We start from the raw sequence: 236,832 nt of genomic DNA, 5'->3' as shown, positions 1-236,832 counted from the left end.
CCTCGCTTGCGGCCATCTTGGAGTGATGGATCGGCTACAAAGAAACAACACTTGGTCAGCACCTCATCAGGAACATTCATGCCATGTTTGGTTCTATTCCATTCCGAGGTTCTCCAGAAGAAGTACAAATGTAAAACGTTAACGACGAACGACAGACGACGGACGCCTTGAGTGATGATCGAGAAAAGCTAACTTGGCCCTTCTCGCCAGGTGAGCTAAAAATTAAAAAAGGGCGGTTATCTGACTGACAGCCGTGTAACAATATCCGATTGTAATGTTTAACTGAGGTATGGTTGATAGATATAGTAAAAAAATTAACGGTACCAATTTTTTTGCACCAGATGCGCATTTCGACAATACATGTCTCTTCAGTGATGCTCGTGGCCAAAATATTTGAAATCCAAAGCTTATATATATAAAAGACGAAGAGCTATAATCCAAAAGGTCCAAAAAGTATAGCCAAATCCGTGAAAGGAATCAGAGCTTTGCATGAGGGAGATACATTCCTAAATTTATAATAATTTCTAATATTTTGTAACAGCAAATTTAATAACACAAAAAAAATCCGTATTTTCATGCCAGTACCGAAGTACTGGCTACTGGGCTGGTGATACCCTCGGGGACTAATAGTCCACCAGCAGAGGCATCGACCCAGTGGTAGTAATAAAATTAACGGTACCAATTTTCTTGCACCAGATGCGCATTTCGACAATACATGTCTCTTCAGTGATGCTCGTGGCCAAAATATTTGAAATCCAAAGCTTATATAAAAGATGAAGAGCTATAATCCAAAAGGTCCAAAAAGTATAGCCAAATCCGTGAAAGGAATCAGAGCTTTGCATGAGGGAGATACATTAGTAAGATATGTCATGTTTTCACCATCTGCAGCAAAAAAACTTCACTTGTAGAGACTTATGTAAGTATACGTCAAACTAACATAGTTTATGTTAAACCCTAATGTTAGATACAGACATCAGAAGATGCAAAAAGACCAAGTAAAGTATCTGAAAAACCTGACTTATAAACAAAATTTATTCAAGACGAAGCGTAAAGACAGGTTGACAAATTTAAATTTAGCTGGCCTTTTTTAAATTAACATAATCAGTCCATGTAAGTAACGTTGAATTAAATTAAACGTTGCTTTAAACACGTTACAGTAGCTTTTAACACGTTAAAGTTGCATTAAACGCTGTAAAGTTGCATTAAACGCGTTAAAGTTTCATTTAACGCGTTAAAGTTTCATTTAACGCGTTAAAGTTTCATTTAACGCGTTAAAGTTGCTTTTAACGCGTTAAAGTTGCTTTTAACGCGTTAAAGTTGCTTTTAACGCGTTAAAGTTGCTTTTAACACGTGAAAGTTGCATTTAACGCGTGAAAGTTGCATTTAACGCGTGAAAGTATCGTGAAAGTTGCATTTAACGCGTGAAAGTTGCATTTAACGCGTGAAAGTTGCATTTAACGCATGAAAGTTGCATTTAACGCGTTAAAGTTGCATTTAACGCGTTAAAGTTTCATTTAACGCGTTAAAGTTGCTTTTAAGGTGGTATGGGTGTCTTTCGCCATCTTGGATTGTAAAAAACAGAGAACCTAAGGTCCAGATTTTCTATTAAGTTAGCACAACTTGATGCAGGAATGCAGATATTTAATGTGAATTTTCATTAAAAAGAACAAATTTATAAGAATATAACTGATACATATTAATATTTTTACAAGTGTACATTATTTTTGGTTGTTTTTAAATGTTTTTAAATTGGCATTTTAAGGGGAGGTAACTCTAAAACAGTGCATTTTCTGAAGGAATCTACATGGAATTTTCCTATTTTGTGTTGTAGCCGGGAAAAACCCACGGTGACCCTATCTTTTCTTTTGATATCCTCAAAGCATTGTCTGAAAGCTATATTTTTGTAATTTATTTTACAATTCTATCATTTAGTTTAGCTTCTAACCACAAAATGGTGTTTTTTCCTGTATAATCCATACAAAATGTGTCATTTTGTCACAACCTGTAGCTTGAGAAAATGCCCGGTGACCTATCATTTTTATTATATTTTTGAGCATGTATCAATAGATACTACGTTTTGGCAAAGTATGAACAAATTCTATCATTTTTATTTTAGACTCCCATACCACCTTAACGCGTTAAAGTTGCTTTTAACGCGTTAAAGTTGCTTTTAACGCGTTAAAGTTGCTTTTAACGCGTGAAAGTTGCATTTAACGCGTGAAAGTTGCATTTAACGCGTGAAAGTTGCATTTAACGCATGAAAGTTGCATTTAACGCGTTAAAGTTGCATTTAACGCTGTAAAGTGGTGGTATGGGAGTCTAAAATAAAATTTGTTCATACTTTGCCAAAACGTTGTATCTATTGATACATGTTGAAAAATATAATAAAAATGATAGGTCACCGCGCATTTTCTCAAGCTACAGGACGGGACAAAATGACAGATTTTGTATGGATTATACAGAAAAAACACCATTTTGTGATTAGAAACTAAACAAAATGAAAGAATTGTTAGATACTTCAGGAAAAGATAGCTTTCTGACACTGCTTTGAGAATATTAAAAGAAAAGATAGGATCACCGTACGTTTTTTCCGGCTAAAATACAAAATAGGAAAATTCCATACAGAATCCTTCAGAAAATGCACTTTTTTAGAGTTACCTCCCCTTAAAATGCCAATTTAAAAAAAAATAATTAACATTTGCAAAAATATCAATATTTAGAAGTTATATTCTTATAAATTGTTACTTTTAAATGAAAATGTACATTAAACATCTGCATTCCTGCATCAAATTTTGCGAACTTGATGGAAAATCTGGACCTTTGATTCTCTGTTTTTTACAATCCAAGATGTAGGAAGACACCCATACCACCTTAACGCTTTATAGTTGCATTTAACGCGTTCAAGTTGTTTTGAACGCGTTAAATTTGCATTTAACGAATTTTACGCGTTAAAGTTGCATTTAACGCGTTAAAATTGCATTTAATTTTAACGCGTTAAAGTTGCATTTAATGCGTAAAAGTTGCATTTAACGCGTTAAAAATGCTTGTCACGCGTGAAAGTTGCATTTTTCTTAACTTTTTACGCGGTAACCTTCTTTAAACGCGTTAAACCCTCTTTTAACACGTTAAACCTTCATTTAACGCTATAATTTTTATTTTAACGCGATAAGTAATTAATGACGATGATATCAAAAATGTGCTGAAAATCAATAAACTTTATCGCGTTAATTGATAAAGTTATGACACATGTGGCCATTTCATTTAGTAAGTTTCGAGTAAAATCTGCACCTTAAATTGTAGTTATGGCGAAAGAAGAAAGTATTTTCGGTATTTTTTTGTAGTTTTGTGCTTAACGCGTTTAATAATAAAAAAATTTAAATAACGCGTTAATAATAAAATAACGTGTTAAAAATTATTTAAACGCGTTAAAACTGTATTTATCATTGTGATTTTATCGCGTTAAATGTTAACGCGTTATTTTATCGGGTTTTTGGGGTTGCACTAATGACAGGATGATTGCCCGGATAGTGACAGGACGGTTGACCGGACAAATAGTCATAACTTTTTTGTTATCCGATAGATTTGTTTAATATTTGTAAACCTGAAAGATATTAAACTATATTTTATGAATATAAAAAAAAAAGAGGAAAAATAATTATTTTTGAGCAAAAAAGGTTGACCGGACGGTATTCACACTCGCCAATATACGCTAAATATATATTCAACTGGTTGACGACAAGTGTTAATATCTCTTTTGTTTTACAATATTTGTCCATGAAACTCAGGAACCTGTGAGATTGAATAATATATTACACGAAAATATAAACTTTAAAGTAAAAAAGAAAACAAATCTGCAAAAAAAGTTGACCGGACGGTATTCACCCTCGCCGATATACGCTATATATATATTCAACTGGGCGACGACAAGTGTTGATATCTCTTTTGTTTTACAATATTTTATCATGAAATTCAGGAATCTGTGAGAATAATAAATATTGGATACGACAATATAAACTTTATAGTGAAAAAAAAGTTTGTCTCCAAAAAAAGTTGACCGGACGGTGTTCACATTCGCCGATGTACGCGTTAATTATATTGAACTGATACAAATAAGTGTCAATATCTTATTTGTTTTACAATATTTTTACACGAAACAAGTGTGGACACAGATGAGTGTGGATAGTATGTATGGATGTTTGACAGTGTCTTATGACAAAATGAGTTCTATGTTTTTTCTATATGGTGTTATTAACTATGTTGCACGATGACAACCAATCTGAGCATTATGAGTGTTATTTATTAAATTTTTTATGCCCCCACCTACAATAGTAGATAGGCATTATGTTTTCTGGTCTGTGGGTCCGTTCGTTCGTTTGTCCCGCTTTAGGTTAAAGTTTTTGGTCAAGGTAGTTTTTGATGAAGCTGAAGTCCAATCAACTCGAAACTTAGTACACATGTTCATTATGATATGATCTTTCTAATTTTAAAGCCAAATTAGACTTTTGACCCCAATTTCACGGTCCATTGAACATAGAAAATGGAAGTGGGAGTTTCAGGTTAAAGTTTTAGGTCAAAGTAGTTTTTGATGAAGCTGAATTCCAATCAACTTGAAACTTACTACACTTGTTGCATATGATATGATCTTTCTAATTTCAAAACTCATAACTGCTCCAAAAGTAATCTGATAGAATTTCAAGCATTTTAAGCCAATATTATCAACATCTACTAATGAGTCTTAATATGTCTACATATCTAAAAAGTCATAGTATTCAAAAGGTAATGCAAAATTATTCCTTTTCATTTTTTTTTGTTATATGGATACACATTTGAGTGATACATGTACCAATACAATATATGTTGTGGTATGAAAGTGCAGTAATTAGCATTTACTGTAACTATGTTAATTCACACAAATTGAAAAATAAACAAATGAATGGACCAGATGCTCCGCAGAGCCCAGCTTTATACGACTGCAGAGGTCGAAGCCTGAACAGTTGGGGCTAGTATTGACACAACATTCAAGCTGGAAACAGCTCTGAGTTTGAATTGTGATTAAATAGATGACACAGCTTAGGTTTCTGACACAGAATGAATGTGGTCTAATGAACTTAAATATTTGTTTTGCTTTTGTGTTAGGAGCAATTCACTATGCTGCTGAATATTAATCCTTTCAAACAAAAATATCTAAAGAAATTTTCTTTTTAATTTCTGAAATGAGAAACATTTAGAGGAGACAAACTTCAGTTAAGAGATCAGAAATTAAAAAAATGTATAATTTTTCCATTTGTAAAAGGGCATACCCTAGAAAGTGCTTGCAATCACTGAATGGTTATTAATGACTGCTTTAATTTATCAGTTGGTAATAAAGTGAATATTGCATTGTATATTGTATAATTGATTTAAGTTGACTGAACAAAGAAAGATAACTCCAATTTTCAAAGAAGATTTCATAAAGCATTGGTATTAGGTAATTCAAGAACCATTCTGGACAAACTCCAATTAAGGGTCTTGAATTTACAAAAATGTTTGTTTTTGGTCCGTAATTATTAGACTGTTTGTCCCATAACCCACACAATATATCCGAACCTTCTACTTATGGTATTAAACATTGTGGTACAATTTCAGAACAATTGAAATACTTATACACAACTTTTTAAACCGACACTAGATTAAAGCTTGTTTTGGGCACCTTTGTACCCCTTATTCCTAAACCTTAGGGACCATAACCCCCAAAATCAATCCCAAGCTTCCTTTTGTGGTTATAAACGTTGTGTTATAATTTTGTTGATTTCTGTTGACTTATAATAAAGTTATTATCCAGAAACCATCTTTCGGACAGGATACCAATTTACGACCCCAAATTTTTTGTGGTTGTATAAAAATGTTGAACATGTGCAATGAAGTATAGTTTTAGAAATCGATTAGGGAGCTACCATTTGATTTTTATGGGGGGGGGGGGCTAAGATGAAAAATTTTGTCCTGCCTTTTTTTTTAGTTGTAATCTCTGTCCTGCCTTTTTATTTTTCAGTCTATTCGGTCCTGCCTCTTTTTTTCTTAGCTTATCCTGACTTTTTTACAACAATTGTCATCCTGCCTTTTTTTTTTTGCCAAGTTACTCATCCTGCCTTTTTTTTTTACTCAAAATCCTGTCCTGCCTTTTTTTTCAAATTTCATCCTAGCTCCCCCCATAAAAATCAAATGGTAGCTCCCTTAGACTGGATAGGCCTTATAATTTTTTTCCCTCCTAATTGAAGGACCGTTTACACTCAGGGCCGAGTCATCAGCAGGCAATACAGATGTATTAAAACAACCTAGCATCATATTGCTAGTAGTGGGAGTAGCATTGTCCGGTAAATTTGTTCCCACTTTTTTTTATAAAATGTATGGTTCAAATCAAAATAGAATGCTTTTATCTCCTGAATACTTACATTGTACATAGAGATGATACTACTTTGACAAATCCTTGTCCATTAGAGTTGTCTGTCAAATCTTAATTTCACAAAGAATGAATTGCATAACAATGAACTGAGCTCAAAGCAAAGTACTTTAATAATACACTTAGACAAAGAGCTAAATCCAGTGATATACTTTGTACTACAGGTCCTTCATGACCATCCATCCACCCAAACCATATCTCAATAACATTCCATACTACATGATTGGATTCAGAAGTCCTGAAAAAGACATGACTTTTTTTATCTTGTTTTAAGTATATATGCACAGGTTAAACCTTTATTGTGGATATAATCATTCAGTATCTAGCAACTATCAATTTGCTTCATGCACATATTGATATAGGTTGATTGCTCCTCTGTTGGAAATTAGAACACACCTCCATCTAATTTTAGTCAACTGACGAAGAAAAATTCAAAACTATATAAAATGTTATCTAAGACTTGTCAGTGTCTATTTCCTTTGCCACTGAATAAGATTCCATATTTACAACCAATGAAAATCAAATATCCCTCTAATAGACTTAGCATTGAAATCGTTTTCTAAAATGGTAGTTATGTGGAACCTAGAACTAAAAAAATTGAAACAATATATCTTAAATATTTCAAATGCATGTACATTTAATAATTCTCCAAAATTCACTTTATTTTTCCTTTTTTGGTTTTCTGTTGGAGACTGTATATTGACCTCTATGTAGCCTTTTCAACTTATAAAAGGGGGGATACATTTCCATAGAATTAAACTTTTCTGAAAGAATTGATTCCATTTATTTTCAATAAACAATAAATATTGAAGTCTATAACAGGCATCTAGGAACAGGCTCAACATTATTTCTAAACATGTATTAATATATACCAAAATGTGGACAAACCTACATTAAATATTCTACTTCAACGACTTTAATTAGTGGAGTAGATCAAATTAAAAAGTCACAATGGTTAAAAACTCCAATGGCAGTCTTTCCTGCTAAAATCTTGATGTGTAGAATGTGATATACCATTTTTGGGTCTATATACTGTCCTTTAAATTTAGGTCATTTTGACACGGCAAAATATGAAAAAAAATGTAAACTATGGTCTGGAAAGCACACAGTTTGTGATATTTTAAGGTATCTTTACTAAGAAAACCTGCAAATCTCAGTGGCAGATCCAGAACTTTTCAAAAAGGTGTGGGGGCTCTGATGGACCAGAGGGTTGCCCACTCCCATCAAGCTTCAATGATTTCTTACATATATGTCATAAGCTAAATTTCCCCCACCCCCTTGGTCTGTCTATGCATCTGTTTATTGTTCTGCGAAATAGTACTAATACTAATTTTTCCCCTCCCTTACCTGGCCCTAGACAGTTGCTTACCTTTGTAAACATTTTATAATTATAGTCAGGTATATATTGATTGAGAGTAACTTACATAGTAGTTAATGGGACTCTTTTTCACACGGTTCTGTGAAATATAATACGGCAAATATATACCGTACATACTATCCGCATAACACAGAAATCTGATAGATTTTCACTCCTCTGGGAAAAATCAACCTGTGAAATGAAATACCATGCCTGGAAAAAAATTACCGGGACAAATTATCCTCAGGATAAAATATCACAGAAGACGAAATAAACCGTTACATTACATGAGAAGCCGGTTTGGTTACAAATAATTATGTCACGTGAAGGCGCACTGACGTCACAATTTGCATTAATTTTGCAATACACTACAGTTCACTCATACAGAACCCATTATCATGCAAACATGCAACGTGAATGTGATTGGTTATCAAATAATACAGAATTTATGCACGTACAGTTAATATAGAAGAAATTAGTTCATCAAATGTGAGTTCGTGATCTTGTGGTTAAGACCGATGGCTACAGTGCTGAAAGTCCTGAGTTAGATTCTCACTTGGGGTGCTAAAAATATCAGTACATCAGAAGGGTAATTTTCACCCTCTCACACACATCTTTGTTAATGTTCCGGGATTGTTGAAAACTTGCATATTCATCAATATTTGATTTTGTGGTTTTAACAATCCAGACAGACAAATAGCAATAAGGTGTTAGGAAAACATGACCTAAAACCTCCTTCATATATGACAAAAATACATGGGAACTCATATTGAATGGTCAAATGTGTTCAATATGAAAATTGAAATTAAGATGGTAAAATCAAATATTAGCCGTTACTGTAAATGGACTTAAAGTATGACTTTTCAGCAAATTTAAAGGGAAATGACACGGAAGGGGCAAATGCTATTTAAATTAGTATGCAGGTTTTAAATATAGAGGGAAGTTGAGTCATCTTTTTGGGTGAAGTTAAATACTGACTAGTGTGTGGTTCTCATTGGGTCTAAGCGTGACCAATATTGACAATTTTTCGCAAGCGTGAAACGTGAAAGTCAAATTATTGTGTCATGAAAACGGGAAATGAGGTCTGTCGTGAAAACGGGAAATGGGGTTCTGCAGGACCCCGGAAATGACAAAAAAATGAAAATTGCTCATGTACATAGTGTAAGCGGGATATGGGAATCTGACAAAACAGTAAGTGGGATCTGGGATCAGAACACCCCCCCCCCCCCCCCCCCCCAATGAGACCCCCTTATGTAGATTTACCTTCTAATTCTATATAAAAAAAACACAACTAAGAACTACGTTTAATTCACTTTGACTACTGATATGCAAACCTAGAAATATTTCATAAAATAGTGATTGAAAGATTCATAACACTTTGAAAGGATAATTCAGACACGTGTTACGCGGGGAGCATGTTTTAAATTTGTTTACAAATAATAATGTCACGTGATCGCGCACTGACCTCAAGTTGCATCGCCCTTACAATTCACTAATACATGACCATTTTCATGCAAACATGCAACGTGAATGTGATTGGTTATCATATAATACAGAAATAATGCATGCACAGTTTCAGAAGAAATTAGTTCAATAAATCGATGCGATTTTCACTTTTGACACGAATAGGTCGGGTTGACATTACTGTCATCGGAGATAATATTGAGATAAATGGGATAAAACGGACCGTCAAAAAGGTCTAGAGGAGCACATCAGTAGAACCTTAACATTAATAAGTAATACTTACCAAAATTTCTCTAATTAAAGAACTATATAACTGAAATTTCACAAAGATAACGGTAAACATTTTGTTGATGGTGATGATGCTATTATCGATCCGTTGAAATCAGGGTCAACGGAATTTTTTGCGTTGCGTTTAAATCATTGAGGCCATCTATTTTTATTGCGGGTTCCACATATATAAATCGGAATTAAAGAAAAAATGGAATGTTGTTAGCAGAATCAAAACAGAAATGATGAACATTGCAACATTTTCAGCAAAATATAAATAGGATGGAGGATCTGTGTATTCACATTATTTGTAAAACTCTCCTTATTCTTGTGAAGCGTGTGCTTTACATCGAGGCTTGCTATGCTTATCATTGACGCCACAGTACTTCAACCAATCAGACAATGTTTATTTTGGGCATTTGACTTTTTTTAACTCAGATTTTGGAATATTTTAATCGAAATTATAGAAAAATGGAATGTTGTTAGTACATGTAAAATAGAAAATGATGAATACTTTTAGCTAAAGATAATTTGGATGGGGGTTCTGTGTATTCACATTATTTGCACAACTCTCCTTACTGATGCCATATTTTGGAATTTCCGTGACCTAAATGGTTCGCGAAAATTAATATTTTTATTTATCATATACTTAGCATTAATATGATAGCTTTTGCATATGTGTAATGGGCGGAAGTGCACAAGCCATATCTTCACACCCGGGCTGATAACCCATATCAAGTGCCTCTCGTGCAAAAAACCCATATCAGTGCCTCTCGTGCAAGTTACTTCCGGTGTTTCCGGTATCGGTTGTTTACTTTTCCGTTGTGACGTCAGATGTTTTTTATGACGACGTCAAAATTTACGGGAACTTTTGTGGGGATAGTTTATTACTTGCTAACAAATGCCATTGACAATTATGAATCATTTTATAGTACAACAAACATGGAGTAGTAATGATCGTAAAACTCTTCCAAATTTTCAATGTTTCAAAATGCATCTATAGGAAACATATTAAAGGAGTTAATGATGCTGTTGGACAACTATAGTATATTTGATTCATAATTTTAATTTTCTTTATAAAGTGTTTGACTGTTTTAGTTATTGCATTAGTTTATTTGCCTTACATAAAACTATTGTCGGAAGTATATGATAAAGCGATTAATACATGGCCTTTTCCATATCAGCCTGGGTATCATCCCTCGACCCATATCAGCACCTCGACTCCGTCTCGGGCTGATATGGGGGTCTCGGGATGATACCCAGGCTGATATGGAAAAGGCCATGTATTAATCTCTATATATAGTATAGTAACTAAGAAATCTACGAGATCAATAAATACTTGATATGAAAATATAAACTTTATAGTAAATAAAAATGTTTTTCTTCAAAAAAAGATGACCGGACGGAACAAACATTCGCCGTTATATGCCTTAATATAAGTTGGTAGACCCAAGTGTTTATATCTCTTTTATTTTATCAAATTTATAATATCTGAGAGATCAATAAGTACTTGATATGAAAATATAAACTTTATATCAAATATGTTAAATGTTGTTCTTAAAAAAAAAAGTTGATCTGAGGGAATTAACATTCGCCGATATTATTATTTAAATATATTGAACTGATCAACACAAGTTTTAATATCTCTTCATTTTTATAATATATCTGTCCATGAAATGAAATAATTTGTGAGATTAAATAAATATTTTACAAGAAAAATAAACTTTAAAGTAAAAACAATGAGCCCAAAATGTTTATGTGAGCGAGTTCACCAATGCATATTAGAAGTAATGATATTTAATCAAATTAATCTAATTTTGACACTTGTTGTAATCACCAATCAAGCCAAATAACATGTCAATAAAGTTTTCACACCTGAGACATCAAATACATTTAATTGAATTACCTTATAATCAGTTGGTAATTAGTATCCAATTAAAGAAGAAATTTTATGAAGTTCAGGATTTCAGATTAACATTTAACTCAATTGTTCAGTCATTTATGCTCTGACTTTCAACCAGTTCAGATCACACAAATTATATTTCTACTATATTTTGCTTTAAGCATGTCTTTTTAAAGACAATTTTCAATATATATTCATTATTGAACTATTGATATAGATAGATTGATAATTGTGTTACTATATATATTGCTTTATTCAAAAGCATGTCTTTTTAAAGACAGTTGTCAAACATATATTTATAAATACAAAAGTAAACAGATTGATATTAGTGCTACTATATATTGCTTTATTTAAAGGCATGTCTTTTTAAAGACAGTTGTATAGCCATCATATTAGTACAACTTACCAGTAGACAAAATATCAAAATGGACAGTGGGTCTATTGTCTATATGCATACAGATGTATTACATCAAACAGAAATAGTAGATATTTTAACTAAACCTGAAACATCTTGTACATCGAATGTTCCCCCTTATAAGCCAAAGGCAAACGAAGTTTACTTGTTTCAAACTGGTGCAGATGATTTGAAATGTGACCAATATCTGTGGATAAATAATGGTACAAAATCAGTCACCATTGGTAATGATGTTCTTAAAAAACATTTTTACAAAATCCGATTACCAGGAACAACAGACAAAACAAACGGTAGAAAAAGACCAGTTGGTTCTTTACAGTTTAAGAAAACTGCATATAGTTTGAAAAGTAACAAAAGCTTAATACTTGTGCATTATGACGGAGATGAGACGGTATATGTACCCGTTGGCCATGGGAACAGCAAAAAGTCAGATCCCCCTGAGTATACACGCACTGCTCCTTCTGTATTAAGAAAAATAGAGCAAGAGATAAGGTCAGGTGAAAAAACTGCCATGGATGTTTACAGAGAAAGTATATCAAATGGTTCAGTTTCTGGTGAACACCAAGGGGTGCTAAATGCTAGAAATGTGAAACAAGTTGAGAACCTAGTAAGGAAAGTCAATGAGGAAGAAAGACTGAGCAAAGCTGATATATATAACCTTTTGCTATTGGCATATCATATGGATTGATTCACCCATGAGGTGACAGTTTTCCCTGATTTGAGTTCAATAATTGCTTTGCCAGAAATGATTTCTATCGTTAACCAGTTACTTGATGTAAAAAAAAATATTTACATTTTTTGTCGCTCAGTTCAATATAATCAACGCGTACATCGGCGAGGGTGAATACCGTCCGGTCAACTTTTTTTGCAGATTTGTTTTCTTTTTTACTTTAAAGTTTATATTTTCGTGTAATATATTATTCAATCTCACAGGTTCCTGAGTTTCATGGACAAATATTGTAAAACAAAAGAGATATTAACACTTGTCGTCGACCATTTCAATATATATATAGCGTATATCGGCGAGGGTGAATACCGTCCGGTCAACTTTTTTTGAGAAAAACACGTTTTTTTGCAATCAAGTTTATATTTTCGTATAATATATTTATAAATCTCACAGATTCCTGAGTTTCATGGACAAATATTGTAAAACAAAAGAGATATTAACACTTGTCGTCAACCAGTTGAATATATATTTAGCGTATATTGGCGAGTGTGAATACCGTCCGGTCAACTTTTTTTGCTCAAAAATAATTATTTTTCCTCTTTTTTTTTATATTCATAAAATATAGTTTAATATCTTTCAGGTTTACAAATATTAAACAAATCTATCGGATAACAAAAAAGTTATGACTATTTGTCCGGTCAACCGTCCTGTCACTATCCGGGCAATCGTCCTGTCATTAGTGGTTCCCGGGTTTTTGACATGAACGGCCTTTCATAGACATGCATATAATCAAATTATAAAAATACAAATTGTTCAGTCTCTAGGAGATCTTGTAAGATTTCCGCTGCTATTTTTGCTAAATAGGTGCAATTTGGGTACCGTTACGTTAAATTAAATAAAGCTTTGAATTTAATATTGAAAACATTTCGATTAGCGGCATGCCCATTTACAAAATAAAGAGTTACGGTTCTTGATTTCATTCTTCTGTATTCGTTTTCCCGTCTTTTTTCAATCACTATGATTATCATAAAAAATAGTCATCATTCTCTTTTACTACAACTTATAGAACATGTCAGAATGGTTTGGATCGTTTGTTTGACTTTTGAGAGGTGAATATTTTGTTATTTTGATGTGTGAGTAACCGCTATATTTTTTTGAACCGATTGGATCCAGAATCTACTGGTCTCGGACCAGTTCTATTTAGTAATTCTCAGTTTTTTGTGCATAAAACTTCTGAATGAACTAGACCTGATACATCGATTTTGTAGCTTGCATGTGAATAGGGATACATATAAGAGTCAAATTTATTCTACTCTATATATTAAAGTAAGTACATTTCATTTGTATTCTAAATAATTTGTCGGACAAATTATCTCAATTATCTGTTGCTGTTAGCTGGTTTAGCCAACTTGATATTAAAAAAAAAACGAATAAGTTTTAACAATCTTATGTTCATTCTCAACTCAAGCACATTATAGACTAGAATATTGCACATAATTAGACAAAACACAGAATATAGTAGACAGGGGCGTAGCTAGGTATTCTGTCAACTGTAGGCACCAATCGGCAGGGGGTCTGTGGGCCGCTCAAGGCAGCCAGTAGGGGTTCAGGGGGGCGAAGTACTCAAAATTACTGGAAGCTAGTTGATTGATTGATTTTTAAACATCCAGTGTCAAATATTTATGCAAGTTCAAGACCAAAAAAAATTATTACCGTAAATACAACAGGGAGCTAGGTCCTGTAATAGGTGTCGTCCAGGAGGAAGGTCTGGAAATTTGAAAATGCCATGCATTGGAAAATTATGGATTATTGGATAGGAGCAGACATTTCGCCTTTCAGTAGCCAACTACGAACTCCTCAAAGAGTGGCATTCTCTCTACAACTAGGCATCAGATTTAATGTCCCCACTCTGACCAGACCTGACTGCGTATTTATGACATTTATACATCCTGCACAGCCAAACGGACGACCAACATTGGCAAGTCCGGTGAAGACAAAGCAGAAAACTAGTTGAACACTAACAACAACTTATTTAAAAACTCATGTTTATAAGTTGAGGTTCATTCAAGTTTTTGTTGATAGAAGTGAAATGATCTGTTTATATATGGTTAAGGTAAAATCATAAAAAAACATTCAATTCTATCCAATATTTCATTCACTAAGAACGAGAGACTAGTGTACACATGACATTCAATGATCAAAGAGTTTTGACAACTTGACTGGCGTTCATCTACAGATAACGTTGTTTATTATCTTTTTTAATAAAAAAAAAATATTTGTGAAAAAATTATGTGTAGGCACATGCCTAAAGTGCCTAACGGCAGCTACGCCCCTGGTAGATAAGCAACCATCATAAATGAAAGCAAGCAAACCAAAATCACATTATAGACTAGAATATTGCACAAAATTAGACAAAACACAGAATATAGTGGATAACATGGATAATCAACCATCATAAATGAAAGCAATTAAGCAAACCAAAATCACATTTTACAAATTAGCTGAAAAAGAGACAAGAGCAGTGACTAAAAAGGAGCAAATAATAGACAAAATACATTTGTATTGAAGGTTAAAGAAGGAGAACACCCCAATCATCCACAATTAAACCAATGCAACCTGTCCTTGAACACAACTCACATAGGATAATGTAGGAGGATCAAGGAGGGGGGCCCAGACTCCCCCCTTTTTGTGGGAAAAATTGGTTGATTATATAGGGAATCACTGAAGTGTGGCTGAAGCAGGCCCCCCTTACAAAAAGTTCTGGATCCGCCTTTGACTCTGACTGTCAATTGGTCAACTTGGTACGTAGATAAAGCCATTGTGTAGTGTCTATAATACTTGAAGACAAAGTATTAAAGTAGAGTTTTGACTATATAATGATGAAATGAGATTAAGAGGGGAGGTTGGAGGGGTTGTCATCATGGTCAACCTAAATACCAGAAAAAAATTAAAAATGCCATTTTTTTCCTGATCCCAAAAAATTATTCATTGATTCCAGTCCCAATCTAACTTCCTACAAGATTAAAGTCCCAATCCCTTATTCCAACTAAATTAAGTCCCAATCCCTTATTCCCACTTAATAAAGTCCCAATCCCTTATTCCCACTAAAAGTCTCAATCCCTTATTCCAGCAGAAATAAAAACCTGTTCTAAAATGAAGGCATAATATGATCCCCCTCCCCTTTTGTTGGAAAAATTTGGTTGATTATATAGGGAATCACTGAATCCCCCCCCCTCCTTCATTTGTCCTTAGGTCAGTCAGTGGGACCCCCTTGCCTGCCACTGGAAGGTTCCAAACGCTTTAGAGTACACACCTGTGGTAAAATATGGATGCCTTTGTTTTAGGTGAATATTGATTTAAGTTAACTTTTAAATGTTTTTCAAAATCAACATACATGACATACATGTATTATTCTTCATAATTTAGTATTAAATTCATCAAAAATGTGATTTGATATGGTGTACCAAGCATATACTCCAGCTTCAGATATAGATTTGTTTGCTTTGAAAGCTTCTTTTTAACAAGAGGGTGTATTTCATGGCAGTTAATTTTACAAAAATATTTAAAAATTGAGTTTTTATAATGGAGTAGCAAGTTAGAAATTCTGTCTTAATTACCAACATTTTTAACAAACTGGTTTAGATTTTATCTTATTAGGGCCCCGCCAAAGGCGGGTCTCCCTATAGTGATCAGTCTGTCTGTCCGTCCGTCCGTAACACTTTGTGTCCGCTCCATATCTAGAGAACCATTATGATTTCATACTTTATACTTTACATGTTTATTAACCACCACCAGAGGGCGTGTCATGATGTATGTACAACTTCCTAGGTCAAAGGTCAAGGTAAAAAAAACTTTGGTTTCAGTTGACAACCCTGTGTCCTGTGGTGAAGATCGTGTCCGCTCTATATCTTGAGAACCGTTATCATTTTAAAGTTTATACCTGAAATGTATATAAACCAATATCAGAGGGTATGTCATAATTTATGTACAACTTCCTAGGTCAAAGGTTAAGGTCAAAAACTTTGGTTTCAGTTGACAACCCCATGTCCTATGGTAAAGATCGTGTCCGCTCTATATCTTGAGAACCGTTATCATTTCAAAGTTTATACTTGACATGTTTATAAACCAACACCAAAGGGTGTGTCATAATTTATGTGCAACTTCCTAGGTCAAAGGTCAAGCTCAAAAACTTTGGTTTCAGTTGACAACCCCATGTCCTATGGTAAAGATCGTGTCCGCTCTATATCTTGAGAACCGTTATCATTTCAAAGTTTATACTTGACATGTTCATAAACCAACACCAAAGGGTGTGACATAATTTATTTACAACTTCCTAGGTCAAAGGCCAAGGTCAAAAACTTTGATTTCAGTTGACAAACCCATGTCCTATGGTAAAGATACAATTTTTTAATGCACATTATTCACAGCGGGGCCCACAGAGATGGCTCCCATCTCAATGATATCTAGTTATTATAAGAAATGTCTTGAAATTAGAAGGGGAAATTAAGATATTAATACTAAAAGAAGTGATGTTTTGGAAGTAGTTGTCGTTTATTTCTTGTTTCTCGTTTTTTATATAGATCAGACCGTTGGTTTCCCGTTTGAATGGTTTTACACTAGTAATTTTGGGGCCCTTTATAGCTTTTTGTCCGGTGTGAGCCAGACTCCGTGTTGAAGGCCGTACATTGACCTATAATGGTTTACTTTTATAAATTGTTATTTGGATTGAGAGTTGTCTCATTTGCACTCACACCACATCTTCCTATATCTATTTTCATTTCATTGACCCAGATTCAGTACAAGGTCATGATCATCACCTAACATGACCGGTCAATGGCTCATCCTATAAACATAATAAACACAGATGTTGGTTCTGATAATTTTAGCAACAGAATAAAGCAGTAAATCCCTTTATAGTCTGGTAATTTATTTGTTCTACATAAACAGGTGATTATTAAAGAAAGACACCTTTTACTTACAACATTTCTCGACAAAATGTTACTTGAATTAGTGTTTAGAAAGCACTCATTTAAGTAATTCCTCTGACTGTCTTTGTGTATACTTTGTTAGCATTAGCATTCTAGATGGTTGAGTTTCTTTAAATCATATGAAAGAAATGTCAGAGTTGACTTATCATTCATGTCATTTATAGACTATGTATAAAAAAAAAAAAAAGAAAGAAAGAATTCTTCAAATATGAAATGAAACAAATTCTACCTAGACTTGTTTATTTGTTTAAACATGTTGAATTTAGTTTTACAAGTAGAAAATTGATTATTTTTTTACAAAAATCAGCAACATGTAAATGAGACTGTCATGTCAAATATAACATTTATTAGTTATAAATTTATAATCATTTAAAAAGTTCGGATCCTCTTTTATTTTAATACCTTGTCTGAGTTGTCATTACAACAGATCCAAGTTGACTTTGTGTTTATAGATGGGACTGATTTAATTTTATGTACAGTCCGAAGTTTGACTTATTGGTCAGTCTTAGTCATGTTAGTTGTCTCAATGCCTAGTTGACCCACATTCAAGTAGAATACAATAGATGTGGGACAGCAAAGTAGTTATCTAGAACTCCATGTTGAAAAAAATTGTTTAACTGTCCAAATGATTGAGAGCTAGACTCTTCCGACTCACCCTTTGCATGGTTAGGCAGAGAGTTTAACAACTTTTGCTTCCTCAAAGCTAAAGATCTTTTTGCTTAACTGTGTAGATCTTGGTTATGCATATACATGTCAATATCACTTCAACTACCCTAAAAAATTCTTTCTTTGATGTTGCAGACCCATGCCTTGTATGGTTTGGTAGGTAGGGATTAAATTATTTAGACAAAAACAAGGTTAGAAAATCTATATAATTAGAGCATGAAAAAACAATTTGCATTTTGCACCATTTCCAACTTAGTCATGTTAGTAATAGTCCAAAGACCAAAAAGTTTTGCAAAAATTTACTATTCAGAATAAAGTTTTTCTAGTCTGAAGCATAAGACTGGTGGCTAACGGTGCAGGCTGGATTTGTGTCATAATTTTTTCCCTGGTACAAATGTAGGTTGATATTTTGCATGAGCAGGCAACAATAAACTGTTTAAATTATGTTTTTGTTCTCATCAACAGGTAAATTAATTAAAGACTGAAAGTTCCCTCATCATGCCGTCTTACACTATATCTGTTAAAACTGGAGACCAAAAGGGAGCTGGAATCGATGCCAATGTATATATAATACTGCATGGAAAGGGTCTACAGACAACCAAGGTTAACCTTGATACTTTCTTCAAAAGCAATTTTGACAGAGGCAGCATTGATAACTATACAGTAGATTTTGACGTTGACATACCTGAAGTTAAAAGAATCGAGCTATGGCATGACACTGAAGGTGTGTTCTGCAACTGGTATTTAGATTGGATTGAGGTAACCAATGTAGAATCGGACATCACCTCTTTATTTACGGTAATGAAGTGGATCAAAGCAGATATTCATTACTTTTTCAACAATATAGACACATGCCTGCCACAAGACGATCCTTTCCAAAAAATGAGATTGGCTGAATTAGAGAATATGAAGGAAGAATATGAGTTACAAGTGAAAGTGCCTGGACTACCTGCTCAGGTACTTTCATAAATTTTTAAATTGTCAATGATGATCAATGCAATTCAAAACGTTAACTCATTACAAGGTTCTCACTAAGAATTTTTGTGACTACAGGACAGGGACTTGCTTGTTTTCGCCATAACAGTAGGAAGAATAAATTGTATTGCAATTTAATTTAGTTAAGCTCTACATGTGTTAAGACCCAGAAAGTAAAAGAAGGCCTAATTAAGTAAATTATTATATATTGAACAGATATATCATGTTAAGGAGGGGTATTTGCGAAAAATACCAGTCGAGAGAATGTTAAATTTCACGAGCCGCAAGGCGAGGGAAATTCATTCTTAAGACTGGTATTTTTCACAAATACCCCTCAATAACATGATATATCTGTTTAATTACACCGAATGTTAATGTACTAAAACGCATTGACGATCGTGACGTTACAAGCGTCCTGTCGGATAGAGTATTTTTTGGCAAATACCACGGCAGAGAGGGTAAAAAAGGCATATCCTTTTAGCAAATACCCCGGCAGCGTTAAAAATGAACGATATTCATTTGATAACAGTAAATTGGTGAAAAATACACTGACTATTAACCAATCAAAACCCCCGGATTCTTACATAAGGTGTAATTAACATGTATATCTCGCTTAGAAAAAGAGCACGGAAGTGACAGCAAATTTTGATCAATTTTTGATTTGTGATTTCCAAAATGATGAGATTTGGGCTGAGTTGATACAGCATGCATCTTTGGATTCATCTGTTTTAAAAATGATGAGTCCAGAACTCTGCAGTTTTATTTTTGTTGAAATATTAAAAAAACAATTACTAAAATAAAATGGGTTGGTGTACATTAGTTTATAAAAAACAAACTCTTGCAACGTTCTAAGACCAAATGAAAATTTTATGTTGCCCTTCAGGGATGTTTTGAAACTGTTATAGTGTAAAAGGATTCAGTAGAAATTGGCCCTACTCTTTTGAAAGATCTTAATAAATTTCCATTCTGTTTCATAACTGAACACCATGACGATTTAATAGTGTCATAATATTTAAACTTGAACTTGAAGATGTTCTTTCCGGTAAGTTCTGTTGAACTCAATATATGTGTATATGAATGATACAACCTTTTTCATTTTTTCATGTCATAAAAACCTCATCTCATTTTCATGATCAGTATCACATATATATACTGTACCACTACCACAAGTTAACACAAGAATGATTTATTATTGAATGTGAAGATTTGATGTATTTTGCAGGTTAAAGAACTACCAGAAAATGAGACTTTTTCATTTGATTATCAAGTGAGTCTATGTTTATATAAATAAATGTAATTTAAAAAAAAACTAAGATACATGTACTAAGAGTATTATTCAGTTTTAACAAATTTCTTTCCCTGACCGAAAATATTTCAACAAGTTGTTTATATTAGACAGTTTAAAGTAACATTTTGTCAGTCTGCACGGTTAGCCACTAGTCTGATGCCCATGACTAGTTAAATTTCATTCGGACTAGTAAGTTTTTGCAAAACTTTGTTTGGTCCAGTAAGAAAAATGTCAGAATATTGGTCTTCTGACTGGTAGTTGAAAAGTTTTTAGTGCAGACTGTTTTGTACCAATATTATATTTTGTATTTTCTTAAATATCAGCTTGAGACATGCGAGAATTGACAATTATCTTCTTTCTTTTTTTTATCATTTTAAGATTAAAGTAACTGTATGAAGAACGTTAACTCTATCAAGTTATATTAAAAAGACCACTATAAATTGAGTTTCTTGTGGTGCATTCAATTATCCTATTGGTCAGTAACTCCAAATCTTATATGGGTTAAATTGAGTTTCAAAATTAACTAAATGGATTTTTAAAAATTTTAATAAAATTGTTAAAACAAGAACATAAGTAACTGTGTTTAAAATTTATAAAAATATATTTGATTGGCTTGTATGGTTAACTTATAATATTATGAATACTTCAACAGTTCAACATAGGACATAAGACCACTATATATTCAGAAGAGACTAAGAGGTTAGTGATAGCCAATGGCTTCCACTGGAAGGATGAAGATGACATCAAGGATATGTATACAGAAGTCTTTGGTGTTCCAGAGGTAACCGCTTATTTGACTTTGATAACTATCAAAAATTTTATTCTTATACATTCTGTATTTATGCTTAAGGCCATCAAAATATAACAAAAAATGTACATTTGAAAAACTGTGAAAAACTTTTTAATCTGTTTACTTATTTATCAATATATTTTAAAAATAGTATTTTGTTATGTTATCACTACTGCAAATGATCCCCATCAGAATATGAATACTGCTATTGCATAATTATTACACAGTGAATAGTAACAAAAACATACAAGAGTATTAAATATGCCTGACAAATGGTCAATGCCATTTATTTGAAACACCTAAATCATTTGTAAATAAAAATAGCACTTTCTAAATGGACTGTTTCCAAATACAGGGATGTATAGATAAGTAGAAACATGGACCTTTAGGTGGATTTTATATGCAACATTGCATGCACAAAAAAGACTTAAGGTAAATGCAGTTAAGTAAACCATTCAATATTTATTGTCAGAATTTTATGATTGTGAATAATGTGACTGGATGAGTATCACAATAATAAAAATGGAATTTTGATATATGAAACATAAATCTGTGTGGACTGCATAATTTTTTATAAAAGTATATCTTCTGTTAACAGGGTTCAAAATACTTTAATGATGATGCAGAGTTTGGAAGACAGAGAATTGCCAGTTTAAATTCTTTACTCATCAGCCTGTGTACTGCAATCCCAGACAAGTATATAACTTTTAATTATTTTAAGATTATTAATATTGAGAAAGTCAAAATGAATTCAGGTTAATTTATAACAGAACAATTTACAAAATAAAATATGATAGAGTGAGACATGATCCAACATTCACTTAACTACAGGTTCTTGATTTGGGACAGACACATATAGAATGTGGCCAGATTTGTAACATGTTTGAAAGCCAAACCCTCCCCCTTATATAATCTGAGAAATTGGTTCAACAGAAGAACAAACTATATAAATCACCTGGAAAGGGCCTTACTTATCAGATCGATACAAAGCAGAATGACGTCTAACAAAAATACAAACTTTTGTGGCAGTGGTAGTTAAACATCTGTAAAAACAAGACAAAAAAACTTCTGAGAGTACTCAAATTTACTGGCTATGCTCTCGAGTGTTCATATTGAAGGGTTTTCTAGAAAAATCGGTATAATATGTGTTTGTTTATATTATTAAAACAGGAATAGGACAAATCATCACTTAGTATTAAGTGTAACAATGTGTAATGGTACTTTGGAGTTTCAACACATAATAATAACATGCATATAAACAACTCCATTTTCTTGAAGGTAGCAATTATGGTAATTTTATCTTTTAACATCTTGATAGATTTGGAGTGACTGAAGAAATGGTTCAACCATTTTTGGAAGGCAAAACTATAGAACAAGCCATGGCTGCTAAAAGGCTATTCATTATTGACTTGGCCATCTTAGAAGGATGCCCTGCAAAGTCAGATGAAGTTGTTGTAAGTTACATAAATATTATTATCTAATACCTTTGTCAAGAGACAAAAATTACAAAATCTATAACCTCTATCAATCTTCGTTCCACTGATGTAACTTCTAAACTTCTTAGTTGCTTATAAAATGGGTTATTGTTGAAGGCGGTACAGTGACCTATAGTTGTTAATTTCTGTGTCATTTGGTCTCTCGTGGAGAGTTGTTTCATAGGCAATCATACTACATCTTCTTTTTTATATAGACTTTATAGGAGTTTAAATTAGAACTGTTATTTGAATTTTTTCATTTGTAAAAATGAATGGTGGAAATAAGAGGATAGTTTCTTTTTCGAATAGGGAATTATATTCAACTGCATGTAGTAGTTGGTTGTTATTTACCTTGTTAGTCTATTAACAAAATGACTGATATAACTGAAGATTAGATTTAAGGACTCTTAAATGTTTTTAACCAAACTTTTCTTTCCTATGCGCCTCCTCTAATTTCTCATGGGATATGTTTAAGAACATTAATGAGACAGCATTCTGTAGGCGTAGAAATAGAGACACATTTGTATAATAGAGAATGGAAATAGGAATGTGTTGACAACAACTTGTAATGTATTTTATGATATATGCAGAAAGAAACAGTATCCTAAAACATCTATCGACCCATGCACAGTACAATTATTATACAATATTGTCATTAAGAGAAACCTCTGAAATCTTTTACATTATATTCCTTTTAGTTGATATATATATGTTTTAAGAGATGCTGACATAAAGCAATAAAAATTCTACTATTCAATATTATTGTAAGGCCAAATAAAATAGTATGTGTGGTTCCAGGTATGTGTGGTTCCAGTTACATCTGAAAAAAAGTAAGGGTAGGTAGGTAGGGATTTTTTGTTTATTTTATGTTTTTTTTTTACATTGAGTCTATGGGAGCAACATTCTGACTTTAACAGTGCTTCATGAAAAATGACTATAAAATCTATAGGGTAGGCTAATTTCAAGACGAAAAAGTAGGAAAGGTAGGGTCACTGGAACCACACATATTTTTATTTGGCCTAAGGGACCAAATCATAGTAATAAAATTTTTACTGCATAATTAGCATTATTCACACATTAAATGACAAGAAACAGTTTGATTTAAAAAGAAAAAACAAAACAAATTTAAACGAATGAAATATATATCAATGCTAATTTTATAAAGGTTTGTTAACACATGTATTAAACTAAATTTACGCACCATTTCCTTGATATTGATGGTAACAGCATCCCTGGCAAGATACAATGTTATAATAATTGTTTGTGTTGTACATGATTCTTTGTTAACGTTTATTCTCAATATAATTTTTGAAGGTGTTTAAAAAACATATTTTTTAAAAGATGATGTTAGATTAACAACACATGTTAAAGAAAAACAATCCACTTTTTTAGGGTGATATATTTTGTTAATTATTGATTGTGTATTTGACTTTTTTACTTTTGTAGATAACTTGTCCCTTTGCCTTGTTTTATTTCAACAATGCCAACCATCTTATGCCGATAGCTATACAGTTATTTCAGCAAAAAGGACCAGATAATCCAGTAAGAAAACCATTATTATTCATGGGGTACTCATTTTCATTGATTCAGATGGTATAAGCCAAGGAAAACATTGAATTTTTAAAAATATTCAACAAAGTATCAATTTTCCACAAAAACAATGAATCCACAGTACATTCTTTATCGTTTACATCCATTGTTTTATCAAGAAGCCAAGTAGTGGCTGTACACTTGAAAAGTCTACTTTTTGCAAGTAAGCAAAATTAGCATGACAAAATAATGTAAAATCCTCTCACTTGGTAGCTTTATATTTCAACACGTTTCTGAAGTAAGAATTGTTTATGCTTTAAATGAATTTTTAATATATAGCTTATCTGAAGGACTATGTTCTAGTGGCCAGCTACATTATTGCAATAGATATAAGAAAAGGCGGTAGGACAACTCTCTATCTAAGTCACAATTTGTAACAGTAAACCATTTTAGGTTAAAATAAGGCCTTCAACTCAGAGTATCTTCTCACACCAAACAGCAACCTATTAAGGGCCTCAAAAATTACCAGTGTAAAACAATTCAAACAAGAAAACCAACTGTCTGAACTACTGGTATATCAAAAGGAGAAACAACAAACACTTATGAACCACATCAACAATGACAACCACTGAACATCAGGTTCCTCACTCAGGACAGGTGCAAACAAATGCAGCGAGTTTAAACGTTTTAATAGGTGCCAACCTTCACCCTTACATGAAACAATAGTGTAACATCACAACATTAAGACACACTATAAAATATCAATTGAAATGGTTTAACTCTATCAAAAGTCATGATTTTTTAAAATTTTTGGATTTAAAATTTTTATAACAGGTGTTTTTACCCTCTGATCCAGTATATGTGTGGATGTTGGCAAAGATGTGGTACAATCTAGCTGATTCTACATACCATCAAGCTCTCACTCATTTAAGTATGTAGTCAAATATTTTCCAATAGACATGCTTTAATATATATTGTAAATTCTGAAATTGTTGAGGGAATTAATTGTGTCTAAAATGCTATTTTAATTATTGCGGTATTGAGAAAAATTCTGTTTAGTTCACATAAAAAAAATGCGAGTTTAAATTATTGCAATTTTTCGCATTTTGCGCAATAATAAAAGCATCGCAATAATTTCTGAATTTACAGTATTCAATACCACCTTTATTCACTTATTCATTTAAGATACTATAAAAAAAAATGTACAAATGCAAACATTTTAGAGCTTCCTTTTTGTGCTACACAATACGTCATTAAAACTTGTGATACATAATAGGTATTAGTTGCTTATGTAAAAGAATAGATGATAACTTCCAATTGTTTTCTCTTGCCTGTCCACCTTCCTTCAAACTCTCCTTACTGAGACAATATAAATAGCAATTGCTTTTACCTCTGATCTTTAATTAAATAAAAGAAGATGTGGTATGAGTGCAGTGCCAATGAGACAACTCTCCATCCAAGTCATAATTTGTAAAAGTTAACAATTATAGCTCAAAGTACAGCCTTCAACACTGAGCCTTGGCTCACTTCAAACAGCAAGCTATAAAAGGGCCCCAAAAATGACTAGTGTAAACCATTCAAACAAGAAACCAATGGTTTAATCTATATAAAAAGGAGAAACACTTATGAAAAACATGCATTAAGCATGCTTTTAGTTATCTTGCAAGTTCATCTCCTCTGAAAAAATATTTTTCCTTAACTGATTTAAGATTGCTTGTATTTTATTATTAAAAACTTTTATTATTATTATACCCCACCTACGATTATGCCCACCTACGATAGTAGAGGGGCATTATGTCTGTCCGTCTGTACATTCGTTCGTCCGTTCGTTTGTCCATTTGTTCGTTCATCCGTTCGTCTGTCTGTCCCATTTCAGGTTAAAGTTTTTGGTCAAGGTAGTTTTTGATGAAGTAGAAGTCCAATCAACTTGATACTTAGTATACATGTTCCCTATGATATGATCTTTCTAATTTTAAAGCCAAATTAGAGTTTTTACCCTATTTTCACAGTTCATTGAACCCAGAAAATGATAGTGCGAGTGGGGCATCCGTGTACTATGGACACATTGTTGTTTCAACTTAACTTTTAGTTTTTGTTCACTAAATTTGGTGATTCATTCTTACTTACTTTATAGCAATGGACATCGTTGACAATGAAAATTGCTCATTTATGTCTATCAATGTGATAGCATAAGAATTGAATGAAACATACTTGCATTACATAATGAAAATCACCAAATTTATAAAAAAAAAATGTATAAAATAATAACTGTTGTTTTACTTTTCAGATTTCACCCATTTCATGATGGAAGGAATATGTGTTGCAACAATGAGAAACCTTTCACAATCCCATCCTGTACATAGATTACTTAGTCCACATTTTATCTACCTCATTTCTATAAACTTGTATGTATTATATTATTTAATTAGAAAAAATAAGAATGTATGGTAGCTCACATTTCCCCCATACAAAAGTACAAATGTAGTTTGAATTAAAATAAAAACAGGTTACCGGGTACGTGATTCTGTATTTTGAATAGGTTTTTTTTTTTCTTCTTGTAATTGTAGTTAACATAATAGTTAAGATAAAAAAGATTACCTGGATTCTGTATTTTGAATGTTTTTTTTGGTTTTTTTTTTCTTGTAATTTTAATTAACATATAGGTTGCACAAAAATGACTAAGATGTTTTTTATAAGAGAAGACTATTTTGTGGTGAAAATTTATAAAAGAGTGGAATAGACCTGATAATGTGAATAGTCAAATAACTGTAGTTCTAACATATAACTTTATAAAGCGACAACAAATTGTATTATTCAGCCTTGGTCTTGGTGTACTGGTAAATGAAGGAGGTTTCCTTGACAAAACATCAAATGGTGGTATTGAAGGTGCCTTCCACTTAATGAGAAAGAGGTGAGAATATTCAACATTTGCTATGATTGGTGGATATTGACAAAAATTTTGAAAAAACGAAAAGTCGATTGGAAAGTAAGAAATATTTTAAGCCATTTTTTTGTTCGAATAATCATAATACATTTATACAATCTTTAATGGTTAACTGCATTTCGTTAATATATGCTATTTAAGGAATGACTGTAATATTTTGTCTGTCTATGAAGAAAAAACATAAAAAATTTGGTGCACACTGAATAACGCACATATGGGCTCATAACAAAATAACGTCAGCCAATCAGAAGACGCGTTACATCCAAAATTAAATTATCGTTATATGTTATTTCACTTTCTCTGTTATTTGTATACATTTTACCGAAAGAGTTGGCATGCATTGCTTTTCCAATTTCAGCATGGACTTCTGGAGATTGGATGTAGATGGAACTTTACCAGAAAATTTAAAGAGCAGAGGGGTAAGTTCAAACTATTGACTTTTTATTGCCTACAATATTGCATGAGTTTATTGACAGTTTCATAAATAATGGAATTGAAGAAATAAAAGTAGGATGGGAAATTATCAAAAAGAAAAAGAAATATCTGCTGCATGATAAATAGAATATAAAATGCAATGGAGACATTTTGTAAAAATTACAAATTTATTAATTATACCCCTGCTTTGAAAAAACGGGGTATACTGTTTTACCTCTGTCTGTCTGTCCGTCCCATGAATATTTTTCGTCGCATTTTTCTCAGGAACTACAATACAAGGATTTCTGATATTTGGTTTTCAGGGTTTATATAAGTCTGCTATACCGTTTGATGCGTTTTTCAGATCCATCACTCGACAACTTCCTGTTTACCAAACATTTGTATTATTTTACACATGATACCAAGTTGAACATTTTCGTCACATTTTTCTCAGGAACTACAGTACAAGGATTTCTAAAATTTGGTTTCAAGGTTTATATAAGTCTGCTATACCGTGATGTGATGCGTTTTCAGATTCATCACGCAACAACTTCCTGTTTACCGAACACTTGTATTATTTAACACATGATAACCAAGTTGAAAATTTTCTTCACATTTTTCTCAGGAACTACAATACAAGTATTTCTGAAATTTGGTTTCAGGGTTTATATAAGTCTGCAATACTGTGTGATGCGTTTTCAGATTCATCACTCAACAGCTTCCTGTTTACCAAACACTTGTATGATTTTACACATGATAGCCAAGTTGAAAATTTTCGTCACATTTTTCTCAGGAATTACAATACAAGGATTTCTGAAATTTGGTTTCAGAATTTATACAAGTCAGCTATACTGTGTGATGCGTTTTTAAATTCATCACTCAGCAACTTCCCTTTACCGAACACTTGCATATTTTTACACTATTAAAATTATCCACTTGCGGCAGGGGTATCATCCGTGAGCAGTAGCTTGCAGTTTCACTTGTTTTTATAGATTTTTAAATTCAGTGCATCATGATTCTTTTTCTTTTTTATCATAAAATCTGAATGTTTTCCAAACTGACAGTTACCGTTTCTACAACATAATCATGATAATGAATTAACTCTGACATTGAGACCTGTAGTAAATTTGACATGTTTTTAGTTTTTACATTCATTTTGAGTCCCCTACCAACAAAGTTTTCGACACTTTTTGTCTTCATGCTTGAAGATATTAATTTGATATTTGATGTATTGTTTTGTCATTACAAGTTACAGATCAAGTTTAGATTTTGTTCTTGTCTGATGATGATTTTGTGGAGAGTTATAGTCCTTTGACTTAAAAAAAGCACAAAAGTAATCAAGTTTTCCATATTTTTCTGGGCTAGGATGAAATTTGAAAAAAATAGGCAGGACAGGAGTTTTGAGTAAAAAAAAAAGGCAGGATGAGACACTTGCAAAAAAAAAAAGTCAGGACGACAATTTAGGTAAAAAAAAGGCAGGACCGAACAGAGTGAAAAATAAAAAGGCAGGACAGAGATTACAGCTAAAAAAAAATGCAGGACAAAATTTTTCATCCTAGCCCCCCCATAAAAATCAAATGGTAGCTCCCTATTGAAGATGAAATATACAGACAATATTATTTACAGATATATAACCTGCAGGCTTCCTCGATATGTGTTATATATATGTGAATATGACATCATTATGAAATTATAGGAATGTTGGACTAATGTGGACATGTTCTACTTACAGGTTCTTGACCAGTCTATTTTAAAAGATACCTATCATATGAGAGATGATGCTCTTCTCCTTTATGATACAATCAAAACTTACGTTCAGAAATATGTGACCATATACTATTGTAAGTCTATTTAAATTAATTTGGATTAGATCCACTGTTTATAAATATATACATGCACTCAGGTTTAATAATAAATATTTACTTCTTTTTTTAGAAATTTGTGAACAACTTTTACAGCTGGGTCTTTTAATCTAACTCAAATGTGACAATAGTTTGTGTTTAACATGATAGGTTTTTCCTGGTTTGTCTTTTAAAAATACTTGAAGGTCATCAGAGTGTCCATCACACTTCTGGCAGTGTCTTTTGTCAGTATATATGATGACTGATTCAAATTCCAAGCATTCAAAATTTTTCTGAATTATTTTTTAGCAACAACAAATTCCAGCAATGTGTCTTTCCTAAATGATTATTCTAATTTGATTACCAGAGATCTCAACAGTTGCAATGTAAATTTTTCAAAAGTCGTTATAAGTGAATAATCATACATTTTCAAAAGGCAACAGTCATAAATCTGCAACTATGTGTTGTTACTTGTACTTTTGTATATTTTCACCATTGCTAGTCCTCAAGTAGAAATTGATTTAGCATAAATTAGAATCAATAGTTATTAAAGATAATTTTGTATTGTGTGTTTTAGCAGAAGAAGGTTCAATGAAGGGTGACTGTGAAATCCAGAACTGGGGTGCAGAAATTGTGAAGTCAAGGGATGATGGTGGTTGTGGAATGCTGGTGCGTAATTCCTATTGTAGTACATGTATATATATATTACATTGTTCTTACTATGCTTGAAATATTTGCCACTGATCGTTCAGCTAATTACAATTAATTAATGAAGCATAGAATTATTTCCATATTGTTGCATATCATTATTCTATGCAAGCAGATTGTGGTCAACTTACAAGAAACTAAAATCATTGACACTTTTCCAGACTAAGAATTGAAATCAAAGTTTATGAAATATATCAATGTCAATGTAAAAAAAAAATACATGGTGGATGTATCTTTGTAGACTAACATGCAGTAGTAGAAAATGTTAGTCTGAAGATACCAAATTACTGCATTCTATATGTATATAATAAACATCTGTATGCTGTTACCTCGAATGATGGTATCCAAAGTCTTTTTCGTTGGGTTTAGATTCCAGTCATTCAGAGAAGCAGATTGTAAAAAATATTTGAATGTTTTTTTCTACTCAAAAATTATACTAACCAGTATATTACAATTTTGCAGGGAGTTCCAAATAATGGCCAATTTGAAACAATTGACCAACTAGTGGTGACATTGACAGCCATTATTTATACATGTAGTGTTGGTCATGCAGCAGCCAGCTTTCAACAATATGATGAATATGGAGCTCCATTTTCTTACCCATTTATTATGCATGGAGCTCCTCCGAAGGATAAGGTAAGTTGTGACCAGCTTTGTTGTATTAACAAATAATAATGAAACAAATATGATAATCCATTGAGAAGGAGTGAAATGAGCATGCTGGGAGGAGAAGAGCAATTCTTAACCTTTTTGATCTGTAGAAAAATACATAAAAAAAAGAAGAAAATCAAGAATTGCCACACATATTGAACAGTTCAACAGATCATATCAATTATGTAAATCTGACTTAATCACCCCTATGAAAGTTCATGTTAGTGCTGAAAGAGGCGTTAAACATCAATCAATCAATTAATACTCCTGACTATTTCAATAAAAAAACAGATGTACAAACAATGGAAAACCTATGGTCAATAAAGACGAGAAATTTTTTAGCATAGCATTGTACAGAACTTTGAGCGCACCAAAAACAGTATCTAGAATTTAATTTTTAAACAGTGTAAAAATAAGATATTAAAGGTAGATAATGCAGACCATTTACTTGAAAACAACCAATAGAAAAACTTAAATTTATCAAATTGGCATCATATTACAATAGATATACATGGAATAAGCAACAATACTAATATTTTTAGCTTCAAAAAGACTAATTTGTGTTCATATCTTATATTATAGGAACCAGTAGATTTTGAAACTGTTTTGAAGATTATTCCTAACAGAGCTGAGCTTCTAACATTAATGTCAATCACAAAAGTACTTAGTGAGAAGAGAACAAAAGACCTTGGTAATTTTGAGAAGCAGTTGATTGTAGATCCACCGGCAATTCAAGTTGTAGAGGAGTAAGTCTTGATTTTAGGCAGTGTTAATATTTCTGATGGTTTTTTTTACAATTTCAAACTCATTATGGGTAACAGTCAGAGTATAAATATTGTTACCTTAATAGTTGCATGATATAAAATTCATGGAATTTCACAGTGGTGTGTATATTTTGTTAGATTTGAAAATTGTAAGGACGATTTGTTGCTAATTTTCTTTTGTTTGTGTCTATTATCTTAAACTATATGAGATTTATAGCAACTATTACAGTTCAAATTATCACCATACAGGATCTACAAAAATGCCAAAATGCCAAAAACAATATATGACTTTTACAGGAATTGAATCCTTTAAGTCTATTTTTTACTAATTTTTGTGTCAGTCATATACTTTTTCCAAGATCTTCTTCTCTGTAACTACTTACCCGAAGAACATCAAAACTTTAGGTGAATAATTATGTAGTATAAATTTTGTGTTTTTTTTCTCCCAATATAGTTAGAAAACATGGCCACCATGACTAAAATTAAAATGTATGAATTGTCTTATATATATTGATTAACTATAATCGAAAATCTGACAGTGGTAAAGATGAATGCAGTGTCAAGTACTACCTACTTCCTATCCTTTATTATTATTTGAAAATTCTTTCTGTTTTCTTTTGTTGTATTCCAGTATTCAATCATCTTGTTTCCATTGTAGATTTCGAGAAGATTTGGAGAACGTTGGTAAAACAATTGACGAGCGCAACCAAAAGAGGGAACATCCATATGAATGGCTACATCCATCAGAAATACCAAATGCCATTAGTATATGAAATTATTTCAGCATTATGTTTAGATTAGATAATTGGACACAATATTTTCTATACCAACATCAGAGGATAAATTTATAAACATGACATACTTGCAGCATCCTGTTATTTTTGATGTTCGATGTAGCTGTAATTTTTTTTAAAACTGTCTGGCAACAGTGTTATAATGTATTTAAAAAAAAGCAGCTTATTTGTCAAAGTAAAAAGCATAGCTTTTGAACAATTAAAACTGTTTTGTGTTAAAAGTAGCTATCACTTATTTCTAAATATGGTAGGGGAACAATATCGGAAAACTAGTTGATGTTTTGTTTTTGTTTCTAGATAGGGTGGAAAGGAATTAGTTAACATTCACCTTATTGTCAAAATATTTGTTAGCTGTTGTGATGAGAAATGAATCTCAAACCAAGTTTGACTTTGAATCAAATATATGCACTTGCACACAAATAAACCAGTATCAATCCTGAATTATTATCTACAGGCCATAATTCTGTTTTGTCATTTTTTTTTACCAAAAATGATACATGTAGTATTGTTATATTTAGTGCTAAATCTTGATAAAAAAATGTATATCATGACTTGGAAGACTTGTTTTTTGTTTTGTTTATGACAGTTGTCGAGTTATTTAAAACAACTATGTGTGGGAATTTTGTGTTTGTTTTGGCCTCCAATAAACCATAATGTAGTGTAATTGTGGATAGTTCCTGAAATTCCGATGTCTTTCATCTTTTTTCTGTTGTGCTCATGTCATTATTGAAGTAGAAGTGACAGATTGAGACTGTTCTATTAGTTCATTTGTCTACACTACATATCCATTACTTCATATATGAAACTTGCCTGAAATCTGATATACACAATGCATGTACCTTTTATTTTATGTCAAGATTTAATCAATTTTGGTGTTTTCTTTTACAAACATTGGTTTGCTTTCAACTCCTCCTAAATCATGCACACAGAATTTTTTTGCATTACTTTCCATCTTATATTAATTCCTTTCTAATGTAAAGGATTTCACAAGGTTTCCTACATCAAAAATTATACTTTACATAAAGTACCAATACGGGTACATATCTTGTACCTGCAACTCCTCTCAAACCACTAAATAGATAATTGTAAATTTGAAGTTCTAAATGATTTGCTCACTCTTCATTTTCTATTTGCTCTAATGAACTTTGGTTTATTTTTCATTTTTAAAAGTAAGATAAGATCCCAATAGGACAAATATGATTCACAAGTTCAATTAAAGCAGACAGCACCATGAACACATAGAAAAACAACAAAAAGACCAACAACAAAACATCAAACAACTAAAGATTTAGCAGCATAGGCTCCATTAAAAACTTGATAAAAAAATCTATAACTTATGTGCTACAGAAAGATAAGCAGTATCTCAGCTCCACAAGTAGCATTTATTGTGTTACTCATTCAAAGTCGCAAAACAGTTATGTCACAATTGAGAAAAAGAGGAAGAGATTGTGATTACAACAAATGGATCATATCTATGCTCATCTGTCGGACAGATAATCCATAACACATGAAATCATGCTGGCATCTGAAAATTTTTTCACAAGGATGACTTTAACTGAACCATTTGGAACTTGGTGCAATATATTTCTGGTAAGTTGTAAGAAATAAACCTTGTAAAAGTAAATTGTTAAAGAAAACTAAAAATCTTCAAATATTCTATCAACTAGAAGTTGTATTACTACATGTACAGATCGTCTTGAAAAGTTGCTATAAAGAAATTGGTAGTTTAATGAAAATTTTAAAATCATTATCTTTTCTTTTAATTTAACAGAACATCATTGTCAATTTCTAATTGTAAATCAAGACGTGAAGCAAACTTGACTGTCAGTTTGTATCCATTATTAAAAATCATTGGGACAGATGCAGTCCATATATGCACCAAAATTAAAATTATCTAGAGAAAAGACATCATCTATATATTGGAAATTGAAATTAAAGGTTAATGCCAGCTTCTTTTATTTTACTTTAGAAGCTCAGACGTTCTTATTACACTCTAATATTATACGAATTATTTTGGGTTTTCAGACCTAAAGTGAAGGGACGTGTGCAGACATTTTCTGCAGCAACATAACCCAAGTATGACCTCTAGGTCACATCTGATGATAAAAAATTGAAATGGAAACAGTATCTCAAATTACTAAATAGATAAATGTTCATATTCTTGACCTGTCCAGTGTATAAATGGTGTCTGACTTGTAAATTTTGTTAGTGATAATTAGGTTTTTGAGGGAAGGATTTTTTGTTTCCATAACTGCTGTTTTGAGTGAATACCATTTTTATTAAAAATTTGCCATTGAAATCATGTCTTCACATTTAATACATGTATTCATGATAAATAAAGTACAAATTTGTCTGTTTGCAATTTTAAATCATAACTTACTATGCATCAGGAATAATCATACAGAAAAATGTTATTAAAGCTGCTTATAACAATGATATGATGACAATATACATTATATGGTCTGTGCTATCATTGCTATAACGATAATTGCTTTTATTTCGGTTTAGCCTACAGATATCATGAAAGATCTTTTCTACCATTGTATCTATACCATTTTCGGTGGGTATTTCGTTTCCAAGGCTATCTATCACCTGTTTTAAAAGAAGTCGTGTCGTTTTTTTACGACCGCAAAAAAAGTTTGAGGTCGTATATTGGTATGACGTTTGCGTCGTCATCGTCGTTGTCTGAAGACACATTGGTTTTCGCACTATAACTTTAGTTCAAGTTAATAGAAATCTAGGAAATTTAAACACAAGGTTTATGACCACAAAAGGAAGGTTGGGATTGATTTTTCGGGGTTTTGGTCCCAACAGTTTAAGAATTAGGGGCCAAAAAAGAGCCCAAATAAGCATTTTGTTTGGTTTTCGCACAATAACTTTAGTATAAGTAAATAGAAATCTATGAAATTTAAACACAAGGTTTATGACAATAAAAGGAAGGTAAGGATTGATTTTGGGAGTTTTGGTTCCAACAGTTTTAGGAATTAGGGGCCCAAAAAATTGAATCCTTTGGGTTCTTTGATATGATGAATCTAAACATGTATTTAGATTTTTGATTATAGGCCCAGTTTTCAAGTTGGTCTAAATCGGGGTCCAAAATTAAACTTTGTTTGATTTCAACAAAAATTGAATATATGGGGTTCGTTGATATATGCTGAATCTAACCATGTATTTAGATTTCTGATATTTGGGCCCGGTTATCAAATTGGTCCACATTGAGGTCTAAAGGGTCCAAATTTGAACCTTATTTGTTTTCATCAAAAATTGAATTCTTGGGGTTCTTTGATATGCTGAATCTAACCATGTATTTAGATTTTGAATATTGGATAATAGGTAAATGTCCAATTTGAAATTTTAAGTTTAAGTTCTTAGATCTCATTCATTCTGTGTCAGAAACCTATGTTGTGTCAACTATTTAATCACAATCCTAATTCAGAGCTGTATCAAGCTTGAATGTTGTGTCCATACTTGTCCTAACTGTTCAGGGTTCGAACTCTGTGGTCGTATAAAGCTGTGCCCTGCGGAGCATCTGGTTATGAAGTTGAAAGTTTCTATAAATTTACTGGTTAAGATTTATTCCTACCCCAAAGTTTTCTATCCCATGTATGAGTGGCCAATTTTTTTTTATGTTTTGGTTATCAAAACTACTCAATTATTTCATATTTGTGAAAGGCATCGAACTGTTTTGATTCGATCATGTTAAATCATTAGCCTGGTGTGACTTTAATGATTGACAGGCATGATATAATGATTACTAGGGTTTTAATATATATATTAATTTGACATCCTTTTATGTATTTCTTTCTTTTTCTGTTCAGTTGTTGAAATGTCATCACATTTTTGTTAGTGGAATAAGCTAAATGTTACTAAGTTTTCCGCTTCACATCCAATATCAGTGCTATGAGAAACAAGTGCATTTCTCATGACGCCCCCGTTGGTGGTGTACTAATGGACATGTCTTGAAAAAATGTTTATCTATTAGTTGAAATTAAACTAGTTTTCAGTAAAGGCGATTATCTTTAGATCGGAACTTTGTGTCGTGTTTCTTTTGATTATTTGTTTGGTTTTTTGTACATGCGGCCAGAGACATACAATACAATGATGCGGCGTACCGGTCTGATCGGTCCCTACAAGGATTTGTATAGTAACTATACAAATCCTTGGTCCCTACTATTACTAGTTTTGACAGAGTTCTTATTTTACACCACTGTCCCAGGTAATGAGAATAGTTCTCCGTTTCTGTCTTCCATATTTGTTTGTGGTTCTGACAATGTTGTTGCAGAAATTGGACCATCGGTTTTCTCTTTTACATGGTTTGCATTTTTATACTCGGCCTTTAACGTCTATAGCTTACTAGAGAATTCTTCATGTCTTCTAATTAACGAATGTTTACCCAATTCTCTGTAGGAAAAGAAACGACTCTTCCTTTATGTTAATACTAACAGTATATTTTAATTAACTGATGACAACAGTTAGTTTTAATTATTACAAATATTCACTAATTAAGTAAAGGTCAGTCATGTCTTCCATTAACAGTTAACTTATCTATAAATTCTATTCTGGGAACAACCACTCTTTCCATCCTCTTTCTCTCTCTCTCTCTCTAAATAGTTTCATTAGCTATGTATACTTTTCATCCTTCCGCTGATATGCCTTTCCACAGCTCCCTTCCCAAGGAACGTTTAATTCTAAGTAACTACTATCTTCTTCGAATTCTGTGACCAAATTGTAGTGTCTTGGCGTAGGGTTGTCTGTACACATTCAGGAATTCAAGCTTTCTGCCAATATCAGCCCTCATCATGGTTCCATTCACTGCCCTAATCCAAGATGAAGTGCTGTAGTGACCTTGTTGCATGACCAGTATCTCCCTCTCGAACGAATCTGATCTGCTTTACCTCTGTTGTTGTTGATCTCTTCTTCCTTTCTCCTGAACATAAAGGATCTTTGCCAGATGTTTTATGACATTTTCGTGCAGCCATTGATATCGTCCCCGAGTCAGCGAAACCTTACAGCCTGATAGCATTGTGCAATTGTGTCTCTTTATTTACATAACTCTTAGTCTGGTTCGTCTTTCAGTCCCCACTGATGTAATTTGAATGGGAAAGAAGAGTTTCGTAGATAGAACTAAACATGAATGATATTCTGAATGGTTCCATCCTCCATAACTCTGTCCAAGTTATCTTTTTTAACTACATTCACGCTCTTTGACGGCTTAGCTCTACTGCTTTTACCCTTCTTTGTTCTTCTTCTGGTTGGTCTGTTGGTCTTTTTCATTTTTAGCCATGGCGTTGTCAGTTTATTTTCAATCTATGAGTTTGACTGTTCCTCTGGTATCTTTCGTACCTCTTTTCTGCTTGATGGACTGGCCATTTTCGCCCAGAGTCATGACAATTCTGCTCTTTCCTACTTTGTATTCCCCTTGATGTTAAAGGTAGCTGATTTGTAATGGTCAACTGTAAATACCTATGCTGTAGCTGTAAAACTCAAAAATGCCTAAAAAATTTGCAAAATACGGCTACGGTAATTAATATCTGGGAAAAGAAAATCCTTAGTATTTCGAAAAATGCATACTTTTGTAAACAGGAAATTTAATTAAAAAAATTACCATATAATTGATATTCATATCAACACCGAAGTGCTGACTACTGGGCTGGTGATAACCTCGTGGACGAAACGTCCACCAGGAGTGGCATCGATCCAGTGGTGTTAACAGTTATCACTGGTACCAGGTTTACAATTTAATACGCAAGACACGCGTTTCGTATACATAGAGGTTTCGTGGTGCACTTGGAGGTCCCAGCCATATATCGTTGATTGTAGGGACACTTAGCTGTATTTGGCAAAACTTTTATGAATTTTTGGTCCTCAATGTACTTAAGCTTCGTACTTTATTTGACTTTTTTTTTTTTTTTTTTTTTTTTTTTTTTTAACTTTTTTGATTCGAGCTTCACTGCATGGTGAGTCTTTTGTAGACGAAACGTTGGTCTGGCGTAAATATAAAATTTCGTTCCTGGTATCTACAACCCACTGGGTCGATGCCGATGGTATCACCAGCCCATTAGTCAGCACTTCTGTGTTAACTTGAGTTTTCATTGATATGTTCATACCTCAGGAATAGATAACCTTATCTGTATTTGGGAAAACGTTTAGGATTTTTGGTCCTCAAAACTCTTCAATTTCATACTTTATTTGGCCTTTTGAACATTTTTTTTATGCGAGCGTCACTGATGAGTCTTTTGTAGTCAAAACGCGTGTCTGGCGTTAATATAAGATTTTAATTATGGTATTTATGATGAGTTTTTTATGTAGTTAATTAGGTGTCCAATACCGTGATGAAAGATCCCGTTTATCTCTTTGGTTAGAATTACAAAGGAACATAGAACAAACCTATGATTATACTAGTACTCTTCTGAGGTGACTGTTTATCTTTCTTTCTATGGCTTCGACTATTGCTGACGATTCATAGAGCATTAGAAGCGCAGTCAGTCGTGGTAGCGACCATATTGGTATACCCAATTCTCAAACTTCCCAGGCAATCCACTCTTGTTTCCTCCTTCAACCATTCTGCAACCTGTGTCTGTACTGTCTTTACATTGGTATAGTATTTTATTGTGGCATCAAACCATTTACCAAGGCATTAACTAGATTTATCTAAAAGGGGGGTATTTCGTCTCCTTGGATTTTGAGATAGAACTTTGTTGTAATCTGATTCATTCTCAGTATTATTGATATTAACTTCCTTGGCTTGAATTTCATCCTGGCCCACGTGACTACCTCTTCCAGTGCTAACAGTATCTATGGGATTATATGTTACTGTAAGGTCATCATGAAAAAAGTAAAATCACAAAAATACTGAACTTAGAGGAAGATCAATTGGGAAAGTCCATAATCACATGGCAAAATCAAATAACAAAACGCATCAAAAACGAATGGACAAAAACTGTCATATTCCTGACTTGGTACAGGCATTTTCAAATGTAGAAAATGGTGGATTAAACCTGAATGAACCCTCCTGTTGCTGGTAGAAAAATTCCTGAATCTGTCTTTGGACGCCTTGTTTCTCTTTCTGCTAAATTTATGATGATATTCATATCATAATAAACAGTATCGGTGAGATGGTACAACCCGTTTCTATACCTTTCTCTAACTTCTATCATACTGTTTTCTTATTATCTACAGTAAATCGCCCTGCTGTATTCAACCAACATAATTTTGGACTATCTTCCTGTTGTGACTGTATGTTACACCACTAAACTCATGTTCTGTCAATCTGATCCTGTTCTTGTCTTTTATAACACCTCCCTAACTTTTTTTCATGATGGTTCCTTTGTTTAAAAGTTTGTTGGTTGTTGTTCTTATTCAATTTTTGTGTAATATCCCAAAGGTGCTTCTCTGTCTTTGTCCGACTGTGTTTCACGCAGATACTTTTCTATGTCTTCTTTACTACAATAAAGATGGCCTGTTCTTTCTCCACACAACAGTGTTCTTGTGTAGTTATATGGATTCTTGGTGAAATTCGCACATTTTTGGGTTATTTCTTATTACTATTCTTAAGTTGTTCTGTCCGTCAAGTTCTTCTTAACTCATCTCTAATACTCTTAACTCATCTCTAATACTTCTATAAGGCAGGTTATTTCAACTTCTCCAACTAATCTATTGCTTCTCTTGCGCCGACTGTTTAGATCTTTGTTCTCCTATACCTTAGCTGTTTAATTTTCTATTCGTCTGCTTGATAAAACCTCTCCTCAACACCAAAATCTCCCAATCACGATGTTATATACTAGCGTAGTCAGTGCTTCTGTCAGCCCCTAAACACATCCCCGAAGGCATTGAGTGGTTAATCTTTCAGCCTCTTTGCTTCTTTCCACAATTGCTTTTAACTTCTGCTTTTTCTCCTGTCAAATGTGTTTGAACCATCTGTATCATTGTCTGTTTTCGTTTAACAAATTGTTGCTTTTTTGTCTGTTTGGTTGAATCTCTCATCCTCCCCCTCTCGGGCGACTCTGGATGTATACTTCTTCATTCTGTGTAGTAGCTGTTGTTAGTGATATCTCACTGAAACCACACTCAGGGTAGCTCACTCCAAGTGCCACTGAATACCCGTCTGTTCCCGGCTGACATTTGTTTCCAGCATCACTGGTCTTTTCCAGTCTCAAATTAGGTCACTGGTTTCCCAGAAGAATTGATTGTTACTTATAGACGGTGGCCAAACCTCTACTCATCAGCACTGGGCTTCCAGCTCAGATCATCTCGGCAATGCCATAATTGCTATAACCAGTAAGATTAACGTTCTGCTATCTTACTGCTATCTTCCTTGCCTTTCAAACTGTTCCAACTACCTGTACCAATTATTTTCTACAAATTAATGCAGTCAAATGCTCTGAATTATTTTAGCTCTTTGTCTTTGAAAGCTTGTGTGTTCGGGGGTAATTGGTTCAGATATGTCTCTTGTACACAGAAGTCGTTATAATTACTTTACACTACTGTAATTGGGTCAGTATTGGTGGACTGTTTGTCTCAATCGCTCAGTAGAAATTACTTTATTTTTTTTTTATTTTAACTGAAACGAAATTGCAACGTTCTCTAAAATTGATTCATTGTTTCACTCTTTTTTTCTGTCAAATAGCTTTCAATTCATTTGAAGATATTTATGTTTCCAAGCTTTTGTGTCCGTTTGTTCCTGGTTTCGGCAGTCTGTATATGCATCGAACGCACGTGATATAGAACACAGAGAACTTCTGCGTTTCACTTTGATTTAAAAAATATATATACTTACAATGGATAACTGGAATTGTTAAAAAAAAATAGTGTGAACAGTACTACTGAACAGACCAATCCAAGTGACAACTACCAGCAAATGACTTATTGCTAAATGTGTAAATTGGTCATCGGAATACGCAGTGAACTATTTACGCTAATAATCAAATAAGATTCTAAAACGATTTTAGTTTAGATTTGTCGACCATTTAGAATCTCATTGAATGCATGATGTTATAAACATTTAAATAGTTAAGCAAGGAATACGGAGGTAAGATATGGAACATAAGATCATATAAGTATACATTGATAAATTATTGGAAAAGCTGTTGACTGAAAAAGTAAAGGTGCATACGGTAAGGTCAGCTGATTACATCCGAGATAAGAAACGCAACTATCGCCAAAGGTTGTGACATTTCTTCAAAGGTAACAGATAATCTTTCAATAAGTACCATCATTATCAATCATGATACTGTATTTGTATCTAAAATATAGAGTATTCATTCTCTTCTGAGGTGTGTATGTCAGAAAATGTATACTATTTAGACGGGGTTTTATTTCATTATTTCATTGTTATTTATTTATTTAAACTTATACTTGTATATGAATTTATAATTTATAAAACATTTTTGGTTTAAGTTACTTGTAATCCGTTATGATTAATTGTTGTTGTTCGACCCATGTACAGGATCTCCGTTTTAAAATTCCCTAATCCAAGATCAATTTCTACGTCATAATGACAATTACAACGCCATCTGCTGGACAGGTGAATGAATCACAGGTAGGTAAAGTGTTATCAGATCTTGTAACTTCTCTTTATTTACCTATAATATTTAACTATCAATTATTTACAAACTTCACTCTTTCCGCAATGTCATTTCGTTAAGTTGTAATTTCCCACAAATACTTCCTATAAAGTTATAAGAACATTATTTAAACTTTTTCTACGTGTGCTTATTGTTGTTTTTTCCTGTAGTATATACTGGTCACATCTGAGTGAACAGTTGTTATTTTATTTATGGTTTAACAGTTTAATTCTATAAAAGAACATTAAGACCGTGATAACTTGAAGTCTTTTTGTAGATTTCTTTTCAAACTAAATGGAAATACTGTGAAAAATATATCATAAAGTAAGTGTTGACTATATTTGCTTACTTTCATGAAACTATCCTATAAGTTAATCTATATCAATTACATCGACATATGTTCAAAAATCAATAACCTTTCACGGTTTTCTAAAAAGTCATAATTTTTAGCTAGAAATTTTTTTTTTAGGTGGGTCATCTCTTAGGGGGTGCTACGCTTTGTGGATGCGTGATATCGGTGATAAAAACAAAAAGTTGGGATGTGTGATTTAGGGGATAAACAGGTGGGATCTGGGGGAAAAGTTGGATGTTGGGACAAATTACCAAGGAAATTGTGCCCCCCCCCTCCTCTTCTCTTTTTGTAAATCTATTTCTAAATGATTATATGACTTATTATAGTAACTAACTATACCTTACGAAATGCGATTTAAGTGGATTTCCCTGTCTTTTCATTACTTTTTACTTGTATATAAATTAGTTTATAATTGAGAAATTTTACATCTCGGGTGAAACGGGTGAAAACACACTTACAAAAACTAGAAGATGATTGCCAATATGACAGCTCTCCACAATAGACCAAATGACATAGAAATTAACAACTATTTATATGACCATGGAAGTAATATTGAAATATTTAAATAATACTTCCATGATATGACTGACCATACGACCCTCAACAATGAGCAAAAACAATGAAACCCCATAGTTAGCTATAAAATGCCCCGAAAACAATTCAAATAAAAAAATAACAGTCTGATTTATGTACGTAATAATGAACGAAAAACAATTATGATTTACAGTAACAACAAAGGATAAACCCTGAATTATAAGCTCCCATAAGTTGGGACAGCCATATACAGAATGAGTTCTCCTCATTTATTCCGAAGACTTATAATACTGCCTACCCTTTGTAGGGTTTAATGTATAGGATAAACAGACAGTCAAGCAATTACAATAAATAAAGTGATATTAATGTCATGAATTCGGTTGCACGTATTCATTATTTTTCATAAGTCTGTACAGAGAAGGTTAAAATCCGAAGAATGAAAGAAAATAATGGAGCAACATCAATGAGACAGCAACCCAACGACACATATAACAAAAGGACATATTCGTCTAAATGTAACAATGATACCGAGTCCTATCAGGTTTTCAATACCCTTTATGTTTCAGCGATCAAATTATGGAGCATTGGTTCTCTCGATCGATTATATGATTAGCTTCATATCAATATCTTTTCAAATTTGACAGTACGGATTGTAATTGTCCGTTGACTTTGGTCTTCTTCAGCGATATTCTTTTTAGATGTTGTTGAACACTGACAAAAACAGTCTTTAATATTTCAAGTTTATTTTTTGTTGACATACACTTCATTGCCGATTTGTTATGTAGTGTACATAACGGCTGTGGTGCAAACTCAGGCTTAGAATGTTTAGTAAAATTGAGTTATGAAAAGTGGTATTTTAAAATGCGATTTATTAGTGTATGATTATGAAAATAGTGTTAATTGTATCTTACAGCATGGCAACAAACTTTAACCATGACGACAAGAACGGAGGAGAAAATATTCAGCCTCATTTGGGATCATCTCACTTTAAAGAACCATCCTCACTTGAACAAATTAACCCTGGTTTTGTAGGCGACGACCATGACAACAAAGAATATAACAATCAAACTTCTTCAACATTAAACAACCCAGGACAACTTTCCACAACACGGTCTGGTGATGATTCACGGGTAAATTCAACAGAAAATGGCGATGTTTCAGACACTGCGTCATATCCGGTTATGTACAGTACTGGTGGTCACAGCAGTGTAGTACAAGAACAAGTTGTTATAAAGAAACTAGACGGGTCAAAAGTCATACAAACAGAACAATGTTGTGATTACACTCAGGGTTACAAAAAGAAACAGAAACCGCTGCGTAAAGAACGGATACTACGATTGAAAATATTAAGTATTATTGCTATAATTATATACTTTCCTCTAGGAATTCCAGCTGCTTACTTTGCTTTTAATATAAAGAAAGAATTTGATGCGGGTATAGTGCGTGGCAATATAGACAAGGCGCAGAAGTACGCTGGCCGTGCAGAAAAGCTTGTTATTTTTGCCATTATTTTTGCAATTTTGACAGCTGTGTTGGTGTTTGCTCTAGTTGATAGATTGAGCGGCAATAACGATAGTTATGTACCCACACATCGCATTTTACCGGGTCGGTGATACAGGTTTTCTGTTTAGTATTTTATCAAAGTTCAACACCAATACTCTATATTTGATATGCTATAGTTCAGTCGGGTATTTACTCATAAGATGAGGGGATGGTTTTTCAAAAACTATAATAATTTGCTGGTTTTTTTTTATCAGATATTGTTGACGATTTACAAACCTGGAGTCGATTTCACAAAGAAACTTAAGACCAAGATTTGTCGTAAGTCATGAACAATTCAGTATACTTAAGATAAATCTTAGTCGTAAGGTTTTTTTTTTTTGTGAAATCGACTCCTGATCTCTATATTTCCCACAATCAAATTCGAGTGTACCAAGGTCAAATTATGTCTTAATGTTAATAAATCTATGCAATGCCACTTATTCACAGGATTGATATTTTTTTTACAAATTTGATCAAGGAAAACGTATATTTTATTTCCAAGCTCAGTTTCAATCTCAACCAAATAATAGTTTTTCAACGTTAGATAGTTATCCTAAAAGTGTTATCAAATATTTGAACCAAAATGCATTTTAACATTTTTATAAATGTCTGAAAAATTTAAAGCAAAAATCAAATAAACTTTACTTGTTGTTATTTCAGAAATATCTATAATGCATTACCGCTATTATATTATTGTTTCATCAAATTTTTATCCATATATTTTCTTGACAATCATTGTTTGTAATAGGTTCTGATTCATATTATTACTTCATATATTTGTATATATCAAATGATATTTATCACAAAGTGCCAATTTATAAAAGAATAAAACTAATTTATTATACATGTATTTTGTGGTGTGTATTTTTTATATTTTTTCCAAACCACGTATAGTTTATGGGCTGATTCATATTGCGTTATATATCTAAAAAAAAAAACTAAAGACAAAACAAAACGAGGACAAAACAAATTTCGGACTAATAAAAAACAGTTCCAAGGCAAAAAAAAATAAACTAAATTACACACATGGCAAAGAAAAAACAAAATATCGACAATATGTTATTGTCAATGTTTAACTTTGATACTCATGAAGGCTTTGTAGCTCAGACCTCCGGGCGCTGATCAAGAAATTAATGAAACTGGAAGTGTTCTCAACACAAAAACAAGGAGATTTGGTACTCACCAGACACCAGAAATGACGTAGATGTAAGCAAGTATGCCATCGTGTGGTTTTCGACAATGAGCAAACCCCATACTGCATAATAATCTATAATATACCTCTACATGACAAAATCATGTAATACAATTCAAACGAATAACAAGTATTTCAGGATGTGGCAGAGTTCAATGTATTTGTGAGCACTTAATCCTCCCCTAACCTGAGACAGTGGTACAACACAACATTAGAAAAAAAATATAAAGATAAGTTGGGAAGGGTTCGACTTATCATCGACACGATGTAAACACATGAATCAATGAATATTCGAAAGGCAATATTGATTCAGAAGTGTAATTCAAACAGATACAGACGATCAGTAAAGGATAAAAACTAGCAATACATGAGCAGTACCAAAAACATGACACGCAAGTAAAAAATGTAGTCAACGATGATGCCCTTACGTAAGAATTTAATGTAGTGCAGCAACATAAGTAATGAGTTATTTTAAAATATGATATTTGAAATGGTTGTGTCTGATAACAATTAGACTTAGTATGGATTATTGCATTAGGTTAGGCAGGACAATTTATTGATGCTAAAATAGGGAATGTGTCAATTATAATTGAAAAGAGACAACAACCCGACCAAAGAGTTGAAAAAAACCAGCAGTAGGCCACCAATTGTTCTTCAGCACAGCGAGAAATTCCCGCACTGCAGAGGTGGACTTCAGCTGGCCCCTAAACAAACATGTGAACTAGTTCAGTGACAATTGATGCTGTTTTTAACTTCAAACTTCTCTCGAACCGAAGCACTGACTATTGGGTGGATGGTACTATAAGAAGGGGTAATCAGTTTACCAGCGGCTGATTAGTAGTATGAAAAACGCTAACTGTCGTATACGCAAGTTCAAACGTGTTTTAGTCGCGCGATCTGTGTAACAAGGATTTCCGCAACCAGATTTAAAAGATGTACTTTAAGCCGTATTAACTCACATTTGTATTTATAAAAGGTTAAGATAAGTTCAATTAATATAACGATCTATAAATGGAAAGATGAAAATACATATGGGTAAAATTACACTAGTTGCGCAAGTCAGCATTCAGAGAGGGAGACTGCGCTAATTTTCCGATATTTGTTTGGCACTAAAATCTTCTTTCATTCACTACTAAAATTGACAGTATCACAGCTGCATGGTTGTACTTTGAGTTAGTTTTTTTGACTTTTAGAATATCTTAACAGTATTCTATGAAGATACTATATTTGGTGCCTAAACACGACAGTTAACTGCAATATTTAAAAAACCAACCAAAAATGTTGAGGTAAGTGATTTTTTTTTCTAGAATAAGTTTAATTTATTTAGGTTTGTTTTTGTCTTTAGTTGCAAAACTTTACAGCAAATACAATTTGTAGCAGTGAATCAAACCTATCTTCAACAGCAATGTAACAGTGTTAAGCTATATCTCGATTTCATAAAGATATTTGTTAATTTGCTGTCATATCTTTAAAGTTTATTTTTAGGTTCTTAGACTTTATCAATTAAAGAAAATGCTCCGATTTGATCAAAACTGATGTTGCAGGCATGAAGTATGTTTTGGTATTTTGATATTATGCTAAGATTGAAGTGGCAAAAATGGGCTATATTAGGTAGACATCATTTAAGGTTACAGTGTAGACATCATTTAAGGTTACAGTGTTGACATCATTTGAGGTTACAAGGTAGACATCATTTAAGGTTACAGTGTAGACATCATTTAAGGTTACAAGGTAGTCTACATTTTAGCAATACATATTAAAACCCGTAGAGTATCATACAGCAGGTTTTCTTTGTGTTCAATTTAAGCATATTTTAAATACATGAATCGATCTTAAAAATGGCTATCTTTTGAAATTTCATCCAATACAAGGTTTCTTGTTTTTAACATGTTTAATAAAAAATGAAATAAAGAAATGGTACTGGTATCAATTACATATCATTTTCTGATTATTTTAAACTATTTTAGAATGGAGGATGGTGTCAGTGGAATTCATGATAAACCCTTACAATTCAAAGACAATCAAAACGATCGGTTTACCCATGATATATATACAGTCGAAATTTATCAGGGCAAAGGCTTGTATGAAAATAGACCCGCCAATAGTCGCACGGATAAAACTTGCTTCAGGGCCGAAATATCATGGCAATCCTGTCATGCTGCATGCAAAGATGTAAGAGAGAAGAAAGACAATATTCAACCTGAGGAAGGGTCTCAAGAGATAGTGTCCGTAAATTCGTCGTTTGATCAAAGTCAAGATGAGAGGTTAAAATCTCAGAAGAAAGGCTTGTATGACAATCAGTCCCGTAAAGATTCAGGCCAGTGCGAAAATCCGTCCGCAAGTGAATATATAAAAATGCAGGATAGTGACAATAATGATGTTTGCGGTAATGAACGTTATTCGGATAAAAGGGACAGCCAGGAATCTAATATATGTACAAGTGTTCCATCTTCGAAGACACTAAAATACCCTGTTGTTTATATCAAGGGACAAGGGTGGTTTGGCATGAATGATGTAGTCCAAGAAAAGGTTCTAATAAAGTTTCCAGATGATACTACGACTATCAACACAGCCAAATACAGTTCTTCAATGATAGACACATCCAGAAAGCAACCATCTACATCAGGGAATTGTTTACCTATTTTATTCCGATGCGCATGCCTTTACTTCTGGCAGATATTATAATTGCGTTTAGCAAAATATATGAGAATATTTATTGCTTTCTAAGTGGTTAGAAGTAATAAATTTGTTTACATTGATTCATAATGTTTAAGATATGCATAACTGCCGTATGGTGTTATGAGATAATAAACAATACTGGCTCTATTATAAACGAGAAATAACTTGATGAAGAGAATAAAATAAAATATTTTCTATCCATGCATCTGCAGTGCAGATGTAAAATGTCTGTAACACAAAGGAGTTAGAGAGAACGAGACTATATGAGATAAACTCGGACATTGCCATTGTTATAGACACAAGGATTTTGTTTGCTGTTTGCTGTTTCTTTTCCTGAATCTTATATGCAGACCTTTAATGATAAGCAAACAAATTATCGCGCGAAACGATACATACGGCATCTACTATCGATTTGAAATACCATTATTCATTCATATATCACTGATAACAGCTGTAATTATTCTTTTTAAAAGATACATGTATAATTGTTCAGTTAATTACATAACACATTAATCCTTCCTACAGGTATTTCATTCGTTTAACAACACAACAATATCAAATTACACATGCTAAGTTAAACCTGAAGAAGCATTTCTTTGAAGTTTACCTTTTACCCTATACATGCTATAGTCTAATATTGCTCTGCCGTCAAACGACTGTTTTGTCAGATAAGCTGGTGCCGTGTTGCTTGTCTGACAACACATCCGTTGAACGTTAGAGTAATCTCGGACTACTTAAAATTACCTCAACATTTTCACTTTTTCAACTAAAAACGAAAAATAAAAATTACCAGTCAGTTAACAATTTCAAACAATAGACAATATTCAAAACCGTACAATACGATGTGTTCTTGGTATTCACCGTTTTGCGCCTACTCTCGCCCTACATGGAGATGTTGGATGGATCCAAAGCCAGTTTCGAAGATGGATAATCATGGTCAGGTATTTGAACAGACTCCTCAACTTTGAAGATGATCGCATAACGAAGGTCGCCTTTAATGCAGACTATAGTCGTTGTACCGACAATTGGTGTAGCGAATTGAAAGACATTCTCTGTAAACTTAATTTAGAACATTATTTTGATTCAAAAACTGCTCTTCATTTAAAAACTGTAGAAATGAACATTCAGCGCCTTTATTCAAACATGTGGAATGATGATATACAACAAGTGTCAAAACTTCGAACTTATATAACTTTCAAATCTACATTTAATCAAGAACAGTATGTAAAACTCAATGTAACCAAAGTCGAACGCTCCCATTTAGCACAATTCAGATGCGGAATATTACCTCTGAGGATAGAAACAGGACGATACATAGGTGAAAGACCAGAAGAAAGACTTTGCAAATTTTGCACTGCAGACGTCACCGAAACTGAAAATCATTTTTTATTAGACTGTACATTCTATTCTGATATACGAGAACACGTGTTTGGTAAACTTTTATTAACTACTTCCTTTATATCTATGGACAATAAAGAATAAGTCATACTCGAAAACTAGGTAAATACATTGTACAGGCATATACCAAAAGACGCAATTCTGTTTACTAATAGCTCATATTTTTATTTATTTTTCTTTTAAATTAACATTCGTCAACTAAAAGATAATTTCATGAATAATTTGTTATATTCAAGAACGTGACATAATTGTTTTATAATTATTTAATTTCATTTGAGGTGACTTATAGGTCCATTAGGCCGGGTGTATAAATATTTTTCATATATTGTATGTTTATAATTTGTACATATTTACACATGTCACTATAATACTTACTGTATTCATATCACATAGATATGATATCGTCATGATATATTTGCCGCGGGACTTTTAACACCAATGCGTTCATCCATCTATGATTAAACGATAATTTGCGAGTACTTTAATTTGCAGTGTTCCAAATTAATATAGAAAGAGACTTTTTATGCATATAATAATTTTGGAGGCTAAAATCACGACTGATCATAATGATCTTTTACATCTTGAAAGGATTATTGCCATATAAACGGGAGGTTTGAATAGCCATAAAAACAGGTTCAATTAACATTTTTTTCTATATAAAATGTCCCGTACGGAATTTGAAATATGGCAGTTGGTATCAAATAGTCTGTTTCCATGTAAGTTGGCATTTGCTTTTGTTGTACATTGTAGTTCAGAGTTTCTGTTGTTCCGATGTTTCACTCTGTTTTAGTTTGCAACCCGGATTTGTTTTCGCTTAATCGATTTATGACTAATGAAAAGCGGTATACTCTACTGTTGCCTTATTTTGATTGCAATTCATGCTCGGCATCGCATTATCGACGGGTATGACTTAATGAAAAAGTTCATCAACAGTTTAATCATTCATTTTTTTCACTGACTTGGGGATCCAAACAATGGAAGAGAGAACACTTCAACGTCTTGCGGTCAACATTTAATTTAACCCAAATAATATGTCGTTTGAAGACTTGGTGATGAGTTGAATTACTTAACTAAAGATTTTATTTGTTCAATTATGAGTCAGTTAAAATTTGCAATCACAGCTTGTTTGAGAATACGTGACACAGAGATAGATAAATGGAAACTATATATTTTCTTTCTTGCCAAGTATTTCAGCAATATTTCATTTTTTTAACAGCCAACGAGCAACTGCAAGTATTTGACAAAGTAAAAACCATTTGTGAGCATGTGTCTTACTGCTTTTAAATCGTATGCAACTGCAAAAGCACTATTGTGCAGAAACTGTACATGTGTCATGTTATATTGAAACAAAATATTTCAAAAGCCATGTACCAACCACCAGGTTTCCGATCTACTTGTTTCAAGTCAGGAGTCTGTCGTCAAGTGATCTCAAGTCCTTGTCGTCGTTTACGATTTTGCCAAAATTGTATTTCGTTTCAATGAATATTATTTTTTCATACATACTCTAATGGAACCGTTAGTTTTAAAAAAACACAGTTCATTCCGAATTGTGTGCTAGCTTTTAAGGTATCGACGTACAATGCACACAGTTTATTAAAGCCTTGGTTTTTTTTTTATTTAGATTGTTATATTTGAAAATTTACATGCTTTTATCCATCAGAATGATACGCCCTGCTACGGTGACATCTTTTAATTCTGCAATGTTGTTGTTTCTTCAATTTCACTATTCTAAAACTATTCTTGGTTTGATTGGTTGTGCGTGTTAATTTCTCAAAATGTTCTGTGTCTGTTTTACAGTATATGTATATATTTAAAATATATTATTTTGTATGTCAATGTTATTGATTGCGTGCATTGAATTTTTATTGGTCGTTTACTTTTAGATGATCAACTACTAACTACTTTAGATGACAAAACCCAATTTTGTAGTTGGCGTATTCCCGCGTTAACATGCACTTCAAAATCCATTGTAGTCTAGATACATAGGAGGGAGTGATATGCCGTTTAACGTCCGAGGGCTGTGACGTCATGCACAAAGCTCAAGTCCACAAACGTAATGTCTTCAAATTTTCCCCCAGAAAACAAGCGCGTCACAAAAACACTGGACATCTAGTTTATCACATAACTTTAAATATTTACGTTCAACATATTTCTTTTTTCTTTCGCACAAAAAAGTGCAGCAAATGCACATTCTGGAAATATAAATAAATATATGCTATATATAAGAGCGGTGAAATGGAAATTATTAGCGACTATGTCGTGGACCGTTTTCAGAAAATAGCGTTAAAACGTCATTTCTTTAGATTGTAACATAATAGCTGGACATTAAGAATATTCTGGTGTTCAGTCTGGACTATCAAATCTTTCATATTTTGCAGATTATTTTAAACCTCTTGTTATGCACATTTGGAAAACCAAGTTATTTTGAAAATAGAAAGATTGCAATTACATATTTTTCTTGCCGATTCTTCCACTTCGATTATTAGTCCTTCCAAATTACTACTTCTTACACATAACGAAGATCATTCCAAACTGATCTACCATGATCGTTTTTGATTTTTTTGCGATGAATTTCGTGATATGTCCGAGTCCGAATCCTAACAATTCTATTATACGAAAATGCAGGAAAATATGTTGAATTTGTAAAAGTTTTAGGTCAAAAACTCTAATTTATGCTTTTTTAATGTTACAAGTTACAACGTATTTTTGCCGTTTTCTATATGTCCGTTTCATGCTTTATAGATTAAATTTTAAGTTACCTTACTAGTAATGTGGATTTGGCATGCATTTATCATTTTATCATAAAAAAATTCTTATTCTTATTCTTCTCCAAAAATATTTTAAACACGGTTGTATAAAACTATTTAAAAAGCGCATTTTACAGTTGCCGTCAACTTTGTGCACGCCGTCTGTATCCTAGGTGTTAGATGATTGACCTTCATTTATCTGCCTTACGGCTTTGGTCCTGATAATGCTTCCTGTCATCTTTAGCACTACGTCCAAGACTATCTACCAGTACTCCATCATCGAGGTAAGCGGGATGCCAAGCTGACCAAACTGGCCCTGAAAGCAGCAGTTGTGAAGAAATAACAACAAAATAGTCCACAAACCAAAAAGAACTCACCAAAACCAAGATTGCGACCTCCAAAATAGCGTCGACAACTTGTTCCTGACCGATGGCACAAAATTACTTAAAAGCTCACCAAACGCCTTCGAACACCGAGCCGACCGTGCGAGGGCTGTATAGCCAGTCAAGGTCGTTAATAACTTCCATTTGTATAAAACTTATCATTCATGATAACACGAGGTCCCACAATAAAGTGCACAGCTGAATTAAAAATAAAACGAGGCTCTCAAGAGCCTGTATCGCTCACCTGACACTGCTTGGTTTTTGAAATCATATAAAAACAGATAAAATTTGGCTACAAAGTAACAACACTTGGCTAGCACCTCATAAAGAAAGGACTAATCATGCTATGTTTGATTTCATTCAATTCCGTGATTCTCTAGAAGAAGACTTTTGTATGCATTTCCCATAGGGTCCTATGTTAAACTAAGCCCCCCGATGGCAGCCATCTTGTATGATGGATCGGAGACAAAGTAACAACACTTGGTCAGCATCTCATAAGGAACATTCATGCTATTTTTTGTTTCATTCCATTCAGTGGTTCTCTAAAAGATGTCATTTGAATGCATTTCCCATAGGGTATTATGTTAAACTAAGTCCCCCGCTGGCGGCCATCTTGGATGATGGATCGGCTACAAAGTAACAACACTTGGTCAGCACCTCATAAGAAACATTTATGCCATGTTTGGTTTTATTCCATTCAGTGGTTCTCTAGAAGAAGTCATTTGTATGCATTTCCCATAGGGTCCTATATTAAACTAAGTCCCCCGCTGGCGGCCATCTTGGATGATGGGTCAGCTACAAAGTAGCAACACTTTGTCAGCACCTCATAAGGAACATTCATGCCATGTTTGGTTTCATTCCATTCAGTGGTTCTCTAGAAGAAGTTCAAAATGTAAAAAGTTAACGACGACGACGGACGACAGACGACGGACGCCAAGTGATGAGAAAAGCTCACTTGGCCCTTCGGGCAAGGTGAGCGAAAAATGATAAAATTTGTGTTTTCATAATCCTAGCTAAAAAAATGTAATTATAAGTATTAAATGCTTCTTTTTGTAACTTCATAGGGTGTGAAAGCGTTGAACGTGCGCACATTTTTAGAAAATGTACTTCGGTCAAGGCTTTTACACTCCAATGAAGTTACAAAAAGAAGCATTCAATTCTTAATATGTTTTTTTTGTTTTTTTTAAGTTTTCTTCAATATGAACACCAATTTTTGTTGTAATTTCAATCATTTTTTATCAGACCTGTTACGTTATTCTTTATTCAAGCACCACAAAACATCGTGCTTTATCAAGAACTTTCATAATTTGTTAACATCAAATCAGTGCTGTTTTTAATCAAATTGATGTCATTGCGCATAACGTTATTCAGAAAGTGTTTGCATGTGTGCAGGTTTTTTTTTTTTTATTTCTTTGTGTCTTTTTTTATTCATTATTTACAGTACCAATCTGAGTTTATTTGAATTTTAAAAGTTGATCGTCCCTGTTTCTTTCACTGTTATACTGGCCTATGTATTTAAAAGGGGGAGATTATGCAGTCACTAAGTCTCCATTGTACATCCGATAATGTGAATTTTCAGAATCCCTAGTATCATTGATAGTGGTTGTCCTTCTTTTTGTTTTTGTTACAGGTTATGATTCGGTTGTTTTCACTGGCGTAGATGTCGTATCATAATTAACACAGAATCGTCAAAAAAAAATTCGCATATTGATTTTCATTTTTTCGGCAAAAACGCTTCCCTTTTTTTGTTTGGGAAAATCCTGGATCCGTCCATGGTTTTGTCTTTTTCAAATTGTTTCATATTGGTTTTTTTTACAGTAGCATCCATTGTATTTTGGTTTATTCCTTGAATGCCAACATCCTTTGATCTACTGACAATTTACCTGTAAAATAATGTTGGCGTTCGAGGAATAGGTGCAAAAAGTTATAACAACAAAAGTGCATGCTTATCAAAACAATAGTACTAATTAAACAGAATGGTAAAATCTACTTTATGTTGGTCACGTTGTTGAAATTTTTTTTGCGGATACTGTGCTTGAACGAATAAGGATTATCATAAAATGAAACTTTGAAAAGTGTTGCATCAATAAGTCAAAATGTGCATTTTCATTATTGTCAGGAATTTCAGTTAACACAAATTATACAGCAGCCTCTTTGGACTTTGAAGGTATTTTTTCAATATTTCTATATTTGTGTGAGCTGTAATATCCTACCATATTACTAGACGTAATTTCTTGAAACTTTGTATCACGTGTTAGATTACTATGTTTTATTATGTTCAGTTTGCATTTTGTTCAGGATATTTTTCTTAGTAATAATACTACATCCTTTATTGCAAGTGTTCATGAAATGATATTGGTAACGCATCGGTGTTCTTGTAAATAAGAAGATGTGGTATGATTGACATTGCGACACAAGAGACCAAAAAACACAGAAATTAACAACTATAGTTCACCGTACAGTCTTTAACATTGAACAAAGCTTTTACCAAATAGTCGAACTAACTATAAAAATTAGTTGAAAACGTCTTATCTCATCAGATGGATGCAAAAAGAAATACTACACAGAATGGACGTGGTCAGGTACTTGTATATCCCAACAACAAAAAGACACTTAAGAACAGCCTCTGAGAAAACTTGCAGTTACTGATAGCTAGTTCAAAGACACTTAGAACTAATAAAAATAATGCCTCTTTAGACTAAATTCTTGTTTACCTTATTTTATGGATTTTCTCCAAACTTTGTAAACTTTGTAGAGTGCCAGCTTGGAAGTTATCAAATTTTCTTAAATTACTCAATTATTTTTGATGATTTTTTAAGTTTGTTCAATTAAAATATTTATATAATTCATCTTAATATGTCTTATGTTAATAAACATTTTCATTATCTTTCTTTCTTTAAATTCATAATAATTTAAACCCTTAAAATTGCTATTTTTTCTTAAAATGTAGCAATTTCATCAAGTTCACTAATTATTTTTACAGTTAAGTACTTATAAAAACACCTATTGTTATTATATTAACATCCATTGAAATATTTTTGTTGGCATTCAAGGAATTATAGGTAACATATAAAATGTTGGCATTCGAGGAAGACACCTGTATTTTGTCATACATAATCTGGTTATGAGAGTTGTCTCATTGGCACTCACACCACATCTTCCTATATCTATGTAATAAAAGTTTGAACTGGGAATTGACGTGTAGTTTTTTTTTTACCTTTCCGTCCCATTGATATTTTGAATTTGGTTTTACATATATATATAAATATAGAGTAATTCAAAAAGTGAGCGAAAGCTGCTTCATCTGCAAATAATGTATCACCAATCTCCTTAATTTTCACAATATACCAAGTACATCGCAAATAAAATTCCACAGAGTACAAAAAAATCACGTAGAAGTAATTATGTACCTTTAGTAGGGGATGATATAAGATATTATTACAGTTATATCATTTATAAAGTAAACAAACACGCAAAAATGATGTTTACCTCATACAAGTACAAAACGTTTATTCGTTAGAGCTGATATTTACAATGTTTGTAGAAAAATAAACAAGGTTCATGCATATGCTTCGCAGTACTAAACAAGTTACTCCCATGTGTTTTGCGGTACTGCATATTAAATCACGTTTAATGTTTTAAAGCCTATCGATAAACGCCATCTTTTTTATCTAAAGATTCTCTTTTTTTCCTTTCGTACAACTAATTTGATAATTGTTTATAAATACGTTTGTACTTTTAGGAGAATTTCTGAAGGCCAACGGCGTATGAAACATCTACAAAATATAAAAAAAAACTTAAAAGCAATGAATTTTACTGGTGCAGATGTGCGAGCATTTAACTTCAAATAGATAGCAATAAAATATCTGAATTTTTGCACGACTTTCTTTAAACGTTCATACATTACAGTATATTTTCGACCAGACAGACCCGGCAGTTCTCACATTAACCATTAAATAATCTTAATTGATTGGATTGTTAGACTCAAAAAAGTTGAGACATGGCATAACCATGATAAAATATCTGAACAGAGTGAACATTTATTAACAAAGACGAGTTGAATTTTTCATTTCTCAAAATAAAAAATAAAACCTCACTAAAGTTTTGAAATTTCCACGCTTTTGGGTATTAACAAGTGGTTTTATTTAAATGATGACTTTACTCAAAATAGTATAAAAGTAAACATTCGTTGCATAATTGTATAAACAGACCTTACATCAGTAGCTGATATGCTTTTCCTCACAGTTTTAATATTAATTTGATAACTATCAGTACAGCAGAAAATACATTTACTTTCTAAACTTTTCAAGCTTTTATTAAGAGTGAAACATATATCTTCTTTGTCCAAATTTTAACCAAAAAATATTGTTCATGTTCAGAGGTTAAGGCTACCATTTTCATTGTCAATATTGCATGTCCAATATGTTTTTGGAGCGCGGGAAGTTCCATTGAGACTAATACGACATGACTCCATTCGAACAAATCCACACAAATTCATAACCAAACTGTATCAATTATTTAAGGCTTGCTTTAATATATATGCTATGATTTACAAGTTTATTAATTATACAACAAATTACCCTCCTCATTTGTTTATGAATATGAGTTTATGTACAAATGGTGTGTATTCTTAACCTTTTCCAGACACTAGCACGAGCACTTCAAAGACATATTTTACTAGTATTCAACGCACTGCTTCTCTGTTGACCACTATCAATGCTGATTTGATGAAATCGTGAAACAGAAGCCAACCTATATGACTTCGTTTATGTTAATGTTATGCATTATAAAAAAAGGTTCGTAAATACATGTTTACTTGTAATGAGCTATGCATATTTGAATTATTGATCCACAAGTCATCAGGTATAAATGATAAGCATATGTGTGCCATGGAAGGTCTCATAACTTTTTGAAGAATTCCTGTAGGTTTTTACTTGTTGATTTTGCAGCTTTCTTCAAGCTGCGTTTTTCGGACGATACTGGTCTCACGTCTAACAAATGTTTTTGAGACGAATACATTTCTTTGGGTGTCTGGTGCTTCTCAAAAAAGTTTTCTTTTTTAGGTGGAGTTAGCAGAAACTCATGTTTGGCTGAATGGCGTAGTATTTCTGGTTCAGAACATCGACGACTTGTGCATGATCCTCGTCTACCATGCGGTTCATCATGCTCATGACGATGATGTTTTTCGAGTAATTCTGCTGTCCGTTTTCCAGCTACTATATTAAATAATCCATACGATAAGAAAGCTTCACGGTCCTAAAAAATATAAAAGTGTTTAAAAAAAATGTGACCTTCAATTTAACCCATTGGCTAGAGATGGATTACGCACGAGGTATGGGTGTTCGGTTATCAAAAGGAAAAGAATGTCAATATTGAAAGTAAAACAAATGTAAATCATTTAATTGACTGATTTGATTCACAAAAACTCGTTCTTATACAGTTAAAAAAAGAAGATTAACATATACTGTCAACCTATAATATAAAACTTAACAGACCTAGAAAAATCCAATTGCACTAGTTCGGTATCTATTTCTATGACCGTTGGTAGTCTTCGGAGGTCAATCCAATAGTTAATTAGATGGCTTCTAGACTTAAATACACACGAAACGATGATACATGTTATCGAGCAAATGCCTCGTAAATTGTTTATTTTACACTTTTCATAATTTGGATATAAGTGTTAGTATGTTATAAATCAAATATGAGAATTTAAGTCAAATCAGTAACATGACTTTGCCTACAGCCAATTAATTAATTAAATCATATAATAGAAAACAGAAAACAGAAAACAGTTTTATGTACTAGATAATATCAAGTAATGCTCGTGGTTTCATGTGCAAGTATGCACGAAGAGGATTAAGTAAGTAATACTCGTGGTAGAGGTCTCGACTCAAAGTACTTTAACAGTTGACAACGAAACAATACCTTTTAGGATATAGGTCGTGGATAATGTTTTGAATTGTGTGTTCAGTATAGGAGAGTTAGTAGTAGGTTGATTGAAATTTGTTATAGGGTATTATTACCAATGTCATTTTAACTGATCGGGCGGAGCTTACGTTTTAATTTGCATAAGGACAGTCTATTTAAAGATGTGTGTGATTAGGATGATTGCCGTTATAATTATTACTGATTTCTAATCAACTATCACTGCCATCAAAGGAATTTACAAAAGAATAAATAACACTTCATTGATGAGTTTATCCTAAAACACCTATCTATAGATGGAATGGTTTATTATGAGCGAAACGGTTAAACTCCGCCCAGTCAAGTGAAATAAATTGAGTAATACCATTTATACAAGCTAAATAAATTGCATGCATATTGTAACATGAGACACATATTTTTATTACTGGCATGTCTCAAACATGATAAGAACTTCCGATCGACTCTTACTGGAAATGATATATTGTTGCATATCGGCAGAAATGTAGTCTTTCATGATGTCACTTGTCTTCCAAGAGTTGTTTCAATGATTCTTCAACATGCAGAGAGAGAGAGAGAGAGAGAGAGAGAGAGTAACACTTTTCTTTAACGAGTGATATTAAAGGTATATTGAGTTTATCTTTACTCATTCAGACCGCAAGTGGACTTTTGCATCACGAAAAGCCATGCTGACATACGCTCCTCGATGGGAATCTTTTACCCTCAGATGGATAAATTTAAATTAGACTTCGGGGCCTTTTATAGCTGACTATGCGATATGGGCTTTGCTCATTGTTGAGGGTCACACGATGACCTATAGCTGTTGATTTCTGTTTCATTTGGTTTCATTAGCAATCATACCACATCTTTTTTTTTTAAATAATCCTTTTAAAAGGTTTCAAGATGGAGGTAACAACCCTTTAGTTATGGGTAATATTTGTTAACACTGATACAAGGTATATAATTTCTTTCTTCTTTACTCAGGTAATAACGGGAATCTATTTATTTCATACACTAAAGTTTATGAAAAAATACCTTTTCTGAAATATGTTTTGCTCCATCGATATCAAAACGTTTATCAACTTCAAAACTCTGTTTTCTCTCATCTTCAATACTCTTTTTCCTTTTTACTGAAAAAGAATCATTGAACGTTAGGTGGATACAAGAGGTGATCAAACACCAAAGTTAAACCTATAGCTAAGCAACACAACTGTTCACATTTTTGAAATATCACATAGAAAAATGCACCTCACCCAAAGAGGAAAAAAACACACATTAAAAGTTTATGGATGTAAAAATGTATTCCTTGAATATTAGCTTTAACAATGAATATATTGTCTTCTAATGCCATGACTCTCATTTGTCTTATGCTGGTTGCTCATGAGCTGCAAATGTTGAATGCAACCCCTCTTCAAATAACATGTATATGGAATATGAAAATTGAGAATGGAAATGGAGAATGTGACAAAGAAACGACAACCCGACCAAAGAGCTGAGGTACGCTCTTTGGAAAAAATATAAAACCTGTTGATGATTTTTAATTAAATTTTACAGCCTTAAAAATCTTGCATTTTTACTGAGACAAAAGGTTGACAATACATAACACTGTAAATGTCAAAGAATTCTTGAAACCACATATCAGATATTAGATGCTTTCAACTTGAGTTTAGATATTTTCCCTTTTCGAATGTCGATGCATGCACATTTGTAACCTTCAAAAGGCGGATATAAAGCAGTTTTTTTTTCGTTTGCAATTTCAGTGTTATCATCGGCAACTGCAGATTTTCGTGAATGAAAAATGCCATGGAACTTCCAATGTGGTCTTATCCATTTTCGTCCTGAAAAACTGGACTTAATAGCATACGCCACTTTTACATTTAATTACTGAAGGCAATTGTTTGTTCAACTGCATTACTATGGTATTGAATCCCTGATTCTACTATGATATGAGTGGCTTTTTCAAAAATGTACTCTGGTACGACATCACCATCTAGCTATTAAATTTATTTTTGGAAGATTCAATATATCTGTTTTCCTCTATAAATACACTACGTTTAATCCTTTGCGTGGGAAGATAATAGCTATAGTCATGATAGTAAGTGTAATTAGCGTATACATCTTGTTGATTAATACTTGTGTGTCTGAATCAAATCCAATAAGTATTGTGTTGGAACATACCGGACAAAAGGTTATACGGCATCGACCATTCATTCATTGTGGAGGGATGGGTGTGAACATTTTTCTAAGACAATTGTTCTACTATAAAAACAAAACTATTCTTTTTAAACAAGAAATTTGTTGAAAACATCAATTTTGCGATTTGTTTTCCTAGTTGTCAATGTATAAACAATTTTTTTTTTCAAAAATCCCTTTTAAATACAGTAAAACCTGACTAAACCGAACCCTTTCGGGACTTGAGATTTTGTTTAAGAATTGAATGCTGGTTTTTGTAAATTTATTGGGGTGTAAAAGCGTTAACCGAAGTACATTTTGTATGAAGCGCGGAACATACTAAAAATGTGCACACTGTCAACGCTTTTATAACCCTATAAAGTTACAAAAAGAAGCATTCAATACTTATAATTACATTTTTTAAACTAGAATCATGAAAACACGATTTTTATCAAAGTTTCATTTAATTCACCTATGCATTTTATTGTGCAGTCGGAAACCAGGTTGAAATAGAACAAAAGAATCGAAGCTCTTTGTTAGAGAAGGCGATAAATGTTTACTGTATTGTTTACTATAGTGACAAAATTTTTAAAAGTTAATAGAAACAAACAAAATTGCAATTTTCTTCTAAATTACGAGGTGTTTTATTTTAAAAACACCATTTGCATAAGTTTTCAATTTATCTAGTTCATAGTTAAGCAGAACAATTAGATATCAAGTCGACGACATGGGTATCTTTCAAGTTGGATGACAAAAATGCATAACCTCCGATTTTTTTGAAAAAATTACCACGGACGGAAACCATATCAATCTATTACTTCAGTAATTTTCGTGTCTGCCCTTTCATTATGTGACTGAAGAAAAAATTCCAAAAATGGGTAACAATTGTATCGAAAAGAGAAAATCGAGTGCACCGTTTTATGTTAGGGCGTGTTTGAGTTGAGTATTTTGTCTTGATATCGTACAAAGCAAGAATATTTCATACATCGTCTCGCTTCAAATTCTATCATTTGTATACATTAAAGCTACAGGTTGACGTTATAACACAAAAAAATCACAGTACTAAAAGATGAAATATATAGGTCAAGTGAAATACCTATCTAATGAGTCACAAAAATAGAGAAGGTGTGTTCGAATAGCTATTTTTTTACTGAAAGTACTTGACGACAGTCTTTCAAGTTGGATGATGAAAATGCATATCTTCGAAAAATTCCATTTTTTTTGTGTGTGATAACTAGAGTTTATAGTCTTCATACACTAAAAAAAATCTAGTCTGCCCTTCCACGAAATATTTATTTAGAATTTTTTTAAATGTTTATGAATTTTCGAAAATTCCACCTGACAACCGATCAGACAATAGTTTTAAGTTGAATCAATGCAGACAAGATTATTAACTGATGCTCATTAGCTAGTTGATACATTTGTCTTTAAAAATACAACTGACATATAAGGATCATAATGGTGCAATATGGATAAATTTATCGGTTTCCAAGAGCAAAATTGGTAGCGCGTCATCCCTACAATGGCTTCCGTTTCTACGATTGTGAAAATCAACTGGCGTAATGGGGAGATGATAATTTTGACGAAGTAAGATCTGACTGTGTGGGACCTCGTGTCATCATGAATGATAAATGTTATTGTCTAATGCAATTGTTTCAGGAATAGCACGTGATGTGCAGTTAGCCAATCAGAATAACGTATTATAATGAAACATACATCTAATGTAATTATTCGGTTTTGGCAGGTATTCGGTTTCATTAGATTCACAATGCATAAAATGTGATAGGGTTGGTCATCAGAACAAGTTTGGATTAGACAGGTTTCCGGTTTATTCATGGTTCGGTTTAATCAGATGACACTGTATATTTAAAGCCAAATTATAACCGTTCCCTTTCCCATTATCACATTTAAGAATTGAATGCTTCTTTTTGTAACTTACTTCATTGAAGTGTAAAAGCGTTGACCGATGTACATTTTGCATTCCGCGCATTCTAAAAATGTGCGCACGGTCAACGCTTTTACAACCCTATGAAGTTACAAAAATAAGCATTCAATACTTATAATTACATTATTTAATTATAAGTGAATATAGTCCGTGCATAAAATGGTAAGATTGTGCATTTTTCATATACAATATTTAAGACTATGTCAGATATTGCTACCATTTAGCGTAACAGAAAATGATGTTAATTAGGAAACGCGCACTATCAAATTTTTCCTGCTTTCCTTGTTGGGTAAATACAAAGCATAACACACAAGTAGAAATGACGTGATATTCCAATCCAAGATGATTTTATAACCAATTTTTACTGCTAGTAATTATGTGTTTTTTTGGAAATATTGCTGCATTATGTATTCAACCCGAGTTTGAGTTTATTCAAGCAGTTGTACAGTACAATCGGGCTAATATTTATGATACTGAAGTTTTCTTACTTTTTGATTGTCTAATAAATGTCAAATTTGTAATATGTGCATTATTTCGTTTTGTTGAAAGCAGGACATTTACTTAAAGTGGAGGAAGGAACCCGCAAATGCAGTTCCTGCCGTCCCTAGCATATTACGGCGACGTCAAATACTGTTAACGGACAACCTTGCAAGACATTTTCATAAATCCGTATTTTTTTATAGACAACCCTGTAATCTTAATACAATTTGGTGTACCAACTTCAACTTTTAAAGTACTTTTTATTGGTATATAAATCAAAGCCGAAAAATAATCTTCACAAAATGAAATCTCTGTTTTTTTGGCCGTAAAAGTTTTGTGAAGGTATGAAAGTTTGACTCGGACATTTCCGCAAGACATTGCAAACCTATTGTTTTGAATTGAATATGTAGCTCAATTTATTTATTAATTTGAATTTTTGGAGCTTACACTGAGTACAAAACGATCGTGCTTACAATTAATTAATTAATTACCTGTCAAAAAATGATTTTTTTTACTGAAATGTTTCAAGTTTCCAAACAAATTTCCCATGGGACATTTCCGAACATCATATTCATTTCAAAATATTTATGCATATTTTAAATTAAGACAGCCATGTAACCCAATACTGAAATATTTCACGTCATAGAACATTCTTGCAAAATGTTTTAGAGTTGCGTGAACATTTCGCGATTTTTCGAGTTTTATGATTGGAGTTTGTTACATGGGACCAGGCTAAGTAAACGTTTTTTCTGATAATCTGTGTCTTCCGAAGCATATAAATATTATATTTTTTTATTCTTTCTCTATCTTAATGTGATAATTTAAGAAGCAATCTTTATTTTTATGCCCCATCTACGATAGAAGAGGGGCATTATGTTTTCTGGTCTGTGCGTCCGTCCGTCCGTCTGTCCGTCCGTTCGTTCGTCCGTCTGTCCCGCTTCAGGTTAAAGTTTTTGGTCAAGGTAGTTTTTGATGAGGTTGAAGTTCAATCAACTTGAAACTTAGTACACATGTTCCTTATGATATGATCTTTCTAATTTTAAAGCCAAATTAAACTTTTGACCCCAATTTCACGGTCCACTGAACATAGAAAATGAAAGTGCATGTTTCAGGTTAAAGTTTTTGGTCAAGGTAGTTTTTGATGAAGTTGAAGTCCAATCAACTCGAAACTTTAAGTTAGTACACATGTTCCCTATGATATAATCTTTCTAATTTTAATGCCTAATTATATTATTTATCCAATTTCACGGTCCATTGAACATGGGAAATGATAGTGGGAGTGGGGCATCCGTGTACTTTGGACACATTCTTGTCATATATAATTTGAAATATTTATTTTAGCATTTCTAAGAAAATTTCCCCGTTAAATATTTACTTAGCGCTATTTTTCGTGGTAGTAGCACGTCTTACTTTTTAACGTCGGATCTGTGTTTGTTATTGTTGTCATGCAGATGACCATTGCACGAACTGATTGCTTCTTTTGTAACAGTTTTATTGGGATGTAAAAGCGCTTCATACTAAAAATATACGCACTCAGTCACAATCAAAGCTTTTATATCCCTACTAAATTTCAAAAGAAGCATTCAATTGTTTTATTACAGCTAGTTTATGCTACAACCACGCAATTGCGATCGAATTATATCTTTTTTTCGTTTTATTCCCCCTATACATTATTGTGACAGTGCCATGGAAAGCTCGTGCATTCATTGATGTTTCATTTTATTGAGAAATAAAATATGAATTTGGAATGTCTTGCGATTGTTGTTATCCAATCAAAAATACATATTATTTTGAAGCATATACAATTGTTTGCACCTGCATGTCATAAGTCAAGAATTTGATGTTCAGTAGTTGTCGTTTCATAAGTATTTCTCGTTTCTCGTTTTTTATATAGATTATATCATTCATTGGTTTTCCCGTTTGAATTGTTTTACCCTAGTAATTTTCGGGGCCCTTCATAGCTTGCTGTTCGATGTGAGCCAAAGCTCCGTGTAACTATCGGAGACCGTACTTTGACCTATTTGGTTTACTTTTATAAATTGTGACTTGGATGGAGAGTTGTCTAATTGGCACTCTTACGGTATCTTCTTTGATGCCTGTATTTAGTGAAACTATCTAAACTCTGTGTTTCTTGTAGTTCAGTTACGGATTCAAGGGGGGTCGGGGTTAGAATACCCCTTTTTTATTGATCAATGCATTTTTCCTGGGTTGGGACCATTCCCTTTTTCTTAAAAATATCCGGCCTGATCCGCCCCTGTAGTTCGGCTGTGTTTGAACATCGTGCTAGCTTTGTATGATCCTATATGTATAAGTGTGGTCTGATGCACTTTAAATAATTTAAAATTAATCAACTGCATTGTCCTTTTAATTTTAGTGGAGGCTGAAATTCAAACTGAGCATTACAAATGCTGTTCGCATATCTGTATAATACATATACAGGGGCGGATCTAGCCATTTAAAAAAAAGGGGGGTGGGGGTTCCAGCTATATGCTCCCATTCAAATGCATTGATCGGCCGAAAAAAAGAGGGGGTTCCAACCCCCGGAACCCCCCCCCCTCTGGATCCGCGCCTGATATATTAGGAAACATTAGTGTAGGTATTACAGAATAAAAGTACATATCATTATCATTTTTTATGACTGATTATGTATCTAATAAGTTGGCACGAAAGCATATCTGCTGTATACAACTGTTCGCCTTTATTCCTCAATTCTTAGTGGGAAGAGATATATAAAAGACGGCGATGGCAATCAACTCGTCATCTGTACGTTAATATGAACAACTTTAGATAAAAGTATTAATACACAGCTACCGCAATACCAGGTCACACATTAACCTCCCATGAAGTACAAACACGTAGATATCAATGACAATGTCATGTGTTTTAGTAAACACATTTCTGTAGCCAATCAGATAACAAGAACTCGAGCAAGCAGTAATATAATGTTTAAAAGATACCAGAGGGACTTTTAACTCATCAATCGAAAATAAACTGACAATGTCATGGCTAAAAAAGAAAAAGACAAACATACAAACATTAGTACACAAAACACAACATAGAAAACTAAATACTTAGCAACACGAACCCCGCCAAAAACTGGGGTGATTTCAGATGCTCCTGAACGGTAAGCAGAACCTTCTGCATATGTACCACCTGTCGAGTTGCTCTTGTTAGTACAAACCCAGTAACAAGTCTAATTCGGTAGGTCACATTAGTGAAAAGGGTACGGAATTGTAGTTACGAAATTAGGAACATATCCGCAATCATCTGTGAAACGGATATTCCATAACGGTCAAATAACACGTGAAATCGTCCTTAAAATTTACGAAGGAACGATTTCAACTTCATCATATGAAAAACATGGTTTAGTATCTTCCTTGTGACTAGAAACCCTATCAATATCAAGGAATTTATGGTAGGAAATACAAGCCCGGGAATATTGTATCAATTTGGAGATATATATACTCCGTATGCAGGCGCTGCTCACAGTGAAATGTTGCTACATAAAAATGGAAATTTCGCAATTGGGAAGCTGAAATCATCTCTTTTGTGGTAAAGTTTTGTTCTCAACCGACCCTGATTGTCAATTCATAGTCTAGATGTAAATTAAGATGTGAGGCAGACTTTCTTTAATTTTTAGTTCATTTAAGTTGTGGAGTTTAGTATGACGTCCATTTACACGGAACTAGTACTTATTTTTTTGGTTTATTTTGGGGGAGGACAGCTTAGGCCCACCTCTGGGTGCGGGATTTTCTCGCTGCGTTGAAGACCCATTGGTGGTCTTCAGCTGTTGTCTGCTCTTTGGGCGGGATGTAGTCTCCATTTTATTAACTGTATCTGTTGTACCATTTATCTCAAGTTCGATGGGATAGATGCTTCAAGATAGTCACTAAATTTATTTTTTTTAGTGAGAAAACATTTAAATAATAGAGCAATACAAAAGCGACGAACTTCAGGTGACACTGTTAGACGAACACACAGACATGTTGTAATTATAAGGACCTTGAATACCAAACAGGGCTGACCTATCATAATTATGTGACATTACAAACAACTGAGATAAAATTCATGCAGATGATCAAATTAAACATTCGAGACAGATTGCGTACAAAAAAAAATGCTACCATATATGTCGTGTATATATTTGATAGGAGTTGGACAGGAAAAAAATTAGGACAAGGCCATTTTTCCCTGTTCGATTAGCATATGCATACATGTTATTCATCTACCGATAATTGTTGGCTTAGATTATTATATATAATTAACATTGCAAATCACGATCTATTTCGATTACAGCTGACAACTGTGGCATGCATGCAAATGAGATCAAGGTGAAATTAAAGTACATTAAATAAAATCTTTTCTCCCTCAATACAAAAACATTGTACAGAGAAAGCAATGCATAGTCTTTGGTTCAATATTCCAATATACATATAGTGAAATTATTGCAAAGTTGGCGCAAGTAAAGAAACATAATAAAAAACAGTTGACTGATTGTTGTTTGCTTAACATCCAGTGGCAAGTATTTCATGAATACTCTGGACGGATAACAAAAAGTAACAATCGATACAACAAGTATATATCTGGATATAAAAAAAAATACCATTATGAAAGGCAGAAAAACTGCAACTGGAAACTAGAGGCGGGCATTTTATCTGTATACTATAGTAATATGTCATACACGGAACCTACCAGAGAGTTGTCGAGATGGTTCTAACGTTAATAGAGCGAGGTGCTGAACCTACATGGATTATCGAAGTAAACGTTCCAATTCCGACTAGTCCTTACATTCTGCACAGCCAAATGGACTACCTTGAGTAATTGTTAGGCTAGGGAAGTCGAAATTTCTATGCGACAGTCAAAAACGGAGATACAAACCGTGACTACTTGGTAAGAAACATTGTCATCTTTATCAATCATATTCTAGTATATGATAATACATTCTCAATTTGGTCACACTGCAAATCAATTTCAGCAATATTAAAACGGATACCGAATGTATAATCGAAAGGGAAACTTTTTCTGGCTGGACCATTTATCAATGTTTTACCCTATGTTTTTGTTTAGCTATTTAGGCCATCTTGGTTGGCAAGCGGGGGCCATCGGACACATTTTCCAACTAATCACAATGATGATTGTGATCAAGTGTGGTTAAATTTGACCCAGTAGTTTCAGAAGAATAGTCACTGTAAGGCCTTCAACTATGAGAAAATCCGCCCCCTAATCGGTGGCAGTGGTGTAACAGTACAACATAAGAACAAACTATAAGATTCAGTCCTCATGAAATATTTTAAAAGTATACATAAGAGTTAGTTGTAAGTAATTTTGTGAAATCGACTACTGATCGATACAAAGCAGAAAAAAATTCTTAACAAAAGCACAGGACGTGGCTGGGTATTTATACATTATTACAATAAAAAGCCACTAAGTATACAGATCTGATAATAGGCTACATGTGAAAAAACAATGAGAACAATTTCTATCAAGGTCTATCACTGGGTTGAAGAAACTTTCTAATGATGAACATGTTTACAACTAGACAGGATTACCTCGAACTGTAGGGGGTCAATACTTATCTAAATATATCACGTTTGGTTTTTGTCAGTTTTTTATGGACTTCTCCTTTTTGAATTTATACTAATTACGATGGAGTTCGGTATTTTTGTTATATTTTTACTGAAATTCGTGCGATGATTTCCAATACTAGTACCCTTTAATATTTACTTTATATTTAATTCGATTACAGTGATACCTATAGCTTTCCTGTTGGTTCATAAAAATCTTTTTTTTTAGCATATTACAAAAAGCTAACTTTGCTTCCCTAGCCCCATGGTATCTTCACATCAAATATATGTTTTTATTTGGGACACACTTCACAAGTAAAAATGAATTTACAAATGAAAAAGTTCGCATGTTTAGTAACTCGACTACACATTTTGATGAATTAAAACTTTTATGATCATTTCGTGATCACAACAGCTGAGAAATTATCTAACATACCTTACAACGGTATTTTCTACATACATTAGTAAATGTTTATCTTATCAAACTAAAACTTAATTGGAATATTATCAGATGATAGATATATATATATATATTATAACTTACCTTTGTATGAAGGCGATGCTGACGACGGTTTACACGGTTTACAGGGAGCCGAACATCGACTGGACGATGCAATGGCAGAAATCATCGTCATGTGTATCTCAATGAATGTTTGTTTATGCCTTTTCGTAGCTCCTATATAACGAAATCACCTTTGACAGTTGCTACTTGTACATATTCTCTCTCTACGATTGCACAGATAACTGAATGAAATCTTGCTTTATTGCAGAGGCTAATAAAAATTGACATGTTTGCGTAACGAATGCAAGTGTTTTCAGAAATATTATGAATTATTTTTAGATGTGAATAGATACTGAGAACTGAAAAACCGGTGTTTTGGCAACTTTACTCGTTTATACATAACAAATTCTTACGATGTTTGATGCCATAGTTTCCTGTTTTGAAAACATTCCTGTTAATGAATGCGACTCTGACTGCATATGATTTATAACATTGAGAAACTACTAAATAATAATCATCAGATATACATGTCATAAGATAGGAGAAGTTTGTTTCTAATCAAGGCCCCAGCATGGACATATGATCATTACCAGGATAAAATATTTACAGATATAAAAAATATATATAAGTCAAATATTCATAACAATATATATGAATTAACGTAGTTTCTTGCAGTCTAAAGTACAATATGTCGTTAACCGATCAAGAGAAACAACAGAGACATATATAAGAATGCATGCCATTAGAGAAATATCTTGCATGTAAAGTAAAAATGCAAGCACTGATATTTGATTACCCTTAAGCAACAAAGAAAAAAAATATTGTTTACATACTGAAAGATCTAGCCTAAGATTATAAGTGATCGTATTGTTCAGTCATGAATACTTTTGAAAATAAAATCTGTCTGCGTTTCGTTAATTTTATTCCTATTGGGCTTCTATGCTCTGAGATAAATTAATACCACAGCAACTTCAAATATTCGTGACTGGACAGAAGTTTTCAGTAACTGAGGATGACGATGAGAGATAGATGTTTATTGTCCTGCAGAAAATTGAATGCATACTCAGGATGAGCACATGTTGATATTAACACAGTGACTGCTACTAGCTATAACGACCGACCCTCATCACTAGCAAATCAAAACAAACAAAACTTATAGAACAACAAATAAATTAAAAAGATGCAATCTTGATTATATCATACAAGAATATTTAAAACATTTTTTTGATAGGGGGCGCAATATTTTGTCTCTCCTGTTACCATGTTCAGAAGAAATTTTGGGTTATTTAGAAAAAGTTTCAATAAAATTTGAAGTTTGATATTCGTATGCCTCTAAAAATTGGTTTTCAAAGGTTTTAATAACAACCAGTAATGCAAGTCTACGATAGCAATATATAATGTCTCGCATTTTCTGTTTCTTTCAAATAAACCCAACAGCAGGCATACTATTGCGTTCCATATTATATGACATATCCCTCGCATTTTGGTTTACTTTTGTCTTTATTTTGTTGGTAACAGGAACGTAAATGATATATCACTATATCAAGTTCTTTCCTGTTACCCTTTTTGTCTATCATGTAACCGTTAGCAGTATTCCACCTGTAAATGCTAAATTGTAAAGATTAAGACTTTATAACCTTGAGATGAGTTCAAACAACGAAATATTCCATTATGTGTGCCACTATATGTTATAAACTTTTTAAAGACGTTTCTGTCTAATACTGTCTATCCTCATACTGTAACCATAGCAACCATAGTAACAGGATAGACAAATATATATATACGAACACATTATTTTGACTTCAAAAAAAGTCTTTTGTTCAAAACCAAGTACTCCCGCACTGTCACAAAACCACTGAGTCGGTTAGAAACTAAGAACACATGCACAACCCATGGTCAGGCGCGGATCCAGTGAATCCCTGGAACCCCACCTTTTTTTTTGGACGATCCATGCATTTGAATGGGGACAAATAGTTGGACCCCCTTTTTTAAATGGCTAGATCCGCCCCTGTAACCAAAAATAAGATACCAAGATTTTTTTTTACCAGAATATAGTCCTTCTACACTAATTTCTAAAAATAAATACGTGGGATCCCTACTAAACAACACGCACCATAATAAAAGACTAGTCAAAACACACGCACTTGTCTCGGAATTTCTTTTTCTATTTAAAAAAATTCTGAGAAAGTGCCTGCGAGTCAAAAACTTTTAATTATTATTTTTAATAATTTAACACCTCCGCCTACTGTTTTTCTTTCGTAATCGTTAAATGATCAAACCTCAATATGGCCCATTTGACCAGATGAGCTTAAACAAAGGGCACCTTCCTGAAATCGAGAATATTTATGAGACATCTTCAAGAGTCCGTCTCTTCTGTGAAACAAATACATACGTTTTTGTCGAGCCAGCAACTTTTGTTGCAGAAAGCGGGTTACACTAATGACTGGACCGAATGACAGGACCGAATGACAGGACCAAATGAAAAATGCTAATAACTTTTTCATTTCTCAAAGGATTGATCTCAAATTTGAAATATAATAAGATTTCATCATTTGATAAATAGATTTAAGAAAAAAAAAGAAAAAAAATTGTAAGAAACTTTAGAAAACGTGACATGACCAACTCTGATAATGACAGGACCAACATCGAGAATGACAGGACCAAATAAAAATGCTAATAACTTTTTTATTTTTCAAAGGAATTATCTCAGATTTGAAATATAAAATGATATGTCATATTTTGAAACCAAAATGTTATAAAAAATATAGATTTATTTTCAAAAACTTTCGAAAACGTGACCTGACCATCGCTGACTGACATGACCAACCTCGACAATGACAGGACCAGATGAAATTGCTAATTTCTCTTTTATTTCTCAAAATATTTTTCTGAAATTTGAAATATAATAAGATTTTATCATTTGATAAATAGATTTAAGAAAAAAATTAAAGAAAATATGTAAGAAACTTTAGAAAACGTGACATGACCAACTCTGATAATGACAGGACCAACTTCGACAATGACAGGACCAAATAAAAATGCTAATAACTTTTTTATTTTTCAAAAGAATTATCTCAGATTTGAAACATAAAATTATATGTCACATTTTAAAACATTTATGTTATAAAAAATATAGATTTATTTTCAAAAACTTTCAAAAACGTGACATGACCATCGCTGACTGACATGACCAACCTAGACAATGATAGGACCAGATGAAATTGCTAATTATTCTTTTATTTCTCAGAATATTTCTCTGAAATTTAAAATGTGTGAAGGTTATACCATTTTATATATAAATATAAGAAAAAGGTATAAAAAGCTTGCTGAAATGTGACCTGGTTAACGTTGTCAATGACAGGACAATCCTCGACAATTAATGACAGGACCAAATAAAAATGATATTAAAATTATGCATAACATTTGTTAGAATAATCCTCTCAAATTTGAAATAATGACAATTTAGACCATTTCGCACATCATATAAGAAAAATATAGAAAAAAAAACGTATTGAAAGCTTGCGGTTGTGTGACCTGACTAACATCGACTATGATCTGGCCGATGAAAAATCATAATTTCTTTTTTTTTTTTACTGAAATTGTTCAACTCTGATCCATAATTAGTAAGATATATCTTATAAATTCAGGAAAATATATTTTTTGGTGGTTTAAAATCTTGACCTAGCTACTAAACGTATGTTGGCGGAGAGTCACAGGACATGCAGAATCACAGAACAAAAAGACACGAATGATCACTATATTTAAGAAAGAGATCTTGAAATATCTATATGTTATTACATATAATCATTTTATAGTTTAAGAGATAGTTCATTAAACCAGAGAAATATAATACATGTCTCTGATTAAACTATAGATAAATTAAGATTTATTGAATTATCATCATAATATTTCTTGACATCATGAAGCCCAATTTAAGCCACTTTGGAAAGGTATCAAACCTTTTAAAGTAGTCCGTGAAAATGTTTGCTTCAGTATATTTTATGAAAATATTTAAAACTACCAAGAAATCATGCATGCAAGGGTCGGGCATACTTCAAGAAATGTTTATTTGTTTATTATGAGGGGGAAAAACTATCAAGATATACCGTGCATATACTCAAGCATACATGGAAATAATTATTTACTGTTCTGAAAATATTAATAAAACAACGACATGAACTATTGTGTGATTTTAATTACTGTCATCACAATCTTTATTGGGTTTATCAACTTATTTATGGCTTATGTCACACCTTTTGTTTGTTACTTACCTTATAATTGTTTTCAGACGTGTCAGATTATGACCGGTAATCATGCAATATACAAAATATTCTGAATGAATGAATGAATGAACTTTATTCTCATAAACCAAATACATAGTTGCAGAGAAGATATTACAATAATAGATATAACATATATAAGATATATTTTTTAGAAATAAAAAGTAAATTTTAGCAAATTCATCTGGTCCTGTCATTGTCGAGGTTGGCCATGTCAGACAGCGATGGTCATGTCACGTTTAAACTTTTATGTTTCAAAATATGACATATCATTTTATATTTAAAATCTGAGAGAATTCCTTTGAAATATAAAAAAAAGTTATTAGCATTTTTATTTTGGCCTGTCATTGTCGAAGTTGGTCCTGTCATTATCAGAGTTGGTCATGTCACGTTTTCTTATGTTTCTTACAATTTTTTTCTTTTTATTTCTTAAATCTATTTATCAAATGATAAAATCTTATTATATCTCAAATTTCAGAAAAATATTTGGGAAATAAAAGAGCAATTAGCAATTTCATCTGGTCCTGTCATTGTCTAGGTTGGTCATGACAGTCAGCGATGGTCATGTCACGTTTTTGATAGTTTTTGAAAATAAATCTATATTTTTTATAACATTTATGTTTCAAAATGTGACATATCCTTTTATGTTTCAAATCTGAGATAATTCTTTTAGAAAAATAAAAGTTATTAGCATTTTCATTTGGTCCTGTCATTGTCGAAGTTGGTCCTGTCATTATCAGAGTTGGTCATGTCACGTTTTCTAAAGTTTCTTACATATTTCTTTAATTTTTTTCTTAAATCTATTTATCAAATGATAAAATCTTATTATATTTCAAATATCAGGGAAAAAAATTGAGAAATGAAAGAGAAATTAGCAATTTCATCTGGTCCTGTCATTGTCGAGGTTGGTCATGTCAGTCAGCGATGGTCATGTCACGTTTTCGAAAGTTTTTGAAAATAAATCTATATTTTTTATAACATTAATGTTTCAAAATATGACATATCATTTTATATTTCAAATCTGAGATAATTCCTTTGAAAAATAAAAAAGTTATTAGCATTTTTATTTGGTCCTGTCATTCTCGATGTTGGTCCTGTCATTATCAGAGTTGGTCATGTCACGTTTTCTAAAGTTTCTTACAAATTTTCTTCTTTTTTTTTCTTAAATCTATTTATCAAATGATGAAATCTTATTATATTTCAAATTTGAGATCAATCCATTGAGAAATGAAAAAGTTATTAGCATTTTTCATTTGGTCCTGTCATTCGGTCCTGTCATTCGGTCCAGTCATTAGTGTAACCCGCAGAAAGCTAACTTTTTTAAAGCTTTATATTTTAGAGGGTGGAAGACCTGGATGCTTCATACTTTGTATATAGATGCCTCATTTTACGAAGTTTCCGTCAGTCACATGTCAAATGTCATTGACCTCATTTTCATGGTTCAGTGACCACTTGAAAAAAAAGTTCAGATTTTTTGTAATGTTGAATTCTCTCTTATCATAAGTAATAGGATAATTATATTTGGTATATGCGTACCTTGCAAGGTCCTCATGCCCGTCAGACAGTTTTCACTTGACCTCGACCTCATTTCATGGATCTGTGAACAAGGTTAAGTTTTGGTGGTCAAGTCCATATCTCAGATATTATAAGCAATAGGTCTAGTATATTCGGTGTATGGAAGGACTGTAAGGTGTACATATCCAACTGGCAGGTGTCATCTGACCTTGACCTCATTTTCATGGTTCAGTGGTTATAGTTAAGTTTTTGTGTTTTGGTCTGTTTTTCTCATACTTTATGCAACAGATCTACTATATTTGTTGTATGGAATGATTGTAAGATGTACATGTCTAGCGGGCAGATGTCATCTGACCTTGAGCTCATTTTCATGGTTGAGTGGTCAAAGTTAGGTTTTTGAGTTTTGGTCTTTTTATCTAATACTATATGCCATAGGTCAACTATATTTGGTGTATGGAAATATTTTATGATCTATGTCAGTCCCGCAGGTTTTATTTGACCTCGACCTCATTTTCACGGTTCATTGCTCAGTGTTAAGTTTTTGTGTTTTGGTCTATTTTTCTTAAACTATAAGTAATAGGTCAACTATATTTGTTGTATGGAAGCATTGTTAGCTGTACATGTCTGCCTGGCATGGTTCATCTGACCTTGACCTCATTTTCATGGTTCATTGGTCTTTGCTTAGTTATCTTGGTTAATGCTAAGTTTATGTGACAGTTTTTAATAAAGTTTTATACTTAGGACTATCAACATAATATCAATAATTAGTAAAGAAGGCGAGACATTTCAGCGTGTGCACTCTTGTCTAATTGTTGACTGATTTAAGGTTTTGAATAGGGGAATTAATTGTTGGTTGCATGAGAATAAGAATAAATTAGAAACTTTAATATATATAGTATTAAGATGTGCATTGTATGTTGACTTAGAAGCTTAAGGACGTAAATTATATTGGAACGTATAGGGTCCTATTTAGGCTTATTTACACGACAGAGAATAGCGCTGGTATTATGAGGATGATGACAATTCAGAAAAAATATTTTGAAATGGACTTAAAGGGGTCATCCTTTTATCCTGATAATGTAAATGTATGTCATTTTCTTGTAAATTCTATTAGAAAGGTGAACTATGGTCGATTCATTTTCTTTTCGTAGGTACCAATTTGTTTGCATATTTGCTATGGTGGTTTTGCTAACTAGCACACAAGATTTGTTTGTTTGGACATATGTATTTGTGATTCACCTACATGTATATCCAACAAAAATTTAACTATTTAGTTCTCTGTGTGCTGTGTTCAGACACAAATTTAGATGGCCCTCTTTTATGTCGATTCATATTTAGTTCATGTCGACTGTGTATATGTCCCACATTTAATGTTGCTTAATTTCTAGTAATAGCTTAACCACAAAATCATATGTCTATGAAAATAAAATCCATTGCTTCGCTGAGCACAGCTGGATACGACCCCAGATGTCAAACCCTGAGAAGTTGGGGACAAAATGGACACATGACAATATTCACGGTTGATACACATCTAAAATTTGGACTGTAATTAATTTTTTGACACATAATAGGCTTCGGACACAGAAAAACTGTAGTCAAAGAATTCAAATTGGTTGTTTGATTCGAATTTGTATTCAATTTTTTGCTTTTGTTCAATACACTATACTGTTGAATATATACCCGCCCCTAACCCCCCAAAAAAATTATTAAAAAAAAAAAATTCTTTTAATGTCTGAAATCTGAAATGAGAAAAATTGTCCTCCTTCCAATTTTTCACCTCCTCTCTTTCCCGATTTCAAAAAAAGTTCTCAGAAGATATGGTCAGTATCTCAATTCAAATTTCTAATGGAGTTTGTAACCATAATTAAATACACCATTAAAGTTTATAATAAAAAAAAGACGTACATAGACATGGCTAAAATTAATATTAACTTCTAAAAAAAAAGTTGAAAGCTAATTATTGTTCATCACCTCAATACAATTATCATTTCTTAATACATAATTTACAAGCAGTGTAAGGTAGATAATCAAACATTGGTTTTTTTCAAATTGATTTGGATTACCTCCCTTACACTGCTTTTAAATTGTCTCAATTGTCCTTTAAACAGAAAGGCCCTTGTTCCCCCCCCCCCCCCCCCCCCCATTCCTAAATGGTTTGAGCTATAACACCTCAAAGTCAATCCTAACCATCCCTTTGTTATATGGAAACTTGTGGTATTATTTCAGAAAGATTCCTACACTTTAATACAAGTTATTGTCTGGAAACTACAAAAATGCTTATTTGGGCCCCATTTTCCTGAACAGTTGGGACTATAACCCCCAAAATCAATCCAAACCTTCCTTTAGTATTTATAAACATTTTGTTAAAATCTAATTGATTTCTATTTAATTGTACTAAAGTATTATTAGGAAACCATGTCTTTTCAGACAACGCTGACACCAATATATGAGCCAATTTTTAAAACTTTTGCGGTTGTACATGTATAAAAATTTCTAACTCTGTATGGTTGTCTATATTACATCCACTTCATTTAAGCTTTGGTGAGGTAAAGTTCGAATGGAACTCTACAGGAGATCAGATTGACATGGTCATATATAACACCTGATATGATTGGATATAGGCTACACGCTAGGGAGCCCTGGATTTGGACAGAGCTCAATGAGATCAACTTGATATCCTGGTTGTTACAAGGTCAATCTTATCAAATTTGAATGGCAACATTTAGGGAGTAGCGGCCTGGTACTTCCAGTAATCCAGTAAAAACCATAATCTTCCAAAATTATTTACTTCACATGGAACTTTAGCCAGAACTCTGGTCATTGGCAATTATGATGATGGAAGTTTTTGACGACCTTGACTGGCTATACAGCCTTCGAAAAGTTGGTTTGGCAATTATTCTACAATTCCTTATTTTATAACAGGAGGGTTGTAAGGATAACAGAAATCACCCAAATAGTATTGGATAACACAACAAACCAAAACAACTTGATAGCACAATAGCACAACAAACTAAAACAACTATCAAAACCTGATCGACCAGGCATCAAAAATAAACCAACAACATAAAACACCTGGTGGCTTGCTTAAAATGGGAAAGAATTAATATTTTTCAAAACATCAAAGAACTATAAAAATGTTTATTAACAATATTTTTCCTGACAACTCTGAAACATCATAAAATATTGAAAATATAGACATTTCAGATTAAAATATCATTTTGGCAAAGCACCACTGATATGAACCTTTTTTCAAACGCAATGACAATAAATAGCAATTCAAGTGAATGATACATAATTCTCACAATCATGTAAAAACATCAGGTATAAACATGTTTAATATTTATATGCTTTTAAAATAACATCAGTTATAAATATATCATTTCGAGACGCAAGATTTTTGAACATATTGAAATTAAAAAAAAAAAAAAACAGGTGAAAAGATAGAACCACACTGAAAGTTATGGTAATGATAGTTTTACAACCATAATGTCAATATAATTGCACATAATACAGAAAATAGAAATCATGTAACAATATTCAAATAGTCAGTTAAAATTGGTAGCCATAGCCGTTGTCATTTCTTCCCAGATTTCTTTATTCCACTGCTCCCTGAAAATATATTTCAAACAAATAAATTAATAGATATACAAAATGTAGCAGTCCTTAAGATTCTTTCTGAGAGAAGAAAAAGACTTGTCTTCATAATCTGAATAAACGTTTTAGTTGATGTTGAGTCTGTTGCTGAATTGCAGACAAGAAAGTAAACTTGTCAAATTTAAAAACATAGAATTCAGACGAAAAAAACTCTTTATGCATGTAGTTCATTTTCTCCTGTATGTTTTTTTAAAGACATTTTACACAACCATGGAAATATTAATTTATTTTTTATGAACCTTTGCCATCTAACTTCCTTTCCCAAAAAAGAGAAGAGAGTTCCAATACCCTCATAAAGCATTACTGAGATATAAACTATGATACAAGTTTCATAAAAACAAATCTTACAATATTAGATAACAAGAGCATTAACAAGACTGGATGCACATGGACAGACGCCCAGTATATCTATATCCCCTGTAACATGTCACATGGGGGACAATAAAACTAGCATAAATTTCAATATTTAAACATGTTACAGAATTTTAAAAATTTACAATGATTACAATCATAAATGATAGTTAGCAATAACTATCCATAATCCAGTTCATATTACAAAATTATAAATTAATCGGCAAATCCTGATTCCTGAAATACCCTTATATATGTTCTTAGTTTTCTAGAATCAATGGTTGAATTTTTTCAGCATTATGATTGAGCAAACACATCTTCGCTGCCCAAAACAAAACAGGTAAAAATATAATTTTCCAAATTTCAGTGGTCAGCAGCTGTACAATTCCTTGATTAACACTTAACTTTTGAGAGCTCAGTTGGTCAAGAAATTATACAGGTAGATACATCCCCCTCCTTTATATACATGTAACTTATGATACTTTCACTTACCCATAGGACCTTTCCCTCCTGCTTTGGCTTTTGCTTCAGCTAATTTCTTCTGTTCTTCTCTCTGTTTTTGTTTGAATGCCATGTCATCCTGTGAAGAAAAAAATTCTAGTACACATATACATGTATGTAACTCAGAGGTGTGATGAGGACACTAAAGTATCATAAAACTCAGCTTCAGGGCATTTTTAATCATTTGGTCTCTAGTAGAGAGTGATCTGATTGGCATTCATACAATTACCACATCTTTTTGTTTGTATTTAATTTTGTAAAATTACTATGAAGTCGGCAAGAATGTTTTCCACAGGGTTCTAATACATGTACAATGTAATGGGTGTGGCTCCATAAGCTTATAGTTAAGGCAGATATTTTCATGTACATTGTTATTTTTGTATATATTTCTTTCTTCATATTTCAAAAGTTCAATATACAAATCTAGATCAATGTTTTGATTACTGATCATGTGGTGTTTTTGACCCATTTTATGCAGAAAATAATTTTTTGGGGGCAATTTTCCTGTATGCACTTGTACCTCCCCAGAATTCATCACTTGTATGATTTTTATTACATTTCAATAAATAAGCGCCTGAAATATATTGCATACAGAATCTGTGTTCAGTTTTAGAAAAAATCTTAAGACAAAAAGTTGATCCTAATAGACAACTTTTGAGTTTGATGCATTTCCGTCAAAATCTCTGGTTTAAGTGAACGTCATTTGTGCGTTTAGGGGCGTCGTCACTTTTATTTTAATGTTGAGCAAGTGGTTGGAAAACTATAATTCTATATTGAACGAATTATTTGGCAAATTGAATTCTCAAAATCAGGGTTGGCAAAAACCCGGGTTTTATGAGTATTGCCCAGCCCAGTGGGAAATACTGGGAAAACCCGGGTTTTACTGGGTTTTAGTGGGTAATACTGGGCAATACTGGGTAATAAAAAATATTTGTCTGAATTTTAAAGAGGATTCAGTGATAAACACAAATGCAATACATTTAATAAGATATTTATACCCTATTTTGTTTGTTTAGCATTTGTCTAGATTGGCAAACTGTAAATAGAAAGCAAATAAGTCGTTTTTTTTCAAATGAATATAGCTCCTATTAAGAATTAACAATAACATGTATTAAAGAAACATCACATTTAAATAATGTATGTACTGTCACTAATTAATAAGTGTTTATTCAGATTAGAACACAGATTTGTTTATGTAACAATAATCAGTCCTTTCAATTTTATAAGTGTTAATGGCATGACCCTGTAGGGTGTTTATTTAACAATATGAATGTATAACAATTAAAATTAACAATTCACTTAAACACTGCAATAAAATGCATTTTTCAAAATTTGGATTATTGAAACAATACTTGGTAATTAAAAGGTATGCAAATCTTGTATTCTGCCTACATATAAAATTAATAGAGAAGAGAATGAAATCAAATTTTCTAGAAATGACTGTCAATGGTTATCTGTATAAAAAGTAAATATTTAGCTGTTATACTATGAAACTGTAACAAATCTTTACTATTTTGTGTTAAAATAAGCTTAAAAAATCATATTGCCCAGTAATGCCCACTATGACCCATTTCTGGGAGTATTGCCCAGCCCGGAAAAACCCGGGTTTTCCCGCCCGGGAATTCCCGGGTGGGTAATACTTTGCCAACCCTACTCAAAATTGACAATCAGCACTGCTGTCGTTAGGGAATTGTCATTAAGTACCTACAAAACAACTATTATTTCTAGTTTATCCTGCACAACGATGATCACTAAGACGCTTGATGAACGTTTATAGTGCAAGGATACAGGCGAGCCCCTCTATCTGGTAAATGACGTCATAAAGGCGTGCATAATTGACGAGTTTTTTCCGGTGACAGATGAACTCGAAAGTGGTCAATTATAATGAATTTGAATTGTTCATGACTAATGATCTGTTTTAATTGTAAATTTTTTTGTTAAACTGATAACTATGATGCATACTAATTTTACTACATGTAGTCATAAACAAAATACCTCATCCATATCTCCTTTTTCTTTCTTTGGTGCCTTCAAGGGCTTCTTCTTACCACCTGTAAAAAACAAAATTAGTAAAGAATTTACTTCATATGTGAAGAGCAGGGATGGGGTAATTGAAAATGTAATGATAATTAAGTGTAATGCATTACAATTTTCCATGTAATTGAATGTAATGTGTAATTATATAACTTTTTAATTGTGTGAAATATTGCACCAAATCATGCAGGATTGATGATTGTATCAGTTTTGAAAGTGTACCAAAATATGGTGGGCTAAAAAGGATAGGATCCTTCCATATGCATGATATGAGCCCCACAACGATCTTACAGGTATCTTACAGGTAATTGAGCATTTTTTTTTTAATAACATGTAATGGTAATTTAATTAATTACATTGAAAAAAAGCATGTAATGCTCAATTACTTTTGAATAACATTTTAATTACATGTACTTTATGGAGTTAAAGATAAGGATTTGTGTTTAACAAAATAAATTTTAAAATTATATTTATTTTTCAAATATTGATATCACATACTTTTTTAATATATGAAGTGTGTTATTTATTCTGAAGTTTTTATATTATTTATTTGACCTACAGACATGACAGATTTATTTTTTTTTACTTCCGGTTCTTGGCGAGGTACATGTAGCAGCAAAAAATTCTGCTCTTCCGAAAACGCAATACCTTTGTGCTAAAACTACTTTTTGTATACAGAAGACTAGCTTGGATGCAACTGTATGAACATTTCACATATCGGTAAGAAAAAATTTGCAAACAATAGCTGCTGCAGATAAATAGTGAGGTCTTATCTCATTGTATCATGTGTATTGCTACAAAGGTAATTTATATAACATGGAAGTAAACAGAGAAAAGGGAAGATATGGAAAGGAGAAAATCTAAAGGGAAAAAATCTCACCAAAAATGAACAAAACTATATAAATATGGATATTAAAGAGTGTGAAAGTATCTTTAAAAGCCTCTGACAAACTTTAAACTTTTAAGATTCTTACTAAATCAAGAAGAATTTGCAGTGTTCTAGGATTTTTTTGGCACCTTGACTTACCATGGGTAAGATCAATAAAAAAATTACTTACCCACATCTAAAAGTTAAATCCGCCAACCAATGCGGACGGCGCTAAGCGCCGTCCGCTGCGGCGAGCTAAAGCTAGCCGCCCTTATGGCCGGGGGTCTGGGGGCCGCTCAAAAAACTTTTATGACATGCTTTAAATTATATGTTGTGAAGTTTGTCTGAACAAAGCTGGATTCGGATACGATTGAATTTTGTACAAAATTTAAAAAAAACAATTTCTTACTAAATTTGACAAATATGTTATAGTTATTACTATGTCATTTATTAAGAGCTATAATAAATGCAACTGTAAGTTTATTTTCCTCCGATGACAAGAAAAAAAATTGTTTATGTCCCGATTTAAGCACCAGTTATCAATCCGGATTTTCCGATTTTACCGACACCGTGACCCACTTTTAGAATGATAGGAGAAGAATGTGGTCTCTTTTGCGCTTGATTACACCTAGTAAACGAGTGCTTGAATAAAAGCGCCGATAGACATCGACAAAATCTTCGATCTTTTATCAAAGTTTTTTCTCGTGATTTAATAAAAATAAAAAGCAGATATGGGAAAATTGAAGAGGACCGGGAAATTTCAAGAGTTTTTCGGCTTCCCCGAACTTAAAAATTGACTTACCACCGGGTGACAAAGGCTAAAAAATGACTTACCCGTTGTCCTAATCCACTTACCCCGGGTAACGGGTAATGGGAATCCTAGAACACTGATTTGTCTCTGAATCTGTCTTCTTTGGAGTTTTAGGCATTTTATAATTAACCAATATTAAGTTCATGTGAAAATTTTCAATTCCATCATGTGGGACATTCTATTTTCGGGAAAGGGATGGTCTTTTATTGCATAATTTTAATATTCTAACTAATTTCATTGTACATTTCTTTTCAAAACACAAATGAAAATTATTCTTTATAGTGATAATAATGATGTTAAATATTTATTATATATATGCAGCTGGTCATTCCTGTTATTCTCTTATCTTAGACTGTCTGGAAAGAGGCGGAGCTTCATCTATAATTAATTACTACATCACAGATGTTGGTCAAATCTGTGACTTCAAACTCCCGCCAAATACCAAGTTAGTGTTGGTCAGTGCACACCATAATTCAAAATATTGACAGTATTAGAGCATCAAAGACACAAAGTGTGTGGTTCTTTTATAAAGTAATGGTGTCGGAACACTCCTGGGGTGTTCTTAGTGGAATTCTTGTATTTATAGGGGTTCTAAGGGGGAAATTCAGTTTTTAGTTAATTTATCAGAACAATTTTTCATGAGAATTATTAGCAAAAAATTAAAATAGAAACTTTATGGGTACCCCGGCCCTTTTGGTTTGACTTTGATAATGTATGTGATTAAAGGGAGTATTTTCTACGAATTATACCATGTCCAAGTTTTGGGATAATTTGTTGTCCAAAGATGAAAGGTGAAATGTGAAGAAATCTGAGACACGGTTTGGTACATAGTGTACATGGTGTATGGTTGATTAAAACAAATTTTTATTACCATTTGACCTGAATGTGCCATTTTCATCCAAGTTGGAAGACCACTATTTTGGCAATTAATTGGCAATAAATTTTGAGATTAATCACATCAAAAATAAATTTATTCATAAATAAAGAAGGAGTAATATTTCAGCTTTGAGTCAAAGATTTTAAAAATCCATTGAGTAGTTTGTGAGAAATTAATCTTTAAAGACTGTTGGTCAGGTCAGGAATAACCACCAATTGGTAGATTATACCTCAAATGACCCTTATTGAGTCCTCTGAAAGTTTCAGTTTTGTCAAAGCCTGCTGCATCTCTTGAGAATGCATGTGTACAGCAATTCTTTTGTTGAAACATTTGTACTATTGACCATGATTGACTTTTAATAATGAAAGTCAAGTATTAACAAAGAGCTCCATTCACCTGTGGAGTTGTACTCATGATCGCATGACTGCAAACAGTAATAATGTCCATTGAATAGACTGCAAATACAATTATTGATTAAATGCAATATGTTATGTCACTATACTAAACTAGGAATGTTTGACAAGTTTTCATACCATAATATGGTTTTAAGAAAACAATGCTCCATTTTGATAGAATAATTTCTTTTGAAAAACAAAGAATTATACACCAATTGGTCTATACCATTATACGTCAATTGGTGGATTATACGTCAATTGAGGTATAATCCACAAATTGGTGGTTATTCCTGACCTGTTGGTTGGAGTCAAAAATTTCTGACTTATCGTCGTGTCATATGTTTTCGTATGTCATGTGTTTTCGTATCAACCACATTTCGTCGGTTTTGACTGCATACGCGTACATTGTGGCATGTTTTTCCGTTTCTATATTTAGAACAACAGCACCACTACAACTTGACATATTTAAAACATATTCAACGTCGCTTTTTAAAGACGTTAGAACAAATTAAATAAAACTGACCTATTTAGCCATTTTTATTTAATGTCAAAAATATGCATCACTAGAATAGTTGTGGAAAAAAATTCTGAAGGGTTAAAATAAAGTCCAGATATGTTTTTTGCAAGTCAGACACCGGATCTTCAAGACATATGACTGTCAAGATTTTTTTTTGCCGTTTTAATTTCAAACAATCGAGTTAAAATTAGCAGGGTTCTTATATAAAATGGTTGTTCAAAATCTAACTATTCAATATTTCATTGACAATTTTTTTGTATACATCCTTGATACATGAAGATGAAAACAGTCTTAACTTTTTATTTTTAATCTAAATTTTGAAAACTGCATTTTATTTTAGAAAAAATAATGTATTTTGTACAAACCAGGTGCCAATCTGAAATTAATCAAAATCTAAAAATTTCAGCACACGAAACACCAACCTTACACTATTTACTAGTAATTTTTAGTACTGAAAAGTATTTAATAACTTTTTTTATGATTCAAGCGATCACCAGAACCACGACTTTAGAAAATATGAATTTCCGGATTTTGTACTCATTTCCTGTCCGTATACTGACCCAATTTTTATTTCATACGAAAACATATGACACCGTTTTTTTTACACACAAAAATCGCAAAGTAATCGGAAACAGTAAAAAATCGTAGTAAGCATTGACAAAAAAACTAAATACATAAAATCAATCTACAGGACATGCTTTTTAAATTTTAGTAAACACCTGAATTAAACTCAACAGTGAACACCGTAAGCAGTAAAAATTGATATTAGTACGAAAACACATTACACGATGATAAGTTAAGCAGGTGCCGATTTGACGTTTTCTTTGGGTGCCGATAATTTTGACTTGGACCCATATTGACTAGGGTTACGCATGATATTACTTTTCTTGTCTTACATTTCTTAAAAAAAATACAAATTGGTTAAACTATGATATCAAAATTTTAAAATATACGAACCTTCTCTTCCTGACATCTTTGTAAGTTTATGCTAAAACACTGGATTAAACCAGAAATTTAAAATGTTGTGAAACTTTCACGTGTGTCTCGAAAATAGATTTATTTTGTAATAAAATTAAAAAACGAATTTTTAGTAATGATATTAAACGTTATTTCTTGAATAATAAAGATGCACTGTATATTTTTCTATTATTTTCAACATTACTTATCAGTTACAGAATAAGAATATATTCTTAAATCTATAAGTGTTGCATAAATTTATTTTGAGTGTTCGTTTTGTGAAATAGTAATTCCGCATTTTCAATCAAATTTTATTTTGGCGGCCGTACATTTCCTTTTGTTACACACAATTTGATTCGTTAAAAATCATTGACAACCAAAATGGAGGACATGAAATATGCAAAGTGCCCGAATTACTTGAAAACATTTTAAATTTAATTTGCCAACGTTAGCATTTCTAGTTTTTTTTAAATATCACATAATTTCAGTTGTTTAATTAAACACAAAAGGCCAGACTGAGTAATTCATGCATACCCAAAGAAGACAAAAACTTTATAGTAATAGTTTGACTTAAGTCTCGGATGAAATATAAGTCAAAATGTACAAAAACGAATACCAGGTATGCTCTCTCTTTATTTTAGTTTTTTTTTATGTAGTTTGCAAAATAATTTTATGTCTAAAATGTTGCAAATGTGTGGTAGGTGCATCAGCAGATGCACTTAATGCAGAGATGCAAACAGTTTTTGACTGTCAGACTTTGGGGCCTATAAACCTATATTTTCACTCAAAAATTAAATGAGATACTATTGAACAAACGTTTAATTTGATTTTGTAGTATATTATAACCTGTGATTTAAAACAATTGTAGTTTTTAGCTGGTCATGCTATGTTTCCTGTGCGAAATGAAAATTGTGCATGTCATCATGTTGACTGTTGTTATTATAAAGTAATCATGATCGCCCCTCTTGCCATTTTGGGTTGAATGACCTTTCAGGTCATTTCTCATTTTCGTACAAGGACTGCTTAACAGCTTTATTAACTTGAATAGGTGATAGGTGACTGGTTCAGCCTTTTACGGGGTTTCTACCGACTTATAAATTTTATCGGCCATGACATATTTCCTGAACTTATCAACAATACATAATAGACCTCCTTCATAAAGAGCAAATTTCTAAAACCAGAAACATGATGGAAATACGTGGAATGGTTTGGGGCGAAAAGACTGTCACTGTGCGGAAATACTTGTTCTTGAAGCTAGAAAAAGCGAGGGAACAGGAAATTTACTTTTATTAAAGATGATCACAATTTAATAAACAAAATACTCTGCCGGGATCAACAGGGAATTAAATTTTGGCGGACCCAAGCAGAATTAAATATTGCCAGCCATCAGGTCCTTCACAGCAACGAGTTTTGCCGAACCTGCATAAATTCTGCCCTTAGGTCTGACGATGAGTTGCATCTCTGATTATGAAACTTTTAATAGAAGTAATTATAAGCTACATGTATCTAGAGTTCTTAAAACTAAATTGGACCAGATGACCTTATTCATATTAATGATGTCCCTATAATAAGCAGCAGATGCTGGTTATTATGGGTAGCCCAATATGTTGAATACGTTTAAATGGTATCAGGTCTGTTTTCCCACTGTTTCAGTGTTTCTTCTTTTAAGTTTTTCATCTGAATACAGAAAATTAATAACTGTTTGTGAGCACAGCAATGACAATGTCATCATACATATATACATGTAGAATCTGGGTCTGTTCACCCTGATTACCGTTCTTCCTACATGTCCTAGTCTCTGTTTGCCCTGATACCTGTTTGTCCATGGGCCAGGTTTCATTCGCCCTGATTTTATTTTTTTATTATTGTTGTCGAGTTGCATAATTTTAATATGAGCAGGCGTTACCTGTGAAAGAAGACAAAGTCCATATCAATTACATTTTTTTTAATTCTAACATATTTTAATGTTCAAAAAGAAACGGAAATACTGTAACTTGTCTGATGTTGTTTCTGTTGTTACTCATAGTCTCAAGACAAACGAGACTGAAAGTAAGAAAGATAGACATAGAGCATTTAGAGATTTCTGCTCAAATGCGGGAAAAAGTTAGAAAAAAAAGTTAACGATTTTGAGTTCATTAGTACGATGGAAATCATATATATATTTTTTAATTTTTTTTTTATTGATTTTTTTAACTGTTATACATTTAGGGTACATGTACTTTGTCCCCTTATTATTTGAACAGAATATGTTAAAGTTTAATGAAAAATTCACAGAGAATTTGTTTTTCTGCAATAAATGATATTTACCAATTGTAGAAAATAAATTTCAAGCAAACATTGTAATTTCTTGTAAAAAAAGGCCTGAATTGCAGCAACATATACATTGTATGTCCAATTTGTAATACTATTACTGAGAGTTTTTGTTATTACTGAATTTATTATATTCTATGTCTGGTGTGTAAATATCTAAACCAAACAAATAGTTCATTATGAACTATTTGTTTGGTTTAGATATTTACACACCAAAAATGTATTTGATGTTTTAATTTTAGGGAGGACCATACTTTGAAGTTCTAACACCACAAGGCAAAGATTCCCTTGCAAATTGGAAGTACCCCAGTAATGGGTTTAAAAAGGTATTCATATGTTGTTCATACCCGTAGCCAGGGGGGTTCGGGGGTTCGAACGAACGAACCCCCCCTTGAAATCAAATAAGCACTGTTAAAGTCAACGTTTTGTTCAAATTGTGACTGTTAAAGTCGAGTTCATGAGTCCAACAAACCCCCCTTGGAAATTCCTGGCTACGGGCCTGTGTTGTTAATAAAGTGTCTATGCTATGATACGAAATATTAAATGAGCATGCATATTTTTAAGCACTAAAAAAGCATCAATTCAGCTGTAATTAGTTTTGTGATGAAATTTTCAGCTCACCTGAGCTAAAGACTATATTGTTAATTAGTTGCATACTTTACGGTCATCATTTACCTTAAAATTCTTGACTATCTATTGACATTTTTTAATTATTATCCTAAAAAATTATGAGCAATTTCAAAACCCGTCAAATAAGAAGTTCATTCTATGATAAGAATATTATGGTTTCGTATTGAGTGTTTTAATTCCATTGGAAGCTTTTGAAAGTGCAGTGATATGAATACTCATTTCATTAAAAATCTTAAAATTCCAAAGATGAGAGTCAGAGACAGAGTTTTTATGATATACATTGTATCATGTTTATGGAATAATACATATACAGGTAAGTAGTTTGCGCTGAATACGGAAATTGTCATGAAGGGGATATTTTAACAAAGTAATATCATGAATATCAAAACACAAAAAAAAACATACCTAGCAAGAATAATACTTTTTAACTGATAAGTAGATATAGCTAGTAAATATTAACATAATTGAAGACTTTCCATGATAAGAAAAAATATCTCAAATTGTTTAATATTAATCAATATATAACTTTTGTATTGTTCAGGAATATGAAAAAGAAGTGAAGAGCTATGTATTTTATATTGAGGGGACTCCTGCTACTACAAAAATACAGATCCCTAAGGATCCAAAACAATCACGTAAGTTTATAAAATTACTGTTTTCAGTGTGTGACCAACAAGCATGCTGGTTTCACCAAGTTAGTATTTCTTTATGTATTACTCAAATTGTGAATTTCCACCATCTTACTCAATGTATAAAATTTTGATATCTTTTGTATTTGCTCCACATAGATTACCACTACCATGCAGTATATTCCAGAGTAAAATATTATGTCACAGTTTAATTTCTTTTTACATATATATATCAGTACTGTATTGGGAAAAAAACTTTGTATCAAATGACAAACACCATTTCCTAAAGAAAAAAGTGATGTGACTGATAAAAAAAAGAATCTTAATAAAAACAAAGGATGTGCTTCAGTTCTCATGAGAGACAGCCATTTTGTCATGTTGAACCTTTGTGTGACACATATTGCTAAGACAAGTTGATTTTGGGATAAAGATAGCAAATAACACAATGAAAACCCTATGGTATTGGTACTGACTTGAATCACTTGATATCTAAATCTTCCAAGGTTTATCACTACCTTTCGTAGTTCTAATATATACTTCTAATAGATATTCAAGTTACAATATGCATGATATGATGTGTATTCGAATTACTTGTCAAGAATAATTATCTTTATTAAAATTTACATAAATAATGCATGGTATATGAATCTGTGATAACCGAAATCATGAACAAAGGAAGATAACTCCAACTCAAATTTATGATATGTCTATCTAAATACAATAGTTTTTTTATTTATTTTTAAATTCACTGAATAGCAAAATGAAAGCAATCTTTACTGTCAGTGCTCACAAGCATTTTGATTATTATGTGATCCTCTGTATTGAACAAAATCATCTTTTTTTTCTATGAACAGTAACCCTGATACAGAGGTACCTGATATTACAGTTGTTTGTGGGTAAAGGCCAAGACTTCTTAATAGAACTAGGGTAAGTAGCTTTCAGTGCTGTCAAAATAAGTTTTAACAGAAAATTATTGCCTTCAAATGTGTATATTACACTATTTTTTTACCCGTAAATTTAAATTGCATTGGAAAGTTGTATATAATACAGTACTGCAAACAAAAAATGAAAGAATGTACATGTATCATACTTTTTCAAGTTCTTTTTCCCCAGTAAAATATAATAGGGGGGAGATAAGTTGCTGCTTAGGAATAATCCATTCATTGAAACTTGTTTATATCAAATAGAAATGAAGTCATATTTATCAATGTTTGTTGGTGGGTGCTCTGTCTTTTCCCATGACTTCAAGCTTATATATACATGTATAAATATGAAGTTTGTACATTTTGTAGTGTAACAGATTTAGGTAATAACAAAAGAAGATTGTTCCTATCTACAACACAGAAAGAAACCCAAGTAGCAGCATCATTACATGCCAGAGTTCCTCTCACTATCATGAAAAAACATAAGGTAAAATTATTTTAAAGATATAATACTATCTATTAAATAAGAGACAAAAGATACTGAAGGTAGAATCAAATCAAACAAGTCGAAGGGTACTGAATAAATCATATAAAGATAAAATGATACAGCAGAAAGGCAAAACACTGCATAAAAAACTTAAAACTAAGTAACACGAGCCACATCAAAAACTAGTTAATCTCACGTGCTTCAAAAGGTTGGCTGATTGTGCTCAACATGTAGCACCTGTCATACTGCTCGGCCTAGTACACATTTGATATCAACAATTCTCATTCATTTGTTATTTAAAAGACATTTTGTGATGTCACAATCAAGAAAAAGGGGATGGTAGAATAGCAGTGATTTTCCTGGTGTTTAGGGGAAGGGTCCTGGGGCCCATGCAATTGGGAAAAAAATTATGGTTTGGGAAAAATATGATTGGTCTTTACGACGGCGGGCACACAGCATAAGCCGTGTGCGCCTCGTTAGGGGAGTTTGGGAGCATGCCCACCAAGAAAATTTTGAAAAATTAGGTGCAAAATCCTGCATTCTGAGAAGAATTAACTGCATGAAGTGCCTACAAAATAAGCTATCTTTTTAAGGAAAAGGATTAAAAATAAAAGTTGAATGTGTCTGAGGACACATTTGCATGCACTCAAGCTTTGTAACTTTACTCTTGAAAGGTAAAATTCAACCTATCCCTTCTGATTCTATTTATAATGATGAGAATCTATAGAAATTCTAAAAAGACACATTTGAAATCTGAAGCATTTATTTTTTAGTTTTATTTAAAATTCAAGTTTTCGTTCATGTTTATTTTTAAACATGTCAACTAGTTGTTCCAGTTCTGTATCTGAGAGTCGGTCTTTTCCTTCGTTCACTTGTTTCATCAGAAGGAAGTCGAAACGACTTTTTGAATCCAAAAGCTTCCAGCTTCCGGCATTTACTACCGTCCGCCGCCTTTAGCTACTTTGTGTAATATTTGGAATTATGAGACATGATCTACGTTCATTTTGTTTACATTATGTCTCATTTTTTTGCTTTGTCATTGAATTATTCATTCGGATGTTTCAAGCGCAAATGTGACCAGAATATCGTAGATTGCAATGCAATCCAAAAAAGATTGCAAACCAATCATCGTCTTAAGTGAACAATAATGGTAACTCCCGAAATACCCCGAACGCTCAGAGATTTGTCAACAAAATAATACACAATACGGAGATACGACAATAACAAAATCTCGCGACGATGTCCATATACGATTGGGAATTTTAGAGCTGAAAATTGGGAAAAAAAGAGCATATTTCTCTTTGGGAATGGGGCCGAAATTCGGCCCCAAAATGAGGGTTGGAAAATCACTGAATAGGTATGATAATTGAAACATATTCCTTGTCATCCTTCACACAGAAATTTTGTAACTGTCAACCAATTCAGGATGGCTCCCAAAAAACTTCAAAAGGGATTTCTTCAACATTAGGCCAATTAAAATTAATTGATAGATTTTCATCCCCGCCCGCCCTCTGAAATCGTTCCGCCCCGAATTTTTTTATTTTGAAAATTTATGATTTCCGGATTTTGTTCATTTCCGTTACCGGTAAACGTCACTGATTTCGTTTCATTCAAAACTTCCTGTTTCAATTTTCGTTTTTCGTATTTCTTCGAGTAATTTAGAATGACTCTACAGATCTATGATGACAACATCATCTACCGAGAATAGAGATTGATTATGGGAAGGGCATAAAATATTCGGGTTCCGATAAATACGCTGTTCCAAGAATGTAAATCGCTGCGGCATGACACAAATTTCTATGATTAGAAAACCGTGGAAATTATTATTGATACTGTACAATGTCAATGACTTTGTGTCAGGAATTTTGGACTGTGAATGATATCCCAAGCTCAAGAATTGTGGAACACGTTGGTACAAAAATGACTGGATTAAAACAATTGACACAAGCTCGAACGTGTTAGATTTTTGATATATATTGAGTTCAAAAAGTCGGCAAACAGACACTTAATTAGATTTACCCATGGCTATTGTTTTTTTTGTTGAGAAACAGCAAACAACCTCTGCCCCAATATCCTCAATAGAGTCATTAAACACCTTCTTCTTATTGTTAAATTCATGTTTTACATTGTTATTATTATTTGCATCATGCATAAGAATCTTAAAAGCACCAAACCTTTTATTTTCAACACTGTTTGAATTTACATTTTATTCTGTACTCATAATTCTTGTGTTGCATACCAATGCATATTTGCTTCATTCTAAGAAAGCAAAAGTAACTTGGTGTAGTTAGTCCAACCGAAGAGAGCATTTTTCCATGTGTTTGCCTTTTACTAAAAAAAAATAGGTTTTTAAAGTGGCAACATGATCATGTACATGTAGAACAGTGTTTGCCAATCAGAGATATTAATTTTAAGACGTTGAAAAATTATGTACGATTCCTTGTACATGTAAATACATGCTATAAGCTTATTATTACTCTTGCATGTATGAAGGATAAGTCACAAGATGGTTTGATATGAAATAAAAAATAAAAAATAAAATCCTCCCACCCGCCCCATTTTTTTCAAAAATTTGGATGAAAATCTACTAATTAAATTTAGTTGGCCTTACCTTTAGTAGATCAAGTATGGAAATGATCCATTCAATTTGAATATTTGGTACCTGGGAAGTTTAGGGCTCTATATACCGTTTTGTGTCACAACTTTTATGAACTCACATTTCTAAGCAGAATCTAAAAAAAATCTATTGTAAGTATGCAGCTGTCCTTTATTTTGTTGTTGGTTTTTTTTGAGAGAGAGGGAAAAAGGAGGGGGTGTTCGGTTCCCAAACAAGCGTAAGTAAAGTTTATAGAGTCCTCCTACAATAAGATTTTGATTTTTGGTGTTTTAACGCCACTTTTAATCACCGCATTTAGGCTATTTCGTGGCGGCCAGTTTTTAATGGTGGAGGAAGCCAGAGTGCCTGAAGAAAACCACAGACCTTCTATAGGAAACTGACAATCCTAGTCAATTAAGATTGGAGTTGAGTGCACCCGCTCGAGCGGAGATGAACTCACAACCTCAGTGTTGACTGGCTAGTGATTACAGTATTAACTACTTAGACCACTCTGCCACCGAGACTCCTGCACATGAGAACACTGCTGCAAGTATACTATATTATTGTAAGATTTCCCCCTGTAATTAATGCTGTCAGAGCAGAAAATGCATAAAGTGTACATGTAGCATCAATTATTTTATTCTAGTGGTTGAACCTGTGTATTGATATGGTATCAATGGTAGGAGAGATATGGAGAGGACAAACATACAAAGCTATTGAGTCAATTACAGTGTCAGCCAATTGTAAAATAAGACGGATTTTCACAATGAAAACACAGCCTCCTGATACAGCTGGAGATGAAGGTATGGTATATGCAGTAATTCTAAATTCACACACAAATTCTTGTCTTGGTACATTGGTCATGTTGTCATAACATGGAGGACTTTGGTTCATATTCTAAATAAAACAAATTTGATGTCTCCTTATGTTGATGTATTCACAGTTATTGAACGATTCAAAGTTTCATTACTCTGATAACTGTATTGTATTTGAAACTTGGCCTACATGAGACCTAGGTTTATTGTTGCAATTTATGAATACCTAGAGCTAGGTAAATGTATATTAGTGCCAGTGGAGTCGTGTTTAATTATAATTCTATATAAACAAATCAGTTTGTTTTAGTAACTATTTAGGTGTAAAAAGTTCATGAAAAGAAAATCAATCAAAACAGTCTTGTCTTTTTTGGCATATAAATGATGTAATGTCAGATTTTAATTTTCAACTTTCTCAGGCTTCGTGTTGGCTTCTGAGTGTGATCAAATTTTACTGTGCTTCATTTTAATAACTTTTTTTAATTTTTCAGAACTGTATGGCTGTCCCTCTAGCAATTCAGGAGAGATTGATCAGATTCCTAAACAGTTCCAGATAGCTCCTGATGTGGACCAAGTTACACAGGTATGATCTGAAGTCTTGTGTTCTTTGTTCACAATTGGCAGATAGATACATTTTCAAAGTAAGATGTAAGAACTAAATTCTGTTTAATTTGTATATGTTTTATGATAAATTAATGAACATTAACATAATGTGTATGTACATTGTCAATTAGTGAAACACATTTTATATTTTGTACTGGGTGTTTAATTTGAAAAGTGAATAAACTATTTTTTTGTTTTATAGTTGCTGAATATAACAAAAATAAAGCATGCAGAGAGATTAAAGTCTGGTGGGGATGTTAGTCGTTCTTCAACATTGGATCTAGGTAAATATTTCAATTCAATTCCAATTGTTTATTTTGTGACAACTTTGGAGCAAACAACTCATGTGACAATAAAATAAACAATGCATTGTTGCCATCATATTTCTGTGCAATATTGTAGTCAATTTTGAACCTCCAAAAATGCTGTTTAATAATATTTCCTATAAACAAGGAATGGAGTCAAAATACTGGACAAGAAAACATAAAATCTTACTGATTTTACAATATATATTGTATAAATTTGAATCAAATACTTATAAATTAGTTATCTTTGGTTTAGAATGAAGAGGGTTTTTTTCAGGATGAATCTGATCTCAGGCAATAGCCCTGAGCTGAGATGTAGCTGAGCAACTTCCTTGAGTTGAAAAAAACATCTGATTATCCCTATTCTCTCAGGCAACTTCAATGATGTTGACTCATGTCATGACTTCCTTGTGCTATCACTCTTCTGGACTAAAGAAAAAAAATACAGTTTAATAGCTTGAGATGGAAATATTTTACACTTTAGACAAAATTAAATAAATGCTTTATTATCATTGCTAATATTAAATTGTCAGGTTAAAATTACCACTCTATTATAATACCGGTACTTTGCACCCTGATTGGGAATGAAAATAAAAAGGTTTTAAACGTTTTTTAAATGCATTAAAAGATATAACATGATTTTATGTTTTTTTAATATCAGATTTAAGTGGAAGAAGATCTTCTTTTACTGATACTAGCAGATACACTATTGCTTTTGGTACCAAGGTTGCTGTCAACCCAACCAGTGCCCGAAGAGGAAAAGAGGTATGTCTGTCTTATAAAAAAGAACTTAAATGTTAAGCCTCAAACTTTCAAAGGGATAAGATTCTTCTTTTATCATTCATTGGTTTATTAGTCCCCTACCGATGAAGTTGGGTAGATAAAAGTTGTTGACATTTTATAGATAAGTTACAAGTCTATATAAGTTTGTGACAAGTGAAAGAAAAAATATTTGAAACTATAATTATATTTGATTATAATCTGAAAATAGATATACATTGTATTACATCATATCTAATTTTAGTGAACTATTAATCATATCTAATGTTAGATTGTTTACCACACTTTTTTTCATCATGTTTGAGGATATTGATTGACAATTGGACTAGAGTTTAATCATGACAAGTTACGGATCAAGTTAAAATTTTGGATTCTGTCTGATAATTTTGTGTAGAGTTATGGTCCTTGGACTTGAAAAATTCACTTATATAATCAGTTTTCCACTCTGTTTTTAGTCATGCTTGAAGATATTGACGTGATATTATTTTTATTTTTTTACACCATGACAAGTTATAGAACACGTCAGCATTTTGTTCCAGTATAATGAGTGTTTACCCGGTAGGGGACTACGTATTGCCATGCAATACTCTCAGAATGCTTGTCTTTCATAGAATCAAAAGGAAAAACTTGGCAACCTTAAGTGCTTAATTTTCAAGTTCAAGTATTTTATATATGCTTGACTTTAAGCTGGACTTTATCAAAACCACAAAATCAAATATTTAAGAAAATGTATTTTTTTCAATCCATGAAAATTGATACCTTGGAATATAAATGAATCCAAAAGATGGGAATTTTATCTTCAAATTCTTTTGACAAATATGATTTTGTATTGGAAGATTTACTTAATACTTTTTGATACATAAAATTTAATGCATATAGCAGTATAGAGGGTAAATGTTTTAGACACTTGTCATGGTTTGAAAGGGTTTCATTTATAGAAATTATATATATGCATGCCTCATAAAATTGTTTAAAACATTTTGTTCACACTTTCAGCCTGGTCTTAATACAAGTAGAGGTCACAGAAATACTCATTCTAGAATTGATGGCACTCATTCAAGAGTTGAAGGTTTGTATTATATTTATAACAACAACAACAACAACAACAATACTTTATTTTACTTTATTATATGTATTGTGAAGTCTGCTAACCAGATGTATAGTTAAGCGTGCCGCTCGATTGAATTTTGAATACTCATTTAAAAAATATAGTTCAACTTCATGATAAAAAAGTCCATACATGTGTGAATCTCTTGTTAGTAATTCTTAATCTCAAGGTTTGTTAAGGAGGCTCGAGGGTATAAAAATTTCAGAAAAAAAATAAACATTTCTTTTTCATTTCAAATTGTTTTGTTACCTTTTGTAGTTGTTACTTTATCATATGGTACAAAAATTATTCAAAACAAACAATTCGTGTTGACCCAAGATGACTTTTAAAATGTATACATAGTTGAAAAAATACCAAATTATCTCCCTTTGGTGGAAAAATGCCATTTTTTTGCTTTTAAAATTGAAATATCTTTTTTAACGCATCGGTGACCTATATTTTTTAATATAATTTCCGTAGTGGCTGTACTTAAACTAAGTTATTGTAAAGTTTGAGCGATTTCTGTAATAAATTTTATTACTTCAACAGAAAAAACCCACCTTTACAAAAATGTATGCCTTTCGAAGGCAGATTGTAAGCGTAAATAAACGGTGACCCCACTTTTTATACGACCGCAAAAATTTTAATTTTTTGGTCGTATATTGCTATCACGTTGGCGTCGTCGTCGTCCGAATACTTTTAGTTTTCGCACTCTAACTTTAGTTTAAGTGAATAGAAATCTATGAAATTTTGACACAAGGTTTATGACCACAAAAGGAAGGTTGGGATTGATTTTGGGAGTTTTGGTTCCAACAGTTTAGGAATTAAGGGCCAAAAAAGAGCCCAAATAAGCATTATTCTTGGTTTTCGCACAATAACTTTAGTATCAGTAAATAGAAATCAATGAAATTTTAACACAAGGTTTATAACCACAAAAGGAAGGTTGGGATTGATTTTTGGAGTTGAGGTCACAACAGTTTATGAATTAGGGGCCAAAAAGCGGCCCAAATAAGCATTAATTTTGGTTTTTGCACCATAACTTTAGTATAAGTAAATAGAAATCTATGAAATTTAAACACAAGGTTTATGACCATAAAAGGAAGGTTGGGTTTGATTTTGGGAGTTTTGGTCCTAACAGTTTAGGAATAAGGGGCCCAAAGGGTCCAAAATTGAACTTTGTGTGATTTCATCAAAAATTTAACAATTGGGGTTCTTTGATATGCCGAATCTAACTATGTATGTAGATTCTTAATTTTTGGTCCCGTTTTCAAATTGGTCTACATTAAGGTCCAAAGGGTCCAAAATTAAACTTAGTTTGATTTTAACAAAAATTGAATCCTTGGGGTTCTTTGATATGCTGAATTTAAAAATGTACTTAGATTTTTAATTATTGGCCTAGTTTTCAAGTTGGTCCAAATGGGGGTCCAAAATTAAACTTTGTTTGATTTCATCAAAAATTGAATAAATGGGTTCTTTGATATGCCAAATCTAACTGTGTATGTAGATTCTTAATTTTTAGTCCAGTTTTCAAATTGGTCTACATTAAGGTCCAAAGGGTCCAAAATTAAACTAAGTTTGATTTTAACAAAAATTAAATTCTTGGGCTTATTTGATATGCTTTATCTAAATATGTACTTTGATTTTTGATTATGGGCCCAGTTTTCAAGTTGGTCAAAATCAGGATTCCATATCAAGTATTGTGCAATAGCAAGAAATTTTCAATTGCACAGTATTGCACAATAGCAAGAAATATCTAATTGCACAATATTGTACAATAGCAATTAATTTTCAATTGGAGTTATCTTTCTTTGTATAGAATAGTAGTTGGTAATATATGTTGGAAATTTGCCAGACATGACTATGATGTCATTTTCTATTTTTATTTGCCAATAACTTTATGTAAATAACTTCATTGGAAATTTGCCAATATAAAATGTTGCTGATGAAGCTTTTTTTCCTTATCTTATCTAAAAGGTTTTTAGATAATGTATGTTGGCCATTTGCCAGACATGACTTTGATGTCTTTTTCTATTTTTATTTGCCAATAACTTTATGTAAATAGCTTCATTGGAAATTTGCCAATATAAAATGTTGCTGATGAAGTTTTTTTTTATTGTTTTATACAATGAACAATGTATATTCACTTTTACTACCAACCAATCTTTACCACTTTACCATTCAGTGATAACAAGCACTTTATTTTACATTTTAATATTTTATGATGTATTTAAACGAGTAGTTATTGTTTCAAACTCCATTAGAAATTTGAATTGATATCAGTTTTGGAAAAAGGGAAACGGGGATGTGAAAAAAAGGGGGGGGGGTTAAATTTTTCTCATTTCAGATTTCATAAATAAAAAGAAAATTTCTTCAAACATTTTTTTGAGAGGATTAATATTCAACAGCATATTGAATTGCTCAAAGGCAAAAAAAAACTTTTAAGTTCATTAGACCACATTCATTCTGTGTCAGAAACCTATGCTGTGTCAACTATTTAATTTTAGATTTAAAAAGTTTGAAGAAGAAATCTTTAATTGATTTGTAAAATCTTGACATTTGTTTTGTGTAAAAAAAACCATGTAATGTCAAAAAGTTTTTTACAATCCAAATTCAGAGCTGTATCTCGCTTGAATGTTTTGTCCATACTTGCCCCAACTGTTCAGGGTTCGACCTCTGCGGTCGTATAAAGCTGCACCCTGCGGAGCACCTGGTATATTTTATTTTTCTATTAACTATAAGATAAAGTTCATTTATAGAAAAATATAGAGAAATCCTATATAAATGATTTAGACCCGCGAACCCCCTGAAAGAGAAGCAAGGAATACTTATAATTACCAGATACCTAAACTCTTTTAAGTTGAAAACAAACTGACAATGCAGCGCAAAAATCCAAAAAAAATGATCTAAAGACAAATAACATTTTACAAAACACAACATAGAAATTATAATTGATGTTAAATTTGAAAATAACTTTTGTCAGTGACATGATGTCTTCAAGTGAGTAATTAACCATATCATGCTGTATGAATATGACAAAAAGATTACATTTTTCCAAACTATATATGCTTTGTCACTACACAACACAAGATAAACTTGGTAGTATGATTAACAGATGTTATTAAATAAAGTTCTTTTATTTGTTAAAAATTGTTTTAAAATAAGGTTGTTTTCATTTGTTTATTAGATGGCTACGGAGGAGGCCAGGATTTATCAGCAAGTATAGTCAGTAAAGATGGTCTGATGTCAGAGGCAACAAATCAAGTTTATAGTGCTGGATCAGTAAGACAAGACCATAATAAATCAGTATTACACCAGAGACAGCATTCTGATCCATTAACCAAAGAATCTTTAGAAATGATCTCTAGAATAGGTATATATTGATCCATATAATCAGAATAATCTTTGTTTTAATTGAAAATAATCTTACCTTAGTTTGTCAAAAGAAAAGTAAAATTTATGCAATAATTTGTTAACAGATTTAAAGACAATTTGATGGCATATACAAATTTTAATTTTTGTGATTGTAAAACAAAAGTTTGTTGAAATTCCTTGAATCAACGACACTCATTACACAATGCATATAGAAAAGAAAGAAAAAAAAAAGATGTTTGTACCTACAAATTGGGCTTGATACAGAAAAAGTATAGAACCATCCTATTAACATAAGTTTTAAATCTACTTATGACTAAAAATTTGCTTGATCATATACTTAGTGAAATTCATTTTAACTGACATTTCAAGCTCAAGTAACTTTTGTCTAGTATCAGGTCAAGGAATATTTCTCATATCATGTGTTGTGTTGATTATTTCAGATGTAGATTTCAGAAAGTTCTGGTTACTTTCATTTCATGTTTTATGAAGCTTATTAAGTTTATTGGGATAAGTGATCAAATGTTTATAAACAAAAGATTAAAAAAGTTTACCCATTAGTAAAACAATATTGCTCTTGTAGTGTCAACATAGTATAGTTCATCATAAAAGATTTGTCATAGATTTTAAATACTCATTACAGGATAGCTAAGTTATTGGATGAAATGTAAAAGATCTATTGACATTTAACAATGTTATACAATAAAATTATAAAATCAAGTCTAAAACTTAAAATTTGATCTTTTCAGAAATTGACAGACAAGATAAAATGATTGTACAGCCACATCCACCACGAGAACCTTCATCAGACAGACACAAGAGGAGACAGATACGTGTTAAAAATGGTCTAAAGAACTCAATTAAAGACAGAGTAAATAGTGCTGGATCTGCTAAAGGTAGTACACAAATAGGAGACTACATTTAATTATTCTTAAACGATAAAATATCTAAAACAATATCTTTAAACAATAACTATTAGTTTACAAATTGATTGTAATCTTTTTAACAAATGTGTGTTATCATTTTTTATACAATTTGTAGAAAGTGAAATGGTATAATCACTATTATAGAATTAAATGCCTTTTAAAAGGAATTTATTGGTGTATAAACTGAACCAATTCACTCACAAACAAATAAAAGACCAAAGGACTTTTATGATATGTTTGTGAGTGACTTGGTTCAGTTTATACACCAATAAATTCTTTAAAAAGGCTTTTAATCCATATAATTCTTTAAAATTGGAGATGAGGAATAAAATTTCAAGTCTCTCACACATTAATTGTATATTTGTGTCATTGAATTAGCCTGGCGTACGAATATATATTTGTTGGTTAAAGTCGTATGAAACCTCAAATTAAAAAAAATGATGCATATCATTTTTATAACTAAATGGATAGTTTTCATTATTAAACTTATGTACATATACTTTTTTCTGAAGAAAATTCTTTAATTTGTCCATATTCAAAATAAGTTTATTTTTTTTAATTGCTTGCTTCCAGGAAGCAATTCACCGACATATTTTCTGTATGCAAAGTGACCTTAGCGTGAACCCTCTCGTAAAAATCTGGTGTCCGCAATAGGCATGGATCTGTCACTGAAATAAACTATTGTCTGATTGTACATGTTAAACAAGTGCTTAATATCCATGCATTTTTGTTGATTGTTTACTATAAGGTGACAATAGGTAAACTTCGGAGTCAAAACACAGCATTTAGAGAGCTGCCATATTTGTTAAATCATAACAGACAGAGAGGAAAAAAATGACGATTATATGATATATTTGCGTAAAAAAAGATAAAATCGTGCACAGAAGACTACGTTTATGTATATATACATGCATTGGTTCAAGTATTGGATAAACATTTTTTTTTACCAGTCATTCGTTTCATATGACTTTTATGCCAAAATATGTACTCCATGAAACTTGCCTTCTGATAAAAAATAATCTACAAAAACTCTTTTTATCATTTAATGAAATTTTTGTGTTCATTATTCAATTTAACTATTAACATAGAATGAAAAAGAAATTTGTTAACGTCTAGCTGGATTGTGTTATTATTGACGCCATCTTGTTTACATAAGTTACGAAAAGAAGTTCTGTTAACGTCGTCTATCGAAAATAAACAACGTCAAGAACAACTTGCGAACTTGTGCAAATCATATAAGAAATATTTATGTGTAAACATATAACAAGCAGTGTTTATGTACCAATTTATTAACAAAATGTGTGTGAAAATAATTTGATTGTTTTGGTTTGTTTTTCATAATTTACAATCGTTAAAAACCAAATTACATATGATGAAGAAGAAAAATGTGATGGACAAAGAAATAAAAATTTAGAAGCTTTGGTAGAAATAAATAAAATGTGTTTAGTAACAATTTGTATATTTTTTTTTTTTTTTTTAAATCGTACTGATTTTATGTGCTTATATTACAGATGAAAATCAGAATTCATCTCCACAGACTAAGTCACCACCAGAAGCTAGTCGTGTTCTAAGTCACTTAAGACCAAACAGGCAAAGAAGAACATCTTCTGAGTCTGAGTCCCTTAACTCAGGTTCCCCTAATGATTCAGGGGTAGAGAGTAGGCCATCATTTGCCAGCAAAGCAGAGGATATATACACTAGAAAGAGTGGAGGTAATAAATCTTGCTGACTTCTAAGTATGTCCTTAATCTGTCACATTGGAAAATAGGTCCTAAATGTGGACAAAAAAAGAGTAACATCAATTAAAATTCCATAAGGTGGGAGATAACTCTGTAAAATAAGCTAAACATTTTTATTAAATCCTATTGTTAAGGAAATGTTAAGCTTCTCAATGATCAAAACTGGTGCCTGTCAAACGGTTTTGTATCAAATGTAATTTTTTCTATAAGGTGTGTGGTTTATTTTTTTTGAAATTTTTATATTTAAATTTGTCAAACGGTCAAAGTAAATATTTTAACAACAAATTATAAAAATTAAATGAGCCACATTAATTTTAGCCAAGGTGTTTGGTACCACATTAATGCACTTGAAGAATCATTGAGATTGTCACCTTAACTTTTTTTGGTACTTGTATATGAATATTAAATTGACACTAGAGTATCATTCAAAAGGCTTCAATACTGGCCCCTGCTACCTAAACATGTACTTGGCAGTTTTGCTTAACTTGTTACTTTGTTTCTCTTTGACCTCTGAATTGATAAGGTTTCTCTTTTTCCTGTTAACATGTTTTACTGTTAAATTGTTCATAAAGTATGAATGCATTAACTGTTATTAAAGTTAAATTTTAAAGTTTAAAGATTGAAATGACAAAATTTCTGGAATAGCTTTGTTTTGTTTAAGCATATGACAAAAGGTGCAAAATTGACACAAAGTTATCTTACATTCTGTTGTTAATTGCAGCATCAACATTGAGTTCAATTTTTGGTTAAAGTTTTTTTTATACTTCAATATCTTTGTAAAACCTTCATGGAATGTTATGGAACTTCCACAGAAGCTTCTTCATTATCAAGATGTAGCACCTTGAATAAATATACTTTAAATTTTTTGTTACCTAGAATATAATGTAAGGAATTACCAAGGAGATGGTAAAGATATGGATGAATCTGTAAGTAATGTGATAGCCATGTTAAACAGAGAGGATGTGCTAGATATACATGGAGGTCATTCAGAATCAGACATTGAGGATGAAGGCGGAGGAGAGTATGAAGAAAGTGATGAGTAGGTTTATATAAGGCATGAATTCATTGGTTGTTGAAACATGAATAATTTGCAAATGTATAGAGAGTTTGGTAAAAGTATCTATATTTTAATTTTAGCTGAAATGAATTGAAAAGAAATTTAGTAAGTATTTAAAGAAGCAATTAACATTGACACTAGATTTACATAAGGACATACAAAATTTAGGTATGACTTGATTAAACATATCACAACCACGAACATATCAAAAGTGCTAATACATTCCATTGTAGGTGTAGACTAGGTGTTAATGATCAAAAGTGTTAATACATCCCAGTGTAGGTGTAGACTAGGTGTTAATGATCAAAAGTGTTAATACATCCCAGTGTAGGTGTAGACTAGGTGTTAATGAGCGAGCAGTTTTACCTTTGTGCAGATTCTAACATCTTTCCATTTCAGTGAAATTGAGGAAGAGAATAATGAAATGTTTTTGTTTGTATCCAAACCTAAGTCAGCTCCCAAGAGGCGTTTATCTCCAAACAACATAGTTGATAATGATGTAGATCATATAAAGGTAAGATATCGACTGTATATTATTATTTATAATTATGTTTGATGTATTATGACATTACAACTGTCCCGTCAAGCAACTGAAGACCCTTAAAATGTTTTGAGTATAATGAAATGTTGTGTAAACATCAATGAGACATCAATCCGTATTTTAATGTCAGTTTTTAAAAAGCATTATAATTATGTTATCCATAATGAAATGATTATAAAAGAACATATTGTATGTTAAAAAAAATGTAAAGTTTTCATTGAAATGGATCGTGGTAAAATTTGTAAAAGTGTTCAAAATAATTTTGATGAAACATTTGTCAGGTAATTACATAGAGAAAATGTTGGATTTAGTTCTTGTTGTAAAAATCTTTGCATTTTTATTCAGATTGAAAATACGGAAAATGCTGAAGTTCAATTTCTGTCCTGTGAACAAGTGCATGAACATAAATTGGTGACTTGTTCATAGCTTGGAATACAAATAGTATGAAGTCAAAAGGATTAATGGAACAAATATCGTATTTTTGTTCACTGAATGATTTTAAAAATAGAAATCTTTAAAAAATCTGTCAGCAGCTTTTTTTATGTTGTATTTTCCAGTTTTATCAAACTTACTTTTATTGCAGACTAATACAGTTTCAACAAACAAAGGACATAGAAAAGGAAGTAGACCCACATTGTCAAGAGGTCCAAAGCCTGAAGATGATTTTCATAATGGCAACCAGTCTAGTAGTGATGAAAATGACAGTAAACTTAGAAAAAAACTACCTGGGTCCAGGCCAGCTAGTGGCTCAAATAGTAGACCTCATAGTGGTTCGAATAGTAGGCCACATAGTGGCACATCTCTGGGTCGACCAAACAGTGGTACATCATTAGGTCGACCTGGAAGTGGTACCTCTGGAGGAAGGCCACAGAGTGGCACAGTTGTACATAGACCTAATAGTGGCACATCTAGTGCTGGTGCTAGTCCACAAACTAATAGTGATAAACGGAAAAATAAAACTGAGAAGAAACCTTCTAAAAATATTGCCTCTAAAAAAAGCAGTACTACAGACACAGGATTTTCTGAAATTAGTGTGGGATCTAAAACTTCTAAAGATACAAAATTAAATCTGAAACCTTTGCAAAATGGACCTAAAAAGGCCAGTGGTAGTCCAGAATTAAGTGCTAGTCAATTACAAGATCCTTTAGAAGCAACTCTTACAAATAGGAGCATTTCACGTATGAGTCGGAAGTCTTTAAGGGAAATTTCGCAGGCAGATGTTAGAAAGTCAATAGCAAAATCATCTGAGGTAAATATTTTAGTATGAAATTGAAACTGGATTGGCACCCTTTAATAGTCAGCCAGAAGGTTTAGTTATTTTTGTTAGTTAATTTGCATCAAATTAAGCATGCTACAGGGAAGACAAACATGTGTGGATCCTTGTAGTTATTAAATTGTTTTGATTTATTAATTATGAGGTTTATTTATGATGTTTTAAACAACATAAGAGAGCAGCTTATCAAATTATGAATTTTAGGTCAAAACATTTTACTAGAAGAGACAAAGCCATTGTAATGAGAGTAAAACACTTCACCTATGGTATCTAAACACATCCCATTTAATGGCTTATCATAAAACGTTGGTGAAGGTATGCTTTTCTGTATGTTTGACATTTAAAATTAATGTTATGTTTAGAGTCTGAATGAAGTTGAGTATCACTCCTCCTTTCAATTGTCTGTCTTCCATATAGTAAAACAGACAGTATACCATAACAAAGATCTTATTATGTACCAAAGACTCATTCTAGTTGGCAACTAGGGCTAAGAAGTTGCTTTCTGTTCTGTCACTTCACTTTTCCAAACCACTAAAAGCAATGTGATGTCAACCTTGTTAAATGATATTTAAAGTTTTATAAGTAAATGAATTAGATCATTAATTAATATTAGGCTGATAATACATTCTTTTAAAAAGTAAAATCAGAAAAATATTGAACTCTTGAGGAAAATTCAAAAAGGAAAGTCCTTAATCAAATGGAAAAATCAAAAGCTCAAACACATCAAACTAATAGATAACAACTGTCATATTCCTGACTTGGTACAGACATTTTCTTATGTCGAAACCAGATTTTATGCTAATCTGTTTCTTTCTCTTTCAGCCATTGTTACATAAAAATTAAACTCTATTTTGCCATTTCAGAAACCGTATGATTTTGCAAAATACCAAATAGCAGAAGTAACTGATTCATTTGAAGCTAGAATGTTTGAAAGCATGAAACGTCAGAATGAGGATGCCATGGAAGATGTTGTGCCATCACCAAGAAAAACAAATTCTATCAGTCCAGCTAAAGGTCCAACCATCAATATTCCTATGCAAGGAGATTGTCCTACCCTTGGTAATGGTGTACTTTATGACTTATCACCTCATGCTACAAGTGATGAAGATAGTACATGGCAGGCCCCTGTAAGTATCATATGAACAAATTTATCACAAGTGTTTTAAAGAATTTATTTATGTTGATGACATTTTAAGAAAGTACCTGATTGATGAAAACAAAAGCAATCAAATTGAATAAATTTTTTTATGAAGACATCTTTATCTTGAAACATTTCATAGTTCATCTTTGCAAGATGGACATTTAAAATGTTGGTTTGCTGTCTCATTCTATGTCTTTGGATGTATACCTTAAATTTATAGTAAATATATTTTTTTGAATATTTTGTCTAATTTCAGCCCAACAATCCACATAATTTCCAAGATGAAATGAAAGGAAGGTTAAGCACAGACACCATGTCATCCAATCCAAGGTAAATTTGTAAGAAATTTTTTATCAAAACAATTGGTATTTTGGGTTGAAATAATCTGTAATACTCAACAGATAACTCGGGGTCCTTTCTTTGTAAAGGGAGATATGTTTGTTTTAGGCCAAGATGAGATTTTCAAAAAATGATAGACAAGACAGAGTTTACAATGCTTGTGTTCAAGAAGCACAGGTATGTTTGTAATTTTTGTCGAGCCTGTGACTTTTGTTCCAGAAAGCTCGACATAGGGATAGTGATCTGGATCATTGCTTTAGCTAACTTCTTCAAAGCTATATATTTTAGTAGGTGAAAGACCTGGATGCTTCATACTTTGTATATAGATGCCTTATGTTACGAAGTTTCCCTCTGATACATGTCCATTGTCATTGGCCTCATTTTCATGGTTCAGTGACTACTTGAAAAAAAAGTTCAGATTTTTTGTAATGTTAAGTTCTCTCTTATTATTAGTAATCGGATAATTTATATTTGGTATGTGCGTAGGTTGCAAGGTCCTCATGCCTGTCAGACAGTTTTGGTGGTCAAGTGCACATCTCAGATACTATAAGCAATAGGTCTAGAATATTCGGTGTATGGAAGGACTGTAAGGTGGACATGTCCAAATGGCAGGTATCATCTGTCCTTGTCAGACCTTATTTTCATGGCAGAAATTTTGGAAGGCATAACATTTGGCTTAAAAATAACACTATTTTTTTCAATATCATTTGTCACATTTATGAATATGCGATAGTTGTAGTGAAACTTTATATTTAGGACTATCAAGATAATATCAATGATTAGTATAGAAGGCGCGACATTTCAGCATGTGGACTCTTATGATTTCATTTGTTATATTAAGAAATTTCAATTGTTCTCTCTTGTTTATTTATAAAATATTGACTGCAGAAATAATTTCTTTTCTACAGGGATTGGAGTGGTGTATTTAGTCCACCCATTATATTACCTCATGAACTTGCCAATTCTACAGAAGATTTCTCCATCAGCAGCACATCACCAACTAAAGGTAAATGTCTCAAATTATAGGTACTGAATAAGTTTGAACGACTATTTTAGTTGCATTTTTGCTAAATAAAAAATCTTGTCTAATCTTTATGTTTATCAGTTGTTTCATATCAACAAGTATTTCATAAAAATAATTTCCTGCAAGGATCAAAATGCTAATGCAGAGTTTATGACACGACTTTCATGAACTTTTTTCTTTATAAGCATGGGAAAAAAACATAAATTATATATTAGAATTAAATTTCATTAATGCAATCTAAATAGACTTTAATATTTGTAGACTGGATCATCTGCTAAACAAAATATTGGACTAATTAGAATTTTCATTACTTCAACCATCTATTTTTCCAACCAAAATGATGTGAATGAAAACTCTTTTTTTTTATAATTATTTTATAGTGAAAACAATGAATTTCAAGAAAATCTCCCAGAATTGTAATGCCAGAAAACAACTTTTTTCAATTTTGTTCAGATATTATAAATTATGTAATGTAATTTCATCTACAGAGATAAGTTGCTTAGACATTTTAAGTACCATTGAACAAAAGATAATTACAAAAATTGTTGTTTCCATTACAGATCAGAATACAGGAAGAACTCAAGACACAGACACTGAAGAAGAATTAGATCTGATGTATGATCCATGTCTAAACTGTTATTATGATCCTAATACTTGTAAATATTATGAACTCATTTGAATTACTCAGTCTCACCTGTGTAAAATCAATGTCATCCATCTTTTATCACCAGAGACTATAAAAATGAATACCAGGGGCAGATCCAGCCATTTTCAAAAGGGTTTTTTTCCCACCCAAGATAAATGGAGGGATTCCAACCACATGTCCCCATTTAAATGCATTGATTGCTAAAAAAAAAAGCAGTTTGCAACCCTGGAACTGAATAAATGCATGTGTATGTGAAGTAGTTTTTTTTTAATTTATGCAATGTACTTACCAAGCATTTTCTTATGATCATTGTACTGTGGTAGAATGAAATTGCATGTTAATGTTTGTAGAATGCTAGTCATTAAGCATTTAATAAATATTATATTTCAAATACTGGAGGACATACTAGTAGATCAATTTTAAAATTGCTCTAAGTCTCATTGCAAATCTGCACCATAAATATTCCTTTATCAATAGGTGTTGATTTCTAAAAACTTATAATGGCTGATGCAATAGTATGAATACCTGTCAATATTTGAAAACCTCTTAATTGTGATATGTGCCATAATTATCTGTGATATTTTTATTTATGTATGTGAAGTATTTGTTGGATTACATTTTGTTTTCTAGAATGTTGTTACTGTGTATAGGTTACAAGTAACTTTATGCTCTGATAACAGAGTGAGTATTATATAGCAGTTTTATTGCATTTATCATGAATTCAGCATTATCTATTTTTGTCAAAAACATTAGATTTTTAATTCAAAAGCATTTTATTAATAATGTCAGTGTCCACAGGATCATCAAAATTGATTTAAATTAAATGCAACAAATATGAGTGATGTCACATGATTTAACTGTCTAATTTGCTATATTTGAATACAACTTAAAATAAGAAACGATTTTTCCATTTTCCAGAGTGCCTGTACACTTTCAACCTATAAAGAAAGCCACATTTTGTTCATCTCAAGGCCGTTTTAAATTATAAATGTGTTTATGGTGCAATTAAAATCTATATAGAGAATTGATATTGGTAATGTTATATTGTTTGTGTATGTGTATATCCCCCAGCAACACACAAACTATTGAACGTCCTTAGCATTTCACTTAAATATTGCACAAAAATAAGATATTGTGTTTCTTTGTCTTTATAATTCATATATGCAAATACACAACAAGAAAAGCTGACTTGAAACAGTTATTTCTAAGTAAATTTTCCTTGTTTTAAAAACACACGTTGGCAATAAAATACAGCTATTTAAAATTTTCTTTTGGTTTCATCATCATTTCTTATTCTTTTTTTATGAAGTGTTTTTTTTTCACTTGACATGTACCATGTACAATTGTGGACATTTCAGCACATCAAGCTAAATGTTTAATCCCTTTATGAAATATAGGTAAACACACTTACATCATGTGAAAGGCTCTGTAAACATTGTAAAATATGTGTAAACCTTTTGTGTAAAGTACTGTATAGCGGGTTATTTTCATAGGTGTAAAATTTTGCGATTTTCATTGAATAAGATAAAAGAAATAATTTAGCGGTTATTATTTTATTAGATTCATAACTTTTATCAATACCTTTGCTTGTCCACTTTTAAATGGGCTGAATTTAATTTGGGGATTTTGTTCTATCCGCGTAAATAAGAAAAAATTTACACCCTGCGAAAGTAACCTGCTATGTGGTGTGTGTATATATTTCTTTAAAGATCACTTGCCACCCAAGTCATTACTTCATAAGACACCATATAGTATTATGTAATTTACATCGTTCAAAATGAAATGTGAAAAGAAAGAATAAATAAATATGAAAATGACTAGACTTTTCTTTCACAATCTGTCAGACAACCAACATGACATGCTTAAAAGAAATATTACACTTCTATGAGAACAAAAAATTCTGTACATTCACATAATTAATTCCATTCTAATGTGACTTAACAACTGAGATTTCCACCATCTGAGACAATATACAACCCAATAAAATTTTAGTATACATATACATGAAATGCTTACAGTTGAAAAAAGTTGGCATTAAACTTATCAAAATATCCAATAATTTGACCTGTGTGATAAGTCAGGATCAATGTTATTAAGGTCAGATCAGGTCAGCATATTTGATGCCACAAAACCATGATATGCAGTTTTATGAAGAGCAGAGTGAAACAAATAATGATTAAATATCTAACTATGGCTAAAAAAAGATAATACAAACAATAGTACACGAAACACTACATAGAAAACTAACGACTAAGCAACATGAACCCCACTAAAACTGGGGGTGATCTCAGATGCTCCAGAAGGGTAAGCAGATCCTGCTCCACCTGCAGCAACCATCATGTTGCTCATATTTAATGCAAACTAATACAAAATGCTTATTACCATAAAATACAGATCACGTTTTAATTTTGGTGGTGTTACTTAAACCATTACAGAGCTATGCCCATTTACAAATGGAACAAGAGTGCACTCACTGAAATGAGGTCAAGGTCATATAAACCAAATTGGAAATACATGTACACCTTACAATCACTAAATACACTAATTATAGTTGACCTATTGCTTATTGACACCTGCCATCTAGACATGTACACCTTACAATCTCTCCATACACCAAATATAGTAAACCTATTGCATACAGTATAGGAAAAACCGAGCAAAACACAAAAACTTAACTATAACCACTGAACCATGAAAATAAGGACAAGGGCAGATGTCACCTGCCAGTTGGACATGTACACCTTTCAACTATCTGAGATATAGACTTGACCATCAAAACTGAACCTTGATCACTGATCCATAAAATGAGGTAGAGGTAAAATGAAAACAGTCTGACGGGCATGAGGACCTTGCAAGGTATGCACGTACCAAATATAGTTATCCTTTAACTCATTTAATAAGAGAGAAATTAACATTACAAAAAAATACAACTTTTTTTTTTAAATGCTATAAAATGCATTCAGCTAATTATATAGATTTTCTGTCAAAGTCGTAAGGAGATCAAGACAAGGTGAATTCCCAATAATGTCTGATCAGGTTAAAGTCAGAGAAAACCAAAACTAGAGGCTCTAAAGAGCCTGTGTCGCTCACCTTGGACTATGTAAATATTAAACAAAGGGCAGGGATGGATTCATGACAAAAAAAATTACTATAAAGCTACAACTCCTTAGGGGGTCAATTGCCCATTTTTGTCATGTCGACTTATTTTTAGGTCATACTTTGCTGTACATTATTGCTTTTTACAGTTTATCTCTATCTATAATAATATTCAAAATAATAACCAAAGGCTGCAAAATTTTCTTAAAATTACCAATTCAGGGGCAGCAACCCAACAACAGGTTCCCTGAATGGTCAGAAAATTTCAGGTCAGATAGATCTATGACCTTATGAACAATTTTATCTTGTTAGATTTGCTCTAAATTCTTTGGTTACAGAGATTTTTCCCCAAAAACAGCATTTTACCCTATGTACTAGTTTTAGCCATGTCAGCCATCTTGATTCGCGAACAGGGTCATTGGACACAATTCTAAAACTAGATACCCTTATGATGATTGTGGGCAAGTTTGGTTAAATATGTTTAAGTAGTTTCAGAGGAGAAGATTTTAGTAAAAGATTACAAAATTTACAAAAAATGGTTAACAAGAGGCTGTCACAACGACAGCAAACTGGATTTATTAACATTTATTTGTGTCCTGGCAATATCACAAGAACCATAACTGATGAATGCTGAAAGTGAAAATCGTCAATATCAAATTTGACCTCCATTTTGTAGTCAGTATCAACATATTAAAATTTGAAAAGCTTAGATTGAATGGTTCATTAGTAAATGCAACAACGTGAATGGAAACACCATTTTATGATCTTTCAAGAACCATAACTCCTGAACGGTAAAAGTCAAAATCGCCATTATTAAACTTCACCTTCATTTAGTTGTCAGTAACAACATATTAAAATTTTAAAAGCTTTGGTTGAACGGTTCATGAGTTAATGCACGGACAACATTTGATTGACAAACCGCCCGGCCGCCCGCCGTACATCCCCAAATCAATAACCGACATTTTTGTAACAAAAATCCGGTTAAAAATTAACTATAATGGGCAATAACTTCTAAAGGGGTCAACTGACCATTTTGGTCATGTGACTTATTTGTAAATCTTAATTTGCTGAACATTATTGCTGTTTACAGTTTATCTCTATCTATTATAATATTCAAGATAATAACCATAAACGGCAAAATTTCCTTAAAATTACCAATTCAGGGGCAGCAACCTAACAACGGGCTGTCTGATTCATCTGAACATTTTAGCCATGGTGGCCATCTTGGCTGATTGGCCGGGTCACCGGACACATGTTTAAAACTAAATACCCCAATGATGATTGTGGCCAAGTTTGGTTTAATTTGGCTCAGTAGTTTCAGAGGAGAAGATTTTTGTAAAAGTTAACGAAGACAGACGACGAACGCCAAGTGATGAGAAAAGTAAACATGATGGATGAAATCGAATTCTTATATTTTTTCTGCCAAATTCTTTCGCAAATAAAGAATTTTAATAGCCACAATTTATTATTTATTCGCAAAATGGGAAAATGGTGACCGCCAGCGGAAACCCTGCATTTCATACAAAGTGCAGATAACCTTTATTTTATCATTATTGCATTGATTGACATGTAGTAAAACAAATGTTTATCACTAAAAGCAATGGCTCAGACACAAAGTTCCAGGTAAAAGTACAAATATTAAACATTTACAATGTCTGATAAAAATAAATAGGATAAATTTGATCCATATATATTTACACCACACCACAATTAACATATTGCACTGATTATGATTTGCAGATAATTCCTTATGCTTTTCTTCTTTTCCTTCTCTGTAACATGGAAGTGTACGAGTTATGATCCCTGTAATAGAAAATTGCAACATTTCTTACAATTTTTCTTGTTACTTATTTGAGCAGGAACCATGATTATTATTAGATGATCCAGTCAAAATAGATAAAAATTTGTAAATTTCTATTTGGAACAAAATGCACATCATTTGTAAGCAGTTGATAAAAGCGCATATGTTTATAGAATATCTAGATTGCATTTTACTTTGAAACTATAATCAAAATATATGTAAGTATCAAAATACCTTATACATATTTTTAAGCAATTACTAATTTTTTTTAACAAATTGAAATATTAATTTGCAATCTTATGCAGATAAAATGTGAATTTCACCTCCTCAATATACTGGATTCAATTTACAAATGCATTTAAATCAAATTAAACTATAGGTTATTTTTTACCAAAAATTACTAGATGGAATTCAAAACCCATATTTAAAAAATATATATAACAGTATCCAGTTTATATTTATGTGGTTGGTTTGAGGGTAATCAAACAATATTTTTTAATATTACTCTTTAAAAAATAATCTATATATATATATATATATATGATGGGAGCCCTTTGAAATAAGTCATCTTAAAACTGTGCATCGTTCTAAAATTCTTCTATCTTTTTATCAAAATTCATTTCAAGTTACAATGCCTCTCTAGTCACCCATCTACATGGTCATATTTACACAACCAATTGATACTTACGGTATAATTTCAACTGAGTCAATAGCCCATTGATCATGGCCTACACCATCATGTACTGGTTGCCACCACCTTATCTGGACCCCAACAACTTTAGCATCTGAAGGAAGGTCATACATTGCTCTCTTTGGGTTGAGATAATGACTTGGGTCATGCCTTGCTAACAGCTTCCATTCTGCACCCTAAGGGAAATAAGCCAAACTTTAATAATAAAATAACAGAAAAGGCAAGTTGAATCTTTTCATCCCATTCTACATGAAAGTTTATTGTCAAAATTTGTACATTATGGTATCTTACCTTGATTATTTCCAGTAATATGTCTTATTTATTGATCCATCTTCTTGCAGTATATCTTCATATGTTGTTAGTAGAATTACAACAAAATTGCCTTGTTTGATAATTTCAAAGTTTCTTTCACAATTAGTTTGTTTATAAAACTAATCCAATTGTATTCCTTACATTCACCACAGGTTCATGTTTTATATTTTTATACATGAGTTGGTAATTTGAAATATTCCGTAAAAATTAAACTCATGTTGAGTCTTCAATTTTGTTTCAATATCATTCTTTATAGGATTTTTGTGGTAACATTCTACTTCTTACTTAATTAATGATATTAATAAGAATACAATCTAAGAGTTTTATCCCAAATACAAACCTTATTCGTAGAATATTGTAATAATATTCCTCGATAGGACTCAGCTCTTACATTTACATTACAAGAAACAGTTTGTTGCTTACAACCAATCTGTAGTACAAACATTATTTTCCTGAAAATAAAAATGAAATAAATAACCACTGACCCAGGATGAAAGAAGTAGTTGCGCTATGAGTACTGTATGGCAAAATAAACTGAAGTATCTTAAAAATGTTATGTATATTTATTAATGAAACAGCAAATTAGAATATTTTTTTAAACAAAGGAAATACTGAGCACATGCTTATGCTTGTGGTAAAATAAAGCACAAATGGCCAACCTGTGGTAAAATAAATATAAATTCCAGCCTCCATGAATTATTGCACAATTTTTATTTTTTTCAAACCAATTAAATAGGAAAAGCATCCTTATCGCACCAAAATCCTGAATACTGTAGGAAGAAAAATGGTCCCTTCACTAATCTAACCAAATATTTAAACTATGAAAAAAAGAGACTTACAATGCTCTAGACAAATCCATTTCTGCTGTCCTTGCCTCTCTTAAACCACAACCATTAAAGTATAATGTCTTGCCATGAGCATAAGGTAATAGTGCACCACATCCAAACCCAATGCCTCCACCAGTTATAGACTCCCAGTAACGTGGGTATATTCTTCCTTCAAAGGTCTCATGCATCTTCCTTAGCATACCAAATTTTACAGGACGACAAGAAACTCCTATAATAAAATACAGTATTGTGCTATTTTTTACTTATTTTTTAATAGATGTATTGAGGGAGAAACATGTCTTGGATTAATACTTGTCTTGTAGTTGATGTAATGTAAAATTTGGCTTGTTGAATAACAGTCACAGATCTAAAAATTCTATCTGAACAGTGCCTGACAGCCAAATATACTGAGTGTTTTCTTAATATTGTCTCAATGACACTTAAACACCATTGCCATTTTCACTTTAATATTAATATGTTAAGTATAGTTCTCACTGTACTTCAGAGATAATTAATTGTATTCAAAAATTTATTAGAACTGATGGTTAAAAGTATATGAAATTGAAGTGTATAAAATATAGAAATAGAATACCATGTCCACTTTGACAATGACAGATTCCATCTTTACATATGCCCCTGCCATTGCACATATCAGGACATTTCTCTCCAACATATATATGATTCAAAGCCCACATTGTTCCGCCAACTTCTGAGGCATCTTGCTTCCATCTAAATCTCGTATTTCTGTAATATTCAGACTTTGTATTTACAAATAATTAAACAAGTTTCTCTGTGCATGAAATAATGAATAACTAAGAAGACACTTTTATATCTACTGAAACATTTCAATTATAAATTTCAATTATAAATGTTAGGGCAGTTAAAACAAGAATGCATAAAAATCTGTTCTATTTGTCATTTTTTTATCTCTTTATTTTAATAAAATCTATCTTCAAGTTGGTGTAATTTTTAATAGCTTACCGCTTCAACATTTCAATGTTAACAACTGGAAACCGTTTGGTGAGAACATTCAAACTATATACAGCTAACTTTTACAGATAATATAACTATGATCAATTTTGGACAAGTTTGTAGCATCAGTTACATATCGATCCAGGATAACTCACCCTGAGAAAACTTTATCCTTCAGCTCGATAGTAACCAATGTCCAGGAAGGATAGCCCTCAGGTGTATAGACACTAGGAGCATGGTAATAACTAGGCTGACATTCCATCAATGTATTATGATCAGGGAGACATAATGGTTGTAACAAGTTCCATTGGTCTGAGTGAGGATTTTTGTTATACTCTAATCGGATTGGTGGATAGGGGTTACAGGCATTTACATGTCTGTCACACCCAACAACAATCTGAAATATACAATTGTTACAAATTCAAACGAAAAGTTATAAGGACTATTTACTATTTCCCAAAATAAAAGCATAAACTAAGATTGTCCAAGGGGCCTGAATTTCTGACCTGGGAACTTGGCTTTCAGGGATTATTTAGACCATTATTCATTTATTTCTGTTGAAATCTTTACATACTGTATCTGTTTCCATTTTCAAAAATGTGAAAATGGTAAATTGCTCCTATGAGGGGTTTCTTAATTATTTTTTTCATGTTTGAACTTTGTAGATAATGTTATGCTAGTTTTTTTTCTTCTCTTTGTTTACTATATCTTCCATAACAATACATGTAGCTCACTTGGTATAAGATCTTGATCATTGAGATTAATATATTATTAAGATATTATACCATACAAGGCTGTGTAACAGATTAGATTGGTATATTAAATTCTGTTATATTGCAGATCAGACTTATCAAATTTTACCTGTACTTGTGGAGTGGTGCTGGTTTTGTATGCATATAATAATATTAATGTAAGATTTAAAGAAATAATATAATTTTTTTAACTCATTAAAAAAAAAACTTTGACCTCAAGTTTATTCTTTTAAGAGAAAATAAACTGTAAACACAGGTCTATGTCTTGTATGTGTAACCTTATCATAAACTTGAACCATTGTTGACACTTCAGATGAGGTCAAACCTAAGTCTTGATTCTTCAAAGTAAAGTTCAAGTATGACAATAAATATACAATTGTACCTCAAATTGTAGCATATATCCATATTGTACAATCATTTCACCAGTGGTAAAACTTCTAGAACCAGCTCCACTGTCCCAAAACATAGATTTGTCATGATGAGTACAGATGTCCTCTTGAATTTTTCCATATGGACTAAACTCCCAAGATTGATCTCCTTGGATATTATCAAAATCTGTCATCATTGAACTTGGATTTATTTCAGAGCCACCTGTACAATTTACACATTACAAATTATTTACTTAAAAGCTGGAAGATACATACACATTTTTTTAACATAACAATTTTGTCCAAAAGCACTTGAATTAGTGCCTATTAAATTAAAAAAAAACAATTTTAATCACTTGTAACAAGGAGTAAGCAATGTAGCTCTTTTAAAAGAAAACTGGCAGATATATATTAAAAAAAAAAAAAAAAAAAAAAAAAAAAAAAAAAAAAAAAAAAAAAAAAAAAAAAAAAAAAAAAAAAAAAAAAAAAAAAAAAAAAAAAAAAAAAAAAAGTTAGGTACCAATAAAAACATTGTCTATTTGCCACTGTGGTCCTTTCTGTGATCCATCCTGAGCTAAGCCTTGCCACCACCTTACTAGAGTATTGGGAGATCTGGCATCTACTGGCAATATGATGTAATCTTTCTTAGGGTGTAAGTAACTACCATAACTAAGTACATGCAGGGTTTTCCAATCTATACCTGAAGTTATAGAAAAATGACAGATTAATTAAAAAATATAAATGAAAGTGCCCCACTCAGATAAATGTTTAAATTACACATATAAATTAATTTCTATAAAAATTTCTTGAAAACTGATAACTATATGACACGTACTAAGTGTTAACTTATTATCTAAGTTTGCTCATTTCTTTGTTGAATGAAAGTGGATATGGGTGTATATAAATGAGACAGCATCTAAACAACAACCAAAAAGCAGCTGTGTCAAGAGAACATGGTATGTCTGTCTTGTGCATATTGAAAATTTCATATTTCTGAAACGTCAAACCATAAAAATATTTATCATTTTAAGAGATTTTTATCAATCTCAACAACAGTGCAATTTTTTAGAAGAAATTATTCCATGTATAATTGAGATAGTGTGGGAAATGTGTAAATTGGTTAATTTTTATGAACATCTTGAATATAACATATTTGAAAATAATGAAAGTTGAAAGGGAGCCTAGAGTGGGGCACTCATATTCGCCGTTTTATGATTTTGAGGTGTAAAAACTTCAAGTATGGTTGAAATGGAAGAAATATGCCGGTAAATTATATTTTTATAACAAATATGATTATTTTTGAAAATGAGACTAAATTTTCGGCACTTATCGCAAAGGACCGAAAAACGGACAACGATTTTCTGCCAATTTCCTGAACGAAAAAAAAAAAACGATTAAAAAAAAGTATTTCTTAGTAATTCTTTGACTGGTTGCCCAAAACTTCAGTTTTTTTTACACCTTTCGAATGTCTGCTATTCATCTATAATGAAATTTATTTGATAAATATTGTTTAAAGCTGCAGTTATTTGGTTTAAATTAGATGTGTAAAAACGGCGAATATGTGTCCCCCGTTGACAAAACATTAGGAAATTTCAAACACCCTTTAACCCAACTTTTCAGATGATTTTTCTTAAAACAAACACATTTTAAAGCTAAGAATATTTTGCATGTTAAGTTATCTTCATATAGAAATATCAGTATACTTCAAAAACATAAAGACCTGAAAATAAACCGAAGAAAACATGGAAAGATATGGCGAAAATGAGCACCCCACTCTACTTTATCAATTCAGCTTTGTGATAAAATTTCAACGAAAAATATCACAGCACAGTTGACAGACTGTACAACATTTGTGACAATGCACAATCCTACATGAATAAATTTAAACTCCAAATTGACAAAATTGGAAATTAAAAAGGAGCATTCATCCGTCTATGGTAATTCCATGAGAATTGGTTTTATAAAATTTGAGTGAAAGGACCAAGTGATCTTATAACAGTGGATATTCTAAAAGATTGGCAAATTTCATCTCTTTACATAGTAAGATATGATAGCTTAGTTTAGACTAACCTCCATTTGTAGAATACTGTAAAACCACACTGTGCTCTGGCGAGTTCGGTACAAAGCATCCTTCCTGTGAACTTTGACCTCCAATTACTGCTACATACTTAATAAATCTGTAAAGTGCAAACTTTATTGATCATAATTCTTAAAGTGAATTTCAGTGAAAATTATCTTTTATAACCTGAACAGTATGAAAAGATTTATACAACTTATGAAATTGTTGTCATTTTTTATTTTAAAGGAGAAATGTATTTATTCAATTTAAGTAATCCAGCTGAAACAAAGGTGGACTAGAGGCTTATGTATCGCTTATACTTGGATTTGTATTTTGTTTAATATAAATGCTTTTCATCAGAACCAAAGTTATAACATATTTTTTTTCTTACTTTGCACTTTGAAGGTCAAGGTTAACAGTCACCAGTTGTCTATTACCAGGACCACCCATCACCATTGCAGTGTCCTCCACCATGTCATGACAACCTTTCTGAATATTTCCTCCTTCAACTAGTGACCATTTGGATTTGTTAACATTAGGATTTTCAAAGTTGTCTTTCAATTCAGTCTGAAAATGAATAACTGATACATTTATATGTACACCTAGATAAAAACCACATTCTGTCAATAAAAAGATTATGATTTCATCGGTTTCTTTCTGGTATGGTTTATATCATCAAGTTTCCTATTGCCATGTTACAAAAGATTTATTTTAAAAACCAAGGATGGCAATTAACATGTTGCAGTTATTGAGATTGTTTGTATACTTGTTGCATTTGTATTGCCCTTTCTATAAATTTAAGTTATTTGGTGGCTAAAATCTGATTTTCTTCAGTTAAATGTCATGCTATTTAATAATTCATACCACAAGTACATGATGTGTTGATGATTTGACTTATATTTTATAACTGATTTAGCAAAAGTCTTACAGGATTATTGTCAGTAAGTATACTACAGTCACTGCCTGTGTAACCTTGATCACAGTCACATCTGTCAATTACACAGAGACCACGCCCATTACAATGTCCTGGGCAGGCAGGACCAATAAAAACATTTCTGAGACCCCATGAATGGGTATTGTCTGATCCTCTATCAGCTTTCTGGGTCCACCGAAATCTTGTACCTCTGAAATAATAATCCAGTTTTAGTTTTGCATAATAACCATAAGCATTTTACAGTTTTATGAATTTTACAATTTCTAAAGCAGAATATGATCTTTTGGTTTAGTTTTTCATGTTTGTATTGTTCCTGTTCCTTATATAGCAGAGTTAAGGGATGTGGATATTATAAGTGATTTTTAATAAGTGAAATTAAACCTCTCATGAAAGTTTTTCCCTATAACTGCCATGAATTATTTCTTCATTCATTCTGTTCATTTACATGTAGGAAAATAATACAGTTGTCACAAAGTATTATCAAGTGATGTTATCCAGTTAGCAATAAAAAAAACACTTGCATTCATAATTTGAGTAAGGATTTTCTCTAATAAAATTTTTGCAATCACATTATTGAATAAATTTCACATTTTCACAAGAGATCAAAAATTTGCATTAATGAATGCATGTGTTTAACTCTGAATTAACAGTATTTGTCTATTACATTTAAAAAAAACTTTACTTGATAATCAAAGTGATGGAAATCACTCATGGAAAGATTAGAAGAGTAGTTTGAATTATCTAGTAAATGTTACCAACTATCCTTGTAAAACATAAATCTGGACCAACAGATTAAAACTTTAAAATGTCAACCAAAAAAAAAATGAAAAATGTTGTTTTGGGGCATTTTGTCAGTTGAAACAGAGGTTATATGGCATTGAAGATTATAAGTTTTAGAGTGCCTTTTGGTCAATTTTTAAGTATTTTTCAACACAGGGCATTGAAAATGTACCTTTTCAACGTAAACCAATTAAAAAACTTATCTTATTGAAATGTGGATTCTTTCTTTGATTGCAAAAATATATATTCACTTCTAAAAAAAATTCAAATGACTAAAATAGACATAATGATTGATGGGAAATAAACTAATAAACAATGGTTTGTTATAATTAAAAGTTTTAAAATTTTTATACTGTTTCAGATAAAAAAAAAAGTGTACTAATTTAATTGTTGATTAATTACAGATGATTATTGGAAATTTATCAAGTAAATTATAGGCCTTACTTGAATACCTTTTATTTATTCATAATTTTATTTATATTCATATTTCATTTTCTTAAGATCTTGTTAATCCATTAATCACTTATCTTTCAGATATAATTTACAGAATCACTTTATGTAATGTAGATCAAAAGTAATTGGCAATAAATAAATCTATCATCATTATAAATATCAAACATCTAATATACACATTTGTGTATTCAATTATGAGGTCAAATACTTGTGTATTAAGAAGTATATGTACATTGATTGGTCTGTAGAATTATGTAAGACTGAGGTTGATAGGTAATGTGGTCAATTTGATTGGCAGTTTAGGAGGTGGGGCATTGTAATTAAAGGTCCACCTTGTCTCTGATTGTTTAGTGATAATGACAGTTGTCAATCATACTAGTTGAATCAATACCCAGTTACCTAATCAAAATGTTTTTTAAAATGCCTGCACATCAACACACCTTAATGACATACATTCTTGAATGAACTGCTCCAATAATATACCCAGTTTTTTCAGTGTATATGTGTATTATGTGCACAAACATGAGAACTATAGGGAACTATATTTCAGTGTGAATACATTTAGTAACAGTAGCTAACCTGTCCTGTTGTTAGGGAGGTCGGTGCCTAAGTAAAGATTTAGAACAAGTTCTAATCTTTCCAAAAAATGCCTGAACAAATATATAGAACAGATCATTAATACCTGGATACAGGAAGACCATTTAACTTATATGTAAACCTTCTCCACATTCCCATTGGTTCATTGTGATATAAACTAGCCATCTGTGGTCCTCCATTACACTGAGGGTCACTAGGCAGGCATTGTGGAGTCAGATAGCGCCAGGATAGACCATCATCAGTAGAGTACTGTAGATGTACTGGTAAAACTGATTGATTCCACGGCTGACCACAACCTACATTTATTTCATACTGTAACATGTGATCATCGAGGACATCTACATCACGAGATATTAAAACAGAATCCTCATTTTCTAATGGTGCCCCCATGGCAACATCAGAGGTTCCACAGTAACTATCAGATTGTACATTGTCTGATCTCAACCATTCTTCATCATTTATAGAATCAAAATGGCTGACAAGTGTATTTGGATTGGTCAAACTACCACCTATTCTAACGTTATCCAATAACCAATCAGCTCCTTGCTTATTGCTACTTTCATTCTGAAGCCATCTGATGCGTACACCATTTTTCCTTGCATTTTGAGGCAGATTTACTGTTACAAACCTAAAAGGGAAAACAAAGATATTACATATATATGCAAACTGTCTATAAAAAGTAATCTAAGGTGAAGTATTTGGACCCACTGGCCAGATATTGAGCCTTTGATTTGAAATTGATTTAAAATAAAAATTAAACCGGTTTCCTACATACACCATACTTTTATTCTGTTGGCTCTTTTTTTGTTTTATGGTGAGTGACACCCTTGATACATGTTAAAGATATCTTTTGTAGATTTAAAAAAACAATAGACAGTACATAAAAAAGAGATAGAAATAGGGAATGTGTCAAAGAACAGACAACAGCTGAAGGCCACCAATGGGTCTTGCATATGTTTTGTACATGTCTATATATAATCTAATTCATTTTTTTATTCTCCATTTTATATTTATCATCTTGATTAATTCTTTTTAATTCAACCTTTTTCCTGTTCACTCAATATTATCGACTTCATCCACAAAGTACTTTTTATACCATATTTTCCCTCAAGTACACCTCAAAGTATCAAGTCTAGAACTTATAACAAAAATGTTCTGAATACTTTCTCTCTCTCAATAATTGATTCTGTGTATTTAAAGTTTATGAATTTTCAAACACAGTACATGTTAATGAACTTACTTGGGAGACCTATATAAAGCATAGTACAGTTCCATAATAGGCATCCATTTAATTCCTCCATCTACGGAATAATCTACTAACACACCTTGGTTACGGTTACTGGGCATAGAATTACATCCAAACATAAAGGAAAACTGAATGAATTTTGCCTGTCTTAAGTCAAGATCTGTTGTTATCAATAATCTGCTACAGTCCTGGAAAAAAATGTCAATAAGTTTTAAATTTACACTTTTATATTGTAATTAGCTGAATGGCATAAGATTCTGTGAAAGTTTCACAAATGTATGTCAAGTGTTTCAAGAGCATTCGTGGATGGATGGACAAAAGAAGTGACCAACAACCACTTTATTGTGTATAACTTGCCTCCAAAAGAAGGAAAGGTGTGAGAGGAGGTATAATATAACATTATTCTTCATCATTTGTTCTAAAGATATTCACATAACATGCAAGTATTTATGCTCCTCTTTTTGACAATGGTTCGATATGGATGGCAAAAACAGATACATTTATGAACCAGACTATCATTAATCACTGTGGACTTTTTCAGTTGTTAAATGATAATAAGTAACATATCACTACTCCTACCTCAACAAAATGTAAAGCATTTCCTGCTGCTAGGACTTGGCATGGTTGTTCAACCCGAGCACCTATAACCTTTTTCCACAGCTGAGAGTTGACAATAGATGTAGAGAAGGTATCGTATAAATAATGTGGTAGTGTTATGGTAGGTTCTTCACAACTGAAACCTGACCAATCCTTGTCACACCTGTAATAAACATGAACAATTAATGTGATGGAGTCATGGTAAAATTGACACAGCTGTTACCTGCCCTAATATCACACAAATAAGGTGACCAAGTGTTTTGACAGACAACACTGAATTCACCTGATAATTGTTTAGCCGGTTGAGCTTGAACAGTTGTTAGAAATTTTACCAACTAAATAACTGGGCAACCAGATATCCTATTCCTTGACACATGATAGTACTTGAGATAGAACTCTACAAATCTTTAAAATATCACATAATCGTAAAATATTCTTCAATTTAAAAAAGACCAAAACATTCTGAGTGTTTGCCCATTTTCTTATTTCATTTCTGACTTTTCTTCACTATTGTTTTGCATGACAACAGTCAAACATCATTATGTCCATTATCATGACATGGCCATATTTGATCATAGTTCCAATTCAGAAAAAAAATAATAGTGTTAAGCTGGAAACAAGCTATAAAGTGTGAACAAAAACGTGTTCTAAATTGACCATTCAGACAATATCAGTTTATTGAAATTCAACTTATGGTAACTTACATAAGATGCATAAAATATAACATAAAAAGAAGATGAAAATAGGAGAGATATGAAGATCAATATTGAACAATAATAATACAAGCTAAGATTTGTTTTCTAATATAAAATACTTACAGACAACCAGTATCAGAACAGTGTCCATGACCACTGCACATCAAGTAACAGTCTCTTCCAACATAAATGTGTGACAAGGCCCATACTTGATCAGATTTGTAATGGTTTATCTGTATCCATCTAAACCTGGTTTGTTTAGATCTGTCAAATACATCACATAAGTTGTTATCATATAATAATCAATTCAATTGAATAAGCATTTTTGTATCAAATTCCATTGCCTAGAGAACATGGAGTACATGTAATTAGGGAAAAGTGTACTTCTTTTGGTTGACCTTTATACTTCAAAATCTAACTTAGAATGTTATGCAAAATTTCTATCTAATAATGCAAATATTTGCAAACTTATAAAAAAAACTTGCTCGAATACCCACGAAAAACTTCAGTTTGACAATAAAAGCTCTTTTCAATGTTATTCACAACAACCTGAGTTTGAGATAATACATAATTTAGTTGACAGTCTTACTTTGAATAATACGGTAATGGAACAGTGACTCTGTTCCAGCCAATATTAACATCAGACACTAGTGAACTTCCAGGAGCAAATCTCTTACAGTCCACATCATTTTGACCACAGGCTGGTTGTAGGTTCTTCCAACTGATACCCATATCATGGGAATACTGGATCTCTACATCTATAAACAAAATGATAACAATCATTTAAAACAATTCTTGTTAGGTCTCTATCATCTACCAGTGTAACAGAAAGCTCTTCAATTTAGTAATTGATTTGGCCTTTCCACTGTTTAGATTTTTAAGCACCAATGATGAGTAATGCTCTTCTGGAGTTCTATTAAAGTTATAAGCCTGGCCGTGTGGACCTGTAAATTTGGTGCATGATTATTGAACTTAAACTTCAAGCAATGCTGGTTTTTATGGGGGATGTTTTAAGTACAAACTTTGTACAGAGTACAATTTTAAGACCAAAAAGCCTTGATTAATTTGTTTGCGTTATGGTGATGCTTAGTCTGTTGTCTGTTTAACTTGAATCATAAGGGTTTATGCAATATCTACATTATTCATCTTGATATTAAAAACAACATTGAATATTATTTACTTAAAAACGTATGCATATAATCTGCATAAATGACAAAAACATTAGATGACATGATATTTTTTGTTAATGAGTCATAACTGTATAATTAACAGTAGATCTTTTATTTAAAATGGAGTCTGCTTTGTACATCATCATTCCATCATTGGAACTGCAGACTACAAGCACCTGCTCATTTCTACAGTAATCATGAAAAAAATTCCAGACAACTATTGTCCCTTTTGAGTGATAAATATGGTAAAGATATATACCAAGACATTATTAAGTCGGGAATTTCAAATATTTCACATAGAAGGGTACAATAATCCAAATGTTACAAATACAGTTGACACTTACGATAGCAATCTTTGGAAGGTCCACACCCCATTGTTACATTAAACTGCATAAAACTTCCATCTTCTACAATAACATCTCCAGACATGGCATATCTTACTGTGCTGTTTCCTGAAAGTAGAAAATAAGAAACCTGACAAATTGGTTTGAAGCAGATTGATAAGTAAAATTATATTTCAAGTTTTAATATCTTCCCGAGAAAACCCATATCTCAGAAAAAAGAAAGTATTGAAACTGTTTAGACATGAATGAAATAATAACTTCTACAAAAATCGAAATTTTGTGCTATGAATAAATTACAGAATTACTAGGTTACGTAGAATTTGTCTTCAAAAGTATATAATAATAATAATAAAATAACTAAGAAATCATCTCTATTGTTTTATTTGTTACCACAAACCTTCACTTTTTATGGATTTCTAATATCTGTCATACCATATTTAATATTTTTTAACCATTCTTTAAATGCCATTGTATTTGTTTACCATTGAATTGTATGACTTTGCTTTCAGATTGACAGACATTTTCCAAATTTCCTCCAGGGAACAGAAGCCAGCTGGTTTCCCTGGGTAACATAGGATCATCTTGTAAAGGTTCAACACCATGCATATCTCCACCAATAAATATCTGAACCAATGTAAAAGTTATGCATGTAACAAAATGAGTGAAAATTTTATTTTTTTAAAGTATAAAGTTGGTAGAGTAGCCCTAACAGCACATGGATAGAAAATATTTAGAATACATGCAATAGCAGTGAAAATTGACTGTTGTTTAGTTTTAGATATTAATGCTACAAATCAAAGATCCTAGCACAATAAAAGTGATGCTATCATGCAGAAACAATCAATTTTACAATTTTTTAAATACAAAAAAAAAGGGGCATAACAATGAAAATTTAAATGAAGTAATTGTGAACAAGTTTTAAGGTCTTTCAAAATAAATTTCCTTTATCATCAAGAAACTATTCAATATGAAGTACCATACATGAAAAAGCACAATTTGTCTTATAAATCTTACATGCACTAATGTGAACACAAATGGGAAATTCTACCATGCACACAGAATCTGAAAAAAAACAGTCATACAAGTTTAATATTCATTTTAAGTATTTACAGGAAAAAAAGATCATAGCAGATATCCTCATCTTTAAATGGAAAGTGCACTAAAATTTGAAGAAGCTTGACCTAAATAATGTATGCTTATTTCCCATATTCCAAGATATGTCACTATATAAAGTCAATATCAACTATCAGAAAATGAATGTTTTTAGAACTGTCTGATCAGTGTAATACATCATTAATAATAAGTAAAGCACAAACATAAGGCTGTTGGTAATTTTTCAGCTGTAAAACATTCATTAAAAGTCAAGATTGATGCTTCATAAAATAATGTATCTCTGAATATAACAAATTCTTACATGATCAATAGCCCAGTCCTCTAAGAATGTTCCATTTAGAGAGTGTTGTATCCACCTTATTCTTGTGTTATTGGTCCTAGCATTCTCTGGTAAATGTAGGGCTATGTATGTTGGCCTGTTACTATACTTATTGAAGTCAAACTGCTGTATTGATGTCCATGAAACACCTCCATTGTTACTGTACTGTAGATATACAGGGAATGTTGCCAGATTAGGTGGGGTCTTCTTACAACCAAGTCTCATGAAAAACTGAATCAAACTGTAAGAAATAAACAAAACATACAGATTTTGCTAATGCATTCTATATTAATTTTGCCAAACTAGAATCAAAATAATAGAAAATAATTTAGAGTACAGAAAAATTATGCAGTCAAGTCTGTTTTTCAAACAGTTTTAGGGTACCTTGTACTAATATGGTTCTAATCTAGTATTTATTGGAATCATTCCAATATATTTGAATTTACTTTATAATGATCTAGTGACCTAGAAACTCCTTACCTAGCTGTGCTGAGGTCCAAATCTCTGGTAGTCAAGACCCTTTCTCCACTGTTTCTGAAAGTCAGACTTGGTCCTGATACAAGTGTATCACAATGATAAGATAGCCTGGCCCCACTCCAAATCCACCATTTCTTCTTGTTAAATCTGTGGCCTAAATGATATGCTTCAAATTTTAAAGTTAAATAAAACTGACCAAATGTATGGAGGCCTAGTAGTTCAAAATTTTAACCAATTAACATGCACATGAAAAAAATAACTAGATTAATGGTTCATTTGTCCTTTTTTACCAATGACATCACTGCTGATTTATTTTCCTGTAATGTCATGTAAATTGGCATTGCAGATATACAGAAGTCACATTTGGTAATTCCTCAAAATCAGCCTCTATAAAAATTTTCTAAATATTTCAATATCCCTCTAATGACCAGGGGCCAATTTCACAAAATATCGTAAGTTTAAGATTACACTTAAGTCAAGACTTAAGTCAAAAACCAATTTCACAAAAGAACTTACGTCAAAACTTACGACCAACTTTGGTCGTAAAGTTAAGAGTGCCTCTATCCACACTTAAGTCTCCACGAGATACTTACGACCACTCTTACGATTATCTTAAGTATTTACAAAATGGCTGCGGCATTACAAATCCTTTTCCTGAGACGCCACTTTAGAAGAGAAAGGGTTTTTCGCGACCGGACGAATCCGTTGGATCTTTATAATGATGGAGAAATGATCAAACGGTACCGGTTTCCAAGGGCCACAGTATTTGAACTGATAGACCTAGTTTCTCCGATGATACAGACCCCTACTAGACGCTCTATGTCTATATCTACAAGCACACAGGTAAAGTATTAAATGAAATAACATTATTTTATAATATAATATAACCGTCTGTCCTCATCTTAAAAAAACCAAAATAAAACATGACCTCGACCTCTACATCAACCGGATATTACACTTGCATTCACTCGTCCCAAGTTCACTTTGTCCAATCTCTCATCCTTTTTAGAACAAAATTACAATAAAGAGTTGCAAATGGAATTTAATTATATTCGGCGTAGTTTATGCGATTTAAAGGAGAGGCGGAGTTTTTTTTGGGGGGGGGGGGGGGATTGGTTGCTTATATAGGGAATCAATGAAGCGTGACTGGAGGTAGGTCAGTCAGTGGGCCCCCACTTATGAACATTTCTGGATCCGCCACTGTAAAGCGTATGCCAATGATGGGTCTGAAGCCCCTTGTGGGTTATAATGAAGAAGTAAAGACACCTTACGGCCTTCGTATGGTCAGCTATGAAATGTTACGATATGAAAACTGAAAAATATTTTTCAAGAGAAAACTAACTTCTTCTTTTATATAACAAATTAAATTAAAATATTTTATTGTCGTAGAAACATTACAGTTGTCAAAGACCAACATATATATTTACACACTCAACTCTGTTGTACAGTTCTCACTGGTGGGTTAAAAGCAGACGCACTTAAATACATCATACACAGTGATACATATCAAACATTCACAATAAAAACAGCAACAAAACACACACAAATTTTTACATGGGCATATATGAACAACGACAACGTGACCATTGCTCTGTAGGACCCTGACTTGGGTCAAACATAAATTATTGTTGACCTAGCGGTATGGGGAAGTTACTAATTACATTTTAAGAAATTGCATGTTACATTTTCAGAAATTAGATATTACAAGAAATAAATGATTATGACATTCCAGTCCTTCTATAATATGAAGCTTAATTATCTGCTATTTTAATACCATCCATATATATAAAAACTCTTACTACACCAGTCGTATTCTCTGACCATATACCATCTGCCGGGTTCTACTCGATAGGGAAAATGATAAATAACAACACTGGATCTAAAGATAGAATGATTATAATTAAAATTGAACGTGAACGACAGTATCAAGATTTAGAGCATCGATCCTTTTTTTATTACATCATTGGCCAACTAAATATACTGAGATACTAATTAACCTACCTTGGCAAAATGCATAATTGTTTCATTCGTCCGGAATATGAATGTAACATTTGCCACTGAACATTAAGCAACATTATAATATTCCAAGTACTTTACGAATATATCACTAGTTTGATAACTCTCATGAGGATCAGTTTTAACTAAAGGGATTATCCTCTTCAAATCAGTACTAATTATCGAAAAAAAAAGCTCAATTATTCAGTATCGGACTCTGAACAAAGACGGTGTCGGACTGATGGGCCTTGGAATAATTGGGCTGACCCGATTTTTATTGCATGCAGTATTAAAGATGTATACAGCATGCATTTAAAATGTCTTTGAAAATAAAGCACGTCTTAACAACAATGGATCTGATTGAGCTTCATTTTACGGCTCATGACTTTTTTTAACATGTTTAAGTCACTATACATTTCATAGAAAGAAATTCCCCGGTTCAAGTTCAGCACGGGTACTTAATTACACGTTCAAGTTTCACTGTAGCGAATTTAGTTATTTTTGCATTATTATCTCCTCATTCAGCCATGGCACAGTATATCATATGTCCCATGACATAATGGGTCATCTTTCACATTGTTTTTGTGTCTGTCTGTATTATAGTCTAGATGACCATTAAATGTTTCCATAAAAGCAATTCTAAGGCTGAGACTGCACAGAGCTGCTATATGTAAATACGTACTGATTAAGTTGGATTTCAAACAATGAAAAAAATAAAAATAATGCTTATTGATGTTATTTCATTGTATTTCTTTACCATATTCCCAAGATAAAACTATCATAATATGTCTCTGATTGTAAAAAAGGCTGTTGAAAAGAATTAAAAAATAGAGAATATTAGGCAAATAAGTATAATGAATGGAGACAAATAGACCCCATAAAACAGAATATATTGAAAAATGAGCAAAAAAATGATAAACCCCACATCCAGACCCTACACTGGGATGGTTTGTGCGGGTACCCGTGAGTTCTAAAATGTCTCGCATGTTTTTAGCAAAATCTAAGAGTAACATTATGCACCAAATCAAATGTTTTCCAATAGAGAATAACCTACTAACAAATATAACACCTCAGTGTACCTCGATACATGTTTAGTATTATTTCAATTCTCGTGTAATGACATGCATAATAACTGAGATACATAAATGAATACACTTGGCACTTTAAAAAAAAGGGGGAACTGTTCGTAATAATATGTGGTATGATTGCCAATGAGACAACTCTCCACAAGAGACCACATAACACAAACAGTTATAGATCACCTTACGACCTTCAATAATGAGCAGAGCCCATACCGCATTATATAGTGGGCTAATTTATATTGTCGAGCTTGTGACTTTTGTCGCAAATAGCTAGACATAGGGATAGTGATTCGGCGATGGCAGCGTTACATCACTTCTTAAAAGCTTTATCAGATCTTATCAGTATTTTACAAAATTTCTGTCCGTAATATGTCCATTTTCCTTGACCTCATTTTCATGGTTTAATAACTACTTTAAGAAAATTAACATTAATTGTGATAGTAATTTATCTCTAATTATGAGTGATGGGATATCTATGTTTAGTATGAGCGTATCTTGACCCTCAGACAGATTTTACTTGACCTCGACCTCATTTCATGGATCAGTGAACAAGGTTAAGTTTTGTTGGTGCAGTCCATTGTCGCATATCTCAGATACTTTATGTATCAACAATAGGTCCAGTACATTTGGTGTATTGAATGACTATAAGGTGTAAATGTATAACTGGGACGTGTCATCTGACCTTGACCTCATTTTCAAGTTTCATTGCTCAGTTTTCAGCTTGTGTCTACTATATGCAATAAATCAACTATATCTGGGGTACGGAAATATTTTTTTAAGTAAATGTCAGCCTTGAAGGTATGATTTGCCCTTATTTCCTAGGTTCATTGCTGATTGTGAAGTTTTTGTGTTTATAGGTTTTCTTAAATTATAAGCAATGGGTCAACTAAAATTGTCATATGGAAACAATTGTACGCTGTATATGTCCTGTCTGGCATGGATCGTCTGACCTTGAACTCTATTTTTTCCCTTTGTTTAGTTTGCCACTAAGAAACTATAAGCAATAGGTCTACTATATTTTATGTACTGTGAACTGAATAATTGTAAGGTGTACATGAGTTTCTTGATTGGTTTATTAATTATATAAAGATGGTGAATATAAACCTTAATTAAAATTTCAAATAATTTAAACTTGTAGGTTCTGACCACTCTCAGATTTTTAGCTAAAGGAGACTACCAGTCAGAGGTGGGTGATATTCATGGAATATCAACATCTTCTGCCTCTAGAATAATTCACAGAGTATGTTCTGCATTTAACTCGTCATTAAGTAACATCCAATTTCCTGGAGGGGCAAATCTTCCAGCTGTCAAAGAAGGTTTTTTTAAGATTGCATCATTTCCTAATGTAATTGGGGCCATAGACGGCACACTGATCCCTATTCAGGGTCTCTCTGGTGATGATGAGCCGAGCTATGTGTGCAGGAAAGGCTACCATGCAATTAATGTTCAAGCAGTGGTGGATCATAAATTGAGGTAAATTATATTATACTAGTAAGCTAAAAAACATATGGAAAATATACATAATGCACTGATGAATTGACACTTTTTTTGCTTTTTTCTGTACTTGTGAAAAACTTATTAAAAGGACACAATATGGAAATTAAATGAATCTCTTAAAAAAAAATGAATGAATCTGTGTCTTACTACAAGGATCTTTACAAATTTGTCCATTAATATACAAATATCAAATATCATTTACATCTGTTAAAATGCACCAATACATGCTTGCTGATAACGCCTGGTCTCTTTTTGAAGTCTTGATACAAGAATTATTGAGCGACAGAGCAGGGTGATATAGGCCTAGGGAAGGAAGATAAATATTGTTATTTGGATGGAATGTTGTCTCATTGACACTCACATCACATCTTCCTTTATCTAATTATTCAATTCATCTGGAAAAACTTACTTGATACTAGTAACTAATATTGAAACTCAAATTATTATAGGCATGGATCTAGTCATATTAAAAAAATAAAGAGAGTTCCCCACCAAGGGTATGGGGTAATCCAACCATATACCACTATACCAAAATAAGGGTGTGTGTGTGTGTTCAAATGCATGACCTCCCCAACCCCAAGAAAAACCTCTTCACTAACTGGATTATTCGATTTTTTTTTAGATTTACCAATGTTGTTGTACGGTGGCCAGGAGGTACCCATGATGCCTTCATCCTGCAACAATCAGGACTATTCAGACATATGGAAGCATCAGTTGATAACGGTTGGCTCCTAGGGGATTCTGGTTACCCCCTGAAGTCGTGGCTAATAACACCACTTGGTAACCCATCAACACCTCAGGAGGTACGGTTCCAGAAAGCACACTGTAAGACCAGGAGTACAGTGGAGCGGTCTTTTGGTGTTCTGAAGCAAAGGTTTAGGTAAAACACTTAAATAAAAATATAACAAGAGTACTATTGGATTCCATATATATTTTTTCATATTTTGTGACAAACAATATTGCATTTGAATAGTGGTTGAGATTTAACAAAGCACATTATTACGTAAGTAATCATTGACACTTACACTTGTAATTGAGCATTATTTTTCCTTTGTAGGACCATAACTCTAGAAAGGTAAAAATTATGCATCAAAATTCATACTTGATACCTGTTTTTGATAATAAGCATTGTGAAAAAGATGAACAATTCAAATGTACCTATTTGTCATTTTAAACCTTCTTTGACATTTCTTTTGCTTATTTCTAAAATCAGTATCCACCAGAATGGAAATATATATGTTCCAGACCATATGAGTATTTGGACCGTACGCGTACGGTCCGGACCGTATGCGTATACTCGTACGGTCCGACCATACGCGTACGGTCGGACCGTATGAGTATACGCGTACGGTCCAGCTGACCAGACATGTTTTGAGATCATATGGGTTAAACTTTAAACAAACATTTATCAAAATCTTTATTTTTAGTTATACAAATTGTTATTATTACAAATAGATGGATGAAGTGAATAAGCGAACAAATTGACATTAAATATTTGTTTAATAGTATATCGAAATCCTATTTTGTTACTCTGGCCCAAGGTGACAATATAGTCTTGCTACCACAAGGAACGTCATATTTTTTTTTTACATTAACATGTTTTGTTCATGCATGTTCCTTTGCATATGCATTTTTTTGTAAAGTTCCTAGATATTCTATAACAATTGTCCTCCCACATTATGCTTACTTCCGATAACTTCAATTTCAATGAGCATACTGAGCTGCAATTAATGAATTACTGACATGCTAAATACAGAAGATTAACAGATTTTAATAAGCGTGATTTTTTTTAAATAGTTAAAATATTAAGTTTTTATTTCAATTACTATTGAACTTTTTATATTAATTTGAGATATAAGTTATGTTGATCTGTTATATACATTTGTATCTAATAAACTTGACCAACTTCTTAATATTAGTCAGACCGTACGCGTACGGTCCGACCGTATACGTATTTTGAAAAAGTACGCATACGGTCCAAATACTCATACGGTCTGGAACATATACATCATAAAAAAAATTAAAAAATCAGTTCATTTTCCACAAATATAATTATTGTGAAAGATATATATACATTTGTCAATTAAGAAATAATTCCTTCATGTCATGCTCTATGCTTATTTTAACATGGGTAGGCATTATATTTGTCGATATTTTACACTGAGCATTAGCGAGGTGTAAAATGTGGTCAAATATAATGCCTACCCATGTTCAAATGAGCATAGAGCATGACATGAAGGAATTATTTCGATTTTAACATGACAAATACAACATATTTATAGGTCGAAGCGTACGAAAATACTGTAAGAATGTTTGGCTGTTCCCGTTTCCTCCCCGAGGAGTCAGTATATTACATTTCATATTTGATAAGTTTAAAAACTACGAGCAGGGTACATATATGTTGTTTGATAAAAATATATGATGAAAGTTTATGTTAGCTGCTTAATTGTAAATATTTAAAAGGATAACGATGGAAATAACGTTAAAATAAAAAGCCTGTGCGCATGTGTCAAACATATTTTTTGTGCTCATTAGAACATGGCTTTGTTAACAAAACGTAATAAGGACGTCATATTAGAATTATAATTTACTTTTCAGATGTTTGCATAAAACTGGTGGGGCTCTGTCATACAAACCAGAGAGAGGCACCAACATCATTGAATCCTGCTTTAGACTACATAACTTGGCCCTAGACAGAAATGTACCACTGAACAGAGATCCACCTCTGCCACTTTTACAGAATAACCATGTTTTTAACCAACAGAACACTGCTGCTAACACATTGAGAAATGAAATTATTCAAAGATTTTAAGATTCAATTTTATAATGAGTAAAAGAATTAGCAACATTAAATATTTGTTAACATGAAAGATCTTAAATTGCTTTAAAATGCATGCAACTCTTTTTTTAAAATAGTCAATTTAAAAAAAAACAGGGTCAAGAAAATATGTTAAAAATATTTAGTGAATGTGAGCTTGTAACAACCTTATTTTAATATTTGGCAATTCTTCAAATATTTCTTGATGTATAATGAAAAATGTCCTTAATATTTATTTTAAATGTTGCTACAACTTTTTACTCAATATAAAATGAATCATTTATGTAATACCCATACATTTAATGATAAATTTTCTGTTGCATTTTATTGATAATATAACATATATCTTAAATTAAGGATGTACTTAGGTGAGATTTTTAAATAAGTGTCAAATGTTTGGAATCTTCAAGTTGGTGTTTTTTTTCATATGATACAAGGTAGAGTTTGCCCCATATCATCTATCTATCTTTTAACATAAGATTTAATAGCTCATAAAAGGTAATTTGGCAATATTTAAGCAGATTTTTTATTTCCTTTCTTCTGATTTGAGACCCAAATAATACTGATGAAAATAAAATCAAAGTGTAAGTCAGCCTTCTGCTTTATTTTATAAATCAGATATCTTGTAAAGGAGCTCAATGACCTGTCAATATTGTTGGCTTATTTTTATACTCAACTATTACTAGTTCACCACAAAGTATCAATTTTTAATTATTGATTCATTAAATATGACTTTAGATCACCTAAGTACATCCTTAAAGGTAGATGAAATACTCAAGAACACTACATAGTATAAAATATGACAATTTCTGATAGTTTGAAATAAAATATTTCCCATCTGGTCTAATTGAAATAAAAATATATCAATGCTTGTTATTTAAATAAGCTTATAAATGTATTTTGTTAAAAGACAATTAAAAAAATCAGTTGCATTTTATGAAAATGGAAGAAGATAATCAATAACTACTGTAAATTTTTGAGATAAATCTTAATTTTTTTTACATGTACTAAAGAAATAACAACACTCTTGAAGTTGAATATATATTAAAAATATTAAATAATTAGAAGTGAAAAATGAAAACTTCTGTTAAGTACTGAAGGTAGAAATGGTGTTTCCCTTTATTTTGTATTTTTTTTAAGCAGATAACAATTTGGTCATTTAGGTTAGATAACTCATGTACAAGGGGAAATAACTAGATATTGTAACTATTTATAATGTAGTATTTATATGACCCCATTATTTATTTTTCTTATCTGATAGCATATTAATATAGCTATATTCTCATATTTTATCTTAATATTTTTCAATATTTCAACTTCAAGAGTAATTAGAATCATATTCAAAACAGTGTGGTCCTGGCCATTGATTGACGACCTAAATTATCCCATTGACTGAAAGATTAGGTGAACGTTTGTCTGTAACAACCATTGCTCACTTCTTACTTATTATAAAATTTAAACTGTTGGGTCACCAAAGGTTCTTAACGCCTTTAACAATAAAATAATTCGAAAAATTATTCAGGAATAATCTTTATGTTTTGATTTATATTATTGATATAAATCAACACATCGTATTATTCCGGATTCGTTTTTCGAATTGCTTTATTTAGGTGTTGAGAACCTTTGGTGACCCCACAGAAATCAGTGTCTTTAAAAAGTACATAGTGAGCAGTGATTGTTACAGACAAACGTTCACCTAATCTGTCCCAGTCATTGGGATAATTTAGGTCGCCAATCAATGACCAGGACCACACTGTTTTGAATATGATTCTATTGTGGTATTACATTTATAATTTCTGTCTGAGCCAATGATACATAAATGTTGTGTAGATCTTCTGCCATCTTTTCTGCAGCCACAGCAGACCTTTCCAAAATCAAAAGTTTTTGTCTTCTATAGTCCTCCATTTTTGTATTACTATCTTCCTCCATTTTAAGGAACTTTTCTTGGAGTTCTTGATCATCTTCAATAACAATACAATATATTATATAGCAAATTTCATATTGTTGGAGTTATCTGTAATACAAGCATTTATACTGTCCTTTTCATAAATAACATGAATTATGATAAATATTTAAAAATATGAATATGCAAGAAGTTGGTTTGTGTGCATGTGTCCAAATATTTTTGTGCTAATTAGAACACAGCTTTGTTTACATAGCTACATAAGGACATCATATTAGAATGGTGAATAATTGTTAACCACCGGAAAGTTTATGAAAAGGTTCCTGTTTTGCTGTTCAAATTTCATATTATGAATTCCTTTTGCTTTATAGTGTTAATTCATGTATATTAATTATTGAATTTAATTTTTATTTTTTGATATAAATAAAATTTAAGTAAGGAAATTCAATATTTTATAAACTCTGCATGTTTTTGTTAAAAAAGAAAGAAATTAAACCTACATTATTTATTGACATGAATAGTTAGTGAAAAATTTTGAGGGGTAATTTGAAACTAGTTTACATTTTTTCTCAGCAAGTAGAAATATTTCTGTAATGGCTGTGAAAAAGGTTATTAATAACACTTACTGCTACTTGTGTACTTTCTTTTCCTTTCATTGGTTGAAACTGAAATAAATTATTGTAAATACAGGAATTAAGACAAAAAAGAATTCTTTAATTAACTAAAAACAAATAGATAAAATATAAATATATGCACAAATGTCATTGTTTGTAAAATGAAAAGATAATGTCATCTTTAGACTTCTCAATGTAATTTTATATATACTGCAGCTGTCCTATTTAAGCAGTCAAATTGCATTGACTGTATATTTATATGTGATATACAGTCACTGACCGTATTTCACCTTGTTTATGACGTTGACAATGCATTTCCGTAAAGTTTTATTTATGACATAAATAAAACATACAGGTTCGGGGAATTTTACGTCGTCCGCTTCAAATTAAAAAATGATTGTTTTTATTCTAAATATTTCATTTAGAACACTTATAAGAGTTGCAGTATATAAAGAATAACCATACATTGTCTCGAAATATCAATCTGTTATTTGTACTCGGCTCGAAACAGGAAGAAATGCTTGGCACAGACTTGCTTTCTACTTGTTTCTAAGCCTCGTACAAATAACATTGATATTTCGAGACAATGTATGGTTATTCAATATTTAAATCATTAAGATAAAAGTAACTCTGTTTATAATTGAGCGATTAAGACTTGTTTGGGTAGTCCCCTGATTTATTTGAAATATGTGATAGAGCTTGTTAGTTACTCACAGTAGGTTGGAAGTTTCCTCTTTGTACATGTACTAGAATTTTTTTGAAGTTATTGACATAAATTGATAAAAGAGACATGAATTACTTATATTTATAATCAAAAAAATAAAAGATAGTCATTTGCTGTATTGAAATGTTGCTTTTGATTGTTTACACTGTACCTTTTGCAGACAATAGTCAATACAAGTATTTTATGAATAAGGTTTCCTTTTTTTTATGGAATTTATCAATTTATGTTTTCAAAGACAGTAAATTGTCATGGAAACCGGAAAAGGTCGATCAACATTGTAAGTTAAAAATTCATTAAATACCTATATCCTTCTCTAAAAAACTGTTCTCTTGAGGAACAGAAGCCTCTTCAATTTCACAAGCTGCTTCTTCCTCAGGAGAATTGGCCATGTGTATTTCTGCTGTACACGTTGTACTTGAAGTTAGTCCTGTAACAGAAATAATTTTACTTTAAATGAAAATCAGAAGCATTAAAATAAGTTTTAAACTGCTTTAAAATTTAAGAAAAAACAACACTTCATAATTTTTTTTTTATCAGTTATAAACATAAACACTAGTAAAATAAATTCAGTAATACCAACTTAATAATTCATAAATGATACCAAAGTTAACATATTTCAAATTCGTAGGAGTACATTGTCTGCGCTCAATTTGGGCAGTGCAAATTGGCAGATAAACTGTAATAATAAAGATTTTTCTGCAACTATTAAAAATTAATTCAGATAATCCAAAGACTTTGTAAAGAAGATGAATATTGCTTGACTTACCACACGGTTCAAGGGTGTCTACTCCACCCTGTATCCCCTCTACTTGGGTTCTTGTTAGACACTGTAAAACCTGTAACATTCATCAATGGATAAAAAATGATTTACTTAACAGGCATATGTATAAAAGTTTTGTTTTTTTATAGTTAAAAAGTATGTACTAGTTGATACATTAAAACTGATGTTTATATATTTCTATTTCTATAGAGCGAATGATTGAATATATATACATATTTGTAATTTCATTCAATTGTAACATGCAAACATGAAAATATTTGAATTAATGCACATTTTATTTACATTCATCTATTATTGTACTTGAAAATTTGATGTTATGTACAAAATGTAAATGAATGTTGCTGACAATTATAGAGTGAGAGTCAAGAATTAATAAATGGTATGTACATGTAATGCCTGAAAGTTTATATATTTTGTAATTGCTATTACTTGAGTTTGATTCTTCCATTTTTTTTTGCAGTCGGCTATAGTTCTTAATATACAGGTACTGGTTAACTTTTCCACAGCCACTTCATATCTATCCTAGTTATTCAAAGGAAAAATTCCTTGTCACAAGGAAATATTATTTTATTATGTTTATACAAAAAGGAATCTTCTTGTGTCAACAACTACCTGTTAAAAACAGGTTAGACGTTCATTTTTTAGTGAAATTGACTTTAATTTATAGATTAAAAGTGTGTACTATACTTACATTAGTTTCCCAGGGCTTGAAAGAGCAAACTGGAGGTGGACCCCCTCCAGTAACTCGTGTTTCAGTTACCCTGGTAGCCTCCTTTTTCTTGGTAACACTCTTTACGTCCTGCCATTTTTTTTTGCAGTCTGCAACACTTCTTATGACACTGCTGGCATTGACTGCATTAACACTGTACATTAAACAAATAATAAATGTAATCAAACTTTTAAATTGAATAACAAGTCATGTAAACAAAACTTTATTAAATAACAGGCAGGTACAGGAAGCATGTCATGCATGTAGTTCTTACATTTTGTACCTAACTATGCATTTTTTAAATCTACCTTACCAAATTACCCAAACACAATTTCTAATTGAATCGACCATAACTAATTTTACCAAGTTTAACGCCTTGTATATTCTGTTTAAAATTAATTACTTTCTAATCATACAATGGGATGTATAAATACTGGGTCATGCCAATTTGTAGAAAAATATGTATCCATCTGATTAATTCAGCTTTTTTCAACTGACTTTTATAGTTGGTACTTATATTGTACTGTTACACTATTGTCTCTGGTAAGGGGAGGGTAGGGATCCTGTTAACATGTTTAAACCCGCCACATTTTGTATGTATGTGCTTGTCCCAAGTCATTGACTTTAATTTAGAGGTTCCTGTTTGTTTAATTAAATGTAACATATATTGAAACTTACTATTGTCTGTATACAGAACTTTACTTCATTATACTATAGTGTTTTTGCAGCAGTAGCATAAAAAAACGCTTGTTTACAGGTGATTGTATCTTATACAGAAACATAACAAATCAACAAGATTGTTCCATACTACAAAATGGTCTAAACTGCCCAGCCAATTGGGAACAAACTTGGGGTATGCAATTTCATACAGAAAAATGCAACTCTTTCACTGTGACAAGATCACAGTCACCATTCAAACCTGACGTATAGTCATCAATGTGCTGATCGTGGTATGATGTAGATGATGTATCTGTATCTGAACGTTGAAGATTCCAATTCTTTATGTTCTATCAGTTATGTAACGGATAAATGTGGGCAATGAGAAGCAAAGAGAGTGAATATATTTAAATTATTTTTGTAAATACACATTAGCAGTATTTCCTTCCCAATGCCCACATTTCTATTATCTTTTTAAAGAACTATAGTGCCTGTTGTCTGTAATATGATTCATCTTTTTGAGTGAGGGTCATAATTGAAGACAATATTGTATTTTGGGATGCGATGACGGTATCGGCAAACACTTTACGGATATTTTGTGTTTGGAACTTTCATATTTGTATTTTTTTTTAATATTTAAATACTTTGAGTTCACATTTTTATAAAAAAAAAATATCTAAATAAAACAAATCCAGTCTTGCAGTTTAAACTATTTTACCTTTCCGCAACCTGTGTCCATGTCCTGGTTTTATCGTGGCTAGTCAGGCTAGGCCCGAACTGTCCTCTGATTATATCTATGTTGGTGTTCACTGTGGCAGAGAGTGCAAACAGCTCACTCTCTGACCAGTTAGGCTTTCTTTTTGTTCCTTCCATATTTTTTGTCTTGTGGTTTCGTCTGCTAGTCAGTCGCGAGCAGATGTCAATGTTTTTGTTTACATAGGAAGTCACCGCTGCGCATGCTTCGATGAAACGAAAGTACGTTGCTACGGTATTTATATCTTAAGAGTGGTCGTAAGATAATACTTAAGATTTAATCGTAAGAGCGGTCCTAAGTGTAGGATTAAAACTTACGACATGCTTTGTGAAATTGTCTTAGGACTGTACTTAGGAAAGTCTTAAGTATAACACTTAAGACTTAAACTTACGATGTTTTGTGAAATTGGCTCCAGTCTCCTGACATGTAGGTCATATCTCCCAGTTTGGAGGTAATCTCCCTTTTTCATTATTATTTTATTATTAGTATAGTTGTTTCTCTTTAAAAAAAGTTTACACTTAAAAGAGTTCAAAATCTACCTGAAATTCAAATTTAATTAATCAATTAATTATTGATCAAATTTTTCCAATGTAGATTGTGAAGTTTTGTTCAAACAGTAATATTAATACTGCAAAAAGAATATATTCCCCTCTTTTGAGGTTTCTCTTCCTAACCAAGTTTTTTGTTTGTGATCGACACAAATTGCAACAGTTTTCTTATATTTTTTCGTAACTCCTACTACTTCTTTTTATACCTTACCATGATGTGAATCATCTTCATTAAATTCTCTCAGCGGTATAGCTACATCCACTGGTGTGAAGTTATCCTTTAAGTAGAGAGAGTTACGGGTCCAAGGTGAACACATGTCACCTCCATGGTCTTCATCACAGGTACACATCATTGTATCTGAGCATGCTCCATGACCTAGACAATGTTCTCTACATGCCATACCAATGAAAATGTTATCAATGGCCCATTCTGGTGCAAAATCATCATCTGGTACAAAGCCTTGATACCATCGAAATCTCAATGCTCTGAAATATCAAATGAGGTATATTTCAAATTGATTATATTCATAGTGTAGATGCATTTACATTGACAAATATGCTCTATTTTAAGGTTATCTAGGATTGTTGTTTCAGTTCCATAAGACATATGAATTTAAATTATATTTTACCCATGAAAATCTACAACAGGAATTCAGCCATGTGAACATGCAATCTAAATCTCAATTTTGTGTTTAATTTCTTTCTAATGGTAACTGTATATTTTTTCAGTAAATCATTTTACAACTTGTTTTAGTTCTAAGCAAAACTCTTTTTATGCCCTATCAATTATATACATGTAACCCACATGTCTTTTTGATACAAACTAAAGGCTTCAAGGAGCCTATATCACTCACACTATATTTTCTTGAATAAAATTGATACAATTTGAAGTTGAAATCTAGATATAAAGATTAGCACAAAATTATAACAATAAACTGTTGACACACAGAACAAGAACAGTCTTTCCTGTACATTATCTTGACTTGACTTGTAACCTATGCAACATCAAAGTCAACTATGAGTAAAGTTGCAGGGCCAAATAACCTCAATGGAAATGAGATATAACAGTGTTAATATAGATATAATCTACCCAAAAGTTTCAAATTCAATAGACCATGAATGAGAGGGCAGAGTAAATCATACACATGCTTAATACAAAAGACAAACTTTAACTAAGTGGTTGAGATGTTCCATTTACTAACCCACATACATAAACATTATCCAATGGGATGATCACTCTTCTCCAAAATGCACTTGTTCCTCCATAGTAGATAGATGGTGAGAGATCAACATCAAAACATCTAGCAGACGACACCTCAGCACAGTTTGGTACCAGTGGATGCCAGGTTTTCCCTCCATTAGCTGAGTATTCTAATCTAATTGGGTACTTCTCTGAGGGCTTTGAACCACATCCAACATTTATCTAAAATAAAATAATTTAAATACTTATTGATTTCCATTTAATTTTACAGAATGTTGAATCATTATTAATGTATCTCATTCTATATATCTTTTTATAGATAGGTTTGCTTTTTTTAGTAACTTTTGGTGTTTTATACATATTTATACACATAACACATGTTTGGATTTGAGTATTACTGATGGAGGTAGTTTCTGGAAATCCTTTTGACTAAAAACACTTATAAAGTGTAATTTTCATTTGCACACAAATCAGTACATTTCATTATGTTTATAAAATGTAACATAATAGATTTATTTGACAAAAAAATCTAAATAAGAGGGGTGAAACATTTTTTTTGGGGTATTTATCCTATTTCTTTTATTTAAAGTAATGTCTCAGTAAATCAAAATACCTATGCATTGGTCTTCATATTTAACTTAATATTCCTTAAATTTGGGCTAATATGTTTAAAAATTAGCTAAAAACTTCAAACTACTTACATCAAATTGAACAATAGACATTGGCCCTACATCTAGGTCTTTGGTTACAACATAATGTTCTCCTGATTTCGTTGCATGTCTGAACACCATGGCTGATTGACCAGAACCTTCAGTATCCTGTCTAAATAAATATAGGTTAGTCAATGTCAATTATTAATAAAGGCTTGTCATTAGTGATTATTTTGCAATATAAAGGGCTTCATCATATCATGTTATTAACTGGCTATTTCTGTATTAGCCAAGGTATAGATTGGAGTAAGCTGTATTGGTCCAGAGACTCTGCAAATTTAGATTACCAAGATATTTTTTTCTGTCTGCTGTACGTTTTAACAATTTTGATAGCTTTAAAAGAAAAACATCTTCAAGGAAATGTAAAAAAAAAATGACATTTCAATTTTTTAATACTGAGATACTCACTAATTATTATCATTTGCATTCATAAAAACCTACCAATAATTTCTGAATTCACAGCATGAGAATGTTTTTTTTTTTTTTTTTTAGAAAAACACAAGGAAATTTGAAGATCATCTTATAATACAGTGTTTTAGATGAACTGAGTTAAAAATAAAATACTTTGAATAAAATCAATACTGTGGATTCTTTTTATCATAGTTATCGTGGAATTAAGAAAATTTGCATTTTTATGGACATTTATTTTCGTGGTTTTGCCAATCTCTGCATACAAAGCCTCCAGAATTTTTTTTTAATTCATGGAACATTTGAATTTGGGGTTCACCTGTACCAACAAAACCAATGAAATTTGGTATCAATAGAATAATAATGAATCCAATTTAATATAAATACTTTCTTTGAAAGTGTGATCATTGGGGTATATTTTAGGAAAATGGTATTTTTTCAAGGGTACAACGAAATAAAAACTTTATACAAAATTCATCTTTTATCAAAATATATAAAAGAACTTAAAATATCCATGTTATGTTTGGCAGGGAAATTTAGAAATACAGCTATAGAAAGCAAGATAGATTTAATTACATTTGAATCTCTTCTCCAGCACAGGAAATGGAATAGTGGTTCTTTCCCCTGAACAAGAGAAAATTTAAACTGACAGACAATCTTACAAACAACTATACCTTGTTTTATGTTCACAGAATGAATCTACTACACCATCATTTATAAAAAGCCATTCATCTGAGAGAGATGTACCGTCAAAATTATCTGTCAGAGAAAATGGGTTCATGGGCATTTTACCGATGTGTAAATTGTCTACTGCCCAGGCTGACAACATTTTACCTACAAATGAATAACAGATGTAAACTTTATAAATATTATTTCATCATTTTTTTTATAACAAAGCCTCCCTCTATGATAAATTTGAATGAAGCTCTCAGTTTTTTGTATAATGAGACTGTGAGTTTGCAAAATGAATAAATAAAAGATATTTAAAAGCCAAACTTATATCTATTGTTATAAGCCAAAAAAGTAGCATCCATTTGATCTTACTATATTTTGCTATATCCCCAATGTACAGAAATGTGTATATTCAAATAATCAGAAAATAAAAAAATTGTACAAAATTGGTACATTGTTTTGTTAAGCTTGTTAAAAGAATGGTTGTGTGACAATTCTGAATATTGATTGTGTTAATTGTAAAATAATAAAATATATTATTTTTTTACATAGAATTAGTTGTAATATTCAAACAGTCAAACTTCTTTCTGTCACCTCATATTATAAATTACAAATGTATGACCATTAATTATGCATGATTTGTATTGTAGCATTAGTTTTGGTGTATTTTCACAATAATTCACAACTGGTTTTGGTATAATTTACTTAGCCACCATTCCTGATCAAGATTTTTTTTATGTCTAGGAATTCAATATTAACCTTGGTACCACATTTTGAATTGTAGGATGCAGCATAGGTTTTCCTAAATCTTATAGGTCTAACAAAAATAAAGGGCTGCGCTTAAGCGCATGATACGCCCGTTGCTCTTTTAACTTGTCTTTTATGCTTTAAATGTATTGTCCCAAAATTGGAAAATCCCCCCTTTTTTAAGCATAAAAATTCATAACACGGAAATGTAAAATCTGAAATTTATAAAAGTTGAAAGGGAGCTTACATCAATAGATATAAACAATTCACCAAAGTTTCATGGACATTGGTGAAAGCCTTTTTGAGTTATTGTCCGAAGTGTTAAAAATCCCCCTTTTTTTATGAATAAAGCCCCATAAATCCAAAACTTAAAATCTGAAATTAATAAAAATTGAAAGGGAGCTTACATCAATAGATATAAACAATTCACCAAAGTTTCATGGACATTGGTGAAAGCCTTTTTGAGTTATTGTCCGAAGTGTTAAAAATCCCCCTTTTTTTATGAATAAAGCCCCATAAATCCAAAACTTAAAATCTGAAATTAATAAAAATTGAAAGGGAGCTTACATCAATAGATATAAACAATTCACCAAAGTTTCATGGACATTGGTGAAAGCCTTTTTGAGTTATTGTCCGAAGTGTTAAAAATCCCCCTTTTTTTATGAATAAAGCCCCATAAATCCAAAACTTAAAATCTGAAATTAAAAAAAAACGAAAGGGAGCTTACATCAATAGATATAAACAATTCACCAAAGTTTCATGGACATTGGTGAAAGCCTTTTTGAGTTATTGTCCGAAGTGTTGAAAATCCCCCCTTTTTTATGAATAAAGCCCCATAAATCCAAAACTTAAAATCTGAAATTAAAAAAAAACGAAAGGGAGCTTACGTCAATAGATATAAACAATTCACCAAAGTTTCATGGACATTGGTGAAAGCCTTTTTGAGTTATTGTCCGAAGTGTTGAAAATCCCCCCTTTTTTATGAATAAAGCCCCATAAATCCAAAACTTAAAATCTGAAATTAAAAAAAAACGAAAGGGAGCTTACGTCAATAGATATAAACAATTCACCAAAGTTTCATGGACATTGGTGAAAGCCTTTTTGAGTTATTGTCCGAAGTGTTGAAAATCCCCCCTTTTTTATGAATAAAGCCCCATAAATCCAAAACTTAAAATCTGAAATTAAAAAAAAACGAAATGGAGCTTACGTCAATAGATATAAACAATTCACCAAAGTTTCTTGGAAATTGGTGAAAGTGTTTTTGAGTTATTGTCCGAAGTGTGGACGACGGACGGACAGACGGACGGACGGACGGACAACGGTATACCATAATACGTCCCGTCCCGGGCGTATAAAAACACGCATAAAATCAACACATCTTTTCCAAATTTTTTTTAATAAGATACAATTTTGAAAGATAATGCTGCTTTCTTTACAATTCTAAGATACAGTTGAAATTTAATGCCATATTTTGCCAGAAGTGTATATGTCCCTTTTCCTATCTTGAGTGAAATCTGATGATGGGCCTTTACTTCATACCTCCATATCTCTAAATAGTATAAAATTTATCCCAAAATTTGTCCAGCAATTTCAATTACTCACCTTCATTTCTAGGTTGCCAGAATCTAAACCTAGTTGCATGGGTTTTGGCTTTCACTGGTAAGTCAATACTAAAAAATCTGTAACAAAATAAAGAATTGTATGCAATATTGTACATGTATACTTGAACTTGTAAATAGACTTTGATTTTGGTAATCATACCACATCTTTTTATGCCCCACCTACGATAGTAGAGGGGCATTATGTTTTCTGGTCTGTGGTCCTTTCGTCCGTCCGTCCGTCTGTCTGTCCGTTCGTTCGTTCGTTCGTTCGTCCGTCCGTCTGTCCCGCTTCAGGTTAAAGTATTTGGTCAAGGTAGTTTTTGATGAAGCTGAAGTCCAATCAACTTCAAACTTAGTATACATGTTCCTTATGATATGATCTTTCTAATTTTACAGCCAAATTAAACTTTTGACCACAATTTCACGGTCCACTGAACATAGAAAATGAAAGTGTGAGTTTCAGTTTAAAGTTTTTGGTCAAGGTAGTTTTTGATGAAGTTGAAGTCCAATCAACTTGAAACTTAGTACACATGTTCCTTATGGTGAGATCTTTCTAATTTAATGCCAAATTAGATTTTTACACAATTTCACGGTCCTTGGAACATGTAAAATAATAGTGCGAGTGGGGCATCCGTGTACTTTGGACACATTCTTGTTTTATATTTGATATAATATTCCATGCTCAGCAGATATAAAATAAGTTCAAATTATCTTCAAACACCAGTAAGTCCAGCAGACAAAAATCACTTGCATTGTACAACTTAATATCATGTGCTAACTTTTATGTTATTAAAAAACATGCTCAGAAGATATAACAAATATTCTATCCCACTGATTTTGAGGTCATAAGTAAATGTGCTCCTCTGTCTGTGTCAATACACCTTCATGCCAAATATCATGTCAATGTAAAACAAAATTAAAAATTATGACTTCAACAAGTTTTATGAGAGTATAAAAGCCAGAAGAAAATAAAAATACACTTTGTCAAATGATAGACATTATAACTACCCTTTATAAGTTTTTTTCTAAGGTCTTGAATTTTACCTACCAGCAAAGTAATGATTTTGCATATCGTATAAGCACATTATTTAAAAAACTTTTTTCTTCTTCAATACTTACTTCGGTTCAGACTGATTTCTATAATTTATTTCCTTCAACAGATTCCAGGTTATTCCACCATTGATAGAATACTGCAGCAGAACGCTCTCTGATCTTGGCCAGAATTTCTCATTACCATTACAACCATATTTAAAGTAGAACTCTACAGCTTGTAACATGCTGGAATCAATGTCTCTGCTCACAGCTAATCTCATGTTCTCCTAAAACAAATAAATAAAATAATAACAAAAAATGTATACTGCACAAAGATTAAAGTTTTTTTTCATGATAAAATTGAAATCATGGCCTTATTTTGGATAAAGTATACCTGGTATAAGACATTGCTGATATAAACCTATGATACAAATTTTATAAAAATCTGAAAAGAATTGTACATTTGAGAGTGCTTACAAGATTGGACAGACAGAGACGCAAAGATGGACAGACACTCCATATTTCTATGTCATCCCGAAGTGTGATGAACAAAAATTTAATCTATTTAAAAATTTGTATACAGATGAAAAACAAGAATGTGTCCATAGTACAATCGCAATATCATTTTCTATGTTCAGTGGATCATTGAATTGGAGTAATTTGACATTAAAATTGAACAGATCATATCATGGGGAACATGTGTACTAACTTTAAAGTTGATTGGACTTTAAATTCATCAAAAATACCTTGACTAAAATCTTGAAAGAGGACAACAAAGGAACCACGAATGAATAGACTAACAGACGGTGAGACAGAAAAAAACATAATACCCTAAGTGGGCCACAATAAAGTAAAGAAACTATGAGGTATTGAACTTACCTCAGTAAATGTCATAGCATTTCCACTGACTACAGTTCCGCAAAGTTTGGTATTACCCCCTCCATACAGTTCTAACCAGTTATCTTTCCTTGGTATATCTGTGTTAAAATCATCTCTCAAAATAGCAGGTAGTGGCTCTGATGGAATACAGGCTTGACCAGAAAATCCAGGGTCACATCTATAAAATTATTCTATATCCTTAATTTTCAAACTGATATAATATACGTAAGTATTTTTTGTATCAATTATGTATTTGATGTGAATCAGAAAGATCATGCTGTATCCTCATTATAGGACAAAAATCATGTTATCCCGCAAAGAGCAAACTATTGTACAATTGACAGGTATACAAATGATTTTTTTTTTTTTCCCATGATTTTTGTGCTTTATTTATATAACATACAAATAAAGTCTCCACACATCCTGCTTAAAAGTTGAGAATTTAGTGGTCTAATTTGCAGTGGGTATATAAGCCATGCCGATTTCTATTAAACCAAAACTGGAATTACAAAACTAAATGATAAAGTGTCACTGTTAAATTACAGGATAAAACTATGTACATTGTTAAAATGTATATATACATTTGTTACCTGTATGAAAAAGGAAATAAGTTCAACCAGCCTTGCTTTTTGCCCTGTTCCTGATAATTTTACATATACATTTCATTTCTTCTCAGACAATTTTAACCAATGAAAAATATTTAGCTTAACTAGATATCATTGAGATGGGAGCCATCTCTGTGGGCCCCGCTGTGAATAATGTGCATTAAAAATTGTATCTTTACCATAGGACATGGGTTTGTCAACTGAAATCAAAGTTTTTGACCTTGACCTTTGACCTAGGAAGTTGCAAATAAATTATGACACACCCTTTGGTGTTGGTTTATATACATGTCAAGTATAAACTTTGAAATGATAACGGTTCTCAAGATGTAGAGCGGACACGATCTTTACCATAGGACATGGGGTTGTCAACTGAAACCAAAGTTTTTGACATTGACCTTTGACCTAGGAAGTTGTACATAAATCATGACATACCCTCTGATATTGGTTTATATACATTTCAGGTATAAACTTTGAAATGATAACGGTTCTCAAGATATAGAGCGGACACAATCTTTACCATAGGACATGGGGTTGTCAACTGAAACCAAAGTTTTTTTACCTTGACCTTTGACCTAGGAAGTTGTACATACATCATGACACGCCCTCTGGTTGTGGTTAATAAACATGTAAAGTATAAAGTATGAAATCATAATGGTTCTCTAGATATGGAGCGGACACAAAGTTATTACAAAGTGTTACGGACGTACGGACGGACGGACGGACGGACGGACAGACTGATCACTATAGGGCGACCCGCCTTTGGCGGGGCCCTAATAAATATTAACTACAAATAAGCTTTGTGGTTCATAAGTGTTTCTCGTTTTTATATATAGATTATTCTGAACACATCTATCTTTTCAATTTGCATGCGTGGAAGATTTCTGAAGTTACTGATTTAAAAAAATGCACACAGAATTATTTTTTTTAAATATACTAATATTTTACTTTAAATCATATTTTTACAATACTTGATGATTATGAAACACAAACACATCTTTAAAGTATGATCTGCACCGAACCAGTTTTCTATCTGAATACTTACATACATTGATCATCCCTACAATAACCATGACCAGAACATAACCAAGGACAACCAGTACCTAGATATACATTGTCCAGGGCCCAAACATGTCCTCTAGGAATAGAACTGCTTTGCTTCCATCTAAATCTTGTAGATGGAGACCTGAAATATAAAGAATGGTAAGTTTTTAAACATGTTATCTTTGTAGCCTTTTTTCATATATATTTTGTCATATGTGTTATCATAATAAAAGTTAGGTAAGATAGAGCAGTTACTTTGCAAATGTCATTAATTAAAATTTCTGTATACAGGGCCTAAAATAAAATTTCATTTGTTCGGCATTGCCGCCTTACCCATTGAAAAACTTGCCGCCCAAATAATTTTATATGCGTTTCAGAAATTTATTTTTTTCTATTAAAAAAAAATCGAAATTGTGCCGGAATTTGATCGTATCCGCCAAGTTTGTTCCTGGCTTTACTTATTTCAAATCACGATCTTAAAAGCGCTTGCCTTACACTGTATTGGGAGCAAACATTTAAATGACATGGAATAGAAAAAGTCTGCCAAAAGTAATTGTCAAAGAGGCCGGCAGGGGAAAGCATCTCCCTATGCTGCAATGCATTGGTTAAGGGAGATTGATTTAATCAAAAATCAAATTTTCAGCTATTCTTTGAAAGAAACATCCAGAGAGATCTTGTAGAGGACTAACATTTTATCGTTTGTAAAGCAGAAACAGGGGATTTCTGCTAGACTTTGTCACTTCATGAGATAGAAGTTTATCACCAGGACATCACAGAACAAATATGCGTGGCTCTTACATTTGTTGAACTTATTAAATATTTGAAATTTATCATTGACAAATTTTCCCTTGAACCAGAGAACAAAGTATCTACTATAGTCAGAACCACAATGATGCATTCAAGATAATTATGGCTGTAAGCACCAAAGCCATAAGACCAAAATGGTCCCAGATTTACAGGTTTATAGTAGTTTTGTACCAGTAGATGCTAGCCTGGTACAAAACATACATATTTTAAAGACTAGCATCTTGTGTCAATTGAAGTACTTCCCCCTTTTCTTGCATTTCTTCTAAACATGAATAAGATCATTCTTAAAACATAAAAGATACTGACAGAAACATATTTATTAATGTATCTAGCGTACTAGTGATGAATAAAATCCCCTCCTTTTCATAATTCAAGGGCTCATTAATTTATCTGCATTCATGTAATGCATGTCCAGATTTCTGTTAATCAAACAAGCATTATAACCCATAATTTATTTATCTGCAAAAATTGTCTGTCCTGCTGCATATTTCCATTTTGAATTTATCATACGTTTTAAACCTAGCCCAGAAAAACCTTGCACTTGGATAATATTAGTATAAACACCATGTCTATTTGTGCCAACCTTCCAAATTTTTAATATTTTGCTATCCTAATTTGGTACAGATCCTTTATCCTCAAAACTTATCAGGGGCAGTAGGCTAGTTTGTATGGTAGTTCGTCACACCTTACATGTATGATTACTAGCCTCTAGGTATTGGTTTGAGCCCTAGTTGGGCAGTTGCAAAATTAAGGTTTGATTTTCACGTCATATGTGATAAGGTTAGTCAGTTTCCTGCCGCAGGTTGGGGTTTTCCTTCAAGTACTACAGTTTAGTACGCCACTGAAACTGACTGCCATGAAATTACCCATATAGTGTAGAAAGTGATGTTTATAAAACCAAAGCAAACAATCAAAGTTTTAAATCTTTGTTCATTTGTACAAGGAGCCGTAGTGGTTGAGCCATTTAACTTACGGTAATTTTACCAAACTGTGACCACAACTTCAAGATGTGACATCAGGCCTCTGTTCAATGGGCAGTCCCACAATAAAAGTTCAATTTTAACATCATACATTTTATATGGTTAATTTGTCAGTTTCCTGCCTCAGTTCTGTGTTTTTTTCTGGGTACTTTGGTTAACTCTGCCAATAAAACTGACTATCTTACATGAAATTATCCATATGATGTAAAATGTGACATTGACGGTTGACCACTTTCAAAGAAACCACCAGCATGTACACACAACAATGCTGCAATGCTTTAGACAACATTGATCTAGAGACTTCATGATTTACATGTATCAAGCTTTTAAATGTAAAAAAAAAAAAAAAAAAAATCCCTACCTACCTACCCACCTGCTGATAGTGTGGGTCGGCAATGCCAAACAAACAATTTTTTAAGGGTGGCCCAGTTTGGAAAATAAAAGTACATGTTATTGATTTGATACTTACTAGCTTTATAAAACACACATATTGAAAAAATTTTAAAAGTTAAAAAAATGTTTGCCGTCAATGAACTTTTTCTCATCTGAAGTAGAAAAAAGTATTTGTACATAATGAACAGCAAACAAATTGATTCAGGAAATGAGCAAACTAAATTAAGAACAAAGGGTGTGAAAGCCTTTATAAACTAAAGAATATTCTTCAATAAAAGACATACACAGCACCAGCAGGAAGGTATGTTGTTACTCGTGTCCAGTTTCTGTGCTGGTCTGACATGTATTCACTACTGAGATGATAGCCTGTACATTCAAACTTGGGTGGGGCACACTCCTCTATCACAGGTCTCCAAGTCTGTCCCATATCTATAGAGTACTCTAACATTACACCATACAAATTGTCATACAGAGAGTCACATCCCATGGCTATGTCAAACTGAAGGAATGTTGATGGTGTCACATGGAGGTCCTGTGTTGAGGCAAATCTTAAACCTGTAAAAAAAGCAAGTATTTTATCTTAAGAGTTTCACTATTATGTTTTTTAGCTGCCAAATCTATCTATACATGCAGCAAGAACCTTTCAACATTATTTTCAGTACACTACAGTAAAATTTGTACATTAAATAAAATTTACCTTTTTTTCCCCCTTTAATACAGTCTAATCTTAGTCTTTAATTATGTACATACCTTATCTCTCACTGTCAGATTGATACAATAATTTTAATATGTGTGTCTACTAATTTTCAAGGAACAGCCTCTACTACTAAACTACTGTAATGGTCACTACTAATTTCATAAGTAAATCATTTTGTCTAAGATGATGGCTTATTACACACCTGCACCATGAATGACTTTGAACGCTCAATTTAATGATGATTTGTACATACCTGTGTCTCTACTGAATTCCAAAGCATTGCCTCCTGACTGACATGATGATCTAGCCACTGCACTCTCAGCCTGAAGCCATTTATATGGATCTGGCATCATCATGTTGAAATCATCATAGAAGGTTTTAGCATTGGTTTCATTGACACCAACAATTACACTGTCAATACCCCATTCGGATCTACCCAATCCTGAATAATAGGAAGATCTTCAGATTTACAAACCAGTAGGCTTCACACATTTTAACTTGGATATTTACATAACAATTCAAAAGTAATGGTTCTATTTTCACATCATAATTTCAAATAAACAAATAATACTGAGTTTTCCTCAAATTTCAAACTATAAGAGGCAAAGGAATCTGTAATCAATTATCTGCCACTCTTATTATAAAATACAAAAAACAAAACAAAAAACATTATGGGACAAATTCTATCTAATAATTTTGGAGGAAATATTGTGTCAACTTTTATTCATCAGTGTATTTTTAAAAATCCACAACAAGAAATAAACATTATGTATGTTTTGATTTGCTATTTACATATGAAACATTAATTATTCAATTTATTATTTACTTGTGAAATATTTTACCTCCATAACCTAACGGCTGCCAAAATCTGATAATAGTGTGATCTGTTTTAGCATCAGCTGGTAAATCTAATGTCACAAACTCTTTTGTTGTATTGTAAATCCTAGGTTCCACCATCTTCAGAACAGTCCATGTGATTTCATTGTCTGTGGAATAGTCCACTATAACACCTTCATTCCTATTGCTGGGGTCTGTACAACTGAAGGATCCATCATTACCTCCTATCTTAATTACAAACTGTAACATTCTAAAAGAAAAATTATGACCACATTTTAGCTGTTTACAGAATAGTAAATTCAAACCTTTAAAACAGAATGCTTATGAATAATGTCTATCCTAATAAGTATGTTAAGGACCTTTGTCTAATATATTATCAGACATACTAATAAAAATACCTTAGAAATGTAGTATTGAGTGGTTTAGTGACAGCTTCTCTGGTTCCATCTTCACTGAAGTACAGAGCATTCCCATGATCCACAACACCACACTTCAAACCTAAACTGCCACCTAGGATACGTCTCCAGCCATTAGAGGGGTCGTGGTGATTATCAAACCAGTCAAATAGACCATACTGTGTAACTGATGTGTCTGCACATGTAGGTCCTTCAAAAATTAAGTATGCCAATAAAAAGGTTCTTATGAATATACAAATCAAAAGCTGTTACCTATATAATGAGTACCACTGAAATCTAATTATCACATATTGTTAGTCTTGTGTGGCGCACGTCTGGCATACTAAATTTATAACAAAGTACCTTTTGTTGACTATTAAATGTTTGTTTCTCTGTCCTATATTTTCTCCCATTTATATGTATTGTAGTCCTGTCATGTAAATTTGTCATTTTAATGTTATAATTAACATTGCCATTAAAGCGGGAGGTTTGGCATGCCACAAAACCAGTTTTATCTTAAAATGCCCTGTACCAAGTCAGGAAAATGGACATCGTTATATTATAGTTTGTTTCTGTGTGTGTTACATTTTAATGTTGTGTTTCTGTTGTGTCGTAGTTCTCTTATATTTGATGCATTTCCCTCTCAGTTTTAGTTTGTAACATCAGATTTGTTTTTTCTCTATCGATTTATGAATTTCGAACAGTGGGATACTACGGTTGCCTTTATTGCCACTTGTGAGGGGGATAGGACCTTTATCAGGACTCAGGGATTAGGTGTATTTAAGCTCAAGATTTCGGGATTGACCCTTTCGGGATCGGGAATTCTTTTTTCAAATCTCAGGATTTAAATTTTTCTGAATTCGGGACCTCAGGACTTCGTGTTTTTAAGCCCAGGATTTCGGGATCAGGACCCCCCCTAACCCAACCTCCTCACTTGTTGCCTGTCCATTAATATCAACAGCTTAAGTCATCTAATATCATTTACTTTTATTGCTGATGCAAGTGGTTGATATGGTCTATATAGTTGTTATGTTTGACTTCTGAGCTTCTTTGTCAATTCCCCTTCTTTCAAATTTTGTATTTCAACATTTCCAATCAACCGTATCAAAATATCTTAGACTTTGTAAATTAGTCTACTGCTTTTTCAAACATCAGGCCTGAAAATGTTAAGTTTAGCTTATTATGAATTAAAGAGTATCAAAGTACAACTTTGAAATGAACAATACCAAATATCCTCAGTATTTACCTGTGAATCCATCCTGACATATACATCTGTTGTTTTCACATGTGCCTCGTCTATTACAATTCTCTGGGCATGGTGGTCCAATGTATACATCATTTAGAGCAAAACTAAAGGCATAACCACCTGGCTGCCACCAACGGAAAATAACTGGACTAAAATATATAATTAAAGAGAGTCTTACACCACCTATAGAAAAAAAGTTTTAAATTTTTCTGTACAATAAATTGTTTGACCCCTTTTCATAGTTGAAATTTTAATCTGCCTTCCTTGGATCCTGGTTAAATTATGGAACAACCCTCATTTGGTGTACTATGTTGAGTCCTAAATTTGGGAAAAATAGGCCTTTGACATTTAAATTGATATTTATTAACTGCTCCCATAGGGTTTTAATATAGACTAGTAACCTTTGTAATCTTGATTAGTGTATTATCATTATTATATTTTAAACTTACTGCATAGCTATGGTTTCTGAAACAGGTATGATAATGTTCTGCCAAGAACCATGTGGTCCTGAGTAGTAAATAGTCCCCTCTGTCTGTAGTCCATTACAGTCAGACTCCTGGTAACAAGGTTCATGAACCAACCTCCAGGTCTGGCCACCATCATGACTGTATTGTAACATAACTGGATGGTCTAAACGAAATTGTGTACTACAACCCACATTAATCTGTGAAGCAAAACAAGCATATTCCAATAGAAGACTAAGAATTTATAAACAGATACTGTAAATTCAGACAATTTTTTCAGAACTTTTGAGTTCGATGCATTTCCGTCAAAAACTCTAGTTTTAGTGAACGTCATACATGTATGTGCGTTTAGGGGCGTCATCACTTCTATTCAAATGTTGAGCAAGTGGTTGGAAAACTATAATTCTATATTGTACGAATTATTCGGCAAATTGAATTCTTAAAATTGACAATCAGCATTGCTGTCATTAGGGAATTGTCATTAAGTACCTACAGAACAATCATTATTTCTAGTTTATCCTGCACAATGACGATCACTAAGACGCTTGATGAACGTAAATAGTGCAGGGATACAGGCGACCCCTCTATCTGGTAAATGAAGTCATAAAGGCACGTTTAATTGACGAGTTTTTTCCGGTGACAGATTAACTCGAAAGTGGTCTATTGCAACTGGATAAAAATAATAACCTTGCATTCAAATTTAGATAGCACTATTTAGTCAGAGTGAGTATTCAAAATCTTGAAAATGTATAACAATACCTGGCATTGTACAACACAACAAAATGAAGTTAATGTTTATATGGTCAGAACTATGGATGAACTACTCTAATCTGTGTTGTACTAACCCTGAACTGTATAACATCTCCGGTCTGTAACCTGAGATCTTTTGTGACAACTGATTTATCATTCTGTTGATTGGCTAGTATCAGTGTGTAATCTTTAGCTTGACAGTACTTCCCACGGACTCCTTCTGTGATTGTTAACCATTTTCCAGATTTAACAGGGTCTGCATGATTCTAATTAAAAAAAACAAAAAAACATACAATAACTCAAACAATTCCTCATTGAGAAAACAGTAAGTTCATTAAAATAAACATTAATGATATATCAAGAAGTTTTTTTCCTTTAAATCAAACATAAAATTCTATAACAGTGAGCATTAGAATTTTACACCCTAACTTTGTTTAAAAATTAAGATTCAAAAGATCATCAACATTGTAAACATGCACATGACCTTATAATGAGCCTGTGAAATGGTTAAATTAAAAACCTTGGGTGTATGTTTTTTTTTCAGGGTCATTTGTAATATCATTTTGTGGTTGTAACTGGCAGTGAAAGATAATAATATTTAGTTAACACTCAAAAAATCTTTCAGTAAAAATTTAATTCAAAATAACAATTCAAAATGTAATCAATTTATACAAACATTGAAGTTATCTTGAAGACTTCTCATTCTCTCATAACTTCCAATCCTGATCTCATCAACAGCCCACTGATCTCTCCCAGCACCAGAATGCTTAACCTGCCATAATCGAAATTTGGTCCTTGGTGACTTTGCTGCTTGTGGTAATACATTGTGAACAAACCTGAAATGAAAAGTTAACTATTCATAAAGAGATTGTAAGATCATAAACTATTCTAAAAGGGGGATCTGAAAACAATATGTCTGGCTATCAAGGTAAACTTTACAGATTTTATAAAAAAGAAGATGTGGTATGATTGCCAATGAGACAACTGTCCACAAGAGACCAAAATGACACAGACATTAACAACTATAGGTCACCGTATGGCCTTCAACAATGAGCAAAGCCCATACCGCATAGTCAGCTATAAAAGACAATGTAAAACAATTCAAACGAGAAATCTAACGGCCTTATTTATATAAAAAAATGAACGAAAAACAAATATGTAACACATAAACAAACGACAACAACTGAATTACAGGCTACTGACTTGGGACAGGCACATACTTAAATAATGTGGCAGGGTTAAACATGTTAGCGGGATCCCAACCCTCCCCTAACCTAGGACAGTGGTATAACAGTACAACATAAGAACAAACTATAAAAATCAGTTGAAAAAGGCTTAACTCATCATCATCAGATGGACAAAAATACAAGTGAACGTGGCCGGGTACTTGTACATCCCGACAACAAAAAGACACTAGGAACAGATCTGAGAGTACTCGCAGTTATCTGACAGATAGTGCAAAGCCATAGTTCTTTTTTCAAATAAAAATAAAAAATTTCAAATCATACAATGTTGATTTGTTGTTTGAAGGGATTTATAATAAGCAACAAACTTTAAATTTTCCAACATTTTATATTGGAATATTAAAACAAATTGATATGGCATTACACAATAACTAGTTAATGTCTTTTGTCAAAACCTAAGGCATCACCGTTGAAGGTCAAAAACCCACATTTCATATATATTTTATTACCCAAAAAGTTGTCTTAATGGCAAAGTTTGAAATGAATACAATTTTTTAGAACAAAGACTAGACAAGATTGTGAAGGATACTACAATGTTTCCACGACATTCTTTAGTAGGAACATCTGTATTAGAAATTAAGGTATCGAAACCAAAAGCAAGGCCATGGCATAAATAGTTTACAAATTGTTTATCTGGATGATTATGTAACTGTTGCTTTAACTCATCTACATTAATTGGAGTATCAACTTTTTCTCTCTGGTTAAAATCTAGTCATTTATTAATATTGTCTGTGTTGTTTTGTTTTGGATTTTTCTTTCCTGGACACCTGAATGCTGCATGGTTATTAGAATAGCAAATAGAACAAACATGCGCATATTGACATGATTGCCTATTACACCTCCTATCATTAAAGTTATTACAGATTTCAGTTTCATTATGAGTTACTCTTTTTCTACCATAACGGTCCAAATCCTTCACAGCAAAAGTTGAACTTTTAGAATAACTAGCTGTGTTGGCCACTTTGTTTGTTACTGTATTTTGAATATGTGGACAAAATGATGACAAATGCATGGTAGATGCGCAATTAGAGCATGAATTGACCTTAGCATTCCCTGCAACCATACTTAACATAGTGGTATCTTTGATGGACCAATCAACTTTAATGTTGCAGTCTCTCAATGCTGCTGCTGCCCTGGCTGAAAATTGACAATGGTAGTCATAAAACTTAGCCCCATATACATTGTATATATCAATAATATTGGCCTCGTATCTGTCCAACTCAATTCTCCTATTAGTGAATTTCGAACACATCACTCTCTTGTATTTTCCAAAGGCAGTTATGAATTCACTAATGGTCAAAGATTTGAGAAGCCTAGTGTCTTCGTGGTTAGATAAGTTGACTGTTATAGACCCTTGTTGTTGAACAATGTTCTTGTCGGCTTCATGTTTTGGAATTAACAGGGCCGCTAAGTTAACATCTTTCCCTTCCCAAATGCGTTTCTTTATAGCATCAGAAACAATGTCTACATGGGGAATACATTCTGATGGAACCCCGAATTCTGATATAGGAAAACGATACCCACCATTTAATGGGAAAGCCTGGCTACATGGAGATTCAGCTCCTGCACTGGTGCTTGGCCTTGGACCGGGATCGTTGTTTCCCATGGCTGCGTATGCAGTGCTGAGGTTGTTATCCTCAACGCCAACGGTTACTGGTTTGTCATTGATGTTAATTAATTTAATAACTGTCTGCTGTAAACCCAGCATCGTTCCTTGCATGGACTGCATTGAATTTAACATCCCTGTCATAACTTCATTGTTGACATTGGCACTGGGCGCCGCCATATTGGATGACGTAGATCTGGTCGTTCCACTCTGGAAATTCATCCACGGTTCTGTCACGGATCTGCTCCTAGCCGAATTACTTCCGCTGTCCGAGGTTAAATCTCTTTGATCGGGAGCTTGATTAGAACTGGCAATTGTAACTGAGTTCAAATTAGAACTTGCATCAGCAGTAGATGTACTTGGTGCAATGTCTGATGATGCTGATGTCTGTGAGGTGTTGCCTGTCATCTGTTGGTCAGCTGGGGCGATGTTCCTACGCGCGATGTTATCCATGTAAATCTTCTTAAGCATGTTTTTTCCCAGAGAAACAGGAACAAAAATGTTAATACTTTCCAATTCAACTTTCAATTTGTTAGCAGTCCAGTTAGCTGGGTCGGAACTGTTCCACTGATTAGACCTCTGTCTGAAACGAGGTGCACGGCGATCGGCCATGATCACTGAAAGGTCAATGTCCGAGTGTTTATGTTTTAATAAATTCCACTTCGCAAATAATCTGAGAACAGTTATATCCTTGGAAAACGTATAAATATCGAATGATGATAATAATGTCAATAGTGTAAATAAGTTGTAATAAAATATAGAATGTTGTATATAAACTCTGTATAAACTTTGATAAGACACAAGACCTGGCAGTAACAATGTTAAACGATCAATGATGTCATAATTAATTAACAGCCAATCAAAAGCCTTGAAAATCAGAACTAAAAATAACTGTCTTATAGTTGAGTCTATAGGAACAATTTAACAACATAAACATGACTTATACTTATAAGTCTTAACATAACTTACTTGGACTGTCTATATTGTGATGGTACCATTTCTTGTATCAGATGCCATGTTGTACCTCCATTAACAGAATACTCCAATAGAATCCCCTCATCACGAGTCTCTGCACCACTGCAATCAGGCAAATTACCTCCAATTCTCAAGTAAAACTCTATGTAATCAGCTGTCAGAGTGTTGAAGGCTTTAGTTTGTACCTCTCTAGCTCCTGCCTGACATCATAATATTAATGGTTTAAATAATAATATTTCAGGTTTTTTGTACATTATACAAGTGACTTATCATACAAGTGAGATATTGTTGCTTGTAAATGTAATTGGTTACAAGTTTTTTTTAAAGGTTTTCAATACCGGTACTTGATTAATTGGGACTGTAGAAGTCCATGTTTTTATACTTCCAAATTCAAATCACTGTTACTTATGTTTACAATTTACATTTTTTCTCTTCATAGTCTCGAAAAAAGTCCTTATGCTAAACCTCAATCTTTACATCCCATATAAGTAACATAAATATACACATACATGTACATATTTCATTCATTTACCCTTTGAATTTTTATTCAGAATCTCATGAGTGACCACTTAAATCACCACACTTATCCCTAAGAGGTACACACTTTCTTTTAACAAGTGAAACTGCGAGCTACTGCTCACTGTTGATACCCTGGCCGCAAGTGGATAATATTAATAGTGTAAAAATATGCAAGTGTTCGGTAAACAGGAAGTTGTTGAGTGATGAATCTGAAAACGCATCACACAGTATAGCTGACTTATATCAAGCCTGAAACCAAATTTCAGAAATCCTGGTAGTGTAGTTCCTGAGAAAAGTGTGACAAAAAATTTTCAACTTGGCTATCAGGTGTAAAAATGATACAAGTGTTCGGTAAACAGGAAGTTGTCGAGTGATGAATCTGAAAATGCATCACACTACAAGTGTTCGGTAAACAGGAAGTTGTCAAGTGATGAATCTGAAAACGCATCACACGGTATAGCGGACTTATATCAAGTCTGAAACCAAATATCAGAAATCCTGGTAGTGCAGTTCCTGAGAAAAATGTGACGAAAAATTTTCAACTTGGCTATCAGGTGTAAAAATGATACAAGTGTTCGGTAAACAGGAAGTTGTCCAGTGATGAATCTGAAAACGCATCACACAGTATCAAGCCTGAGAAAAATGTGACGAAAAATATTCATGGGATGGACGGACTGACGGACTGACGGAAGGACAGACAGAGGTAAAACAGTATACCCCCCTTATTTTCAAAGTGGGGGTATAAAAACAAATACCCTAACTATGTTTCCCTACTGTTTCATTCCTCACTATTCACTTACCCCTGAAAAATATAATGTTTCTCCAGAAAACAAAGTTCCACAGCCCTTATCACCATTAGTGACTTCTCCTCCCCAGATATGTAGAAAGTCAGAGCTAGGTTCATATCTTATACCAAAGTCAGCCTGCATGGTAGAATCCATTGGAGCAGTAGGATTACAATCTTCTCCAACATAACCTTCATCACAACTGTAATATTTTACATTGTAAATACTGTAAACCAACTTATTTTCGCGGATACTTTATTTCGCGTTTATCCCTTTCAATTCCATTTCGCGGTAATTTAATTTCGTGATTTTCTAACTAACTTGATGTAGTTAAATAAGGAAAGATGCAAGTTAAACATATTCGCGAAGATTTAAATGCGCGTTATTTTTTTACTCGCGTAAATAAATCGCTCTCGAAATTTAGTTGGTTTACAGTATATCAGATGTTTGCCTCTACTGTGGATTCATTTATATTCGTGGGTACCAATTTATTTGAATAACCAAAAACTTGTATGTTCCTGAAGCATTGACTTCATGGTTTTTCTGAGGTCTGCATACACGCCTATAGAAAATTTTTCATTTGTTGAACATTTTATTTTGTGGTTTACCAGTTCCCATGTATCATGAAAATTTGTATCCATCAAATAGTAATGAATCCACAGTATTTGGAGTATTTAATTTCATTTGCAGTTTTTCAAACAATTGAACTTTATTAATTCATACTTAGTTTGGGCAAAAGGCTTTTTGTACTTGCATTATCAGTCTGAGAGATCACATTTTCAATTATAGCAATATTTATGACATAAGGAATATCCCTCGATTTCCTCAAGAAAGTTTCAATTGAGAAAAGTTTTAGCATAATAATACTAAAATTCCAATGATTTGCATTCTCTTCAATGAAATTATACATTAAAGAAAACGTGAACATTCATGCAGTAAACTTACTGACAAACTCCCTCTATACACTTGCCATGTCCTCCACACATATTAGAGCACTGCTGACCTATGTAGAGTCTGGATATACCCCAAGAATCTGTTGGTCCCCAATCTGACTGACGTAGTCTAAATTTTGTCACTGGACCCCTGAAAGTTATCAAAAGAAATGTCTACTATAAATTCACATCACTGAATAATGTATATTAATCTCTAGAATATGCTCAGTTAAAGCTGAAGTGATTGATGAAGTATTAATAATTTTTGTTGCATGTTATAGATAAATGAAGACTACTGATTATAGGTTGAATTCACCTGAAATCTTACTATCTTCTCTTACAGCATATTTCATAGAATTGTCAGTTTAAAATACTTCAATTGATAGATTGTTACTCCCAATGGGTACCAACATTTGAGTACCCATTTCAACAACTCACCATGTAGCTGAGGGCATTGGAATGGTCACCTGACGCCACTCTGTGTACTGTGATGGATCAAATACTGTTCCTTTATTATACTCTTCACAAGATGTGGGAGGAAGACATGGGTCTACAACCAGGGACCAGCTGAGACCATGGTCATCTGAATATTCCAGATAAATCTGGTTATTTCTGGACATGTCATACATCAAGTGACATCCCATTACAAGGTCAAATTGAATGATATATGAAGGTCCTATATGCATTGGCTCTGTCATTAGAAATCTGATGTCACCATCTTTTTTCTCTTCATAAAAGCTGAAAAAAAAGTCCTTATATACAACTTACGAAAAACTATTTACATTTTAATCAAATATCACACATTTGTTTGCCTGTTCAATGTCTTTGACTTGTGGAGAAAAGTTTAAGCTTATTCAATTTTAAAATCATCTCATGGACATTAATGTTGTCATGTGACCGCGATGTCACCAATATGTTTTTTCAAAATTTACTCTTACAAATGGAATTTGTAAAACTAAATTATAAGGAATGACTGTAATATTTGTTCTGTCTATTTTCGAAATAACATAAAAAATGTGTTGAACTTTTAAATAACTCGCATAGCGGATTATTCAGTGTGCACCACATTTTTCATGTTATTTCTTCATAGACAGAAAAAATTATTAGTCATTACTAAAATATTTCAGCACTTGGACTTGAGTACAAACGATTCTGCTCTACCTTATTCTTGGAGGTGGAAGTTCAGGATTTAAAGAGTATTATTCCTATTTTCTGTAAAATGTTTTAGATTTAGCTAAATAGTTGTTAACATAATTGAAAGTAACCTCTTACTTGACACTTCTTCTCCCATCACAGTAACCATCAGTTATTTGGCCTTTATTGACAACTAAATGTTGTGTAGCATTAGTATCAGACTCCAATTCTACATCCAAAGTGTTGAATAAATGGTGATTAAGACTTATTCCATCTATGGCCCATACATCATGACCTTGACCAGAATGATATGGCTGCCACCATCGGAATCTGCATGATGATTTCCTGGCATTTCTAGGCAGAAGTACCATTTCTGACCTAAAGAAAAGAGAAACATAAAGATGAACTTTACAAGCAATCCTCTCACCAGGTTGTACCTTAGATGAATGTAAGTTGTCTTAAACCTGCTAATTTGTCTTCAGTACATATTATTTAGGAGACCATCTCTTCAATTGCTTTAGTTCCACGTCAATCCTTTTATTGTGGGGGTGAGAAGCTGAGACATTCAGTACCCCAACCTTTTATTTTATTTTGAATAGCAAAAATAACATATCCTATTATATATATTTTAAACATGTATAATTAAGGACGAAGTGATTTAAGTTTTGACATCTCATTTTTTAATTGAGACATCTATAGCTAGTACGCCTATTTGAATAGTTACGTACATGTTTTGATATGGATATGGGAATCCCCAAAATATTTATAAAAGGTGCACAACATTCAAATCCATTTAGTGGTTTTGGAAGGAGTTTTGGACTAAAATGCCAACCCTTATTAATTTTTTTTTATGAAATTCTATGTTTAACCTTGTATAACCACCTAAAAATTCATCGATAGCAAATATGACTTTTCATATAGCATTACAGCACACACTGAGTTAGGAAATAAATTTCCAAAATCCAATTTAATACACCATAACAGTAGTTATTGATGACAAAAAGACATACCTGGGTGATCTATATTGATTACTACTAAATTCTTTAAGGAAGCTCCATGTCACTTCAGCATCACATGAGTAATCCAAAATGACTGTCTCTGCTGGCCTGTCTGGTGGAGGACAAGAAGAAGCCATAGAATTACTGCCAACTCTAATGTAGAACTGTAAATATCTGTAAGATATAATGATATAATCTCACTACATATATCAAGTTAAACACTAAATATACATGAGGGTGCAGTCAACAGTTTTTTTCTATGACGTCATATTTTGAGGGACCATGTATAAGTGACCCTTAGTGGTGGACTGATTAATAAAGATACTTGTATAAAACTAGATATCACTGGATTCAGAATGTTCTTTAGTTTATAATGGAATAAAACAAAAGTGTACTTTTAATAGTATAAAAAAGTTTTATACAGAGAAACTGGGAAAAACATTGCCTGATTTAAGCTTAAAAAACCTGAAATCAGGTCATGTGCACACCCCTGAAGACATGATACCTGCACATTTTTCATAATCAAAATTGTATGAATTTCATAGATTTTTACCAGGTCTTTCAAAAAATTCATGCTTCAGGGTACGTTCACCTGCTTCGAAAAGAGCTACAGTGGCTGCAAATAAGTTTCAATTTTCACTGCCAAAAAAAACCAGACTGTTTACAGTGTTGTCTCCCCTAAAAACATGTATATTTAATCTAATTTTTTAAATTAGTTTAATCATTCAACCTGCTTTAATTGAAGTTAATTAACATATCTTTCCAATCAAATACAAAAAACATGATTCTTTTTTATCAATTATGTTGATAAAAAGGGACTTCCTTCCATGTCTATTTTTAGTTGGGGAATAACCCCTAGTTTTTTATACGAAACTGTTTATAGCACCCTGAACATGTGTGGGTAAAATGTTTTTTTTTTTAAATTCTACAAGGAAAACAATGGGTATAGTTTATTATTATTTTTTTAGAAAACGCAGTGTGTGGTTGACATTTTGTATATCCAATGTTAATTACTTCACCAAAAAATAATGTGACTATCATTTATTGTTTTTCATGAGAAAATAAACCTTCTGAACATATTTCTATTACTTTATCCTACACAATAATACTAGAACTGTACCTGCTGTTAGTCGTATTGAAGTCTGATGTTACAATCTTTCTCTGTCCATTCCTACTGAACACCAGTGCTTTCCCTGATGACAGGACACCACACATATAACTTATTGTGGCCCCCTTCACTGACATAACACTGGACGATGTCAATATATGGTCATCTTCAAAGTTTTCCATCAACAGAGTAGGATTCTGCACTACATTTGTGTTACATGTTGGTCCATCATAACCAAAATCACACCTACAAGTAGGAGGCAAATAAACAATATTCATACAACATCAATGATGCATTACTAAAATGTTTTTAACTATTCTAATTTAACTATCAATCTACAAGGAAGGTACGATTAAATTCCTGTCTTTTTCTGGCTGCTTTTTATACATAAATAAAAGTCTTCATTAGGCAAGTATATATTAATCAAAAGTTTCATTATAGGTCAATATACATTAGGTAAAAGTTGTGTATCCCTAGGTTGTTCACATAAATAGTAACTATAAAAAAGAAGATGTGGTATGATTGCCAATGAGACAACTCTCCACATGAGACCAAATGACACAAAACAGCTATAGGTCACCGTACAGCCTTCAACAATGAACAAAGCCCATACCACATAGTCAGCTATCTGCCTAGTTTAGGTAGTGGTAAAGTTATGTATAGGAAATCATCCCGAACATTTAAAACAATTCTATCGATTCAAAACATATTATTTAAATAATGTTGACATTCAAAACATCCAAAGGTTAATAGTTCAATGTGAAGTAACTTTAATTTTTTTTTAATATAAATTAACTTAACATTGCAATAGAACTTTTTTAAGTGGAAATCAATTTAATCTGTATAGCTTATACAAAGTCGATGGATCTTTTTTTTTATATTCATAAAAATAAAGAGTTGTGGTATGATTGTCAATGAGACTATCCACCAAAGTTCAAATGAAGTGGACAGAATTTATCTTTTTAAATTAGGTTTTCAATCAGCAAGCATGCAGACAGGAAAGTTGAGCAAAACTACACTAGTTGGAATAACAAAAGTAAAGTTAAGTTATAACATGTTTACTTGCATCCTTGATCAGTACAAAATCCATGTCCATTACATCTCTCTGGACAATCTCCAATATAAACTGAAATATACATTATCAACATGTGTAATTTTCTGTAGCCTCTCAGTAATTTCAAACTGAAAATATTATTCATCATATGAAAGATTTTTTTTATTTCTGAAAATACCAAAGACATATTCAATATATTAAATGACTCTTGAAGATAACTTCTCAAAACATCAATAGACATTATGTTAAATACCTTTTTGTATTGAACTGTCTAATAATCAAAATGTGTTTTTGATTATAAATGAAAGTTAATGAAATAAATTATGTGCGATTCTGAGATATATATTTTGATTAGGGTTCTTTGTTACAAACTTTTTAATGTAGGAGATTCTTGTGTGAGTGTCAATATTTGATATGCTGATTATGAAGTATATTCATATGGAAGCGATTTATATTGTAAAATTGTTCTACTAATGTTCATCAAAAGTATCCAATTCAGTAAAGTACTTGCTATAAAAACTTGGTTTTCTTTTACAATATTTTTGTTCCATACATAATAGACTTAAAGACCAATCAAATTTTCATACAGAGATATTTTTGTCAACAAACCATTATCTATAGCCCAGTTGGGTTCTCTCCTATTGGTTTGTCTCCATCTGAATCTGACATGAGGTGACATAGCAGCATAAGGTAATGGCAAGGTCATTTTTGTCCACCTGAATAAAAAATTCTTTCAATTATTAATATATAAATCATATGAATATTTGGGTCCTTTCATTCAGGATTGGATTAAAAAAAATCATGATATAGAAATTGCAATGTATTTTGGATTCCAAACTTTTAGTTTGTACCAAACTTGGTAAAGATTAATCCATAAACAGATATGATCAGCACTGAAATTGGTATCAGTGTAAATTTTTATGGATGTCATTAATTGCCCACAATAACTGCAGCAATCCTTTTATCCCTCTTATGGCTAGACACTTTCAGTTTTTATAAATACCATCTTCTTATATATATTTATTTCATTTCTCACACAAAATTTTATGTTATCTTCCTCCCCATTAATTCATATTATAACATCACAAACCTTGGAATATTTACAGATCCATATGTTGAACTGATTGGTTGATGGTTACCATGACAACTTCCTGATAAACATGGTGTATGAAGACGATGCCATGTTCTTCCATAATCAGAAGAAAATTGCAAATCTACTCTGTAACATAATGTAATCTTTTAGTACAATTTGGTCATTGATAAGTAAATTTCTTATTAATGACCTATTTTATAATATTCTATTATACAAATTGAAGATAATATAGACTTGGATTTTTTTTATTTCTATTCAAATATATACATGAAAGTGTATTCACTATATTGTTGTGTACAACATTAATGGAAGCATATCAGGAAATATATTTCTAATCAGGAAGTTAAACCTCATATTAGAAAACTGTCAATACTATGAATTCACTGAATTTAGTTGATTATTTGTTATGTTTTTTAGAGAAAAACAAGAGTTTTCTGGTTTCATATTCTCTTATCAAAGCAACAAATAATTGCATTTATTTGAGAAGTTACAATGCATCATGTATTCAGGGATTAATGTTGATACAACTAAAGTTTCTTTTCTGTATTACACATATCTATAATATGGTTGTTGGACCATAAAAAATAAACAGCTGCGCCATGAGTGCATGATTCGCCCGTCATCTTGCGTGTAAGTTTTACACAATAATCATAAATAGTGTCTGAGATACAGCAAGACATGTGAAAACACACAAAAAAACTCAATAACTCTTAAATAAAATTTTGAATCATCACCAAAAGGTATACAGATCTTAAAATTAATATAACTAAGACGTGTGTAAAGATTTAAGCAACAATCGTATATTTGTTTTTGAGATAAGGCGTGTCATGTAAAAAAAACCTCCCCCTTTTTTACAAAATACTCAATAACTCAAATATGAAATTTTGAATCATCACCAAAAAGTATACTGATCTTAAGATTAATATAACTGAGAAGTGTGTAAAGTTTTAATCAAATTATCATAAATTGTTTTTGAGATACAGCGAGACATGTGAAAAAATACATCCCCCTGTTTTAGTTGCAAAGTCCCATAACTCAAAAAGTTTCAATCTTATTTTCACCAAAAAGTATACAGATAGTTTAACCATCATAAGAAACAACTATATAAAGTTTCATGCAATTTGGATAAGTAGTTCTCAAGTTACGGTGCGACATGTTTACGTGGGACAGACGGACGCCTGACATAAATTTTGTATACCATAATACGTCCTGTCAAAATTTTGATGGGCGTATAAAAATTGGGCACTGTTTATGAAATTACCATCCACAATTACAACAGCTGATATTATAGCATTATAAACAAACTTACTTGTTAGCTTTAGGATCATTGCCACATTGCATATTGAGACCAAATTGAATTGTTTTGTTTTTGTTCTGACTCAACCCAGATGGCTGATGTGTTAAAATCCTAACACCATCTAAAGCCCAGATGTCTGTGTTAGGTCCATGATGAAATTTTTGTATCCAACAAAATCTGGCCCAGGATATTTTGTGGTCACCAGTTATTGGAACAGATACAAGTTTAGGTTCCTACAAATGAATTACAGATCATTGTCATTTTTCAGGGGATCTGAATTTGTTTAAGTCCTTTAAGAGTATGCTCTTGACTATGGTGTATTAAAAAATGTTTCAGCCTTTTTGTCTTTAGTTTATTTTTGTTCTATTCTGAAAAGACACCTTCTTGGTAAAGGACAAAAATGATTATCAATATTGAGTATACAGATCCATCTAGCTTTAACCATTAATGAAAGTACTATTGAGTGATGAAAATTATAGCATTTCAAAATATTAATACCATCTAGGAAAACTAAAAAAAGTTTCAGGTATATTGCAAATTTTGGAAAACACAAATTATTATACATTTACTATCATACCTGATAATACTCAAACTCTAATCTCTGGAGTACATATGTGTGATCATATTTATCTTCTAGGTAAACTAACACATCAATTCTGTCAGACTTAGAAATATTACCATTACAAGAACCACTTCCTAAAAAACAGCAATAATTGTTTTGAACGTTATTCTTAATTTAGGGCACAATAATAAAAGTTGTAGTGTTATGTTAAGCAGGCACTCTTTGATGAAAATGTATGGATGTTGATTTTTTAAAAATAATTATTAGGTCAATATTCTGTGTTTGGTGAGGGAAATACTTGAAACAATAGTTTTTTCTAGTATATGCCCCAATATTTATTTACTTTGAAACATGTCCTTATTCAGTACCATAACTTTATAGTTCAAAACATGTACCTCAATATAGTAGTATGTTGTAGTGATGGGGTACTTCCAAACTATTTTAGTTTTTTTAGTATTTTAGAACAATAATTTTACAGTAAAAGATTTGAACTAAAACAATAATGTGATAGGAAATTGTCAAGAAAGTGCAACAATTTTAAAGTACTATCCTAGTACAAAAAAGTTTTTGTATGAAAAATGTACTATGCATTAAAATAATTTTAAACTGTAACTTTTTAAGTACAAATCCATTATTGTGAAATAATGGTACTGAAACTGACGAATTTTTCAACTTGGCTATATCATGTGTAAAATAATACAAGTGTTTGGTAAACAGGAAGTTGTTGAGTGATGAATCTGGAAACGCATCACACAGTATAACCGACTTATATAAACCCTGATACCAAATTTCAGAAATCCTAGTATTGTAGTTCCTGCATAAAATGTGACAAAAATATTCATGTGACGATGGACGGACTGACGAAAGGATGGGTGGATGGATGGATGGACTGACTTACTGACAGATGGACAGACAGTATACCCCCACTTTTTAGAGAGGGGGTATAATGAAGACAAAATTGGTCAAATAAATATACTTCAAACATAACTTGTTTTGTAATCTTACCTAATCCAAGATAGAACCTAATATTTCCAGCCGATCTAGTGTCCATATAAGGTGTACAAGCCTTCCTATCACCAGAACTGTCAAACACTAAAGAATTGGCTTGATAGATCTCTCCACAGGTCACATCAACCCTTCCACCATGGACTTCCCATCTGTAATATAGATACATACAGTACAAACTAGTTTAACTTTACAATATTTATATCTGACTAATTCTAGTTAAGGACATTGTCAGTAATTTTTTGCTTATTTCCACATTTTTTATTATTTGAATAACATGTTTTGATGTATATTAGATCATCTATGTTGAATCATTGATAACTTAAAACAAGAGTAAACACGCTGAAATGTCTCACCTTCTTTACTAATCATTGATATTATGTTGATAGTCCTAAAAATCAAGCTTTACTACAACTGTCCCATAAACTTAACATTAACCAAGATAACTAAACAAAGACTAATGAACCATGAAAATGAGGTCAAGGTCAGATGAACCTTGCCAGGCAGACATGTACAGCTATCAATGCTTCCATACAACAAATATAGTTGACCTATTGCTTATAGTTTAAGAAAAATAGACCAAAACACAAAAACTAAACACTGACCTCAATGAACCATGAAAATGATTTGAAAGTCAAATAAAACCTGCCTGACTGACATATAGATCATAAAATATTTCCATACACCAAATATAGTTGACCTATTTCATATAGTATTAGATAAAAAGACAAAAACTCAAAAACTTAACTTTGACCACTGAACCATAAAAATGGTTATGGTCAGATGACATCTGCCCGCTAGACATGTACACCTTACAATCATTCCATACAACAAATATAGTAGACCTATTGCATACAGTATGAGAAAAACAGACCAAAACACAAAAACTTAACTATGACCACTGAACCATGAAAATGAAGTCAAGGTCAGATGACACCTGCCAATTGGACATGTACACCTTACAGTCCTTCCATACACCAAATATACTAGACCTATTGCTTATAGTATCTGAGATATGGACTTGACCACCAAAACTTAACCTTGTTCACTGATCCATGAAATGAGGTTGAGGTCAAGTGAAAACTGTCTGACAGGCATGAGGATCTTGCAAGATAAGCACATACCAAATATGGTTATCCTTTTACTTATAATGAGAGAGAATTTAACATTACAAAAAAACTGAACTTTTTTTTCAAGTGGTCACTGAACCATGAAAATGAGGTCAAGGACATTGGACATGTGACTGACGGAAACTTCGTAACAAAAGGTATCTATATACAAAGTATGAAGCATCTATTTCTTCCACCCTCTAAAATATAAGGCTTTTAAGAAGTTAGCTAACACCGCTGCCACCGCTGCTGGATCACTATCCCTATGTCGAGCTTTCTGCAACAAAAGTTGCAGGCTCAAAAACCTGGATGTTATAAGTCATATGAAGCTTATCTAGGTGATGACTACTTTAAGGTGACTTCTTTATGTCTATTTTAATTATGTGGAGCAGGATCTGCTTACCCTTCCAGAGCATCTGAGATCACCCCCAGTTTTGGTGGGGTTTGTGTTGCTTATTCTTTTATATGTTGTGTCATGTGTACTATTGTTTGTTTGTTTGACTTTTTCATTTTTAGCCATGGCGTTGTCAGTATATTTTTGATTTATGAGTTTGACTGTCCCTCTGGTATCTTTCGTCTCTCTTTTAATTAACTTTTATGGTGAGGTAAAGATAAGCCAACATTTAAAATGTTTTTTTTTCAGAATGCATGAAATTTTCCACTGGACACTTAACAATCAACAACAACCGTGCTGTTAAATACCAAAACTCAACCAAAACCCTCTGAGGATAATGAACGTCAAACTTGTTCTAAAAAAGATAATTTTGAACAAATAAGAAACTTCCTGACATGATTTGATTATAGTGAATTAATTTCTAATATAAAATGAGATGTGGTATGGTTGCCACTGAGACATATATCCACTATATCCACTGGGATAGTGGTGTAACAACACAACACAAGAACAAACTGTAAATTTACCCTATTTGTTCCTTAAATTCAAACTGTTCCTCTAGAATCAGGTCTGTTGATAAATCATCTGGCATAAGATTAAGGTCCCTTGTAACAACAAAATTGGCAGTTTGATTCTTTTGGCTGAAGTACATAGCATTGTTATCTGATCTGCATTTTTGCTGTAAAACAAGAAGTGTTAGTTAAGAAATTGAAATATCTAATTTGAGTGCAATTATATCTAAACTGAAAGTGCTTCTGGATTATTATTTATGCATTTAAGTTTAAAAAACAATTAATTCTTTCAATATCTAAGACTTTTCTTGAATCCTTAATCGACTCTTAAATAATATCTTATTGTCAGGTTTTTATTGTCCTTTTCAAATAAGTGTTATACAATATAGAGATGCAGTAAGAAGTTAAAAAAATATAAAGTCTTGCTAATATATGTACATAATCATGTTCAGCTTTATACTTAAAATTGAACTTTTTTTTATAACATCAAGAAATTTAGTTGAAAAGGATTTAATTGGACTAGCCCATAATTGGTGATATTCCACTTGATTTTGCTCAATGGCTGTTATTTGTGGAAAATATTGTTTTTTTTTCAGACAACAAGAAAAAGATATGTCTAGCTAATTATTTGTTTGATATTTGGCAATACATCAAAAAAAATATGACAAGTGACGTGAGCATTAATTACCCTGATATTAGCTCCTGGGAAAAACAACCATTTACTGGGATCTACTGGATCAAAATCTTCATGTAGTCTGGTAGGTAAATCATGAAAGTTTACAATCAGGACATTATCCATAGCCCAGCAACTTTGAAATGTTGGCACTGGTTTATCTCCCCTTCCAATTGGTTGGAATGGTGGCAGTGTTTGAATTGGCCGATTTGTAACTATGTTGTTAGTTATTCTGTAAATTGGTGCTATACTTTCTGTAGTTGATTTGATGCCTGGGTTGGCTGAAACAACCTCTGAACTATTGTTGTCAGTGTCATTGGCTGTGTATGGGCCATCAGATAGAATGGATAAGTATTCATTGCCACCATTTACAAATTCTGCTGATTGTGACCATTTAAAACAAACACTTTCAAGTCTTGCTTTTTGTGGAAGTGGTACTAAATGTACTTCTGAATCACTGCTTGTTGGTGACCTGCATTATTATCAAAATGAAAGATATGATTAAAATACAATCAGGTAAAATCATACTGAACTAATAAGATCACTTGTAAAAAAAATACTCTATTGCCTCTCTTTTAAAGGTCACTTATCTGCCACGTAGAGGAGAGAGACAACAGAGAAAAGTTAGCCTTGGAAAAATCTGAAATAAGGTATTCATACTATGATGATATAAATAATTACACTAATGCTATGACAAGACTTAACACAGTCTATTTACGCAAACTGCTATTGGGTGCTTCAAATTAAAGAACAGTATTTTTTTTCCAATTTCAACTTTTCCACTATTGATATCTATTTTTCCTCAATTCAATACAAAATTGTATAGCTTGAACATTTTTGTACTTTTGATTTTAAACTGAATAAAATACATTGGTATTGTAGTCTACATTTGCAAAGTTCTCTTTCTCTTTAAAACACAATAATATACAAGGTCAATGAAGCATAAACATTAGGTCACAGCAACCAACCCAATTTTGAACCAACTTTTTAATCTATTTCTGAAGACAGAAATTTTGGAACTTAAAGTTTGATATATTGCTTTAGGTTTGATGAATTATACATAGTAATGATAAAATCTCTGCATTAAAGTCCTTACCAAACTCTGTCAATCTCAACCCAGTTAGAACAACCATTAAGTCCAACAGATATTACTATATCTCCATCCTGATGATGCTGGTTAAAACATTTCCCTCCAGCTAAAAAATACAAATGCAAAAAGTTATTCACAACATGTAAATGCAGTCAAAACTCAATAGCCCAAAGACCATTGTCTTCCTTTCTACACCATTCTCTGTATGTTGAATGTTGTCAATTATTTATAGCTGTGATTGCCTTCAAAAACTAATAAAATGTTGACACAGAGATGTGTCTTGCCTGTAGGGAGAAAATTCAGAAAAAAAACCATTGACACAGAGATGTGTCTTGCCTGTAGGGAGAAAATTCAGAAAAAAAAAACCAATCTGAGGGACAGCAAAATTGCTCAGTAATTCAGACAGGACCTGAAACAAACTGAGTTGAACTGATAGTAATACAACATTATACAAAATATCAATCAGAAGTAGTTCTTATCAATCTAACTTGAGAGAAATTGGACATTGAAACCAGTCAATTAATTCAAACTCACTGGACCATAACCTAGAGGGCAGGGCCTAAAAAATATTCATCAAACTGATATGTACTGATAGTAACGAACTTAATTGAAAGTATCATTGATCTTTCACAAGCAGTGGCTTTCAAACCGAATAGAGCAGAAAACTTAACAATTGTTGATGCCCAATTACTGCCTTAAAAGCAACTGTTAAACCTATGTCTCGCATTCTGCGACTTTCGTTGAAGGCAAGACAAAAAAAGGAATATTAGTCCATCATAAGACACAATGATGCTTAAATATGTTTTATTATATTTCCAATTTTACTGGTATAAATCTTTTTTTTATATAAATTTCACATCATAATGAACATGTGTCATTTTCAAGTTGATGTGACGTGACCATAACTTTATGGTCAATGCAATACAACTTTAAAAACTTTCAAAACTTGAACTAAATATAGGAAAGATCACTAAATAGAAAAAAAAATTATTTCTGTATATTTGAAAATACATTATATTGACTATATCATCATAAAAACAATTCTAATACTTTACAAACAGTAACTAGAGTTCTGAGTATTAAATATTTATGTATCTAAAGATCTATAGTAACATTCTTTTAATTACTTGTACATATACTGCATTGATTCTTTGAACAAATAACTTCTGTTTTTAATCCTTGACGAAGGACAAAACCTTTCTTGTGACACATGTAACATAACAATATAGGACCTCTGTATATCAATAATTCAATCTTAAGTAACAAAACAAATTTGCAGTAGTCATTAATGTTAAAGATTTACTTACACAAAGTAAATTGCAAAACTGCTGCAGTTGATGTATTTAATGGTACTGTAATCTACAAAATAGAAAAAGACTCATTTTTATGAATATCATTACAAGTATATAGTTGCAAGTATGTTGCTTAAATTCATTGTCAGGAAATATTTATGACAAAAAAGTCAGCAAGCAACAGATTTGGCCATATGATACCTCCTTGTGTTTGTATTTATGAATCTCTATACTAATGACTTAGTGGCAACTATCTTTAAATACACCCCTTCTTACACACATGCCTGAATTTGTCTTATCATCTCATTTTTTTCGTTTAAGTAAGAATTTCCACAGCAGCAGTCTTACCAGCCAAAAAAAATTATATTGATATAACTTCTATAGGTGGGGTAGGATGAGAATGAGTTAAGATAAAATTGTGTGATGAGGAGGATCGTTTTTACTATTTCTCATATTTTGTTACTATTCAAAGACAAATTGTATATATCCTCCAAAATATTGAGATTAATTCCTAAACAAAATGGCTAATAATAACTAATGTGACTTTTCACAATGTTCATTGCATTCTAACTTTATGAAATATATTAAATGTTAAAATATCTATAAATACTAACCATTTCCCTGCTGCCTTTCTGATCACAGAAAGTCACTGAATATCCATACATCACTGTGCCACATTTCTTACTAACTTCTACACCATCACTAGATGACCTAAAATTATAATGTTTTTCATTAAAGATCATTTAATAGAAAAGATAGGATAATAAATCCATTTCGAGTTGACTGTCAATTTCCCCTATGTGAAAATATTTGTAGATCTTGTATTGCTGATCATTTTATATCAATTCTGTATCAACCAAGGTTTTCACCAAAAAATGCAAAAATGCTTAAAATCATCATTAAAGGGCATTAACTCCTATGAAGTGTTGAATGACATATTTGGCCACAATTTAAGTCATGATTATTTATCGTCCTTCCCTACGCCTATATCATCCTGCTATGTAGCTCAGTAATTCTTGTATCAAGACTTCAAAACGAGGCATTATCAGCGACCTCACAGGGTGAGAGGAGAAGTTATCAGCGACGTCATAATGCGAGAGCAGACATTATCAAGATTGCTTTTGTCAAGCATAAAACTGTCTTAGGGAGAGTGAAAAAGACCAGTAATAAAAGGATAAACAGATAATTGGGTTTTCTTCATATAGATATCGTAAAATATTAGCTTGACACAATGTGAAACTTTTTAGCTCATTCGCTATGCTCACTCGCCAAAAAGGTTCACATTGTGGCTCACGGCTGATATTTTACGATATCAATGTGTAGAAAACCAGATATAATCTTTACTTAGTTGTTTCTCTTGTCTTGTTTATACATACATCTGTGAAAATTGTTTAGAAATAAGTTTGACCATATTTCTATCATAAAACATACACTACAAGGGACATTTCATACACTTAAAACTTACCACATATTAGAATCAAGGTAGGGACTGGAATCAAAGTCATCTCTCAGCACTATACCCTGACTTTCTTTACTGGCTAAATCTGGTCTCAAGGGAGATAATGTAGGTGCTGTTAAATAAAGTTAAAATGTGTTTCTTGAAAAAATAATATAAATTATACAGCAAATAAACAAAAAAATTTGTAAGAGTTTTGTGGAACCCAATGTCTCGCCTAATTTTGCTGTTAATTGCAGGCTCAACAAAAATAAGGAAAAAAATTAATAAAAATATTCCTCTCAATACTATCTTTTGATTGTAAGAAGCTTCTGTCCAAGTTTGGTAAAGATCCAGGATAGTTTATGAATCTAATAAATGTTTCAAAAACTTTAACTGCAGACTGTATCTAATGTTAACTGGAAGAAAAACTGAGTCCATTTATAAGAAAATACGGATAAACAGGTACAAAAATTTTTTAAATTCCTCCTAGCTTTTGATCATAAACAAGCTTCTGTCCAAGTTTGGTACAAATCCAGGTTAGTTTAAGAAAGTTATTAAATATTCAAAAACTTTAACCACAGAGTGAATATTTATGGACGCCGCACTCAACGACGCCGGCAGAATGTAGGATCGCTATGTCTTGCATTTTTGACAAAAGTCGAGCTCAACAAAAAGTAGATAGAACTTGTTTAAAAACACAAACTTCTTTTGGGGTAAATTTAACACAATTGAACCAAATATTTCTTCATCAATCACATGGAAAACTAACAGTATTGAAAAAAAAACCAATGTCCGTTTCCTTTCACATGTACTAGATCAAGACCATAGCATTGCATGCATGTTTGTGACAAAATTGATCTAGCTATGATTTTTAATATTTGTATTATCATCTGATGAACTCGTGCAGTGAATTTGGTATATTAGTTTCTCTGTTTCGATAAGGTTATGTCTGAACCAGTCCTTTAAAAAATAAGAAGATGTCCCATGTTGATTGATCTGGAAGATGGATAAGCAAAACACAATAACAGGTATCCTCATTCAGTACTATAGATGTGTCCTTTATTCATTTTGAGGAACACAGAAATAAATTATTTGTAATCCATCTTACTATTTGTTCAGCAAAAAGTTAATGTAAAAACGATTTTTTATTCACCAAATTCATAACAATAATTATAGATTATCATTGATCATCTCAACGAGATTGATTTTCTCGCTTGAGCTGGGACTGCGAAAGTGAGAAAGGCACTCGTGTTGAGATGACCAATGATAATCTGTTTATCGCTATTTTACCTATGACGACGTTGTCAATTTCATGTCAATTTCGTTAGCAATGCCACGTGCTTGCTTAGTGTCTAGCGATAATTTTCCATCTCAAGCAAGTAGCATATGAAAATTATCACAAAAAAAGATCAAAGGAAAAATGCACAAAATAGCGATAATACTTAATACAGCTATTTTGGTTGGTTGAAACAGTCTTCAACACAAGATGGAATACAAAGGTATAAGGTAACAGAACATTCTAGAAAAGTTTTGTCCACTTTGCATAGGTATTTTTAGCATTAATAAAAACATTGCAATAAGTTTTAATTAAAATATATAATAGACCCATGTCTTGTGATCATCTCAAAGATTTTATTTGATATGATAGGTCTATAATACATTTTTTGTTTTTTGAAATCCAGGAAAAATCAATTTATACACATGCCTTTTGTTCACTCTTCCATACAATTTGTACCTTATATATCTTTTTTTCAGCTCAAGGTGGTTTTTTAACTTCACAGCATGTAACACTACATGAACTGCAGTGCAAAAGTACTTATAAAAACTAAACATATAACATGTTTGTTACATCACAATATAGATTTTTAAACTTGTTTGACATATCTAGTTGAATACAAACCATAGACCTGTAAAAATGATGATTCCAGCATCTTGTTTAACATTTATATTGCTATTTTATGTAAAAGCAAATGCAGAATTTCAAGGTAAGACTCTTGCTATTCACCAACCCTAAACAATATCTTAAATGTTTTTATTATATAATGGCTTTCCTTCAAGTGTCAAGGGGCTAGGTTCTGTAGTGTTGAAAGACAGAAAAACAAGATAAAACAAGAATGTGTCCATAGTACATGGATGCCCCACTCGCACTATCATTTTCCATGTTCAATGGACCGTGAAATTGGGTAAAAATCTAAATTGGAATTAAGATTAGAAAGATCATACCATAAGGAACATGTGTGCTAAGTTTCAAGTTGATAAGACTTCAGCTTCATCAATAACTACCTTGACCAATACTTTAACCTGAAACTTGCACTTTTATTTTCTATGTTCAGTGGAGCCTGAAATTGGGGTCTAAAGTCTAATTTGGCTTTAAAATTAAAAAGATCATATCATAAGCAACAAGTGTGCAAAGTTTCTTTCAAGTTGATAAGACTTCAGCTTCATCAAAAACTACCATGACCAATACTTTAACCTGAAACTTGCACTTTTATTTTCTCTGTTCAGTGGAGCCTGAAATTGGGGTCTAAAGTCTAATTTGGCTTTAAAATTAGAAAGATCATATTATAAGGAACATGTGTACTAAGTTTGAAGTTGATTGGACTTCAGCTTCATCAAAAACTACCTTGACCAAAAACTTTAACCTGAAGCGGGACAGACGGACGGACGCACAGACCAGAAAGCATAATGCCCCTCTACTATTGTAGGGGGGGCAAAAAAACTCTGCTAATTTATGTTAGACAAAATAAAATATCTCAAGATAGATAATCTAAAAATTAAAAATATTTGTTAAAATATGAAATCTTGTAGGTTTCCTGGCTTTTTTAACCTGATATAACTAGATGTAGCCTCAGTTACTGCTCACTCAGTTATAACCCCTCTCTTTTTCAAAGAGAAATGGCTTACCAATATGAAGCTTGGCACCAAATACCATGTAAACCTGTTTTGTAGATGAAGAGAAAATTTATGACAGAGAGGTATTACAGATGTATACTTAGATACATTAAGATCCATTGCCTTGGGGGAGAGGGGTTATTTTTTGAAGACCACCCACTGCTTCACAACCTCATTTTTTTCTGTTCAAAGGTCTTACATATTATGCTCCTCGACTTACAATTCTAGCATGTTTTTCTAAACCACTGAGTCATGCAAATGTACACACACAAAATTAAAAACAAAACAACAATGATATAAGCTTTTATTTTTTTTTTTCAGATTTGAGTTTGTCTCTTTACATACAAAATGTATCTAATTCGACAAATTACAAATATTATAATTAAAGTTCTGAATTTAGGGGATTTCAAGTAAGAGTTTCAAAACTCAACATGGTTCATCAATTCAACTTGTAGATATAAGAAGATGTGGTATGAGTGTCTTTGAGACAACTCCCCATCCAAGTCACAATTTGTAAAAGTAAACAATTATAGGTCAAAGTATGGCCATCAACACAGAGCCTTGGATCACACTTAACAGCAAGCTATAAAAGGCCCCAAAAATTACTACGGTAAAACCATTCAAACAGGAAAACCAAGGTCTAATCTACATATAAAATAAGAAATGAAAAACACTTATGAACCACATCAACAATTGACAACAACTGTTAAGCATTTACTAAAAATGTTTACCTAATTTTTGTATCTTTTCCCAGGTGAAGAATTTGTCAACCTAGCCAAACAAATGATTGCCTATACTGCTAACCAAATTCTACAGAAAGAAGAAGAATTAGCTCAAGCTAATACAAATTTAATTCCAACTCTACCATCAGTTAAATCCATTCCAAATTGGATTATATCTAATGAAGATATGTTAGTACAAGCAATTGAGAATGCTACTATATCAGACGATCCGACAATGTTGAATGAGTATGAACTTGCAGCAAATATGGTGGGTGTTATTGCCAATGAGATCACAATCCATCAGAGAGAACTTAATGATCTAAATCAAGGATTATTCGTTGTAAATGCATTCAACAATCCTGCAATTTCATGGGTGGCAACATGGATTGAATCACAGAAAGATAACTTTGCCGAAGCTGTTGTAAATAATCTAGGAAGAAGATGAAAGGAGATAAACATAAATCTCCAGATAGATATACTCACTAACTGTTGATAAAAATTTGAGAATAAAAAGATATACTGTTGAAAAATGATTTGAGAATAAAGTATCTATAATCATCAAATAAAAACAAAAAGTATTTTGATATTCACATTGTTTAATAGAAGGATTGCAAAAAAGTTTATCTTTTTTTTAATTAAGAGTACACAAATTATGCTATAATTGACTATAAAAGGACTCTTACTTTCAAATTTGGACAAGATTGAAAAATTGTACTGGTACAAAAAAAAAATTTTTTTTGAATTGACATAATAATTCACAAGAGTACACCACTAACATAATATATATATAAGTTATATATCTTGAAGATCAAAGACTTTCTACAGGTGTCATATAAACATAAACTTCACATAATAAATGATCCATGAATTTAAAATGAGGTCAAAGTCAAATGGTCCCTTTTAGATGGATATGTACATCTTACAAGAATTCAACACACTGAATACAGCATGCATGGCCTATTACTTAAAGGGGCACTAGCTGTCAAATTCATGGTAACCGATTTGACTCAAATTCTCATATTTGGTTCATAACGATGTAAAACATTTATCCGAACTATCAAAAGTCTAAAATAAACAGTTTACAGAGCATGAGGTAGATAATATATAGGTTCGTTTCCTGTGTATTTAAGTCCAGATGGCATCTAATTAACTATCGATTTGACCTTAGATGACCATATAAGCGATGTAAACAAAAAATAAAGATACGAGTAGATTAAACCAACACGTACAATTGGAATTTTTTAGGTCTGTTTGATTTTATTTTATAGATTAAACATAGATGTTTCTCATTGTTTTTAACCGTATAAGAATAATTTTATGTGCATCGAAATAGTAATCATATGATTAACCGTAGTTTCACTTTCATTGTTAACATTCTTTTTCTTTAAATAACCAGTACACCTACAATGCATACGTTGTCAATCTCTAGCTAGGGGTTAACTTGAAATTCACACGAATACGGATTCAAAGAGGTCGACTCACTCATTCACTTGCAAGTGAATAACTAATTATCAATGTTTCTTAGCGTAATTTGACAAAATTGAACCTTTTTGGCAGCAAAAAGTGAATTGTTATTTCACTATTTCACTTTCATTATTGATTGAACAGAAAAAAATCAAACTTTAGATTTTTTATATATCTCGTAGCTAGTGCTCCTTTAAAACATCTGTGAAATAGACTTCATCACATTTACCATGAAAATAAGGTCATGGATTGACTAAGAATATTAAATGGATATTTACCCTTTTGAATCATTCTAGACCAAATACAACAAAATGTATAGCTGACCCTCAATGGGCACATGTTGTCAATGAATAAAATTTTGCATACTAGAGGTAGGGCATCTGATAGTTGGAGTGGATATCTTCTTTTTATACACATGACAAGGGTGTCAGGATATAAGGATTTTTTATTTTATTTTCAGGATGTAAGAAATAAGATAATTTTAATAGTTAAATGAAGTTACAAGATTTTGGTAAGGAAACACACGATTTCAAAATAAATCAAATTTTTTTTGCCACTCATTGCTGTAGTTATGGGGACACTAAAATTGAAAGCTAAAATCCAGAAATCACTATAAAATCATAGTTACTGATATAAAAGCGAGAGGAGGTAACTGTACAGTGAAAGAGGAAAGAATGATTCATTGTTATCTATAGAAAATTACATAATAAAAGATACAGAAAATCTTTTTTTATCAACATAAAATTTATAAGACAGAAAACTAGTTCATATCTTCCCTTTGCTTTACTATTTTAACATTTATTGCAAAATATTATGAGATCATTCTTACATGAAAATATTAGAAATTCAGAACTCAGTGAAAGACATTACTCAATATAATTTGTGTATAGGCTCTAATGTCCCATACAACACTGAAAAGGGAACCTGTTTATAAAAGAATTAAATTCTTGTAAGTACTGCTTATTTATAAGAATTTAATATTTTAGTTGAAACAAAAAGTTGATTCCTGAAAAGATAGAAAATCCAAGGAAGATTCTAAAAGTTTAGAGTAAAGAGAATAAGTTTGTCATAAAACAAATTTAATATGTAAATCCTGCCACACATGCGAAATCCATAAAATTACAGAAAATTACTTGCTTATACATGTTTTTACATTATTCCTTTGTTAATATAAGATGTGGTACAGTTGCCAATAAGACAACTTTCCACCAAAGACCAAATGACCTAGCAGCTAAAAACTAGAGGCTCTAAAGAGCCTGTGTCGCTCACCTTGGTTTATGTGAATATTAAACAAAGGAAGCAGATGGATTTATGACAAAATTGTGTTTTGGTGATGGTGATGTGTTTGTACATCTTACTTTACTGAACATTCTTGCTGTTTACAATTATCTCTATCTATAATGAACTTGGCCCAGTAGTTTCAGTGCAAAATGTTAGTAAAAATTTACAAATTTTATGAAAATTGTTAAAAATTGACTATAAAGGACAATAACTCCTTAAGGGGTCAATTGACCATTTCGGTCATGTTGACTTATTTTTGTATATCTTACTTTGCTAAACATTATTGCTGTTTACAGTTTATCTCTATCTATAATAATATTCAAGATAATAACCAAAAACAGCAAAATTTCCTTAAAATTACCAATTCAGGGGCAGCCAAAAACTGCATTTTACCCCTATGTTCTCTTTTTAGCCATGGCAGCCATCTTGGTTGGATGGACAGGTCACCTGACACATTTTTTTAAACTAGACAACCCAAAGATAATTGTAGCCAAGTTTGGATTAATTTGGCCCAGTAGTTTCAGAGGAGAAGATTTTTGTAACAGATTACTAAGATTTACGAAAAATGGTTAAAAATTGACTATAAAGGGCAATAACTCCTAAAGGGGTCAACTGACCATTTCGGTCATGTTGACTTATTTGTAAATCTTACTTTGCTGAACATTATTGCTGTTTACAGTTTATCTCTATCTATAATAATATTCAAGATAATAACCAAAAACAGTAAAAGGAGTAGGTCCGGTAAGACCCCTTTTTGGCCCCAAAATATAGCAGTTTTACAAAATTGTTAAAATGTAAACTTTTATTTACTAATTGAACAGTAGAATGCTTCTGTTACATAAATATGGGCTGTTTTTTGACAATACAATGCACATATATCGGGTTTAAGCACCATTAAGTCATGCTAAATCACTGAAATCTTCACAATTCTAGCATTTTAGTCAAATTTTAGACGGTTTTCGTGTAAAACGAAAGTGGCCACACCCGTGTTCATCCTTAATATTAAAATGTAAGTTGTATTTTATGATAATACATAACATATATAAAGGTTGAGGATGAACACGGATGCGGCCACTTTCATTTTTGACAAAAACCATCTGAAAAGTGGCATTTTTTGGCATATTTGGTAGATTTTTCATATTTGAGCTTAAATTGGATCGTTTTTAATGACAAAATCAGTTAAAATCTTTCACATAAACTATTTGAATCAAATAAAATAGACGCTTAAGTGTTTAAAAAGTGGTCAAAATCTTTCTCAGATGAACCTGAAATTTGAGGCCAAAATCGGTCCTTACCGAACCTACTCCTTTCCTTAAAATTACCATTTTAGGGGCAGCAACCCAACAACAGGTTGGCCGATTCATCTGAAAATTTCAGGGCAGATAGATCTTGACCTGAGAAACAATTTTACCCCGTCAGATTTGCTCTAAATGCTTTTGTTTTTGAGTTATAATCCAACAAGAATGTGTCCCAAGTATACAGATGCCCCACTCGCACTATCATTTTTTATGTTCAGTGGACTGTGAAATTGGGGTCAAAACTTTAATTTGGAATTAAAATTAGAAAGATCATATCATAGGGAATATGTGTACTAAGTTTCAAGTTGATTAGAATTCAACTTCTTCAAAAACTACCTTGACCAAAAACTTTAACCTGAAGCGAACGGACACACAGACGGACGAACGCACAGACGGACGAACAGATGCACGGACGAATGGTGGCACAGACCAGAAAACATAATGCCCCTCTACTATCGTAGGTGGGGAATAAAAACTGCATTTTACCCCTATGTTCTATTTTTAGCCATGGCAGCCATCTTGGTTGGTTGGCCGGGTCATCGGACAAATTTTTTTTAAACTAGATACCCCAATGATGATTGTGGCCAAGTTTGGTTTAATTTGGCCCAGTAGTTTCAGAGGAGAAGATTTTTGTTAAAGTTAACGCAGGATGATGACGGAGGACAACCGACGCCGGACGCAAAATAATGGGAAAAGCCCTTTGGGCCAGGTAAGCCAAAAATAAGTCACCATACAGCCTTCCTGTGCTTGTCACAAGCAACCTGTCCAAGCCTGAGACAGTATGTGTTTTTAGTATCTATTTAACACAGTACCTATCATCTTGAAACCAGAAAAAGTATTAGCATATACCAACCTCCTGCTTCACAGAGCTGTAATACAGTTATATCTTTATACAGCAACTGTTGGCCTAATGTTGCAGTGGCTCTGAAAAATATGTATGATTTCAAGTAATTTTATTATATTCAATGGTACAGCATCATTTTCACTAACTAAATGGTATGACACAATATGAGAGAGTCATTGACTTATGTATACCTGGGCCACGTTCAATATTGTAGCTGTAACGTAGATTTTTGTCTATTGTTCTAAATAGATATTGATAGCAGCTATGTAGCCGCTACCTAGCTGCTACGATATTGAACAGGACCCAGTACATTTTCACAAGCCATTTATTATCCTAAATTTTTAGGAGTAGAAAAGTAATGTGCATCATCATCAATAAGTCTTTGATAATATGTTAAACTTTGATCGTCATACAAAAATACATACAAAAATGGAAAAACACCAAAATGAGTCGCTGTTAATAAGTTGGCATTAAAAAGCTTAATGTACATATGTATTTTGTTTTCCACTGCTTTTATCAAGTGTAACTCTGTACAGAAGTTAATACATTTTGCCCTGGTTTCTAAATGATATGCCTTTTCTTGTGTCTTTGTTAAAATAAGTGGCAATCCTGTTTATAATTGCACTGTGCAGGTTTTTTATTATGTATTTGGATGCACAACAAATGACCTTAATCAGGAAAAGGTAAAGTTTGCACACAAAAATGGTTTACTCACACCAAATATTGTGCCTTAACCAAATCAGGCTATCTTGATTTTATTTTCCTGTTTGAATGGTTTTACGCTAGCCTTTTATAGCTTGCTGTTTTGTGTGAGCCAAGGCTCCATGTTGAAGACTGTATTTTGACCTTTAATGGTTTACTTTTACAATTTGTGACTAGTGAGTTGTCTCATTGGCACTCACACCACATCTTCTTATATCTATCTATGTTGTTTGTTTTTTAGAGAGGTAGGTAGTGTTGTATGTTTTTTCAGAGATGTTGGTGGTTGATGTGTATTGTATTTCTTGGAAATCAAACTACTATTAACTCCTTGGAATCAATTTCATAATTCATTCTATAAGAATTAACTTTTCAAATATCAATTCCGAAATTTGTTCATACAAGGTTTAGCAAAAATAATTTTCAGTTGGGAAAGATATTTTTATGTACTTACAAAAAATTAACACATCCTGTTCCCCTAGGGGGAGCTTTCCAAATAAATCTCATCTCATGTTCTGGTTGATAACTGATATGTGAGAAAACTATGGAACACATAAGGTTTGATCCTGATAGTTGGCGATGATACACACCATGTGACTGTGAACGTAGTAGTGCATCACTGTTTATACTGTACAATCCCGTCAATAGAAATCCATCAAAATTTAAACTGGTTTTTATTGATACTAAAATCAAAATGGTAGTAAATAAAACTGTAAACCAAATTGTATCAGCCTTTTCATTGAAATTCATTTGATCACTTTCATTCATTTGATTCCTAGATTGACAACTCTCATTGTTAATGATTAAACAGTCACTGCTAGATATTAAATTATTCTCTTCATTATTATTGTCAAGAAAATGTTCTAATATTTATCTTCAATAAATCAATTAACTTTTTCATCATAAAAAATATTTAAGTACAAAATAAAAGCATAGTAGTTCCTTTGATATTTACACAGTCCTAGAATATTTTTTCTAAAATTTATGTACATGTACCGGTACCATGTAAATCTACATCATTAATATCCTTGTCTAATTTATTCATTTATTTACAAGGCATTCAACTTTAGAAATCTCTTCTTCAGTAGAAAGAAATTTTTGTTTCCTAAACCTTTTAATTTTGATGCATTTAAAAATGTTTGCACTGATAGCCAATTCAAGCACATTAAATTATAATTCATGATTATTTTAAGGCTTTTCATCAAATTTCCAATTAAAATATCCATTTGTTTGAAAAGGGTATACTGTTTAACAGATAATATGTTCAAACTACAATCCATCCCCTTTTCCCGATGTGAACAACCAAATTAGGTTTAGAATTATCAATGGGGTTATACTAACATGAGCGATCACGGGTGCCACAAGTGGAGCACGATCTGCTTACCCTTCTGGAGCAATCGATATCACCCCATTTTTTTGGTTGGGTTTGTGTTACTCACTCTTTCATTTTTTTTATGTTTTGTTGTGTGTACTGTTGTTTATCTGTTTGTCTTTCCTGTTTAGCCATCATAAGCATTGTCGTTTATTTTTGACTTACGAGTTTAAATTTTCCTTTGGTATCTTTCGCCTCTCTCTTAAACAATAAATACTTACTGTTATAAAACTGATCTGGTGTGTAGTATTCAGGATTGCCCTCAACCGACACACTAAGAGCTACTTCCCCTTTGTCAATTCCTCCAGCTTCCTCATTGTTACCATGGTAATTACAAAGAAAAAAGAATGGCTCCATGTATGGCCGAAAACCAATCACTGGCCAAAGAAAGGTAGCCAACAGAACAATATTCAAGAGTATCTTTTCCATAGCACTTTAGTATAATATCACCTGAAATAGAAAGATCAAATCAATTCTGTTGTATTATCTTCTGTTTTACAATTTGCTCAATAAAAAATTCTGACTTGTCCATGGAAAATTGATTGGTGTATGGAAACAAATAATTTTAGTACTATAATAATAATAAACAGGTCAGGGAATATAATGTATGTATCAGGGACAGTGTATGGAAATATAAACAGTCCCTTGCATAGTAACATGTTGAACGACTTGTGACCCAGCTTCTTAGCTTACAACATTAGATGTACTTAGTTTTGTGTGTAAATAGAGGTGATTATATTGTGTTTAAATGCATAAGTTTCTATTGAATTTTAATAGTATTCTACACTGAAAAGTGGATGGTCTGATATTGGGCAGTACTGTACAGACTAATTAATAGAGTCATCTGGACTTCTCTTATCCGACAGCAAAAACCTATACTGACAAGGCTTTTTGGTAGTGAAGGTTGTCTAAATATGCACCCATTTCTAATTATAAGGTCAATGGTGTATTTTTTCCCACAATTCATCAAAGTCAATCCATTTCATAGAACCTATTTATTTGATGTACCTGTATTATATAATTTGTTCTCGTCCTGAACATGCATGCCTTTTTTTACCAATCAATGGGTCAATCACTTATGATATATTCTGACTTAGTTTTTTCTTTCTGTATATTGTTTTCAATATGGATCGATTTTAAGGAAACAAGCATAACTTCTTCATGTCTTGTTTTGTTGCATCTATTGAGGAATATTTAATTAAAATTTAAGATTTACAACGGTATATTTTTACCAAAATCTTTACTTTTGCAGTAATTCTTTCTATTTATTCTCTTTTCTTTATTTTTTTTTTTGCTCATTTTTATCTATTCTGATTACCCCATCAACACCCTTATTGGTGATATCATGATGTCATACACATGTCACAATCAAGGTTTTTTTCATTTTGACCAAATGTGCTAGGAAGAAAAAGGGCGAGCATTTTAGAGAAACAAACTGGAAGAATATGGATATTATCTATTATTCTTACAATTATTTCCTCAAAATATATTGTCTTGATGTGGTTTTTTGCTTTTTTTGCTTGTTTGTGCTTTAACCTATAAATGACTGACTAGACCTAGTGTTAGAGCAAACATAATCATGTTTCATTAATAAACATGTGTAAATTCTAAACCTGTTTTTACATTAAACCAAAAATAACTAACTTTGCAATTGCAATAGCTAAGCTATTAGACTTACAATTCACTTTCAGGTGTTTTTCTGTAAGAAATAAATAACTCTTCTGTATTCTTGACTGTCTTTTGATGTTCTAAATAGGATTGTCAGATTCTTCCCTTTTCAGACAAATTTTGCTGTAACAACTGTCAATCAAACAATCATAGTGATATTATTGGATGGCTGCTCATTTCAAGACCACCTGACTCTTTACTCCTGATACACAAGCATGCCTTGCACATGCTCAAACCAAAAGCATAAAATCTATTTTAGTCTCAAGATGTATATTTCAGCATGCAAACTTGAAGATTCTTTGAACAAACACCTGCTTCTATTTTTATCACAGGTAAAGAACATTTGCACTTTTAACTGAGTCAAATGTACTTTTATAAGAACCATGTTGATTTCTTTCCAATGAAATTGTTTTGACTGGGGAAGTGTGATTAGTTTCAATAAAAACATTTTTTTTGTAAGATATCAATATCATATTTACTTAAAATAAAAATAGTTTATACATGTAATAGACTTTTATCATTACATTTACAACAACTTTTTGATTATTTTACATTCAATACACTGTTTATTTGTCATTTATTTTGTACATATATACAAAATATACATAACTGGCCTGGTCATTCATTTTTGCAAGGATGAATATGTTACTATTCTTTAAAATAAATAGTAAATTGATTTCTATTAATTATATATATTTATTAACCAACTAAGTACATTATTGCCAACAATGACTGTTTATTAAAAATTACATATTTTCTGTAATGGCCCTGTTTTTCTGTAATGGCCTAGTTTTTTTTCTGTAATGGCCCTGTTTTTCTGTAATGGCCCTGTATTAATGCCCAGTTTGTCTGTATGAAGCCCAGTTAGGGTTTTATAATAAAGTTAATAAAATTAAGAGTATAATACCTTTTTGTATTTTGTTTAATTTAGTAACCAGCAACCAACATTAAAGAACCATATAAAGGGATCACTGTTCATTCTGTTTTTCAACACATAACTTTTTTCAACTTAATATCTTGGATATTTGGTATATTTAAAGCTTATCATGAGTATGAAGTACAAATTATTTTTTTCAAACTAAACTGTCATTAAAAGAGTAAGAGTTGGCAGCAACACATACACTTCTGTTCAGTTGGTTAAGAAATGGGTGTTTTTATAATGGCCCTGTTATACGTTGCCTCGGTCAGTAATAATTAATGGATTTAAACAGATTGGATGTCTGTAATAGTCCTCGGCGTTGCCTCGGGCCATTACAGACTTCCTCGACCATTATTACAGACCTTGGACATATAACAGGGCCATTATAAAAACACCCATTCATTAATACTATAATATATATATATATTTGCTCACTGTTTATCTTTAGTTGCTTACATATACATCAAGTAGTCTCTGACAAACTGACATATAAAAACAAATTAACAAAATAATATTTCTTCTTCAGTGAATGAATTGAAGTAAGGAATAATTTTAAAAGAAAGTTGATTGGTATCAATCATTTCAAAAGCATTGTATTGTAAAACAAGCTAAAATATTTTTTTATTTGATTTTTAAAGCTAATTTTTTTTCTTTAAATTATTATTTTACCTCTTGAAATGAGATGGTATACAAGTGATATTGAAATGAGCATGAGTAAGATTAATATAAATTTGGAAATAAAAAACATTTTCAGTTTTTTTATAAAGACATACGGAAGAAAAATTAACTAGGGCCAACTTTTGTAAAAAAAAGCAATTTTACACTATGTACAAATATTGTTTCAATCCTGCAATTTACACCGAACTAGACTATTTACCGGGTTTGTAATAACATGAGCTACACAACGGGTGCCACATGTGAAGCAGGATCTGCTTACACTTCAGGAGCACCTGAGATCACCCGCAGTTTTTGAGTTGGGGTTCGTGTTGCTTAGTCTTTAGTTTTCTATGTTGTGTATTGTGTTCTATTATTTGTCTGTTTGTCTTTTACTTTTTTAGCCATGGTGCCGTCAGCTTATTTTCGATCTATGAATTTGACTTGTATCTTTCGGCACTCTTTTACACCCAGCACTTCTAGCCTTTAATAGTTGTTTAAATCCAAATTCTTGTCTCTTAATTTTTCTTAGAAATCCACCGTTTTAAATGTTGAGTGTGAAGATGACAACAAAATGAACTGTAAAATGAACTGTTATGCAATAAAAAAGAAATATTCACATTACTGCTTAATTAACAAGGAAGTAAAGTAACAGGAGACTTTGTATGTACAAGTACAAATATATAGTTCGGAATTATTTGTACAATAGTTTGCTGATTGCAGTATAAAGTAATTCACACAAATCATTCTTGACCACTATTGGCACAAAGGACAAAGGACTAACAAATGGACGCACAGACGGAAAAACATAATGCCCTAAGTGGGGCATAAAAATTCTAATTTTGGGTTGCTCTCTTTTTCACATATACACCACATCCACTTACAAGTCAATACAATAACCATATATGTAGCTACATACAGGAGGTACTAGTCAACTCCATCTCCATAAATCCTATTGTAGACAGTAGCAATTCATTACGGACCTAATTTATATATTCAGATTTATCCTTATATGTCTGCATTTAAACAAAAATCTCTAGTTGAGTATTCATATTTCCAAGCGCTATATGTAATTATGGTTTTTAAACTATTACTTACCAAAATAATAACATATCCAGCCCTGTATCTATAAGAAATTACTATATTTCACTTAAAATTAAACTTTTACTTATGTAAATAATAAAAAAAAGTGTGAAACAACCCGAATTCAGTGTAAGTATGGATTCTTCCAGGATATAAATATATATTGAATTCTATATTTTGATTTATATATACAAATCTTTCTCATTAATTACTATTCAAAGTAAGATTTTTCAATCATATAAAAAATGTTACTTACCAAAATCTACAATAATCCTGTATCTATAAGAATTAAATATATTTCCAGTAAAAAGTCACATTTACTTACGTAATTAAATAAAAAAAATCACATGTTGCAATTCCAATTCAGCATAAGTACAGCTCCTTAAGAGTTACTGCTGCTGTCGACTTCAGTCTTTTGTTTTGTAATTATTGTACACTTCAAATGTCACCAGTCTTGCCAAGAGGGTAATTAGGCAGCTGTCGTGCAGTTGCAATGACGTATGTTTGTCAAATTTTCATGATATTCTTTTAAACTACATGTATTAATGCATATATTTGAAACATGAGAGCAAACAATATACTTAAAGGCATACTTCACAGCTCTTGAAATTAGATATATAATTACAAAATATTCATATTCTTGACTTATTCCTGAATATAAAATGTATAATACGTTCTAACATTATGAAGCTTACATCATTTATTTTTGCCAGTAAATTGGTTATCTGAACAGATAAGAAATGGTGAAAATAAAAGCAACATTTTATTTCCTACTGTGTAGTGATGTAAATGAAATTCTTGCTAGTAATAAATAACAACTTATCATTCAAATGTAATATTTCTATAATTTAAATTCAATGTTATCACATTTTTCAATTATTTTTCAATTAAATATTGACGTAACATTTATAGCTATTAATATTTTTGGAATATCAAGAAACATCAAAATATTATCATAAAACCTGGTTTTGAATATAATGTTTTCTTCTCTGTCTATGATATATAGACTAAGTAAACTTTTATCTATGGTAGATGAGGAAGACCCAATAACATTCACAAAAGTGCACATTCTAAGTACAGTATCACATGATAAACTTAACATTATCAATGATTCCTTAAAATTAAACAATGAGGTCAAGATCAGATGAACAAAGACAGACAGACACACCTTACAATCAACCCATACCCCACAGGAAGTTGACCAATTGCTTCTAGTAAACAAGGAACAGACCAAACTATGGAAGTTTAATGCTGACCATTGAACCATAAAAATGAGGTCAAGGTCAGGTGAACCCTGCCAGAAAGACATATACACTTTACAATCATTTCATGTATTAAATATAATTGACCTTATTACTAAACGTATCTAAGAAACCAACTTAACCAGTGGAAAACTTAACATTGAACGTTGAACCATGAAAATGAGGTAAATCAGATGAACCCTGCCAGACAGACATGTACTTCAACAGCTTTTCCAAACACCAAATATGTATTGGTAAATGATTTATTGCTTATAGTTTCTAAGAAGAGGGCCTTTTTACTGAAACTAAACATTGGCAAATGAAACATCAGTCATCAGGTCATGGTAGGATGAACCATGCTAGACAGATAGGTTCACCTTACAATCACTCCATACACTCAATTTAATATTATTTGTTTTAAGAACCTTGCCTTCTCCCTTTTCCTATGTTAATGAATAATTATGTGAAGAGTGTGATCTGTATGAAATATACAAGATGAAAGGAGCCTTTAAACAATTTAACCCTTTCCTCCATAATGATGCCTTTTGACATCCATGTAGTGCCTCAGTTGAAATGTCTTTCCAAAGAAAAATCTGTATCAGACTTAATAAAATTTATAACTTATATAAAAAGGATATTCAATAGAATATCTGACTGGAATTTCATTGATGAAATATTTGTTTTCGCAATGCATTGATACTTTAAACCTGATGATATTGAAAAAATCCTATGCGAATCAAGTATGTTAAAAAAAATATACCATGGAGGAAAGGGATTTAATACTTACTTTGTCAGCAGATAGGAGTGTTGTCTTCTTTACTTGGTTCTTTTGTAATCAAAGTAGCGACGTCATTGTATTTGTTCCTTGTTCATATCTTGCATTTAGTTTTTTCCACCACAATTTGCAGGAACTTTTGAGCATACATTTGCTCCAACCCAAGCAACATCTGTGCCTGTGACATACTTGTTTTTTTGTGAAATAATGAGGTTAAACAGTTGAATAAAATATCACTTAGGCACTGGAAAAACTGTTCACTTAAGATTAACATAGTAGTAGACGATCAGGAATGAAAACTGTTCACTTAATCTTTCAAGGAATAAAACAATAAAATAATAATAATTTGTCTATATTTAATTTTTTTTATCAAAGGATCTTAAATTATTGATAATCCCTGAACTTATATTAGGGAACTTGTAGAATTATTAAAATGTTCAGTGATTATGTAAAAATCACTGGTTATTTTCAGGAATATATATAATCACGAATGATTTTAGTGATTCTATATAATCCCTGATATATCTGGGATTCTACATAATCCATGATTATACAAATTCACCATAATAGATACATCTTGTCATGCTAATCGTTTTTTTGCATTTTACATTTCTAATTCAGTTCCCATAGTTTTTGAAACAATGGTTATGCAATGTCAAACAAAGTGAAAAATAACATTTCAGGGGCAATAAATCCAAAAGGGGTGGACTTATGTTTCTAAAATTTTCAGGATAGATAGAACTTGTTGTGCTGACCATCTTTACTATGTCAGTTTTCTTTCATTGTAATATTTGTTTTAGATATTAGCCAAAACTTAAGCTTGACTCCTATCTTCTATTGCAGTCATATTGGTTGATCAACATGGACAAAACCCACATTTAAGTTGACATCCTATAGATGAAGTAGACAAAATTTTCAAATCCAGAGCACTTTCAGGAGGGAAGACCATGGATGACAGACACAAAATGATTAAAAAAACTCACATGGCTCTTTGACCAGGTAAGCAAACAAATAAATGGAAAACATCTACTCCATGTAGGTTCTGAAGAATATAACTATTTTTTTCATTCACAGCTAGCTGAAGATACAGGTGAATTTCAGGGTTAAAAAAGAAACAAATCTATTTGTACTTTTTTTTCTCTGCTCTGGTCTAAAAGCTATAAATAGCTTGATAAATGTAGTATAAATCTGGAATTTCAGGGTTAAAAAAGAAACAAATCTACTTGTACTTTTTTTTTCTCTGGTCTAAAAGCAATAAATGGCAGCGACTTTTTGAATTGTTTTACATACCAAAACAGTTTATAGCATTGTCAAAGGCTGTACAGTGACCTATAACTGTTAACATCTTTGACCTTTGGTCTATGGATAGTTGTTCCATTAGCTATCATACCCCATCTCCTAATTTCACTTTTCGATTATTTAAAACACAAAAAAATACTTCTAAGAGTACTTTATAGCTTGAGAGTGATGACTTGTTGTCTCGTTGAGGTATATTTAAGAAATAATTCATGGGGGCTTGAATATATCGTGATTTTACCACGGGTTGGCCCTTTATGACAAATATTTTACCCCTGAGCGATAGCGAGGGGTAAAATATCGGCATAAAGGGACAACCCGTGGTAAAATCTAGATATATTCAAGCCCCCATGAATTATTTCGATTCTGATAGGACACATATGGCAATTCTTTTGGATCGAAGCGCTCTAGGTGTAGGCAAATATTTGCCGTTCCCATAAATAAACGCACTAAATAAACTAGCGTAAAAGAACGGAGCAAACTGCATTAGTGACATGCTTAAACTATTTAAAATAATGTATTTAGACAGTTTTGGATGAATTTGAATGATAATTTATTTATATGTCTTATATGATGTACAATAAAGGGCTTTTGCCACATTTTAGCATCATTTGTGTATGTTTCCTTGTGATGATTTTCGGATTCACAAGCGTGTATTTTCCCGTAAAATGCTTACATTCTAACTTCATTGTTCTATGACGTCGGGTATCTCATTCATAAAAAAGCATATGACGTGGGAGTACAATCGGAACAGCACTGGCAATATATTCATATTTTACCACGGGTGTGTACTCAAAGCGTTTGAAGGACGTCATGTTAGAATAATATCTATTAAGCACACAGCCTGTAAATATGAAACATTTTACCATGAAACTACGTCAAAGTATTTGTCATGTAGATCATTAACTATCATACAAAACTCAATTTTACCTATAATAAAATCAGCAGTATTGCATGACCAATATTTCTTTTTTACTCATTAAAACTTTAAAACTATAATGCATAAATTTTTAATTTATTTCACAGATTCACAATATGTCTCCATGCACATTCAATATGCAACTGTAATGTTCACTAGTAAAACAAAAGCTTTTCTTCAAACTCTGCTTTCTCAGAAAACCATGAAATAAATACTGTTTAAATCCTGATGAATTAAATTCTCATAACTGGCAATATCACGTAATTGATTTGAGTGCATAATAATTCTGCAGATTTGTTCTCTCAGTTTCTACTTAACAGACATCTTCATACAAAGTCAAACAAGTACCTCATTACCTCAAAGTTCACTGTCCTGTAAAAGAAATATTTGAAACTACTCAATTTGATCATTTTAATTACTGGCATTTTGATGATAAATCTACATGTAAATAAGATATACCAATTTTGGTGAAAAGCTGTTTTAAGTATAAATATGTAAGACAAAATTAAAACATAGACATTTAGATATTTTTACATTCCCTTTTCATGAAAAAATATTTTCCAAACTACGAATATTTTTTTATTGAGCTGATCACATATTCTGTCCAGTAGACACTCTCATATTAATTTAAAGAGAACTGACTTAAAAAAAAAAAAAGAAAAAGAAAAAAAGTGCCATCCAAAGTACAAGAATTAAATATGATAATTTTAAAAATAACACTTCTGAAAAAAAATGGTTCCCCATAACAGATTTCTTTTTTAATATTCTAACTTATCCAAGGTTCAGATGAGAGGAAACAATTAATTCAAAACCAACCTTCAAAAATTTGGAAGGGGCTAGCACGGCGTTAACAAATTGATGCAAAAGGACTGGCAAACTTCCATTGTTAGATGTTGGAATTTTTTTATGTTAACATTGGATATTTTCAAAAGTTTATCTTGGTCTTGTTATCTGAATTCAATGTAACAATTGATTTGCCCATCATAAAACTACTGATTTTTTGTTGTTGCCATATTACTCCTATTATTACCTTTCTTGACAAATGTCAGATTTAATTCAGGTTATGACATTGTACATGGTACTGAAGAGGGGGAAATTATTTCCCTAGACTGCAACTTAATTAGGGTAATTAAAGAAACTCATATTTCCTCTTCTAATTGTGTCAAGTATATACTTAATATCTGATGTAATTGGCAATCCTTTTAAGTGTTTAATAAAGTTAAATCATCACGATACACTTCAAACTCAAGAGATATTTCATTAGCTAATCTTAAGACATCAACAAATATTACAGCCATGTGATGTTTCAAAATGATTTTCAAAGTGGATTATTATTTTTTGTGCAAATTGATTTTTTTTAAATATTTTATATCACATGAAATTAATCGAACATGGGACGCAAATTGTAGAATTCAAATCTACTGTACACATTTTTTTAATCCATATTTTCCTTATCTATATAATTTCATAATATCATTGAGGTAACTAATATTGAACAATAGAAATTTTATTAAGTGGGACATTAAGGGAACAAAGTAAGCACACTGAACTAATATTTACATGTGAAAAGGGGAAATTATTTTGCAATTCAAAGGTGTTTTTAAGATAATATTTGGTAATTGCTTTCATTACGAAAATAATATTCAAGTATTTCTAAATTTTTCATGTTCAACTTTATTAAACAATCTCAATAAAATACAAATCTTTTGTCTAGGTTTAGCAGACAAGAATCTAATAACAGTCAATTCTACTTTCTGTGCTGCTAATTATTTAGTCAACTAATTAAATACTGTCCACAAATTTATTTACCAATACATGTACAAGGTGTGAATCATGATAACAAAAGTCAAGGGTCCCAGAAAAGAAAGGTTTTCCTAATAGAAAGAGAAACGTAAATTGTCCAATCTTTGTAAGCAGAACATAGACACATTATCTGTATTTTATTCCGATTGGATTGATAAACATGTCATTTTCATCCACTTTAATGATTTCAGGAAGTTCGCTTTTCATTTTCAAAATAATTAACTTTTCAAAACACTAGTTTATATTGATAGGGGATTAATAAAGAAATCAGGAGAGAAAAAAAAAATGTATAGGTCAATGTTCTTGTTTTCGAGATATTAACCAATGAAATTTTGGCGGGAAAATATTCTCTCTTGACTCTTCATAGCTTTATCATTGACAAGTTAAAGTTCTCATAAACTATTAAAAAAAAAAATTTGATAAGGCTTTTACAGAAAGCTTATCATTATACATGTAAACGATTTATAAAAAGAAAATTGGGGGTCAATGGGCAAATATTTTTAAGGCATTCAAAACCAGAGGATTCCTAAAAATCTGACAAAAAATCCAAAATATGACAAGCGAGCGTCCTTAAACAAGGGTTGAAAAACAAATAATTTTTAACAAACAAGAGGTCAGTGAGAAATTAAATTTGGATTACCCCCTTTTACTTATAGTTTTTTCTATATATCATGCTAATTATCAATGCAGCAAAAACAACATTATAAAATGATCATAGATGTTTTTCCAAGTCTATATCATGATAAATTTGAAATAAAAGAACACAAAATAAACAAATGAACTTACCTTGAAACAGATTTTATAAAGTCTAAGGAGACAAGACATTTATATTTAGGTGAATCAATCTGGTCGTCACTGGCAACATGTCCTAATAAATTCAAACTTACTAAAGATGATATCTGTAAAAGAAGATCATTTATTCATAATACCATTCAAAATCATACAGCTCATCCATTATCTAAATGAGAAACATTAATTAAAGAACCTTAAATAAGCAAGATGACATACCCATTAACTATGACCTTGAACTTGGACCTTGTGACATTAAAATCAATAGGGACCACCATCTTATTATATGTGACTAAATATTTAAGTTAGGTTGAAATGGCATATGCAGGAAATGATTAAATTAGTACAAACCTGCATAAATATATTAGCTGTAGGAGCTACTCTGCCTTCTACAACAGCATAAAATATAGCCATCATTCTGTCTAGGGCAAATGGTTTGGGTCCAAGCATATGATTACTGGCCTGAAAAAAATATTTAAATTTATTATGTACAAGAAATGAGCTAATAAATTAACAACAAACCAAGTTATCTAAATTTTTTATAGTAACCATTGTTAAACCTAAGAGGGCAGCTGGTACAAATGAAACTGATGTACTCTTATGTATGGTACTTTCAGACTTGTTTGACTTGGTCCATTTTAAAAGTGCCAGTTCAGACAAAAATTGCCATTCTCAAATCTATCCAGGATAATAACTTCTGACCAACAAAAGTGAAATCAACAGCTAAATGAAATAAAATCTTGTTCTTTTTTTTAATAAAAAATGATTAAAAAAAATTAAATAGGAGCTGTATATTTTTTTTTTTTAAATTCTTCAATAAGAAATCTAAACATTTTATTATTATTTTTTTGAAAATTGAAGACAATTGAAAAAAATGATAAAAAAAAATAAATTAAATTTGCCAATGAAAAACATCATATAGTCTGTGTCTTTCTAGCTATTGCTGCTGTCAGAGTAAAAGTGTAAAAAAAAAATTTAAATGTAAATTGTTTCATAATTTTGAATAAGCTATTTACTTGTTAATCTTAAAATAAGCTTATGTCAAATTCCATACAATTGTATGAAGTTACTAAAAAGTTGTTTATGTCAAAATATAACTTGAACCCAAGACTGTATCTAAATGTTAACTACAAAATAAATAAGACCTTAACATGTTTAATCAGTTAAATACAGAAAAATTATGAAAATATTGTTTTTTTCTTTTCCTATTTATGTCTTTAGGACATAAAAAATAAGAATGTGTCCATAGTACACGGATGCCCCATCCGCACTATCATTTTCCATGTTCAGTGGACCTTAAAAATGGAGGAAATCTCTTATTTGGCAATAAAATTAGAAAGATCATATCATAAGGAACATGTGTATTAAGTTTCAAGTTGATTGGACTTCAAAGTCATCAAAAACTACCTTGACCAAAAACTTTAACCTGAAGCGGGACAGACGGATGAACAAATGAATGGACCAACGAATGAATGGACGTGCAGTCCAGAAAACATATTGCCAATAAAAGGGACATAAAAACTTCTGTCTAGTTTTTGTTAAATTACATGAAGGCTTGGCAAAGTTATCGATGTCCGGAACTTAAACCTTTCAATGCTTATTAATGTAAAAATTGTAAAATAACCAATCAGTAAAATATGGACATTTTAAAATATTTTCTTAATTTTTCTATGGATAGTGTTTGATCATAAACAATCTTATGTCCAAGATTGATACAATTTCATAAAGGTTTGACAAAGCAATTAATGTTTAAAATAAACTTTAATGATGATGCCACTGACACCAATGCAATTAAGAATCAATATGTCTTCTATGACAAAATATTGCAGGCTCCACAAAAAAACTGACAATGTTTTAGGTCTAAACTGTAAATTTTTGACACTGGTTGTTGATAAGGGAACAAAGACAATTGACATATTCTAATTGCAATTTATCAATTTTACTTTACACTTTTTATCACCTGCTGAAAGTAGTCAGAAAACAATTCACACCTGTAATTAACACCTGAAGTAGTATATTGGTATAAAAAGAGATCAGAAATTGTATCTTCATAAATCATCCAGTTTCCACTGAATTGTAAGTACTAAGTAAAATTTATAGTTGAATTTTAAGGCAAAAAATTCAAGACAAATATCTGGATTTTTTTGTTCCTACAAATTTACCTTTTTCTAAATCAACATTAAGATTCAAAACAAAATAAAAATTCCATATTTTTTGTGTTTTCTTAATGTTCCCCTTTATTCTTAAATCTATTGCATTGGTTGTTTTTTTAATTTGGTTAATTTAAATAAGAAAAAAAATAGTGAATCAACTTCAGGATTCTAAAACATGTTGTTGGTATATATGTGTTAGTTTAAATAACAGCAATTTCAATATAATAAAAACTTTTCATATTTTATAAATAGAATGTGTTACTAGAGAAATTTAATATTTCCAATTTTAAATTTGCTTTTTGTTTTACAGTTTATGATATTATTTTTTATCTCAAGTATTGATGTGTTTCAATGATATTTTTTCTACTATTTTACGACTATAATATTTGCTTCTAACTTCCAATTTTATCTATATTGTTTTCACACCTTTAAAGATGAAACATTTACTTGACCTTTAAAATAAGTCATTGATTTTCACATATTTTGGAAACAAAATGTTACATTATCATTGTTTTTGTCAAATTTCTCAGTTTTCTTTTCTTACTTTTAAAAGGTTTTCTAGATAATGACCAAGATAAATTAAGATATTTCTAACAGTTTCTTGAACAAAAGCAAAAATACACAGTGACAAAATATCTTGCTTTTCAAAGAAAATATTGACTTGACATTTGGAAATTAATATTCTTTGACACGTCACAATTAAGCTAGGAAATTTTTCATTTAATTTCTTTTGTTGAAAGCATATGCTAATCTCCCTTGTTTAACAACTTTAACCTTTCAATTTTACAGATATTGCCTACCAAGTCAACACTATCTTCATGATGCTGAGGTTTTGTAAGATGGTCATTGTTGTCAGAATTTTCAATGACCATTTAACAGTACCCACTATCATGCTTGTAAATCACCAATAACCAGTGCCCAGTCTAAACATCTGAGTGACCAGTGTCCAGTACTGTGAAATGAACTGATAGAAACTGTGAATACCAACAACTGTGAATTTTGTTTACTGGTGTCTTTTAAATTTACTTTTGTAATTATAATGGGAAAATCTTCATTAAAGGGCAATTACTCCAATAAGGTGTGGACCTACAATTTCCGTCAATAAACTTATTTGTAGATCGTGTATTGCTAAACACTTTTGACGTTCAATGATTCTATTTATCATTTATATCTTTTTTTTTAACAAATTAAAGCAAAAGATTGGTAAAAAATCGTCAGCAAAGCGCAATAACTAATAAGGAGTCATCTGACAATTTTGGTTATCTTGACTTATATTTTTGTAAAGGTTAACAGACAACAAACGACATGGACGCCAAGTGACAAGAAAAGCTCACTTGGCCCTTTGCGCCAGGTGAGCTAAAAACTAGGTTTGATTATTCAACAAGAAATAAGCTGTCAAATTACACAAATTTAGTTTACATACCCTTTCATGTTTCTTTAGTAGTTTTGACTGCCTACTCGTTTTTCCTCCATGCTGAAATTACAAATATGAAAAAATATCTTAATAATGCTACTACCAATGTTAAGTTTATCTAGGCCAAATAGTTTTATTTTTTATCTAATGTGCATTTGTATATGTGGAGAGTTTTCTCATTGGCAACTTTACCTCATCTTATTTTTATATCAGCATTCTGCACAACAAATATTCAGACAGAAATTGAATTTTGTGTTTATCTTTTTCCATGCAAAAAATAAGATAAGAATCACTTATTAGTATCTTATAGAATGATTACCATTGCATATGTGGAGTGATATATTTTGATGGGTATCACTTTTTGTGGATTGTGAAAAACTTGTTTTTGAGGATATTTGATTTTGAGGATATTTGATTTTGTGATTTTGTGAAAGTTTACATACAACCTGATAGAAATTTCCAATTCAGAGAACATTCAAATTTGTGGTTCATCATTATTAATGAAACCCTTGAAAATTGGTATCCAATGAATAATAATGAATCCATAGTAATAAAGTCTTATAGACTGATTACCTTGGCAAAGAATCTCTTGTCAGTTTTAGCTGGGTTATATGATGCTAGATAAGCTGCAATCAGTAGAAACTTAGAATAGTATGGTAGCTCTACATGGGATCTGGATGACAGTCCTGAAGAAAACATAAATTTAAACAGAATTAACAAGAATAAACAGGCAACATTGAATCAAAATTAAATTTGTAAAAACATTTAATGAATGAACAAGAATGTGTCCAAAGTACATTGTTGCCCAACTCACACTATCATTTTCCATGTTCTGTGGACAGTGAAATTTGGGAAAAAATCACTTATTTGGCATTAAAATTAGAAAGATCATATGATAGGGAACATGTGAACTAAGTTTCAAGTTGTTCAGACTTCAACTTCATCATAAACTACCTTGACCAAAAACTTTAACTTGAAGCAGGACAGACGGACGAACAAACAAACAGACGAACAAACGGACAGACAAACAAACCGACAGACAAACAAACAGAAGAACAAACGGAAAGACAAACAAACGGGTGCATGGACAAATGAACAGACGCACAGACCAGAAAACATAATGTCCCTCTACTATCATAGGTGGGGCATAAAAATCTTATCTGGTCAACCTTTTACAACACTGGTTATTGATTACACCTTGGGTATAGGGATACTGTAAATTAGATAAAGTTTAGTTGACCAATTAAATTCATGAATGCTTAAACTGAACTAGATGTGTCAAAGCGACATGAATGGACTCGTCTCAAAAAGTTGTATAACTGTAATTTTCAACAATTTTCAAAGTTGTAAACCCTTAATTTTGGCAAAAAAACTTAAACTTGATCTGTAACTCATCAAGAGTAACTCACACACCAAAAATCAGCCCAATATCTGAAAGCGTTTAGAAAAAAAGTCTGTATAACTGTGATTTTCAACAATTTATCAAAGTCCATAGCCCATAATTTCGACAAAAAATTAGCCAAGCTGAACAAAACTTAAACTTGATCTGTAACTCATCTTGGTTAACTCACAGGCCAACAATCATCCCAATATCTGAAAGAGTTTAGAAAAAAAGTCTGTATAACTGTGATTTTCAACAATTTTATAATTTCCAAAGCCCGTAATTTCAGCAAAAATTAGCTGGAGCGAAACGAAAAAACTTGATCTGAAACTCATCATGGTTAACTCACATAACAAAAATCAGCCCAACATCTGAAGGCGTTTAGAAAAAAACTCTGTATAATGGTTTGTTGCGGAATGACGGAATTACGGAATTTCGGACAAGGGTAAAACTATAGGCAATACAACTTCGTTGCAGGACCATAAAAATTCATTCCTTAAATGAAACTATTCTACCATTACTTTTTCAACGACTGAATGCATAGACAATGAAAAATCTTCAATCAATCATTCAGAATTTCCAGGGATTTACTTTTTACTAATTTCACGATTAAATTGAGCTAATTGCTGTTGGTCACCTTTTCTAAAGCTAAGGGCACTTATCAAAATCCTGGATTTTTGAAGACTTTTTAACTCTCTCTCGAGTAGGAGAGATTGATTATGGAGAGTGACTAAATTATTTATGTTAATGCATGCTCTGATAAAATTGTTTCTATTCCACATATTATATCACTAAGTATTACCTTGTAAAGCAGGGGGATGTCCAGCTTCTATTGACTGCTGCATTTTCTCCCATTGTGAACTGTAAAACATACCATATTTCAAATACATAAATAGTAAATAAATTTGTACAGACATTTTGGAGAAGAGTAGGAAGAACTGGACAAATTCAGCAATTGGTGTTTCTAAAAAAAAACTGGAAGCATGTATGCTAATCTAACTCATTTGCACTGATAATCAATCTCTGTATCTAAATTGTAAAATTTTGTCCTACTGAGGCCATTTGCATTATAATATGCAATTCTGAAAGTAAGCACTCACCCACAGATTACAATTAAATTGACCAAGTTATTCTAGTAGAAAAGTTTTGATATGAGTGCTGTCATCAAATATTTTCGTAACAAAAATAGAGTTATCCTTCTTGGTGCACTTAATAATATTATTCTGATGGTTAATTTTATTGTCTGCCTTGATATAAAGAGAAACAAGAAGGTGTCCCCAGTAAACAGATGCCCCATCTGCACTATCATTTTCTATGTTCTTTTTTTTATTTTTTGTTGATCTTTTTGGTGTTCAAGCTACAGTGCATACATACATACATACATTTTTACAATATATAAGTGATTGACATATGGCATAGTCATACTATTGATATTTTACGAATAAGACATAGTAAAAACAAATACAAGTAAATGATGTGAATAATCGGTATATGATACAAGTAAAAGATACTTTGGAATACATTAAATATACATGATCATATCGAGAATAAAATTTAATTAATAACTTCCATAAATTCCCCCCATCTGTCGACAAATGACTCGTGCTTGTCTTTAGAAAGATATAAATATTCTAATATCTCCAGACGTCTTTTCAAAAATTTGAGAAAAGCTTGCACAGATATAAACAATCTGTCTAATTGTGTGTACTTTACATAATGAATGTAATATTTTGCCTGTAAAATACAATAGTTTAACACTAAGTTATCAGAATTCAATATACCAAAAATGACACTGTCTTTATTTAAAAATATTTTTACTCCAAAAACTAAATGCCACCAATTAGAAAATTCTCTCCAAAATCGTTTTATTTCTATACATTCAAAAAATTTATGCTCTATAGTTTCTATTTCTTTACAACTGGCACACTCATTAGTTAAAGAAAGTTTATATTTTTCAAGGAGATAATTATGTGAGACTATTCTGTGTAACACTTTATATTGAAAAGCTTGTAGTTTGCTTTCAATAGTACATTTAAAAGCTAGTGAATAAATATTGTTCCACTTTTCGTCACTAATTTCTATATTAAAACTTTCTTCCCACCTTTGTTGTGAAATAGGAGAAACACTTACCCGATCGATAAAAAGTGAATATACATCTTTAGTATATAATTTGCTAATAGGCATTTTTTTATTCTCATGCTCAAAAACGAATCCAAAAGAGTTGCTCTTAGGTGACATGTGTTTTTGTAATAACAAATCTTTCCAGTCACGTGGTATAGCAAGTTTAATAGAAAGAATGTCTACAAAAGTAACATTCAAATTATATTTTCTATGTTCAGTGGACCTTGAAAATGCGGGAAAATCTCTAATTTGGCATTAAAATTAGAAAGATCATATCATAGGGAACATGTGTACTAAGTTTCAAGTTGATTGGACTTCCAACTTCATCAAAAACTACCTTGACCAAAAACTTTAACCAAAACTTTAACCTGAAGCGGGACAGACAGACGAACCCACAAACGGACGGACGAACGGACGCACAGACCAGAAAACATAATGCCCATAAATGGGGCATAAAAACAAAACTAAACATAAATGTATATGCAGTTCCATGCATTTGAAGTAACTAGATTGTAGCAAATTAAAAGACTGAGGCCTAAATTAAAATATTGTTTGTTTATTCCTTTCCAAACCTATTTTTTGAAACAGGGTAGGTAGGTAGGTAAAATATTTTATTTTTCTTTCCCAAAAAATAACTTGGCTTGGTACATTTTTTGTCATGGGTAGGCAGCTAGGTATAATATTTTATTTTGTAGATACAAAATCTGCATGATATAATTTGTGTCTGTATTTGCTATTGTTTAAGTATGATTTTACTGATCTTTACTATTATCAAAATTAGGGGGGGGGAAAATATCAGTAGAATGTGATGTTTATTCATATGCACTACTATTTTGTTTTCAAATATGAAAATATAGGGCTGTGCAGCATATTTTCAACGTTTATATGCCTGGAACTTTTAAGAGTTTTAACTTGCACTAATATTCTGTACTATGTACATGTTCCTTGTACACTTAACTCAACCAAAAGGTTTATTAATATCATATATCTCCCTAGCATGATTTGTGAAACAGCTGTACAATGTGAAATGTATAGCATGTTTTATTTCGACATTCTACCAATTTTATCAAAATTTGAACTTAAATTATAAGAGATGATATTTGTGAAATAAAAAGAATATTTCACTAGAATATAAAGCCACTGCCCGGCAGTGCATTTCCCACTATCATCGTCATGCAACCAGTTAAAAGAGCTAAAACTAAGCATTTGTCTTATTTTACCTACAACTCTAGAGACGAGTGTGTAAATTTTCGTGTGTCCCGGTGTTATCAATAAAAATTAAAGCTAAAAGACTCAATTGTCACGTATTTTACATCACATTTATAAATGGTCTGTAAGGAAAACTTGGCGATTTTACTGCCAATTATTCTCCAATGTTACAGTAGGCGAGTGGCATTCAGACCTAAACAAGAATGTGTCCATAGTACAAGAATGCCCCACTCGCACTATTTTCTATGTTCAGTGGACCGTGAAATTGGGGTCAAAACTTTAATTTGGAATTAAAATTAGAAAGATCATATCATTGGGAACATGTGTACTAAGTTTCAAGTTGATGTAACTTTAACTTCATCAAAAACTACCTTGACCAAAAACTTTAACCTGAACTTCGCACTATCATTTTCTATATTCAGTGGACCATGAAATTGGGGTCAAAACTATAATTTGGCAGTAAAATTAGAAAGATAATATCATGGGGAACATGTGTACTAAGTTTCAAGTTGATTGGACTTCAACTTCTTCAAAAACTACCTTGACCAAAAATGGACGGACGAACGGAGGCACAGACCAGAAAACATAATGCCCCTCTACTATCGTAGGTGGGGCATAAAAATATTTTTAATGCACCTATCTAACACACAGCTATATTATATATCATTCGAAAGGAAAACATGTGTAGATTCCATTTTTCCCAGTCGTAAAAGTGAAATATGGTGCATTTTTTTTTAAATTGGGGTTAAAGGTCATTTATAAAAAATTGAAAGAATCTCACTTTTATAGTATTATTGTCTTACTTGAAGCAGCTGGTAATATAGTTAATTCAAATTTTACTTTACACGATACTATGGTAACGTCTCTCTGATTCTTAGTTGCATATCGTTCGTGCTTTGACCATAATTGACGTCATTTTGACGTTTTCCCCTCTGCTATAGGTAAAACGGTACTTTCTACAAAAACGATGTACAATAACAAATATTTGACCTTGCATGTGTTAATATTTACTACAATTGATGGTGTGCCATGCAAAATAAAAAAATATGATGAAATATTTGTAATTTGGACGAGTAAAAGGGAGAGAAAACAACGCAATAAAGAGAGTAAAAAGTAGATGTCTTTGTCACATCAAGTGACAATAGTCTCCTGTTTGTTAACAACCTTCAAACCGTGTCAAGATTGGAAATCACTATCGTACATGTTTAATACAACCACAAGCAAAGTTAAAGAGGATATATGAATCACATTTTAAGTCTGTCCGTCCGTCAGTCCCCACTTGTTTGCGGCCCATGTCAAATTAAATCAGGTAACTTATACATGTATACAGATATATATACATTTCTTCCAAAAACCAACGAATTCAAATATAAAATGCATTGCTTTGAACTATAGAACTGATGTTAAACACACTTAGTTCAGAGATGTATTATGGGATGGCACGTGGTTCTTCATAAATTAAATCAGTTCATTTTGACATTGACATTTGATGCGTCAAGTTTTCAAACATTGTTTTATTCGTGCTCGTCTGGTTTGTGTCCGGTCCATTTCTTTTGAACCGTTGAACCTTGGTTTTTCAAACTAAGTGTGCATATACATCATATAATAGGAGATGGTCATAAACTAAAATCAGGTCACTGTGATATGGATCCAGTCATAATGGAATCCTGTCCGCGACATATATAGCTACAAAACTTAGGTTTACCAAACTTCAGATACAGAAGTCTTAAGACAAGATTAATCGTAAGTGAACTGATCTATAATTCATGACTTACGACCAGCTTTAGTCATAAGATTTGTTGTGAAACTGACCCCAGATGCAAAATTAGAATGCTGTGATTTACCAACTAAAGTTAGGTCCCATGGTGACCTTTATTTTGACATTTGGGATCATAATAATATACTTTACAAACACTTTAATTTCTTAACATATTTTTTATAACGACTGCATTTATTTTCACCCACAATTGTGCAGTCAAAAGGTTTGCAGTTACCAGAATTCAAAACTTAGATATATATATATATTTATCAACTACTGTGAATTTGCGGGATATAGTTCGGCTAAATCTATAGATAGTTCTTTTTGTCATTCCAGAGGAGTGTCTATGAAAAATCTATTTCTTTAAAAGAAACGAAATAAATCTAATTGATTACAAATAATGCAATTTTCTACTTTATGATTTTTAACAATATAAGACAGTCGAAATTCATATTTTTAAACTGAGCCTGTGAAGCCTTTGTTTTACTTGATCAATTCCTGATACTTCGCTGTTACTGACATTATTATGTGTAACAAATGCTTACAATGATTTCAGTACATGCACAAGTTCCCTAATGCATATATTTTTTCCTTCACAAGAACAAATTTATCAAATACTGAAGAAACTCAAAGAATGAAGTATTTAGACCACTTTTGTTATCCGTACTCATACTTGGGTAACCTACTGCCGTATTTGTTTGCTATGACACCATGTCTTTGTTTGCCAGCTTTCAGAACATGTAGATTGAATGCTGATGCTCTTGGTGGTAGGCGTAACACGATGGCAATCTTTTTGGTTGAAAGTCTGATATTATGTAGCTTGCTCAAATTGTCTTGAGTAGACTTATACATACTTTTTTTTTGGTTTCAGACACTTTAAAGTTTTCTTGCGGCACCGATCTACGTGTCAATATGAATTTTGCTTAATTTGTGATAGACCAGCCATCTATTGATGATTTCGAAAGCGTTAAAAGAGAGTTTTCTTTGGAACAAAGATAGATGATGAGCTATTAGAACCTGTAAGAGCATGAACTGCTGGTAAAGGTACATATATTTAATAAAAGAAACTATACATATAAAAAAGAAGATGTGGTATAATTGCCAATGAGACAACTATCCACAAAAGACCAAAATGACACAGACATTAACAACTATAGGTCACCGTACGGCCTTCAACAATGAGCAAAGCCCATACCGCATAGTCAGCTATAAAAGGCCCCGATAAGACAATGTAAAACAATTCAAACGAAAAAACTAACGGCCTTATTTATGTTAAAAAAATGAACGAAAAACAAATATGTAACACATAAACAAATGACAACAATACATGCACAATAAACATGGTGCATCGCCAACCATAATTCCCACTGGTTATAGATGCTTGATTTTTCGATTGACAACATATTTGTTACGTTCGGAGGACGTGATTTTCAACAGACTGTCGGCATTCCAATGGGAACAAACTGTGCCCCTCTACTTGCTGACTTGTTTCTCTATTATTATGAGGCTGACTTCATGCAGGAACTTCTTAGGAAGAAAGATAAGAAGTTAGCAATATCCTTTAACTCTACTTTCCGCTATATAGATGATGTTCTTTCACTAAATAATTCAAAATTTGGTGACTATGTGGAACGCATCTATCCCATCGAGCTAGAGATAAAGGATACTACAGATACAGTTGTCGGCCTCATATCTTGACTTACATCTAGAAATTGACAATGAAGGTCGGTTGAAAACAAAACTTTACGACAAAAGAGATGATTTCAGCTTTCCAATTGTGAACTTTCCATTTCTAAGTAGCAATATTCCAGCAGCACCTGCATACGGGGTATATATCTCCCAATTGATACGATATTCCCGTGCTTGCATTTCCTATCATGATTTTCTTGATAGAGGGTTGCTGCTCACAAGGAAGCTATTAAACCAAGAGTCCAAATGGTGAAGTTGAAATCATCCCTTCGTAAATTTTACGGCGCCATCACGAGTTGGTTGACCATTATGGAATAACAGTTTCACAAATGATATCGGATATGTTCCTTACGTCGTAACTACAATCCCCTTCCCTTTCATGAATGTGACCTACCGAATAGACTATTTACCGGATTTGTTATCACATAAGCAACACAACGGGTGCCACATGTGGAGCAGGATCTGCTTACCCTTCCGGAGCACCTGAGATCACCTCTAGTTTTTTGGTGGGGTTCGTGTTATTTATTCTTTAGTTTTCTATGTTGTGTCATGTGTGCTGTTGTTTGCTTGTCTTTTTTCCTTTTTAGCCATGGCGTTGTCAGTTTGTTTTAGATTTATGAGTTTGACTGTCCCTTTGGTATCTTTCGTCCCTCTTTTATAGAACTCGTAAACAGCACACAGTTGTTCCATGTCTAGAATACAACGAATTGTCGGGTCATCGTTGACCCTCTGACATTACTCCTCTTAAATTGTTAATCCATATTTAGAATAAGAAGCCTGATGATATCATATTATAAGCCCGGTACCTTTGATAAGTATGATTAAAAGGACACTATGATCTCTGTATACCAGTTCCTAAATGCTTTGAGGCAGACTGGCAACTACAGCTTATTGTATGGCTTAAAACAAGAAGCAATAGCCAACACTGTATAATAAGCTATAAAGGTTCTAAAACAATTTTAATTAGATACCCAAAAGCTTGATTCATGCTCAAAATTACAAACAAAAGCAAAAATCCTAAAAAGCAACTAACGACAACCATAATGAATAACAAATCAATTTGAAAGATATCAGGCATAATTATGATCGATTGTTTACGTTAGTCACGCGTTTCGTCTACATAAGACTCATCGGTGACGCTAGAACCAAGTAAAACTTCGAAGAATATTTAAAAACACATAATCCAATTAAAATACGGCTTAGTTCATATATACGCCTGAGGTAGAACATTTATTGTATTTCAAATACCTACGAAGAATTCAAAATTTGTCAACTGAATAAATAGATATCCCCATATATTAAAGTATTTATAGCATGTCAACATACAGGCTCTTGAGGTGGCTCTAGCACATACACTATGCTTCATCTAAAATACTGACCAAATTTGCACCATCAATAAGTCTACCGTATGCGATGGTTAAAACGGTAGGAAATTTAAAAGGTGGACATATCTCAAGTTCAAGTTCATGGGGAACTATCAGATTTGACACATTTTTGCGTACTTTTAGTTGCAAAACTAAAATGTGCATTGATCCAATTGAGAAAGAAGTATTTTTCAATAGTTATTTATAAATAAAGGCAACAGTAATATACCGATGTTCAAAACTCGTAAATTTATGGACAAAAAACAAAGAAGTATTTTTCAATAGTTATTCATAATATCTGCCTTTTGTAAGTGCAAATTAACCAAGAACAATAAGATATTGGTTTCCTACCAAGAAAAAACGTTGACATCTCACCTTCTATGGTCCTTTTAATATTTTTTTTATACTTTGCAGAATATTGGTACCAAAAAAACCCGGCCATGTCCACTTATTTTTGTCCATCTGATGAGTTAAGCCTTTTTCAACTGATTTTATAGTTCGTTCTTATGTTGTACTGTTATACCACTGTCCCAGGTTAGGGGGAGGGTTGGGATCCCGCTTACATGTTTAACCCCACCACATTTTTTATGTATGTGCCTGTCCATAGTCAGGAGCCTGTAATTCAGTGGTTGTCGTTTGTTTATGTGTTACATATTTGTTTTTCTTTCATTTTTTTATATAAATAAGGTCGTTAGTTTTCTCGTTTGAATTGTTTTACATTGTCTTATCAGGGCCTTTTATAGCTGACTATGCAGTATGGGCTTTGCTCATTGTTGAAGGCCGTACGGTGACCTATAGTTGTTAATGTCTGTCATTGTGGTCTCTTGTGGACAGTTGTCTCATTAGCAATCATTCCACATCTTCTTTTTTATAATTGAGAAAGAAGTATTTTTCAATAGTTATTCATAATATCTGCCTTTTGTAAGTGCAAATTGACTAAGAACAATAAGATATTGGTTTTCTACCAAGAAAAAACGTTCACATCTCAGCTTCTATGGTCCTTTTAACATATTTTTTTATACTTTGCGTAATATTGGTACCAAAAAAATGCCTTCAAGGTTATTCATACTCTTTTTCGAAGCGTTTACGGTCGTTAAATTGAGGGAAATTAACAAAAAAAGCATTTTCGAAAATTTGATTGAAAAGGGGGAGTGTTTAAAAGTGTATAAAATCCAGAATAATACAGTGATAACGATATGTATTAAACAAGTAATGAGCTTTTGAATAATACAAACATCATTAATTCGGGTTTCAAGCCGAAAATATCTATGAAATGAAGAAAAATATGAAAATTATCACCATTTTTATAAAAAATTCCAAAAATCTTACAAAAAGCTTTTTTTTCCCTAAAAATTACTTCTTTTATTTTTGAAAAGTATTTTTTTATACATTGACATGTTAAACGTACATAATTTTTGCATTGTGACAACAGAAAATAAAGCTACATGTTAATTTTTCACGCTTCAACACCGTTGGTCATTTTTCAATTTTGAATTATTTCTAGATTTTAATTTAATTTTTACAAAAATTGCACCGTACGATTTTTTACGACCGACCAAAAACGGAAGTTCAGATATTATACTATAACATATAAAAAATTCAGCTGTGTGTTAGGTGGGTGCATTAAAGTCACTAACTAAGCGTCTTTTCTGAAAATGTCACTCGCCTACAGGACTTTGGTTCATGTCAGATATGAATAAAATGTCAAAGCTGGTCGAAGGCATTAACATAATCATTCTGATCTACGGATCACAAAAGGCCATTCCTACATTGAATGCAACGTCTGTTAGCAAAATATTTTGTACACATGTTGATAATTTTGTATTGGACGAACTTTTTTAAATGAACCCTGCTCTTCAAGTATAGAGACAGGGCCATGTTCATCATAGCATAATTTCAAAACTTTCAACATCGATTTCAATCAAATGCTTTGAATCTCTAAATGCAAGTGTTCATACCAAATGCTCACATGATACCAAACAGACTTAACCTTATACAGGGCAGATAAAACCTAAGGATTCTGGTAAAAAAGTTTTGAGCGGGAAATACAAATTTTAGATTTTCAGTAGGAACGAAAAAAAAATAAAAAAATAAAATATTGATGGTAAATACAAATAAAAGATTTTCAGTCGGAATGAATTTATAGGGTCGGTTGGTAAAGGGCAAACAAGCATTATTTTAATTTAAGCCTGAGCTATATAAGTTCTTCCTATGTAGGTAAATGTGCAAAACATATCACATACCTCGATACTTCTCTAAGGTAAACAGTCTGTAATGCCTTTTTAAGATGAGGTTCAATATTCTTCCACAATTTTCTAGTATCTTCAGCAGTTGCTGTAAAAAATAATTCTTCAAATAAAAACAATCAGCTTTTCCTCTACCACACAGTCCATTACACATTAAGGAATCTCCTACTAAATAATGTTAAGTCTGGTAGCAAGTTCTCCTTTTCAAGTCAAAATGATAAAAACAATTTCAAGATGTATGAAATTTCACTTTCCTGTTTCCATGAAATTTCCAAAACTAACATAACTGATTATTGCCACTATAATAAAATCAGATTATCTCCCCTGAACTAATTGCATTATATCCCTCGTCAAAATCAATCTGTCTATAGTTCTGCTGTATTAACATATAATAATATTTCATTTTAAGTCCAGCTTTAAACTAAAAATAGTCAAAAGTACAAACCTTCACCTGTCTTTACTGGCTCTGCATACCTTTGAAAATTCAACTTAGCCTAAATAAATAATAGATGAGAAAGTTATATAAAAGATCTCTATAAATAAAAACATGACAGAATTATATGACACTGACCTTTAAACTTTTTTTTCATAACTTAAAAGTTATTTTTAAGAGAAAAATTGGATTTTTTTTAATGATAGGGAAACATGCATCTTCTAAACAAATCAAGAGCGCAATGAATGTGACAACACATCACACAGTAAAGCATGCTCACTTCAACTTCATACTTAATTTCAGGGATCTGATTTGTATTTCCTGGGAAAATGCTATGAAATTATATACATGGTCATCTAATCACTTTGTATAATAATATAGAAGTACTCAGCAAACAGAAGTTGATGAGTGATGAATGTCAAAAGACATCACATGTAAATCATGCTAACAAGAAGCCTGCTTTCAAATTTAAAGGGGTCTGGATAAGTAGGTTTTTTTTTTTTTTTGGTAATTTGTTTATTTTTGACAATAAGACAGAAAACAATCAAGCAGGATTAAAAACATGTACAGTTCTAAAAATGGTCTCAAAGATATTATCATATTACTTCAATTCTAAATAGAAAGTCATAAAACAAAATATAACTATAATTTCCGTACCAGTTATGAAATATTTTAAAGTCTGGATAAGAAGTTTCTGAATGATAAAGGTGACAAAATTTCATAGTCATAATGTGTGAGAATATCCATGTACTAGTATTCTGTAAACAGGAAGAAAACACATCACATGCTCACAAATTTAAGGAAACTCAGACTTGTGTTTGAGAAGAATGTGACAAAAATCTTGTTTTCTTGGTACAAAAAAAAATACTATATATTCATTTATAGAAGTGAGATAATATGAATTATCTCCACTTATATGGCTGTTGAATTTTTGAAATTAAACATTACAAATTTCTCTACTGGTAAAAAAAAGAGTTGTCTCTGTAATTAAAAACGCATCATTTTCTAAAAAAATTATAGCCATGACTTAAAACAGTGAAAAGTGTTAAAAAATACTAACAAAGGGGGAGATAAAAATAAAAATGCAGTTAAAGAACAAGTCATTACATACCAAATGATGTAGTTCTTTCAAATTTCTGCACACCATCTGAAACACACTGAGAACTAGATTTAGATACATTCTGTAGAAATTCTCATCATATTCTGTTGGATGGTCAAGCATCATTATTTCTATCAGCTGATCTAATGAGAAGAAAAAATTACATATGAAGTAAAAACATTAAGAAGTTACTGTTATTTTAGAAAAAGAATAAATGAATGTATTGCTTTTTATAGTAATATTACAGAAGGATTAATGTATAATAAGCACAGAGTTTGCTCTCACATTTATAATTACTTTATCACTCAAGACAATACAATTACCTATGGAAAATTCTTACTGTTAATATAAAAATATTGCTTGGATTTATAGCTGATGTTCATTAACATAATTATGAGCTTAATTAATGCCATTACAGGTGATATTTCAACAAATTATGCAATCACGATTTAAAAAAGCAGTTATCAGTAATGTGAGTTTTTCACCTTCACAACAAATTACTGAATTTATATAATATGCATATTTTAATTACACAATAATGTTTTATGAATATTTAACCAATCTTTTAAAAGTATATAAAAGACTTGTATGTATTTTGGAATATTGTACATTTACAATTGCGAAATCAAATTTTTTCTCTAACTTTCAGTTGTTTTCATCTTTCCCCATTAGTGTTTGGGGAAAAGCTGTCTCATTGAAAATCCTACCATTTCTATTTTATTTTAAGTTTGTTGATATCACCGCAAGAGTATACAAGAGGCTGTCACAACGACAGCAAACCGGATTTATTAATATTTATTTGTGTCCTGGCAATATCACAAGAACCATTACTGATGAATGGTGAAAGTGAAAATTGTCAATATCAAATTTGACCTCCATTTTGTCATCAGTATCAACAAATTAAAATTTGAAAAGCTTAGATTGAATGGTTCATGAGTAAATGCAACAACGTGAATGGAAACACCATTTTACAATCTTTCAAGAACCATAACGCCTGAACGGTAAAAGTCAAAATTGTCATTATTGAACTTGACCTCTATTTTGTCATCAGTAACAACATATAAAAATTTCAAAAGCTTTGGTTGAATGGTTCATGAGAAAATGCACAGACACAACTGGAAACACCATTTTTCAATCTTTCTCAACCATAACTCCTAAACGGTAAAAGTCAAAATCGTCATTATTGAACTTGACCTCCATTTTGTCATCAGTATAACAGCATATTAAAATTTCGGAAGCTTTGGTAGAACAGTTCATGCGTAAATGCACGGACACGACTGGCAACTCCATTTTTCAATCTTTCAAGAACCATAACTCCTGAACGGTAAAAGTCAAAATTGTCATTATTGAACTTGACCTCCATTCTGTCATCAGTAACAACATATTAAAATTTGGGAAGCTTTGGTAGATTAGTTCATGCGTTAATGCACGGACACAACTGGAAACTCCATTTTTCAATCTTTCAAGAACCATAACTCCTGAACGGTAAAAGTCAAAATTGTCATTATTGAACTTGACCTCCATTCTGTCATCAGTAACAACATATTAAAATTTGGGAAGCTTTGGTAGATTAGTTCATGCGTTAATGCACGGACACAACTGGAAACTCCATTTTTCAATCTTTCAAGAACCATAACTCCTGAACTGTAAAAGTCAAAATTGTCATTATTGAACTTGACCTCCATTCTGTCATCAGTAACAACATATTAAAATTTGGGAAGCTTTGGTAGAACAGTTCATGCGTAAATGCACGGACACAACTGGAAACTCCATTTTTCAATCTTTCAAGAACCGTAACTCCTGAACAGTAAAAGTCAAAATCGTCATTATTGTACTTGACCTCCATTTTGTCATCAGTAACAACATATTAAAATTTGGGAAGCTTTGGTAGAACAGTTCATGCGTAAATGCACGGACACAACTGGAAACCCTATTTTTCAATCTTTCAAGAACCATAACTCCTGAACAGTAAAAGTCAAAATCGCCATTTTGGCATTATTGAACTTGACCTTCATTTAGTTGTCAGTAACAACATATAAAAATTTTAAAAGCTTTGGTTGAACGGTTCATGAGTTAATGCACGGACAACATTTGATTGCCGCCCGCCCGGCCGCCCGCCGTACATCCCCAAATCAATAACTGACATTTTTGTCACAAAAATCCGGTTAAAAATACAAAAGATCATCAAAACAAAGACCCCTAAGAATACTACTGTTGTACTTGCCATTTGTGTAGTCAGAAAAGTGAAGAACAAAAGGTTCACAGTAGCCTGACCCTGTTCTGAATTTCTCCCATACTATCTCTGACAACAAAATAACACACACATTTTGTTGAGTCTACAAAGTAAAAAGTCATTGAAATCAATATAAATCGACACTCTTCACAATAAACAAATGTGGCAACAGGTAACAATTTGGATGACCCAACTAACTTTATATTTATGTCAAATTTTCTGCTGTCACTATATATAGCTACCAGCCTCATTCCTTACATCTAAATATTAAAAGCATTTGTTTATTCTTAAAAGATTTGTAATAACCTGTAAGTGGTCATCTTAAATATGATATATTTATAAAGTGGAAGCAAAATCATAAAAATATGAAAACTTTTGGATAATAAATCATATATATGAAAATCTGTTTGGATTCTTTATACTAAATTTTAAATAAGTGAAATGTGAATATTTAGGTCAATCAATGAAACTAATCCTATTCCTTTTCTTTTTGTGTGTTTTATGCTGTGTCTGATTATGTGTCATGGATGGATATCCCATATCCTTAGGTTTTTTTTCCTTTCTACAATAAGGTTAATTTTATGTGAAAAAGGTTTTTTTGACAGATCTCTGAAACATTTACCCTGATAATTTGATATTTTGATATGCATGTGTACAATAAAGGGTCTAACCAGTTCTTGTAACCTGAGAAATGCAGGCAGGATATTCATTTCCATTTCTCTAAGTCTTTCTGCTTTGTCTAATACCTAAAATTAACAATGTCTTACCAATTACAATATAGATATTGTTTTATTGTAATATTTTTCTTTTATGTAAAATTTCACACTTATTTATGAGAGAGCAATCTTACAAAGATGCAGTTAAATGGCATGTGTTTGAAAAATGTCATGTCAGCCAAATTCTGTTTTCTGCATTCTAGTATTTATCACTTAATGTCTGGCCTATCCATAATACTTAGTAACATCTAGCATCAAGAGAGAAGTCGCAAACAGAATGCAGTAACTGAGCTTGATATTCAAAAAGGTAAATCCATATTGAAAAATCTATTCAAAATTAACATGAAGTAAAGTTTTTCTAGCAGCAATTATGTTTCATTGAATGTTTCATTTATCTGAGTTGCTGATATAGCTTTTGTTTCTATCTAATGGATAGTATAAAATGCTGCAATTTGTTATGTTAACTTGCAATTGTCAATGGTAATAAGGCACTAGAGAATATAGCCAAGGAAATTCTATCCAATGACAAAGAAAGTTCTTTCGATGTTTTGCCTCCATAACCACTTTTAAAACAAATTGTTTAAGTTTACTTACAATGTAGATAGTTTCTTGGTCAATCCTCTTTTCTTGTGAGACTTGTTTAAACATTCTAACGAAATCATTCATATTATCACACTTCACTAAATCAGATGACTCTGTGACACTGTTTCCATGGAGACTGTTAAGTATCATCTCGTACAGAAATCTGGAACTGTAACACTCCACACAGTTAACCAAAACATGAGGCAGCTAACAAAATAAAGTTAACTAATTACAGTAGTGATCTGAGGTTGTGTAAATGCATATACTGCAATGAACATAAATATCATAAAAAATGTTGAATCAGTTCCACGCAGATTTCCTTTGAAATAAATTACCATTGCACGAAAAATTTTAGGAGCCAAGAAAGTGTGACAAAGAATGAATAAAAGTTTATTATATTGCACATTCTAAATTCATTACTTTATGTATCTTTTTTTTCTTACTTTTAAAGCACAAGAAAAAGAAACCCAAAAAGACATGATTATGTGGTGAGGGCTTTGTTCATTATTTAAGGCTGTACACTGACCTATAGTTGTTAATTTCTGTGTCCATTGGTTTCTTGAGGAGAGTTGTGTCATTGGCAATCATACCACATCCCATTTTTAAATAATAAAAGGAGTAGGTCCGGTAAGTGCTGATTTTGGCCTCATAATTTCAGGTTCATCTGACGAGATTTTGGACACTTTTCAAACACTTAAGTGTCTATTTCAGTTGATTCAATTAGTTTATATGAAAGATTTTAACTGATTTACTCATTAAAAACGCTCTGATTTAAGTTTAAATATGAAAAATCTTTCAAATATGTCAAAAAACGTCACTTTGAGATGATTTTTGTCAAAAATGAAAGTGGCCGCATCGGTGTTCATCCTCAACCTTTATAAACGTTATGTATTTTCATCAAATACAACTTACATTTCAATATAAAGAATGAACACAAATGTGGCCACTTTCATTTAACATGGAAACCGTCTAAAATTTAACTAAAATGTTAAAATTATGAAGATTTCTGTTAATTTAGCATGACTTAATGATGCTAGTACCAGCTATATGTTCATTGTATTGTAAAAAAACAGCCCATATTTATGTAGCTGAGCATTCTACTTTCCAATAAATATCTAAAAAATTACATTTTAACAATTTTGTAAATCTGCTATATTTTGGGCCAAAAAGGAGTCTTACTTGACCTTCTCCTTTCGAACATCCATTGTTTTGAGTTTCTCACCTTAAAATGATTTAGAATGTTAGTAGTGACAGCTGTCTTCCCTGTACCAGTATGTCCATAGATAAACAAACTGGCATAAGTATACTGATGTCTCTGTTAAAAATACAAAATACCTTCATATATAATCATATATAATCAAAGTGGCATATGTATACTGATGTCTCTGTTAAAAATACAAAATACCTTCATATATAATCATATATAATCAAAGTGGCATATGTATACTGATGTCTCTGTTCAAAATACAAAATACCTTCATATATAATCATATATAATCAAAGTGGCATATGTATACTGATGTCTCTGTTAAAAATACAAAATACCTTCATATATAATCATATATAATCAAAGTGGCATATGTATACTGATGTCTCTGTTCAAAATACAAAATACCTTCATATATAATCATATATAATCAAAGTGGCATATGTATACTGATGTCTCTGTTAAAAATACAAAATAACTTCATATACAATTATAGATAATCAAAGTGGCATATGTATACTGATGTCTCTGTTCAAAATACAAAATACCTTCATATATAATCATATATAATCAAAGTGGCATATGTATACTGGTGTCTCGGTTAAAATTACAAAATAACTTCATATACAATTATAGATAATCAAAGTGGCATATGTATACTGATGTCTCTGTTCAAAATACAAAATACCTTCATATATACATGTAATCATATCCAGGGTCATATATAATCAAAGTGGCACATGTATACTGATGTCTCTGTTAATCAAAGTGCTGGATAGCACCTCTGGAAAGTTTGCAACTGTAAACGTGTATTATTTCAAAAATGTATTTCATCACAGCTTGGATGTTTTAAACTAAACCATTGTCTCGTAAGTAATTATCAAAAATCACTTTTTTATGTTTGTCTTAAAAAGTTTTGATATTTTCTATTGCAACCTAAAGAATGTAGATCTAAAATATTGAAAATATACAGAAATCTGTTACAGGCTTTTATCAAAAATAGGGAACGTTCCATTAGACACAAATGATGCCCCCGCTAGCATTAATGTTATAAAGGGTCACAACTCAAGAACTAAATGTGAGGCTACCAAAATGTGTACTTGATCTGAGTTATGGGGTAATAAGCATTGTGTATACATTCTAATTGCACAGTTTTGCGCAATAGATTTGTAAGATCTTGACATTTGTTTTGTGTCAGAAACCTATATTATGTCAAAAATTTGATCGCAATCTAAATTCAGAGCTATATCAAGCTTGAATGTTGTGTCCATACATGCCCCAACTGTTCAGGGTTTAGACCTCTGTGGTCGTATAAAGATGTGCCCAGCGGAGCATCTGGTTCCATTTTTAACGAGGCACAACCCTAGAGCAGTACAAATTACTCCACCACAATTCAAACTTGATCTTTGCTTTATTGTTAAAAGTATTACAATGTATAAGTTTTATAACATTTGGTTGAGCGAACTAAAGTTAGATAACTGAAACGAAAATATTCAGCAATTTTGTAAATGTAAAGGGGCATAACTCTAAAATGGTATAACTATTGCCACCAAAATTCAAACTTCATCAGTGTTTGTGGTAATGAGCAGTGTGCATAAGATTCAAAGCATTTGGTTAAGACAAACAAAAGTTAGAGTTCAGAAACTAAAATTTCCAGAAATTTTCCTATTTGTAAAGTAGCATAAAACGCTAGAATGGTAAAAGTGATGCAACTAAAATTCAAACTTGACTGGTGAATTGTGGTTATAAGCATTGCGTATAAGTTTCATACAATTTGGTTCAGGCAAACTAAAGTAAGAGAACAGAAACGAATTTTGGGATGTACGGAGGTACATGTACGTACAAGTAAGGGAAGGACGTACATACTTACAGCAGAACAAGGATAAAACTCAATACGGTGGGAGCATAACAACAGCAGTATGACCACAGGAATAAAAAAATTATATACACTAGATTCATAGAGGTGCTGATAACCTGTAACACATTTTAGTTGCTGTTGTGAAATTAAGCATCTTATGAGTAAATAACATTTGAGAATTTTGTTTTAAGCCATTTGATTTGATATATTACGGTAATCATTGCCTCTGTGTTTGGATGACAAAGCAATTGAAATCTTTTTATATAGGGCATGGTATGCCTTAAAACTTTTCCAGATGCACAGGTTTGTATGTAATCTATCTAAAGTTTGAGGTGAAATGCAGCCATTTGAGCCAAAGGGCACACATCATTAATCATTTCTACAGAACTTGTCTTGATACCCTGAGCTAAAATATTCAAAGAAGTAGATGCTGACTCGGTTGCTTTTAATACGGATGCTATATGATACGAATTTACAATAATGCACCAGTGGTACGATGTACATTATTGGAAGAAGACTGAAGAAGAACTGACGTTGGGTCAATGTTTTTCTGCTGTCAGTTTGATGAATCTTTGATCCACTTGAGCATGCTGAACGAGTAAAGTTCCTTATATCCACATTGGAATGTGAAACAATTAGTATTTAAATAACGGAACTAAGTTTTCAAATGACTTTTGGCATCAAAATCTTCCGATCGATGTTTAGATAAAAACAATGCATTTTTAAAATTTTTTTTTTTATCAAATTCGGTATTTACCTTTACTCGTCCTTGGCGTGAGACGTTAGACATAAAATTTAATTTTAATTATTGAGTATTTTATATTCTTTCACCTATGTTTTGTTTATATCACTTATCACTTTTCAATTATCCGACGGCTTGGTCAAAATGTCAACTTGTTCTCGCATTTTAATCAGTCATTCCCAATTCTTTCGATACTCTCGGGATTTTACCACGTCTACGTACATGTAGTAAACAGGTAAAAGTAGAGCGGGAAAATTTTCATTCATGAAATATTCATGAATGAATGAAAACGCAATCTCGCGTAGATTTCTTGTGATTTTCTCTTCAGCGCATGGCAGATCCGCGAAGTAGTGTTTGTGATACTCATTTTTAAAATGAAGTTAAATTCATCTGAATCGTCGGTGAACATTCATTTCTTTTTTATTCAAGCTGTATTCTTTTCAGTCAAAACAGTAGAAACTTAAAATTTTTAAAGAATCTTCCAAGTATCAGAACTCAGACACTAGTACTACACTATCTCGGAGCAGAATATAATGCGATAATCTGTCAACCGGAAGTTTGAGGCCGACGCCTAAGGAAAGTAGCAATAGCAAGCTATAGCAAACTTTCCAAAAATACAAAATACCTTCATATACATAAGTTCAATCATAGATAAACAAACTGGCATATGTGTACTGATGTCTTTGTTAAAAATTAAAAATAACTTCATATGCAATCATAGATAAACAAACTGGCATATGTGTACTGATGTTTTTGTTAAAATTACAAAATACATTAATATAAGATCATATATCATCAAGCTGGTATTGTTTATTCCAAAAGCAGCAAACAAGAAAGAACAACTTCTAATAGATGTCACTAAAATAGTATTAAATAGTTAATTAATGATAGTATTTATTTAATTAACATAATTATCACGTTGAGAAAGGATTTCCTGCGACGCGTCAAAAAAATAATATAATAGCCTTTCAAGACTTTTGAACTAGAAATACCATACCCCTCCAGCCTTTTGTCAAAGTATTGAAGTGCAATGATCATTCAATACATAAACATTTTCCATCTGAATTCATTATTTTATTTTAGACAAAAACTATATCATATGTAGGACATTCGTCCTGAACATGTATGAAATATTAATATTTGCCACTGGACATTAGGCAACCAATAATCAATCAATATATATATATATAAAGGACATAGTCTGGGTATAAAGCTGGCATTCAAGGTAGCGCCTTTCTCATATTAAATGACTTGATACCACAAGCTTCAAAACTATATAATAGATATTTAAAGTAGTTATCAAAGTAGAGTTTAAATTGACCCAAGAATATTATTTTTTAAAATAGACATGGAAAAAGCAGGACAACTTGCATTTTTTTGAAAACTAAAATTTAGGACCCTTTTTATGTAATCTTCATTTTATGTAATCTGCATCTGTATACACTTGTAAAAAAACATTTCACTTACCTGTCCAAACAATGACAGCAACAAATTAATCTGTGATTGTCTGCATGGAAATGTTTTGTTGAGATCTTCTTTAAAGTTGTCTACTTCTGTCATATTTTCTGATGCAGCTTCTACATAAAAGGAGAACAAATGAGCAGTATTTGACAGGTGTCAACTGAACATAAGGAATGTATTAATAGCTAGATCAAATAAATCAAATATCTTTATAAAACATCTATTATATATATCATAATGGTATAAAAATATCTTGTTATTTAAACATGTTAAATATAAAGATATCGAATATCCATAAATTATAAGTACAGTAGACTCCACCTAATCGGATATCGGTTAATCGAATATATCGGCTATTGTAATATTATTTCAAAACACCGAACCATTCCCTATACATTTCAGTCAAAATACATCGGATAATCGAATATCGGTTATTAGAATATATCGGCTAATTGGATAGGAATATTCATGGAAAATGTGTGAAAACCATGTACAATCGAATATTTTGAAATAGTTTCATATTTTTTTTGACAGGAAATGAAACCGGAAGTCACGCCATTACGAAGTTTAAGAAAACTTCAGTACAGAAATGTTTCATTTTATTAATAAAAACGATCTTTCATAGTCAAATAAAACATATTTTTTCTTATTGTCTTGTTTATTTTATGAATTTGATATTATATTCTGCCCAAGATGTGTTTGTTATGTGTTTATCCAAATGTGATCGTTGTCATTTACTTCACAAACAATGACACGACAAAATGATAAACTGTGCGTGATGTTCATCAATGTTTATTAAATATGAATGAAATGTACCTCTTTCTCAACAATTTATTAAAATATATATAGAAGTCCCGTGTAAAAACAAGGAATCGTGTGTCAATAGCATGTCCCAGGTGAAATAGAATTATGTAACTTGTACACACGTACGCCATTTTCCTAATTTACATAATATTCAGCCTTTTATTTTGAACCACGACAGAGAAGATAGAAAAGCAAAATTAATTTTACAATTTTATAATCATAAACATAGTTGTATTACTTGAAATTGGAAATGGATTTCATAAATAAAAAAATGTAGAAAATTAGATCCGAGTACGATTACAGGTAGAAGTTTATAGTCGGCATGAATTCGTAGCTATTAATAGAATTTACCTGTGGCCTACTTCCGAGAATTCATAGCTATTTTTAGCTTTTACCTGTTTTAACACACAAATGAAACAAATCACGCAAAAACAACAAGTCACATTATTTAAATGGTACATATTTTATTCAGATAATCAACTCATAATTAATAATTAATAATCAATAGACTGACAGATAAACAAAATACATTATTATCAACTGATTGATCTGTTACTCAATCAACCGAATTATCCGAACTTGTACCTGAAAAAACAATGAGATTAGTTACAAATTTCCATTAATAAAGCAGCTATAATAGCTATTGGTATCTTAGGGTTGTGTCTGTCAATTTTGAAAAAAAACTCGGAGGAATATACGTTCATCGGCTAATTGAATATATCGGACAATATCAGATATTTTTAGCTGACATTTTGGGTATCCGATTGGCCGGAGTCTACTGTACTCTGTATTTATTGCCAGCAATTTTTATATTTATAAGGCCCAAAAAAATAATACATGTATTTCCCCTAACCCTACCTACCCAAGTTTTTAGTGCATACCTTAATTTTTTGGGGCATTTTGAACAAGCACCGTTAGAGTCAGACTGGTTCCCAAGTAGTATCCAGCTAAGAAATGTTTGGAAAATAAAATGATATTGCCTACCTACCTAACATGCCTAAGTAAACTACCCTAAATTCTTTCAGAACTTAAGCAGGAACACATGTATTATTTTTTTGGCCTACATGTATATTAGGATTACTCATGAACAGGTTCAAGTGACGCCACAGTTTGAACTTGAACTTGATCTGTAAATTATGGAAGAAAGCATTCTGTACAAGTTTTGTAACATTTGGTTGAGGCAGACTCGTTCATAGAGAACAGAAACCAATTTTGGATTGGAACCAACAGGAAAAACGGGACTGACAAGGGTAACACTTAATGCCCCTACACTTGGGGAATAAAAATACATAAGACACAGAATTATATCTTTCATAGCAGAATCTGCCAAAGTTTTGGGGATTTTTGTTCATCAATAATCATGAGACTGAGTAGTTTAATTTTTTACATGTTATGATGTTGAAAGTGTGGGTCGGATTGACTTGGAATGAAGACTTAGAACAGAAGGACCTGAGGACGGATCAACTAGGGGACGGGTAGTCCAAATAATTATGACGTCTTAAAAGGCTATTATAATTTTTTTCTTTGACGCCTTACTTCGACGTCGAAGTAAGGCGTCAAAGAAAAAAATTAGACGTCGAAGTAAGGCGTCAAAGAAAAAAATTATAATAGCCTTTCAAGACGTCATAATTATTTGGACTAGGGGACGGGTAGACATGAAAACAGGGCTTCGAGTTAAGTGTTTATAATGTTAGATGCTATGTAAAATGTTTCTCATGTGTAGTCTGTGACAGTGTCAAGTAAGCCGGTGACTGTCTAGTCCAAATAATTATGACGTCGTAGAAAGGCTTCCCAGAAAAAAAATTCGTTACCAACACAGGCACACTGTCATGACCGTGTGCCGGTGTGGTACTGGTAACGAAAAAGTTATAAATTTTGTCATCTAGAGATTTTTTTCTTCATATGTAATTTATAAATAAATAATTGAAGTAAAAGGACCTTGTATGTCGGTCACCTAATTCTAAACAGGTAATGTTGTCAAAATTCATTAAATTTCCCCGCCAAATTTCGGATCTTTTTAATGATTTCCGATGACTATCGAAAGATTATCCTTATAAAACACTGAGTCAATAGCGGACGAGATGACTGTTCCGTCTTATATGTCTATCGGCTTGAGCTAAACTAATATTACAGATAATCTTTACTTAAGGGGGTTCGCGGGTCTAAATCATTTAAATAGGATTTCTCTATATTTTTCTATAAATGAACTTTATCTTATAGTTAATAGAAAAATAAAATAAAAAATGGGGTCACCGTTCATTTGCGCTCACAATCTGCCTTCGAAAGAACAGAGACATATATATATGTCTCTGGAAAGAAGCATACATCTTTGTTAAAGTGGTTTTTTTTTCTGTTGAACTGATAGGAAAAATAAAAGTAATATCGAAATAAAAAAAAGAAATTTATTACAGAAATCGCTCAAATTTTGCAATAATTTAATTTAAGTACAGCATATATCGAAATTATATTAAAAAATATAGCCTGGTCACCGATGAGTTAAAAGAGATATTTCAATTTTAAAAAATATATGTTATATTTGTTATTCTCGTGGGATTTTGTCTATGTGTGTTACATTTTAGTGTTATGTCGTTGTTCTCCTCTTATATTAAATGCGTTTCCCTCGGTTTTAGTTTGTTACCCCGATTTTGTTTTTTGTCCATGGATTTATGAGTTTTGAACAGCGGTATACTACTGTTGCCTTTATTTAAAGCCAAAAAATGGCATTTTTTCACCAAAGGGAGATAATTTGGAACTTTTTTAATGATGCTTACATTTAAAAAGTCATCTGGGGCCAACACGAATTAATTGTTTTGAATGTTTTTTGTACCATATGATAAAGTAACAACTACAAAAGGTAATAAATAAAATTTGTAATGAAAAACAAATGTTTATTTTTTTTCTGAAATTTTTATACCCTCGAGCCTCCTTAAAGATTTAATTTCAGTTGCGAATCATCCCATGAAGCAAACTGTCTATGTTTTGAAGGAACGAATTGTTATGTACCACTTTTAGGCCCATATATATATATATATAACTTCCTCACGTTTCTAAAACAATGTAAAAGTATAATCACTATAAAACTGAACTCAAACACACCAAAACGAATGGATAACAGCTGTCATATTCCTGACTTGGTACAGACATTTTCTAATATAGAAAGTGGTTGATTAAAAAAAAAATTCTAATATAGGATTTCGCTATATTTTTTCATAAATGAACTTTATCATATACTTAAAAGAAAAATGAAATAAAAAAATGGGGCCACCGTTCATTTAAGCTCACAATCTGCCTCCGGAATAAGCATACATTTTTGTTAATGTCCTTTTTTTCTGTTGAGCTAATGAAGAAATAGACGGGTAATATCGAAATAAAAAAATAACATAATTACAGAAATCGCTTAAATTTTACAATTATTTAGTTTATGTACAGCTTATTTGAAAACATGTGTGCTGGTGGTTGTTCCACAGGGCAGTAGTATGCGTCTAGTGTGGTTGTTTTTTTTATGAAAAGCAGCTGCCGCTGGCTAGCTTGCATATGTGAGCGAAGAGAGAGCCGAGTGAGTAAGCCTCTCCTGTCAGTACATAGCCTCTACACTGTCAAGACTTCTACAGTGCCTCCCCGCGACAGCACATGGTAACTGGGATCTAGTATCTCAGGCTTTACTGTAGAGGATCTTGGAGCAGCAAGGGCCCTAAAGATGCAGAGTGTAGGCCCACCGGCGTGTGGACACGCCCTTACTCTCATTAACCTTGCCCCAACTATGGGTAAATAGCCGGTTAGATGAAGATCGTTAACCCAGGAAGGTAATTTATCTAGGAGAAAGAAAACTCTGATATAAAAAGGGCAGATAATGGTTCGTCAGCCTTGGTCGGCAACTTATCTAAAGGAAGGAAACCTCGACAAAAAATCCCTGGCCCTCCAAGTAGGGGGTTCGGCATAGGGCCAACAACTCTATCCTGTAAAAAGAATTAAGTTACGGAAACAGCAACAAAGGAATCAAACACAACCGCTGTGCGAATAGGCCTTCAAGAAAATAGTATGATTGCCAGTGGTGAAAGCCGCAAGGAAGCTGCTGGCAGGAATGAAGTGCTGAGCGCTAAAGCAAAAACCAGAATAGGATTCTGGAACGTACGTACTATGTATGAAACTGGGAAACTTGCACAGGTCACATCAGAAATGAGGCGATATAATTTGCACATTTTGGGAGTTAGCGAGAGTAGATGGACAGGTTCTGGTAAGATAAAGACAGATTCAGGAGAAACAGTTCTGTACTCAGGGAGAGATGACAACTATCATTTTGAAGGAGTAGCCATCATCCTCAAGAAAGGCACTGAGAAGAGACTTATGGAATGGAAACCTGTCAATAGTAGATTGATAACAGCAAAATTTAAAGGAGTGCACACCAACATGACCCTTATACAATGCTATGCACCAACAAATGACAGTGATGAAGCTATGAAAGACACCTTTTACGAACAACTACAAGCTGAAGTGAGATTGGTACCCCGTCATGATCTATTGGTGGTGATGGGTGATTTGAATGCCAAAGTGGGAAACAACAACACTGATATGGACAGAATAATAGGTAAACATGGATGTGGTACTATAAATGATAATGGAGAAAGACTAGCAGAATTATGTGCAGCTTACAACTTGGTAGTAGGAGGAACACTCTTTTCACATCAAGATATACATAAATTAACATGGTGTTCTCCAAATGGAAGGGATAAGAACCAGATAGACCACCTTATGATAAATGGTACTTGGAGGCGTTCATTACTCGATGTTAAAGTCAAGAGGGGAGCAGATGTTGGTAGTGACCATCACCTTGTTACTGCAAATATTAAGATGAAATTGAGAAGTACAGGACGTAAAACACTTGTCCCCACAAGATATGATATTGAAAAATTACAAGATCACAAAGTAAAAACTGCATTCATCCTCCAATTGAAAAATAAGTTTCAAGCTCTTACAGATAATCCTGACATGATCCCGACAGAAACAACAAAAGTCAACTCAAAATGGGATCAAATAAGAAAAATTTACGAAACAACTAGCAAAGAATGTTTGGGTTTTAAACAGGGTAAAACGATGAAGAAATGGATAACACCAGGTACATGGAAGGTTATAGAAGAAAGACGTCACATGAATAAGAAGATTCTAGACACAAAATCTGAACGGTTACAAGAAAGACACAAAGCAAGCTACAGAGTACTAGACAAAAATGTTAAGCGAATGGCTAGAGCAGACAAAAGAGCTTACATGGAAGACCTTGCTAAACAAGCAGAAGAAGCAGCAGAAAAGGGCGAACAAGGAAAAATCTACAAGATCACAAGAGAAATCTGTGGTAAATTTCGTAACACTAATGATGTCCATATAAAAGACAAAAATGGAAGGCTATTGACAACAGAAGACGAGCAAAAAGCCAGATGGGCAGAACACTTTAAGGAAGTACTTAACAGGCCACCGCCAGGTGACGAAGCGATAGTAATTGAGGCAGTTCAAGACTTGGAAATTAATATCAACCTTCCAGACAAACAAGAAATAATAAAAGTAATAAAATCTTTAAAAAATGGAAAATCACCAGGTCATGACAACCTGAATGCAGAACTTTTCAAAGTCGACCCAGAACTCGCAGCTGAAATTCTTCAAGCATTATTTACATCAATATGGGAAGGAAAAATAATACCAGACGATTGGACCAAAGGCATAATAATAAAGCTAGCCAAGAAAGGAGCTCTAAGCGATTGCAACAATTGGCGAGGCATTACCCTCCTGTCAATTCCAAGTAAAATCATGGCCAAAATTATTATCCAAAGAATAATAGATGCAATTGATAAACAACTAAGAGAAGAGCAAGCAGGATTCCGTAAAGGTAGAGGGTGCATCGATCAAATTTTTGCTTTACGCAACATCATCGAACAATGTACAGAATGGCAAAGGCAGCTTTACATCAACTTTGTGGATTTCCAGAAGGCCTTTGACAGTATCAACAGAAAGACCTTGTGGCGAATACTAAGAGCATATGGAATTCCAAAAGATATAATTGAACTTATCAAAAGTTTTTACAACAATTTCACTTGCAGTGTAGGGCATAGCAACATCTGGTTTGAGGTAAAAACAGGAGTTAGGCAAGGATGTGTGATGTCTTCTCTTCTTTTCAATGTTGTCATTGACTGGGTAATGAGAAAAACAACAGAAGATGCTCCAAGAGGAATAAGATGGAACCTTTCAGCAACACTAGAAGATCTTGATTTTGCTGATGATCTTGCTCTTTTATCTCACACCCACCACCATTTACAAAAGAAGACAAACCGCCTTAATACATTTGCCAGTCAAGTTGGACTTAAAATCAGCCAAACCAAAACAGAAGTCATGACCCTAAACATCAATAACCCAGCTCCTATCCTAGTAGATGGAAAAGATCTTCCCATCACAGAAACATTTACATACCTAGGAAGTACAATAAGAAACGATGGAGGTGCAGGAAATGACATTATGAACAGATTAAACAAAGCCAGAAATATTTTCAGATCATTAAACAATGTATGGAAATCAGCACAGTACAGTAAGAAGACCAAACTTAAACTGTACAGGAGTTGTGTTTTATCTACTCTGCTATACGGATCTGAATGCTGGAGGATGACAGAATTAGATCTAAACAAACTGTCAATTTTCCATACCAAAAGCTTAAGAAGAATCCTACGTATTTTCTGGCCAAATAAAATATCTAATGAAGACCTTTTGAGACAGTGTCATCAAGATAGCATGGGTACAATATTAATGAGAAGGCGTTGGAAATGGATTGGGCATGTCATCAGAAGAGATAGAAATTCCATCACTAGAACAGCTCTACATTGGACTCCAGAAGGAAGGCGTAAGCGAGGAAGACCAAAGAACACATGGAGACGTACTGTAGAAGGAGAACTGAAGACCATGAATAATACATGGGGAACAGTAGAAAAGATGGCCAAAGACAGACAGAAATGGAGAACCTTTGTTGCTGCCCTACATGCCGATGACATACCGGGCAGTAAGTAAGTAAGTAAGTTATTTGAAAACAATGATAAAAAATATCGATCAACGATGAGTAAAAAAAGATGTTTCACATTTAATGCCAAGAAATGGCATTTTTGCACCAAAGGGAGATAATTTGGAGCTTTTTCAATGATATATTAAAACATTTTAAAAGTCATCTGGAGCCAAACCGAATCGGGTTTTTTTTTGGGGGGAGGGTTGATTTTTGTACCATATCATAACGTTATAACTAATAGTGTAATTAAAAAAATTTGTAATGAAAAAATAAAGGTTTAATTTTTTTCTGAAATTTTTGTACCCATGCACGAGCCACCTTAAGATATACTCTGTAAATCATCGGCCGCCTAAAAATGTGCACTTTTCAAACATGGTAAATTCTCGATCTGGTTGCTCATAAGTACAAATGCTTCGACAGCAAAATTAGTTAAATATCTTCCTTTTATAAGTTTAATGCTTTGTTTTCAGCATATGGCATTTTTTATTTTGTTAATTTCTACGGTAGTGCTTCTCAGACCTTTGATTTTTTGCTTCATAGCTATTCAACTATTCTCTGTGTGCTTTTTTTTTTTAATATGTTGTAAACCTTTTTACATTCGATCCTGTGTTTTATTCCGTAATTATTATGCTTCAATAAATGTGTTTAAGAACTTGTGTTTTACGTACTGTATGAACTTCTACTTTTTGTATTTATATTGTATGTGCGCATGACTTGCTATGTATGTAATTTTTTTATGCGATTTTGTAATGTCGGTTAAAAAGCTCTTCCAAAGGTCTGGCAGTGTTGTTGATGAAGTAGGAATTGTATCTGTCTTTTTTATTTTTCGGTGGTTATCCCTAATTCTCCATTCTGAACGGATATATATTTGAGCATCCCATTTTTCCCTATTTTTGTATTTTTTGCCATATGTTTCTCCGTTCTTTATTTGTGACCAGTATATTATTCTCTAGTCTGTAAATCTCATACAACGGCCCCCAGATACCAAATAAGATAAATCCAGAAAAGTGTTTCGGACGCACGAAATATGTAAAGTGTTTCCGTTTACTCGCACTGGATCCCCGGATCTCTGCTGGTGGCCTAACTGTCAGTATGATCCGATCGGTTTATCAACAGCGCAGTAGTAGGAGCTGATATGCATCATAACATACTATTTTAAATACGGTTCTTACTCCCTGTGGATTTTCGTCAACAAGAAGTTGTCACGAACACTGTGTATTTTTAATCAGGAAACGTTTGTTTTAATTGGCTGTGCGGGATGTAGACAGCCACATCCAGTCAAAATATGAAACATTAAATTCGAAACACCTCGTCGATACTATGCTCGCTAACATTACTCTGACAGGGGTCCCTATGGTTCCTGTTGCATGACTCCCTTCACGGTCTTAGGTGCTTATCTTTTCAAGTTGCAGCTAGTAGAAATTCGTGCACGATCCTCTATTGGATATTGTTAGTTTGTTGTTTCCTAAATACACATGCCGCTTATGCATTACTCGTTAGTGGACGTTAGGCAAGCAACAATCAATCAAACAAATGTGTACATATGTAGTATGCAGTTTTATATTTGTAAATGCTGAAAACTCCTTTACGAATCCAGTTGGTTACTATAAACTGTCAGCTCCCATTGTTATTTTAGTCGCAATATATATTTTTTTTCTAATATATGTCCCTTGTTGAAGCAACAGATTTTTTTTTAAGTATAAGTGAGTCCCATGTTGCAGCAATAGACAAATACACAAGTGTATTTTTGTATAAGTCCCATGTTGCCGCAATTTATATACCTGTATTCATGTATGTGTCCCATGTTGCAACAATAGATATGTGTATGTATTAGTCCTATGATGTTGCAGCAAAAGATTGATTGTGAACTTCGGGCCATTTGAATGAAGCTGCATTCCAGAAGCGCCTGCATACGGAGTATATATCTCCCAGTTGCTACGATACTCAAGGGGTCGTATTTACTATCATGCATGCTTTACTTGATAAGGGGTTGTTGCCCATAAGGAAGCTATCAAACCAGCTAAAGCTATTAAAAATTGGAGTCACCCCTTCGTAAATTATACGGAAGCCATCACAAGTTTGTTGACCGTTATGGAATATCTGCTTCACTGATGAAGACGTTTTCAATTGTCGTAATCACAATCCAATCCCCTTTTCGTCGAATGTGACCTACAAAATAAGACTTTCAACAGGTTTGTTCTTACATGAGCAACACGATGGGTGCCTGAAATGTGGAGATTTTTTGGGGGGTTGGTGTTGCTCAGTCTAGTTTTCAACTAGTATACATATTTTTTAAGTGGCCAGCTGAAGGACGCCTCCGGGTGAGGGAGTTTCTCGTTACATTGATGACC

The 236,832-nt window shown here is 32.1% G+C and overlaps 9 protein-coding genes and 1 long non-coding RNA gene across 12 annotated transcripts; 5 read left to right on the top strand and 5 right to left on the bottom strand.

Moving 5' to 3' along the window:
* The first annotated feature begins 13,467 nt into the window (after positions 1-13,467).
* LOC139487755 (allene oxide synthase-lipoxygenase protein-like) lies at positions 13,468-32,895 on the top strand. 2 transcript variants are annotated; one of them, XM_071272821.1, is made up of 16 exons: positions 13,468-13,835; positions 18,629-19,120; positions 20,361-20,405; positions 21,079-21,207; positions 21,815-21,912; positions 22,535-22,670; positions 24,138-24,233; positions 25,056-25,152; positions 26,509-26,626; positions 27,040-27,132; positions 27,524-27,584; positions 29,312-29,420; positions 29,998-30,089; positions 30,591-30,764; positions 31,362-31,525; positions 32,202-32,895. In XM_071272821.1, the coding sequence occupies exons 2-16, from the start codon at positions 18,662-18,664 to the stop codon at positions 32,314-32,316; spliced, it is 1,986 nt and encodes a 661-aa protein (XP_071128922.1). In that variant the 5' UTR covers positions 13,468-13,835; positions 18,629-18,661; the 3' UTR covers positions 32,317-32,895. The 2 variants fall into 2 exon arrangements, with proteins under 2 accessions (XP_071128922.1, XP_071128930.1); XM_071272829.1 differs by having other exon boundaries at positions 13,479-13,618.
* Positions 32,896-41,774: 8,879 nt separating this feature from the next.
* LOC139487750 (uncharacterized) lies at positions 41,775-45,178 on the top strand. The gene is made up of 2 exons (XM_071272808.1): positions 41,775-41,875; positions 43,700-45,178. Exons 1-2 carry the CDS (start codon positions 41,865-41,867, stop codon positions 44,397-44,399), a joined length of 711 nt encoding a protein of 236 aa, XP_071128909.1. The 5' UTR covers positions 41,775-41,864; the 3' UTR covers positions 44,400-45,178.
* An 11,028-nt stretch (positions 45,179-56,206) lies between these two features.
* Positions 56,207-69,793, bottom strand: LOC139487746 (uncharacterized). Its single transcript, XM_071272792.1, has 3 exons — positions 69,355-69,793; positions 59,685-59,779; positions 56,207-57,983 (listed from the first exon to the last, which is right to left on the bottom strand). The coding sequence occupies exons 1-3, from the start codon at positions 69,443-69,445 to the stop codon at positions 57,627-57,629; spliced, it is 543 nt and encodes a 180-aa protein (XP_071128893.1). The 5' UTR covers positions 69,446-69,793; the 3' UTR covers positions 56,207-57,626.
* Positions 69,794-78,230: 8,437 nt separating this feature from the next.
* LOC139487739 (uncharacterized) lies at positions 78,231-86,195 on the bottom strand. Its single transcript, XR_011655873.1, has 4 exons — positions 86,073-86,195; positions 81,609-81,664; positions 79,605-79,692; positions 78,231-78,716 (listed from the first exon to the last, which is right to left on the bottom strand). It is a non-coding gene; the product is annotated as an uncharacterized lncRNA (long non-coding RNA).
* Positions 86,196-86,430: 235 nt separating this feature from the next.
* On the top strand, positions 86,431-111,106 carry LOC139487712 (protein CFAP20DC-like). Its single transcript, XM_071272734.1, has 20 exons — positions 86,431-86,691; positions 88,625-88,708; positions 89,554-89,647; positions 90,496-90,568; positions 90,934-91,051; positions 94,294-94,450; positions 94,951-95,042; positions 95,265-95,346; positions 96,029-96,132; positions 97,144-97,216; positions 100,419-100,604; positions 101,353-101,499; positions 103,041-103,241; positions 104,145-104,307; positions 104,725-104,839; positions 105,450-106,115; positions 107,003-107,266; positions 107,537-107,610; positions 108,528-108,625; positions 109,204-111,106. The coding sequence occupies exons 1-20, from the start codon at positions 86,671-86,673 to the stop codon at positions 109,320-109,322; spliced, it is 2,931 nt and encodes a 976-aa protein (XP_071128835.1). The 5' UTR covers positions 86,431-86,670; the 3' UTR covers positions 109,323-111,106.
* Positions 111,107-113,828: 2,722 nt separating this feature from the next.
* On the bottom strand, positions 113,829-194,676 carry LOC139487708 (reelin-like). 2 transcript variants are annotated; one of them, XM_071272720.1, is made up of 60 exons: positions 194,480-194,676; positions 191,509-191,630; positions 190,052-190,280; positions 188,913-189,141; positions 187,769-187,839; positions 179,286-179,391; positions 178,435-178,531; positions 177,836-177,887; positions 176,535-176,634; positions 175,454-175,910; positions 174,781-174,932; positions 172,751-172,902; positions 171,761-171,879; positions 171,196-171,416; positions 169,884-170,012; positions 169,403-169,509; positions 168,802-168,865; positions 167,752-167,985; positions 166,644-166,805; positions 165,772-166,011; positions 164,938-165,237; positions 164,513-164,650; positions 163,583-163,769; positions 162,258-162,463; positions 159,115-159,274; positions 158,534-158,704; positions 157,674-157,888; positions 157,225-157,373; positions 155,982-156,189; positions 155,589-155,833; positions 155,000-155,188; positions 154,334-154,604; positions 151,871-152,011; positions 150,224-150,401; positions 149,432-149,631; positions 148,314-148,390; positions 145,967-146,126; positions 144,876-144,996; positions 144,176-144,396; positions 143,185-143,459; positions 128,895-129,045; positions 128,397-128,655; positions 127,465-127,606; positions 126,983-127,090; positions 126,059-126,227; positions 125,593-125,733; positions 124,757-124,937; positions 124,172-124,365; positions 123,017-123,559; positions 121,096-121,291; positions 120,559-120,734; positions 120,179-120,285; positions 118,629-118,808; positions 118,123-118,331; positions 117,144-117,385; positions 116,609-116,760; positions 116,029-116,245; positions 115,530-115,641; positions 114,875-115,053; positions 113,829-114,188 (listed from the first exon to the last, which is right to left on the bottom strand). In XM_071272720.1, exons 3-60 carry the CDS (start codon positions 190,257-190,259, stop codon positions 114,134-114,136), a joined length of 10,425 nt encoding a protein of 3,474 aa, XP_071128821.1. In that variant the 5' UTR covers positions 190,260-190,280; positions 191,509-191,630; positions 194,480-194,676; the 3' UTR covers positions 113,829-114,133. The 2 variants fall into 2 exon arrangements, with proteins under 2 accessions (XP_071128821.1, XP_071128810.1); XM_071272709.1 differs by having other exon boundaries at positions 194,411-194,529.
* Positions 129,406-138,918, top strand: LOC139487719 (putative nuclease HARBI1). The gene is made up of 4 exons (XM_071272747.1): positions 129,406-129,734; positions 133,107-133,441; positions 134,088-134,345; positions 136,064-138,918. The coding sequence occupies exons 1-4, from the start codon at positions 129,519-129,521 to the stop codon at positions 136,275-136,277; spliced, it is 1,023 nt and encodes a 340-aa protein (XP_071128848.1). The 5' UTR covers positions 129,406-129,518; the 3' UTR covers positions 136,278-138,918.
* LOC139487732 (uncharacterized) lies at positions 137,911-142,665 on the bottom strand. Its single transcript, XM_071272773.1, has 6 exons — positions 142,390-142,665; positions 140,997-141,168; positions 140,291-140,360; positions 139,826-139,951; positions 138,813-138,851; positions 137,911-138,244 (listed from the first exon to the last, which is right to left on the bottom strand). The coding sequence occupies exons 1-6, from the start codon at positions 142,542-142,544 to the stop codon at positions 138,054-138,056; spliced, it is 753 nt and encodes a 250-aa protein (XP_071128874.1). The 5' UTR covers positions 142,545-142,665; the 3' UTR covers positions 137,911-138,053.
* On the top strand, positions 181,113-183,422 carry LOC139487723 (uncharacterized). The gene is made up of 2 exons (XM_071272760.1): positions 181,113-181,243; positions 182,905-183,422. The coding sequence occupies exons 1-2, from the start codon at positions 181,174-181,176 to the stop codon at positions 183,315-183,317; spliced, it is 483 nt and encodes a 160-aa protein (XP_071128861.1). The 5' UTR covers positions 181,113-181,173; the 3' UTR covers positions 183,318-183,422.
* A 3,786-nt stretch (positions 194,677-198,462) lies between the features above and the next one.
* On the bottom strand, positions 198,463-229,519 carry LOC139487703 (origin recognition complex subunit 5-like). Its single transcript, XM_071272695.1, has 15 exons — positions 229,387-229,519; positions 226,651-226,760; positions 222,599-222,691; positions 221,389-221,583; positions 220,750-220,824; positions 220,070-220,181; positions 217,858-217,988; positions 216,759-216,807; positions 216,311-216,401; positions 206,728-206,786; positions 205,118-205,230; positions 204,554-204,604; positions 201,329-201,439; positions 200,975-201,087; positions 198,463-198,757 (listed from the first exon to the last, which is right to left on the bottom strand). Exons 2-15 carry the CDS (start codon positions 226,741-226,743, stop codon positions 198,712-198,714), a joined length of 1,332 nt encoding a protein of 443 aa, XP_071128796.1. The 5' UTR covers positions 226,744-226,760; positions 229,387-229,519; the 3' UTR covers positions 198,463-198,711.
* Positions 229,520-236,832: the final 7,313 nt, after the last annotated feature.

The sequence above is a fragment of the Mytilus edulis genome, chromosome 1 (genome assembly GCF_963676685.1).
Source record: "Mytilus edulis chromosome 1, xbMytEdul2.2, whole genome shotgun sequence".
Lineage (NCBI taxonomy): Eukaryota > Metazoa > Mollusca > Bivalvia > Mytilida > Mytilidae > Mytilus > Mytilus edulis.
This window is presented reverse-complemented; position numbering and strand designations above follow the sequence as displayed.

Bases quoted from the DNA above. Each gene is read 5' to 3' on its own strand.
- LOC139487746 (XM_071272792.1), bottom strand. From the start codon at position 69,445: ATGACGATGATTTCTGCCATTGCATCGTCCAGTCGATGTTCGGCTCCC. The intron at 59,780-69,354 runs GTAAGTTATAAT...ATTCTTTTTCAG, and splicing joins AGCATCGCCTTCATACAAAG to TAAAAAGGAAAAAGAGTATT. The intron at 57,984-59,684 runs GTATTTTTTCAT...TATATTTTTTAG, and splicing joins CAAAACATATTTCAGAAAAG to GACCGTGAAGCTTTCTTATC.
- LOC139487703 (XM_071272695.1), bottom strand. From the start codon at position 226,743: ATGACAGAAGTAGACAACTTTAAAGAAGATCTCAACAAAACATTTCCA. The intron at 217,989-220,069 runs GCAAGTACAACA...TCTTCTCATTAG, and splicing joins CTTTTCTGACTACACAAATG to ATCAGCTGATAGAAATAATG. The intron at 206,787-216,310 runs GTATGTGATATG...TATGTTTTACAG, and splicing joins TACCTTAGAGAAGTATCGAG to TTCACAATGGGAGAAAATGC.
- LOC139487732 (XM_071272773.1), bottom strand. From the start codon at position 142,544: ATGGAAGGAACAAAAAGAAAGCCTAACTGGTCAGAGAGTGAGCTGTTT. The intron at 141,169-142,389 runs GTAAAATAGTTT...TTTAATGTACAG, and splicing joins TGGACACAGGTTGCGGAAAG to TGTTAATGCAGTCAATGCCA. The intron at 138,245-138,812 runs GTAAGTGTTATT...TTGTTATTGAAG, and splicing joins AAGAAAGTACACAAGTAGCA to ATGATCAAGAACTCCAAGAA.
- LOC139487723 (XM_071272760.1), top strand. From the start codon at position 181,174: ATGATGATTCCAGCATCTTGTTTAACATTTATATTGCTATTTTATGTA. The intron at 181,244-182,904 runs GTAAGACTCTTG...ATCTTTTCCCAG, and splicing joins AGCAAATGCAGAATTTCAAG to GTGAAGAATTTGTCAACCTA.
- LOC139487719 (XM_071272747.1), top strand. From the start codon at position 129,519: ATGGCTGCGGCATTACAAATCCTTTTCCTGAGACGCCACTTTAGAAGA. The intron at 129,735-133,106 runs GTAAAGTATTAA...TTAAACTTGTAG, and splicing joins CTATATCTACAAGCACACAG to GTTCTGACCACTCTCAGATT. The intron at 134,346-136,063 runs GTAAAACACTTA...TTTACTTTTCAG, and splicing joins GTTCTGAAGCAAAGGTTTAG to ATGTTTGCATAAAACTGGTG.
- LOC139487708 (XM_071272720.1), bottom strand. From the start codon at position 190,259: ATGGAAAAGATACTCTTGAATATTGTTCTGTTGGCTACCTTTCTTTGG. The intron at 162,464-163,582 runs GTAAGTGAATAG...TTATGATGTCAG, and splicing joins AAACATTATATTTTTCAGGG to GCAGGAGCTAGAGAGGTACA. The intron at 120,735-121,095 runs GTAAGACTTTTG...ATTCATTTTCAG, and splicing joins TACTTACTGACAATAATCCT to ACTGAATTGAAAGACAACTT.
- LOC139487712 (XM_071272734.1), top strand. From the start codon at position 86,671: ATGTACAAAAACGAATACCAG. The intron at 94,451-94,950 runs GTATGGTATATG...TTAATTTTTCAG, and splicing joins TGATACAGCTGGAGATGAAG to AACTGTATGGCTGTCCCTCT. The intron at 101,500-103,040 runs GTAGTACACAAA...CTTATATTACAG, and splicing joins TAGTGCTGGATCTGCTAAAG to ATGAAAATCAGAATTCATCT.
- LOC139487755 (XM_071272821.1), top strand. From the start codon at position 18,662: ATGCCGTCTTACACTATATCTGTTAAAACTGGAGACCAAAAGGGAGCT. The intron at 26,627-27,039 runs GTATGTATTATA...TGTATTATTCAG, and splicing joins TACCTCATTTCTATAAACTT to CCTTGGTCTTGGTGTACTGG. The intron at 27,133-27,523 runs GTGAGAATATTC...TTCCAATTTCAG, and splicing joins TTCCACTTAATGAGAAAGAG to CATGGACTTCTGGAGATTGG.